Genomic DNA, 237,150 nt, shown 5'->3' with positions numbered 1-237,150 from the left:
GAAAATGTTTATGGCTCATTACCTGAATCTGTTAAGTTGTTATATATATATATATATATATATATATATACACACACACACACATATACATATATATACATTCACATGTTATATATTATATTGTCTAAATATTAATATATATTTAAACAGAAAATTACTTGAATACTCTTAAAATTATTTTTTTTGTGTGTGTGGTGCAATCTTGTTTTTTGTTTAAATATTTTGTCCCTCATGACTCTGTATCAAGATCTTATATATATATATATATATATATATATTATATTTACCCCCATTGATAAAACACAGGCCATCCTGTCAGTCTTGCCTTTTTTGACGAAATCATTTGATGAACTACTAAAAAAAAAAAAAAAAAAAAAAGCAACTAGAAGTGCCTTATTCTCACAAATATTTCATGCTGTGTTGGCTGTTGAAAATTTTAAATTATTATCATTATTTTATGGAAAATAAGGTCAAATGTAGAAATAGCCTAACCCTATAATAAAACGTCTTTATGTTCACAAGTCAAAATGTATGATATTCATAAATTATATTATATAAAAATATATTTGTTACCTTGAATACATCGTTATTTTTCGTTGACCCTTACACGTATAAAACATTTCCAATACACCTGTATGATGATACATAATATCTGACATTTTGTTTTGATAGAAAAAATTTAAGTGGCCCTTATTGTTCAGTCTTTGATCTTGCGGGGTAAATTCCGGAAATCATTATTCATTGCACTATTACCTCTCGATGGGGGTAGACAATTATCATTAAATGAAAGAGAAAGAGGTCTAATTAACTCGAAAAACACTTGTTGCTGACGTTCACGGGGGAGATGACGCTGAATCTCAAGTTCTCTGCAGCTCGTAGGACGCGGATGTGATGTCATCACGGACAGTGGCTATGGCGGTCTCCATAACGACGCCTCGTGCTGCAGTGACGCCAGCCCCGCTCGTGGTGAGGGGGCGTGACTCAGCCAATGCCCGGGCCCCCCCGCACCATTCCCCTCCTTCCCCCGACCGTGTGGGCGGCCCCGTGCGGCAGCAGCGAGCGAAACACGACACCCAAGAGAGAAAGAGAGAGAGAGAGATGGGGGGGAGGAGACAGCGAGTAGTTTCAGACTAGGGAGAGTGGAGGAAGGAAAAAAAAAGTCGGTGTGAAAGAGAGAATGGGAAACTGACTGATATACTGCGAATGGCGAGCCTCGGGAGAGCAGATGACAAACTAACACAAGGATAAAATGTTGCGAAAATCATCAACTGGGCACAAGAGCGCGCATATGTAACAGAGAGACGCTGAGTGCTGCTTTTCTGCCGTGTTGGGATTGTATCGATCGCTCCCGGGACAGACGGGAAAGCGCTGTTTCGGAACTCCGCTGCACCCCGTCCCGTCGCGCCAGTGGAAGTAGTACTGAGCCGCTTTCCAAACTCAGCGCTGTCGGTCGGGGGCTTTGGAGGAATCGTGTGAGGAGGCCAGACGGAGTAGAGCGGGAGCAACAAGAGTGCTGAACATTGGACAAAAGTTTGGCCTTTTGGAGCGGGAGAGGCCGAGTCTCGCCACTGCTGAACTGACAACTTCACCCAGCTTGCTGTGTGTTAGGGGCAGATAACTTTCACCATGAAAACCCCGGGGGACTCGGGTAAGTTACCCAGGCATTCATTATCAAGTGCTGCCACAACTTCTGTGACTTGTGAGTTTGTTGAACCAAAAGTAAGGATTTTACAATACTTCAGTCAGATCTGCTTTATACATCATTCAGTGTCAAAACTGACTTTATTGACAACCGACTTTTACTTTTAGAAAAGTTGACAGTGTTTTCCAGGGCTTATTACTCTGACATACCAACTGATTCACTGCTCTGATATGTTTTGTTTGGTTTCTATTTTTACATTATCAGGTTCATCTCGTGAACTTGAATGGCAGTTTTCACTAATAAATAATGCGGTTAATTGTTCACTCATTTAAATGACCTCAAGTGTCGCAGTATAATCTACTCTAGTCAAGTAGTCCAGCTCAGTGTTACTTCTAATGTTAACAGGTTTGCGCTTTTACTTTTAAATAGTTACTTGCATTCAAAGCGCTTCTTTACAGTTTCTTCCAGTCCTGTCAGCGCAAATCGCTCTAAACCTGTTGAATTGCTGCTACTTTGTAACTTTGTCGTTAGTGGAAATATGTCGAAATCGATGTTGTGAATCTCCAGCAAAATGTTAGTTTTTTCCCCCCTAAAACGCTCATTGCACTGCGCGTGCCAGCTGTGTGCAGCTCAAGCGCGAGCTTTGAACCAGTAGCACATTCAAAATGGAAGCTCCGCTTTCTCACCACCAGGGTATTTAATAAACGTTTTCATTACTTTTTTTTATAACTAGACCACTTTACAGTCGGTCCAGCTTCTAGGCATTTTTTATACAGGCATTTAAGCTTGTAAAGTGCAGTGGAGCCTAATAATACAGAGCTGCGCACTAATTTCCCTTTAGGTGTTGGATCGCCTACTTTTATGATGAACGCTTTCCAGTAGTTTGAATTCACTTTAATCACTGTTAGCATACTTGCCGCGAGTATTCATTTTGTAACATGTATCCACTTGTCCAGTAGCTATGCACTTGTGAAGTTATTACTGTCCCGCCAACTACAGGAAGTTTCAGTAGCCGTGTTCAGGAGGCCTATTGTGGCATGCATGTTCGGGAATCCATGTTGAGGCTCTCTCGTTCTCTCTCTCTCTCTCAATCACAATCAATTCTCTCACATCACGATTTTCTCAGCGGCCGTACCCCGCCACCCACGTTGCTCTAAGTTTAACGGACTTTTAACTATTACATTGCATCAACACTCGAGCGCGCGACGTCAAAACAAAAGTGTGTGCGCGTGATGCGTTGTAGTTTTGTCTCGCGCTGTAGACTGGGCTTTATGAAGTTCGTCGTGCTCTGCGTGAAGTCTGAGAATGTCATGGTCACTTTCACTTTTACAAACTCAGTCCTCCCCTCCCTTATAAGTTAAGCTTGTTGTTTTCTCCCTTAAATTTTTTTGTATTATGCAGTGTTTTAAATAGCAAATACCTTTGTGTATAATCTTTTCATTTAGAGAATGACGGTGATATCATGGCAAAATACAAATGATTATATCTGAAATCCCTCTAGTTTAGAGCCAAACTTGAATTTACTTGCATTTTAAGTTTGTGAGTTTAAAAGCCAGGGTTAGCTAAAGCAATTTCTTTTATAATATTAATACTTTAATAATACTTTTTATTCCTAAGACTGCTCTACTGTATGTGCATTGAAACTCCCTATAGTGCTAGCCTTTGCCTGGCATGTACTTAAATAGCCTGCAAATAGTGCTGATTAGCCCAGAATGTGTCCCACAAGCCTGCAAGGATCATTCCTGTAAATTAATTTCAAGTAAATTTTTTTGGGAATGGCCTGAAAGAAACACATTACCTCATAATTTCATTATTTACGCTCTAATAGCAATGTCAACAGTTTTGAAAACCATGTTTCACTTTCAGCTGTGATTTGTTTAGACAACATCATCCAAACTTATCCTTATTTGGAGTGCATTTTTGACTAAGCAAGGTGTGTAAAATAAAAATTTGATGAAGCTTAATGGTGACCTCTTGACCTGCTCTAAAATCATGTCACACACATCTTAAATCCACAGACAATGCAGATTTGTATGTTGACTTTATGAAGCTGAACGTCAGGAATGAGATGCAGAGACGGGATCAGTGTTGTCAGGTGGCAATAACTACTACAAGTACCTTGTGGTTTTATCAGGCTACGGCTGTGCAGGCCACATTCTGACCTCGATAGTTACGAGGTGAGCTCAGCTGCTGAGTATGCAAGAGAGCGAACGAGCAAGTGAGTGAGACGAAGAAGATACAGTACTGAGTATAGGATGTGGTTTCCAAGTGCTTCATTCTCTATCAGATTTTAGTATCTCTTCAGTCTGTGTTCTTACCTGCAAACACCCACAGCGGTATAAATTCGTAGCGCATTTCGGTGAGAGAGCATTTTCTCTGAAAGCCGTGGTTTGTTATGAGAACAGGAGGTGATAGCAGCGTCAGTATGGTGTGCATCCTGATAAAAGTCATGTGTGTATCTGTCAGTCCTTAACATTGACACTATCAACGGCATCAAATAGCTCTCGCCACATGAATCACATTAGATAAGAGACACCTCTCTTATCAGTTCCTCACTCTCTGACTGCCACTTTGCATGAATTCACAGAATGATGCGCACCTCTTCAGGCTTTCTTCTTTTCCAGGTGGTGTGTGTTTGCACAAACAGGCAGTAGCTGACCCTGGCTGATTTCATTTCCTCTGTAACATCTGAAAGTGTCTGTGGTTCAACTATGGTCTACCCATCAGGCCTCATTGTGTATTTAGTACGGCATTATCATGAATGGCTAACCCTGTAATGTAAGTCTCATGAGATGGTCGCTAGTGAAGAGTCGGCGGTTAATGGTGCGTTCAAGTCATGTCGGAAAGATCGTATTTACGAGCTGAACGCACAAGAACGCCACCACAATGTTGTAAATACGAGCGGGGAGCTCAGGATTTTCTTTAAGCCCCGATCTGAACGAGTTGGGGCGTGTCCGTGAGAAACCCAATACTTACAGGTATTTAGCAGTGACATTGTCAGGCTTTTCTATTTACAACAAAGTAAGCTAATTCACAGCAATAGCATCATAATATAACAATATAATATGTAATGATAAAGTTTACAGTGGCTTCATAAATTAAACAAAAACAACATACAACCAATGCACATTCTTTGCTCTACATTTTCTAGAAGTGTTGTTATTTTGTGTAATTAATTTAGAGAAGGCACACCGCCATGATACTCCGACGAAAGTGACTTGAACCCACCTACCGTCGTAAACACGACTTCCCACCTCGTAAATATGAACTTCCCAGGAGGACTTGAACACGCCATAAGATTTCAGCTTTAATTTGTAATATTGGCTTGTTATTTCCCATAGAGATAAGTGCTACCCATCAGTGTCAGAAATATATATAAAATATTTAGTTTATTACCTTTGAGGTCATATACTCTGTGGCTTCCTTGTCAAAAAGCCTACTTTTAAGTTTACTTTAATTAAAATAAATTCTCAGTCTGAATAATGACATAAGCTGTTAACCATTAAAATAAATTAACATCAACTCATATAATATGTGATAATATAACCAGTGCTAGAATAACATATAAGAACTATATCAACCTTGCAGATTGTCTGCCCAATTGCTAGTGTGATATTGATATTTTATGCAACAGTTCAGTGAACCAGAAGTTAAGAAATTTTTATTATTTTTTGTCTAACACCATGTCTACACCAGATGTGACTTTTTTCGCTAAAAGCTGTCTACACTGAAGGTGACAGGCAAAGCACCTGGACTACGTCACAAATATAGGGGAATCTGTTGTGTCACGCCGCACCGCACCAGTGCAGACAATATCACTGATTATAATGGGTTCTATTGTCTTTGACGAGTTGCGTTGCGTCGCATTGTGCTGCTTGCGTCCGGTGTAACAGTAGTGGTGTTTTGTTTTTGTTTGAATCACTGTTTTAAACTAATTAGTTGAGTGAATCATTCAATGATTCATTTAAAGTCCCTTGTTTTGATTCTGAGTGAATCAGTGTTGTTGAATTAATTGGTTGAGTGAATGATTCAATGTTTATATTGAACTGGCTCAGTTTTCAGTTAGGGCTGCAACAATAAATTGATGCTTCTCAATTCATGGATCAATTCTGAGACTTTCCGAATGCATTGCGATTCTGAGCTCAGTATTTAAAAGCAGATGGTGCTCTAGACTACTTTTTAACCGCATGTTCAGATGCTCATGAAGAAGAGCGCTCATCTGTTTGGCTGAGTACTTGCACCTCAGAATGCTTTTATGACGCAAGATTAATGTAAACAGCCCACTGCAAACACCCTTGTAATTCGCTTCACTCTTTTCAAACTGTGCGATGCATTCGGAATATCTCAGAATCAATCCAGAATCATTTCTCGCTCTGCGATGCATCGATTTGATTTTTCCAGCCCTAACTTCAGTGTGTTTTGCTTTGTTTTATTTAACATGTTTTTGTGAGTTTGCCATTGTCATGCTCACTGTTAGCCGGTTTCCATGTAGTTGTAATAGATTGTTAATTTGGAATAATTAGCAGCCTTTTATCGCATGTTCACATTGTCACACAGGAGACCATGTGCTCTATTTTAGTCAGTGTTATGCAGCCGCCTCAGTTGTTCAGGTCTCTCTGGAACCAGTTCAACATCAGCAGGCACCTCTCTGTGTTTACATGCTTATGTATCCTGTTCGGCAGCATGCGCGTGTGTTTGTTCGAGACCGTCAGCAAGCGAGCATGTTTTGTATTTTCCGCGCTGCCTGGTTTCCCATCAGGCCCATCAAACGGTTGCTCCGCCGTGCTATTTCTCTGAACACAAATGGAACGCCTGTAAATGTCACACACATTGACAGGATTTTTCATTGACATTGATGTGTGAGACTGTATTAAACACTGCTGCGATACAGTACGTCCTTTTTTTTCTTACACTGCTCGCCTTGAGAGTACTTGTACCTTGATTTGGGAGCACTGGGAATAAATGTTTCACTAGAAGTGTACGGATGGTGAATTTCTAGGGATGAATGAGGTCCTCAGGGGTTGAATAGTATTTTGTTTGTTTTTGCCCCTGGAGAACAATAATGGTGTGTCCACCAACAGGGGAGCACAGTAGTTTATGTGTGTTTGCCATGTCAGTGGGTTACGGGGGCAGCGCAGAATACGAGCGAGAGCGTCCATGTGTTGGAGTCATTTATGGACTGACAGCAGCACAGAGGCCCCTGTGTATGACCGGGGGGAGGGGGGAACATGTGTGTGTGTGTGTATGACCCTGACCTCATGACCTTCCATAGCTGCACCCCTAACCCTGCATTCCAGAACACGCCCCTGCCTCCGTTGGTCACATGCCACGGAGCCAATGGCATGAGGGCCTGATGCCATCTCTTCAACCACATATGCGACTCTAGAATAGCGTATGAACCACGTCAGCCTGGTTTCATTTCCTTATCTAATTTCCTAAATTCTTCTGTGTAATTCCCCATTTCTTCAAATCAGAAGTACTACAGATTTACAATATTTGATTAAGGTTCCGGTTCTCTCTAGTTAGTAAGGTCAAATGTCACTGCTCTCACTTTCCTTCCCTTCTGTTCTGTTCTTCCTCTTTGAGCATCAGGAGAATGTCAGTCATTCAAAGCAAATGTGAGTTTTGTGCGTTCTCTCTTCATACCCAGTTTTCTAGAAACAAGATCAAGTTGATGATTGAAGTGTTGTGCAGAAAGAATAGTTTAACCGATGCTCTATTATGTGGTTGGATATTTGCATGTCTTTCACAATGGCATACCTCACATTTCCGAAGAGCCTTCAGTAGGATGTTCATTAACATGACAAACCACTGAAGATGAACTTAGAGGCCTGTATGAAAGCGTGTGAATTTGTCGTGGTGCTAATTTTTGGTTTTATTCCCATTCATGCACAAAGCAATTGATCATATTTCTACTTAAATTTTGATTATTTTCTCTAGACATATAGCAAGCTTATTCAACCAAGCTTATGCAAGCTTATTCAAACATGACAGCGATGAATCACCCACAGTAAAACTGAATATGAGTAAAATACACATAATATTATAGTATTATTTCACATACTTTAAATAAATGTGTATTGTCTTTTTATGTACCTTACCTTTATTTTATTTTTTTCATGGTTTTAGTCTGGACTCCTAAACAGTTATGATGGCTGATCATACTGTATATTCTGTAAACAAATTTGAGGTATTTTTTTCTCTTAAGACAAACATATACTTGTTTCTAACATTTTTTGTAATAAAATAAAGCCTTTGACTAGGTATACATTTTGTTTGCGTTTATTTTTTTAACACCTTCCTCATCTCCATTAACATTTTATTTGTAGCAAACCATACTTAAAGAAATAGTTTTTGACTGATGGTGGCAATGTCCATCTAATCTCATAAACATGTTTACTTTTTTTTTATTTATTTTTTTATATCACAACATTGATTTTGCATTATATCAGTGGTGAGGATTTTGAATTATTGTTAATTGTTTATGCCATTCTGGATATCTAAGAATGGAGATATAGATAAATTTAGCAAAACTCTGATTCACTAACTTAAAACAGAGTAATTGCACTTGGTTTAGGGGCAGTTTACATGACACCGTTTTCAACTAAAAACAAAAAACTTTTTATGCGTTTTGGTCATTCGTTTATACGACAACGGCGTTTTGGTGGCCTAAAATGCAAACTTTTGATAACAGGTTTCAAATTGGAAGTTTTTGAAAACAATACAGTTATCACATCTGTAAACTGCTGAATTTGTGAGTGTGAAAACAGTGATGTCTTGCACATGCGTATTATGTGTTTAGTCTATCCACCTTATTTTTCAATGCAGAAATAAGGTGTTTTCTATGAATGTGTGAGACTTATTAGTCGCTTTAGAAAAATAACGAGAAGAATATCAAAGTGAAGAAAAACTAAAAATAAGGTGGATAGGCATGTGCGAGGCAAATGCTCTGTAAAGAATGTGTATATGCGCAGGTGCGTAGTCTTTCTTTAAAAAGTAACATCGCCAAATAATTGTCTGGCATGTGTAATACAGCGTTTTTAGCCGTTTTGCGTGGATCCGTGTCAACAGTAATAGTTTTGAAAACATTATCATCAACTTTGCCATTTTAGTAAATCGTTGTCGTGAAAACATACCCTTAGTTATCCTGTTACTTTACATATCTATATTCAATTTCTTAGTTGAACTACTCTGAAAAATCTTCTTTAACATCTAAACACTCACTATCAGTCCCTACTTTGACTGCATACCTCTGGGATCAACAGAAAAATAGTAGCTATAATAATAACTAGCCTGAGAGGTACAATTCATTCAAAAACGTGAAGGATAAAATCATTTTAATTCATTATTTTTTATTAAATTCTGTGTCTGTGAATGTTAATGTATTTTATGGAGATGCTAAAGGTTAAGTGACCTTTTCTGTTTATTTTAAACACCTTTTTCAGACCACTGTTTACACTTCATACTGCAGCTTTCCATTACGCTTTCAGAGAAAACCTCCATTAGCCTTTTATTAGACTTGCACGTAATTGCACTGTGCAAAGCGAGTTTGGACATCTGTTTTCACTCATTTAGGACGCTGCAGAAGAGACTCTTTCCTGTACACTACATATAGTGAGCAGCGTTTATTGATTTTAAATAATGGACAAAGTGTTGATATTGATGGACGTGCCATTGACAACCGATAATGGGGCAATCTTCTCATGGTTGAGCAAACACTCACTCTGTTAACGCTGACACGCATGCTCTCACATTGGTTTGTTTTGCAGAAAAAACGTGGACCTCCCACATTCCTGCTCAAAGCTTAAATCACTGCAGCCTGTGTGGCATTACTCATTCCAGGAAAAGCATTCTGCCAAACACACACTCATTTACTCAAGCACTAACTCTCACACATCGAATCACATTCTTGGAAAAGCTCAATTCTTAAGGCATTTCTGAACACGGGTGCTTTTGAAAACAGATAGCGTTCTACAGATAGGGTACACACACACACACACACACACACACACACACACACACACAAATGTTTAACTTTTAGGTCATGTCAGTCTTTTAACATGATTTCTCTTTCTCAGTAAGATTAAAGCTTCAACTATGTTTGTGGACTATTGCTTCTCTCTGTCACGTTGTACTTAGTTGTATTCCCAAGACTTTTTGTGCCGCTCATTAGCGCTAAGCTGCTGTTGGATTGTGTATTTTGGGTCCAGACTGTCATCAGGAGCTTCTGTGCTTGAACCTGATGAAATTCAGCCTGCTGTGGAAGAATGTTGCTCTCTCTGTGTGTGTGTGTGTGTGTGTGTGTGTGTGTGTGTGTGTTTGGAGAGAGAAATGTAATACAGGTAGTTTACAGAGGCTGCATTGTCATGAGCATGACTCAGTGTAACACCTGCATTGTGCGTGTGTTTTTTTTTCTGAGTACTGCATCCAATGACGTTGAGACGTTAACTGATTTTAAGTGCTGATCATAAGCTCTTCAGATAAGATTAGGAGTGTTTTGCTCTATATATGTGAGACTGTTTCCTTTTCCTCTGTTCTCCACCTTTGACTCACTCACCCTGAATCCCTAGGGTGACTGTTTAAACATGTTGGACTTTTTTGTGTTGCAATGCTACAAGGTGTGAGTAGGTCAGGTTTTTCCTACATTGTGCGGCTAAGATGCACTTTTTAGGGATAGTGAAATCTGAAATTTTGTTAATGAAAATGTAAAAATAGGTTTATAGGTTTAAAAAAAATCAAATAAAAGAATTTAAAGAAAAAGGTATTTTTTATATAATATGCTTTTTAATATATTGAGTTATGTGTGTGTGTGTGTGTGTATATATGTATATATGTATATATGTATATATGTATATATGTATATATGTATATATATATATATATATATATATATATATATATATATATATATATATATATATATATATATATATATATATAAAATGTATGTATGTATATGTATATGTTTGTGTGTATATATGTATACACAGTCAAACCAAAAATTGTTCAGACATTTTTTAAAATTTTGATAAAACTTTGACACTATAGTTAATTTATGTAAGTGAGGATAGCAAAATAAAGTAAATTATTTTATTATTATGTAAATTATTACATATTACACCAAAAAATTCTTCATACAATGGACTACCAGTAAAATTAATAAAAATTTTGAACCAAAAATTATTCAGACACTTTGACCTGACCATGTTTTGCTGAAGTGTTATCTGACATAAATAATGATTTTTTTTTTCTGACACAGTTTAACTCTGAGATCTTGTCATATTTTATTACCATTTTTTTAAACTGTATTAATGTATGAAATGTTCAAGGTGTCTGAATAAATTGTCTTCACTGTGTGTGTAAGTATGTGTGTATAATAATAAAATATCTTCAACTTTATTTAAAAAAAAAAAAAAAAAATATATATATATATATATATATATATATATATATATATATATATATATATATTTTTTTTTTTTTTTTTTTCTATTGTTTTAATTGATATTAAATGTTTCAATAGTAATTTTTTAATGTTTTTAATATTATAAATAAAAACTATAACAATACATATTAACTCGTAATGAAAACAATGAATTGATGTCAATAGAAAGTCTTGATAGTGATAGAAAATGTAAGAAAAAAGTAAAAATATTTATAAAGTAAGCTACATAATGTTCTTATTTTTACATTTTAGAAATGCAGAAAGTTTCCTTTTAGCAATAGCATTAGGGCTGGTTTTTAGTGATTAGCTTAATATAAAAACAATAGATGTCTGTGTTATGTCCTCTATTAGCTAGTTAGGTAAAAATAACCGTGTATGAGTTTGTGATAATGCTATTCAAATTCAAATCATAATGAAAGTCAGTGCGCACACACTTTTATTCATTATATACACACACTAAACCTGTGTGTGAGAGTGTGTGTTTGTGTGGTCAACTGCCGGGAATTCAAATGCTGTCTGGCGCCACTTTAACACCCCACCCCACCCCCTCTCCTCCGTACCCCGTTCCCTTTCCTTCTCTTCTGAGGAATGCAAGATCATGTTCGCTCTCTCTCTCTCTCTCTCTGTCCCTCTCTTCATTTGTTTAAACCTGTTCAAGAGCTTACTGGAGTTTGTTTTGAACTTTGAACCAGTTTGTCACCGGCATTTACGGCACTCACTTTCTAATTCATCAGTTAGGGTGTGTATGTGTTTAGTCAAGGGATGGTCTGTGTGTGTGTAATGTATTGGATATGATTAGGCGAGTGTGTGCATGTGCACCTGTGCACTAAGCACTGTTAATCATATGAATGCCTGGATGGAAGACAGGTTGAAAAGGTTTTCAGAGCTGCGAGGAGAGGATGTCCTACCCTCACGTGCCGCCCGCTTGTTGTGTAGTGTTTGAGTAGTGATATTCTGTTACACATTCATGGAAGGCTGACTGCATTTCAACCCAACACGCCTTCTGTATGACTATATTAAATGACATAACTGTGCAGATACAAGTTGCCATTTGGTCTGAATGTGAATGGTTCAGTGGGTTTTTTTTAAATGTTTTTAAGCTGAAGGGTGTGATTTTATGCATCACTACACCAAATAGTGAATAGCAAAAACATTTTTTTTTTTTAATATTTAGTTATAGATAATATCATTAGCTCAGTATTAAACAATCCGTGTCAACATTTAGCTATACTTTGGGTTTGAAATTGTTGAAAAAGTTATCATTTGTTTTGAATCTGAAACATTCCAAAAGGTTCAGTGTTTTTTTTTTTTAAGCTGAAGTGTGTAATTTGTGCTACACCAATCAGAATATCAAAAATAATACAATTAATATTTAATTTTTATAAAAAATATATTTAAGTATAGAAAATATTATCAATTCAGTTTAAAACAACAGATGTCAACATTTAAATATAATTTAGGGACAAAATTACTGAAAAAGTACAAGTTGTCATTGATTTTATTGCACATTTTTTTTCAGTATGTAATTTATGCATCACTAGACAAAACAGAATAGCAAAAACACTTTTATTAATATTTAATGTTCTTTTTTTATTAAAAAATGTAGACAGAAAATATAAGAGATACACAGGTCGACTCGCCATAAATTGGGTTTTTTGTTTTATTATGGACGATCTGTATTCCGGAAACTGCATTACAATTGTTTCCCGAAATATCATTTGTGTGGAAACATTACAAAGTCTGTAAACAGGACGGGACATCCTGAAGACAGATGCAAAGAGTAGAACAGAGATGCGCCAGCAGAAAAAATATTTTAGTTCACTGTTCACGATGCCCGAAATATTGGAAGAAAAATATAAATATTGAATTGGATTAGGGGTTTATATGAATGTATGTCTAAAAGGAAGTGACAGTTTTCAGAAAGTTTCAATGGCATTATCTTTTTCCTCTTGCCTCTTTTATAATGCCTGTTTATAAGCACAGGGCTGATTTGTGTACATCGGTAACCGAGGAAATGCTAAATTGCTGCTGTTCCATAAGCACCACCTACTGTCGGAGAGTGAATTTGCGTTTTCATTCAGTCTGTCTGCTGTTTTCGTTTTGTGCAGGTTTGTCATATGTAGAATATTAATTTCACAAATCTGAAGTCAGACCATTTTTGCTTTAAATTTTGAAATTACACAATCTTATTTAAAGAACTGCTCATGCTACATGTTTGTATTATCTTTGTTTGTATCATTATTAAATTCAGTGTTTTCCTCTAATTTCACCCAAAAATTTATTTATTTTTTTTTATTATGTCATTTATTACTCACCGTTATGTCGCTCCACACTCCGGAACACAAATTATTATTAAATTTGTGCACCAAAAAACATGCCAAATATCAAACTGCCAAAGTTACACCTTACACCAGAAATTTCGAAACACTTATGACATAACAAAGCGTCGTTTACTGAAATCTTGGCTTTTTGGCAATATGATACTCCAAACCACTGATTTGAAACAAAAGATTTGTTAAGCTTTGAAGCTTAAATTTTTTTTTTTCCAAAAAATGAAAAAAAAAAAAAAAAAAAAAACTGAATCAGCAATGAAAAAACATGATCAATGCATCACTAGAAAATATCATTAACTGTAAATATTGTGAACTCATAAAACTATGGATGCCAAGAGAAAGTCCTTAAAACAAATGGATGCGTGTATGTGTCCACTTTTAATTTAGCCGTTCTTTACATCCATCCCTTTTTTTGTGTTATTTGTGTGCCTCTACACCAAATGAAATGGAGAGTATAATGACTCTTCCCAAACCGTTTTCTCAAACATTCCTTCATCTATCTGGTCTCAAACACAGATAATCCCGCTCCCAGGTTCACGCTATTGCTTGAGTCATTGTTGTTGCGTTGAGCTGGACCGAATGCTCAAACTAAGAGGAAATCAGGGAAATATTTCGAGTATTTTAACATTGAAAAAATGACACTCTTCAGGTTTAAAGTGCCGTTTGACATTCATTCCACACCTCTGACACTTCCACAGTCAGAAGAGATGATATTGGTGCTTGACTTGTACTCTGTATGTGTATGTGTGTGTGTTCAGATGAGTTTTGTGTTTCATAGTGAGCTATGAAAGAATAGTGTGTGTGTTTTGGTGCGACTGAAAACCTTTTAAACCATCGATTACACCTCCATCCCTCCACTCCTCTTACACACACACACATAACCTCTCTGTCACTAATCCATGCTGGAATACCCCAGTGGCATCTCATCTTCCATCACTCTCTCTTTCTCTGTCTTTTCCCTCCATCCCTCTCCTGTTTTTAGGCCGGGTGTCGGTTGCACATGCATGTAAGTATTTGAGTGACTTTTCGAGCCCGGTGGACTTTGTGCTGTGTCATCATCTCCAACTAAAGGCTGTAGCGTTCAGAAAACATAAATTCCCACATCTCTGTTTCCGCGCCGGATGACACGGCCTCTCTGCGTAATGCAAGAAAACAAACCATTCAAGCTCTTAACGCCCTTCTGCTCTCTCTTTCAATGTATATACATGGACGCGTAATGTCTTGTGTTGTTGAATAATGCATATCCGACTGGTCTGAGAGCTGCTGTATTTAGTCGACTCTTGGCATCAAATGTTAATGGCATGTTTGCCCATCACACATGCGTGTCTTTGCTGGAAAGAAGTCAGGCGTCCATTAGCTCTATTATTAGTCTGTTCATTCATTGTTATATTCTTTCAGTTTCTTTCTGTGGCCAGTGTTTCAAAACATCACACGTCCTTTTTTGCACTTTCAAATGCTTATTTCTGTGGCTTTGGGTGATATTCTGGGCTGTAGATGACATCAGCTTTAAGCTTCTTGTGTGTGTTTGTGATCTCTGGCCAAAGTGCTTGCCTCATAATTGTTTTAACTGTACCATATTTAGCCTCAGACATGGTTTGGCTGATTATGCAATGCTCACACACACACATGTGGGCCAGGTTTTAAGGGACATGCTCGATTATTCCCTATCTAAAGCAGTGTAAGGCAGTGCAGGGCAGCTCAGGGCTTGCCTGCATAACAGTGTGTGTTTGTTGTTTTAGGGGATTAGGGTTTATAACGGATCGGGGCAGAGACCGTGAGGCCCTCGGCACAGCAGCCACAGCGCGGCTTTTAGCTTTAGCTTTCAGTCTGTCACAGGAACGGCTGTCTTGCCTCACGCTGTTTTAGCACTTTGCAGCTGAAAGGTAGTGGCATGAAGCAAGTGTTTTGTATCTTTTCTGTTATGCTTCTTCTGCTCAAATTTAATAAGCAGAGACAGTTGTTCTGGTTCAACGTAGCCATAAGAGGTGGAACTGTTTGTGAAAAGACACATCTTAAGATGTAGATAATTATTTTTTTAAAAGCCCTTATATAATGAGTTTTTTATTTTATAAATATCTTTACATTTTTGGGGGGTTGCACCACATGATGTTACGCTCTGAACCAATTTCAACTTGTCATAAAAAAAATTATATGATATTTTAATACTTGTTGACCTTGACATGTTGACACAGTCATGGACAAAAAAATTTAATATATTATCAACATTTCACCAAAATTGCTTTACCGCTAATACTGAAAGATTATGCCAAACTATTAACTTTATTTGTGTTTTAGGATAAATTAATAGATAGATTTAATAGAAACTTAATAGTGTATCTATTTATGATACACTACCAAAAGTTTGGGGACAGTAAGTTATTTTTTAAAGGTTTTATTTTATTTTTATTTTTTTTTTTAAAGAAATTAATTTTATTCACCAAGGGTGCATTAAATTGATGAAAAGATTTTACATTGTTATGAAAGATTTCTATTTTAAATAAATGCTGTTCTTTTGAACTTTCTGTTAATCAAAGAATCCTGAAAAAAATTCAGTTTCCATAAACGTATTAAGCAGCACAGCTGTTTTTAACATTTATAAAAAAGAATTAATTAATAAAAAAAATGTTTCTTGAGCAAATCAGAGTGATTTCTGAAGGTCTTATCATAGGAATTAATTACATTTTAAAATATATGAAAATAGAGTTATTTTAATTATTTTTTAATTCACAATATGTAGACCAAATAAATGTAGTGAGCATAACAAACGTCTTTCAAAAACATTTAAAAAATCTTACAGACTCCAAACAGTAGTGTATAAACAAGGTCCACAATATATTACAACAAATACTGTAGGTGTAAGTTATGATGTTTACTTTATTCTTATCTATATATAAGAATAAACATTACAGTTAATTTACACAATATGTACAGTGATCACAAAAAGTACCTATTGCACATGTATTAAATGAAACCTAAACATTCGTGATTTAGCATTGTAGAAAATAGACACATCACCTGTAAATGTACAACATGTCTCTACCTTTGGCATTTAAGATAAGACCTGATAAAGTACTTTATTGATCACTTGTGGGAAATTGTGAAAGAAGGAAACCTCCCCACTTGGGGAATTGAATCTATGTACTAAACTAATGAGGAAGATCTGAAAATTTTATTCTATGATTATTTCACAGACAACATAAAAACCAACTCGACTAAACAGCCATTTTGTGCTAATGTGTGGTGAGAGTTATTAGGTTTACCCTGGCCTGCTGCTCAGAGACTGTATGTTATTTCTGTGTTATCTCAGGGGCTCAGTTTGCAGCCTTGTGTTTGTGTTGCTGTGTGTGTGTAACAATTCATAAAGTGATTGTAAAGTCCTCTGTAGCACTTCGTTGAAGATGTCTGTGATCTTTCAAGCATCTGTATGTTTGTAGTTTTGGAGTGTGCGCGCGCGCGCGCGCGCGCGTGTGTGTGTGTGTGTGTGTGTGTGTGTGTGTGTGTGTGGATGACTCAGCAAGGTGTGTGTTCTGAGAAATGTGCACTTCCATTGTCTCTGCCACTGGTACTGTAACTCAATGCCAGCTGCCTCAGTGTGTGTGTGTGTGTGTGTGTGTGTGTGTGTGTGTGTGTGTGTGTGTGTGTGTGAAGCTGCATGGATAAAGCACTGTTAGGATAGATGTGTTTTGGATGGGATTCCCCTGGGTGGGGTACTGTCCTACTATTTTCCATCCCATACTGTGTGTGTGTTAATGACTGCAAAGTGTGTGTAGATGTTTCAATACTTAAACACTCATTGTGTAATATGTATATTGTTTATTCACTCATGTATATGGTTTAGTGACAATAAAGTGATTTGATTGGACAATTTAGCTTCTTATCTTTGCCCAGTGGGCAGTTTGTGTGTGTATACTCGTTTCCCCATTACATAATACTGTACGCCAGTCCAGCAATAACTGAGTTAGAAATCCTATTTCTCTCTCTCTCTCCAGTGCTAACCTGGTCAGTAGGTTAGCAATGTGACTTAGTTTATTTGATAATGATGACACCCAAATGTATGTAAACTTTGTTTACTTAGTTGTATTCGGCCAAAGTTGCTATAAAGTACTCCCGTTTTTGTGACCTAATCTTTGACCTCACCATTGTAAAAACTGATACTCTACAGGCAGAATGGTAGCGTTAAAATTCACGTTGCAGTTGATTTGCTTTAAAAACACACACTGTTTGGTTAAGGGTCATTGAATTTGTCAAAAGTGAGTGTTACGTGTGTTTCAAGTGGAATCATGTTTAAAGAGGCTGATGCTGTTATTAAAAGAGTGAGTCCTTATGATGATGATGATGATTATGACGATGATGATGGTTGTTTTGATCATCTACTACATCCCAGTAGCTGATGCTTGTTGCTGTGGTGAGACACAGTGTGTGTTTGAGAAGAGTGAGTGAGCGTGGTTACATCATCAGTGTCTTGCATAATGTAGCAGCCTTTACTTGCTCTAGCTGAGGAGGGTAATCTGTCCCTGGAGGCAGAGAGACAGAGACCGAGTGAGAGACAGGGGGACAGAGAGAGAGAGAGAGAGACAAACCAGAGGAGAGATGGAGGACCAGGACAGAGAAAGAAATTCTTTATTGCTATCTTTTATTTTGTTTTGTATTATTATTGCTTGTACTTTATTATAATTTTATGTATTTATTTATTTTATAATATTACAATGATGATTATTTTGTCACTGCTTTTGTTGTGTAAATTAATGCTTTGCGATATCACCAGCAAAGTACTTTGATATTAAAGGATTAGTTCACTTTCAAATGAAAATTACCCCAAGATTTACCCACCCTCAAGCCATCCTATATGTATATAACTTTCTATTTTATGATGAACACAACCGGAGTTATATTAATAAATATCCTGATGCATCCAAGCTTTATATTGGCAGTGAACGGGAAACGACAAGTATGAAGCTGAAGAAAGTGCTTCCATCCATCATGAATGTGTACTCCACATGGCTCCGGGGGGTTAATAAAGGCCTTCTGAAGCAAAGCCATGCATTTGTGTAAGAAAAATATCCATATTTAACAAGCTATAAAGTAAAATATCTAGCTTCCGCCAGACCGGCTTTGTAAATTGAATATGGAAGGCGTATGATGTAGCGTAAGCATTTTGAACTGCGAGAGTTTTACACTTTCTTTGTAAGTTGAATATGGAAGGCGGTCTTGTGGAAGCTAGATATTTTACTTCATAACTTGTTAAATATGGATATTTTTCTTAGGGTGCGTTCACACTTGTAGTTCGGTTCATTTGGTTCATTTGGTCTGGACCAAAGAAGAAAAAAAAAACATTTAGTCCTGGTCTGGTTAGCGTTCACATTGGCAATTTTATCACCGAACCAAAGGATACCAAACCTTAAGGCATAGGGATACATTCACAACGTGATTGGTCGGATTTAATGACGTATTGCCTATTTTGAGACGGAACATCCCAAACCATGCTGTGTGTTGAGGTAAATGCGCTCGTTGTGTGTGTGTGTAGCCTGCATGTGATGGTTTTTTGGCCAACTGGGAACTTGTGAAGAGCTTAAAATGAGTAAAGTAGTCAAAACAGCGGCGAGAATCCATCCGTCACACACACAAACTGCTGCGTGGAGACACGCGTCTGATGCCTGTCATGAGCAAACTCGCGACTATGACAAGAAAAACCGACATTCGTGAGGAATCTGTCCTTTTTAGGGTCTCGTCTTCCCGTTTTTGGTTTGTTTACATGTCTTTGGTCCATGTTGCGTTCATATATCATTCGAACCGCACCAGAGTACGTTTGGAAGTGGACTGAGACTCATCTTTTCAGCGGTCTCGGTCCGCTTGTTTGGTGCGCACCAGGGTTCGGATGGCAGTGTTCACATATGTTCATATCGCACCAGGGTTCGTTTTTATTGAACCAAACATGAAACGTGTGAACGCACCCTTACACAAACGCATCGCTTCACTTGGAGTACATTTTGGATGCACTTTCTTGTGCTTCATACTTGTTGTTTCCTGTTCACTGCCATTATAAAGCTTGGATGCATCTGGATATAACTCTGATTGTGTTCATCAGAAAGAATAAAGTCATATACACCTAGAATGGCTTGAGGGTTTGTAAACCTTGGGGTCAATTTCATTTTAAAGTGAACTAATCCTTTAAGATACAGTGAAACTGGGACGGAGGAAGAGAGATATGGGACAGAGAGAGACAAATAGTTGATAGAGAGAGTGACACAGAGGTAGATGATTGGAGATAGAGAGACGGGGGTAGAGAGACAGATAGTGATCGAGAGCAAAAGACAAACAACAGGATGAGAGGAAGATGGATGGCTGTGGTGAGATCTGGACCCAAAACACTCAGCCCTGATAATACAATCATTCCAGCAATTAATGAGATCTCTCCCTGCTGTGTGCATGTGTGTGTGTGTTTCTCCATCCATGGGCATTACAGATCCACACACACACACTCAGCAGAAGATAAACACTGAATATCTAGACACACCGAACTAATACAGTGTGATCAGACACACAGACACACATACATGGCGGTGGCTGTAATCCAGGTCTCCTGTGGTGTGAGTGAGGTGAGTGTTATGTAATGACGAGCAGCAGGACTTTAATCAGCTTGAGCAGATCCATTTAAGCATCTCTCAGATACGGAGCACAGCCATCCTGCTGCTCACCATCACACCACCATCACATAGAAACACGTCTGTCTGTGTGTATGCGTGTATGAAGGTGACAGGCGGTATCTCTGCATGTCTCCCAGCCGTGTGCATGTTTACCATTGGACACACACACACACACACACACATGCACGCTGTGTCCTGTCCTCTGTCCCCTCGCTCCCACAAACACACACACACACACTCACAGGGTCCAAAATGAACGCTTGGAAGTGCCAAATGCAAGTAAAATTTGGCTTGGGTAAGTAAATAAAGTTACTTGCCAGTTAAATTGAACTAAAAAAATATGTGATTTATGTTCAGTTGTAAGAATTACAATCTGACCCACACTCAGATGTAAGTCATGCGAATGAAAGACTATGTGTCCACTATTTCAAATGTCACAGCTCATGTCACTAAGCAGAGATGCTTAATTTATTTACTTATTATCATCTAATTATATATATATATATATATATATATATATATATGTTAAATGGCTAGTAAATTTTATTAGTTCACCCACTACTGACAGAGGCAACAAAGCCATTTTGGACCCTGAGCGCACACATACACACACTTCCATACCTCTTTTAGAAGTTTCTCACCAACTCCAAGTGTTACAACTGTGTAACTTGGATAGAAGCACTCATATCCCTGTCTCTCTCGCTCGCTCAGATTGTTCGCAGATGTGTGACGGGCGTTTTTCCCCCTACTATCTAAAATTAGAGAGGTAGAAGAATAGCAGGAAGAGAGGGAGAGCAGGACTGATGGAGGTGAAGGAAGGAGGGGTGAGGAATGGGGTGATGGAGATAAAGAAGAGGGAGTATTTTTGGCCGGTTACACGTCACACAGACGCAAGTCAGACTGCCGTACACAAACAAAGATGAGGAAGGTGATAAAAGCGCTGTGCTCTGATGGGCGGGGGGCATCGTTTGTGTGTACACTCGTACAGAGGTGTTGACGATGTCAGTTAACCATTTCAGTGACCACTTTAACAAGACACAATGTTTGTTTATTAAAAAGTGTGATTTGAATGCCTAAATATCTTTTTAGGGCCACTGTATGAACACCATATCATACTCTAGTCTACTACATGTATATTTTATTGGAGTTGTGATTGTGAACACTTTTTATTTAATCACATTCAAGTCAGACAGAATTGAACACATCTTTCTATTAAGCTGTCCTCACAGCTTGCACGAAGAAAAACAAACATACAGTGTGACCAGTATAGCTAAATTCACAACAAATGACTCTTATGAGCCTGTAATTTTAGTCAGTCTTTCACAATGACTCCCAAACTCATCTGTTATTGGTTTGAGTCAGACTGACGAATCTTTCACTGAATGAACTCACTGAATCGTTTAAGAGGTTACTGAATCAACATCTGACTCAGTTACTTATCTTTGCTTGCTGTGATGTCTGTTTTGCTGCATTCACACGGGGCGTTGGCGTTAACGCTTCTCATTTACTTTGAATGGGTGACGTCATGCGTTGCCGAACTGAATTGTGGGTTCCGCCGCGTTCACTCACATTGCTCGTGGCAGAAGTTGAAGATTTCTCGACTTTTGCAAGCATCAGCCAATCAGATCGCCTTATGCAAATACCCTAAAGCAGTCGCTAGCCAATTGCGTTCATGCAACACTGGAAAGTAATGTGATTGGCTGTTGAACTATGACAATTGCGTCAGCTCAAGCTTCAGACACACCCTCCGTCAAGCGTAAATGAAGCAAGTTTTATGTCTCTAAAGTTCACTAAACTTTTTTGTAATGAATATTTAATTAAAAACATTAAACTTGGCATGAAATGAAAATGGAGTATCTCAGGGATGACGTGTTTTTGTAGGCCAACCCGGAAGTTAGCGGCGCACGGGTTCCCTCGATCGAAAGCCTATGCATTTTTTCCCATAGACTTTTGGAAAATTGCAGAAAATAAGCTCTGTGTTTAACAAAGGGTTATGACACTTACACGTTTGGTCTATCAAGTTAATCTTTACAAGTTAACACCACATTTATACATTTTGAAGCCTAAATAAAGTCGTCAGATATAAAAAGCTAACAGTAGGCTATAAACGGACTACAGCACACCATGGTCGTGGATCAACATCACCACCACCAAGCTTCCTCAAACTTTATTTAAAAACAACTTTATTTAAAAAAAATGCTCACTTATTATGATCTGCGCTGTGTATGAATACTTATCCACTTTTTCATGAGAAATGCTGTCCAAATGTCCCGTTTTTAATGATGATGTCTAAAGTCCCCGCCAAAGGAAGTAGTCCCTTTTAGCAACTTGTTAGCAACCGCCATTTTTAAGACACAATAAAGGTTTAAAAAATCACAAGTGGGTTATAACTGGTGTGTTTTATGTCATAGATCAAAACGTGAAAGTATATAGAGGCTTTGTTAACCACAGACCTTATTTCAGGCGATTTAGCAAAAACCCATTGACTTCAGGGTGATTGAACCGGAAGTCCTAAAATACGAACTCGCTTCCGGATTTTGCCTACAAAAACACGTCATCCCTGAGGTACTCTATTCACCCTATCTATTATCTATCTATATTATCTATTTCTCTTATGGTGAATTATTCATCCATGCATGTTTATTTTTTTAACCTAATATTTATTAATTAAACTATCAATTTGATGAATTGACAAACTTTTCTCTGGTGGCGGATACCGGACTTCTATAATCTTTTAGCACACTTAAAGGGTTAGTTCACCCAAAAATGAAAATTATCCTATGGTTTACTCACCCTCAAGCCGTCCTAGGTGTATATGACTATCTTCTTTCAGATGAACACAATCAGAGATACATTTAAAAATATCCTGGCTCTCCAAAGATTTATAATGGTAGTGAATGGGGGGCGTGTTTTGAAGCCTAAAATAAATGCATTCATCCATCAAAAAAAAAAAAAAATCCATACAGCTCCAGGGAGATAGTAAAGGCCCTCTGAAATGAAGCGATGGATTTTTGTAAAAAAAAAAAATATCCATATTTAAAACTTTATAATGTATGTATGGATGCATTTATTTTTGGATTCAAAACAAGCCCCCCATTCACTACCATTATAAATCTTTGGAGAGCCAGGATATTTTTGAATATATCTCAGATTGTGCTCGATAGTCATATACACCTAGGACGGCTTGAGGGTGAGTCAGTTTTCATTTTTGGGTGAACTATCCCTTTAAACCCAACTTAACTGCAAGCTCCCTACATTTTTTTGATAATCCCTTTCACTCAGATGTCACAATATGGAAGAAAATATCTGTTGCTACTTCTGTTACATTTCTACTTGAATATCAAAACATTAGAATGTTTTATATTTCATCATAATGTTTTCCCTCAGTTCCACTTGCCAAGCACAGTGATTTTGTAATTAATATGTGATAAAAGTCTGTTAGAGAGAAAGAGGTTTTATTGTTATTGACGGATTTTATTATCTCTTCTTTATGTATTGGATTTATATTTATTTCCTCTCCTTCCTCCACACAGTTAAAGAGGAAGTTTGTGGTAGGACCGCACCGTTTAGATCAGGTGTGCTTATGAAGGATGTGTGTGTGTGAATCAGGTTTGCTCTGTCAGTATTGTAATCCAGTTAGGAATGCATAAGAGTGTGTTCATCTGGTTAAATTTAGGAGAGCGGTGTTTCCCTTTACCCCACCTGCTACATTTGAACAAGAACTTTGACTTTATAAGTCAAAACTAAACAAGACTAGAGAGTTTTGTGCATTTCTGCTCACAAATATATTGAATCATGTCCAACTTATGAGAACATTTGTTGTGGTCTTCACTCACAGATCGACCAAATCCAATTTTTTTTATGTTTAGGTTTAGAAGTTGAGTAAATATCAGTGTCTTAGTGTGAAAAACATTGCGGCTAAGAGTTTTCACTACTATAGTGTAGCGTGTGTGTGTAGACTCTGAGAAGTCTGCTTACTTCCCAGCAAGCTAGAAGTGCGGGAGTGCACGAGAAAACTAACAAATACCTGTTGCTGGCTCTATCTCCGTTTCTTTCATCTCTGCTCCTGGGCCTCTCTTACTTCTCTCATTCTCCTTTCTGGCTCCTACCTTTTCTATTTGAGACTCACGCTCCGGTGAAAGGATTAATTGTCGTTTATGTTTTATTTCTTGTTCTCTTCATTTCTAGGGGTTTATTTTTAGGCCTGAAGTGTCTGGTTGCTAGGAGACGGTGTCCAAGAGAGAGAGGGAGGGAGAGGATGGAGAAAGCAAGGGAATGGAGGAGAGAGATTGTTTGCGTTGTGAAGGCTGAATTACAAACACGCTCACGCACTGAGTCAGCGCTGACGCACGCTCGCACACACACCGACACACACTGTGCCTGTTGCTTGTTTTTCTTTATTATCTTTATCACTCCATGCTGCGAAATGTTTGTGTGTCAGTTGGCGTGACTTTCGCTGAAAGTTTGCGACTCTCATCAGATCTGATTTAAAGGAGAGGAAAGTGACAAATGTTTTAGTACAGATGCTTTGAGTCAAAATCTGTCACGCACACGCGTGCACGCACATATACAGGAAGCAGAGATGTTGTTGTGGTGCAGAACAGTTGCTAACTTCCTGTACCGCAATGGTGACACATTCCAGGAAACACCCAGTCACACGTACATGTACGCACACATACACATGTACACAAACACACTTTACTGTAACTCTCTATTGCGTTTAACCCTACTACTCCTGCAGTACAGGCGTTCAGCCACAGCGCTGAAATACATAGGGGTGATATAACCTGTCAATGACACACCAGATGATTGCGTCACTGGCTGATATTTCTTACCTTCGACGTGATTGCAGTGTTTGACACAATCGGGGTAAATCAGAAGTGATCTTGTGAAAAGGGGTTCCCCAGGGGCGGGTAATAGGTCCTCTAAAAATCTTACACAAACATTCACACACTCTGAGCAGTAATGTGTTAAGGTGGGAGGGCTGAACTTTCATTTTCTCACCTACATGTCGGAACATTAACACTAACTGGGGAGAGGCTGTGTATGTGTGTGACTATATTTGCGAGGGTCAAATGTTGTCCTCGCAAATGTATTAAAAACATGCCGAGAACTGACTTGTGAGGATATTTTAAGTGGTCCTCACTATTTGAAAGATTCACAAATCATGTTTAGAGCTTTACATCTAATAATGTCAATTTGTCAATTTGGTTTGTGTGAGAGTTAAAGGGATAATTCACCCAAAAATACAAGTTTGGAATGATTTGAGGGTGAGCAAATAATGACAGAGTTCTCATTAATTCATTTTATTAACTTTATTCATTAAATAATTAATTTTCACCCCTAAATCCAAACTATCTTAGCATGAAAACTATTAAGTCTACAAGGGGTCTTCTCTAATATAGCTTCAAAAGTGTGAGCGAGTGAAAAAAAGAGTGGAAATAGCATGTAAGTGTTTGACTGCAGGAGTGTGAGAAGTTTGAGATGGTAATTTAAATGAGAGAGAGAGTGATAGGGGACGAGTGGCTCTTATCTAGGGATTGAGTGAATAAGTGATGTTCACAGAGAGAGATTGAGAGGAGAAATAGAACGGTAATGATCGGAGGATAAGAAGACTCTGAGCTCTGGGATGCGGGACGCTCCACCTCTCGTCTATGTATCAATATTTTGCACATTCTCAACACTCACAACATGTAAAGTGTGTGTGCGCGTGTGTGAATAAAGACAAAAAGGAGTTCTGTCATCATTTACTCACCTTCATATCTTTCCAAACCTGTATGACTTTATTTCTTCCATGGAGAAAAGTGAAATTTTGAAGAATATTTAAGTGTGTGCCAGGTTCAGTTATGAAAACAAGTGACATGTCAAACCTTGTGTGAAACTGGAAATGTGCATACACAATTTAGGTTTCAGCACTACGGCAGAGTGAAAGATTTTCAGTGAATAATGATTTACAGTTTGTGAATGGTTGCATCACTTGGCTGATATCTCTTATCTTCTGCATCTTTGACAGTTTCAAAAAGGGGTATAGGGCCAAACACTGACTCTGCTGAAATCTTACACAAACTCTAAATCCGCGAGAGATGCTCAGTTGAGACATTTATGTTTTTTTTTTGGCCATTTTCTGTTGAGCTTGGCAGTGAAACATATCCTTTTAGACTGTATTACATTTACCCCTGTGAGAAACCGTTTTTACTCTGTTGATAGTTTTGAAAAGGTTTTTAATCAAGTGAGCCCAAGCATGGTTTTAAGATTTTTAGAGGAAATAAATTTGAAATATCTTTTTTAGTCTTCTTTTGATTTAATTATACTTTATTCTCGCCATGAATATAGCCTTTGAAGCTGGTATGGCGTTAAGAAAGAAAGAAAGAAAGAAAGAAAGAAAGAAAGAAAGAAAGAAAGAAAGAAAGAAAGAAAGAAAGAAAGAAAGAAAGAAAGAAAGAAAGAAAGAAAGAAAGAAAGAAAGAGAAAGAAAGAAAGAAAGAAAGAAAGAGAGAAAGAAAGAAAGAGCTTGGCAGTGCCCAATCACAGTATTTTTCAGTGTATGGAAAAGAGTGGCTTGGAGATTCTTCCACACGTCTTCTTTTTTGTTATATGTAAGAAAGTAAGTTGTCCAGGTTTGGAATGAGGCACGGCTGTAACCACCATAGACACTGAGAGGGACGATAATTTGAAATGGCCAAATTGAGCCCAAATTTTTGACATTATTGATGCTCCATTAAACACCGCTATGTTTGTTATTAAGATGACAAAAAGTTTTAAAGGTTATATTTTAAACTGGTCTGCCTCAGTGGTCTAACAGCACTCGTCAATGTCAAAATAACTGAGATGGCCAATTAAATCAATGAATGCGGGCCTTACTGTTCACAGAAGTGTGAATTTCAGTGCAACACTTTAGTTTTAACAATGAAAGTCTGTGTGGTAAGATGTAAGTAGCTAAACAATATTTGACAGCTGTTTTACAATAGAAAAGGTTCTATGACTGACAGAGGGCTAATATCCAGTGATGCAAATTACTCAACTTTATGAAATTTAGCTGATTTGAATTGAAAATATGCTATCATTTACATTCATAACTGAATGTGATGAGACAAGAACAGTAAAACTACTTGCAAAAATGCTAAACCTTTCTTATTTATTTTTCCCTTTCATTTTTTTTCCTATTCATTTTTTAATTACTTTAAATTGCCATCGCAAAAAATAAAAAAATAAAAAATAAAATCAACAACAACTTTGGTCCACCCCCCCAATGTTCAAGACATGGTTACGGCCTTGAAGTGATGATAAGTTAATTATGACAGAATTTTTTTTTGTGGCGGGCTAATTGTTTTTTCACACACACTGAGTCCAGGTGTTTTTTTGTGTCAGGAATTTAGAGAGAAATTATGCAAACATTTGCTATTTTAATTGCATACTTCTCCACCCTTTTTCTCTCTCTCTCTCTTTGATTCTTTGAAAGAGCTGTAATGTGGTTGGAGAAGTACTGGAGTGTGAAGAAAGAAATTTACAGTGAGAAAGTTAAAGTGTGAAACCCCTTAACGTCACATTTCATCCTTTCATTTGCTATCTCTTTCTGTCCTCACCTCTCCATCTCTTTCTCTCTCTCTCTCTCTCTCTCTTTCTCTCTCTCTCTCTCTAAAACAATAACCTCAGTGTTTGTGTCTATTTTTGGAGCTTCAAGGCCACCACTAACCCCCTGATCTTATTTCTAAGTTCCTCAAGGCACATAATGAAACAGCTCTTATGTCTGTGTGAGTGTTTACAGTGGAGAGTTATATTCTACCCTCTTCACACTCATTCATTGGTTGTAATACATGCTCTTGATTTCTCTAATAAATCTAATGTAGCACTACTTTCACTTTGTTCACTTTTTTTCTTGCATATATGACGTTTTGTAGCCACAAAAACCTGATTTTGTCACACTGCAAAGTTTATTTTCAACAAGATCCGTGATCATTTCAGTCTAAACGTAACAGTTATTTTCAGGGATGTTTTGTGGTCCAGTCACAATGTAATGCAGGCTTTGCGAAAAGCATGTGGAAGTTAGAAACTGTATTTACAGCAAACTCACAAGCCGTTGCTTGAGAACTGGAGCACGGCTCATTTCACATGCGAAGGGAGCATTTCAGATGCAGAAGCAAAACGGGTTATGAGGCTGAGAGAGAAGCTAAAAAAATGAAATATTTCTCTTTGTGGCACAAAAAACATTAGTAACTTTATAAGCGGACCTTATTAATATTATCCCTTTAAATAATTGTTACATCAGCTTGGAGTGGCATAAAGAGACTAAACTAAATCACATGAAGTTTGAAAACAAAAGTAGTGGTATGAATTATAAACAAGCACTGATGTTTGTGAGCAGGTTATGTCGATTAAAAAAAAAAAAGAATTCAGTAGGGAATAAGAAACTCAGTTAGTGTGTGTGTGTTTGAAGAGATTGGTCTCAACATGCTCATTCACACTCACAGATTTAGTTTGCGGCCTTAAAACATGCACTTCGAATGCTGACTTTGAGCTAAATCCAGCCCTAACACTCACCTGTTAGTGTTAAACCACTGATGTTCTCTTTCTTTTCTCTTCACACTCAGTTATTTTCTGTCAGTTTACATACACACACACTTGCTCACAGTCTCAGCAGACGTGTGAAAATGACCAGGGAACAGTCACAGTTCCAGTGTACATTACATGAAGATCTACTGCCACTGAAATCACAGAGAATTAACTTCTTTTTTTTTTTTTTTTTTTTTTTTTTTTGTCCTGCTCATCCTGTTAAGTCCTGTTGGAAACAGAATAAAAGGCTTCAGGAGTTTTGGAGAGCGGCATAGAATGATATCCTTCGAAAATGTAATGAATTTGATTTATCTATCAATCCTTTTTCCAAACTCGATTTTTTTTGGCAGCTCCCATCTGAGAAGAGAGGAGACAGAGGAAGAGCTGTCTTTGTTGTGCTTTTTTTTCCAGCCAACAGCTGAATCCCTCCTCTGTGCTGCCTGACAGAAACTCCTTCAGAACTTTTTGATAAGTTATTTTCAGTCTCTCTCCCTCTCTCTGTCTCTCTCATCCCCTCACTCTCTCAATTTCAATTTCAAAGTGCTTTATTGGCATGGAGTTTTGCTTAAGCATCAATACACGCACATGATTATGAAAAAATACAAGGATATAATGTTAATAAAATAAAAAGAATGTACACTAATGTTCAAAAGTTTGGGGCGAGAAAGTTTTTTTTTTAATGATTTTGAAAGAAATCTCTCACCGAGGTTGTATTTATTAGATAAAAAATACAGTAAAAACAGAAATATTGTAAAAAAAACAAACAAACAAACTATAATTTGAAATAACTTATTTTAATATAAATAGAAAAAACGATGATTCATGATTCTTCAGAAATCTTGCTAATTTACTCAAACATTTTTTATTATCAATGTTGAAAACAGTTGTGCTGCTTAATATTTTTTGTTGAAAGTTCAAAAGAAATGCATTTATTTGAAATCTTTTGTGACATATATCTGTTAAACTTAAAGGGTTAGTTCACCCAAAAATTAAGATTCTGTCATTAATTACTCACCCTCATGTCGTTCCACACCCGTAAGACCTTTTGTTCATCTTTGGAACACAAAATAAGATATTTTTGATGAAATCTGATGGCGTATTTAAAACAGTTCATGTGAGTGCGAGGTCTTGAAATGCATTACAAAGTGTGAAAGTGTGTCAATCTCTCTTTCTGTCTGCCTCTTTCTGTGTGAACACGCCACTGTGCAGAGCAGGACGGTAGTTTCCTCGGATGCTCTGAATTCTTCACATACTTCCTATGTAAAGACTAAAGTGCAGGAGTGCCGGCGAAATTTACATTCTTGAGTGCAATCGATGCCTCAGAGAGAGAGAGAGAGAGAGAGAGAATTTTGAATTTTAACCAAACATTTATTTCACAATTTTTAACACATTCAAAACAATTCTAACACAATAATGACTCAATCTATTTGACAATGGGATCAATCATTGTAACAAACAAGAAAAATATAAAAGTTCATCAACCACAGAGCAAATAGCATCATTGTAACACCACTGACCCAAAAAGAACATCAAGTCTTTCATCATCTTGTAAAACTTAAAATCAACCCACACTCTTGCTTTTATCCTATTTTTACAAATAGATAAAACTTCCCATCCTTCCATCCCTTCAATTTTATTTTTCCGGCTTATATAAATCGCCATTTTTGCTTCTCCCACAATAAAATTTAACAATTGACATTTCATCTTATGTTTTGCTGAATATCTAAATCCAAGAATAAAACTCTGAACAGTAAAAACTTCATCTAACTTATCAAACAACAATGTAAGAAAATCAAATAAACAGCATAATCTTGTACATTCCATAAAACAATGAAAAATTGTCTCTTTTTCCCCACAGAAAGGACATTGATTACAAACAATAGGGTTTATAACATGCACAAAGGAATTAACAGCAACTGCGCCGTGTAAAATTCTCCATTGGAGATCCCCCACCCTTTTTTTCCAAAGGAGGTTTATAAAACACTCTCCAAACAGGTTTTATATTCTGATTTAAATCTAATTTATCTCTCCAAACAGTGTCTACTCTTCCATTTAAAACTTTCGAATATAAAATTTTAACACAGCTTCTGTACATTTTTTTCCCATTAGCCTCATTAATAGTTAAATCCTCTAAATTCTTCAACAATTCCCCATCTGCACCTTTAAAATCAGGAATAATATAAACTTCTGGAAAGGGATCCTTTCCATTTGGAACCACTTTTCCTTCACCAAAACTTTTAAGGAGAGATTTTTCCTCTGCCGTAAACCTCTGTTTTAAAAGATCCAGTAATTTCCCTGCTAATCTTATTGATCTAACTCCAATGCAATCAGCAACCTCCTGTGAGTTATTTAACTCAGGACCCCCAGCAGCTATTATATGACACAATTTAACTTTTTTCGCTCTACACATTGCAATTTCAAAACCACATGCAGCTTCACTTGAAACATCAAATCTAGCTCCAAAAACAGTGGGTTCTTCTAATAACCAAAATAAAGACAATCCAAAAGCCCCCCTTCTTTTCTTAAATAAACTCCATATTCTAAAGACACCTTTATAGAACGGAGTCAGTCCATTCAGATGAATTTTCCTGGAGTCCATTAAAAACAAAGCAGAGTCCAGTCCCAGACCTCCAGCTTGACTCAAAACAAATTTAGCAACACTCCTCCAAACAAGATCCTCAGGCCCAGTTAAAAATCTTTGAATAAATTGTAAGCGAAAAGTTGCTCCTCTGCTGGCTAGATGTACTAGTCCTTGTCCCCCTTCCTCCTTGGGGAGATATAGTACACTCTGCGGTACCCAGTGAAACTTAGTCCAGAAGAAATCCACAATGAGAGCTTGTAGTTTTGGCAAGAAGTCCACTTGGAGGCTCAGTACATGCCAAGCGATGCCATAATGTTGAAGCCACCAAATTATTGATGACTATTACACGACCTCTAAAATGACATTTTGGGCCACAACCACTTCCACTTTTCAAGCCGTCCTTTTGTTTTTTCTAAAACACCCTCCCAATTTTTTTGTAATACTGAGTCATCTCCAAGGTATACACCCAAATATTTTAAGCCATTTTTCTTCCATTCAAGTCCAGCAGGTAAATTAGGAAGACATTTTCCTTCCCACTTCCCACATACAATAGCTTCACTCTTTGTCCAGTTTACCTTAGCTGAGGACAGTTTCCCAAAGTCATCAATTAATACTCTTAGATTATCTACCTCTTCTTGATTATTCACAATAACAATGACATCGTCTGCATAAGCAGACAACTTAATTTTAAGATCACATTGTGGTATACTCCAACCATCAATCTTTGTTCTTATTTTCACTAACAGTGGTTCAATTGCTAAAGCATACAACATGCCTGACAAAGCACATCCTTGCCTTATGCCCCTTGTGATCTTAAAAGGAGCACTCAGGCCACCATTGATTTTAAGTACACTCTCAATGTTTCTATACAACACCCCGATCATTGTAATAAAACTCGGATTGAAACCAAACTCTCTTAATGTCTGCCAGAGGTAGTTATGTTCAACCCGGTCAAAAGCCTTTTCTTGGTCCAAGGAAATGAGACCAACATTTAAACCCAATGATCTAGAAATATCTATTATGTCTCTAATTAAGTAAATATTATCGAAAATAGATCTATTAGGTACACAGTATGTCTGGTCCACATGGATGACCCAGCCAATTGCCTCTTTTAATCTAATTGCCAAGGCTTTGGATAAAATCTTAAAATCAGAGCATAGGAGTGACACAGGTCGCCAGTTCTTTATGTTTTTCAGGTCACCTTTCTTCGGTAAAAGGGTAATCACTGCTCTTCTACAACTCATAGGCAGCAACCCTTCGGTCAGGCTGTCATTGAGCATCTCCAGCAGATCATCCCCTAAAACAGCCCAAAAAGATTTATAAAACTCGACAGGGATTCCATCGATCCCTGGAGCCTTCCCACACTCCATACTCTTTAGGGCATCATATAGTTCACCTTTCGTAAAAGGTTTCTCCAGTTCAGCATTTGCTTCTTCTGGAACTTTAGGTAGACCCTCATAAAAGCAACTGGCTATCTCTTCCACCTCTTTGTATTCACTCCTATACAGCTCTGAATAAAAAGATACCGCTCTTTTCCTAATTTCCTAGGCTCTGTAATTTCTATGCCAGAGTCCAAAAACAAGGAATGCATGATTCTATTTAGGCCGTTCTTTTTTTCAAGTCCAAAGAAAACTTGGTTGGGCCATCCATTTGTGCTGCACTTTGAAACCTTGACCTTACCAGAGCACCCTGTGCCCTGATACCCAGCAAATCATCTAGAACTTTATTTTTATTTTTAAGAACTTTAATACGTTCTTGATCTCCCACAGATGCCAAAGAATTTTGTAAATCTAAAATTTCTCTCTCTAGATCTTCCAACGATTGGGAAATGTTTCTAGAATCATTGAGTGTATACAAACGGCACAGTTGCTGTATCTTTATTTTTCCATTATCCCACCATTGCTGCAGAGAATCAAAAGATGACTTCTTATTCTTAAACTTTTGCCAAAAAAATTAAAAACATCACAAAAAGAATTATCTTGTAAAAGACCAGTATTAAAATGCCAATAAGCACTTCTTGGTTTAACATTATTAATGAAAATATTGCAACTGACCAAACAATGATCTGAAAAGCCTACAGGTGAAATCACACAACACTTAATTGTATTAAAATGATGTTTAAAACAATACCACCTGTCTAGTCTAGCCATTGTTACATGATATTCTCTCACTTGTGTCCATGTATACTGCCTCTGTGTTCCATTCAACACTCTCCAAATATCGTACAGATCATGTTCTTTTGTAATTTGTCTCAAAACACGTTGTGATTCCATATGAGGTTCTTTATGGTTTCTATCAAGGCTATCATTTTCTGTACAGTTAAAATCACCCCAATAAATAAATACTCTTCAGGTTTGCACTTTTCTATTACATCTTTAGCTTTGTTTAAAAACAAAACCCTTTCACCTCCCAGAACCGGTGCATAAATATTTATAAATACAAATATAAAGTTTTCAAACTCAACCTGTAATTTCAACAGCTGTCCCTCAACTACATTTTCCACTTCAAAAGAAACTGGAATTATATTTTTCCTTAGTAAAATGGCTACTCCTCCACTGATATTAGTCTTATGACTCATAAACACCTCCCCTTCCCATTCTACTTTCCATTCATTTTCATTCTGCACATCAGTATGAGTCTCCTGAACAAACATGACATCAATATTTTTTTGCTTAATTAGCTCAAATAGCATTGCTCTCTTCCTATGATCCCTTGCACCATTTATATTCAAACTGCCCAGCCTTAAATTACTCATGTTTAAATGAATAAAAAAAGAAACTGAACATAAAAAAAACAAAAAATTAACAAAGAAAAAAGAAAGATTATGGCATTGCTTTTTCATCATTTAACATAGTTGATCTCAACTTCTGAACAATTTTCTTCAGCCTGTATATTTCTTGTTCAGTGAGACCCCCCAAGCTTTTCTCTTTCATTGACACTCTTGCTGCCTCTATAAACAATTCTCGATCGGGAAAAAATCTTCTACTTGAACTCCCTTCATTCCTTTTGTACTTTGCAAAAAAGTTTTGATCTTTTCAACAGTGTATGCCTTCCTTTCAGATCTCCTAAGAGAAGCTGAGTCAACTGAGCTCACCGATTCACACTCACTCTCTGTTACCGATTCATCAGATTTACTATGATCAGATTCAACTCCACAATCCATCTTCTCTTTCAACTGTATTTCCTGAACCTGTTCTTTCCTTGCTTTTTTCCTCTTCTTCCCTGTAGTTTTCCTTTTTAGTGTGGGTGTTTTAAAAAGACTGTCATCATCCGTCATTTCAATGTCTCTAGATGTTTCCACTTCTACAAGACTACCAACAACATCATTTTCTATTTCAATTGTGTCCTGTACAAGTTTTTCCTCATTATCCTTATTCACACTTTCTTCCTGACTAGTTCCTTGTTCACTTTTTTCACCATCCTCACGTTTTTCCCCTTCCTCATTTCTGTCCCTATTCTCCTCTTGTTGTTTTTCTCTCACAACATTTTCTACTTGTCCCTCTCCATCATTATTCTGAAATTTTTCATTCTCTTCATTTTCTGGACAAGCACGAGCAAGATGTCCATCCTGATGACACTTGAAACACTTCATTGTTTCTGATGTTACATAAATCACGTAGTCAAAGTCATCAATCTTAAACTTCAGCGCAAGATTCAACTCCTGTCCGTTATTTAAAATCATGTACACTTGTCTACGAAAAGTAACAACGTGCTTAAGTTGAGCAGATTTACAATTTAAAGTAATCTTTCTAAACTGCGATACAACTTTACCATACCTTGCCAGTTCTCTTTCAATCACTTCATCTTTGATAAACGGTGGCACATTTGACAACAGAATCTTTTTGCAGGTTGCATTAAAGGCATTACCGCTGTATAAGCCTCATTAATGACGATTCCACTCACAACGATCTCATTAACTTTATTTACATCATCTAAGAATAAAACAATTGCACTGTTCATTCTTGATGCTGACAGAATGCTTTTGTGGCCAACAACCTGTGCAACCGCTAAAATACACTCCTCCACAGAACAGCGTTCCGCGGGAATAACTTTAATTCCATGCCGCCGCGTTAGCTGATCAAGCGTCACACTTCCAGGCGCTGCCATCTCAATCAGCACACGCTGATCGACAGCGCCTTACTTTCTTTAAGTGTACCCAAACTCTGAAACAATTCCACCAACACAACCCAACTATAATGCAAGAATCAGAAAGAATGGAAAAAACTCACTCAACTCACAGGTAACCGCTCTCACTCCACACACATCCAGCTCCGCCCACTCACTCCCAGCATGCACTCAGAGAGAGAGAGAGAGAGAGAGAGAGGCAATTTGACCTGAGTGACAACAGACTACTAGAAGAGCTATGATCTCATCCCTCTCTCTTTCTCTCACACCATCCCCCTTTCCCTCTCTCTATTGTTTCCCTCTCTCCCACTCCCTCCTCAGGCCCCCTCTTTTCTTTTCCTTCTTGTCATCTCCTCTCTTTCTCTTCTGTTTCTTGTCTTGTCTCTCTTCTCTTTGTCATCTCGCTCTGTTCACGTTCTTCTTTCGAAGTTTTCTTCTCTCTTTTTAACTTTTAACACTCGGGCATCCCAGGACAGAGAGAATATCTCCCAACAAAACACACTAAGGCAGTCAGGTTGTTGCATTATTGATGCGGTGTGTGTGTGTTTGTGGGTCTGTCTTCTCTCTTCTGTAATGGGGATCTAGTGTCTCCCCTTTGGGGGTGGGGGGGTGGGGGGGATGTTAAAGAGAGGGAGAGAAGAGGGCATATGGGGGGGTGAAGGTCACAAAGGTTAAGTAGGGTGGGGGGGATGAGGTCATACACTCTCACACAACACAGCATGTTATTAAGACACTCGCACAACTCCTCACGACACACAACTCATTACACACATGGATTTCACATTGATTCGCATTCAAAAACTCACATTCAAGAAATTGTTGTTTATGTGCAGCTTCCAAAGCAATACAAATGACATAGCTTTTTTTTTATTTATTTTTTTTCTAGATTTTGGGATGATTTTTAGATTAATTGGGCCCTGTGAAAGAAAGGATTATTGTGTTAATGGCTAAATTGAATTTTAGTAATAAAAAAAGCATGTGTATTTAATTGAAATCATTATACAGTGTAACATCATTTTTTAATTAAGTTTTTAGGGCCCCAATGAAATCCATATGAAATATTTTACATTTTTCTGGATTTATGATTTATTACAAATTTATATGAAATGCTGAAATGCTTGTGAAGTTCATATGTTTATGTCCTCATTGAGACACTGAAAACTGTGAAAACAGAGTGTCAGATGTGCTCAAGTATGAATAGTAATAACCTAGTATAAGAGGCTTTTGTTCTGGGAAAATGAAAACGACCTTAAACTTTGTTGTTGTCAATCAGTGCGAGACTTATTTTCTGTGGATGTGCACAATGAAGAAATATGTGAAGATTTTGTTCCCTTTAAATCTGGAGTTTTTGACACTAACTTCGTTGGTCTCTTTCAATAAGACGTTATTGTAAAATAAAACTTATTCAGCCTTTTCGTCCTTGGCTGTTACACTTACGTGGAGGTCCCTGCGTAAGCTTGTTTGCACTGTGTAAACGTACCTTTTTGTGGTAAACTGTAGATGCGTCATCTGTGCCATATTTCCAGGCCACACAGTACTTAAAGCTGTTATCCAAAATATTAATAACAGTTTAATATCTGACACACACACATATACATATACATACATATATATGTATATGTATATATATGTATATGTATATGTATATATATGTATATGTGTATGTATATGTATGTGTATGTATATATATGTATGTATGTATGTATATATATGTATGTATGTATATAGCATTAAATACTTAAAAAATATAAAAATCTTACTGACTGCACACTTGAATTGTTATGTACTGTGTGTGTTTGTATGTGTAGGTATAGGAGATATGATGTGGGTGTGAAACATGGGCCATTATAGAGCACTGATGCTGGAACCTCGTGTAATTGTCTGTAACATGATTAATAACACACACACACAGAGTGCCTGAAGACGTTTCATCCTAAAACATGAGCTCACTGTCGTTAGCGTTTTTCTGCATATGTAACTGCCGCTCACCCCGAGACACACACACAGATCAGTCGACTCGCAGATTCATTCAGATCACATATGAATCAGTTGAGTTGAATTATATGAGTGATTTTATGTGTAGATCTGAATGTGAATCAACATTGATGTTTGTATGCGTGTTGAGAGAGAGAGCAGTAACTGTATCTGTTCCTGCTGGTGAGTGAGTGTGTGACTCATGGTGTCTCCTCTTCATTGTTCATCAGGGAGTTTGACAGGCATATTGAATTTAGCTCAAACTTCTTAGTAAGGATCCTTTTCATGTGTGTGCATGTGTGTGTGAGTGTGTGTGAGAGAGTGAGAGAGAGAGAGAGAATGTGAGCTGTGAAACCAGATCCCTGTCTGCAGTTCCTGAAGTCAGACTTTGCTCTAGTGCATGGTACATTTGACCTCTTAAAGGAGCAATCAGATGTACCCTCTAGGAGTGTGTGTGTGTGTGTGTGTGATGTTTTGAGAGCCAGTAGAGGTTATAGGATGTCCTGTGTTCAACAAATGTATTTCTGTTCTGAAGGTAAAAAGATAAAAATCAGTCCAGGTGTAAAAACACATTTATTTCTCAACTGGATTTCACTGGATTCCTGTCTTGTAGAAAGAAAAGAAAAAAAATCTGGTTGTTGGCAGGTAGAAACAGGAAAAACCATCACTTGAGTGTTTAATTTAGATCTGTTGAGTCACCAAGAGGAAATGATTTGTCCGTTTCTACGAATCAGTAAATTGTCGGAAGTTGTTGAGTAAAGTGCTTTGGATCATTTTTAATAAATACAAACTGATTTTAGATTTAACAGTTTCTATAGTCTAATCTAAACCGTTACAGTCCAAACAGTAGAACACAGCACTAGAAATACCAAGATTGTGGGTTTGATTCTCAGGGACAGCATGAAAATGCTGTGTATTAAATATTATTCAAATCGCTTTGGATGAAAAATTATCCTAAATATCTTAAATGCTAAACTCAATGTTGGCCCCTTAGAGATAATTCAGTTTTAATGATGTGCAAAGCACAATGCAAAACTGCCTGTGTGTGTGTGAGACAATTTTGCTACATCTGACAGAAACAAGGATAGTAATACCAGTAATTTTTTACCTTGTTGGAACTTTTTTTTCTTTTTGGTCCACATGAGGAAAAGTGCTTATAAATCATATTAAATTAAGCTAAAAATGCAGAGTGTTTTCTGTGCTGGAATAGAAAATACAGTTTGTACAGTATAAAAACCATAATGTCTATGGAAAGTCCCGATAAAACATGGAAACGTGTGTGTGTGTGTGTGTGTGCGCATGCGTAAGTGAAGGGCTTATGTGTGTGAAACTGAGTGTAGAGTAAAGAGGATCAGCTGTGGAGGAACCACTGTGAGCCGTTACCCTATCTGACCTTTACCAGCCTCAACTTAAACCGACCCTGCCTGACCACACTTCACCCGTCCTCACCCTCAGTGACTAGACGCCCTACATCCTTTCTGCAGCCCTTTCAAATCATTTCTTTTTTCTAAAAAATGCAAAGAGCTTTCACACATCAGATTGTGTGTTAGATAGAGAGTGAGGTTGCTAGTGACTCTAAAATTTACCTCAAAGTGATTGATGATAAGAGTCGTGATGACATGGAGCTTTTGGCAGATTTACATTTATGCATTTAGCCGACGTTTTTTGAAGCGACTTATATTGCATTCAAAATATACATTTTTTTCAGTTAATTAATTCCTTGGGAATCAAATGCATTTTTTTTGTAATTAAAAACAAAATGACTGGTATTTTGAATATAAACTGTATTACTGGCTTGTTAAAAATAAAATAAATAAACTAGGTTCAATCTAGACTTTTACATGCCAAATTAAAATCATACATTTAATATTTTAACGTTAAGTAGAACTAATATCAGCTTCCAATATTGATAAATGGTCATTTCCAGTAACCTCAAAAAAAAAAAAAAATTGAAAATAAAATGTAGAATTAATGATTACATTTATAAGGTGTATATATATATATATATATATATATATATATATATATATATATATATATATATATATATATATATATATATATATATATATATATATATCAGTGGATGTTTAATTGTGCATGCTAATTTCCCCAGTTTTTACATTTAGATTATCTTTGTCATCATCTACATTCACTTAATGTTTCTTCAAAAAACAAAACAAACAAAAAATAAATTGTAATCTTTAGCAAATCTCAAAATACCTATTTTTCATACAGAACATACAGATGCTGTGATACTTAAAATCACAGTTGATTTTGATTTTTTGTGTTTTATTTTTAATTAATTTAGACATAAATATTATATAAAATTTCAAAATCAGCCATTTATTGGTATTGGCCAGATGTTTAATACCATTTTTGTTTATTTTTGGGGATTTTTGCCTTCATTTTATGGGAAAATAGAGTGCAAACAGAAGTGAGCAGGGAATACGATATGGATATGACCCAGGTCGGACTTTGATATGGTGGTATGCATGCTATGTAGTGCACAATATAGTGGACATGAAGAGGATGAAGAGGATGATAAAGCACTGATAGGGGTGATCACTGGCCTTATTAGTCAATGTAATAATATTACTCAACTTTGCATGTGAACATTTTAGCTAGAGTCTGATATCTCTCTTCACTCTGCAGGGTTTGCGTTCCCAGACTGGGCCTATAAGCCTGAGTCCAGTCCTGGCTCCAGACAGATCCAGCTGTGGCACTTTATCCTAGAGCTGCTGAGGAAGGAAGAGTATCATGATGTGATTGCCTGGCAGGGGGACTACGGGGAGTTTGTGATCAAAGACCCTGATGAGGTGGCCAGGCTGTGGGGCGCCCGCAAGTGCAAACCTCAGATGAACTACGACAAACTCAGCAGAGCTCTCAGGTAAGACTCTGTCCGTTGTGTTTGTCTTTGCCTTTAAGTAGGTAATTTAATTTGGAACAATTTACAGTACACTTATTTCAGGAACAATCCCCCTTGAGCAGCTTGGGGTTAAGTGACTTGTGTACAAGGTTTGAACCTATGATTTTTCGGTTACCAGGCCAGACCTATCGGTACCAAAGCGAGCCAGTTAAAGGCTCTTTTAACCAACCACCATTTTGAGCGTTACAATATCCCTTTGTTATTTTACAAGTTGCCTTTCTTTTCCTCGGTATACTATCTCTGGACCAACCAGAATAGGCTAATCATTACAAAACATGGTCCAGCTTTAAACACGTCCAACTTTTTAACCATTTACTATTTAAATAGTGGAATCCTGGATAGTTTTAGTTTGACCAATAAAGACTGAGGCCTATTTCTGCTCAGTCTAAATGTAGAGGAACAGAAGCGGTTAAATCATCCAACTCTTGTGTTGCGTTATGGGATTGACCCTGTCACTGGAGAGTTATAACTGCATAGAGTCTGATCTCTTAGTAATCCCAGTCCATTTACCTGTGCAGGAGCCGATCTCATTAGAGGACAGACAGGCGAATATATTCTGAGCAGCCGACGGTTTTAGCCTTCATTCCATTTTCTGACCTGATCTGCATTTGCTCATTTGTGCCTTTATTTTCGTCTCTGACTCACCTGCTTTAGCAGATCAGCACTGATCCTCAAAGTGGATGGAGAGTGATCCACTTTCTGCCTTTATTTTGAAGCTTTCTCAGGGCATACCTCATATGTTAGCGGAGTTACGGCACACCAGGGTTCTGCGCTGGACGTATCAATCATACACTATTGATTACCATCAGTTCATGTTCCAGACCACTACAGTGGATGTGCTATTTGTTAAAGGGATTGTAGTTCTGTCATCATTTATTCACCTTCATGCTGTTCTCTATGCATTTCTTTCTCCTTTGGAACACAAAATAAGATATTTTAAAGGTCCAAAAAACACAGAACTATATTGACTTTCATCGTATGGGCAAAAAAACAGAGAACTTGTAGTGTACCTCATATCTTAAAACAATTTTTTTTTAGAAAATATGAATGAAATAAAAGGCCACTTCAGTGTACTTAAAAAGAAGTTGTGTTTCTTATCACACTTACATCGAGTCTTAACCAGACGCGATGCGATAAGATTCCAGTGACGAGCAATTCGACTGTCCAGACTAGACGCGATGCGAAAATGAGAAGCAATAAAATCAATCAAAAACCACAGCCGATCAGAAGAGAGTGTGGGTGGGCCCTCTTGCCAAGAGCACAGTGAACATAATGAAATGGGCAAGTACTTAGTAAAATTCATAAATATTACACAATTTAAACATTATTTAAATTACATATGGAGTGACTGAACCAATCTTTGTCATAGAATACAGTTGTTTGTTCGCACACAGTTTGAACGTTCTTTTGCATATTTATTTATTTTCAAGATCTGAGGTGAATTAGCCAGTGTTGTTTTCATTACAGGTAAAAAGCTGCTTTTAACATTAAATAAAGCACATAAACAGTACCTGATATTATCATTTTGTGTTGCTGTTCCAGCCGCGACGTTGCGGAGAAATAGAAACCGTTTCTAAAATAAAATTTTATTAACATGGAAAAGATACCTTTTATCGCATGTCGCTGCGTCACGTCACGCCTAGTTAAGACACGGTGTTGAAAAGATAGTTCACCCAAAAATGATAATTCTGTCAACATTTAATCACCCTCAAGTTATTCCAAACCTGTATGATTTTTTTTCTTCTGCTGAACACATAAGAAGATATTTTGAAGAATATGGGTAACCAAACAGTTGATGGGGCCCCATTGACTTCCATAGTTATGGAAAAAAAAAAATACTACGTCAAATCTTAGTTTACCATAAATGCTTGTCAATATATTTGACGATACACTTTAACCATATTTCAAAAGCCCTGTTTACACCTGTTATTAAGATGTGCTTTGGTCAATTGAATCACAAGTGGATGACGTTAAATACAGGTGTACGTGGTCTAAGACATTTTAAGCTGGTCCACTAATGACCACTTCCAGAGGTAGTCGAAAACACATTCGACCGGATTGCTTTCATAGTGTAAACGGTCATGTGGTCGAATGTGTTCGAACAGTCACAAAAGTGATTTTATGTGTAGTCACAAAATACTCTCCTCCTACTGACCTAATGCGTAAACATTATGGGAAGCGCGCTAGCCAGACGGGATTTAAACATTGTTTAGCTTGAAGACAAAAATGTACTAAGCACAATGTTCTCTCACCATTCCTAATTTTTAACATGCAATCACAGCATTGGCCGTGGTCTTCGAAAAATTACATAAACTAAACAAAATGATTTTGATTTTAAGAATCCTTAACATACATTGTGGCTGCTTAAATAATTACATTTGAATGTGTTGACTATGTTGTTTGACACACAGTTGACTAAAGGAATGATGAAATCAGGTAACTGCACAGAGACATGCAAAAATGATTTTGCATGGTGCAGTTCCCAATCTTGTGGGCCGGTTCTCTGAGCGTGAGATTGTTAATGATGCAGTAGACTACCATGACCTGGTGTACTTTACTGATTTATTGTTAATTGCCATATGCTACAATATTTTTTCAATGTGATGCATTTGTCAAGTGTTTATTAGTATCATTGAGTAGGCCTTCATGAGTATTACTAAACACAGAAGTAAAGCCAGACTATGCGGGAATAGTGTGTAATAGTATGGGATTGGATTTAAGGAATCCGATCAATTAATCCAGGGCAGTTTGGAGACAGTTGGATCTTTCGTTAGAAAACGAGATTTTGCATGATTGCAAACATTGACAAGATCCCATGTTAACAGTGTACTGAGGGATTAACGCTTGTGGGTGGGTGTGTATCTGTATGTGTTGCTGTGTTATTTTTCCATCAGTTAACCAGAAGACATAAACACTGTCTTAAAAGCTCTACCACTTATGTTGGATAATCCAAGTTATACTCTACTTCTCTATCTTCTCTATTTTTAGCCAGATTTTGAGCTTTAATGTATTCTTTTACAAAATAGAAAGTATGAGAGTGACGTGTAAACAGTTTACAGGCAGACAGCTGTGTGTGATGTCACCCTTCCTCTTCACTCTGTTATTACAAATGTGAATGTGTGCCCTGTTCGTACAAATGCGTATTTTGTGTTTGAAAGAAAGTATAACTATGAAGCCAAGCTACTTGCTGCTATAAGTTTAAGTGATTTCTCATACACGCACTCACACAGATGAGGGTGCCAGATTGTTGTGATTCCAAATTCTAATTTAAGCATAACTACAACTATTTACCTTCAGTTAGGAAGAGTTCGTTTTTTTGTTTTGTTGTAGAGTCGAAGCTCTCAAAAACAGAAGCTGATGCCCCTTCATTCTGTGCAAGACGCTCATCTAGAGAGGATCTGTAATCCCTAGGATTGGAATTTATTTTTTAGTAGTGTCACATAAAAATGCTTTTCATATAATCATTAAATATGGAGGAATGTGATCATAAGTGCTAAATCCTGGAAGCATCTTGGAAGCACTGGTTCCCAGCATTTCTGCAGGCCTCTTTCTAAAGCATGGCCTTCATTGTCAAGTATTAAATGGGCATCAGAAAAGTGACTCTATGTAAACTTCTCACAACTTGAGATCAGGGTTATTGTTCTTTTGTGGGTTTTCTTACATTTCTTCCCAATTCCTTCCACATTAGATTGCTTTAGTTTAACTTGTTTTATTGCCAGTACAAGTCACTTATTAAATTCTTGTTAAGCAAAGTCCCTTTCAAGGAAAGTCTGTTCACTCGGCGACCATATTTGCAATGCCTCTTAGCAGCTAGTTCGGGCATCCAAAATTAGCTGCCCGGAGGGCTAGGGTGGACCATCATTTGCTGTCAGATGGAGACCTTGTCCTTTGATTAGGGGTACATGTATTTGTCCCGAATGTCACGATATGGACAACATGGTTAGGTGCATACAGTCAGATGACGAATACAGTCGTTATCCAGTACCACACTCCAATCCAGAAGGGGGCGCGCGCAGTAATGCAATGCTGTTTGCTAACCTTTACAACAGGAAAAAGCACAGAAGAAGAACAGACTATCTATGCATAGATATGTTTGCGTGTGATCACTCAGCCCATTGTTTCAACTGTGAAAAGACATCAATGAAACAGCTTGAGAATAATATCTCACCTAGCATTACATTTACCTCAGGCAAGTCATTTAGTGTCCACACCATGTTAGCTCACTAGAGAAATTATCTCTAGAGGGGAGCATTTTAATAAATATATGCACTATATTAGCTTATGTATTCATTATATTTACTTTACCTGTTAATAATGTCTTAGTAAATATCTGTTTAAATAAATTTCTCATGAAAATAATTTATGACAGTTACTGTGTAAATGACCATTTGAAAAATGAATTGAAGTAGAAAAATAATTTTATAATTAGATTTAGAAGTTACTGAACCGTTATGTTTATGTACCGTTACACCCCTACCTTTGATCATTCTCAGCATGAGTTCCTCTCTGTGTTCTGGGCAGGAGATATTTGCATTGCCCTCGTCAGAAGGTCAAGTAGCCGCACAAAACTTCTCATTTGAGTCCTCTGTTCTCTCTCCTCTCTCTGTGGACCTTAGTCAGAGTAAACAGCACATTACTATGATACGCTTACAGTGGAAGTCTACAGGGCAAGGCATTAAAAGCAGAAATGTGTAGGCTGTATTTTTGTTAAAGTGCTCACATTAATTCTTTAGTACAAATGTGTTTTTTGAGCTATAAAGTTACCAAAATTTTCTCCCACTTATCATCAGAAAGTTACAGGGTTTACATAACTGAAGAAATATTGACTGTAACTTTGTACAGACAGTGTGATTTTTAAGTCTTGTGACTTGTCTTGTGAAACAGTGTGTATTGTATTGTTTATCCCAATGCAAGACTCAAGAGACTTCCATTGTAAGAGTATTATTGTAAACACATTTGTTTTTATAGTAATATTTTACAATTCATTAACAGTATAGTTAAAGTCACAAAATATCTTTTCTTCTGTATTGTGATGTAGAACGAGGACAAGGTTATATCCATTGGTTGTTGATTGGATTTTGAAATGTGGGCATTGCACTGAAAAATAAAAGCGAGTTTGCAGTTTATTGCGGAGGACGGGGTTTAAGTGGACTAAATGATTGGAGAAGTCCAGCATGCATCATCAAAGAGAAGTCTGGCATTTCACCGGAAGATTAAGTTATGACATTTTAATTACGCATTACCAGATCAAGAAAAATGTTTAAAAATGCAACACATACATGGATGAATCTTTCACAATAAGATCTTACATGCCTTTACAAGGGTAAATTTTCATTTCATGCCAACTTTAATGCATTAGGTAATGTCATTAACTACCAATAACAAATGCTGTAAAAATATTGTTCAATGTTAATGTTAATTTCTATATATGCTAATACATTTTTAACATTTCAAGCTGTATAAATTAGCAGCTAATGCATTAACTGATATTAACAAATTTAACCTTAATGTGTTTCTGTTTTTTTAACCTGTGAAGTTAAACAAGTCATAATTATTTACTGTTAATACATCTTCAACTACTTTAAACATTCCTGTAAGACAGTATAGTCTTGTTCCTCTCTTCTTTTTCCCTCTGTCTTATTTCCTCTCCTCCATTCTTTTTTTCTCTTACGATGTCAATGACTCACTGCCATTCCTCCACATCCACACCGCCTCCCTACCCCACAATCCCACACTCTACTCCTCCATCTGATTCATACCTTCAATTTGACACTTTTCAACTCACAACAGGGCTTTCACATTCAACTCTGCACATTTGTGATGTCCCTTTATTCCAGAACAAATGATCCTTTTCAGACATTTCTTGGCCACTCTATGGCATGTATAAAAGTCTGGGCTAATGCTCTAATCCTGACTGGAATTTGACTTGATGTTGAGGGAGTTAGGGGTGTTGTTTTAATTATGTTCTCCTGCAGACAGCCCGCTGGGACTCGACTCATCACCTTCCTGCCACACGCGTGTGGAAATTCTGCAAAACTGGAATTCTATTGTCCCACTGTTGATGTTCCACTAAACGTCAGGACATTTCCTTTCTGGCTCTGGGCACAATGGACGCCCAACTACTCATTCCCTTAGATTTTATCCCAGTTTTGTCAAAATTGTCCCAACTACAGAACTCACCAGAGCCTTTTTATTTAAAGTCCCCCTGTGGTGAAAATCAAGTTTTTAATGTTGTTTATATGTCTATGTGGTGTTTTTAATATGCTTAAAGACAAACCATGTGCAAATTCATAAGTCAATGCCATCGATGAGTATTTTCTCTTTAAAACTGCAGTAAACCAAAGACAGTCTCAAACCCATGGTTTGAAATTGCTGGCGTTTCTGATGTCACAAGCTACCTTGTAACCAATCACGCCAATGTGCCGGCGGGCTTTAGCATATTATTAACTGACCACGCAAGGGAGTCTGAAAAGGTTATCCTGGTATATTTTTCTGTTGATATGAAAAATCGGGTAGATTTAGCAATATGGCCGGTGTATGATGAACTATATGCCTTTCTCCACTGACGTTAAAGTGTTCAAAACATTTCTAAGCATACTGATTGTTAGAAGGCAGCTGTCTTGACTTGTTAATGTGAACATGGTTTGTGCTACTTTAGCAACACATTATTAGCTGTTTGATAATGTAGTCAAGCAAAACTATCATATTAATTACTGTTATGTGTCCGACGTTGTAAAAAGCGATACCATTGTGCAGCGTTTACCTCAGTAAGTCGACCTAGTGGATCTTGTCTGAGCTCGGTCGAGTGAGTGGAGGCGGGGCTAATTATCATATTCATAGATCCGTATTAAATGAGGCAAGGGTGTAGAGTTACATTCAAGCTATTTTAAGGCATTAAGATTTTTTTTTCACAGGAAAAAAACTTTTAAATATGTAATTTTGAGTTGAGTTTTAAGTGATAAAATTATTGACTACAGGAGGACTTTAAACTCAGTGGCTCCATGCTGAGAATTTTTACTTTACAAAGCCAACTGAGTGCAATTTTAGTCATGTGATCCATTTTAATGCAGTCTGCCATCATTACCTACCTTCATTTCATTCATTCCAAAACTCTCTTTTTTTTTTCTTGAGAGCTCAAAAGAAGTTATTTTAAAGAAAGTTTTAACTGTTTTTAGCATATAATGAAAGTCAGTGGGGTCCAAAAGAATATTAATTCCCCTTTTTTTTTCTTCCCTCAAACTTTTCTAAACCTTTTTCCTTTCATTGCTAACAGGAAGTCAGAGTGATTTGACAAAGTCTGGGTGTCTCTGTCATATTAAACACGTCTGTGATGTTATTTTGATGTCGGACGCTCTCAATGCAGTCATCAGCATTAGAACCGATGTGATGTTGATTGAAGTGGCCGGCCATGATTTCTTCTTCACTCTTTGGAGATTTGATTAAGATTGACTGTGTGTGTAAGTGTGTGTGTACTTGTGGAAAGAGTGGGTCAGAGGCCTTGTCCTACAACAGCTCTCTTTGTTTGGAGGAGGATGACGACATGCGCGTGTGTGTGTGCGTGTGTATTTGAGGGCAGTTTTGGGTCTTATTGTCAGAGACAGAATGAGCTCTTTATTAGCTCAGTGGGTGGAGATACACACATACACACGCTAGTGTAACAGTGACACGCGCTAACACACGCAGCATACAAAACATGATGTTTATCTCTGGCTTCTCAATAGAGCTTATGGATGGAGTGGATCTCACTGTCCGTTTACCATCCGCCCTAGAGCCACACAGGCCCGTTCGTACCCCACCCCACCCCGTCTCTTCACTTTTTTTTCCCCCACTGTCTTCTCTTGCCTCACACACACATTTACTATCCAAATGAGGACTTCTATTCTTTATATAAAGCTCATTTTAAGAACCGTAAACTAGCTCAAACCCTACTTTTAATAGGAAACTCTAACTCTAGAGTTTAAATTGACTATTTCTTTTATGAATTGTTTTCCAAATGTGGATGTACCCAACAGTGTTGGGGGTAATGCATTACGAGTAACGTGAGTTATGTAATCAGATTACTTTTTTCAAGTAATTAGTAAAGGAAGGCATTACTTTTAGATTTACAACCAAATATCTGACTTACTTTTTCACAAAAGTAACACAAGTTACTTTGTTTTCCCATTCAGAGACAACTCTCCTGTCCCCATGTTGAGAGAAATGGGGGTTAAGGTTACACCTCCTTAAGCCTTAGGCTTATTCATTTCACTTTTGGTGTGAACAGGTCTTTACATTTGCCAAAAATATAACTTTTATTTATTTGTTTGTTTGTTTTGTTAAAAAATCAAACAAGCAAGCCCAGCCCAGGTGAGAAAAATGAAGGCAAAAGTAATGCAATGCATTACTTTGCATAAAAAGTAACTAAGTAAAGCAATTAGTTACTTTTTCAGGGAGTAACGTAATATTGCACTTTTAAAAACAACTTTCCCCAATAACTGGTGCCCAAATGTCCCAATAGTGAGGTTTTGTCATATTTACTACTTTCTGGTGACAAATTTGCCCCCAAAGTATAGCTAATACATAAACCTGTATATGTGTGAGGGCCTCCCATTGACTTTTGTGATTATGTTTTCAGGATATTTTTCTAGGGCTATTTTCAGATTTTTGAGGATTTTTTATTTTTTTTTTTAATTTGTGAAGATGACAACTTATATATCAACTATATATGTGTTTGTAAGGTTGTTTTCAGACATTTGTGTCAGTATATTTTTAGAAGGTTGTGAAAATGTTTAAGACATTTTTGTAGATATTTTTTAACATTTATGAGGTTGTTTTCAGACATTTTTGAGTATATATTTTTAAAATTTGTAAGGATACTTTCAGAAATATGCAAGGAAAGTTTGAAGATTTTCCCCCTACATTTGGTCCTCACAAATATAGCGCAACAAGTACGCACACGACAGGAAAAACAGCACAATGTACTTCATCAGCATCTGACTGATAATCCTCTTCCCCCCTCTCTCTTTTCTTCTTTTCGTCTCTGTTATAAATCAGGTTGTTCAGGCCCTGATTTGCGAATTCCAGGAATCAGTGTAGTGTTTGTTCAGCTCCTGTATTCCCGTCAGTCACAGAATATTGACTCTGAGAGCTTTTAATAATCTGCGGTTTAATCCAAGTCCTAACCCAGTAAAATCTGATTGTTTCCCAGAAATCTGCTCGACTGTACCACCTAAAGTCATTTACTCACCGGAATATATGTATCTGCCAGCATCTATTAAAATTTGGTCATTTTATGTCCTATCCTTTGAAAATCGGTCAGCTCTCACTGTTTCTGTTAGACCAGCCACCAGCATGTGGGTTCACAGGTGTGTAAGTGTGTGACAGAAGGAGGGTCGTTGCCACTAGTTGCAGATGCTCAAAGAATCCTTTCTTCTGCTTTTGAAGTCAGTTCAAATGCTCTTTAAAGTGTGTTTGAGAGAGTGGGTACACATATAGTCATGCGTAGGGTGGGTGGCACGTCTTTCACACATACTATAAATTTGTAAATTGTTGAAATATGTTCACGAGAAAACAATATTTTAGTTGTTATAATATAATTTTTTACATTTAATTCAATGTTACTTGCCACTTCTTTGTAATTGTTTCTGACATTTACTAGCAATTTCAGTGCATTGTTCTGTCATAGAGTATGACTTAAAGGTGTCATCGAATGGAAAATTGAATTTATCTTGGCATAATTGAATAACAAGAGTTCAGTACATGGGAATGACATACAGTGAGTCTCAAACATCATTGTTTCCTCCTTCTTATGTAAATCTCATTTGTTTAAAAGACCTCCGAAGAACAGGCAAATCTCAACATAACACCGACTGTTATGTAACAGTCGGGATCATTAATATGTTCGCCCCCAGTATTTGCATATGCCAGCCCATGTTCAAGGCATTAGACAAGGCAGCCAGTATTAACATCTGGATCTCTGCACAGCTGAATCATCAGACTAGGTAAGCAAGGACAATAGCGAAAAATGGCAGATGGAGCGATAATAACTGCTCGAGATTTAAAGGGGCCGCTCTCTTAATCGGTGCATATTTAATGATGCTTCAAAATAGCCAGTTAAAAAATTAATTAAAAAAAAATCTATGGGGTATTTTAAGCTGAAACTTCACAGACACATTCAGGGGACACCTTAGACTTATATTACATCTTAAAAACTGGTTCTAGGGCACCTTTAAGATATACATATATTCTTTTGTAAAGAAGTCACATTATGCAGTTTTGCTTATCTTGTTTTACTTGAAAACAAGACCAATATTTAAGAAACCTTTTGGGAATTTTTTTTTTTTTTACTCACAGGACAATATATAAATATATATATATATATATATATATATATATATATATATATATATATATATATATATATATATATATATATATATATATATATATATATATATAATATATATAATATAAATATAATATATATAATATAAATATAATATATATAATATAAATATAATATATATAATATAAATATAATATATATATATAATATATAATATATATATATAATATACTTTTTTTTTTTTTTTTTTAATTATAAAGTTTTAAACATACCAAACATGTGGTGTAAACATCAAGTAAAAAGTAATAACATAATTTACACTTTGAATAAAGATCTGTGTACACATCAAAATCATTTTTTTTTAAGTTTAATTTTGTTTTCACAAACAAAATTATTTTTTTATTATTATTCATAAATATTATTTTACATTTGACATTTGACATATTTGACATTTTACAACCTAATCTAACCTTTCCTTGTCAGAGTCAGAGACTTACTGACTTATTGACCCTGGATGGTAGTTTAGTGGACAAAACTTTTCAAATATTAATATTTTAACAGCATCAGTGGTTATTTTTTTCTAATAGGAATAAATGATTATTCCAAGCTAAATAAGTTCACTATCACTGGTCTGCAGCCAAAATGCTTCTGAAATAAATGTAGTCTAACTTTACTAATTCTGGCTTACTGATAACAAAAAGGATGCTTAACATGGTTGATTGGCTCTAGTTTTCAAGATATGCTATTGGGTCAGTACAACTTGACTTGGGATGGGTGTAAGATAAGTGTGTAATAAAGGGAAGGGATCTCAATTTAAAACAGAAATAACTACAATACATCTTTGACTGGATCTATGAATAAATCTATGACTGGTTTTGGGCAGTTCTTGCTTTTTAGGCAAAACAATGAGTGATGCAATCAGGCATAATGAAACGTACATCACTCTGCTGAACAAATTGCCCTATATCAGCTCTAGAAATCATAATGCAGGGGTGCAAAACTCAATTCCTGGAGGGCCACAGCCCTGCAGAGTTCAGTTCAAACCATGCTCTACACATACCTGTAGTTTTTAAATAAGCTTGAAAGACTTGATGAGCTGGATGAAGTGTGTTTAATGAGGCCTTTTTTCTTCATTATGATTTTCAATTGCATTCTAATGCATTTTTGAAAAAAAAAAAAAAAAAATCTGGGGAATAACCTAATGTCATGTCTTCATGATCACATCGAGGAAAGTGAAAACTATGACAATTCAAGAAAAACCCCAGCTGTCACATACTACACTGACTGGTTTTCACCACAGAAAGCACAATGCACTGCAGTTTAACCTGTGCATAGGAAACCAGTCCCACACTATATAGAAAGCACATCCAATGATGACATTATGGGACTGTGTGACTTTTTCTAAGAACCATTCATCTCTGACGGCCACAGAAATAAGAGGTACTTTGCCTGGCCTGTTGATTGGAACGTCACAGTTCAGGATGTCATCATTAGAGCATTGCTTCATCTCACCTCTGCGTTTTCATCTGTCACCCATCATATAAGCTCAGGTTACCACCTCCAGCCAAACAGTGCAGAAGTAAGTGGATTGTGTGAGCTGGATGTCTATCCATGCAAACACTGCTGCTGCTGGTGTATTTGGTAGACATTCTAATCCACAGCTGTCTCAAATATATTTATATCTCACTGTGTGGCTCAGAGTGTTACAGTGGGTCACATGATCGCTGATCACCTGCTTGCATCTCTGTCTTTGTTAATAGTTATATTTAAGGTGCGATCAGCATATGCTGCGGTGCCCGTTGTCACACGCTTTTCATGTCTGGTGGTTGACGGCACATACTTAGTAAAAAAGAATTCTGCTTGTCTGAACGTGAGGGGGGGGAAAGAATTCATATAATTTTGACCACAAATTACACACGCTAACATCTTCATCTGACCACAAGACTGTATCTGTCTGTCTCAGTTTAATCTCTACAGACAAGACTGTCTGAATTCACACACACACACACACGCACACTCAGGGTGAGTAAATATATCCTCTATGCATTTAAAAAGCTCAGTGTCAGCATCTTCCCTGAAACATGTCATTCACAGAGAATTGTGGCTCGAAGGTTATTAAGTGCAAGATGAATCGTTGTCACAGGGATTTACACACACAACAGACACACACACACTTGTACAGGTCTGTAAGAAAAATGCAGTGTTATTGGAGTTACATAAATAGATGGAGGGTTGTGAGGAATAGAGAGATGTTATGTAAAGAGCTGGGGAAGGACAAAGGTTAATATATAGATAGGAAGGGAGAGAGAATGGGATTATATAAGGGGATTAAGAAAGGAGAATTTATCAGTGGGTTATAGTATTATATAAACTGCCACTAGTGACCAGAGACGTCCTGGCAATACCTCCCATCACACAAATGTACATAAAAAATACACAAACAATATATACAAACACATATTTAAATTTTTTCTCCCTTTCTGCCTCTTTCTCATATATCGGCATTGAACTGATTAATTAGAAACAAACTGTACTGGTGAAAATGCTGTATGTATAATATGTATGTATATATATATATATATGTGTGTGTGTATATAGTTCACATGATCAGTTTCACACATTTACTTGATTAGTGAACAACGAATAGATCAGAATCTGGAATATTTTTATTGATTTTTACATCACAATGTTTCTTTGTTTTAAAATGTAGAATAATCTAATGCTTTGTTTATTTCCAGGCTTAAATTTGATTTCTGTGTGGGCTGATGTGGATTGCTTGTCTTTGTGCAGGTATTATTACAACAAGAGAATTCTACATAAAACTAAAGGAAAACGCTTCACCTACAAGTTTAATTTCAACAAGCTGGTCCTGGTCAACTACCCTTTCATTGACATGGGGTCTGGAGGTACAAAACGATCACATACACATTACATATATTTATTTACACAATTAAATACAAAACACAGCTAAGACCTCCTTCCTGTTGTTTGTCTCTCCATAGGAGCGGCTGTTCCTCAGAGTGCTCCACCAGTTCCTACAGGTCCCCATTTCCGTTTCCCTCCATCCACTCCGTCAGACATGCAGGTGTCCGAGGTGCTGCGTTCCCCCAGCAGCGAGGAGCTGCGCAGTCCTGGGATGTTCAGCGGCCGCCGCATCGCCCGTGGGTCTGTCTCCGACTGCAGCGATGGAACTTCCGTCAACTCTGAGATTGAAGATGGGAACGGAGGTACGTCAGAAGAGAGAGTGACGGAAAGAGTGGGCGAGAGAGGAGGAGGAGGCGGTGGTTTTCGAGGTGCCGTTCACCCTCGTCTCTCTCACGAAGCTATGTTCAGGATGTACAGTGGACCAGGCGGTCACAGAGGTCATCGAGTGTCAGAGGTCGGACACAGGGTTCATCCTGAGCCTCTCTCACCATTCACCGTTTCGCCTCTGCCTGGTCCAGGAGGGCCAGGCCTGTTGGCGCCACCTCTCTCACCAGCGCTCTCCATGACCCCAGGCTCTCACCTGGCCTACACTCCCTCCCCTACCCTGTCGCCCATGCCTGGCTCCATCTTCAACTTTAACCCAGAGGACATGCAGCGATACCTGCAGGCTCACACCCAGAGCGTCTACAATTACCACCTGAGCCCTCGTGCCTTCTTTCATTACCCAAACATAATCGTTCCTCAGCCTCAGCGCCCTGAGAAAGGAATGCCCGGACCCCAGGCCTGTGACCGCGGACCTGCCGAGAGGCCTTCGGTGCTCAACAGCCATCACTCCAGCCTCCCTCCGCCTCACGCCCACCCTATTCACCACCATCTGGGGGAGGAGCAGCACCATTCTCCCTTCAAGTTCAAGCTCCAGCCTCCCCCACTGGGCCGAAAACAGCGCGACAGTCAGGGTCGACAGGGCTCGCTTTCCTCCACATCTACATCCGGTCTGGGCTCCTCATTGTCGTTTGGCAGTGACCTCAGTTCAGCCAGTGGATCAGGGCTGGTGTCCAACTCCTCCTCAACTGGCTCGCTAAACAGCGCTGGCTTGCCCAAGATTAAGGTAATCAAGAATTATGTTCTGTACGATTACATGCGCAGTTGTAATTGAGCTGCTACTAGTTTTTTGGTGGAAAAAAAGTTGCCATTCCTTGTTTTTTGTTAGTCAAACTTTGCAAAAATCGGACTGGCATGATTTTACTCAGACTCAACCATTTATATTATGTTTTAAAAAGACAAATTAAGGCCTGTTCAGACCAAGGATGATAACTTCAACTATATATTTTTAATAATCATTCTAATTCTATGAGAATAGCGGTCTCTATAGAGGTTTTCTAGCCACTAGGATAGTTCCCAGAGAACTAATTTATCCCCGGGTCATGTTACTGGTTGCATTCGCACCAGGAATAGGAACTCTGAAGCGGCATCTTTAAGCGCGGCATTTACAAACGCTAAAAAACGTTGGATGGAGGATGCTGTGATCTGAGCCGTGTTTGTTGTGTGTCGTGGGTTTCGTGATAATAACGGTGGAATGTAAACGCTTAATTTACGTGACTGAAAGAGCAAAAAATGGGGCTAAGAGATTAAATCTCCTATGACAACTTTCAGTATTACATATCGAGGCGGAGAAAAGAACACAAACCTGCAGACAACGGGTAAATGCCGTTATTTTTGTTTTCTGTGTTCGTGAAGTAAATAAGTTTATACGGCTTTTTAAAAATGCCGGGTGCCGGTGTTTGACATGCGTTTGACCAATCAACGTACACTTACGTCACTGATAGTTCCTATAGTGCTGGTTTAGACCCTAATCTGAAGTAGGAGCCAATTTAGTTCCCCCAATAATTCCTAGTTCCTGCAGGTGCGAACACGGCAAAATCCGGGTACTTCAGCCAATAGTTCTAGAAACTATGAAAAGGTTCCTTCGGTGCAAAAGCCCCTTATACCACAGCTGTCATGATAACGACAACGGAGGAACAATATCGTTAAAATCACTTTCCAAACACGTTTTTTCCAGCTGTTAAATGATGAAAATTTACTAAACAGATTATAATAAACAAAACTTTATTGTCCTTTGGTGTGAACGCTAATATAGTTTTTGTTATAGCTAAATTTCTCTTTCTTGGTGAGAATGGCCTTGACTGTTTTAGTCCAACTGAAATGTAACTTTTAAATTACATGTAAACGTACTGATGGTTGTCCACACTGTGTAATAAGTTCTAATAATGAATAAATGCATCTCTAATAAATCCTTGACAAGTCTATATATATTGAACAAATTGAATATTTCGAGTGTTAGGTTTAACAAGGCCAAACAATCCATTTAGCTACTCAAACTTTTTAAGGAATAAAAAAAAAATCAGCATCACACTAAAACTGTGGCTACAAATACTGTGAATATTTAACTTTTTTGTTTCATAGTCATATCAGTTCCCACAGTTCTAGAAAACCTGAAAATATCAGGTAATTTCAAAAGTTTCATTTGCAAGCCTGGACAACTATAGAAATTAATAATGTAAGGTGTAGTTATTCTCTGTTATATGAGTATTTCTTCTCCTGGAAATTACACTAGTGCGAAAACATTATTTTTTAAATCCTTATCCAGTCATCACAAATGTCTGGGAAAGTCATGGAACGTCATGGAAACTCATCTTTCAGTAACACCCAACTCTGTTTTAACACTAAATCCACTCTGTCTCTCTCTACAGGTTGAGCCCATATCTGACATTGAATCAGAAGAGGAAGTGGAAGTGACTGACATCAGCGATGAAGAAGCTGATGAAAGAGACGAAGAGTTTGGCGTTTTCCCTTCTCACTACCATAAACATCATCATCACCATCACCATCAGCATTATCCTCACAGCCAAAAGCACCAACAGCCCAATGGTACCAATGCCGGTCTCCACCCAGATGAGGACTTGGAGGAAGAGGTATTCAAAGCTCCCGCCCCTCCACCCTTCTTCGTCCCTCCCACCTCCTCCTCAGGTGATGTTCGCCGCGGTATCCCCGTTGTGAAGAGCGAACCCGTTGAGCCTGCAGACATGCAGCTGGCATCCGGCGGACTGCCACAAATGCACTCCCAGTGTATCCCACTGAAGCTCCGGTTCAAACGGCGCTGGGACCAGGACCAGCACATGGAAGAGGCGGAAGACAAGAAAGTGAGAGGAGAAGAGAGGGGGAGAGAGAGGAACGGGACTGTGGAGGAGAGTGGGAGTGGAAGTGGGAGCGGAGAAGGAGAAAGCCCACCTCCTCTCGCTCATCACAGAGTTAGCGCCGAGCTCCACCGAGCCACGGCACAGCTGTCACTGGAGAACAAGGACTGCTGATACGCATCGACACACGTAGACGACTGCTGATACACAACTCTACAACTGCTGATGGACCCACACTCAAAACGTGACTCTTTTTAGATCAATGACTGCTGATACTGACAACAGTAATACTGACACATACACTGCACACTTAGACTAACTGACCCTTGCTTAATCGAATCCCGCTCCCCGGGCTACCCTCGTTCCCCCGCCGCCCTCAACTTCAGCCGAGGGGCTCGCGTTCCAGTACATCTCAGTGTGACCGTGATGATGAATGAGTTCACCCACGTGCCCCAGCGACCCTCAGGAGTGATGAACTTTGACCTTTGGCACTAGAGAATATTTTATATTTTTAGAAGAGAATTTTATTTTGCAAAGTGCCTGTGAGCTATCCCTCAAAACCCCACAAAGAGATGGGCATCAGAAGGACTGGACTGGTTTGAGGGACTTGATCTTCATCTCCAGCAGCCCAGCATTATTTTCCTCAGTGACGGACTGTGATCAGTCTCAATGTGATGTGTGGTGGGATACAAATGCACAGAAAGTCACAAATAGACACTGTTCAAAAACCAGCCTGGTCAGAAGTCCGAACCCTCAGGGACAAAACCCCTCAACACGCACACATACACTCAGACATGATCCCTTTCTCGTTCCCTGTATGAAGCGTGTGTCCGATTCGAGTGCGAATGTGTGTGTGTTTTTGAAATCTAGCTGTGTGTAAGTTCTCAGGATATCTCCCTCCTGTCCTTTTCTATCTAAACCAGCTCACCTTAAAACTTTTGCGCTCTCTTCCATTCTTTTTTTTTTCCCCCTCTGGGACCATACCTGAATCACTTTCATTCCACTGGGACGAAATGACTCGGGCGTAACATGCGGTTCAGAGACCATACTCTTAAATCTCTTAAATGGCTACTTTCTTAGTGTTTGAAATGACAGTCTGGAGGAGATACACATTTAGAGAGTTTATAACAAGCTTCCCTTGTATAGTCAGTCCTTTAGTGTGAATTAAACCAGCATATCACACACACACACACACACACACACACACACACACACACAAGCTTGTACAGTGATTCACTAGAACTCAACTATTTTGGCACTTGATGTACCCATTAAAACCAAGTGCCAATTCTGTCCTGATTTACTGTCCACAGTCCTTTAGCCACATTACAACAGCCACAAACCCTTATGAGATCTTTCTGTGGACTGGGGGAGGTGAAAAAGCAGTTTCAATCTATAATCCCAAACATTTAAATACTAACATAAGTATAGAAAATAAGTAGAAGGCATATGGCCAGCACACACACACACACACACAAACACTGCCTCTTATGCCTTGTTTTAATAGCATGTCTGAAAAGGAAAAACAAAAATCTTAAAAAAGAACATATACACTCAATATACCTTAATATATTATGTGTTAAACATACTATAAACAGAAAGCATAGCATTAACTGATGTATCAATTTCAGGGGGTTTTGTAACAGATTTCGTTTCGAGGGGAAAGTTGACTCTTCTCCTCAGGGATAATGTTGCCGTTCGGGTAAGGGAGGAAAATGTTGCTTTTCTTATCACATTAATAAAAGGTAGGGTAGAGGGAGCGGAAGACTAAATTGTACACAAGACTCTAACAAAGCACGAGAGCTTTGCACCACAGATGATGTGGCACATTCGGTTCTTTAACCAGCATGCACCTCCTCGACATCCTGTTCTTACTGCCACAACTGATGTGTGTGTGTGTGTGTGTGTGTGCGTGTTTGACAGAGGCTGTAGGTCTCTGTGCATGTATGTTGAACCACACCCAAGGCTGAAATTGTTTTGAAATCTTGCATCATGAACCTCATAAACCTGTGTGCACTAAAGCCATGTGGAAGTTGAGCACATGACGTGAGACGTTAACGGGGTGGCCAGTCGGACACTAGCCATGATATAATGGTTTTCCAGTGACACGGAAGTATTTGTATCATGTGTGAAGTGTCTCTGATACCTAAAATGATACGTTAGACAAATGGGACTGGCAAAGGTGTCACCTCCTCAAAGTTTTGAACTCTTTCTAGCTGCCTTACTCCCCCTTCAGCCAGTTTTGATTATGTTTAAGATCTCCTCCTGCTTTCTTATTCGATGAGTCAAGTCTTTAAGTAGGGTGCACTTATTTTTACGCCCGGCATACCTCATAATGTGAGAGGTGGAGCTCATTTGAGATGGGGTGAGCAGTATTGACCAGTGCAGTCTGTAAACTTTTTTGTTTGGGCACAAAGTGAGTGCATTGTTTTTTGTTTTTTTTTTAGGAGGGAAGATATTTGTTTTCTCTTAGGCTGCTGTCATTGGTTATCCCAAGATGTCACTTTCTTTTTCTTTTTTTTTTTTTTTTTGTAAGTCAAATGATTTGTTTTTCACCCAAACAGCTCCTGTTCATTTGCTCTCTGACGTCAATGTTGCTGTTTATCCTAATTATTATTATTATTATTATTATTAGTTATTATTTTGTTGACATTTTTTCCTCATGTTTTAGTCATGATAACATTGTATACAATACTGTAAGAGATCCTTTTAAGAATGTTTCCCAACCCCTGCCTTCCCACGAGCAACCCAACAGTGTGTTTAGTGTAACTTTTAAAATTTTGTAAATTAACGTAAAACTGTAACTTTAATATGGGTGGTTATTGTGGAGAGAAATAGGATGGAGGAAGGGCATTCGGGAGGATCGGGCTTATGAATTGTACTCAAGTCATGTCATGTAATTGTTATTTTGTAGTGTTACTGATTTCTTGCTCTTGTAAATTTTTTTCATCGGGGGATTGTATGATTTTAAAAGATATATTGTGTATTGTTTTATTGTGTAAAAGTCTCTATCTCTCTCACTTTCTTTCTCGAAATTAATTTCTGTGGTTCCATAATTCATAATAACAGGTTTTAATGCCATAATGTAACATTTTAATTCCTCCTTTATTCATTTTTGTGTTCTTTTTTCAGAATTGTAATTAAAATGTAATCAGGGTCAATTAAACTGGTTAAAAGCCATCTGGTTTCTGCAACTTTTATTTTACAACACAGATTAATCCATTTTAGTCGTACAAGTAAAATTTCCATTCCAGAGTTTTGTAGAGTGTCTTTCTTGTCTTTAGTGTGTGTTTCTGTACCTTCACACATCTGTGAAGATAGGCTACATAAACTTAGATGCTTGCAATACTAATAATTTCAAATAAATTGATAATTTTTAAATTTTAAATAATTCCATTTAAAGCAATATGCTTTAGTTTACACTCATAAGCATTTGAGCGCTCTTTAAAATCATGTTGTGTATTCAGCCTGTTGAAATGATAGATAACATAGACTCTTTAAGACTGACCTCTGCTGTCTGAAGAGCAGAAGTACAAGCCTTATCCACCATGTAAAATCATCACCATTGATTTTTGGAGACATCCCTCAATTCATTTTGCTCACATTAATTATATCTAAACATTAAAGTCCATGTAAACAATACTGCTAATTGAAACTATTATTATTATTAATTCTAGGGGTATAAGAAGATGATCATACATGATACTTTGTAGTCCATCTGTTGACAAATGCAAGAGAAACATTTTGTCCTATTGTGAATGCATTACAAAGGGCCGCTGCACATATGTGTCGCTTCTTATCTACTAAATAGCTCTCAGTTCTCTTGTTATTCTTTTTTATTATTGTAAGTGTCTGTGAAACGGCTTCAAATTTACCATTTTAAGTGAATTTTTAACTTCATAAACTATTAGTAACTTTTTGTATCCACTACTGGTTTAACATGCAGTCTATCAGTCATATCAATAGACCCATTGTGCGATTCAAATGAAAGTGTAATCATTTCTGCCTCTGGTTCATCTCATCATCCCTGTCATGTTTTGTTTTGTCACATTCTCTGTCTGTCTTCTCCCTCTTACTTCTTTTATCACCTCCGTTTCGGGAGCTAAAAAAGGGAATGCGGTTCCCCGTGGCACAGTGGGAGTGTGGGGAAGAGGGATAGATGTATGACAGCTGATTGACAGCATTGCAGAGCGAAAATAAAGGGGTCATCATCATGGTGGGGATCAGGTCAAAGGGCAGTGCTCTGGGGAGAAGAAGTGCTAATAAGGGTGTATGGCACTTTAAGAAATTTGAGTAAACAAAAAGTGCTTTTATTTTGAATTATCTATTTTCTTTTTTATTTATCAGTGAAAATGTGTCGTAAACAACTTTACCTTAGTTATTTCAATCCCTCTACCACACCGTGGCGCGTGCACGTACGTTGATAGTTTTATGCATTTCAACATAAAACCGACAGAGGTCGCTGTACATTGCTTTAACATTTAAGGATGGCGCTTGAGAGTACTTGATTCTGTCTACAACAGAGATTATGTAACGACTTCTTTGCTTCTCGAAGGAGAATCACAACGAACATTCATTCTGTGAATGTAGATGTAGATGTTTGTCAATATGACGCTCTATGCTAACGTTCTTTAACTAAACCGAACCAACGTATGGAAAAAAAGATTAAAAACTGTACTTGTATTTCAACGAAATTAATAATAAAAGACGGTACTAATTTTCCTACGTGTTTTAAAACACTCAAGTCACTTTCATCAGTCACTAGTATGTTGTCCTACTACGCATCAAGCGTGGGGTTAGGTGAGTACGTCAGGCCACGCCCCTACCGTCCAGCTGGTGGCAACATGCTTGATGACTTCATCGCTGAGTTTGTTCATTGGCTCGTCGACGCGGCCCTTCCGGCCAATCGCACAGCAGCACGATGACGTCACCCCCAGAATCCTGCAAGGGTTGTATGGACGGGGCGGGGCTCCGCGGCACATACGTTAGAGACAGCGGAATACGGCGCGAGGATTGGCTCTCGCGCACGAGGTGAGGGGCTGTTGCTGAGAGAAAAGAGAGGCAGAGTAGAAAAAAAAGCGTCAACAGTGTCCATCACAATCATAGTAGTGTGAAAGTGAAACGGCTAGTCAGAGACCCGCGCAAGCGGAACGTTATTGTGATTAACCGAATCAGTTTAGTGGTTTTCCCTTTCTGTGTCATCCTCAGAACTTGGTAGACGACTCGATGTGTTTAGTTTAGCTTTTAAACAGTATTAAAATACGAGTTTAATAACTCTTAGTGATTTTAGGGTGATGTGTTGCGCTGTCGTTTGTGGTAAACACGGACCTTTATTTTAGGGAGCGAAGACTCGTATCGCGTTATTGGCCAGCGCTTCTCGAGCACCTCCCTTGTGCCCGCCCACACCCTGTTCCTATGGTTCCCAGCGCTCTCATTGGATACTGTAACTTTTGGAGCGAGCGCCGGCTCGCTATCTAGCCTCATTTCGATTGGCTCACAGCTCCTGTCAATCAAACGGAACAAGCCAGCGAGAAACGCCTCAGAGTTTGTGCTGTCACATCCATAGGTTACTGTATCTGTCAGTGCGCTCTGATTGGCCAGGCGGGCCAGCTGTTAGTGGTTCATTCACCATTTTGTGACTGTAGTGGAAAAGGGATTCATATAGTTTTTAATCCCTGTCTGAGTTGCTGTTGGGAGGGGGGCAAAGATGTTTTACGGAGGACCGATATAAAGTAAAATTCCCGACAGACACAAGACATGGATGGACGTTGCACGCCACTTCAGACGAAAGGACAGAGCCAATCTGCTGTAAATTCATCGGTTACCTCTTAAGTATTTCTGCAGTTTTGGTAAGTAGTTATTACTCAAAGCAACCTACCGCTAAAATTAGTGGCAACCCCTATTTTACGCATGACTGCTGTGTGCAAAAGACAAATGGAGAACAAACCAGCTCACTAAAATATAAAGGAAGGACTAGAGCAAGAAGACGGGAGGGGGTGGGGATGCAGAGTTAAACTTCGTCAAATGTTTTAAAGACAGCGTTCAAACCAAGCTTTTGACTGATTTACTGAGTTATTCCTATCCGAATTGTTTTGACTAAATGACATATGAGTTTGAGCAACTTGCCCAGAGCTCTCGTGCACTGCGTTACGCACTGGCAGGATTACGCTCGAGGAAGGACTGCACTACCTACAGTACTAGCGAGTAATAACGTCACGGCGCCGATGTAAAAACAAACAAATTAACAGTTCACTCCGTCACCGACACTGTTACTCGGACTTACTACGCGCTGTCATCGCCTCACTACCAGGACTGCTCGTAAAGGTGGATAATTTGCAACTTTTGCTGCATGTACGTCCTTATATTGACATGAACAACCTTTGCGTGGTGTGAATGTAAGTACGAGTGTGTTTGGAGACATTTTAAATCTTTCTTTTACTCTCTTACAAGGCCCTGTTTGTCTAATTTAGCTGTTGCGGAGTCCTTGGCATAGTACTACTCCCGTGCCGTGACATTGCGAAGCGCTGCGAGTACTAGTACTACCACCGGCGGCTTTCGTGCGCACTCTGACGGTACGCTTTTTTTTATTGTTGTGCAATATTTCAGAGGCTTGCCTCACAGTCTGTACATTTCGGAATACATCCTTTGAGAATTATAAAACAGCCTTTAATCCGAACAACAGTTTTTTAATCAATTAGTATTGTATTAAATATTTTAAAAGTGCCATTCAGCCCTCACGGGCCTCCTTGAATAGAGTCGTGTTGACTCAGTGGGTTCATGTTACACTGCTACTCTGAGATTTTGTCATCTTAAGGGATGCACGCAAATATAATGCACTCTGCTGTTAAAGAGTGTGTCCATAATGATGGCTGCATTAACACCATCCGTCAATTCATTTTTCATCAGGTCATGTGTGCCACTTTGTACGCTTCTAGTAATAGTAGGTGTGTGCCACTGAGACATTCCCCACTTTGGGTCATGGTGGATAAATGAGTGATATGCCTCCATGTCTGACTGATGGTGGTGGAGTGTTTATGGGATGTTGTTTTGGGCAGCCTTGCTTCTACGTCACTCACTACATGTACTGCTTCAGCATCCACACAGTACGCACTTGGTACATGTTTAATGGCAGTGTTGAGCTACTGATTTGAAAGTGTTTGAACTCTTTTGCAGGGTATTTTTTGTAATGCTCGACTGCTGATTTTTTAAAAAGAGCGTGGCGTGTGTCCCTGAAGCCCCCGTGTGTGTCGTCTCTTGAGTTTCTCCATGTTTTTACTGTTTCATGTGTGTGACTGTAACACCCCCTTGGTGACCCACTTTAAAGTCCAAATAAAGCAGGTAATACAGTTGCAAATGGTCATGTTTTTTGGGAGGAAGGAAGTCATAGCACCCATGCATGCCCCTGAGCTGCACGGCACTGCACTGCTGCAGCCCTGCATCCTCCTGAATGCCCCAGAATGCACATTTGCAGAACAATCTGTGAATGAGCACAAAATGAGTGTTGATACGCAATGTGTTTTGTGGAGTGGGCAGATCGTCGACTTGAAAATTGCACATGTTGTGGTGTATGGCACTGTCGTGGGTGGTTTTAGTTGTTTTTATTTGCTAATCCGCATTTTTTATGTTTATTTTGCTTCGTAACACTGCGGTGGAGCGATGCACTGTAAGACTTATTCTTCAATTAAATCCGAGTAGTGTGACAGGCTGGCATACGGGCATCACCACTGCGTGCGAGTCTGTGTCCCCCTTTTCTGTTTCCCTGTCGCACATCAGTTCGAATATATAGATAGGTGCTTTATTGACCCCTGAGGGCAAACGGTGTATAGATGATGCACGGTTGTATTTGAAGTCTTTTTGACACAAACAGTTGCTCTATTGACGACTGGTGCACCGTGAGGAGTGTGTATGTGTTATCTTGCGTGTTTGTGCTTGGCATTAGTGTGTGACGCACAGTATATTTAAGCTTAGATTTAAAAAAAATAGAATAATTGTGCAAAATCGTTATTAATCATGGCGTCTTAGAGCTCAATGTTACATTTTTAATATCATGTTTTTATCTGGGTGGACTTAAATATGTTCTGGCTCTTTTGATTCACCTTAATAAATGTATGGCCTCTGTGAATAATGACTATAATTGAGAAGAAAAAACAAATGGCTTCGTAGAGCCTTATAAAGGAGAAATATACATTGTTAATTCTGAAATAAATCATTTGACCTTTTAGGATCAAGGTAGTAGTTCTGTCTCAGCTGAAAGTATCTTGTCCATTTATCAATTTAAGTCAAGTGTGTATGCGTTTCTGTTGTTTTGAAGTGGATTATGATGGTAACGATAAATACATTTGTTGTTGGCGTGAGGATGAAGATGCCAGGTTTTACAACAATGTTCACATAGACCCGTATAACTCAGCAACGTTTCAGCTGAAAACACTCCGCTCAAAGCGTGTGCTTGGATTGGACTTTTGTCATATGGCTGACGTCAGAATTTTTCTTGCTTTAGTTAGACCTTTAATGCAGGTATCATGCTAATATTCAAAATGCTGAGACTTCGTTTGACCAGCTGTACTAGTCACATACATAAGAGTCAGAGCTGTCAGTCACAGGAAGTGGACCTAGGATTAGCCTCGTGTGCGTGCGTGTCGTTTTGCATGACTATTGTTGCACATATTAAATATCTGAATATTTTTATCTATATATCTCATTTGTAATATAGCCTAATTCTTTTCAAAATATATGTTAACCTGTCTACTTGTAATTAAACATACAGATGGATATCACAGATTGCAGTGGTCTCATGTTAGAGTTTTTTTGTTTATGACTCCTGTATTATTTAGAGTAGGTCCTATATATAATTTAAATCCTTTTTGGATACTTAATAATTACTACTTCATAAGTCTGTATTTCTCCCCATTTACCTAGAAATGAGTAGATCTGAATATAATAATTTTTTATCTATAAGTTTTGGCATGTCTATATTTTTTGAAAGGAACTTTTATTATTGCTCCAGTTTTTTGACAGTTGAATGATTTTAAAGCAATTAATACACAACTACATTTCACTATTGGAGAAGTGCTGCAGCCGTGGTACTGTAGTTCTAGTTTCACTCTCAACTTGGCAAGTTGTCCAGCATGTACATTTTATCTAGTTAATACATATTTGAAAAGCAGCAGATTTTAAAAAGCAGATTTCTTCTATGTGAAATGCCAACAAAGGAAAATATTGGCCTGAGATGACAGTGATTAAATTATCAAAAGTAATTTCCTGCTAATTATCAGTGGTTCAAATTCAAAAGATGTAAATCTTTGGCTAAATAGTGATTTTGTGGATTGCTCAAGGCTGCATGTTTCCAAGATTGTGGGTTGTGCAGTTTGACATCATCCATGGGGTTTTCAGTTTCCTGAGCAGGAATTTCTAGAAGCTGCAGGGATCTCTGAATTTATGCAATCATAGCAACGCTCTTTAACAACACGCTTAAGCTTCACGGCTGAGAAGAATATATATGATCATGATATATTTCAGTTTGCTGTGATAAATTTCTGATCATGTGCTTGGTGTAATTTGCAGAATTCTGTCAGCCATAAACAAGTTGAAAAATTGTTTGCAATACTAAATTATATGTAAAACCTAAGGGGTCACGTTGGCTCTACATCAGTTGGACAACAACTTCTCTTATATATTAATAGACCAAGGTCAAGTGAGACACAGCATGTTCAGAGTTTATTGTGTTAAAGATTATCATATACTTACACTATTCAATAGCTTTATTGCTTAGGATATTCCAGTTATGCTTTCACTTTTTCACTCAACAATATTAACATGAATGTTGTGCATCTACTCAGTTGTTTCAATGTTTGTTTTAATATATCTTTTAATTAAAATGATATGCATAGTTGGGAGATGTAATTTTGTGGTACACAAGGAACTGTTTCACAGATTTACACCATGACTTTGATATTATATCATTTTTTTTTAAATGTGTAATAAAGCAGTCTTCTTAGGTAAAATTGGGATGTTGCCAGTAAGTACAGCAAACATTTGTGGTAACTTCCTTTTTGAAGATTGATCATGTAGTATACGAGTTATTACCACATAAGCTTAATTACTTTATTTTAAATTGACCGTTTCTTACAGTGTTTCATTTGAGCTGTCTTAGTTTGTGGATCAGGTCCAGCTCCTAGGTATTTTTGCCATTATTTGCTTACCATTATTTCTTTTTGACTTCCCTGTCAAAAAATATACTGATTACTCATGGACACTCACACATTTCTTATTGTTTTAACATTGCCAAGACTTTCTGACTCCTCATCAGTGGGAATACAAGGGGAAACCATGATATAAAATTACACTGCGGAGAGGGAAAAAAGCTGATAATAGTGGAATTTACTCTGAATTTTGGCTTAATTGTTTGACAGTTGATACCATGCTGACTCATACATTGTGTTCTGATATGTGCATTCAAGTAATTAAAAAATATTAAAGATTTTTTTTATAAAAAAAATGAAAAAACATTATCCCAAAATAATATGCTGTCTGAACTATAACCATTTCAACTTTCTCACAATTTCACCATCTGAATTTTCAAAGATATGTTGCTTATAATCAGTGTGAGCCTGAATTTTGAGTTTAGCCTAATAACATTGTTTTCTGTATAATATTACATGTAGTGATGAGGAAGGAAATCTCTCTCCATTGCAAATAAACAGTTTAAGGTCACTAGGAACAGTGGGTGGGGTGTCTCTTGGAATGACTCAAAGAATTCCCCAATTTTCCTTTTAAAGCCATCTCTCACAGGAAAATCCTGTGTGTGTTTTGTTTGTGTGGGAGTGCCTCTTTGCACATTTTTTGTGAGTGGGTGGGAGTGTGGAATAGTAGAGAGAGTGAGAAACTGAGTGGAGTGTGATTTCACACACGTGTTTGTGTGTACGAATGCATAAGGACAGGTTGGTAAAGGAAGACCATAAAATGCATTTTATGTGTAGAGGAGCGAAGGCTTGTGTTTTTTTCTTGCTAAATTCTGAGCCTGATTTTCCCCAGGTTTGTGTATTGCAGCGTGACAGCAGATGCTAAATATGTCTGTTTTGTGTGTGTAGTATGTCATGTGGGTATGGGAGAAGAGGCACACGCACACACACTGGGACGCCCACAGTCTGTAGTTTGCAGAAGGGTGCTATGGGTCCCCCTCACAGCATGTGCACATTGATTGTTGATTTTGGCATATCTTCACATTATTGGACAAACTACAATATTCACATCCCATATGAAACACTCTTGACAAATTATTTATAATTATCATTGTTTAGACTGTGAAAGCATACAGGTCTGCTGATACTGTCATATTGATCATTTTTTAATTTGAAGACACTCAAAATCAGACATTTATGCGGAATTTGTTTTTGCCAGCCAACATGAATAAGAGTAACCTCTGTCCCAATGCAGCAAAATCCAGGGCTTAAACTGCCATCATATGCCATCAAATCTGGTTATCTTGATTTTGGAAGTTGGGATAATATTCAGATATTTTAATGGTGGATTTATTTTCAAGTTTTTTGAGAGGGTCACATGTTATTTTAAATGTTTTTAATGCTACTATATTTAATAAATGGGCGTGACAAATATGGACACATAATTTAATTATTTTTTCATATTCTGTAGAATGTTTTGTATGAAACTTTTATTTTCAAATGAAATTTTTTTTACTTTATTTATTGACTGTTTATTTAAAAAGTCACTCAGAAAATCCACAGTGTACCAAAATTAAAAACAGATATTTGTCCCTGACAGTGGCGGCAGTGGATGAATATTCTTTAAATGTCCAAATTATACATTTGTTATTATGTAATATGCATTTGATAAAATTCTTTATATAAAAAACTGAAACATATTTTGTCTTCAATGGAAAGCTTTAACCTTGAATTTAAAAAAAAAAGAAAAGCTATAACACTGACCATCATCTAAAAATTTAGCATAAAATAAAACAACATTATAAATACTTTTTAAGTATGACATGGAAATTTACAGCACTGTTTCAGAATAGAAAAGTAAAATAAGCAAGATATCTAGAAAGACTTAATATCTTTTTTGCACACTATAGATGTCACGTGTCTATCACAATGCATACACAAGTCTAAAATTGCCATAAAATGTTTGTTATTCACAGTGGCACTAATTGAAATGTGACTTTCACCCAGTGTGACTTTCTGTGTGTCCTTCAATCATTATGTTTAAATTGATTAAAAAAAATCAAAATCAAAGTACATGAATACACTTTGATCATCCAGCCTCATTTTTTAGAAAAGTTCTTAGTGTACTGGAGAGAGTGCATTGTGCATATTCTTTTTAAAATTCCTTGTTGCATGTGAAGCTTGCTTGTGTTATTATTTAGCACACCCACAATCTGCTGTTTTGCTGCAGCTTTGTATGCTGTATTCTATTTAAATAATTCTAATCTTATCTAAAAAATCTGCCTAAATGTAGACATTAGATGACTTGATGTCTTTTACCTTTTTGTGTAAATAGCACTACTTTTACTTATTTGGTCACATTTATACACTTGAAGCAGTGTCTTCCCAATCACTCTGAACTGACAAAAAATAAATGTTTCTTTATCTCTCTCTCCCTGACTCTTTTCCTTCTTGTTACAGGTTGTTGTGAGAAGAAACCTCAAAAGAGCCAATTAAACGGGAGAAAATAAATAAGACCAAAGGGGGGAAAAGAAATAGTTGCCAAACTAAAAAAGATGAGGCCACCAAAGAAACAGAGAGGACGCTCTCCTTTATCGACAAGAGCAAAAGGAGCAAGAAAACGTGGGGGCAAGCCTGAAGGACATTCACAAACAACACCGCCTGCACCTTCACATCAGAAATACACTCCATCCAAAGAAGACAGCTCTCAGGACAAGCATATCAACAGTAGCAACATATCAAACAGTGAGGGGTTAAATAAGCAAATAAGAGAAAGGACAATGGAAACATCCAAATCTGAAGAAAATGCAGTAATTCTGAATAAAGCAAAAAGCCCCAGGAACATTAACGCTAACAATTTAACAGATAATACAGACTCAATCAAGATAGCCAGCAACGCACATGAAAATGTACACAGTAATAGCACAGACATCTCTAATACAAACACACAAGACTTTACTAGCACAAACAGTAAAGGTAGCAACCAACAAGCAAACAGCGCTCCTAGCAATACACAAAACACAAATAATACAGCCAACAGTTTAAATAAAAGCAACTCTTTCAGTGCCAACCACACTTCCACCACACCCTCCAGTCGAAAAACAGCCACTTTCAAAGCCAGGGTGCCCAAGAAGAAATACATGTATGAACATCAAGCTTCCAGTACATCTCCTATCAGTTCGATCCCTGTAGCCCAACTCGCTCTTCATAGCAATCACAGCAATCATATATGTTCTCCACACAACTCAATTTCTCAGAGCACTACTCCCGTGGTCAGAGATGATTTGGTTAAAGCAGATTCTGATCTGGACAATAGTGAGAATAGTAGGAAAGAAATGGGTAAAATAGCAAGCACAGAAGCTCCAAAAGGAGATAGAACTAAGGGTGATATGTTGAAAAGTGAGATGCCTTCTGAAAGAGAAAAGGTGATCCAAGCAGTGGAAATAGATGGATATGGGGAGCAAGCCCCAAATTCTGTGCGCTCATCATCCACAGACACAGCCAGTGAACATTCAGTGGATCTGGAAGTACCTGAGTCCTCTTGTGTGCAGCTAAATGCAGGTAACCACGTAAGAAGATTCAACCTGTCCAACAATTCAACCCTGTCTGTCCTCCTGTCCCCCAATCACACACAAACTGAGCAGAGAGGGTCTGCAACAATAGCAGAAGCACTAGCTAAAGGACTGAAAAACCAAAGGGTGCTAGCACGTAGACGACCAAGAAGAACTTTAAAGGAAGACAAGAAGCTGATCAAGGAATGTGTATTTATTTGTGGTGTGGTGCGTGGGTCCAGTAGAGAGCAGCTGAATGTAGAGTTGCAGATTAATGGGGAGGGGACACTGCTCTCATATCCATTTCATACTTTAGTAAGTCGCCCACACCAACCCATTGACCTCATTTTAGACGCCCCACCCCCAGGAAATGAACTTGTGGAGGTTGGGACGCGTGTTTGTGTGCCTTATGGAGGAGATAATGATAGGGAGTGCTACAGAGAAGGTGTGGTTGCTCAGGTAGACTCTCATTCAGCTTGCCCCTACATGGTGCTTTTGCAGGAGGAGTTGGACCAGAAGAAGGAGAGGTGTAGCAATGAGGAGACGCAACAGACATCAAGTACACAGACTGTATGCGTTGCCCGCCAGAACTTGCGTCTCCTTGTTCCGCCATGGGATGGGGTTATGAGAGAGAAAGAACGAGAGGAGAGAGAGCACAGAGAGGAGATAGAAGTGGAGAGGGAACTATGTCAGTTAAGTGAGGGAATGGATTTGGTAACTGCAAGTACTCCCAGGGACAACTGCAGATTTCCATCTCCACACACAGGGGTTCATCACTATGGAAGCACACATCTTTCATCTTCCACTTCACCAGCAGTTGTGATGGTAGCAAACAATATGTTTACTTTAGCAGCTAGGACGGAGGATGAGGGAACTGGGAATAGGGCAAGAGTTAGAGAAAGAGAACATGAGCGAAAGCAATTGCAGACTCCAGAGGTGGACATGGAGGTTTTGCGGCTTAACATGGCACCACTCAGAGATGGTGGAGGACACTTAGTCTCAGGGGGACCAAAAGCATGTGCACCTAATCAGCACAGACAAATTTTCTCCAAACCTCCTGGGTATCCAAGTCCCATTACAGTAGTGCGAGGCATCTCTGGGACATCTTTAGGAAGTCCACAGCCAACCCCTTCACCTGCAATTTTAGGGTCTGATGGAGGGATCTCTCACCCTATGCCACCCTCTGTGCCTCCTTCCCCCAGCTCTAGGGGTTCTCTGACACCTCTAGAAAAGACTCCTACACCTTCACAGACCTCCACCCCAATACCAGGGAGTTCTGCCTCTTCTTCTGCTTCTTCCTCAAGATCAAGGACACCTTTGTCAGCTGCCCAACAGAAATACAAGAAAGGCGATGTTGTTTGTACACCTAATGGAATCCGTAAGAAGTTCAATGGAAAGCAGTGGCGGCGTCTGTGCTCACGAGAAGGCTGCATGAAAGAGTCCCAACGTCGTGGCTACTGTTCTCGTCACCTCTCCATGCGTACCAAAGAAATGGAGGGAGCAGTGGGAGAGAGAGGGAGTGGAGGAGGTGGAGAGAGTAGCTCAGGGACCGTGACCCCTTCAGATCTGCGGGGTCGTGCTAGCAGTGAATTTGATTGGGATGAGACTTCTCGTGACAGTAGTGAGACAAGCAGCCGAGGTACTGACTCTCGCCCACGTCTTGGCTTACCATCACTGATTTCTCAAGATTACTCTCGTTTTGACTTTGATGAATGTGAGGCTGCAACTATGCTGGTATCTCTGGGCTCAAGGTCTGTAACACCCTCATACTCACCAATTTCAAATCAGTCCCCATTCTCACCTACACCTTCCCCATCAGCATCACCACTTTTTGGCTTTCACCCTGCAAATTTCAGTCCTATTACTGCCTCTCCAGTCTTGCCTCCTCGCCGCCACAAACACCCAAGTGGTACCAACAGTGGTGTCCCAAAACATGGAACAGGAGGCACAGAGAGGGAGAAAGACAGACACTTGTCTGGTATTGTGCCATCCTTCCACACCAGTCTAACCTTCACTGTACCTATGAGCCCAGGCAAACGCAGGACGGATGCCCCACCTCCCCCAACTCCATTGTCGCAGGAATATGCCAAACCTGATCAGGAACAAAGCTGTCGTGACTCTTCCCTTGTAACAAATCTCTGCATTATCTCTCCTCAGACTACTACTGTCACACACCCCCAAAGACTGCCTTCAACCACTGCCTCTTCCCCACCAGCTTCTCCCCTAAGCTTAGAATCAGGTTCACAATGTACAATGTCCCAGCAGCCTTTGAGAGACTCTCCAGTAATAGTGAGAAATCCTGAGGTTCCTTTAATAAAGTTTACAGAACTCCCACTGGCTAGAATTGCAGCGGTGGACAGGACCAATTCCACAGAAAACAGCCAAACTGGTGTACATCCAGAGACAGGACTACAGGTTCCTGTTCCAATTAACGCTGCTTCCACTAATGGATCTGTCTTACTGCAGAATCCCACCTCAACTCTTGTTCTAGTGTCTACTACCTCTTCCATTCCAAACCCAACCCCTGCAGGTCTACCTACGCAATCCAGCGCCACTTTAGCCTGCATATCAGTGCCTAGCCCTGTCCCAGGGCCTGGTCTCATTAGTGCGGGTGATGGAGGGGGACAAGATAAGAGTGCCCCAGTGACGCTGCAGCAGCCTGTCCCTTGTCATCCTGCTCCTACTGCCCTGCTGCCACTCATACTTCCCACAGAGACCTTGCATCCTGTGCCATGCAAAGACATCATAATGGGCCGACCTGGAACTGGTAAGAGAATTCTATATTTATGTTTAATGGTAACACCAAAGTTTAAGTTGTTATTCCCTGGGCAGATGTTGTTTTGCTTCAATTACATAATAACACATGCGAAAATGCCATGTCAAACTGATTCAATGAAAATTTAAAATAGAAACTATTTAAAGAATAAAGATACACCATTATTTAACAATTTTTGTCTATCCACACAAAACAGATTGAATGTCATTTTTAAAATGTTTTTTAAAGACTGTACCACAAATATCAGATTTAGATCATTAAATTAATGTATTTGCAAAGATTTAACATTGCTCTTCTTGAAGTTATGTAATTTTTCAATAGCAAAACTATTTTGCTTATTGTTTTTTATTGAAGTAAAATAGTAAAAATAGTATTTTTTTTTGTCACACAGTATTACATTGATCTTATAAAACGGTTAGTTCCTGTCCTTGATTCTGATTGGTCAGTAGCTGTGTTTTATTCACAATAAAACACGGCTATGACCGCTTCACCTAACAGTTCTTTGTATCACTACACAACACCCTTAGCAACCACTCTAATCAACGTAAACTGTATGTTCTCAATTGATACTGTTCATTGAATCTTACTGTTTTATGTAGAAAAGCATTGTGAGAAAGAGATCGAGTAAGTGAGTTTATTACCTGCATTCAGATTTAGCATTTTTCTTCAGGTCAGTCCTATGGTTATAATAAAAAATCTGTTTAAATGTCCAATGTATTATCTTGTCCTTTTAACAGTTAAGGGGTTTTCCCATGACTGACAGCACTAGTCAAAGCATTTGTCAGTTGCGTCTTGTTCTGTGTTCACAACAATTCAGTCTTTTCAATGAAAAAGTCTTCACTACTGACTGACACACTCTTAAAGACAGTCTTTGCAGTCATCTAATGGCGTAATAATGTAACTTCTGTTGCTGTTCACAGTCACTGACTATTTTTTCTGGCGGAAAGAAGGCTTTTATTGAAAGTTTACTTCATGAAAGTTGCATTAATACATATTTTTGGCTTTAATATTTGTATTGTGTGGTAACCGTTTTATAAAAGCAATAAGGTACTCAAAGCTAGTGCTGTATCGTGAAAAAGTCATGGCTGAACAGGTTGCAGGCACTCCGCTTCGCGTCATGTCTAACAACGCCTTTCAGCCTTGACTTATTCACGATACAGCACAGCCTCTCGTACCTTATTGCTTACTTATACCACAGCGATGGTGAATGCTTGGTTCTGATTGGTTAAATGGTCTGATTGGTTTGGATTTTGAGTTGTTGATTAATCTTCAATAACTGCAGTTTTTTTTTCAATAACTTACAGAGAGTTCACTCAAAAATGTAAATTCTGTCATTATTTGCTAACCCTGATGTTGTTCCAAACTGTATTACTTTCCTTCTTCTGTAGAACATAAAAAAAAATTGTCCATAAAATGGAGGTCAGTGATAACCAAAATTGTTTGGTTACCAGCATTCTTCAAAATATCTTGTGTTCTGCAGAAGAAAGGAAGTCATACAGATTTAGAATGATAAAAGGGTGAGTAAAAGATGACAGAATTTTTGGGTGAACTCTCATAAGTTATTGAAAATACTGCAGTTATTGAAGATTAATCAACATCTCAAAATCAAAACCAATCAGACCTTATAAACAATCAGCATTCAACAAGCATTCACCAATGCTGTGGGATAAGATCAATATAATACTGTGTGTGACAAAAAATATTATTATATTGTAAACATTCATTCTTATCCAGCTCAGTATAAAACATGGCTCTCTCTATACTTCTGGATTCTGAGTAGTTACTCATCACATTCTGCAAAATGTATGATGACTATTACATTTTATAACTCTATAATCTTTTTTTACTCCTCAAACTATTGCTTTTATATAAAAAATTATTTCAGCGCTTTTTTTTTTGTCCCGAAAATGACTGGCTATACTAACGGTAAATTATTCCTTACATAATATATTTCTAAATTTAATTTGTGTTGTAATATTGATGTTTCTTTAGCTCCTGGTTAAAGCTTTTCAGATTTTGTTAGCAGAGATGGATTGGAAATTAGTTGAGAGAGCCCTGTAATGACAAAACATTTTTGAATAATAAGGATATTTATAAAAAGAGGATATTAGTGCTTATTGGCATTAACTGGTTTTCTCATTTTACTGATTAAAAATGTAATATAACAAATATTTTTCTTTTTGATATTTTTATTTGAAAGCACTGAAAATTACAATTACATTTAAAATGTATTTTGTTTATTAACATTTTTATTTAAAAGAAATATGCTTCAAATATGTTCACATAAAGAGCATCCTGCTTCAGTTTTTAAAAAATGTTCACATTACTTTGTAGTTTTTTCATTTCCTTGTATTGTCCACCAACCACATTTTAACATGAGGCTTAATTTCTGCTGATGAAAAGCAGTTAATCTGCAATCACTATTCCTCACATGGTATCTTTTTAATTGTTCAATTTTTGCACCACATATATTGCTTTGAAATCTGGCTGAAAGACTCTATCTTGGTCTCATTTTACCATGAAATCTTTTCACACATAGCTGCTGGTCTAGGTATTTTATTTCTTTTTTTTCTTTTTCTTTCTTTCTTTTTTTTTTTTTTTAACAAACGTTTACATTCAGGCGTATGCTATGCTGAAATCCTGATATGGTTGACTCATTCTCTAATACAGGATTAGTGTAACTAGTTCAAAAGTAATTTAATGCAACTTTAATGTAATTTTCTGAAATTTTAACCTACAGTCTCCATTTGTAAATTCAGACACATACTCTTTCCTTAAATTATGCATTTGTTTTATTTAGCACCTTTGAAATGCTCTTTAGGCTTTATTTTCACAACTGTATTTCAGATTCTCAAATTGCATAATGATCTGTTTTTTCTACATAGAAAAAAATACAGATGTTATTTCAATGGAACACAAGGACAAAACACTTATTCAAACATTCTTTTTTTTCATTTTTAATTAATATATTCTAAAATTAATGACACATCAAAAGTGATTTCTCAATTACTCAGTTTCAGTGCTTTTAAATAGAAAAAAATATCACAGAGAACTATATTTCTTCATATTTCAGTGAATTTAAATAAATACTCGTTTTGGTTTGAAAATATTTCAGGATTCTGTATATCTAGATTAATTATATTGTCTCTTCAAATTGAGCTCAGAACTACGGTGTCTGTTTCTTTCAGGAATGAATGCTTAGGCATGAAAAGCAGGTAATTGTATTCTGGGTCTTGGATTTTGCAGTGTGGTTATAATCATCAGCTGCTGTAATAGTGTTGTTCGATTAGATGTTGCACTGGTTGTTGCTCTTGCAGTGCTGTTTTTAGCACAGTATTCAAAAATGGTCATTACATGTTACATGGAAAAAAGATAAAGTGAAGTAAAATGACAGAAAACTGAATTAAAACAGACAAAGGCTGAACTGAAGTGTTTATGAATTAGTTACACGCGTTCAGTTGTGTATGTGCCATGTATGTGTGTGCTAAAGAATGACAGAATGACAGTTACAGACATAACAGTGTGTGTTAATTAGGTGAAAGTTGTTTTATGTGGCTTGTATGCTAGTGTGCTAAAAAATGATGTGTGGTGTTTAAGCTGTGATCAAGAGTGTGTATGGTGTGATAGAAGGAAAGGGAGTGTGTGTTGTGAAATGACAAGAGGGCCTTTGTAAAGATTTAGGCCTGATCTTGTAGGCCTGCCTTGACACGCAGGCTCATGAGAAGGACTTTAACACAGAGAGACAACACACGCAGTCTGTATAACAAAATTGCAGACTGGCTGAAAAGAAAAATAATCCCTAAATTCATAGAATCTGCCCAAAAGTTTATTTGCCTTTATTTTTTTAAATGGATTTTTGTATTGCTGTATTAATGGTAGCTAACCCCTGAGGTTAACAAAGGATTATAAGCCTTAAATTATAAATATTAATAATTACAATTTTCAGAACAATATCTTATGCAAAATTAAAGGTTTTTTTCTTCAGCTGATAAGTATATAAATTACATTTTGCATAATGTTTATTATATTTGGCAAACTTTCTAATTCATACATTTAAAAAATATATCATTGTTATTATTTAAAGTATGTTTGACTGAGGAGTCAGTAGTTATTTCTTTTCTTGAAGAGGAATTTTTAGCTTGTTTTGTTTTTTCATTATAGATCATTTTTACTTTTGTTATCTGCTGTGTGTGTGGTCCTGGTAAACCCTATGTTATGGGGACAAAATGGCCCCACAAAGATAGTAATATCAGAAATGTTTGATCTAGTGGGGATATTTTTTGGTACCCATGAGGAAAATTGCTCATAAATCATACTAATTTTTTTTTTTTTTAATATAAAAATGCAAAAAGTTTTCTGTGAGGGTTATCCTTAAGGGTTGGAATGTACAGTTTGTACAGTATAAAAATCATTATGTCTATGGAAAGTCTCCATAAAACATGGAAACCTGTGTGTGTGTGTGTGTGTGTGTGTGTGTGTGTGTGTGTGTGTGTGTGTGTGTGTGCGCGCATGTTTTTTTTTTTTTTTTACATATCAGGACACAAATTTGTATAATGACAAGGGTATGACATAGGTATGACAATGAGAGGATGAATTATGAGGACATTACCCCATGTCCCCATTTTTCAGAAGGCTTATAAATCATACAGAATGAGATTTTTTGAGAAAGTAAAAATGTGCAGTTTTCTGTGATGAGTAGGTTTATGTGAAGGGTTGGTATAGGGCTCTATATGTGTGTGTGTGTGTGTGTGTGTGTGTGTGCGCGTTTGTATGTATTTAACCATATTTTGGGGACAACACAGATGTGAGCTAAATCTGACAAAACCTCCCAAACCTCTTTTTAGTACATTATCATTTGTAAAAGTCTGTAAAAAATAAAGTGAAAAATAATTGTAAAAATGCAGAAAGTTTTCTGTTAAGATTAGGTTTAGGTTATAGTATTTATAATCGTATTTATAACTAGCTGTATATAAAAACAATATAAGTCTAGTTTCATATTTAGCTAAGTAAAATCTGTGTGTGTGTGTGTGTGTGTGTGTGTGTGTGTGTGTGTGTGTGTTCGTAGCGAGTTAATGTGGATGTTTAGGATGTGAATGTTTGCGTTGTCCTAATCAGTTATATACAATTACTGTTATTTTCCCCAAAAGTGCAAAGCTGTTTTGCTGTTTTTAGATGATTTATTTCACAACTGAAAAATTTGTTTTAGAAAAAATACTCTTATACAATTTACCAACCCATCACTGCATCATGAGTGAACAGATCATATTTTTGAGTTATTGTTGATATTGTACATTAGCTTAAAGGTTAAAAGTTAAACGTTTGAATATAATAAAAATATCTTTATATCAATGTATTTGATTCACTGAACACAAGAATTGCAAGTTTGTTCTCAACTGTCATTTACCATGACAAAGACCCCAAACATTAACATTGTCATTTAATCCACAATCTCTGCAAACACAGATGCCGTCACAAACAATAACAATATACGTGCCTTTTTCCATCCCTATTTTTTCCCCTAAAAACTGTAAAACTGTACTATAACACTGAGAGCAGTTACTGTAAACATCAGATTTATGCTGCGAATTTTAAACTGATAAAGAGACAGCATAAATATATACAGCAAAACTTCAACTCATCACTTTAATTACATGTATTGTAGACTGTGTTTTTATTCTGGGCTATAGTATAATTTTGTCCGTATTTAATACAGCATTTCCGAGAGGTACCGTGTAGAACAGGATCTCTTCCATTTATGTGCAGAGTTTTGAGTCGCCATCTGTCGTATAGTCTAACTCTGCAATGTTTATCACTAATATGGTAGAACAGTGTCTCCCTTTTTAACATTGCTGTACTCACAATGTCAATTTAATTCTCTTTATTTTTTCCTTTTCACCCACTTATTTATGTCGGCCTTTTCTATTCTGTTTCCTCACCTATTTCTCGCTCTCTATCTTTCTCTCTCTCTCTGGTGCAGTGCAGAAGTCTCGCTGTTTTTTCTCTGATCATAGAGTTTTCCCGGGAATGCCAGCCATTCCCTTTTTGTAGGTTTCTCCTTGACAACACAAACATGTATGCATTTATATAAATTATAGCATATATAGTCAGCAAGTTATACAGTATTTTTCATTACAATATTTTGTGCCATTTTTTCCTCATATTCTAGATTTTAAGGTGCATGTTAGTATTCACTGAATGTTTGATTTCTATGTTATATCTCAAGGGAGATCATAGGATCTAAAAATGTATTCTCGTAAGACTCTTGCACATACATTCACATAAAAGCCCCCGTCTCTGGCTGTAATCTTTCCTTCACTCAGTTCTGTGTCTGCCAAAGCTGTGATCCCCTTCGCCTTTTTCCATAGAACAGTGCTGCCCCCATGTGAGAAGAGTGTGCCATTACAAGCAGTCAAGAAACGTACCTGCATACAGTTTCATAGCTACCTTTTTAAATCTGTGGTGCATTTCATGGAACTGCACCAGATTCTATCAGACGCTCCTAGCTGTGTTAAAAATGTTATGAGTATGTAAGTGAATCAACAGATACAAATACAGTAATCCAACATGATGGATTTTTGGTTAGCCACCGTTTTCATTTCTTTCCCCCTCCATATGTCTTTTGGAAAAATAGCTGGAATGCTGGTACTGGCAGATGGCAGCAGTGATATAAATATCTTACAAAAGGGCAGTGTATGTGTGTGTGTGTGTGTGTGGAGATGCCATGGTCAGTGGTCACCAAAGTGGCATGAGTAACAGTACCCATAAAGCTGTTGCCATGGAAACAGGGAGTGGGCTTTTTGAGATTGTTTTTTAATCACATAAAAACACTGATTGGATAGGAGGAAAAGAAAGGTTTTGTAGCACTGGGTTTACACTATTAACCCCCAATCAGCTTCACCCATCTCTGTTTGTGATAACGGTCACTCACAGCAGAATAACTGCTTTTTTTTTTTATATTTTACTGGCATTTTCATGTATTTAGATATGTCCATATTATTAAATTAAGAAGTAGCGAGTGATGTTATTTTTGTTGCGAGTCATTCTCGCTGGAATTGGCAAGGAAAGAGTTAACAACTTGTTTACTATAATCATAGTCTGAGCTGGAAGGTCTCGGCCTCACATTATTGGCTGTTGCCAGGAGCTCAGCGCAAGCTCAGTGGCTGAGAATGAGTAGCCCCTCCCACTGCTCTGACATTGTTATATAGAGGAGACATGTCTCTTGATAACCCATTCTTACTTCAGTTTGATGTGCATGGGTGTCAGTACATCAGTTCAGACTGTAAATATGTGTGCCCACATAATCACATTTTCCATCATCAGTCCTTATTTCGTAGTCAATTTGCAGATTTTTTGTCTCTCCTTTTCTGTCATTCCATTACCATCTTCCCACATACAGCGAGCGAGGCCCTGTTTTCTCAACTTTCACAACTCCCTCCTCCCCTCCTCTCCATAGAATGACTCTTGTTCTATTTTTACTCGCCTGACTTGAACAGTTTCCCCTTCCCACCCATTTTCCCTCTCTTTTCTCAAACATTCCATGACCACTGATTTTTTCATCCACTCTCTAGTGTCTTTCTGTTTCATGCTGGTGTATGTAATGTGTAGGATAATCTTCAGGCATACGTATAGAGTGGAATGTATTACTCAGATAATAGTATGTGATAATATTATTTGGCCACTGTGTTTGTGTGGAATATGTTACTACGCCTATGTCTACTATGTCTTCGTATTTTCTCTTTCTCACACACAAATCTTCCCCATTGTAGCGTGACTGTTTGTGAGAGGACTGGCTGACACTGGGCACAAGGCCAGTACCCCTCTGCCCCATACAAACAAACCAGTCACTGAACTCCGCACACACACATAAACCTACACACAGGCCCGCTGACACTCATAGGCGCTGTGAGCATGCCTCTGTCATGCTGCTTGAGAGTTGTATGCATTGATAATAGTGTTTTGGACAGTCACCTTTGTCTGTGATGTAATCACTATCAGCCGATTCACTGGTCAATGTCCTGATGGCAGTAACCGTGGTTTATTCTCTGACCTATATTACTGCACTCTACCAAAACAAAGTTTGCTGTGCTTTAGTAAGTTATTAACGTTAAATATATAGTAAAAGATAGGGGAAAAAACACAACTGTATGTGAAGAATACTTCTCTCTTTCTTAATTTGGCTTTGTTTATTGCTGGTTTGCTTAAAGGGTTAGTTCACCCAAAAATGAAAATTCTGTCATTAATTACAAAACCTGTAAGACCTTTGTTCATCTTTGGAACTCAAATTAAGATATTTTTGATGAAATCCAAGAGCTCTCTGTCTCCTTCATAGACAGCAATTTAATTACCAATTTCAAGGCACAGAAAGGTAGTAAAGACATTGTAAAAATAGTCCATGAGACTACAGTGGTTCAACCTTAATGTTATGAAGTGACAAGAATATGATCGCAAAAACAAAACGTGCCACATGAGTCCTGAAAAGTGAAGCCAAAGCATCTCGATCGCCCCCAGGTGGCTGGAAGCAGTATAGGTCATAAACCTAACCCTCTCCAAGAAATGTAATGGGACATGAGAAAAATTAAACAATCAAATCACACATCAAATATTTTTTTCCAAAGACAATTTCTGTCATTTTAGGCTGTTTTAATCACGCTGGTGTTAGTTCAAGTGCTCGTTTTTTAAAACAGTTTGGTTTTAGTTAGTTATTTGATGGTATAAAATGGGGGTGTGACGTCATGATTGAAAGCTGAGATTGACAGTTTCTCTGAGTGAAGTCTCACTGAGGCACCAACAGACTTTTTCAGGATCTCTGCAAGGTGATTGGAGCTTTAACTTTAATTGCTACATTTCTATAACTGTTTATTTCACACCGACATAATGATTTGTTCTGAGTGTGGCTGAGTATCACGGCTCCACTTCATGCGCAGACTCGAGACTCAAGATGTCAGCGCCATATTGGCACACTGGCGGCTTCAGTTACTACAATGGAAGAGAGTGAAGGTGCATCATCCATCCATTTTTACAACCTATGGCAAAAACAAAACAAAAAAATGACTTTATTCAACATTTTCTTCTTTTTCCTGTCAATCTCCTACACTGTTCATGCAGTAAGCACAGTGCAGTGCTTCCATGTTCTACGTCCGAACGCCGACTCATTATTGGCCGGCTCCTGCGTCAGCATCACATGCACACGTTGTGCTGCTCACATGTACAGTGACAGCCAATACCGAGTCGCCGTTCGGACATATGAACATGGAAGCGCTGCACTGTGCTTACTACGTGAACAGTGTAGGAGATTGACAGGAAAAAGAAGAAAATGTTGAATAAAGTCATTGTTTTTGTTTTTGCGCACAAAAAATGTATTCTCGTCGCTTCATAAAATTAAGGTTGAACCACTGTAGTCACTTGGACTATTTTAACAAGTGGTAATTAAACTGCTGTCTTTGGAGGGGTCAGAGAGCTCTCGGATTTCATCAAATATCTTAATTTGTGTTCCGAAGTTAAACGAACGTATTACGGGTTTGGAACGACATGAGGGTGAGTACTTAATGACAGACATTTTTGGGTGAACTAACCCTTTACATTTGTGATTTATGTACAGCTGTATGGTCTCCAAGAAAACCTCTACACAATGACCTAGCTTATTTGTGTCCTGTTTTCTTTGAACCCCACACACTAGGCAATAGAGACCAAAACCATACTCTTGCCCTGACTTTTCACTACTGAGAGAAGTGAAAGCAGACAGGTGTTCAATTCATATAAGCAAGAGTGATGTTGTACTGAATATAAGCACGGCTGTGAATCATCCGCAAGTAATTACAGCTGTCATGAGTGTGATGTTGCTATTATACAACAGTTCTATATGCAGTAAATATCAACACCATGAACACAAACCAGCAGAGCGATACAAACTATGTTACATCTCAGTGCTGGTACACTAAATATCACTCTTGGGAAGCAGCTCAGCCAATCAGATTCGAGGACCGCAGCGAACTGTTGTATATTGTGAACTAAAGTTATGAAAATTGTGAAGTGTAGAAAATGTGCAAATTGTATTGCTATAGTTGAGTAATGATTGTTGTTTTGCATTTGTTGGTAATGCTCGTGCCTTATTTTGACAGATTCATATTGACTGCAGATGATGTGGCTTTTGTGTGAAAGGAAGTGGACGTTACATTTCCTCAAGTTATTTTTGCACTACTTAAACTACTTACACGTTAGTGTATGAATTTTTTTGTAAAGATTATGTCAGGACCAAAATTTAAGTTAAATGCATTTTAATTAATTAAGGTTTCATTTGTTTTATTCACTTTAATGTAAATAAATAAAACATAAATGTTTCTGTTTTAAAAGTACTAATATTTACGTGTTTATGGCGCCCTCTTCTTTAATACGACCACAAAAATAGTATTACATTATAACTACTGTTATGAAGGGAGTCCAGGTTATGTGAGGATTTGTAGTCACATGCCTTTGAGTCTTATTAATCTGTCCTAAAATAATGCATTCGTTGTAACCCATAATAAACTCAAATCCCAGAATATGTATAGTACCTGTTATGACACGCTGAGCTTCTTTGCCTGCTTCAGCGTCACAGTGGGACCAAATATCACGAGATCGTACCCACGTAAAGTCATGCCCCAGATTCTTGTTTCGTGTTAAATATTAATTAGCTCCTTGTTCAGCCGCGGCCAGTGAGACGCCGAAAGGCAGAGCTGGATTTGCATATGACTGACATTCCAACGCACGCTCCCACCAATCAGCGTGTCGGATTGTCTTACGATAGGTTGCGTCGTAGACCAATCTAAGAAAGCACTCGGAGAGTAAAAGGCGGGTCACGGGCTGGGCGAGGTTGACACGCTGAGAGAACGAAAGAGGGCAGCCTACTATACAACAGGAGGAAGAGGGAGGGAAAGAGAAAGAAAGAACGGGTTTGCGAAATGAGAGAGGAGAGCGAAATCGAGGGAAGAGTCGTGGCCAACTGAATGATGTTATGAGACAACGACTTCTTTACTACGAACACCTTCGGAGCGAGCCGAGGGGAGCGCGTAAGCCGCCGCGGATCGGAGAGTGACCCTGCTGCAGGAGAACCGCACTGGACTTTAGGGGCTGTTACTACAATTAAGACCCGTCATTTCATCACAACAGCACTGCGCCGGATCATCTCTGACCAGCTTTTCTTCTCTGTATTGTATTTCCCCGCCGTTGTCCGTAGCGGGTTAGGGTACGGCGGAGTTTCGCGCAGTCATCTGGTAGTGGATCTCTTACTAGTTTCACGAGCGTGTCAGAGCCGAAGGCGAAGAGTTTACTGCACGATTAGCCTTTTGGATGAGACTTATTGGGGCCGGGGTGTGTGCGAGGGAGGGGGTGTCGGAGCAGGCATTTAAAAAGAGAAGTCGCTGCAACTAGAATTCAGTTTTAAGGGAATCGTTTTTAAGCCTGAACTAGATCAAAATAAACCCTCCGAAGGAAAGTGGTAAAGGAGAGCAGGACAAAACGATGCTTTCTGCGTTAAGGAGTAGAGGATCATCGTGCGGTTGTACAATCTACAGGGGTTTCATTTTCTTTGGCAATATGTGATGCTGCTATTATTCTGGATGTAGTCAAAAGTGGATTTGTTTGGCAAACTAGTGTTGATATCAAAGTGTAGACCATTTCATTGACACGAATAGTAGATTTTCTGCGTATATCACGAACAGTAAGGCTACAGTGTTACTACAGTGTAACTAATGATTGTTGGTCTGGCACACTGCACAGGTGTTGTTTGCCTGTTTCTCTGCCTTTTACCCGAGACCGCTGGCTTTGGTAGTTTCTCACTGCCGGACATCGTTTCTTCCCTTTTTTAAATCTGGGTGTTTTCGTGTCGCGCTACAGTTTTACGCCGTGACATGAGGACAGGTTCTGTGGTAGCGCCCGGCGGTGCGGATGCGAGACCAGGGGCGTTCCCGAGGGGACGGACTCATCTGGAACTGTGCTGCTGAAACCAGGTCCGGATCTCCCAAATGCAGCCCCTAAACCAAAGTGGCAGAACAAAATGAGTCCGGTTACTTGTATGCTATGCAGGATGTAATTATGCGTTTATCAATCAGATATTGGTCGGGAAACCAGGCTTTGTACGTCAAACTGATGAATTTGGATCAGATGTGAAACAGGATGTGGATCTGATAAAGTGCACTGACAGCCAGGGAGAATAATAGTGACCACGTGAAAAAGATAGATGTGTGTTACATATGGCCTTTTATTACTAAGCATTTGATACGTATCATTTCCCTGCCTGATGGATATTATCTTTCGTTAATATTTTTTTTAAAGAGAAAATCGCTTCCGTTGTGTGTCGCAACCCAAAGAATAAATTACACTCGTGCTGCGGGTGTAAGTAGCACCATGACCATGCTAACCTGCTAAATTGGCAGATTTGGGCTTCCCATTTTCGCGACGATTTTCGGAGATAACCGTGTTCACGTTTTTAGGCATTGCTTATTTAATGCCGGTATTGCTCTTTTGTTTTTATAAATGTAATTCATATTTTTCGGTTGCCAAATTCGTGATCTTGTACATGTAAATCCCCCTTGGCTGAGCTGAGCTCAGGTCGCGGACTGTTGCACTACTCGAGCCCGAGGATGACCGTGAGGCCTACTTAACCCCTTCATCCCCGCAGCTATCCGTCAATGTAAACAAGCTCGGGCGAGGAGGGGGCAAACAGGACCAAAAATAAACTACATCATCCAAATAAAACCAAACCTGTTTCCGCATTTCGAACCTCAGCAGTCTATATAATAGTAACTGTGTACACGAAAGTGTTTTAACGCCAAGATCGACATTTGTTATAATCTGCGCGTTCCTGGAGGTGGAAGTGCGCTTTACTCTATTCTGCGCGGTACCTGATATCACGCTGTCATCATTTTTACTCGAATATGATCTGATATCTGAGCCAATAAATCTGAGAATACAGAAGGACGCGTTTATGAACTAAAGATTAGTGTGACTACACGACGACATGTCAAAACAAGAACATTTGGTACCAACATGAAACTCCAGTAGACGGATGCTGGCAGCATCGATTATGGCCGCTTATTTTCATCGCTGGACTCAACATCACCTGTCTGGGAAAAGCATCATGTGGATACTTCATTTTTAAACGCAAGGACTTGTTTTTACCTTATATCAGATGAACGTTTGAAACATTACTTCTATTTAATATTACATGTTTGTGAAGTTTTTCCTGTTTAAAAAAAAGCATTTCAAGCCTATTACTGAACCATGTTTTCATCGGAAAGCCCGCAGTATCTTCGCCAAGGACTCAGCATGTTTGGTCAGTCATTATTACTCAACGTGTCTGAATTTGTTTTCCCTTATAGAAGGAAAAATGAACTGTTTTGCAGTCGAAATAAAGTATTCGTATGTCATGGCTATGTAGTTGTAACGGCGTCACAACATAACTGCATGAACATTTTGTTCTTGAATCATATTATTTTGAAGTGATTGTTTGGCGCCAAATACTGCTTGATTAATATCAGTCTGGAACAATATATGTTAATGCACTTACTGTATTCATGACACCCAGACTTTTTTTGTAATGTATGGCACTCGTAAAGCTATTTTTTTTTTTTAACTCTAATAACATTTAAATATTTATGATAGCTTGGTTTAACAACATGATAGCTTCCATAAATAATATTACTTGTTAGCCTGCAGCTTAAATCATGTGAGATGTTTTGGTCTGTTTGTCCTTGCTCTTCCTCCTTCATTTTAATGACTTTTGTAAAATTACTAATGGGTTTGATATTATGGAGAGTGCCACTTAAATGTTTACATATCATCAACATCATAAACAAATATTGAGACATCTATTTATTCCAAGCAGCTAATGGTAAAATATTTATTATATGCATACATATCTAGTCATTTATGTGGTTTTGATTTGGCTGTTGATATGGTTTATTACTTGGTGTTAATACAGGCTTGAATGAATTCTCTGTTATTTTCTCCTGTAGTGTGGACTAATGTTGAGCCCAGATCGGTTCCAGTGTTTCCTTGGCATTCATTGGTCCCTTTCCTGGCACCCACCCAATCAGATCCATCGGCTCAACCTGGTGAGGGCCAACAAACTGTCAGTCATCCCCAGACGGCTTCTCTGAAGAAAGGTAATTTACTTTGTACAGCCATTGTCTGATTCCAAAAATAGCTAAAATGTGTTTGTTAACCTTTTGAGATTATACAAAACTATTTGTGGTCGATAATAAAAACATTTGGAAGCATATTTCCTGGGATAGTCTGGATTCTGTTATGTATTTGGCCTCACCTGTCACATTTGTAGTGACTCGCTGTAACTCTAGCCTCTGTAATTTAGCCATTACCCAGTGCAACGATTGACCCCCGAGGTTGCCAGATTGGAGGGATTCATTAAAGATGCTGTAATGAATAACTCGGCTTTCACTTTCAGAGTCTCAGAGCGGGTCAGTGCTGAAGGAGATTATAGAGGGAGCACATAACCCTTCCTCACGCCCCACTCCCTCCGCTGATGAACTGCCCCCGGAGAGAGAGAAGGATGCTGAGCGAGAGAGACCTGACAGTGAAACAGAAAGTGACGTGGATGATCCGTGAGTTGTCTAGTGTGTGTTGTGTGTGAGATGCGTCATTCTGTTTGAATGTGTTTTGTTGCTGGTATTCCTGTGTGTGGAAAGAGCTGCATAATGGCACCACAAAGAAAGGGAGAACAAAAGCATTCCACTTTCTCCTGTGTCTCTGTATGAATGACAGCAGCAAACCAGAGGCAGTTTACATTAATGAACTGTCATCTGAATACACTTCTCCCACTTGTTTTCCCCTCTCCTTTATAATTCACATATAAAATTCAGCTCCATTTATAATCATCAACTCATCTGGTACAGTTCCTGCTAAATGCGTTTTACCCCATTAAGCTTCTTGTATTATCTTTGCATTAAGGTGTTATTGACATTTGTGAAGCATCCATCTCTTTAATATTGTACACTGGATATTACAGACGTGCTCCGTACAGCTCTGTGCTTTCTGTTTTGGTGGTGGGCTGCAAAGCAGTAGCTCACTGACACTGTGCATTGCAGTTTTCAGTAATTGGCTCAGTGCTTTCTGCTGTATTGTTTTACGGCACAGTGAAGGGCCCTGAGGGTTGCAAGAGTGAAATTGGAGGATCTTTTGAGCTTGTTTTGGGCCACAGTAGCTATACGGTTGTGACAGTGTAATAATTATCAGTTAACTAATAAATGCTTGTATAATAAAAAAAAAACATCTTAAAAGTCTTGTGAATTCAAGTAGAAATACATCATCCTGATATCTCTGCAATTAATGAAATAACTCCGGATGATGGTGTGTTGTTCTCACACTTGTTAAAAATAGGCAGCTGGGATCAAATGCTTCCTTTGTAGTCATGCTTGTAGTGTGAGGAATAATAATCCTTGTTGTAAGCAAGAAAGAGAGATTGTTTCAGAGTGAGCTGTTGTGCATGTTTAGTAAAGCTAGATGGGGATAATCAGTATAGCATTATACTGGGATAATAAACGCATACTGCTGGATCTCCACTAATTCTTCTCCTCAGTTAACATTTAATATGTTCAACTGGCATTTTTGTGTCCAGGTTTTTCCCCGGGGTTCTTCCTGATCCGCCAATTTCTGCGTCTCCTGGAAAGCGTAGATCTCAGTCCCTCAGTGCACTGCCCAAAGATGACAAATCCAGTCCTGGCAAGGTACACGTTAACACATGTACACTATCATTCAAAAGTTTGGGGTCTGAAATCAAATACTTCCCTACTGTGTAGTATGTGAAAAACAGTACGCCAAAAGAGTAGTATGTCTGAATACATAGTATTCGAAAAACAGTAGGAGAAAAGTCCCCGGATGACCTACTACTTCCGCAGAGATACTAAAGCACACATTCGATGGACACTTTACTATCCCGTGAGGCCACGGGAGGGGGTTTATCAATGGATGTGAAGCGACGCAACTGACACTGCTAGGTCACACATGGCAATAACATGGCGAATGTAGTATGTTTGAATTTTATTCATACTACCCATATTCATGCTATATAGAGTACTTTTTTTAATGACCGCAAAGTAAATTCAAATTCAAATGTAGTACCTACTCACACAGGACTTCGGACACAACGTAAGACTTTTTAATGTGGTTGAAATAAGTCTATTATGCTAACCAAGGCTACATTTATTTGATCAACAATACAAAAAATACTCTTTTCTATTTGAATATATTGTAAAATGTAATTTATTCCTGTGATGCAAAGCTGAATTTTCAGCATCATTACCCTAGTCTTCAGTGTTACATGATCCTTCAGAAATCATGAATATATGCTGATTTGGTGCTCAATAAACAATTCTTATCATCAATGTTGAAAACACTTAGTATTTTTGTGAAATCCATACATTTTTTTTTCAGGAATCTTTGATAAATAGGAAGTTCAAAACAACAGGATTTATATGAAATAAAAATGTTTTGTAACAATGTAAAAAGTCTTTACTGTCATCAGTTTAATGCGTCCTTGCTGAGTACAATTATTAATTTCTTTAAACAAAAACAAGAAAAAAACAAACTTTTGAACAATAGCGTATGCTTGCACACTCTCACTCTCTCACACAGACACATTCACTCATTCCTTCTTACCCTTTCACTTTACAGAGGGAGAAAGACCACATCCGGAGACCCATGAACGCATTTATGATCTTCAGCAAGCGGCACCGTGCACTGGTTCACCAGAGACACCCAAACCAGGACAACCGCACCGTCAGTAAAATACTTGGAGAGTGGTGGTATGCCTTGGGGCCCAAAGAAAAACAAAAATACCACGACCTCGCATTTCAGGTTACTCAAACTCTCTTACACTTGCAGATATGCATGTTTAGACACCTAAATAACCGCCATTAAGTCATTCCAGCCCTCTAAATGTTTCTGCCACTCATTCACAGGTGAAGGAGGCACACTTTAAGGCACATCCTGACTGGAAATGGTGTAATAAGGACAGAAAGAAATCCAGCAGCGAGGGACGTGGTGTTCCGGGGGGCAAAGACATCCGCGAGAGAAGCATGTCAGAAACCACAGGTGTGGAACAGGACAAGCAGTGCAGCTGTCACTGTGCACTGTGTTAATGTGAATTATAGTTGAACATCTTTTTAATATCTTAAAGGATTTTGAATATTAATTATATATCACTTCAGGGCTCAACAATAAGGATTTTCACCTTCTTCTTGCTAAGGACTTCATTTGGACAACTTTAAAGGCGATCTTACTGGTGCTACCAAATCATTCTTGCAAGCTAGATAATTGACCTTTTTTTAAAATGTTGACAAATTTGCAAATTTTTTAGGAATAAAATGCATATACATGATCAAGAAATGTAAGATATAGACTGACCGATTAGGGCAAGTTTGGTCTCACACTGGCCCAACCCAGCCTCAAGTCAATTTTCCTTCTGGAACAGAAGTAAAAATCCCATTTTGAGGTTGTTAATCAATGATAAATGCTTTTGTTGAACCCATGAGCCATACAGATTATCATATTTAGCAGCACAATTCCTGATGAAAAACTACATTAGCCATGATTGTGCAAATAAAAATCTCACACCAATAAGAGAACTGTGTAGAGCAAATGCACCAAAAGAGCTCTCAGTGAACGCCCACTCCCATATAGCACTGCGAATGATGTAACAGAGTCAGTCTCCCTAGGTTCTCAAACTAATTCAATATTTGTGTAAATATGCATATTTTGCCATAAACTTGAAATGCTGTTTTATATATTTATATTTATGATCAACAATTTTAAATGGATGGTTTTATATTTCTCCATAGTTTTAATTTGATTGTCATTGACATTTGCAATGCTTCATGGGATTTTAGATCTGTCCCTCATTAAAGCTGTTAAAGTATTAGTTCAATTCAGAATTAAAATTTCCTGATAATTTACTCACCCCCATGTCATCGAAGATGTTTATGTCTTTCTTTCTTCAGTCGAAAAGAAATTAAGGTTTTTGAGGAAAACATTCCAGGATTTTTCTCCATATAGTGGATTTCAACAGCTAAGAATGGTTTGAAGGTTCACATTGCCATTTCAATGCAGCTTCAAAGGGCTCTACATGATCACAGCCAAAGAATAAGAGTCTTATCAAGTGAAACGATGTCATTTTCTTAAAAAAACAAAACAAAAAAAAACTGTTTAACCACAATTGCTCATCTTGCACTGCTCTGCGATGTGCCGTGCATTACGTAATCACATTGGAAAGGTCACGTGTGACGTAGGTGGAAGTACCATGGTAGAGCGAAAAACTCCATCTTCAAAGTCATCCGACATCGTTGTTTTACCTTTTTTTTGTAAAGGCCGTTTGACTTAGTAAATACTTGTAAATGCTTGCTTGGTACTTCTGCTTACGTCACGCGTGACCTTTTCAACGTGATGACAGCTAGTGCAAGATGAGCATTTGTGGTTTAAAAAGTATGTACATTTTTATTTATATTTTAGAAAATGACCGATCGTTTCACTCGATGACTCGATACGACCCTTATTCCTCGGCTGTGATTGTGTAGAGCCCTTTGAAGCTGCATTTAAACTGCAATTTGGACCTTCAACCCTTTGTTAGCTGTTGATGTAAACTATAGAGTAAAATCCTGAAATGTTTTCATCAAAAATCTTAATTTCTTTTCGACTGAAGAAAGAAAGACATAAACATCTTGGATGACATGGGGGTTGAATAAATTATCAGGAAATTTTAATTCTGAAGTGAACTAATCCTTTAAGCATGTCAAAGTTTGTAATGTTGTAGTTCACCTCATAGCTATTTGGTTTGGTTGATGAGTTACAAGGCTTTAACAAAGAAACTTTTTAAAAAACACGAATAGGAAAAAAAACACTTCTAGATCCAAGGCCGCTGAAATAGTGGACAGGCACTGTTAAACTCTGTTGTTGTGGCCTGTTGTTTAGTTATTACATTGTGAATGCACAAAATACATATCAAATTCTTCTATTTCAGAACCTCCGTCTGTGTCAATGGGGATGGAGCTCAAAGGTGTGGGGCCCGGCATGGTGAGTGTGTCAGAGCGAGGCGGAGGTGAGGGACATGGTCAATTGCCCCGTCCTCGTGCCTTCTCTCAGAGCGCCATGCATAATCTGGAGAGGAGCGAGAGAGGCAATCCACAGGCACTCGCTGAGCTGGCACAGGTATTAGATACACACTTGTGCAAGTGACACATTTTCAAAGATCTATGCTCAACTAACTCTTCCTGTATTTTTAGATGTGTGGGGATGGTGGTCAGGTTGCAGGGCGGAGTGCTCTCTCTCAGACGCAGAGGGGGGTAAGTGAGGACATGACAAGCGACGATGAGCGTATGGTCATCTGTGAAGAAGAGGGGGATGATGATGTCATTGGTGAGTCAGACTTGATTTTCTGAGATGCTTTCTCAGGTCCTTGAGTCCATAAGGGTTTTAAAAATATGTTTGTAATTATTTATTAGCAATTGTGTCATTCTGTTGTAACTTTATTGTTTGTTATTGTGTGTCGTGTCTTATTCAGAGGACTCATATCCGGGTAGCTCCATTGACCTGAAGTGTAAGGAGAGGGTGACAGACAGTGACAGTGAAAATGGATCTGGAGATGAAGGAGAACGCAAGGTATCATCTCACATATTTTATATCTGTCTGTGTTAATTTGTACAAAAATGTGCTCCTTAAAGGGATAGTTCACTCAAAAATGTACATTTTGTCATCTCTTACTTACCCTCATGTTGCTCTGGAAAACAATTTAGGGAAAAACTGCTTTTCCATACAATGAAATTGGAGGATATATATAATATATATATATATATATATATATTTTTTTTTTTTTTTTTTTTTTGACTAACAAAAAAGTATTATAGTCTGCATAATTTTTGTGCTACATTTAAGCCAGTGGTTCTCTAATTTTTTGGGTCATGCCTCCTTTAAACCTTTAAAAAAAATCTGGTGCCTCTGACTACCAAATAATTTCACTAAAATTATAAAAAAAGAAATATTTATTTCATTGAAAATGTTCTATAAAAACACTGGCAATAGTTTCTCTTTTTAATGTTGAATTATTGAAAAATATAACCGTAAGAGAGAATTTAAATTTAAATAAATGTAAATATTTCAGTGATGCTTTATATGGACAATATATAATTGGTGGCTGCAGTGAGCTCTTTTGTCAATGCCTCATGAGCTCAGCTTCTTGTACGTCTTCTCGCCGGAACAAGGTAGCTGAGCGGCGAGTTCACAATAGCAGCTTGTGAGATACCATCCTCTGCAGAGGTGCTTTTTATGGTGAGAAACTTCTATGTCGGGCTTGTTTAGACAGCGACAAGTCAACAGTCTGAAGAAGAATGATTCAGTGCAACCCTCACCTTGGCAATAGAATTGACATTGGCTAGTACATTTTTTTGTTTACTCGTCAGACTTATGTGTACGAATGAAAATGTATCATTGCATATTTGTCATTTTGACAGAACTTAGGGCTGGTGGTGCTTGAGATGTTGGTCGTTCAGTGTTTCTGTAAAAAAAAAAACTATCAAGAATACTGATAAGATTATAATACTACTACTAATTCTACTACTTGTAACTACGTGTATAAAACATGCCAAGGTCCGATGAGCTGCAGGGTTAATGAATATTAATCACGCTATCTGCATTCGCTCGAACTGACTTGCTGAAATCAAAACGGGGACGGTAATAGGTGAGCGCTTGCTCATTAGTTCCACCCACTACAAAAGAAACCGGCAGTGGCTTCTGTTTGTTCTTAAAGGCTGAATAAATCCAAATGAACTCTGCTTTGACAGGAAAATACAACAAAGAATATAATTTGCATGTAGCGCATCAGTTCTACACGGTATGTAAGACTCTCTCACTCTCTCTTTGCATGTGAGAGAAACACAAAGCGCTCTCAGCTATGTAACGGCGAGTCGGGTGCCTTCACACTAAAGTTTACTGTGCATCAAATATGCTGCCATTGAGAAAAATTGCAATAGTGCACTTTCAAGATGGAGAGTGTTCAAGGCGAGTGAAAATATATCTGTGCTAAACTTATTCTTAGCCTCTAACTCTGGCGAGTGAAATCTAACAGTTTATTAGCCAATGGCTAATGATAGACATTATTTAGTCGGCTAGCATGAAAATGTAGTCGCATATTTGAGTGACATTGTAGAAGGTTGCAGAAGAATTCCACCCACGTGGAAATGACATTTAGGAGCTACTGCTCTCAGAGTTCAATGTCCGTGAGCAACCACTGAAATAAAGGTATTTTTTTACACTAATCTATCGTGTAGCTAACTGAAGACTTGGAACATAGAGCACAAGTCATATGGACTGTGTTTGGCAATATACATCACTATCCACTTGTGAGTGTGTATGGAAAGAGAAGCAGATGCAAAATCATTCTCTGACAGTAGGTGATGCTTATAAATGCAGTTCTGCTCATAAGTTTGCATACACCAGAATATGCATTTAAAGTCGGTGGGTGTTAACTTTTTGAATTGGATGATTGGGGTAAATTTTACTTTTGTTATCGGGGAAACATAAATATCTCATGTAGCTTCTAAAGGGCAGTGCTAAATAAAATAAAGATCTTTAAACAAAATGCATCGTGTTGCCATCTTGAGCATCAGTGAATGTTTTCACCTTCATCTAATAATTGTCCATGGGTCCCTCAGTTGTCCACAGTGTGAGATGATGGATCTCAAAATCATACTGTTGAAAGGTTGGTTAAATATGCAGAAGATGTTAGAAAACCAAAGAATATAAGGAACCTGGAGAATTTTTCTGAAGAACAGTACAGTTTAACTGCTCGGGACAAACAAGGAACTCATGAAAAACTATCACAAAACGTAAAAACAGTTGTTGATCATCCAGGTAACAACGTACAATATTAAGATTCAAGGGTATGTAAAATTTGGAACTGGTTCATTTATGTAAATTCAGTCAATGTTTGTCTTGTGGATTGTATATTATGTGAAACAGCTTATTCAGGACAGAACAAAAAAAATAATGCCATTTTTATGATCCCTTTTATTTTGCTAACATTATTAACATCTTGCAAATTATTGCAACATCATTTTGTTTCTGACATGAGGTCAAACTGTATTTTTTTGTTTTAAACAAGATTAGAACACCTCTCTGTAAAAAAAATGCAGCTGTGTTGACTATGCAAATGTTGGTGTTGGTCTGAACAGACACATTAACAGCCGTTTATTCAAAATAAAATGTTTATCATGCTGAATTGTTGCACCAAACATTTGTCTTTGTTGTGAACAGGCTTTAAATAAGTAAATAATTACAGTGAATAAATAATGACAGAATTTTGGTGAACTGTCCCTTTAAGATGAATACAGTCCCACTAAATAATGTGAAATGTAGAACACTTTGCTCTCTGTAGAACTAGAAAATTGCTTGTAGTCCTTAAGCTTTTTCCAAAGTTAATTATTAATGAAGTTTACAGAAGGCCATTACACAGTATTTTTATTAACTGGTAAAGGATCTGTGTCATTGCATTTGCCTGCTGCCTTTGGCAAATTTATGTTCTTCTTTTTGCATGTTATTCTTTTTCATCAGAGAGTTTTTGCTCCAGTGATTTGCTCCTCGTCTTACGGCCCTGGTCACGGTCGGAGCGTGTCTCTCTCCTCCTACCCCACTTCTAGACGCTTTAGTGACACTTCCTCAAAAAGAAAACGAACAATGGAGGGAGGTGATGGAGAGCGAAGGGAAGGTGAAGGAGGTGTGTCCCAGTCTTCTGGAGGTCAGTCCATCCTGGTCAGTTCTGGCGGGGGAGTGTCGTCAGTTCTAGGAGCTGTGAGAGTGGCGTCCACTGTCGTCACTAATGTGGTGCGTCCTGTGGTCAGCACACCAGTGCCGATCGCCAGCAAGTCCCCACATGACAGGAAACCTGCTCTGCCCCAGACACAGCTTCTCATCGGCCCTGGTGCCACAGGAAACACAGCAACAGCTTCAGCTGGAGGGGGTGGGTACTATTCCTCATCATCGCCCAATCCTGTTAGTGCATCAGCAGGTCAAGGGGGGCTGGTGACCAATCTAGTTTTGGGAGGCACATTCCAGGCTCCACCCACTGTACAGCTTGTCACACCTCCTCCTCCACAAAACCCAGCCTCCCCAGCATCTGCCCCACTTACTCATAGTAACGGTCCGCTGCCTCTGCCCATGCTGCAGTCGCACATTCTCCCCTCCGGCTCTTTAGCGCCCTCATCAGGCCAAAAACCGATAACACAGGTCCAGTACATTCTCCCTACCCTTTCTGCCAACAATCCCAAGAGCCCCTCTCCTCAGCAGGCCAGTCAGCCAACCAGTATCTTCACCCTACCCACAGCTCTGCCCACTCACGCCTCACTGGCCAACGGGAAGCAGTCGGGGTACGTCTCCAGTCCTGCTGTGGGAGTGGTTAGCCCAGGAGCCAGAGGTGAGGATACACACCTTTATTTCAATTGTGAGAGCTCAAATAAGTGTTAAATGCGTTACCATATTAATAGAGGGCTGCAGGGATGACATCAAAACTTGGAAGACTAATTCGCCAGTGGTTCCTTTTTCCCATTGGTTTTTATAATGGGTTTTTCAATTTATGAGTAAAATGGTAAACATAACTTAATGATACTTTTTGTTCTACAATAGACACTTTTGCTACAATTCTACAATGGACATTTTGTAAACTGCACACACTCACATCCCTAAAGTTCTTATCTAGTTACTTACTTTAAAAAAAAAAACATACTTTTTTTTTTTTAAATAAACATTATAGCTTCTAAATTTACATTTTTGATATAGGTGTGTGTAATTTACGTTGTAGAGCAAAACTTCTATGTATCATTAAGTTATGTTTACCACAGACCTTATTGTACTCAAATGTAAAAATCCATAGGAAAATCTCATGGGAACCACTGGCGAATTATTCTTCTGGGTTTTGATGTCATCCCTGCAGCACTCTATACATTTCCATTTGAAAACAATAGCCACTTTCACACGTGAAACCTGTTAAATTGCAGTAAAATTCCCGAATTAGCTTTTTTTTATCATCTGAAACGTGCTGCGACTTAAATTCCGAAACAGCTTATATAATGCTATTAACGTCAAGCACTCAAAATCAGTCACTTTTCCACCTTCGGGCCAAACATTTGTAAGAATGGTTATGGTTATATTTCAACTTGAGCTTGTTTCAGCACAGCACGATTACAAACCGTTCTTGGCCCGGAACTACACTGGTAGATATGTGTAGTGAGTTAATAATAAAGTTAAAACAAATATCTGATCATCCTCCATAACGCTGTCGCTGTTTACATCTCATACAGTCTGTAAACTCTTGTTACCAAGGCAACGACTGATGCATTTGTATTACATTCCAAAGAGCGGCTGTTATCAGCCCCACAGTGGAAAACGAAACTGAACCCGTAAAGGCTGGGCCAGATTGGCATGGAATGGAATGGTTAAGCAGTGAGAATTCTTTGGCCCAATGGTGAAAAAGTGGCTATAGACACGTAAACGGACACAAATACATGCGAAAAACAAATCAGTTCAGGCATAGGTGCCACTAATGAATGAAAAATATCTAGGCACATATACAAGCTGAGTGAGAGGAGTATGTGTGGTTAGAAAAATCTATCTGTGTGTGTATCATACTGATGATTACTTTTATTCAGTCACGCACTGAATGCATACCCTAACGTAGTCTTGCGTAGCCAGACCTTCAGACTGACGGCACAAGGTCTGGACTCTATCACAGCTTTCATTGGCCAAAGACCGCCCAAGAGGACGTTTGACTGACATGTAATGCAACCAGTCACAGTTTTGTTCTGCATCATTTTTAGGTGCATGAAAATGTAAAGTCGATGTCCCTACAATAACAGACCGGCGTGCATCTAATAAATTACTCATTCAAGAATGTTATGCAAGTTTACTGCAACAATGGAGCCACAAACTTTACATACTTTTGAAAATCCACCATTTAGTTGATCCTGATAAGCGCTTATTGTCACAACTGTAAACACAAGAGCATTCTTCTTCCACAAGGGAGTTTGGCGTCACGGCATTTGTTTCCAGGGGGACCGTTAAAAAACGGATATCCTGTATAATTCAACCAACCTAATGACGACTTAGAAAATCCTGAATTGTTTCCAATTAAGCGTGCCATATGTATCAGGCATTCAGTCAACGGTACATAGGCATGACGTCTGAGGCTGAGACTAACCCTAACATACATGTAAAAACTGAAGTATACTCTGGGCTTAATTTGGCAATTACAAAATAATAATAAAATATTGTTTTTGAGACAGACGAGGAGTTTAAAGTGGCTGAAGTAACTCCGCAGCATGTCAGAAACGGAAACATGTCAACTGAATGCATATCGCAACTACTACGGACACACATTTTACACTTGCAGTGTAGACAGCTTTATGAATTATAATCTGAAGGATTTAATTCCAATGCACCACTTGTGTCTAGTGTAGACGGGGTATTTGAGAGAAGACGACTTCAAAATGGAGCTTGACCAGTAATGCCACAATTTCTTATTCCAGGAAATTGCTTCACACATGATTTCTAAACAGAAAAATGCTGTTTATTTTCAGCAAAGGCTGTATGTGTGAGAATGCCTATTGTCTTTTTCATTGTATTACATTGTAGCATAATGTTGGCTTTGGCTTTTAGATACTGTTCTCCATAGTTTTCTGCTATGTCAGATAAGACAGTCTGTGCAAGACCCAATTATTTTAAACACTCTGTTCTTTCTTTTTTTCCCCTCCTGCAGTGCAAACACAGTCACCAGTCTTGCAGGGCAAGATGCTGGTTCCCATGGCAACAGTGAGGGCTGCTCCTGCCCCCTCTCAGCAGTTTCCCTTAGTAGCCCCTCCTCTTCCTGTTCAGAATGGAGCACAGGCAGGAAGCAAGGTGAGATCCCAAATGAGGAATTCTTAAATTACAAATTGACACTGAATAGCCAGTAGAACCATTCATTAAAAGTGATGCTTATAATTTGTGAGTGTTACCTGTTTTAATCAACATGTTGTCCTGTTTTCTTTCCGTCTAGATTATTCAGATTGCTCCGATGCCTGTCGTCCAGTCGCAACTCCCCTCTACGGGACCAGTGCAACCTGGGAGCCCTTTTTCTGTTACTATGGGAACAGCTACAGTGGTCGCCCCAGGCTCTACCCCGTCTCAAACTGTGCTGCTACCGCCCCCACCAACAAGGTATATTGCACACTCTCACAGGCATACTTATACTCACCTAGCTGCATAAGCACAAACATCTCCCCCACTCTTATTTTAACAACTCCTACACTCCTGAAGTGCTGCAGCACTAGAGAATAACCCTGCCTTGCTGCTCTCATTATAAAAGCTGTCTAATCCGGTTTCTGTGAATATCACCTTTTCTCCCACAGAATCACTTATGTACAGTCCACTCCTGGGGTTCCTTCTCCTTTGCCATTAGTTTCCACCACAACAGGCTCCTCTTCTCAGACGGCTTCAGCAGCACCTGGATCTGCTTATGTGCAATCACCCTTGGCGACCTTTGCAGCGATCGCTCATCCAGGACAAACTTTGGTGCAGCCATTGATTGCAGGTCAGTTGACTCATAATTAGTATAATTTAATACATTTATTTCTTGTGAATTTTAGGGAAGTGTCATATGATCCTTCAGAAATCCTTCTAAAATGACTTTTAACGCATTATTATTATTATCAATGTTGAAAACAGTTGCTCTGCTTAAAGGATTAGTCCACTTTTAAATACACTTTTCCTGATAAATTTACTCACCCCCATGTCATCCAAGATGTTCATGTCTTTCTTTCGTCAGTCGAAAAGAAATGAAGGTTTTTAAGGAAAACATTCCAGGATTTTTCTCCATATAGTGGATTTCAATGCCTTGCCTTCCCTATTCTACTAACGGAACGAACGCGGCGCCAGTTTTGTTTTTTAAGTTGAATAGGGAAGGCGTAGAACATTCAGCGTAAGCGGTTTGAAGAATGCGGAAACGGAAAGTACGTTTAAGGCAATATTTTATTTATAAAGCATAAATGGTTGTATTTTTTTTATAAAATGACCAATCGTTTCACTAGATAAGACCCTTATTCCTCGTCTGGTATCGTTTAAAGCCCTTTGAAGTTGCACTGAAACTGCAATTTGGACCTTCAACCTGTTGGTAGCCATTGAAATCCACTATATGAAGAAAAATCCTGGAATGCTTTCCTCAAAAACCTTAATTTCTTTTCGACTGACGAAAGAAAGACATGAACATCTTGGATGACATTGGGGTAAGTAAATTTATCGGGAAAAGTGTATTTAAAAGTGGACTAATCCTTTAATGTTTTTGTGGAAACCGTAATACACCTTTTCAGGATTATATGCTGAATAGAAAGTTCAAAAGAACAGCATTTATTTAAAATATTTTGTAACAATGTACTCTTTACTGTCACTTATGATTTATTGCATTCTTGCTGAAGCAAGCTTTTTAAATGTAGTGCAAATAATAAAACAACTTTCCCCACACTTTATGTACTTAATTTCAATATTTTACTTTTTCAAACAAATCATCATTCGAATGATTGCAAAAATACATCCGAAGGGCCTGATCAGTGCTATAATAATTCAAATTTGCATAATGAACATTTGTAAGGTGTATTGCCTTCTGTTTCCTCAGGTCAGCCATCGCTGCTGGCCCCAGCACAGTCTCCCAGCAACCCTCACGCTCCTGCCATCACTGCCATCTACACCCCTACAAATGTGACCTTGGCAACTGGTGTGGTGTCTATGGCGACAGTGTCACCAAGTGTGGTGTACACAGTGTCCAGTTCCTCTGGCCTATCTTCACACATCCTTCCTAAACACGCCACAACAAACTCCATGACCTCTGTAACCTCGGATAGGCAGGGGAACGTATCTGCACATTCTGAGAGACAGTTGCACCAGGAGAGAACACTGGACCGGCAACACACGGACAGTCCGGGCTACACGCAGTCCTCTGAGAGACAGACCGAGAAAGTCTCTCTCTTACAGCCAGACAAACAGTTCCAGGTCCCAAGTAAGGGCGGTAGCAGCTCAGTTGCGCCTCCACAGGGCACCGCAGTGCCACTGCAGCCTGGAAGCCCTGCTCAACCCTCACATTCTGGTATGATATTATGCCCTTTTACAAAGTCTTGCTTTTGTTTTTTGGGTCTACTAGAATAGGTTTTCATGCTTGAATGTTCAAAAAGCACATTATTTTTCACATATTTTACATTGTTGCAGCACCTGTACCAGTCTGTAAGTAACAAATTGTATAGTTCCAGTCTCTATAAAGCCCCTCCTCCCGAAAAGCGCACTGAATGCTGATTGGTCGGCTGGACCACTGTGTTGGTTAAATGTCACACCCCTTACCATAACCACATGTTTCAGTACACTACCAAAGCAAATCAACCAGGCCCTCGCCCTTCTTTGCGTATGCCTTGGGCGGGAATTATTTTAATGAGGAATATTGTGTACGTTCTCAGAAGAAATCTTAAGACTACGATCAAGTTCAGAAACAGTGCTCACTGATATAGAGAATAACTCTTGTGCTTTGTAACTTTGCAGACCTTTTTCATACTCCAACAGCAACATTACACAATAAAGAGAGTTAAAAATGTAAAAAGCATTATAGGTCTTATGTTTTCATGATGGGGTTGCAGCCCAGTGGTGATTACTTTAAGACTACACACAGTCCCTCTTTTCTCTTTCAACAGGCAGTGCTCCGGGGACACCCAAACTGATCACAGCAAGGCCTCCTCAGAAAGTGAAAGCCACAGTGGCCAACATCCCTGTGGGCAGTTATGATGGAGGAGGGAGAGGCAAAGAACGAGACAAGGAGAGGGACAGGGAGAAAGAGAGAGAGCGAGAGAAGGACAAAGAGAGTGGTAGTCGGTTCTCATTTGAGATGGACAAGGCAGCTGAGACGAGTTCCCCAGCAACGCTTCCACCAGAGGAGGGGTCCACTGAAGCCCCCACTCACTCTGTAGCGGAAAGTGGTACCCATAGTGGACGTGGCAAAGAAGCAAATGCTAAGGAGGTTAGGATCATTAACTTGACTGTCAACTACATGAAAAACAGAATGATTAATAGTAGTTAGTTATATATTATTTATTATACCAAAACATTCCCCTGGTTTCACAGACAAGGCTTAAGCTAGTCCTAGACTAAAATGCATGTTTGAGCTGTTTTAATCAAAAGTAACTTGTTTTGTCTCAAGATGCGCACCAGTAATGTTTTTTTTCTAGGGTATGTTTATAAAAGCTACTTAAATACCCTAATTGAACTAATGCCTAATCCTGGCTTAGGCTAAGCCCTGTTTGTGAAACTGGGGCATTAGGTTTTAAATATCACTCAGATATCACTGTGTGCAGTAGGCAAAATAAATAAGTGTAAGTGTTTTTTAATAGTAATTGCTTTTGTAATAATGCTCTGTTATTCTTTTTTTTTTTTTTTGCTATACTCAGGCTGAATGGAAGGACTCCCACCCTTCTTCTCCATTACCTCCCCCCTCTGGATCAGATCCTGCCCCAACTCAGTCTCATGGTGATAAAGATGCACCACCTAAAAAAGTCAAGGCCCGCCCCCCACCACTCAAACGACCATTTGATTCTGTTGACAAGTATGTTTTTCTGAAATATGACATCATTGGTCCTGATATGATTTATTTCAAGCTTAATGTATCTATAGTCATCAAAAGTCTTAAGGTGCAGTCTAATTTAAACAATTTCTCAGACAAAAAGTCAAATTAATTCATTTTTAAAACAAGCAGCTTTCTGTTGGTCAGTGTGGTAAATTTGTGTGACCAACTTGTACCCGAGTTGAAACCTGCATGTGGAAATCTTTCACCCTCTCGAGAAAATCCTAATCATGTGGATTTCTATTGAAATGATTGGATTTTATGAAAATTTGCTGAACAACACAGCGTTTCCCACAGTATTTTTTAAGACTGTGGTGGGTGGACATCAGTCCCTCTAAGTCCCCCTCAGTCCCCCTTTTGCGATTTGGTAAGGACACAAAGCCATATCGCACTTTTGATTATTAGTTAATTTAACAGATACTTTGCCAAAGCAATGGTGCAAAACAACTTGAACTAGAAACCTAGAAACCTAGAAACAACTAGAAACCTTTTATGTTATTATGAGAAATTTATAAAATTTTGGTTCAGTATGAAACTGTGATTAGATTATGGCGCCACGGTCTAAGTAAATAATGGGAAACACTGTCTGCAACAACTGTAAATGTGACTGCGCCTGAAGACCACAAGAGAAAATCCTAATTAGAAAATTTTTTGCATTGCTTATTGCTTGCTGTCATTATAAAAGTTTTAGTAGAAAAAATTGTATTCAGAAATGAAATTTTAGAATTTCAGGATTTCTTAGTGATTCTTAATACTTTTTGTACAAAGGAGTTCACATGATAAGTGTCATAAATTTGTTTATTTGATTAGTGACAATATTGCAGAATCATAAATATTATATATAAAAATGTATTAATTGCTTTCCTATTTATATCCAGGTTTACATGAAAGAAATGACAGTTTTTCATGCATTCTCAGACTTCTGGATCCCACTGCATGTTCAGATTGGTCAGAATCTTGTGATTGGTCATGTGTGCAGGGTCCTGTCAGAGGTGTACTTTGAGGAGCGCTTTGCAGAGCTGCCAGAGTTCCGTCCAGAGGAGGTGCTGCCCTCTCCAACCCTGCAGAGTCTGGCCACCTCCCCACGAGCCATACTGGGCAGCTACCGCAGGAAGAGGAAAAACTCCACCGGTGAGAGTAAGATTCAGACCTCTCCACAGACATGAATTATTACTCAGTGTACATAGGTGCTGGGTCAGTTAATTTGTCCCTGCATATCAAATAAAAAATCATCTAGCCCTCAATCCCACTTCTGTATGCAGACCTGGACTCGTCCACAGAAGATCCCATCTCTCCAAAAAGGAAAAGCCGCCGCAGATCTAGCTGCAGTTCAGAGCCCAACACACCTAAAAGCGCTGCAAAGTGTGAGGGGGACATTTTCACCTTTGATAGGCCAGGTAATACTCCACTACCCACAAAACCTTCATAATTCTGCAGCCCATATTGCACGGACTCATAACTACATCATGATCATCCTTCTCCCTCTCTCTGGTAAAGATGGAGAGGATATACTGGGGGAGCTGGAGTTTGATAAGGTGCCCTACTCCTCTCTCAGGCGAACTCTTGATCAGAGGAGAGCTCTTGTCATGCAGCTATTCCAGGAACATGGCTTCTTCCCTTCAGGTAATGCACACACTTGTTCAGAGTACTGTACCACCCACACAGTTCACAGACAGCACACATACAGCTCATAAGTGAAATGAAATACAAATCATTCACAACACTAATCTGATAGCTACCTGCTTAGTTCATCTTACACTTCATTACGTTGATTGGTGATGATTGATTTGGCATTGATGGCATGATTTTAAACAACAGTTCAATAAATAAGAAGTTAATATTGTGTTATTATTTTAGACACAATATTGTCTGTTTTCTAAATTTTCATGAAAATATTACCTATTACCTACAGTATACTATTACCTAATGAGTGAGACTAAATGATCTCACCAGTGCTAATGCCACTCTTTCTCCTATTGCAGTCTTTGATCTTGACATTAGCTGGTGATAAATAAAATGCAGCATATATCCATTTCTTTCATTGACATGAACTCTGTTAATTTTGCGTATAGTGCAGGAATTGAAGATCGTATTTATATCCGTTTTGCTGATTCACATTAATGTGGCCAAGTGTAAATGGGACCATTTTAAAATAAATCAGATCGCTATCCGATTAGTAAAAAACTATGAAGTGAACAGTTGAAAAGAAGCACAATGATTCAATGGCACATTCATAAAGAGAGCCATCTACTTAATTCCTAAATGAATCAGCTGTTTGAATAAATCAAATGAATGAACGACTCAATGACATACTCATTTAGACATTTACCGCCACCTACTGGCAGTTTTAGTTTCTTATTTAGAGTATCATTTCATTAAAAAATTATTTCACATTTCCATATTAATAAAAAAAACATTAAAGGGTTAGTTCAGAACACAAATTAAGATATTTTTGATGAAATCTGATGGCTCTGTAAGGCCTCTATGGCCAGCAATGTCACAGAATCTCTCAAGATCCATAAAGGTACTAAATATAAAGTGACAAGAATACTTTTTGTGCACCAAAAAAAAACAAAATAATGACTTTTCAACAATATCTAGTGATGAGTGATTTCAAAACACTGCTTCGAAGCTTTACAAATCTTTTGTTCGAATCAGTGGTTCGGATCGCGTAAACAAAGCTTTGTTTACTGAAATCATGTGACTTTGGTGCTCCGAACCACTGATTCCAAACAAAAGTTTCTCATTTAACACAATAATGACTTTAAATGATCTTTTGGGGGGAATTTTTCAGCCAGATTTGATGTGTGATTAATTTGCGATTGATTAATTAATCGCCACATTGTGTAATATCAATTGCATATATATATATATATATATATATATATATATATATATATATATAATCATTATGCTTGTGCTATATGTGACGTTATACTTGCTTCCAATACATACTTGCTCTCCATAGAGAGACTAGATATGGTAAAATACTACATGCAGTAATTTTTTTATGAAATGTAAAAAGAAACTTATGATATGACAACTATCATGATTAATAATTGTAATTTATAATTTTTTACATAATAATTGATTACTTTGTTTAATCATGATCATGCAGCCCTATCTTCAGTTGCCCCTGTCATGTCATTTTTCTTGCCATCAAGTGGTTGAAATCAACAAGTATGATTTTTTTTTTTTCACAAAATGTACTGAAAAAATACTATGCTGATCACTCATTTCCATGCAATTAACAAAAAAAAAATAAGAATGAATCATCAAGCATCAAAAAGGATGCAAAATCAACATAAAATTGGTTCATGTGATGATATTATAAATCTTCTTAAGCATTATGATGGCTTTGTGTGAGAGACAGAACAAAACCTTTAGCTCTTCTTCATGTTGGCTGAGAGTTTGAAAATCTCTGCGTTAGTCTAGTTTCTGTCTCCGTCTAATGCTGTCTTTCTCTCCCCCTTTTGCCCCTCTCTGTGTTGATCAATAGCTCAATCTACTGCTGCGTTCCAGGCACGATACGCTGATATCTTCCCCACTAAAGTGTGCTTACAGCTCAAAATCCGTGAGGTCCGGCAAAAGATCATGCAAACGGCAGCTCCATCGGAATCGGCCGGCATTTCAGATCTTTCCTCGTTACCGGGACCTTCTGGGGCGGCAGCCAGTGACATAGCTGTAGGCGCGGACCCTCAGGAAAAAGAGGCCGAGCGAGAGGGTGAGCAGAACAGCCCAGAGGATCCCAGAAACGCTGGCGATTCACAGGACTCCACCAGATGAGGTTGACGGGCAGACGGATGGCTTGAAGACCAGATGTCTCCCCTCAACGTCTGCATGATCTACATTTGTTGTCTTGTCTCTGCTATGACCACCTCCGAAGGTCATAGGAAGAAAAAGCAAGAGCAGAATTTTCATGTGTATGGAGAAGATGAGGGGAGACGCCTCAAAACACTTTGGGGTTTTGAAACTTTACAGTATTTTACGTGACAAAATTATGAAAACTTTACATTTGACACACAAAGACACTTGCCTACATAAACACAGACACTCTTGAATTTACAGCATTATCCTAGTCATTAGGCTTCCTTTGGACTTTGAAACTAGAGGACTGTGGGCCTGTCCTGTACACCAGTGAAGTCACAGTGCTGCTGATGTCTCTAGAAAGGCAGGATGTATGAGGGCACCCAATCCATTTTCAGACCGAGTTGTGTTCATATGGCCTGATTGGCAGTAGCTTGGCCACAGGTGTTTTTTTTTATTGGTTAGTGGGTTACTGCCGGTCATTGTGAGGCGGGCCTCCATTGGCTGAGTTTAAGTGATAATGAAGACTTATTGGACTTTTATTTTTGATATTTTGTGTTTTTTTTTTGTTTCTTTTGTTGTTGTTTTTTCTTCTGTGGTGTTTTAATTTTTGAAGACTTTTCACGGAGAGCTTTGTTAAGGCACTGAAAACCTTCGGTGAGGGACTCTGAACTGCGCGCTGCCATTCAGAAACCTTTTGTCCTATGATTGGCTTTAGTGGTTGTCAGTCAAACTGGAGTCATTCCAAAGCCTCCGATTGGCTAGCCATGAAGGAAAAGGTCATGGAAGGGAAGTCAACAGGCACATTATTGCCATTGATTTATGTTTTTCCATATATTAAGAGATTCCACATATTTAAACATTTCTTTCCCTGCCTTTTTTATTCAACTTTTCATGAGCTGGTGAAGCACAGAGCAATGAGAATGTTGGGAATATATTCTTAAGAATTTACCATAAGAATTTTATTAACTTTTTAGAGAAGAAACTTGATTTTTCAACACGTAATGCTACAGGTCATTATGTTATAAAATCTCTCATTATTACTGTTCTTATTAATGCTTTGTTGTTCTTGTGGATCTGATCCTTATAACCTATATATACTGTATTCCTATTAATATACTCTTTCTTTAGCAGAAACAGAGGGATGGTTTCACCCTCTTTCCTCGCTCCTAGAGGCACTTCCACTACCTTTTTTTTAAAAACATTTTTCTCTTATGCTCTTTATCTTGGTATTCACAATATGTTTTATTTCTTACCAGGAAGTAATTACATAGGCCTTTGTTGTAAGACACTCCAAACATCTTTCTGATAGTTGTACACTTTTATTATTATTATTATTATTGTTATTATTAATTTGATTTGCCACTTACATTCCTACCCTTCATTCCTTCTGTCACTTTATCGTTCGTTCCTCGATCACTTTAAGGCTGTAAGGTGGGACTGGGAGGACATCAACGGTGACCTGCTCCTGCACGCTGGTCTTTGTTGTACATAAATACTGTAAGACTCTACCATCTGAATAAAGAGCAAAAGCATCATTGGAAGAAACAAAGCCAGTAACAGGAAAGGAAATTGTAAAACAAAAGGATAAATAAAGAAATATGGTTATAAACTGTCCTTATGGCGTTACCTTGTTTTGCTGATTTACATATAAGAGAAAGACTTTATACTGATACGTTCTAAATTTTAACTGTATCTCTCAGTATACAAATAAATAGATGTTCAAAAATACAGCCTCTTCTCTATTATAAGTAAATGAAAGAGTAACTCTTCACCGAACAATGATTGGGTGATGTCATAAATGTGCATTTTGGTATTTATTTAATTTCAGAAAGCAACAATGTGAGTAAAACATTGATGTGTTTTTGTCTGGTTCTGGGATGATATCCATGTAAATGCTTTTTTGGATTGGGGAAGAATTTTTGAATTCTGAAGGCTTTCATAGTTTAAGCTATTAGATGCTTTATGTGATTTTTAAGAATAAAGGGATGATAGGGTGTTTCCATATGCAAGTATTGGTTACATTGTGGGTATTTGGTGATTTGCTGCTGTACAGGAAATCAACCTACAAAGACAATTACAGTATGGTGAGACTTAGATTCCATGTAACATCAAAACAGATTTAAAGAGATTTATTAAAGTTCATTTAAAAAAAGTTAATTTACTCCCCCTCACAAAAAGTCAAGTGTGTTCCAATGTTGTTTTGGCCACCTTTGACTTTCATTGTATGAACCGAAACTGTTTAAACTTTCTTTAAAATAGCATATATCTGTTCCACAGAATAAAGTCATACAGATTTGAATCTCTTTAAGGTGATATCATCATTTCTGGCTAGTTCTGTTATAACTACACGTCCTCAAAGCAATTACAATGGAGACAGAGACAAACTGTTTAAGTTTATTTGCAAGACTTCTCCAAATCAGCTTCATAACATTAAAAAAGCTACAAACATTCAGTGTACAGACCGAGAAATGTGATGTATGTAACACATGGGGATCCCTTGATGCATAATGTTTGTTCATGATGAGCACTAACATGTTTTGATTTCCCTCTTTGCTGTTTTGTTCTTCAGCTCAATGCCCTTAAATGACCTCCTTGCAAGAACTGCAGGTTAGAATGTACACCAGGAATCATTTTAAGCCGTCCCAGAGGACGGTATCAACTTGCTCCACTGTCCGTGGGTGTATTTCTTTCTAAATCTGTGCCATCATGCCTTCCATCTGGCTCTGTCAGAACAAGAGTGTCATGCAGTGTGTCGTCAGCAACCAAAACTGTCCATTCCTACTCCTAAAACAGGAGCAGTCTTATCACAGACTTTAGTTGCATCCTCTAAAATCAGCCCTACTTTAAAAAAAAAAAAAAGTCAAAATAAGGCTGAAAAATATTTGAATGGATCTATAGTGGCTATTTGAGGTTATTCACACATTCAAGAACTTTAATGGGAATTAATACAATGTCTTAAATTTGCGACCCTGTCTTAGACGGCTTAATTCAACCTCTGATTTTCCTTCTTTTGTCTCTGTGCTTGATCTGACATTGCTTATGCTCATATTTTAATTGTAATATTCAAATCTTCAAGATGATGGCCACTGGAATGCTGCACTTCTCTCACAATAACTGCAGGTTGTCCACAGTGATTGCCTCCATGTTGATGCCACCCTCCAGTGCAGTGTGGTACAGCTCGATGGCCTCTGCCAGGTCTCCGCTTGTCTCAATGATGGCTATAGTCTCCCCAAACTCATTACACATGATAGTGGGAGTGCCCTGAGTCTGAAACGGTGAGAAAATATTAACCGTTACTTGGTGCACGAAAACTGTAACAAAACACAGCAAAACTAGCATACAAACCTGTGTCAGGTTAGAAGTCTGTATCTGAATGACTTGTGGCTGTCCAAGCTGCATCCCCTGCTGGCAGAAAGATGGTATTGCTGTTGCCATGTCCATCTCTGAAGCCTCCACAACAGTAACAGTTGCTGTGTTGGATTCTGCGGGCACCGCTTCTCCGCTGTGCTCCGGATCTTGTTGCTTTTGGGAGCGGGCGTGGGTCTTGCGATGGTTTCTAAGGTTCGAAACTGTCTTGAATGTCTTTCCACATTCACCGCAAGCATGCGGCCGCTCGCCTGTGTGTGTACGCCGGTGTTCTGCCAGATGCATGCTCTGCACAAAGCCCTTATCGCAGAACTCGCATCGGAAGGGACGCTCACCCGAATGTGTACGAAGGTGCTCCCGCAGGTGCGTGTTCTGGCGAAACCGTTTTCCGCAGATCGCACAAGGATACGGACGCTCGCCGGTGTGAACTCTCTGGTGTAGCGTAACGCTCGAGGCTGAAACAAACAGCTTTCCACATACTGGGCAAGGATGAGACTTCCCAAGGGCGGAGTTGGAGCCTCGTGGCCGGCCGGGCCCGAGTCCGTGACTTAACTGGTGCAGGCGAAGATTTGCAGAGGAGTTTAAGCGTTTGCCGCAAATAGTGCAATCCAGATTGGGTTTTGTGATTGAAGGAGCGCTTTGTTGCTCGGTGTCATCTGTCGAACCCTGCTGACCTCTAACCTGGGAGTCCTGGGGGATGAAATGCGTCAGGTCGGGATGCTCCTCCAGGCAATGAATGTCTCGCTGCCGTTTGCGCAAGAACCCCTCGGAACAGTGCGGGCAGGGGTAAGGTGCCGGTGACCCTGGGTGGTGAAGAAAACGATGAGCTACGAGTTTAGCAGGACGGATAAAAGTGGCAGAGCAGTCTGGACAGGGTGAGGGTGTTGCATTGCTGTGAAGATGCTGACGGTGTTGACGTAGATTCGACGACTGACTGAAGGCTTTGTGGCAAATGTCACACCGGTATGGACGGACTCCCGTGTGTGTGAGTCCATGGCGGGAAAGATTCGCAAGAGAGGAAAAGGTCTTTCCACATACGCTGCACTGGAACGGCCGCTCGCCCGTATGTGTGCGCAGGTGGTTTCGCAGATGGATTTGCTTTTTGAACGGTTTCCCGCAGATGTTGCATTTAAAACGCCTTTCGGTCATATGAGTCGTTCGGCGATGCCGCAACAGACGGACCTGTGAGGAGAATCTTTTTTTACATATGGAGCATGGAATTTTTGGCTCTTCCTCAGCAGCAGGAGTCCTGTGTTTACCTTCCTCTTCTCCTCCTCCTTCTTCCACATTGGCAGTAGCTGAATGGTTTGGGTCATCTGTCAGCATTTTCCCTCCATTTTGGTTTTGTTCTGTGTTTGAGTGTTCAGCATAAAGCCCATTCTCTGTCAGCTCTGAAGACTGGGAGACCACAGCAATACCTTCAATGAGCACAGGGCCTGTGTCACTTGACTCATTTCCATCATCTTTCACAGGAGGAATCATCACCGTCTGTCTTTCTTTCCTCCAAGCAGCCTCTCGTTCTCTTGCTCTTTGGATGATAGAGAGAGGTGACTGCTGCCCCAGTACAAACTGCAAAAGGGAGAGTTGAATTAATCTCACTATTTTTTTTTTTTTTTTGGTGTTAACAGGTTTACATTCAGTTCCATTTTAAGAAAAAAAATATCAATCTAATCTAACAGTGATATAATAGGCCATTTGTGGTTCTGCAGTTTATGTGGATAAAACAAATAACAGTGCAAACAGTGTAAATCATACAAAAAAATAATGATTCTAATTACAAATGGAAAACAAGGCAATGAGATTAACTTTGTTTGTCATCCAACAATAAGTCAATGTTGTTATTTAATAAAGGCCAGTTTACACCAAGAACGATAACTATAAAGATAACGATAAAGTTTTAAAAATCACTCAAAATATAAAAGAATAGCACTGTCCACACCACAGCTTTAACAATAACGATATCGTGAACATCGTTGACATCGCTTTCAGAACGATTTTTTTCCACTTTCAGAACACTGACAGCCAATGAGAACCCACTTTAATTTAAGGGCTCGCGCATTTAAAATGTCAGAGGTCCAGAAAAAGCTACCACTCTTTGACAAGTCTAACTCCCCCTTTTCAAGGATACTTTAAAGTGAATGGATAAATGGAAAACAATTGGTCATACCTTTGGAATAAATGGTGAGAAGTATTAATGATATATGCCAGGCCATCAAACAGTGTAAAATAAAATGTACTCAGGCATCCAGCACTAGTTTCGACAACATTGTCTTGCTTCCTTCGAAGTTGAAGTAAAAAAGACTAGGCGTTGTTTTTATTCCACGATATTGACTTCATCAGCTAAATTCACTGTTAGATTAGATCGATTACACTAGCTCTTCACTTGAAACATTGCATGCGGAGTAGGGGTGGGAATCGCAGGGTACCTCACGATACGATCACGGTACATGGCTCACGGTAATGATAATATCATGATATGGCGATTCTGTGATAATCGATATATTGCTAGACAATCTTCTAATGATACATGACGATATCTGTCTAACTATGAAAACAAAATGCCAGTGAAAAGGTTCTCTCTCTTTATTAAAGTCCTGTTACAAAATTTTTTTTCAGTCTGTTAATTAAATGTAATATTTTAAGTAAATTAAACATTTTATGCTTATACTTTTTAAAAGCTTAAACTTTTCTTTGCATGTAAACTGACACATTTAGCTTTACTGGTACATTTAAAAAATATATTATGGATCTGCTGATAGACGCCTGCTTTCAAATGCTCCCATGTGTATCTGTGCAAGCGCTTGGTGAGGATTGCAAAGATGTCTACGTTTGTCACATCAATGGTGTAAAAGCCTATGTGCGTCCAGACTTTGAACCTAAACGTGGCTGGGGCATCTATTATTTTACTCACACTGCTGTCCGCCATCCCATTAAAAACCTCTTTTTCTTAGGCTAGTTAACTTATGTTCAAGTTTCCCTCATTCATGTGTTGAGCGCCGCCTTGAAGTAGCGATAATGGGAGCAGAAAAATCTATTTATTATTCATTAAAACATCAATATTTGGTGCCAGCGTATCAAGTCCCGCATCACACAGAGATGGACGACGATATATTGCCATATCGATATTTTGTCCCACCCCTAATGCTGAGGACATCTGCTGGTTAAAGCCATGTAAATGCAAGAAGAACAGCAAAAACATGTTGTACACACTTTGAAACCTCAGTGCATTAGCTTAGAATAAACAGACGGTTATTATTTGTTGGTGTGGACGCAAATATAGTTATCGTTATAGTTAGCTTTACAGTTATCTTTCTTTGTGTGAACAATCCTTTTAATAATGTTAAATGTAATCTTTATTAATCTAATTTTCATCCTGTACAATATAATGTGATGATTAAATTCCTTTGTAGCATTTAAACTATTGATTTTAGTTTTTAGTATTTTATTTTTCATTTAGACAAAACAGTATAGAATTTTAATGAGGCATTTATGAGTTATCAGCCCAAAAATGAAAATAATTATCAGAATATCAGTATTGGACAGACTTATAATATCAGTGCATTTTAAAGATCAAGTTCAAAGACCAAAGACAATCTAAAGGAAAAAAATAGGGGAAATATTGCTGGGTATACAGTATATCCAATATTGACCAATACGGATAAATTTAAAAAAAATGAAATCTCTAATATCAATTGATAAACAACATGCTACCGATCTTGTGCATCGCTAATTTCCTAAAACCAACTATTACCTGAGAGACCGGTGTGGTCGGCTCACGTACTCTGTGAGTGCGGCGATGGTACAAGAACTTGGTCATGTTGGTGAAGGTTTTGGCACAAAATGGGCATTTGTGCAGTGGTTCAGATGTGTGAGATTTCCTTAAGTGGGGAAGGCGAAACAAAAAAAGTTATGTTTGATTAGAGATTATGCAAATCACAAGCAAGTTATGATGTTTGACTAAAGAGTTGTGTGTTATATGTGTTAGTACCTGTGTATCATAAGAGTCATCTCTGTGGTAAAACCATGTCCACAGTCGACACACAGAAAACGCGCCTCACCAGAGTGTGTGCGCATGTGTGTCTGAAGGGACACCAGTTTCTTAAACACTTTATCACACTCTGGGCACTCATGTGTTCCTTGTTCATGCACACGAAGGTGTGCCACAAGCCGATTGGCAGAGGTGAACGTTCTTTTGCACTCCTCACATTGAAGATTGCTGGATGAGATAGACGACGTCAGACCCAAAGTAGCTGAGCGAGCGGTGAACGTACGTCTCCCACCACTAACTTTTCCAACTTTGCTGCATTCTTCTGATCCGTCGTTTCTTCCTTCATCTTCCTTAGCCCCAGAACTGTCTTCATACCCCACCATCACCCCAGTGTCCCCAGTCTCTTTGTCCTGGCCTAAGAAGTGCTCCCCCTGGTGTTGAAGGAAATCCTCTGGTGTGCTAAACAGCAGATTACACTCAGAACACTCATAAGGATGGATAATTAAAATTTCTTCATTTTGCTTCTTTAGTGTGTTCACCTGACCAGAGGAAGGGAGAAGGTTCAAAGTGGTCACATTGTCCAGCCGGATAGGATCGGCAGGTAAGAGAGGGGCGAGGAGTTTAGCTTTTCGAAGAGTAGCTGAGGCAGATCCATCAGCGATCGCTTGGGCGGAGCAGAACTGAAGGCGAAGCATCGCAGAGGTGGAGCCGGGCAGGGAAGCGTTTGCTGGCACTAGCATAGTTCTGGGAGAGGCTGCAGTTTTAGATGGGTTTTCTTGCTCTCGAAGGGCCTGAAAAATAAAGGCTTCAAAGGTAAGCTAGGAAATAGGGACCTACAACATCCTAAAACAACGTGGCAATAGGCCCAGACATTATCACACTGAACCTTCAGAATGAATAAGATAGAAACAACCTGGGGCTGGATTCAAGAAATTTCTAAAGAGAATTTCCAGGAAATTCGTAAGAAGTGTAAAAAATTATTAAAGGTGCAGTAAGTGATTTCTGAGAATCATTTTTGAACACTGTTAATATTTGAAATCAACCAAAACACACACACCCCTCCCTTCATTGCTCTGCCTCCAAAATACACAAACACGCAATGCAAGAGTGGAGGATGTCTCTTTATCATAGCAGAAGCAAAGCAAAATAAAGCGAAGATGACGAACAAATGACAAGAAAGAACTGAATATGAACATACAGTACACGAGTATGTACAAGCAAGAGTTGGTTGTTAGTAACCAGCAGCACACCAGCTCCAGACATGACACTCAAAACCAATGATAGTCAAGTAAGGAGCAGAGACAACGCAACCTCGGGGCCCGTTTTCAGGCCTTCCCGCTTAGGTCTCTCCTGCACTAGAAAGCTTTTCTAATACTAAAGCTCTTGTCCTAAAGCTTGTCTGATCATAACCCTTCTTTTTCCAGTCATTTTACTCAGACCATTTCTCTTTTGTAATGTCATCTCTTTCTTCAAATCTTCCTCTTGCTCACTCTCTCTCCTCTCCCATCATGAGTGGACACGCCCCCTACTGCTGATTGGCTACAAGTTTGTTGTGGTGCTCGGTCTGATCCACTTTCAACAGCGTTTTTCCAAAATGGCTTACTGCGCCTTTAAGAAATTCCCAAATACTGTCTTAAGAACATCTTTTTTTCTTAAAAGGAAATGACAAGCTATTATCTGATCTGTTTATCTGATTGTATGGCAGTTGTTGCCAAAGATTTGTTGATCAGTTTAATGAAAACCACCCCAAAGACCGTTATAAACATAATAGGCATGCAAAATATTTTTTCACAAATGGCTTGAAGGAAGTTCATCACTCGACGTCACGTTTTTTAAAAGTGTTGTACATTTTAAGTAGTTATTTACTTTTTATCTTAAGTAGCAAAATAAGAAAAAAGCAGTTAAGAAGAATTTTATCCTTTATTTTTTATACCCTTGAACTTTTGTGAATCCAGCCCCTAATCCTAAAACCACGTTTTAACTAGGCAAGATGCAATGTATTTCAGTTTTTAGCAGGATTTTGGGCTAATGAATGGGCAGGACTACCCAGCACGAGAGAAATAAACACACCTCAGTAAGATCAGTGTAAAACAACCCCCCTTATGTATTTGTATTTGTTGTGTGTGTATAAATGTATGTAGTATGCAACAGACCTGGGCTAGGGTCAGGATCTGGCCTGCCCTCTGTTCATCCAGAACTAGATTTTGCACATTGAGCAATTGAACTGGAGTGACTGAACCATCTGCCTGAAGAACATATTCCTGAAACAGAACATAAAATGAAATTAGACTGTTTAAATACTGATTAATTGTAATCTTCATTTGAATGAAGTTCCATTCATTGATGATGGTTCTTCAAATAACAAGACAAATCTTTTATTCTCTGAGTATGTAGGCACACAAGTTGTTTGTTGAGCACTTCAAGAGCCTGACAGTGGCACTATCAGTGTAGACAGCTTCAACTGTATTAATTGTTTTCTCTATTAGACAGTGATGTTGTATTACTGACAATACAAGAGTTATTAGCTGATATTACAGATTTGTTTTGTTTATTTATGTCAATTTTATGCATGTCAGTCTCATATGCAGTTCATGTAAAGCAAAGTGCAGTGCCTGCGTCAGCACCACACGCATGCATCGTGGAGCTCACATGAACAGTGTCGGCCAATACTGAGCCGGCATTTGGATGTAAACAGGAAAGCACTGCACTTGCGCTTACTACATCACCTGCATAGGAGACTGACAGGGAAGAGAAGAGATTGTTGAGTAAAGTTGTTATTTTTGTTTTGGCGCACAAAAAGTATTCTCATCGCTTCATAAAATTAAGGTTGAACCATTGTAGTCACGTGGACTATTTTAACAATGTCTACCTTTCTGGGCCTTGATAGTGGTAATTAAATTTCTGTCTATGGAGGAGTCAGAGAGCTCTCGGATTTCATCAAAAATATCTTTATTTGTGTTCCAAAGATAAATGAAGGTCTTACGGGTGTGGAACGACATGAAGGTGAGTAATAAATGACAGAATTTTCATTTTTGGGTGAACTAACACTTTAAGTAATGTTTTATTTTGCTGGTCTCCACAGAACTGCATAATTTGTTCATTTAACAAAATCACATTTTTATAATATACCGAGTCAAAAGGTTCATTAGCTAAAGGAGAGAATGAATATTATAGCTGGAACATTCCCAAGTGAATGGGAATCTAATCAAATCAAAACCTGAGCAAATCAAATCTGCAAGGATACCCAGCTCTGTTTATCAGTGTGTGTGTGTGTGTGTGTACTCACTGTGTCAGTGTTTAGGCTGCTGTGGGTGCTGCTTCTGCTGTGTGTCTGTCTGTGTGCCAACCACAGTTCAGGTGTGTCAAAGAGAGCCAGACATTCCAGACACTGGTACTGGATTGGCACTTCTGCATCCACAGAATCCACCTCTGTGACCTCACATAGCTCTGAAAATAAAGCACTAGGATGCTGATTACATGCACTTCCAAACACCATCTCCAAACAAAACAATCTGACATGTACAGCACACATGTTAAGCACTGCACTCACCCTGGCCTGCCTCACTCATGTGCAGCTCTTGATGCAGCAGCAGTTCGTCTGGGTTCCTGAGGATGGCTCCACACTCCAGGCACTGATACTGGCTCTCCCCAGTGTCACAGTCCTCAAGGCTTGGCAGGATCTCAGCCTCATCCCCCTCAGCCCCGGTGTGGATCTGTTGGTGCACCAGCACCTCCTCCAGCGTATTAAAGAGCTGCTGACACTCACTGCACATGTACTGATGCTCCACATACTCCTGATCACCCATGGTAACTGCAGAACAGTTCTAAACCAGACTTTTGGTGTGCTGAAAAGCAGATACAGTGCTGGGGTTATGATGAGTCACAGTCACTGGGTTCAGTATATATTCTCATGCCAGATATCAATCCTAAAAAAATCCAACTTCTACAGCTATGTCAGAAGACAGACTCCCTTGCACTTTCATTTTAGATTCCATAACCTATCGTTCAGAACCAGATTCCCAAAGGCCACTAATTATATAGATATGATGGACATAATTTACATAGTAATTGAGACATGGGACAAAACATGTCACACCACTTGACATGTTTATGTTTTTAAAATCGCAACATTTCCACTTTGAGATGGTCGCTATAATGTTCTTAACTAGGGGTGTAACAATATATCATGATTTGTATCACAATATATCGCAATACAAAAACGCCACAATATGTATCGTGGATAGTGACAATATGTATTGCATATGCGGTTGTTAAGTCTGACATCACACGGCAGCGCTTCCGGGTCCTAACGCTCTATCTCACACCACAAGAAAAAAAAACAAATGCTGCTAATATACATACATGATGTGGTGTAATACTACAAAAAAATTATAATCATAACCTTTATCTCCATACCAAAATTCCAGATGGCCAGACAATGATTCATCTTTTATAAATCGTTAAAATATTAATGTCTGTGACGCTGTGAGCACAGAGACTGTTGTGTATACTGTAAGTATTTAAAATGTTTAACTTTTTTAAATGATTGATGTTTAACATGAATAAATAGCGCTCATAATGGCAATCTCAAGTGAAATGAGTTGAAGCTTGGACCCAGAAATGGCGTTCCTTACGTCATGACTTAACAAGCGGATAGTTCACCCAAAATTAAAATTACTGTGTGAGAAAAAATTCAAGTTTACAGAGTTTTAGTGTCAATACATTAAAGGTGCTCTAAGCGATCCTGGGTGGAGTAACTTCCTGTTGACATTCGAAATGTTGTCAAACAAAACAGAGGCTAGCTAGTTTTTTTTACAGTGTGTTCAGGGGACAGGCAGCTAGCGGATAGTGAGGAGATGTTTGCTGTATGTGACAAAAAATATTTTGGCCTAAAAACGCGTGACATCGCTTAGAGCACCTTTAACCCCCGGTTTCACAAACAATGCTTAAGCTAGTCCTAGACTAAAATGCATGTTTGAACCGTTTCAACTGAAAGAAACTTTCTCTGAGATATCTCAAAATATGTCAGTGCAATTGTTTTGTCTCAAGATGCAAATCAGTAATATTTTTTTTCAAAGACACATTTATAAAAGCTACTTAAATGTCCTAATTGAACTAAGGCCTAATCCTGGTTTAGGCTAAGCCCTGACTGTGAAACCGGGCCTAAACTACTTTATATAATGTTGAATTTAATGTATTATAATGCAATGGGTGAATATTTGTGGCTCCTGATAATGCCAAATGTCTTGTTACCAGTAAAAATTGGCTTACGTTATTTTAAATATATCTAGTCAGTAAATATATCTGTGTTTTTAGTCAAGAATCATGAATATTTTTATTCTGGTGTCACCATTGTCCCATGAATTGGGTTACCAGTCCAAGCCTGTTCACTTCCACCCCCAATGTAATACAAAATTTTGCATTTTAATCAACAGTTCATTTTTGTTAACCATTTATCATGTCTTGGAGTATCGCAATAATATCGTATCGTGATATGAGGGTATCGTTACACCCTATTCTGTACAATTTCAGTAGACTGTTTTCTTTATTATATCATTCAATTCCCCTAAACCCAACTCAGACCATTACTCAGTACTCCATTTATATCAGTGTTTCTCAATATCAGACTTCGAATATTAAACTTAATATTTCTACTAGGTCCTGAAAAAAGGAGGTTAATCCCTACTTTTTGTAAACACTGTCAGATATTTCTGAAACCATTTGTTCAATATTTAACTGCATTTAATATTATAATGCGCATCATGTGGATTTCTCATACTTTAACTCCTCATATTTTACCTAATCCGTGCATGACATATGGCATTTTTGTAATATTAAAGAGTCCGCAGTCCACAATTTTCGTCCCATCAATATACGAAAAGAATATTACGGGCATTACAACTGCGGCACTGCTGCAGATGATGAAATCCAACTCACTGACAATACGCCTGATAATTCAAACTTCTAGGCAGTGATAGCAATAGTGCACACAGACAACAGCATTTAGCTGGATTCACACGAGTTGTTTACCTTGTGGCGAGCAGTTGGTGGCGCTCTTCAGATTTTGCCAGAGCTTATGCAGCGCACCGCTGTCTCCTGAGCGAGCCACCCCGCTGTACGGCGGTCGTCAGGCGGCGCTCTTCACTTTTCCCCGCAGGTCTAAGAATGCTGAGGGGAGGCCTTCTTTCCCCAACCGTTTCCGAGCCTCGCCTCGCGCGCTGCAGATGGGCAATCCCTCGTGCAGCGCTCGTCGGCCCCGCGCAGGCTTCAAGGTGTTCACAACGCGTTTCTCACCGCAACGAACCAGTATTATTCAGCGCGACGCACTGCTCGTTTGTATATTGACGTAAACACGGTCGTGGATATGGAAATGTACCGTTTGTCTGGCCTCTGTTCCTTGCTCTGTGCACGCTGCCCCGCCCCATGGGGGTTCGCGTGTTGCTTGAGCAAGGCGGTGATTGGATGGAAAGACTGTCTGTCAAACTCTAGCTGTTGTGATGGACAGTCTAATGATTGAAGCATTTTTTGATGCAAGAGTATGTGAGGCTGTATCTGCTGATGTAAAGGCCCTTAAACCACCAATGAATTCGCAAATAATGAAACATCTCAAAACACACCATGTTCTGCTATGAGAAAACTCAGATAAACAGGCCATTTACAGAAAGTAATGTGAAAATCATAAGGCCATTTTTGTGTTCTTGAAATGTATAAGCCTCACATATAAAGATTATGATTAGTCCTGCAAATAATATATATTAACATCAAAACATTTCCATTCTCATCCCCCAAATTATTAGGGGAAAATCACTATTTGACTTTAAAGCAAATGGATAATTTCGACTGTACTGTATTATTGTCATACGCAGTGCAGAGCTTTCATTCTGCTTTCTAAATAATGGTTGTTTTTATAATGCAGCCATTTTTTTAAAGTAAAAAAAAAGAACATTTTATCTGTAGGATAGTATATTGAGTGGAAACATTACGAAGTATATCTTGCAGATAGTATTTTAAATTATTTCTTTATATTTTACTGCAATGATAATATTGCATATAACTGTATTATTATATTTGGGGGTCCTTGTCATGAAATATGAATGAAAAGCTGGTCATTCTTGTGCTGCAGGATCTATGCACGTGAGAGCATTGTTGAACTTCATTACCCAGAAGACAATGCGCAGCGAGCGTCACTGTGCGTCAGCTCCAGTTGCCCAGCCACACAGAGAAAGAGGAGGCGCACAACCTTACCGATAGAATAGTTCAGGGATCTTTATTTTTTAACGATTATTGTTGTTTAAATTGACATATCCACTACGCGCCTGGGCCAGTCTACCGGCACTCTTTACCCCCGCTCTGGCACACACGAAACCCGATATGAGCGGCAGCGGGCGGCCCAGGACTAGCTCGTTTGCTGAGCCTCCGGGGGTCCCGGGAGCCGCTGCAGCCGCCGCCGGATCAGCCGTCGCCGGTGGAAGCACTTCAGGAAAGACGGGGGGCGCGCAGGCCTCAGCCGGGAGTTCGTCTGGTTTCGGAAACCTAAAGCTGGGCAGTGAGTATCTTTCATTGACATCACACGACAATCACATTAAATGTGATGATAGTAAACGAATAAAAGCCGAAGTGCTAGTCCGTGTAGCATGATGTCCATTAATTTGTTTGATTATTTTGTAATGATCGCGTTAACCTACTTTAGGCGGCTAACTGGCTAAGCTAACGTGAGCTTGTTTTTGTAGACGGATCAAGGGCTTTGATTGCGCTAACTACATTAGCTCGACAATCCTTCATCAGAACAAGAGCTAAACACATCTCTTATGATCGATACAAGTTCATCATATTTTTGGCTCATTTGAGCCCTGTTTAATATATGATTCGTGGTCTGTTGGATGTTTAGACGTCGTTGTGTTCTTCAAGATACGCTCGCTTGGTAACAAAGCTCAGTTAGCACAACATCTAAAAAATTGTATCTTATTTTCTGCATTTAATTAACATATTTTCATTCGGTGCTACGCTGTATGAATTTAATAGCATCATAAATATCCTTAACATTAATATGACCGAGAAATTAAACATAGAGAGGACCAAAGTGGTGTTTGCTTGGTCATATAATTAAAGTCAGAATCAATATTCATAACATATTATTAATGTAATATTTACCGACTCCCCTAATCGCAATCTAATAGATCATCACAAAGCTTTGAATTTAAACGCACTGCGTCCTAGAAAGGAAAATTTACCATTTGTACATTTGTGGTTGGGCTACTGTAAAAACTAGTGGTTTCCCTAGAGGCATAAACGTCTTCATTTGGTGCTCTATAAATGATTCCCAGTGACTGCAGTGCTGGCAGCAGCGTTCATCTGCACTGGTGCTGACTGCTGGATTTCCATGGGAAGTGGTGATGGGTGTTATTACTAGGAAGAGTTCTAGGAAGAGTACTAGGGGAGTTTAGTGTGTGGATGGATGTACGACTGTAACCCATGGCCCTCTGAGAAACCTTGGACCAGTACAACAGCCATTGCTGTTTTTGTCTACCTTTTTTCAGCCTAGTAACCATTATTTTATTGGCTTGCTGACATTTGCACTCACAAAAACCTGATAAATTTTAGCCACACATTTTTATCAGGAAAAAAGCAGTCAAGTTACTTTTACATACATATTCCTTTACATATGTGTAGGGGTTTAACAGTACACAAACATGACAGTTCGGTAAGTATCTCGGTTTTGAAGTCACGGTTCGGTACGGTTTCGATAGAGCAGGGGGAGAAAGCTTGACATGAAATTGCTTTTTTATTAAGCATTTTTATATATATATATATATATATATATATATATATATATATATATATATATATATATATATAATTTCAATTATAATTAATTTTCTTAAGGATATTAAAAAAATCTATCGTAGCTAATGCTGTATACTATATAGGGAGCCCTTACTTACACATTACTATAATATTAAAGGTTACAATTAACAACAGAGCCCAAATTATTAAATTCAGTTGCTATTTATTTTTAGATATAATAATCAGATTCAGCACTCAAAAAAACTTAAAAAAAAAAAAAAAAAACGTAAATTGCACAAGTGCAAGTTTTGCATTAACTTTTAAATCTGATTATAAAGTTAAATTTCTACTCCAATTCATTTTTGAAATATAATCATTTACACAGGGGCTATCATAACTTGTTTTCATGACAAATTTATTTAAACATACATTAAATAATTAAGACATTACTAATAGGTTAAGTAAATATAATGAATATATAAGCTAATATAGTGCATTTACAAAATGCTTTTCTCTAGAGAACTAACATGCTGTCGACACTAAATTCCTGAGGTAAATGTAATGCTACGTGAGATATTAAGCTGTTTTATTAATATCTTTCTGCAGTTGTAACACTGAGAGATTACGTATAAGCATATAGATCGATTGATCATCTCTTCTTCAGCACATTTTACTGGTAGCAAACAGTGTTGCATTACCGCACGCACCCCCTTCTGGATTGGAGTGTGAATCGCTTGCGGCCGACTGTATTCGTCGTGTGACTGCATGCACTGTACCGTGACAGTTCGGAACAATTACGTGTACCGTTACACCCCTACATATGTGTAATATATTTTATCATATTTTTATTTGCAAATACATGAGGTTAAGATACACAGTGCAAGACAAACAAGCAATGGTAAAAATCATCATTCAGTGTGTCACTGAAGGCCACTAAGTGGCATAAACATGATCACTGAACACAAGGCTGTTTCATTAAATGACCTGAAACACTCTCTCTCATTATATAAGGTAATTCTAGCCAGTATTTTAATGACAAGCTTTGGTTCTGGCATTTCAGAATCACAACAGTTTAGGTTCTCTGTGATTTTTTTTTTTTTAATTAATTTTTTTTTTTACCCTGAGTGAATTATTCAGTCAATTTATTCTGTGAATGTTTCTTTCATAGTTAATGAGTTTGTCTACCTAAATAAAAATGTATCCACCTTAAATGTAAAAGTTTTTGCACATTTTGGAAATTTTATTTGCATTTTGGTGTTTCCTTTTTTTATGCAACATCCAAAAATTGGCATTAAAACTTGACATTTTATGTGATGTCCATATTAACTGGCCACTAACCTACAGTATCCTGTATCCCACTTGAAGCAGTGATTCTGATGAAAAAAAAAAAAAAAAAATCTCAATAGCAGCGGCCCCTCTCTGTCATGCATGACAACAGCTGTCTGCTCTGCTTTGATCTAGCAAATAATAATTTTGTCTTGTAATGAAACAAAGCATCTGTTATGGTGAATCTGTCATTCCTTCTCTAATTCTAAACTGACAGATGGATTGATGGACAAAACATCACCCTAGGGCTTTGTTTGTCTTCAGGCATCCCCATTATCAGGTCTGCTCTTGCCCACAGGTGGAAATGTGGTCAGATTTTAGCTTTCTCATCCTCCACCCTTGTTCAAACAGTCTTAAGGGTGTTTCTGCTATTTCTAGTGATAAGCTCTGCTCGTTGTTCTGTTGTGTTTGGACACGCATCTAAACATGGTGTTGGATTACTATTAACACCTGTCAGATAGAGTGGCAAATAGGCATAGCATGCTGGATAAGAGGGCACAGATGAGTTTAAAAAGATATAACTGCTGTAGATCTAACACTGGTTAGCTGTTTGTTTGACACAGCCTCAATATTTTCATGTCTTAAATGGCCTCTCAGGCATGGCTGAGTAGTTTCAAGGAATACTTCACCATTTACTCACCCTCATGTCTATCCAAACTTGACTTTCTTACATGGAATATGAGAAATTTTGAAGAATGTGTTGATCACCATTTCCTACAATTATAATCGGTGATTTCAGGTGATTTTACTGGTGATTTTAGGCTTCAAAAAACATTTCCAAAAAAAGAGCAATAACTGAATCATAAATGTTACATGTGACTTGTCTTTTCAAATCACCTACTGATTAGAAGTATTACTCATGTTTTTCTAAGCTAAAATTAAGTGGCTTCAAATTAGCTTCATAATTAGTACTGTCAGAGCCACAAATGACATTTTACACTCACGTTAATTGTGGCAAGTAAAAATTTCCATAGTCTGGTAGTCTTAGCCAAAATGCTGCGTTTTCATACAGATATTATTTTCCAAGCGGAGTAATGATTAATGCAAAATAAATACATGTAACATTTTTGTTCATATAGTGTTCAGAGTTTTTGAACACAAGTGGATGGGCAAATTATTTGCATCTACCTGAGTATCTCTAATTTCTGAATTGCTAAGTTTGTTGCTATCTCTAATAATGCCTATAGGCAACAAAGGTTTAAAGAAACCTTTTAGTGGCATTATACAATGGTCCAGTTCTCTTGACAGAAGCTAGAACAGAAGTAAAAATACTACTGAGAACAAGAAAATAATGGAATTTATTTAGTAAAGATTATTTTTTAAAGGGATAGTTCACCCAAAAATGAGAACTTGATGTTTATCTGCTTACCTCCAGGGCATCCAAGATGTAGGTGACTTTGTTTCTTCAGTAGAACACAAATGATGATTTTTAACTCCAACCGCTGTGGTCTGCCAGTCATATAATGCGTGTTAATGGGAACTCCATCTATGAGTAAAAAAAAAAACATGCACGCACAAATCCAAATTAAACCCTGCGGCTCGTGACAACACATTGATGTCCTAAGACACGAAACGATAATTTTGTGTGAGAAACCAAACAGTATTTATATCATTTTTTTACCTCTAATACACCATTATGTCCAACTGCCTTGAGCGTCTGGTGTGTGAGGTCTGAATGCACTCAGATGCAGGAAGTGATCGCTCTCACTCAATGAAATATACACGCGAGCGATCACTTCTGGCATCAGAGCGTGTTTTCAGACCTCACCAACCGGATTAAACATCAAATTTTCATTTTTGGGTGAACTATCCCTTTAAGTGTTACTTCACCTGTTGTGCACACAATGGTTTAATGCAGTTTTTGTTTTAGAAGCTATTATGTGGTAGAAAAGAGGTAATATTAGTAAAAACCTATTTGTCAATTTCATATAAGCATGGATTAAACCATGACAATTAACATAAATGCCACTGTTATTGAGGATTTTTTTTATTTATTTTTTTTTTTTATTTTTTTTGAGAATTGAGGATTTTTTTGAGAATTTGTAATTTCTTTGAGTACAACATTGGTGTTTAAAGGACAGCATTCATATAGAGCAGGTTTCAGCAACCTATGGCACACATGCCAACATTGGCATGTGGAGGGATAATCACTGACATGTGACAATAGCTTAAGAGGCGTATGTAGTTAATTTAAATAAAGTCCCTTGAAATTGCATACGGACATATATTTGGAGTTAATCATTCCTCATAGACACACAGCCTGTTTTAAATTAGGAGCTATAAATACTATTAAACACAACATTCTGTTGACTGGAGTTGCACACTTTTGTGATTTATCCCTCTGCGTGCCATAGGTTGCAGACCCCTGATAAAACATTTGATTCAGGTTGTACGTGCTAACACAAGCTTGTGTGGATTCTTCGTTGTGATTCTATTTATCTGACTGTCTCAGTTTCAGTCAGTGACCATTTGTTAAAAAAAATAATAATAATAATAATAATTTTGTTGTGTCTTTAGGGGATAGTGGGAAAGTGACAACGGTAGTAGCCACACCAGGGCAGGGTCCCGACCGTCCTCAGGAGGTTTCATACACAGACATCAAGGTGATCGGGAATGGCTCGTTTGGAGTGGTGTACCAGGCTCGACTCATCGACAGCCAGGAGATGGTGGCCATAAAGAAGGTGCTTCAGGATAAGAGGTTTAAGGCAAGTATGTTAGGGATGATAAGATTCACAGATTCACATCGGCATAAAAGTTAACGATGCATTGTTTTAAAAAAGTGTGCATCAGATACAAGTTAGCATTTGTATCGCAATGCGATTTGCATCTGTAAAAACCGATAGCAGATGCACTATACTTTTGTTATTTAGAAAGTGACCAATAATTTGTGACCAGTATTTTATATATAGATTGATTTCTCCTCTAAACTGTTTCTCAAGTGTGTTCTCTCATCACACTGCTGCTACGTGAATATGACATATCACAACGGAGACCAAGGCGTATCCTGAGAGTCACATAGATTAACATGGCACTACAACATTTGTGAAAGGGCCATGCATTAGAAGTCAGAAGGCACTTAAGTTAATTTATGATTTGCAGTCTGTCTGAACCAAAGAAATTAACTGCAACTATGATTTCTGCGATGCAGAAAACAGACAGAATTGTGGAATCCATTCATAAAAGCAGAATTTACTGTAACACGGAATTTGTCAAAATTTGGATGAATAAATCAAAAGTAGGTGGGTACACTTAAATCAAATCACGATATGGACTAGTGTCTGTGAATATTAAACCACAAAAAGACTATTTAAATATGATTCCTACATGTATTGCATGAATGGCGCAGATGCGTGAATACGTTTACTAAACAAACTTAAGCACGCGTGATGCTCGTGGTGTTTTATCCAGCATCTGCCATCTGACTATATGACGACATCGACATAAACACATAAACTTAATCTCCAAAGCTGTTCTGAGAGCCACTTCATGAGCAGTTAGGGCTGGGCGATATATCGCATGCGATTGTCACGCGCATTTCGTCAGTAAAGCCGGTTCCCTGATTGCCGCTAAATCGCCATCACCTGCTTTTAAATGGAGCGGCATTTAATAGACAGAGCCGTAGATCATTGATAAGCTACGCAATATTGCGTTCATTATCACAGATGAATCGCCTTCGATAATGAACGCGATATTGCGTAGCTTATAAGTGAACTACGGCTCTGTTTATTAAATGCCGCTCCATTTGAAAGCAGGTGATGGCGATTTAGCGGCAATCAGGGAACCGGCTTTACTGACGAAATGCGCGTGACAATCGCATGCGATATATCGCCCAGCCCTATGAGCAGTTTGCAGTTTAATTTGAGAAAAACTGTTGTAATATCATATAGCTACACACAGAAACCTCAAGATCTTAACGGCAACCCGTCAAAATAAAAGTTGTTAAACTACTATTGTATGGTATAATGTATGTCTTAATTTAATACTACTACTACTACTACTACTACTACTACTACTACTACTACTACTACTAATAATAATAATAATAATAATAATAATAATAATAATAATACAATAATTATTAAGACTTTATTTTTGTAGGAATAATCACAATTTCACCATTGCATCACATTGTGTTGAATCGAATCGAAATCGGATCACACTGCATTGTAATAGGGCTGAATTGCATCGCATCGCATCGTAGCTGCTTCATATGTATCTTTAATGTAGCGCTGGCTATGCATCAAGATGCATATCGCATCGACCTCAGTTATGGAGATGCACATCCCTAAAGTATGTGCTAACTAATGTCAGTATCATAATAAAACACCCTGAAACACCCCATCTGCATGCACAAACAATGCTGCTTTCCAAGTCCAGAATGAAAGGTTTTTACTTGTAATGCTACAGGCCTTTTTAAATCAGGCTGCTACAATCACGTTGTAATTATTTTGACATATTGCGATTTCAACTGTGATATAATAAACGTTTAATATCTCATGTTGCTTTTGCTTAGATTTCAAAGCTAATAGAACAAAAAGGCTTTAGATCACATCGAAACACCCCCTTTCATGTTCAACAGCTTGTTCATAAAATACAAAGTAGCAAGCAATGCCTTATGACTCCAAAGTAAGTTGTTTTGTCCAGGCTCTGCTGCCTTGAGGAAGTGTTGCCTTTTCACATTTTCAGACCTGAACCTCTTTCAAATAGCTCCCAAAGTGAACCAAATTAAAAATATTTTCTCGCCACTCTGTCTGCGCAACTTGATTTTCTGCATCTTTTACGTTTGTATAGTGATCTGTACGTTATTCAAATGTGAGCCACAGTAATTGCTGTTCACAACTCTTGTAAAGCCTTAAATAGCAATCGTTCATCTCAGACCTGAGACGCATGTTAATATCAAATGTAAATGAAAACACTCTTGAGTGTGAAAACACTGAATCATGTGTATGTGTAGTATCTTGCAGACTGCATAGAGCACAGCCTTCCACTTAACAGTGTGTTTTAATTTGATTGTGCAGCACTAGATTTAAATGGGCTGCATATTCAGAGCAACACATTTCCACAGATGAATGCACTAAATAAGATAGATGTTTGATTTATATTGCATGCTTTTACTGTCCTTCACACATAATTTCTTGCTCTACAGAACCGTGAGCTACAGATAATGAGGAAGTTGGACCACTGTAATATTGTCAGGCTACGCTATTTCTTCTACTCCAGTGGAGAAAAGGTTGGTTTTTCTGTCCAACCATTTAGTTAAGTATTTATATCCCAGTGATATTACTTTGTCATATTGAATATGTTTGAAGAATGTTATTGCTCTTGACCAATCTAATTTGCCTTCTCTTCTCTCTCTTTCTCCTCAGAAAGATGAAGTGTATCTAAATCTGGTGCTTGATTTTGTACCAGAAACCGTGTACAGGGTGGCACGCCACTTCAACAAGTCCAAGACCACCATCCCCATTATCTATGTCAAAGTAAGTCTCTGTGTTATCATGACTACTGCTACTGTGCCCATTCATATGTACATGGACAGTAAACAATAACTTCTCTTTCACTTTTTCTGTCATTCCTCCCCCACAATTATTCTGTTTTTCTCTTTCTATCTCAGGTGTATATGTATCAGTTATTTCGCAGTCTGGCGTATATTCATTCCCAAGGCGTATGCCATAGAGACATCAAGCCACAGAATCTCCTGGTGGACCCAGACACAGCTGTACTCAAACTGTGTGACTTTGGCAGGTGTGTGTCCTGACATGTATTTGCAACACACTCATGTGTAAGATATATACTGATCTTTAGACCCCAATATACTTCAGGAAAAGTTTGTTTTTTGCTCTTTGCTTAGGGGCAAAAATGTTCAAAATACCTGAGCAGGGGTAGCCTATAATGTTAGCGAACATCCCCATGCTGCTGGGAACCGCATTTGGCGCTCCAGTCAAACATGTCATATTTATTTATACAGCACTTTATACAATAAATTGCTTTAAAGGTGCAATGTGTAAAATTTGAGAGGATCTTTTGACAGAAATGGAATATATTATACATACCTATGTTTTCAGTGGTGTATAAAGACCTTACATAATGAATCATTATGATTTTATTACTTTAGAATGAGCCATTTATATCTACATACACCGTGTGTCCCCCCTCCATCAAGTCGTCATTTTGTGCTGGCATGTTTCTACAGCAGCCCTAAAAATGGACAAACACTACGGAGCGAATTTCATCACTATGTTGTTCTTCTAAATCGTTTGTGTTTTTAGAGGCAGCTTGCGTCGTCACTACGTTGAATACACACGTAGTAGTAGTAGTAGTAAGTAGTAGTAGTAAGTAGTAGTAGTAAGTAGTAGTAGTAAGTAGTAGTAGTAAGTAGTAGTAGTAAGTAGTAGTAGTAGTCGTCGTAGTAGTAGTCGTCGTAGTAGTAGTCGTCGTAGTAGTAGTCGTCGTAGTAGTAGTCGTCGTAGTAGTAGTCGTCGTAATAGTAGTAGTCGTAGTAGTCGTAGTCGTCTTCTGGTTTATTAGAAGCAGTGACCGCTCTTTGTTAGAAGTAAAAAGAAATCTCATTGCTTGACTGGCTAACGTACTCTGCTGTCTCAAACGACGACATCTTTGACTTGTGTTGGTCAGACAGCCACCGTAGCTTCTTGATTTTGCTTCGAAAGGAAGGGGTAGCTGCCGTTGGTTGCAGTTCACAATCTCACTGCTAGATGCTGCTAAAATTTACACACTGCACCTTTAATGCAAGCAGTTTTACTGCATTAAAGGGTTTGTTAACAAAAAATGAAAATTCTGTCAGTAATTACTCACCCTCATGTCGTTCCACAGCTGTAAGACCTTCATTCATCTTCGGGACACAAATTAAGATATTTTTCATAAAATCCGATGGCTCAGTGAGGCCTCCATTGCCAGCAAGACAATTAACACTTTCAGTGCCCAGAAAGCTCATAAAGACATATTTAAAACAGCTCATGTGACTACAGTGGTTCAACCTTAATGTTATGAAGCGATGAGAATACTTTATGTGTGCCAAAAAAAAAACAAAATAAGGACTTTATTCAACAATATCTAGTGATGGGCGATTTCAAAACACTGCTTCATGAAGCTTTACGATTTTTTTTTTCTTTCCAATTCAGTGGTTCGAAGCGTGTATATAACTGCCAAAGTCACACCCCCCAGTGGTGAACCATTGAAATTTTTTAAACACTTATCACATAACGAAGCTTCGTTTACTGAAATCATGTGACTTTGGTGCTCCTAATCCCTGATTTGAAACATAAGGTTCGAAAAGCTTCATGAAGCAGTGTTTTGAAATCGCCCATCACTAGATATTGTTGAATAAAGTCCTTATTTTTGGGTTTGTTTTGGCGCACAAAAGGTATTCTCGTCGCTTCATAATATTAAGCGTGTGAAATGACATGAGGATGAGTAATTAATGACAGAATTTTCATTTTTAGGTGAACTAACCCCTTAAACATAAAAGTGTTAGTGTCACTTTCAATTAGACTTACAACTTTGAGTTCTTCTATAAAGCAGCTCTTCAGTGTGTTTGTTTTTACTCACATGACCTCAACGGACTGAACAGAAGAAATTAACACCAGAGCACACCTAATTATGTAATCGCCATATGCTGCTGATAGTTCAGTGGTGTTTACCAGCCAGTAAACCAAAGCCAGTTTCGAACTCCTGAAACATAGTCTAGATGAACTTTGTTTTGGCCTGATTTTGTTCAAAATGAAGTCACACCAGTTCGTTGTTTGATTATGCTTTAAATATATTTACAGATAGGTTTGGCATGTGTGCCAAACTTGTGTGCATTTGTGTCCTGGATTGAGGATTTCACAATTTAAATTCAAATTTTGGGTGCTTTCATACTGAGTTTGGTTGCACTGAAACTGGCGTGATTCACATGAATGCGAAAGCAACTTGCTCAGTGCAAACTCGTTCAGGAAGTAAAGTACCCTGCACGTGCATTTTAGCCAGTGATGACTTCATTAGTTCAAAGGATGACAGTGATGATGATTTACCTTGGATAAGAGTGAGAGTGAGCATACAGTGTAATCGTGCATAGTAAGTGCTATCAGAGCAGGAATGGCTTGCAATCTGCTGTCTCTTTAAAAGAGTTTGTTAGCAATTAGTATAAAGTCACCTTCATGTGAAGCACATACAGTAAACCCAAGTGTTGTTCACTCTGCTTTCGCATAATCACACTAAATTAAAAAGTAGTGCTGTGAATTGATTAAAAAAATGTAGAAACATCATTTAAGACATTTTTTTTTTAGATAATTTTGTGTTTTTGTTCATTCAAGCACAAAAGAGAACTCAATACTGTACTGGCACTCTGTCTGAAGGGGCTTTCTATGCACTTTCTATGGTGTGTGTCAGAGAGAGCCGCTTTACAGACAGTGCGCCAGTACCAAATTGAGTTCTCTTTTGCATTTTATCGCCCTTGAATGGTTTAAAAGCACTTGAATGAATGATGGCATTAAATAACAAAATTTAATTTTAATTTTGACAGCCCTATAATATATTGACCTGCTTCCTGTTTTCTGTTATCCACCATGCATGTTTGTGATGATGTAACATGAACACAAATGCACCAGGGTTCGATAGAATTTTGTTCGATGGAAAGTTGAGTGTGCAATCAGACCAACTCTGTGCAGGACACCAGGAACAGTCTGACTCAAACCGCAGCAAACGTGCCCAGTGTGAAAGTCCCCTTAGATTCAGAGATCCTTGATCTGATTCCAAAATGATTCTCATTGCAGCTCTTCTTTTTTAAGCAGTGATGTAGGGGTGCCAATTTTTGTACGCCTTCATATTCTGCCCACTACATCAGTTTTACACATGTCTCTTTGATAACATGTTTATAATCCCCCATCATGTTGTCTCCATAGTGCAAAGCAGTTAGTTCGTGGGGAGCCCAATGTGTCATACATCTGTTCGCGGTATTACCGCGCTCCTGAGCTAATATTCGGAGCCACGGATTACACATCCAACATTGATATCTGGTCAGCCGGCTGTGTATTAGCAGAACTGCTTTTGGGACAGCCCATATTCCCCGGTGACAGTGGAGTGGACCAGCTAGTGGAGATCATCAAGGTGAGTGGAAAATCTGCATTGCTTTATTTTCAAGAGTAAGCATATTAGACAGGCATCATAATTCTCTCTCTGTCAACCTTCTGCAGGTTTTGGGGACCCCCACAAGAGAACAGATCCGAGAGATGAACCCCAACTACACAGAGTTTAAATTCCCACAGATTAAAGCACACCCTTGGACAAAGGTAAAGCACCTGTTGCTACACTTGTAGCCATATTGGTTCTCAACTAGCTTACAGAAAGAAACATTTTAGGTCTTTACAGAAGGTAAACTAGTAATGCACCTTAATTTTTTTACTGAACCAATGGACGAAAACTGAAACCACAAGTAGCTTATTTAATAACGAATTAATGAATCAAATGTAATAATAAATACTCAAATAAAATCAGACTTCTATATAAATTGCACATAAAAAGTTATCACTTTCTTAATGATGTATAATTTTCTACTTCGATTCATTGTTGAAATCTGGCTAATTTCCCATAGACTGGAGTGAGACCATTGACGTCTCTCGAGCTGTCACAATCTTTTTTGGCACTCTTTACATGTGGCGCTGCAGCACCTCAGTTTAAGCTTAGCAAACACAAACAGATCATCTCTTCCTCTTTAGTTATAGCATGAAATAAACCTGAATGAACATCAGAAGGTATGTTGAAAGATACAGTACATCTTACCGAAGTCCATATCATGTCACATGTAATCGCTCACTCATTGTTTCAACCTGGAAAGACAGCTTGTAAACAATGTCATATTATAACGTCACATTTACCTAAAAAAAAAAATGGCTGTTGCAAATTTTAAGCTACGTTATAAAGCGTCAACTGCATTGTTTGAATTTCATTTTAAAATGTATAGAATTTCAAAGCTCAGACTTTCAAAGGTAACAAAGCTTATAGCGATTGTTGGATGGCAGGTGTGCTACAAATAATGTTTATTCAAGTTTTGTTCACGCCTCTACTGAAAACGGCATTGAATAAAAGATCTTAGTTCATCAAAATGAAGATCATCAAAATTGAGAAATTGATATTGTCAACCTAGCCCTTGGCATCCACACAGCTGACATCTTTACCTGTTGTAGCTTATGTGCACGAAATAGACACTGGCTAATTTATCGTCACTGTTTTGGCCAATAATTTTGGCCCTCCAAAGCTGTTTGGAAAAGATATTTTTGGTTGCCAAAATTTTGGCGCATCACTAGGTTAATTGATACCCAATGCTATAGATGAAAGTCTTTAATTTTTAAACTGATTAAATGTGACGTTTCCCTGTAAATCTGTGTGTTTGTGTTAGGTGTTTAAGCCGAGGACCCCTCCTGAAGCCATCTCATTGTGTTCTCGTCTGTTGGAATACACGCCGGTGACACGGCTCTCGCCGCTGGAGGCCTGTGCGCACGCTTTCTTCGATGAGCTGCGCCAGCCGAATGCACGTCTGCCTAATGGCCGAGAACTTCCCCAACTCTTCAACTTCAGCCCTGTGGGTGAGTTGAACTGAGAGAACTGCCACTTCTGTTCAGATTCAGTCTCATTGGATTAATCGGATCCTTTTTTTTTATATCTCTATCTCTAACTCTGGCTCTATCTCACACATATTATTAAAAACTTGTGGTTTAGAACATAAAGTCATTGCTTATATCTGGTTAGCTGATTTTGTTAAATGCCTTTTGTGTTGTCACTTGTCTACAATAGTATTTATATATGCTAAAATGTTTGTTACTTTTTTTTTTTTACATTAGAATACCATTTATTACTGTAAAGCTTTGTTGTTTAGTTGTGAACGTGTCTTAACTACATGTTGTCAAATGAATAACCAGGCACCAATTAGACTGATTTAAGTCTAATGAAGCTAAAAGTAAACACAGCAAAGCAGTGGTTCTCTGTTCATCAAAAATAACTGTAAGTGTGCTAGACTGAAACTTGAACAAACCAGTTCATAAGTCATTCATTTTGCGATTTGGGCATCACAGCTTTCTTTGTTCATTATTGCACAGCAACAGAAATATCCTTAATTCCACTTCTTATTACTGCATATAGACTCAAATAAAGCTTTCTTAATCAGTATTAAGCAGCACAACTGTTGATAATCAACATTGACAATTAGAAATGTTTCTTGAGCACCAAATCATGTTAGAATGGTTTCTGTAGGATCAAAAAAATTCTTTCACTTAAGGTTAGTGTTGTCACGGTACCAAAAGTCCAGTAGTCGGTACCATAGACTGTAAAAAAAGATGGACGCCGCGACGCCGCTTCCTTCCATTGTAATGAACTGAAGGTAAAACGGACGATGATGGGCGTTGACATGTTGGAACCTGGGCATGCGCAGAAAGCGCAGTGAAACCAGGAGGCGGCGGCGGAGTCGCGGTATCAAACTTCCGCCCAGACGTCAGCGTCACCAAGATCAGATCACCTATTTGTTTTATTATCTATTGTTTATTATATTTTTCTTTTCCTCCTCCCTTTTTCATTTGGCTTAAACGATGCTAATTACATCTGGCAATAAGGAATTTACATTTATTTGATTGTTTATTAACGCACATTGTTCAGTTTTAAACTAAATTACTCATAACTAGGTCAAAACAACATATCGTAATTGATGTATTTTAAATAAATAAATTATACACAAATTAAAATTATACTTGTAAAAAAATATTCTGTTTCTAGAGCAATAATATTTTTGAAACCTCGGTAAAGTTGAACTAACTCTACAGCAGATCGATTGCTGTAACGTTAGACAGTGCTCTTTAATTAACTAGAGTAGTATTAGTTTTGTCCTGATAATTATTATTTTATACCCATAAAGATAATTAGTAACTGCCAGATTATGATCACCTGCTTTTTCCGTCATGGCTAACATTAGCCGTGTTATCTTGGCTAATAATATTTAGCTTATAAAGCCCACATTTAACGTGACCCAAAAAAACTCAGTGATCCGTCAGATCTGTAGGTCGGTTAGGACAGTTTACTGCTGAACAACAACTTTTGTCAGTGAGAAATAACAAATCCAAAATAATAATCCAAAAATAATAGTTATTTATTCATCTTCAATCTCCCCTCAAAGCTCCGACAGTCCTCAGAGAAGCTGTCAATCAACTGTAAATCGTGACGACACGCCCCGTTTCTATAGCACCAAATTGCTTACAAAAATCACACTGATCACAAAAATGAACTATTGAATATATATCAGCATGATAACAACTACCTTAAATGACCAAAACCATCTTTCGGAAAATGTTATTGTATGTGTAATTAATTTTTTGTTATTTTGACAAGTGCCATTCGTTTGCATTGAGAGGGCGGGTTTATGACTTGTACTGCATCCAGCCACCAGGGGGCGATCAAAGAGCCAGCGGCTTCACTTTTCAGGACGTATGAGACACACCCGGTCGGTACCAATATCAGGAAAATTTTACGGTTAAAACGTAAAATTACGTGCAAGCAAAACGGTTTCTTTCCTACAGTGTTTTTTCTACTTTACCACAGTAAAGAATGCAAATATAATGCCTAATTAAAAGCTAACCAAAGTAAGAAACATTTATAATCCCCTGCATGAGTGAAGATTTGGGAAAAGAAACGGCGATTCCATGTACAGTGGAATAACTAATGGAAAATTGTTAAATTCTCTGCTAATCGGATGACCAGATTGCGATTTGCAAAACAGAATACAAAGCCGACAAGCTTAAATGTATGGACTCATGTACCTCTCTCATTCGGCATGAACCAAAATGTTTCCATGGCTGCGATGTCACATTTAATTGCTAACCTATTAGCCTATTTCTTCTGTAAACAAAGCTTTATGCTTCACTCCTGTCATATTCACATAAAATACTGGTACCGAATGTACTTTATAATTTCAGTACTGAAGTACTGGTACTTTTGACAGCATTGCATCAGGTATAATTCACTACAATAATGGTTTTTGAGATCACCCTTTATCACAGCTCATAGTAGTGTCTGTTTGTTAAAAGGCAGCAGACTATAAACTGGCCACTCACTGAGCTGAAGCGTGCACTCAGTGTATTTATAGAACGAGTGCCTATAGAAACAATGTACTGCACACTCTTACACCAAAAGAAAGCTTGATGCATCGCTATAAACCTTCCCCTACTGCAATCGATCCTCAAATGAATCCACTAAATTGAACTTAAGCTAAAACGACATCCTCCTCTATATTGAGACTTTGCCAGCTAAAAAAAAAAGGTGTAATTTTAGGAGCCAGTGGTTCTCTAGTACATTTTCTGGTCTGGAGCATTGCAAATACTGGTTAAAAATGGTACATATTGTAATTTAAACATTTTTCATTGAACTTGTCACAACACATACCTCAAATTTTGGCATTTAGGAATCTTAGAAGATAACACAATTTTGCTATCTGCAATTTGAGTTGGCTTTGACATCCTGTGACGCAAGTACAAAGCTATCTTTGTTTGACACCTACAGATATTGATGGTTAACCTCTTTGTCTTTCTCTCCCTGCAGAGCTGTCTATCCAACCACAGTTGAACTCCATTCTCATTCCTCCCCATGCTCGCTCGCAGACGACACCTGCCTCGCACGGTACCGATCGCACATACGCTTCCCATGCCTTTGATTTACCCTTGCTGTCAGTCTGTATGGATTTGTGAACGCACATGTCCTGAAGTATTTTAACTCTTGTGTGTCTTTCTGCAGAGGGCGGTTCAGACGGTCCAGCCCAGTCTAGCTCAGCACCGGGACCCCTGAGCAACAACACCTAATTGTTCCCTCAGCATTACTTAGACATCATCACCCCTCTCTCCTCATCCCTTCTTTCTCATTCCTCTCTTTCCCAGCAGCAGCTCCAAACAGTCTCTCTTGCACGCTCTCACAAATACACTTACACTCACACTCGTCACCTCGTGTTATGTGTAATCATGTTCTCTCATGATGGTAGAAGTGTGTGTGTGATGCCCGGATTAATGACGTCGATCATCACAGGAGGTCGATTTAAATTCAGTATGATTATCAACCCATGATTGAGTTGATTGTCATCTTTAGGTTTGAACACTGGGAAGGGCCGGTTAGGGCACGTTTGCCCCCTAGTGGCAGGAAGAGCACCGCACAGTTACTGCTCTCTGCCTGAGATACCATCCATTTGAAAGGATTTTAAAGAATGATACGTGATATCGAGCTCATTTAAATTTGTTTTTGCTCTTAAAATGATACATTTTAGCTTTCTTTAGGAGTTCTTGGTCAAAATCAAGGACCGTGATGTGTTTTATAAAGCAGCGAGCGTGAGATGTCAGTGATGTGTGTGTCCAGATGTGTGATGTTTCTCTTCGCAGAGACAAAAATGAACAAAGAGTGTCTTAATATGTGCGTATGTCAATTTTAGTAATCATTGCACACTCTTTTGTGTTTTAATTTCTTTTAAGGAGAATATTTAGGTATTTGGATAAGCTGAGACAGGGTTATCTGGGTTTTTTTTTTTTTTTTTGTCAGTTTCAGTATAAAAATGTGCTCATTTTGTTAGTTTTTTGTGCATGTGCATGCACACACACGTATAACGCATAGGTCAATCCCATCAATAGTTGTGTTAGACGTTCTGTTTGAATACAGAATTTGCATTATGGAGTCTACACCTGTGTGTGAATGTTTCTATACATTGGCGTGCCCATTTAAATGTGGATTTAGTGGATATTCATCCAAATTACACATTGATACATGAGCCCACATGCACACCATGGACACTTAGCAAATGAGACTTTGAAACAGAGCTGTTTGTCTTTCCCTTCTTCCTTCCATCCTCTCTCCTCCTCTCTCTCATTGCTAATATGTAAATGCCATGTACCTTTTATTTTGTTATTTTTGTTATTGTTATTCTTATTCTATTGTCCTTGTAATTAGATTTTTCTCCTAGTGGAACAGTGCTGGTATGAGCAGAAACCAGCCTTTCTCGGTCTCTATCTCTTTCTCTCTCTCTCTCTCGCCCACCCTCCTTCCTTCTATCCCTTCATCATGCAACTGTATATAACATTTCATCCAGCCTCTCCCTGAGTCAAGGGAGGCAGACAAAACTGAACAAAATTTTGTTTTTACCTGATCTCAGTCTCTTTCTCTTACTCTCTCTCTCCTTTCCCGCCCACCCGCCTGCCTGCCCTTCCCCCTCCTCATCAGTGTTAATTCTGATCCTTTTATTTATTGTATTGCTGTCCGATTATGTTTTTAACAATCTGATGGGGGAGGGGTTTTGTGTGTGATGTCAATTGGTGTAACGTTCATATCTCAAACTCTGGAATATTGTCTGATGGAATGTTCTGGAAAGGGCAGGTACACACTACCACCACACACAGGCTGCTCGGCCCATCAGTGAAAAAATGAACGGTTAAAGGGAGAGAGAGGGAGAGATAAACAATGTTTTTGTTTGTTGGTATAAATAATAAACTCATTAATAAAGTTATAAAATGTCTCTGTGGGTTCAATTGTTTATTTATGCGTGGATCATCCAATTGCTTTGATACGTTTTTGAAAATAAAAGGCCAAAAAGTCTTGAATATTTTTAATGGCATAGGAAAAAAAAAATGAAAAGGATTTTTGTTGTTTATTAATCTGTGAACACCATACTCACCAAATGTATGCTACTGTTTAAAAGTGAAAGTATGAAAGAAAAAAAAAAAATTCAGCAAGGATACATTAAAAATATTATACATTACATTAAAAAACCCAAAGTGACTTTTATATTACAAAATATTTCTATTTCAAATAAATGCTATTTATTTTAACTCTAATCATCAAAGAAAATATGGTTTACATAAAAATATTAAGCAGCAACTGTTTTCAACATTGATAATAACAGAAAATGTTACATTAGCATGATATTAGAATGATTTCCGAAGGATCATGTGACTCTGAAGACTGCTCTTTGCCATTAAGGAATAAATTACATCATGTTATGTCATTTAGAGAACAAATACTTTTATAATATTTCACAATATAACTATTTTATTAAACCATTAAATATATTTTTTTGTTACAAAATTAATCTTGAAATGTTTGTAATTTGCATTAAAACTTATTGTTTTTAATTTCGTTAAACATGCTACCCTGCATTTGTTAAAGCAGAGGTGTAGGCTTATATAGTGGGTACGGAAAGTATTCAGACCCCCTTAAATTTTTCACTCTTTGTTATATTGCAGCCATTTGCTAAAATCATTTAAGTTCATTTTTTTCCTCATTAATGTACACACAGCACCCCATATTGACAGAAAAACACAGAATTGTTGAAATTTTTGCAGATTTATTATAAAAGAAAAACTGAAATATCACATGGTCCTAAGTATTCAGACCCTTTGCTGTGACACTCATATATTTAACTCAGGTGCTCTCCATTTCTTCTGATCATCCTTGAGATGGTTCTACACCTTCATTTGAGTCCAGCTGTGTTTGATTATACTGATTGGACTTGATTAGGAAAGCCACACACCTGTCTATATAAGACCTTACAGCTCACAGTGCATGTCGGAGCACATGAGAATCATGAGGTCAAAGGAACTGCCTGAAGAGCTCAGAGACAGAATTGTGGCAAGGCACAGATCTGGCCAAGGTTACAAAAAAAAAAACAAAAAAACAGCTGCACTTAAGGTTCCTAAGAGCACAGTGGCCTCCATAATCCTTAAATGGAAGATGTTTGGGAAAACCAGAACCCTTCCTAGAGCTGGCCGTCCGGCCAAACTGAGCTATCGGGGGAGAAGAGCCTTGGTGAGAGAGGTAAAGAAGAACCCAAAGATCACTGTGGCTGAGCTCCAGAGATGCAGTTGGGAGATGGGAGAAAGTTGTAAAAAGTCAACCATCACTGCAGCCCTCCACCAGTCAGGGCTTTATGGCAGAGTGGCCCGACGGAAGCCAGTTTTTCAGCTGCAGGGACAGGACGACTGGTTGCAATCGAGGGAAAGATGAATGCGGCCAAGAAGAGGGATATCCTGGACAAAAACCTTCTCCAGAGTGCTCAGGACCTTAGACTGGGCTGAAGGTTTACCTTCCAACAAGATAATAACCCTAAGTACACAGCTAAAATAACAAAGGAGTGGCTTCACAACAACTGTGTGACTGTTTTTGAATGGCCCAGTCAGAGCCCTGATTTAAACCCAATTGAGCATCTCTGGAGAGACCTAAAAATGGCTGTCCACCAACGTTTACCATCCAACCTGACAGAACTGGAGAGGATCTGCAAGGAGGAATGGCAGAGGATCCTGTGGTAGATTTTCCCCTACGCACCTGACTTAGTTAAACCTGGGTGACCCTGACACCATAAACAAATAAACCTGGGTGTCCCTGACACCATCAACCAATAACCTGGGTGTCCCTGACACCATAAAACCAATAAATTTATACTCTACTGAGCATACTTCAGTACCTGTTCGAGTCGGCCGACATCCCGGCCTGTTTTGGGGGCCTATCACCTGATACTAAGCTCTTTAGTGCTCTTCACCACTAAACACTATGACTATAGTATGGAAAGAGTTCTCTAGTGCTTAGTTGTTTGCTGCAGCCTAAAAACCAGACTCCAGTCTATGCCTCAGAATATGCTTTAATCACGGCCGGGAGAGTTCTCATCATTCCAGAGAATCTCTCTCCGAACAAAGGAATACAGCAGGTTTTATAGGATTTCAGGTACACTTCATAGTCAGCATGGCATGATCTATTACTCATTATCATCAGTCTCAATATGATTGGTTTAGATTTAAGAAAAACATCTCAGTTCCTCTGTCCCGCTTACTGCCGGAGTAAATTTAGATTAGAACAACTGAATCACAAGATCATCAAAAAATGTCTCAGGATTAATAGTTCAGATTACTCAATAGTTTAAAACAACCTCTCAAAGACTATTTTTTTTTTTTATCCCCAGAAGGATGCTGTCTAGCCAGCACAGCAGAATGTTTCTTAATCAGAACACTCAGTCCTAGTGACTCTCTATTTCTAAGTTAGATTATTATTATTAGGCCTGTAGAAGAAAAGAAATGTTAGTTCATTATTAATTAGTTCAAAAATACAAAAAGTTAGAAATTTTAGGAGGTCTGAAAACTTTCCGTACCCACTGTAAATGTTAGGTACAAAATACTGCCATCATAACATTGTGAATAAAAATAACCTTGTTTAGGTGTGTGTTTAATGGATAGAATAATTAAACTGCTGTCTAGAGCTCAGTAGGGCTGAAGACGCCCGATGTTTTTGCTGCCCCAATGATCACCAGTGTGGGTCCTCATGAACATTCTTCAAAATTCAGTTGCTTTGTTTTCCTATTAGCTCATAGCTTCAGCTGAGGGTCATGATTTTGAAATGCCTTATTGCATTTGTATGATTGGACATTTGCATTGCTTGGCATTCAAAGAATAATGGCACCAGATGTTCACTTCTGAGTAGATTTTCAGTTAATCACAACTATGTGTTTAGACAGATGACTGTGCACTGAAAACAAAAGCCAATCAGCAGGTCTTGGAAGTCTTGGATGTCCTCTATTCGCACACTGATTAAGTATTAAGGATTGGAAATTACTAAAGATTAGAGGGTAGAGATATGAGATTAAATCATCAAACAATCAAAGGTTAATGTTGTTTGTGTTGATATGACCTTATAATCTTCATCATTTTTCACTGTTATGTTACTCACTGCGTTCATTTTACAAGGCCATAAATGAATATGTTCTCTTTTCTTTTCAGCAAGGTGAAACTTGTTATTAATTCCCCATTTGTTGTTTTTTTCTTTTTCTTTTTTTTTTTTTAGCAGTATGCTGTGCAACAGTCAACAGACAAATAAGAGGCCTACCATTTGTAGCTTCATTTCCTTTATGACCTTACTCTTTTCATTGGAGGAGACAGAGACCTCAGCTCAAGTCCTTTGGCATAAGTTTGACTACTCTATAAGCCACAGAGTTGTCATACACTGAATACTAATGGAGTGTTTGTTTCACCAGACAGACAGACAGGCAGATATGTGGTCACCTCTCCGACTTGTGCTTCAAGTAACCTCCTGTCCCTTCTCTGTAGTCTTATCACTCATTTCCTCAAAATCCTTTTATGTCTAAACAAAGAATTGCAAAAGCACATTAACTTTTGGTTTTATGGCCACTGAAAAAGTCTTTTTACTCCAAGCAATAAACAACCTGTGAAATATAAGCTTTAAATTATGTTAGAACCCCCAAAACCTCTTTATTTGGCTATAAGTCTTTAAAAGGCTTAATATTATATACGTGTATTCATTTTGTATATGTTTTAATAAAAGTTGTTAAAAAATTAGTAATGACGGCTACTAAGTAAGAAAATAGTTCAAATTTCAATTTACATTAAAAATGTTGATGAAATCTAAATGTTTTGTTTTTTCTAATGTCATTAAAATCAGACACATATTGTTTATTTGTGTTTATGAACAAAAACGGATTAGCATATGTTTTTATTACACTTACACTACAATACATTTGCTATTTACAGTTTTATGATTTGTGGATTTTATGGCTGATTTTCGGCAAATGGCAAGTACTGTACAAAATATAAAGAAATATTCAATGTACTTAAATACATTGTAAAATGTGGTTTAGTTAAGGCTGAGATAGGTACTATACTAAAACCTATTCAGGCCCAGTGCAGGGCCAGTTATAGGTTATTAATTGGCCGAGACTCGGGCCAGTTATGGCCCTTGCCTTTAATCCAGATCTGGGCCACTCCAGGGCCATCATTTTTTGCTGTATGTGAGCCACTGATAAAGGGGTTATGTGGACTTCCAAAAAAAAAAAAAAAAATGCTATGTGGGAACTAGAATCTTGAATGGGACACCTTCTAATATGAACATTAAACATTATTTAATTACAAAATTATTACATAGAATTTTGGAATCTGCCCCAACAATTGAGTTATAATGGAAATGAAGGTGTAGCAATTTAAATGAAATGCTTTTTACAACCAAATGGTAATCTCTATATGAAGTATGAACCTCATCATTAGCATATTGAGCAAATCTGAAAAATGGGTATATGAATATGTATATGAATAGGGTATATATATATATATATTTATTAAGGGTACTGAAATCAAGAGCATTACATCCACTCATTTTTCTTTTTACATTCTCAGTCCTGTTTTTCCAACTTAAATAAGGCTCTCTCAATAACTAAGCACATTTTTGGGATTAACATACAAAAAAAGCCTCGAAATTCCTTCGGCCTGGGAAAGTAAACCACATCTATAGATAGTCATGTTCCTCTGAGACCAGCCATTAAAAACAGTTTTTTTGGTTTGTGTAAACACTAGTTTCAACACTTTCAGATGGACATTTGCTAAATACAATACAGTGTTTCATCTTAATACCACATGTATCTGAAATGTCAGAATAATGAATTGTCAAAATCTCAAAATTACTCGTTCTGAGAAAGAAAAAATTATTACTGATGTTGAGTGTTGAACCCGCAGGGCCCAAGATGACGCATTTTTGCAAGTACGCTGTACTTTAGAAGAATTCTATTGGTGGAGTTGAAAAATACTGTGGACCAATGACGTCGCGTTTTGTTGAGACGTTCAAAATAACATTTCTGACAGATACGAAAGGAGTGGGCCATAATCGGTGAGTTGTTTATTTTATCACACGGGAGCAATGTTTTTTTTAGCGACTAATCCAAGATTACCTACAGTTTTTGTAAACTAATAGTACCTGACGTCTCGGAGACTCGACTGGGGGAGACATTCGCCCTTTGCTAACGGACGGATTCCGCCAAACTACCACCGAAGAAGCGCGTGCCCTTCTTCGGCGCTTCTCGCTCGCTCGCGCTATGTGTTCAATGTTTGAGCGCGACCGAGCACCCACAGTGGCTGCACTTTGAACACATAACGGTCAATAAACCAATGACTGTAGTTCTGTAAATATATGTATACATTTATACATATATTAAACATATTAGCTGTTGTTCAGTGAAAGCTAGTAGGCTAAAAGCTAGCAGGCCAGCAGAGCCCGCTGGTTGAGGCTGTTGGCTAACCGGTGTTAGCTTGTTAGCTTCTTGGTTGCTGTGTTCGAGCTGCTGTGCTGCACATCCATATCCTCCAAGCGTAACACAAGTTTGGTGGAAGAGAGAAGCCATGTAGTCAATTAACCGATTTAGGTGTTTGCTATAGACATGGTTAATAGTGTATGATCATTATTACTTAAGTTCAAGTGATTTATTAATATCGGTTGTTTTACGACAATAACGATCATTTATATAGTGTCCAATGACTGATATGTGAATCCTTTATAATTTAATATCTGCTTTTTGACAGCACGGTCTAGAAGGCAATAATGACTTGTTTATAGTTTTGTCTAAAATTCAAGTAAAATCATAATGTGTATTATAAAAAATAACTAATAGTTTTAGTAATGTAAAATGTATATAAATAATAATAATTACAGCACAATATTAAATAATTTAAATATTATAAAATTAATCTTTTATTTTGTTTAAAATTAACTTAATGAATACTATTGTTTCCTGTTGAACACATAATAATGTTTTGCTATTGTTGGGTGATAATCTGTTAAGAGACCTACCTGATGGTATTTTTAATATTGTTGACCCCATATTGAAGAACCAATAGCTACTTATGTAGAAAAGTGTGAATATTTTGACAAATATTGGTCAAACTGAAAATCATTATTACTGAATAAAGTTGCCAGGTGAATCTTACTGACATAAACTATACAGGCTATTGCCTTATAGTAAAAGGAAGGATGGATAATTTCATATTCAGATTTTGTTGTGTTTGCATGCATTTACATGCAGCTTTGTTTCCGTTTAATATTCAAATGGTATGTTTATGATTGTCAGGATGAACTTGACAGGCTCATTTAAGCTTGCTCTGTGACATTTCCGCTGTAATTATTTAGTCTTTTGTGCTGTCTTGATAAATTATGCTTAGTGAAACTAATGAGTGTGGCTTTGTTTTTACCACAGTTTGCACGTCATGTAGCGCTCAGCCCCCTCATGTTAACACTGATAACTTGTTGTAAGGACATTTCACTTGCCATCTGCCATGGAATGTCTGTTATTTCACACTCATCCTCCTCTCTTCCTTAAAACATCCCAGTCCATTCTCTTCCTGTCACCTCATGCAGCCTGAATCTCCTCTCAAGCCAAAACCTCCTCTCATCAAAGTGTCAGTTTCATTTTTTTTTTTTACACAGCATTGCTGTTTTTTTGTTGTTGTTTTTTTTACCTACACTACTGAAGGTTTGGAGTCAGTACATTTTTTTAAATGTTTTTTTTAAAAGACGTCTCTTACACTCACCAATACTGCAATTATTTGATCACAAATACAGCAAAAAGTAATGTCGTGAAATATTATTACAGTTTAAAATAAAGGTTTTCTATTTTAATATATTTTAAAGTGTAATTTATTCCTGTGATGGCAAAGCTGAATTTTACGGAAGAGGATTAGGGCCAAGCAATAATAAAAAAATTAAACCATCTCGAGATTAAACTCGTTAAATTACGAGAAAAAGGTCGAGATAAAATGTTGAGAATAAAGTCATTAAATTATGAGGAAAAACTAGTTACATTTCGAGAAAAAAATCAAGATAAAATGTTGAGAATAAAGTAATTAAATTACAAGACCAAATTTGTTAAATTAAGAGAAAAACGTCATTAAATTTCGAGAAAAAATTCGAGATAAAATGTTGAGAATAAAGTAATTAAATTACAAGAATAAACTCATTAATTTACGAGAAAAAAGTCATTAAATTATGAGAAAAACTTCGTAAAATTCCGAGAATAAATTAGTTAATTTAATGACTTTATTCTCAACATTTTATCTCGACTTTTTTCTCGAAATGTAACAACATTTTTCTCATAATTTAACAAATTTGTTCTCGTAATTTAATTACTTTTTTCTCGTAATTTAACCAGTTTATTCTCAACATTTTATCTCGACTTTTTTCTTGAAATTTAACAGGTTTTTTCTCGTAATTTAATGACTTTATTCTCAACATTTTATCTCGACTTTTTTCTTGAAATTTAACAGGTTTTTTCTCGTAATTTAATGACTTTATTCTCCACATTTTATTTCGACTTTTTTCTCAAAATTTTAACAACTTTAATCTTGAGATGGTTTTATTTTTTTATTATTGCTTGGCCCTAATCCTATTCCGTAGAATTTTCAGCATCATTATGTCTGTCTTCTGTTCAGTATCACATGATCCTTCAGAAATCATTCTAATATGCTGATTTGGTACTCAAGAAACATTTATTATTATTATTTTTAATAATGTTGAAACTCTTGTGCTGCTTAAAATTTTTGTGGAAACTGAAACTTTTGAAGATTCTTTGCTGAATAGAAAGTCCAAAAGAACAGCATTTATTTAAAATAGTAACCTTGTAAATTTCTTTGATCAATGTAGTGCAGTGCTGAATTAAATAATTAATTACTAAAAAAAACCCCTACCTTACCGACAACAACCTTTTGAACATTACTATTGTTGGTAAAAAAAAAAAAAAAAAAAACTTTAATCCTTATAAGTAAATGAATGAAGATTGTCAAAATCAGCAAAATCAGTCTTTAAATAATCACAATTAATTAATATAATAATGTTGAATACAATACTGGTGTTTAAAAAGTATGCATCAAACAGTCACCTTTCTCTTTTATTGTTAAATTGAATTTAAAGGGATATTTCACCACAAAATGAAAATTCAATGTCTTTCTTCTGAACACAAAATAAGATAGAATGTCCGTAACCAAACCATTTCTTGTGTCCATTGACTTCCACAGTATGGGGGAAAAATGCTGTGGAAGTCAATGGACACAAGAAACTGTTTGGTTACAGACATTCTTAAAACTATCTTATTTTGTGTTCAGCAGAAGACAGTAATTCATACAGGTTTGGAACAACTTAAGGGTGAGTAAATAATGACAGAATTTTCATTTTTGGCTGAACTAACCCTTTAAGTCCTAAATCTTTATTTGAAAGATTTAGTAGGACTACAGCAGTTTATTTTTAATTGTATGTTTTCTGTTGCATCAAAAGAGGGCGCTTGTATCGGAAACAGACCTTTAACATTTATCCTTTCATCAAATGGTTTCATTTCTTGGCTGGCTTTATATAAACATGTATTATTGTTTTATCTAAAGATATTCTTGTTTCTTTTGAGCAGCCATGGAGTCATCTTCAGTGTACATGTGCTTTCCCTGTTATCGGGAGTTTCCCACACTAGAGGAAGTGCTTGCACATCAGATGACCTGCACTGCGGAGAATCCGCAACTCCTGCCCAATGAGACGCCAATCGAGGCTGCAGCCGCCGCTGCTGGTCTGCCACAGGTATAGACACACATCCACCATCACAGACACTTCACCCCTAAACTAATTCAAAACTTCATCTTATGATAAAACTTGTTGACTCACACAGGAAGTTATCTCTTTCCTAAGAGTCACATGAGATGTATTTGTCAAATTCCTTTTCATTAAAAAATAATTTTTCTTTGTGGTGTTACTCAGCGTTATCTCTAAATGGGGTGCATTAACATGCAGTTCCTGAAAGCCTGTGAAAAATGTAATCTATTTTATTCCCTTAAAACCCCTTGAACTCGTAACTATAATTATCCAAAATAGACTAGAGAATGTGAAGAGCAGCTTCCCATAATCCTGAATGGTGAACTGAAATGTAAAAGGATAATTTTGTAAGCGGATGGGTTTTTTTGCGCAGCTCCTAATTTGCCTCTTCACTACAGGGGGGAAATTAGGCACTTGAGATTCGGTCTTTTACGCTCTGATGTGGATGCACTTTTACTCTAGTTGTTATAAAAACAGTCGAGTTTGAGTTAATGCTTGACGGTTTTTATAATGATTGGAGTAGCTCTCCTCAAGCTAGCTATTAGTCACAGTTGAAAAATAAATTTTCTTGCTTTTTAAACAAGTAGCAAATCCCCACTCAGAAAAAGGTGAATAAAATGAGAAAATGTGCCTTTTCATTTTTGCATTGTTATAGATGAGGCCTCCCACATAACTATAACTATTTCTCTATATCAAGGTTTTTTTAGATTTTATTTTTAATACATATTTGAAATTTACTTTTTTTGTGTGTGTGTTTCTGTATATATATATATATATATATATATATATATATATATATATATATATATACACATACACATACACATACACACACACACACACACACACACACACACAACCACATATAAAAAATAAATTACATTTATTCCATTTTTTTATTAAAAGTTTTTACACAGACGTGTAATTGTATTAAGTGTAAGTGTGGAATACTATAAATACTTTAATTCAAACAGAGAGAGCTGATAGATTATTGATAGAGACACATTACCAAACACATTATAAAAGTGACATTTATTATAATTGGTTTAAATATTGTTTTAAGTTAGCTTAAGTTAAAGTTGTAGTTATATTTTTAATGTTTTCTAATTGTTAATAAATGTTAAATATACCACAAAAAAAAAAAAAAAAAAACAATGCAAGAGATGTGCTGCACGGGGTGCAAATTTAGTCTTGGTGCTCTTTGGATATGAGGGAAAACATTTTTTACTTGTAGTCATAGGAAATCCAAGTCACTAGAATCAAGCGAAAAGTAATGTTAAAAAGCCTTTATTTCATCTTGGCTGTTACTTAAAAACAGGTGATACACACACACAAGCTGCACACCTACGCGTTGTGGCTGTTGCCTTCGTCAGGGTGTGAGACCTGGTCTTGCACCCTGACAAAGGCAACAGCAGCAACGCGTAGGTGTGCAAAATGTTAAATATAATTTGCTGTTTAGGCCTGCTATTTTTTTTTAAATTATACCCTAATCCTGAAGGCTATAATTATTCATTTTATCCCCAGAAATCGATAAAAAAAAGTCTGTTTTATAGATGCAAATAGAAGTAAAAAGATGCCATTTAACAAATAATTAAAATATCAAATATTTAAAATACAGTCTTTGTGTTGTTTATACATCAGTTTTAAGATTCAATGTGAAAATATATTTTTGATAACAAATCTTAACATTGCAATTAATTTTTTAAATAAAGAAACCTGTGCAATTATTATTTTTTAATCAACTGACAACCCAAGTATTAAAATATATGTACTTTTGATTTATAACCCAAAAAAAATTGTATATCCAAAAACAAGACGCACATTAATAACCCAAAAAAGGGCATAAGTTGACATAATTTTTTTTTACTTTTTAAAAATGTTTTGTTTTTGTTTATTTAGCATTAGTAATTTTAATACACGATTTTCACCTTACTTTTAGTATTAGATTATAATGCTGCTCAATATCAGCTGGTGGATGAGATGAGGCTGCAGACTGTTCTGTCCGTTCGCAGTGTCATCGTCTCTTTGACTTTGTTTTTAGATCTCCATCTGCTCTTATCTCATTTGAAACATCCACGCTGAAAATAGATACAACATAAGTGCATCTGTCCATCCGGTTTATGGATGTCCTCAGCCAAACCTCCCTGTCTCTCTGAGTCATCCTCTCTACTCTTAATACCCTCTCATCAAGATGGCTTAAATGGGTGCTTAAACTATTTAAAAAAAAGATTGCATGGCAAACACAAACAGTTTTGTGTCATGTCAGTTCAATAGGATGTCGCAGCCGGTTGCATCAGATGATGGTAGCACGGACCCCCACGCCGTGCCCTTGGTAACAGTGAATGTTTGCTTGAATTAAGTGTGACATGAGCTAACTCCTTGAGTGGGTTTTTACACTCGGCATCTGGGTGTTTCCTTTTGGTGACTGTGTTTAGGGAGAAGTTGAAACCTGTTTGTTCTTTTTAGTGTATATAAAATATTAAAGGAGTTGTACAATGTGCTGGTACAAGAACAAATAATGTCCACACTGAAAAGCTGAGAATTAAAAAAAAAAGACTCTCTGGAGAAGAATGTACAATAAGTCAATGACAAATTGTCTAATATCAATGATAAAGAGAAAGAAAATTTAAAATGTAATTACTATCTATCTATCTATAGTAGTCAACATTTTAAGTGGATCAAAACCTTTCATCAAAGTTGTCCTAAAACCTTCCTTTTTTCATCCACTTCTAATGTTGACTACTATATATATATATACATTGATATATATATATATTCTTTACACATTGAATGCATGTCAGCGTGTACATCTTAATCATTACTTCTTCTTTTTTTAATCATCAAATATCCTTAATTTTAATTCATCGATATCATGAAGTTTGGGGGAGTTGCACCACATGACATTACAATCTGAACTAAATGTGCCTTGTTGCAAAAAAAAGTCAAATTATCTGATATTTTAAGATATGTATTGACCTTGCAGTTATGTAAGACTGCTTCACAAGGTTTTCAAAAAATGTTTACTTTATTCTTTTAATGAGCCTTTTTTTTTTTTTTTCTAATTTAGGATATCAAGACAGTTGTATAACCCTGACATTTTTTACTTAATGCTCTCCAAATATGTCAAAATAAATTATAATTCAGAAATCAAAACCTAGAAAGGGTTTATTCAATTAAATGCATGAGTAGCATTTTAATGTATTTTGAAAAAAGAAAAAGAAAAACAACAACAAATAGATTCAAACAACAACAAAAAAAGCATTAGATCTTTAACCCAAATTGCATTTACAAACTTAGATGTGTATTTACAAACTTGATGTGTATGTTTTCTGTCTTCTCACTAGGTGGCGATGCAGGCTATGTCGGTTCCCCAAATCCAGACTCAGACAGCTGTTGACTTGTCTTCTCTGCTAGAACAGAAGAAAACTTTCCAGTCGGATGCTCCGCGTGTTCTGTATCAGTGCGCTGACTGTGAGGTTCTCTTTGATGCTCTGTCACTGTGGCAACAGCACCGCAAGATGGGCTGTTGCCTTGAGACGGGACCTGGGCCTGGAGAAGAACAGAGTGGAGAAAGTTTTGAAACAGAAGCCCAACCGCTGCCTAGCCAGCCAGAATATCAGGATGTTGAGCAGGTACAAGAACAGACGGAGGTGATGGAAGAGGGAGGACAGGCTGAAATGAAGATGGACAGCACTTGTCAAGAATTTGTGGAGGTTTCTGGAAGAGTTGCGGCACCTGGGACCTCTCAGCAGGACGTACTGAGAAAAAGTGTCCCCAAGGAACCACCAGAGGTCTCGGTCACCAAAAAAGCTGTGCCCGTGGAGACCTCGGCTGAAGAGAACAGCCCTGCCACAAGGCGCAGGGGACAGAAGAAGGCTAAACCCCCCTCCAGCCTGCTCTGCGTGGAGTGTGGACAAAGCTTCAGCCTGGTTCCTGAGCTTGTGACTCACCGCAAGACTCAGCATGGCTTAAAAGACGCCATACACCGCTGCACGGTGTGCGGAGAGGGCTTCCTCAACACCACTCTTTTCCTCTATCACCGCAAGCAGCACCGCTCAGAGGTGCAGGAAGAACCCAAGCAGACACCACCTACCGTTCCACAGCTTTCCACAGCTATGCTGGAAGCCTCAGGAGAAGGACTCTTGCTTTTAGCCACAGCGGGAGAAGGCCAGAGCCTAATGGAGGTGACCACTCTGGAACAGACCATAACCGAGACCCCTGTAGCACATGTGGAGGTTGAGCTGAACAATGATGGGACAAGAGGAACTGAGACTCTCCAGACTGAGCAGGAACCTTCAGTGGAAGGCACAGAGATTGTGGTGGAGAAGATGGAGGAGGAGAGGGATGGAGCAAAGCAAGACGAAGGAATGGAGGTGGTCATTGATAAGATACAAGGAGACATGGAGATGGAAATGAGCGCTGTGGTTGAGGAGACCCAAGGAGAGGTGGAAAGTAACTCTGCAGAAGGATCGGTGACCGCACCCCCCTCTGCTTTCCTCTGCCATCAGTGCGGATATGTTTTTACTAATGATAAAGAGTTGGCCACACACCGCAGAACCAAGCACGGCCTGGAGGCGGCGTTGCACACTTGCACGGAGTGTGGGGCTGAGTTCATGAGCACCACGCAGTTCCTGTACCATCGCCGGGAGCATAAAAACACAGCTGCGGGACATCCACCCGTTGCTGAAGTGAAAAGCAGACTCTACCCTACTGCAGCTCCAGCTATTGTTGTGAAACCTAGAGACAACGTGAACCTCAGACAACCAGGTCAGACTGAGTGCACACAACACAATTCCAAAGAGACCTAACTAAGTAGGATCTCCTTACGTGCTCTGTTGTTTGGGTGTTTTACTAACTGATAATGTAACTCCATGTTTATGTCTGAAAATAGTCAGACCTGAGTCTGACAAAAGTTCTCAGAAGATAACTTTTGTACAATTTAGGGCTGTCAAACGATTAATCGCATACAAAATTAAAGTCTGAGTTTGCTTAATATACGTGAGTGTACTGTGTGTAATTATTATGTATATATAAATACAAACACATTCATGTATATATTTGAGAAATATTTACAAGTATATGCATTTATTTATATTTTTATATAATTTATATTATATATAAATAAAAATATTTAGTACATAACATATTTCTCTCAAATATAAACATTAATTTGTGTGTATGTATATATATACATAATAATTACACACATTACACCCACATAAATTATGCAAACTCAAACTTTTATTTTGTATACGATTAATCACGATTAATCGTTTGACAGCCCTAGTACAATTGAGAAATTGTAGTGAACAATACTTAAAGGGCTAGTTACCCAAAAATAAAAATTCTATCCCTCATGTTGTTCCAAACCTGGATATGTATCTTCTGTGGAACATAAAAAAAGATATTTTGAAAAACTTTGATAACCAATTCATTTTAGTTACTACAAAAACACTGAGACATTTCTCAATTTCATAATTTATTGTATGTATTATTTTGTGTTCCACTGAAGAATAAAAGTTATGCAGGTTTAGAACAACTATCCCTTTAAGTAAAAGTTTTGAAGTTACTAATCATTATATTTTGAAAGTACCAAATTAATTACTTAAATCAGAGGTTTTCAGTTTGGGATCTGGAAGCTGTGTAGTGTATATATATATTTTTTTCTTCGTAAGTCTTACAGAATTAAAATTCGTATTCTGCTTTATAGTGACTGATCAGAAACCATGATAATAATTATAACTATTGTATTCTATTGTACAGACTCCATTTTAATAGTAGAAAATAAGAAATAAAATAGTTGCTTGAAACAGAAAAGGAAATAATAGACTAACAGAAATCATATATGCAAGGGTAAATAAAGAACTGGTTGTTTCAATAAGTACTGTACAGTGTTTCCTTTACTCTTTACTTTAAAAACGATGTCTATAAAGGGTAATATTTTATGTATTTATGTGGGAACGGTGAAGAGAGAGAGGGCAAACAGTTTGCAGTTTAGCACAGTATTGCCGTCTAATCAGCCAATACTGTCTTAAATAGCGTTCATAACACTTATTAAATTTAAAAAAAAAACTTAAATTACAGTTTAGGACATATAAGGTAATAAAAAATAGATTAAAAAAAAAACCCTTACAGTAACTACAAATGAGCATGTAAAGCAAATATCTTAAAAAAAAAAATTCAGTGTGGAGCATGCCTCTGCCCCACCCAATGTTATTATCCTTTTCCCCCTTACCTGTTTACATCCCTGAGAAAAAGAATGTAGTCTGATTTTTTGCAGTGTAGCCAACTTTATGCATCTGGACATTTTTGATTCACAGCTTGCAAGAACGTTAAAGGGGTGGTTCATTGCGATTTCACTTTTTTAAACTTTAGTTAGTTTGTAATATTGCTGTTAGAGCACACAAAATCTGCAAAGTTAGGATGCTCAAAGTTCAAAGCAAAGGGAGATATTTTCTAGAGGTCAACCGATATGGGTTTTTCTCTGGCCGATATTTAGAAATCAGGGCAGCTGATGGCCAATATATTATGCCGATTTTTTTTTTGGCCAACTTTCTTTCCATCCCCTTCATCTCATAAAATCTATTAGTTAAGTAATAAGAAGTGATACAGAAAATTGCTGAAATTAAACATTTATTGAACAACACAAGCCTCCCTAATCAGTGCACTAAAAATAATGTATACATTAAATATTATATACACAAAACAGGTCATCAAAAATCTAGACTGTAAAATAAACTTAGTAGTAGCCTAATTCATAGTAATAATATATGGATCAACTTTTTAAGCACCTTCTCAAAACTATTCTGAAGCATTTTGGTTTATGTTTGACAGACATTTCTATACTGTAAGTAAAATGGCCATAATCTTAGTGATAACAAAAAGAAAAGAGTTCACCCATATTACTAAGTCTGCTGCTTATAACTGGACTTGCCCAATAAGGCTATGTCGGACCCACAGACATTTAATTAGGAAAGTTAACGATCCACGTTTTAGCCAAAAGTTTCGTCTGAATTGCACGTGTTTCTAATTTCACATGCAAATGACTTGTTTCTCTTTTAATAAGCATGGCCGGCATCAATTCTAGTAGGCTACAATTATGCTTTCAAAACGATCTGTTCCCCCTGCCATCGTTACTTGAAGCTGTGTGAACGCAGCGCGGCTGCAGTGTGTGAGTTGCTTCATCTCACACGCAGCCTCAGAGGGAGAGAAATTCTCCAGTAACGTACAGAAACAGAATTGATAACGTCAGAGCTTATCTATACAATGCAGGCTAGTATAATAATTTAGCCGATGGGCTCGTTACCAGGTTTTGGTACCCGTGCCTACCTGTAGCCTAAACTACAGCTGGTTGAAGGCTCGCACACCCTGTCTGCGTGTACAACGGTGCGTGTGTGAGCAAGTACAGGTCTCTGCAGGACATTAATGATTGATGGGCGAGGTCATAAACAGAGGGGCTTTTTTGAGAGCGTTACCTGATTTGCTCACTTCAGAGTGAGGGTAGGGTTTAGGGGTGGGGTTGGGTGAAGGGGATCATTTTCACTGCATGATAAATAAACACCCAAAAACACCCACAAATACAGAAACGCCCACTTTTGTTCTGCAGAGACCTCATACTCTGTGTGAGTGACTTGAGCACTTGAAAACAGCAGTCCACTAGATAGTGCGCACGAGCCAAACATGTTTTTCCATGCTCACGGCAAAATACTTTGAAAGGCTTGCGCACTCAACTCTGCATGAGATGCAGCGAAAGCACCGGGCCTTTATGCTGGAGGAATGGCAATCGCGCCTGCCTATTAATCGACCGAATTTGCAGCACAATCGGCCGATGCCATTTAATTATAAAATACCAAAAATCAGCCAATATATCGGCCGGCCAATCAATTGGTCGACCTCTAATATTTTCTTTTAAAGAATTCTCTGTTTAAGGACTACAACAAACAGCTGGTAGGGACTACAACGAGCCTCTTCCTGGCTTGGTGACATCACTAACCCTAATATTTACATAAACCCTGTCCCCGAGAGCATGCAACAAAGGGGTGAGGTCATGTTATTGCAATACAGTATGTAACACAAATGCAATAGCATGTCATAAAAGCAAGATGACAACATGACAAATTAAAACTGTAATTAAACTGAACTATACCTGTTCAATCTTAATGCAGCATATATTCTCTGGCTCTGTAAACATCTTACAACAGTTCCCACACAAGCAATTTATAGATTATCATGACAGAATATGCAATCAATAACTTTAAGATAGTTAACTCCACATCAGCTACATAAATTCATCAAGTGAGTCTGCGTGAAGTAATCCGCCCTGCTAACACAAGCTCCTGAAACTCCGCCCTCTTCGTAGGAGCAGCAGCTCATTTGCATTTAAAGGGACACGCCCAAAAATTGAGCGTTTTTGCTTACCTTCAAAAAGGGACAAATTTAACATGCTATAAAAAATGATCTGTGGGGTATTTTGAGCTAAAACTTCACATACACACTCTGGGGACACCAGAGATTATTTTACATCATGTAAAAGTGGCATTAAATGACCCCTTTAAATTTATGATGTTCCACTATCTTTCAAAAGATTGGGGTCTGTTAAATTTTTTAATGTTATTGAAAGAAGTCTCCTGCTCACAAAGGCTACATTTATTTGATTAAAATGCAGTAAAAACAGTAATGTTCTGAAATATTATCATAATTTAAATTGACTGTTTTCTATTTTAATATATTTGAAAATGTAATTTATTCCTGTGATGGCAAAGCTGAATTTTCAGCATCATTACGTCTTTAGTGTCCTTCAGAAATCATTCTGATAATCTTGGTGCTTAAGAAACATATTCAGGATACTTTGATGAATAGAAAGTTCCAAAGAAGAGCATTTATTTGGAATAGAAATCTTCTGTAATATTATAAATGTCTCTACTGTCACTTCCTTGCTGAATAAAAGTGTTCCCAAACTGGGGGTACGCGAACAAAATGAGTAGTTCATCTAATTCTACCTTAAAATAATATTGAAATCGAGCATGTATTTCTAACTGCCAAAATGTCTTAAATCTAGTACATTTAATCAGATTACATCATCATTTGCAGTCAAAAATGACTATTCACACCAGCAGCATGGCATGCATATGATAGACTGCACGCTGCCTTAAATCGCGCTAAATTACTGTCGTTCTCGACAATGCACCTTTGTAAAAGCGGGGAATTTAGCACTTACTCGCATGAAGAACAAATACAGACACGGATAATGGATTAATTTCGACTCAAACTTTCTCCGATACAAAAACATACCTTGTGTGAGTTCTTGTATTTAATGATGATAACGAGCAAGAATGCAATTGTTCCATAATATCCACATGACTGCAAACGTGACATTTTACAACAGGTCAAAAATAAAACGTACATTTTAAACACAGTACGTCATATTTACTCTATTTTGCAATGAAATAATAGTTCTAACGAAACCACAGCAGAACTACAACACGCGTCTGTGTTTCGCGAACAATTCTGCGGCTTTGAACGAATCGTGAGAGTCGATTCAATGATTCATTCACAGCTACTTGCTTTGTTACTGAATGAATGACTCACTCATAAAAACAGTGACTTGGTGCCACCTACTGGCGGTTTTAGTTTAATATTTCAAAGTTTTACGTAATTTTACCAACATTGCATATTTCTCTATTGAACATTTTTATTTAAAACATATTCATAAAACACAATTCATAAAGGTAAAAATATGCACTGGAAAATCAATTTAGAGGGCAAATATTGTCCCTTAATGGTGTGACTGCAATCAAAGTGGAAGAGAGGGGTACGCAGAAGGATGGTAATCCCTTCAGGGGGTACTCCAAGCTAAAAAGTTTGGGATCCACTGCTTTAATATATATATTTAATATATACACTGCCCTCAAAAAGTTTGGAAACGCCCTAGAAAAGTGGGGTTTTGGGCAGTATTGGCATGAATCCTTTTTAATTTGTGATAATTTTGCACTGATAAGGGACAACACAAACTATGAAAACATATTTTATTACATAAACAGTTATACATAGAAACAAAATTAAATTTTCGATTCATCAAAATATCCACCATTAGCAGCTATCTGACCTAAACTGGGTTCTAACTGGTTCATTGTATTCTAAATTTAACTGGCAATCAATTGTTGAAGATATTAAGGTGTACTGACCCAAAAATCTTTTACAAACCTGGGCCAAGTTTAAACCAGTAACCAGGCATCACAGCTGGCAAAGGGGCATGTCTGACTTTGACATGTATATATTGCCATTATTATGTAATCAAAATGAAAATTATTATTGCTGGTCTTCAATGATAATGTCAAGTTACTTTCATGTATTTGGACCCAAAAATTATAATGATTTATGCAGATATCATCCAAAACCACACTTTGCTAGGGGTGTTTCCAAAATTTTGGAGGGCAGTGTATATGTACACATTACTGACCTCAAATTTTTGAGTGGTAGTGTACATGAAAATGGGAGACGCATTTTATTAGTTTGTGAAACAGATGCCTGCTAAATACTACAAATTTCTGGTATCTGATAGTGGTAGGTTGTGATATGGTACATTACTTAATCAGTATTTCACAATGTTCATAATGTTTAAGCCTGAAATGTTTCAAATTAATATGAAATTACATGGATAGTCTCTTCTGTTTAGATTCCCCATTAACAGAGTGTTTCTGTCAACAGCAACAGCATCAGCAGCTGCAGACGGTGGCATTGAGGCTCCCGCCAAGCTGAGCCGCGAATGGTCACGCACCGCCCTGCCCCACGAGTGCCCACACTGTGGGCAGGGCTTTACACGCCGCAGCCGCCTGCGTGAGCACGTGTTCCAGCACACAGGTGAGAAACTCTTCAACTGCAAAATTTGCAAAAAGAGCTTCCCATCTCCGGCCAACCTACTGCGTCACAACCTGACCCACGGAGGATCCCGCATATTCAACTGCCCCCTCTGTGAGAAGCGCTTCTTCCAGCCGACGTCACTCAAACGCCACATGCTGATTCATCAGGGTGGACCCCAGGAACGCAGGGTCAGAGGCAAAGGGAAAGGCAGGGGACAATCAAGTGATGGGCGTCTACACATCTGCCCAGAGTGCCCTGCCAGCTTCAAGTTTGAGTCCCAGCTGAGGAGTCACAGGTCTGTGCGTGTTTTACCCAAAAATCTAAATTCATTATTTGCTCACCTTCATGCATTTCTTCTTCAAAACAAAATAATACATTTTAAGAATTAACTGTTTTTGTCTGTGCAATGAAAGTGAATGGGGTTCAAAACACTTTTCTTTTATGGATGGGAAAAACAACTTTCAAAAATTCTTTTGTGTTCCACAAAAGAAAGAAAGTCGCACAGGTTTGGAATGACACGACAGTTTCTTTTAAATATATTCATCCTCCTCCATTGCTTGTTCCCAGAGATGATTGATATTAAATCTGACTGTAAATAGAGATGGAAAGGTATAAGTAGACAGCAAGAACTTAAATTGTCTGGCGCTGCTTACAAATCCGATTTGGTTTTCAAATCCGATCTTTAGGAGTGACTGTCCGCACTGTCATTTAGCAAGTGATGAAATCTGATCCATTTGTTCAGACGGTGTAGTCAGTAACTGGTGCATCAACATGGCTTGCTGTAGTAATGATGCAAGCATCAGCATGATGCCAGACTTTCTCACACAACAACTCAAAGTAGCTGTCAGTGTGGGAAGAGAGGACGGAAAACTGCCTCTTCTCCTGTCTGTCATGACATCTCGCTGCGGTGCTGAACTACTAGGTGCGTGAACAGATGCATTTTGTGCATATACCGAAAGAGTGAGTGAAAATGATGTATACAGTTGTAAACATGGAAAGGATTATGTGTGTTTTGTGCAACAGATAGGCCAAAAAATTCGATTTTTGCTGCCAGATTTATTTGAGAAGGAACTAAAGATGACACCGGACTAATCGCAGGATGTTTCTGTTGGTTCTGTTGTTATGGTCTTTGACCCTACAGGTTTTTCTGTACTGGAAACACTTGCCCTGTCAAAACGTACATCGTCAGGAAGAGGTCTGATTAGTCTCTAAGAGAAGTTTATCAATTAAACAAGTGCCTCTGACATTTCTCACTGATTCCCATGTGATGTTATTTAGCGATGCCTTAATTTGACAGCCAGTCAGTGTGAATCTTGCAGAAATCAGAACAGGAGCACTAAACAGTCACTATGGACATTCAGCATCTTGCTGTTGTGTTTGTGGTATGTGGCTTTGCTTTTGCTGCTGGAAAAAAGTAAAAGAAAACTAGAGAAAAGGGTGGCAGATGACTCGGCCAGTAGTTTTTTTTTTTTTTTTAACACTTTTTTTTTTTTTTTTTTTTAGCAAGAATGCCTTTAAACTGATCAAATCTGACATTAAATGCATTTATGCTTCAATAGATTTCTATTTAAAATAATTGCTGTTCTTTTAAACTTTCAAAGAATCTTGAAAAAACATGGTTTTCACAAAATTATTAAGCAGCACAACTGTTTTTAACATTGATTAAAAAATAAGAATTGTTTCTTGAACACTAAATCAGCATATTAAACCAAACCTGACCTTTGTACAAAAATGGCTTAATCAATAAAAAAAAATGTGTAACACTTTACAATAAGGTTCATTAGTTAACATGAACTAATAATGAACAGCACATATACAGCATTTATTAAGCTTTGTTAATGTTAATTTCATCATTTACTAATACATTATTAAAATCTTATTAAAGGGTTAGTTCACACAAAACTGAAAATAATGTCATTTATTACTCACCCTCATGTCATTCTACACCCATAAGACCTTCGTTCATCTTCAGAACACAAATTAAGATATTTTTGATGAAATCCGATGGCTCAGTAAGGCCTGCTTTGCCAGCAATGTCACCGAACTTCTCAAGATCCAGAAAGGTACTAAAAACATATTTAAAACAGTTCACGTGAGTACAGTGGTTCTATCTTAATATTATAAAGCGACGAGAATACTTTTTTGTGTGCCAAAAAAACAAAATAACAGCTTTTCAATAATATCTAGTGATGGATGATTTCAAAACACTGCTTCAGAGCTTTTCAAATCTTTTGTTTCGGATCGCGTATCAAACGGCTAAACTGCTGAAATCACGTGACTTTGGTGCTCCGAACAACTGATTCGACAACTGTTTTAAATATATTTTTAGTACCTTTCTGGATCTTGAGAAGTTCGGTGACATTGCTGGCAATAGTGGCCTCACTGAGCCATCGGATTTCATCAAAAAGATCTTAATTTGTGTTCTGAAGATGAACGAAGGTCTCAGGGGTGTAAAACGACATAAGGGTGAGTAATAAATTACATATATTTTTGGGTGAACTAACCCTTTAACATTAGTTAATGCACTGTGAACTAACATGAACAAACAATGAACAACTGTATTTTCATTAACGTTAATGAAGATTAGTAAATACAGTAACAAATGTATTGCTCATGGTTAGTTCATGTTAGTTACTACATTAACTAATGTTTAACTAATGAACCTTATTGTAAAGTGTTACCGAAAAATGTATTATTATACATAAATTTTTCCTGAGAAATGGGTTGAAATTGATGAGGAGTGAATGAGTGTTCCCAGTACAGAAAACACAAACAAAATGTTGCTAAACATCATGCTAAGTTATATTTCAAAATAGCTCATCTACGAAAGCCTTTGATGTTTTGACACAAATAATAGTTTTTCATATGGGTTTTTGTTATGGTTGTGTATTTAGTTTTTCTGCTGTTTAGCCATAAATTAATATATAATTTGAAATAAAATTTACATAGCTGTACACTTAGGGAGCTGCAGATGAAAAAAATCAGCAGGGTGAATGTCTTTCTACTGAGTACTTCAATGATTGCCTAGTGTGAGATATGAGTCCTTCCCTTACGCGATTGCAGTTATTTCTTCTGTGTTTGGTGTCATCAGCATTTTGAATGCGCCGTTATTTACCCTGGTATAAGTTGAATTCTAAACGAGTTCAATAACCAGAATCGGTCTTTGTCAGACACGTGATTTTGTTGTGTGTGACGTCACCGCGGCGCCATATTTGTGGTATCCCTGCTGACTGTGAGAATGAAAGAGATTACACGAGTTGAGATAACAAGCAAATAACTCGCAAATATGAAGAAGCACAAGAACTAAGTTAAAATTTCATATCGCGATAAACTCACCAAAGATGCCAGGGACCGTTATTTGGAGAAATTTTCATCCATTGATAACATAGATCAGTACGAACTGACTGCAGTAAGTTGGAGTGCTACTGACCCCGCATTGCTACCTAAATCATCATACTTAAATATTGTTAACTGTCTTGTTTATGGCATAAACGCATAGTGAACAATTTAAAAACTATAAATCCCTCGAAGCCCACAGATATTTCACTAATGGGTGCAGGATTTATTTATGTTCTGAAGGAAGGACTGCAATAACACAGTATAGTAACGATAATGATGATGATGTCGTGTTAACTATATAACAAGTGCATGATTAAGGATGGTTTAGTGTTATCAGGAAGAATTTTGAACTAATACTACCCTTTTTTTCATGCATTTTTTTTCTTTATTGCATTAAGTACATAAACCAATGTATACCACAATAAACATTGTTCCAATAAACAAGGCATCATCAGAGATGTATGTAGAATTTAATAGTGTATTTTATTATAGTACATTCTGATATAGTATACCTTTTAGAGCCAAAATAATTTGTAAATTATTGTCCTCCATCTACCTCTGTGTTGTCTGGGTCAATGACATTATGAGTCTTTTTTTTTTTTTTTCTTTTTTTTTTTTGTCCAAAGGCCTTAATAATAATAAAAACAAAGGTATGTCATGCAAGTTAAATATCTGATTTACAGATTGTGTAATACTGTTAATACTATAAGTGCATATAACCTAAATCTACAAATCACCCTGAAAAATTTAATTATACATGCTTTATTGTTCATGCAAGACTGGATAAAGCATCAGCACATTTTTACACTACAATTCTACAAAAGATTCAAACATGCGCTGATTGGATGGTTTCTCTGTGAAAATCTAAAAACAGTCAATAATCTCTGCTACTCTGTATTTAAACACAGGAGACATATTTCTGTGCAAATCATCTCTGTCTGCCCATACAGCTGAAAGCTTCAGGTTTGCATAGATATGACAGTTTCATTGAATGTTCTGTATACTGTTCTGTATACCGTCTCAGGGGAAACATTAGAAGTTTTGTGCAGGCAGATCAAATCTGAGGTATATTAAGGTTCACAGAAGCATTTGAAATTTGTATTTGTTGCGTCTGGAATCAGAGGCACAAAAAAAAAAAAAAAATTGGAATAACGCCATAAAGGTTCCCAGGTTTGGCAGACCTGTATAGTACATTAACATCATCATCTCCAAAACAAACATCAGACATCCTGTACATATCAAGTCGGTTTACTTCTGCACATGCAGATCACCATCTCCTCCAGCCTCCTGCATCTTCTCAGTGTGAAGATGATCACTCTCTCCAGCCTGATGGACCATAGTGTTAGCTGACTGACTTGTGTAAAGTTGGTTTTATATTCGCACATCCGTATTCAATAGCCTTGTTAATCACACTACACTGGACATTCAGTGGACATTCACAAGTAAATATGCCATTAAACAATACTTGCCTATTTTGATCGACTGTGAAAAATGTTATAAGTTGACAATCGTTGGTTGTCAATATCATGTCGCTGCTTAAAATTCGCAAACATTAATTTATTGCATATTTATTGGAAAGTCTGAATTTATCAGAAGTCTGAATGTGCAAATATAAAACCAACTTTACCCAAGTAGCTGACTGGATTGTTTTTCCTTACTTAGTGTCTGTGTGTGCATCTCAATCAGCTCTGAGCTCTTGAATCAGTATATTGTGTATACAAATTTTGTGACTGAGACAGTCCTGATCAGTGCCCTAACTAATGAACTAGGGAGCTGATTGAGACACAGCCTGTGTTTAATGCTGATGTGGCCTTAATGTAGGGAGGGAAGGTGTCCAGTTGGGGTCAGTCTCCATAATCTTTAAGCAGGCTGATCTGCAATGAAATGAAAAGGTCCACAGACCACAGCTGTAAAAAGTAGTCAGAAAATTAGAATCAGTATATGGATACAGAGCAAAAATGTCGTACCTTAAGTATAAAAATGCTGTAGCAAAATTAAGAAAAAAAATGTAGACATATTCAAGTAAAGGGATTCAGTTTAAATTGACTTGTTTCATAGCACATACAATCCAAAAAAATGCGTTGCTATAACGTTTTCTGCTTTAGAAAACAGAAACCTCTAACTTACCTTTGTGAAATGTAGAAAGCAAACATACATGAATGGAGATATCTTGACGAAAGTGATGTTTTGCGTCTCACCGCGGCAACCCGTGCGATCCAGCGCCTCTGTTATTGCCTCTAAATACTCTCCGTACAGCCTTTTTTCAAGTAGGAAACCGACTAAATCTAATCTCGTAGTAAAGTTTTTGACATTTTCTATCGTGGGACATTTTATTGCAGCTTTTCACACAACAAAAGTGTGCCATTTTTACAATGAAAAGTAGCCAAAGAAGAAACAACTCTGCACTGATACAGAGATTGTTTGGATACCTCAGAAATGGCGGCGACACCCATAATGCACTTCGGTTTTCACGAGTGTGACGTCACCTGACAAAGACCGATTGCAGAATGCCTTTTTATTAGGGGTGTGACGAGATCGCGCGAGACTAAACTGTGACGAGATTTCTTGTTGAGGCGAAAAGTAGTCTTGTGATGTTGCCATGACAGAGTGTTAAGATGATTAGGAAAGAATATGCCACCGCTACGTTTACATTACGCCTCCACTGTCGTTTTGCTTTGTATTTAAATAAAAAACATTTAATTCAGTTGCATAACGGTCGCCACCGTTCCATATTTACAGACGCGCGATCGCGAAAGTGAAAGTAAACGCGAGCGCGCATTCAAACGCGATTTCAATACCCTGCATTTTGAAAGCGGCTCCCTGATGAATACCGATATCTCTCAATATGAAAGCTATCTTAGGCTGGGCTGTGTAGTTGTAACCATCTCTTAGCTCTGTATCAAAGAAAAATTTGGTCTTATTTGCACTTTGAATATTGAGAGAGTGCGATTATGGTTGCACTTATTGTAAAGTGTTACCATAAAAATGAATAAGAGTTTTCTCTTAATCTTATTAAGGACAAACAATAAGATTTCATTTGTTAACATTAGTAAATGCACTGTGAACTATCATGCACTAACAATGAATGACTATTTTTATTAACTAACATAAACAAAGATGAATAAATACCGTAGCACATATATTGCTCATTGTTAGTTGATGTTGGTTAATGTTCAAAAATGAGACCTTATTGTAAAGTGTTACAATTTTTATTTATACTGTTTTTATTTCTATGATCAGTTTGTGGAAAGGAGTTCAGTTAGGAGGTCAAAAGTTGTAGAAGCTCATAAATCATGTACAGTAAGGTCTGAAAAGACTGAAATCATACAGAAGAGAAGTTCAGTCAGTTGAGTTAGTGGCTTTTTACAGTGCTTGAGTACTGTCTTTTACTGCATATGATAATTCGTACTCAGAAAGTAGAACTGAAATGACATTCATTAGTTAAAACATTTCAAATAGTATGCAGAATATTTTTTTCTAGTCATTTATTTCGCCATTGAGGATTTCTTAAAAATAGTGTTTAAAATTTTTTGTCTCGTCTCATCTCGTGAACTCAATCTCAAATCTCGTCTAGTCTCGTGAGATACCCGTCTCGTCACACCCCTACTTTTTATACTACATTATGTAAGATTATAATGCTTATCTAATTATTTTAAACTCTATTCACAGGGGCCTTCATTACTGAATTTCTCACAATGCTCTGTGGCACAGGAGTAAAACACATTAATGCTGCATTAGTACAGGGCTATTATCTCTGTAACATCAAAGTTTCTTGATTTTCCAGAACACTGATACAGCTAATAAGAGCAGAATGCAGATAAACTGTTCAGTTGTTTACAACTAATAAGCATATGTCAGTAATTTACCGAAATTGCATTCTTAATTGAAATGTTAATAATTAAAAAAAAAGATTAGATGGTCTTTCCCCCCCAGTCATTTTACTGAGGGCACTGGTTAAAAATGACATTGCCATGGGACTGAGAAGTAAATATGAGCAGTAATTATTGATGTCAATAGTAATTACTAAGGACCCTGGTGATTTGAATCCCATGCGAGTGGGCTTTAAGACATTATGGAGGCTGCCACTCTCCCGCACGCCTCAGTTTAATGACGTTTCTTCAGCTCAAAGCTAAAGCTGCATTATTTTTCTGTGATGTTAATTATACCTTTATGCAAGTGCATGACTGTATGCCTTATGAAATGTGGGTGAATTCAAACGTGGCTTTTCTCACATAGCTATTGTTTCTGGATTGGCTCCAGGGATTGCATGATGTAGCCTTTCTTATTCACTCTCTCTCTCTCTCTCTCTCTCTGTTTTTCCCTTTTCTAGACTCCTACACACCAGCCATCCTTTCCCTTGCAATGTGTGCGGAGAGGCATTTATACGACGCAAAGAGCTGGACCTCCACTCTCTCATCCACCAAGGTCAGCCTACAGGAAACAATTACACATTCAGCCTTTTGTCCTTACGAGCTCTCATTCACACACTATTTCTTATGTTTATGTGTTAGGATTAGGGCTGTCATTTGATTAAAAATGTAATCAAATTAATTAAACAATATACCGATTAATTAAATTAAGCGCATATCAATATTTGCTGAAGAAAGGCTCCAAATGAAGATATTTCAAAGGCATAATATCATTGTGGAAAGCAAAAGCATTTAATAGACATCACAAAAAGCTTTAGAAGCTTTTGTATTGTCTGTCTATAAAATTATTAATTGTATTAACATTTTATATATATATATATATATATATATATATATATATATATATATATATATATATATATATATATATATATATATATATTCTAAATCTAATATATATAATAAAATGTCATTTATTTGGTTATATCTCTCATTCTCTCTCTCTCTTTCTCTAAATATATATATTACATTTTAGTGTGTTTTATGTATTCACTCTCTCTGTGTTTGTAAAATGTAATTAAGCTCATTGTTTTAAATTGTTTCATTTTCAATTAAAGCATTAGATTGATTAAAACAGTAAAGTAATTAATAATTTTATATACAGACAATATATAGGCTTCTAAAGCTACTTTTTTAATGGCTATTCAATATGTATTATATATTAATTGCAGTAAATGAACACGGGCATCCCTAATGCACTCACAAACTCATTTTATTAAGTAGTCCAATCAGTTTTCTCCATTCTCCACAGCTCTGTCTGGGTTAATGTTTGTGTATCTGACCACACACACACAACTCTATGACAGACCTGTCAAACGAATGAGCTTTCATCGATTCCTTCCCAGTAAATAGATGGGGTCAGAGGTCACATTGATCAGGATGGGTTGTGTGTGTATTGATAAGATCAGCTGCTGATCACTATCACCTCTGATCAGAGCCTCTTACACGTATCAGTCCGCTGCCGCAGATGTTCTTCTCTTTTGCTGAGCAAAGGGAGAGAAAGAAGCAGGACAGATTTTTATATAGGTGTAAACAAGGGAGTGCAGGGTTGCTTAGTAGAAGCTTTTAAAAGCCTGTAAAGGTCAGTGAAGCTGAGTCACATCCTGACAGTTTGAATGCTCTGCATCTAAACATCACATCACCCGTGACCCCCATAAAGTGCTGTTATTTCTGCGTATGCGCTGTGCATTCTGTGTAATGTCAGAAGCCCTCCCTCTGATTGGTACTGTGTAAAATAGAGGGATCTTTTTTTGTGCTTATATTTGTTGCACTCTTCGTCTCCGGCCCTCTTTTCAGATAAGGAAGAAACGATACGTGTTTGTTTTTCCTCATTTGATAAGAAGCCACAGATGTGTTTTTGCTTGAGTGTGTGTAAGGGAACGTATGCATAAACATAAGTATCTCTCATGTCCGATACATCTGAAGCCAAGGACCAGAGGGTCTGTGTACCTCTCCATTTCTCTTATTGTAGATAAGCACTTTATGATGCATTAAATGTGAGTGGGGTAAGTTGGCCACTTTTAACTTAAGTTGTCCTTCAGTCAAGGAGGAATGAGAGAGAAGTAAAACAAACACAGAAATGGACTAGGCCTATAACCTATGACCATAGAAAATTGAATTCTTAGGGGAAAAAAAGGTCCATTGGCACAACTTTTTGACATTAGTGGGTAAAATCATGTGTTATGTAAAGGGGTAAGTTGAATTGTTAGATAATGTCAATGATTAAAATTTCATTAGTGTTTGTTTGATGAGCCACTGGCGCAGCTTACCCTGAAGCATCTTTTCCACACTGCTACCATTTTGGATAAAATAGTTCACTTAATATTCCTAACTTTTTTAATGACTTAATGCATTGGCATTTCATCAAGTTGTATATGTCGAATTCCTTGATGTGCAAAACCAGATCATATGATTGGTCCACTGGTTAGTCCAGTCATCCAATCTCATCGCACAGCATTTCAAATGTTGTTTTAGTTATTTTGAAATGCCAGAGCCAAAGTCTGTCATCAAAATAATTTGGTGTAATTACCTCCCAGAATGTCTCACATGATTGTGTTCCCACACATCAGGCATCCGCTTCCGAAAGAAAGATAACATGACAGTGTTTGTTTCATCTGTGCACTCTGAGGTGAAAATAGTTTATTTATGTTAGAAAAAGCGCTACAGTGACTTCCGCAATTGCAGCAACTTTAATTTTTATTATTGAGAATTAATAATTAATAATTATTAAGAATCAGGTAACGATTATTTTGTTTTCTTGAACACATGATATGGAAATGGTGCTTCATTTGAAAATGTTTTATGAGATATTCAAGTTAAATTCACAACTTTGGGAGGAAACAAAGCTCGTGACACATCTTGCCCAACTCTCAAACCCCTGTGATCTCTCTGTCTTTGTTTGTAGATAAAGAACCAAAGACGTGTCCTAACTGCGGCTCTCAGTTCCTGAATCAGACAGTGCTTGACACACACCTGCAGCGCTGCACAGGGGAGGAGACAGGCCGCCGCAGATATAAAGGTCAGGGAAGAGGCAAGGTGGGAGGTCAACTGGAGTGCGATATGTGTGGACATCGCTGTGTGACTCAGGATGGTCTCGACCTGCATCGCCTCTCCCACACGGGTCAAACACCCCTGCGGTGCCCGCTCACCCCCTGCAGACGACGCTTCGCCTCCAGTGCTGCTTTAGGGGAGCACCTCGTGGCCCACTGCTGTGGAGCATTAGGCAAAAGAAATGCACCACGACGCTTCACCTGTGAGTTCTGCGGGAAGGAGTTTGCCTATGCGTCCACCTTCACTGTTCACATGAGAACGCACACCAACGAAAGACCCTTTGAGGTACGTTTCTTTCAGGAAAAAAAGTATTTTCATTTAAACATTTTGTCAGGTCATTCATTGGTTTTAGTCCATTTTAATGTTATTCACATACAGTAAAACCAAAATTTATTCAGACATCTTGAAAATGTGAAAATAAACAACATAAAATATGAAAACCTAAGCTACTAAAATAGTATATAAAATGTATTGTATACTTATTTATTTGCTTTTATACTTATTTGTTTTACTGATTTGCCTTGACATTTCCATGTTGCAAACTTAGTTCTATTATGACAACTATCGGAAGATTGTTAGTATGGTAATGGATATGACAATGTTAATGTATTTGGTCTTGGCAGAATAGATCTGCTGCTGCAGAGCAAGTACAGGAACTACTGCCAATACATATGCCGATATGCTGCTGCGAGTAAGACGGTGCTGCTGCACAAATAGCATATATCAATAACCAGGGTTGGGAGGGTTACTTGAAAAATATACTTCATAAAAAAGTATTCAGTATTAAAAGTATTAATGTAATCCAAGTACCACAATACGAAAGTAATGTAATCTGATTACTTTTGGATTACTTCGAGGTCACATATATAAAGAAAGAAAGAGAAAAATCAACTTTACTGTAAATAAATTGCATTTCTAAATGTAATTTTAATTATTTATTTTCAATTTCTGCAAGTTTTTAAATGTTACATGTTCCATACTTTTGAATGGGCCTCAACAATAAAAATATTTTAAAAATCTGATAAATTATCTATTGCACTATTATTATCATTTTTATTGTTTGAGCTTAAAAATATAAAAGTGACATCATAACTGAACAAGGATCAAACATTTCTGTTCATGTTTTGTTCTGCTTTAATTTTAATGTTTAGCATTTTGGTTACTTTTAAAACCTATTACAACTAAGCAATCTTGTCTCATTTCCACATCTTTGGAATAAACAGCCCTATATATATATATATATATATATATATATATATATATGTATAATGGAAAGGGCTAAACAGACATCTAGTGGCTACAGTATGGTATTACAGATTATTTTTTTAATCATTTGATAAAGAAAGTGTGGACGGCAAAGTTTGCACTGTACAACCATTTAGTTTGCATTTTCTTTGAAAAAAATAAAAATAAATAAATAATAGCAGCGAAATTTCCATGAATTGAAAGTGTTTTTCCCCTCGGGCAGCATCGTTTCAACTAGCAACAGTGATTCAATCTGCGTCTGAGGAGATTGTAGACGGGTGGCTCGCGTGAGTCATCACTGGCAACAGAACCAGGAACTACTGTATAATCAAGCAGCACTTAATATAGTGTTATTATGGCAAAATAAAGATTTATTTAGTTTTAAATGAAACCATTGTAATCTTGATAGTATTCCCCCTTTTTTCAAAATGTAACTGTAATCGAATTACTACATGTTTTAACGTAACTGTAATGAATTACAGTTACTGTTTTTTGTATCCTGATTACGTAATACCGCTACATGTATTCCGTTACTCCCCAACCCTCTCAATAACCCATAGTAGATCTATACAGGTGGAGCTGGGGAAGTTGTAGGGTTTTAGAGGACCTCTGAAGCACGCTGCAAACTGCTATAGTGAATGTAACCAGACATTTAAATGTGTGAGCAACAATCTCATTAGCTGTAGATGTGACATGGACCAATCAGCTTGTGCCAGTAGTTACCGCTGTAATTATCACCAGCTTGCGTTAAGACCCATCAGCCTGTGCCATCTAGAGTTTTATGACAGAACTATGTATTTGTAGTTATCACGTAATGTTGTTACGGCATACATTATTACACGTCCTAATTTTGTGAATAATAATTTTGTCAGATCTTTGTAATAAAAATCACATATTTGTATATTTTTCGTGTTGTCTACATCATCATTGCCGTAATCAGAAAATCTTTCATTAACATTTTCACATTTTTTCACATCTGTTTCAGTGCACTCATTGTGGGAAGCGTTTCCGACAGCTTCCGCACCTGCAGGATCACGAGCGCATTCATAGCGGCGAGCGGCCGTTCACTTGTTGGGTGTGCGGTAAAAGCTTCAGTGTAGCAGCGAGGCTAACGGAGCACGCCCGTGTGCACAGCGGCGAACGGCCGTACGTCTGCCCTCGGTGTCCCACCGCCTTCCGCTCACGACCCAACCTCGACAAACACATGCGTCTGCACGCTAATGACCCTGTGGATCCTTCTGCACAGCTGGATGATGATGCAGCAGTACAGACCATCCTCTTAGTACAGGAGTCTGCCTCATCTTCACCATCCTCCTCCTCGTCCGCCATGCCTGTGATCCAGGAGGGCATGTTGGTGGCAGAGGAAGGCAGCTCCTCTGTGGTCTTCCTGCACCCCAACCTTAGCATGCCCACCATCACTGTGCCCTCTATAAATGTTCCCAATATCTCTGTAGTGGCAGGTCAGGATGTGCCTCACACTATTGAGGTTATTTTAGAGGAGACTGTGTAAAGATGATGAGGGGGGGAACATGATTTTGTTTTTTGGAAAGGCAGATTCAGCAATAGATAAACAATAGGTCAGGACTTAACAAAAGTCTGTTTGTATGTATGGATTTGTGAAAGATGCCTCCTTAAACTGGATATATTTTGCTTTTGTGATATAGATATACAGCGATTCAGCATCTTTACCCTGGAGAAAACAAAATCACAAAGGCCTTTGTAATTAAATTTGCCACTGTAATTACACTTTGATTTTATCTTTTCATTTGAGTATTTTATTTGCCTTTAATACAAAAAATGGACCATAATTTGTGGTGTTAAATTTTAATAAAAAGCTTGAGCTTCTTGGGGTCTGTTAATGTTTCATTTAAAGAGATTTTTACTTGTGCAAACTGGAATACAGTTGCTGAGAAAGTAGTGTTCTTGTCAGCTCACTGATGACTGCGCATGAAGCTTTGGCCAGTCAGGGGAAAATAATTTTTGCTGATCATTTTAAATGAATTGAAGGTGCCATGTCAGAATTTTTAATCATTTAGTTATATTCTACACCAAGATTGTTATTGATTCTTGCGACACAAACATTCCTAATTCAGAATTAAAGAAGCCATTACCTTGTTAAAAAGTGCTTATTTTGATGTGTTGAGTGAAGTATTTCATCATTTTAACTGCAGCGTTCTATGATTTAATTTTAAAGTTAATATATTTTAAATGTACTAAATAGCATCATTACATAGAGTATTTAAGTATATTTTAGTTTACCAAAAATGATTGTAGCAGCACACTTTAACCACATTTCAAAAACAATAGAAGTAGTTATGAAATCACAAATTAGTCCTACTTAAGATGGATCATGTAATATAAATTTAAACTATAATACATTTTCATTTAATTGTAAATAACATGGAATTAAATTCATGAAAACACTACATTTTGTTCACTCTTTTTTCACAAGGGTTTTAAGGTGATATATAAGCGATTGAGCATGCCAAAAAATATACTGCTTGAGGAGATTTAAAATATCAGAATCCTACCATCACTGAACTAACTGTCTTGAAATATCGCACTCATTGCTTTAACGTGATTGATTGGCTAATCAGAAAGCTCTTGAGGCACTTTCCTTCTTTCAATCATTTAGCGTGTTCACGGCTGGCAGTCCATATAGGGGAAGCCGGAAGCTGAGCGCGTGATTAATGAACTTGAAGCGGTTTTCCTGAATTACAAGTATGAGGAATGTTATCGACGGCGTCCTACACATCTAAACGTCTTAAATGTAATAGTTAAAGAGACCAAAAAAAAAAAAAAAAAAAAGACTAGTGCGAGTTTCGCTAAAGCTTTTCATCGTTAAAGGGAGCTGAGCAATTTAAAACTCCTGAAAACGGATGGCGTTTAGTGTTTTGCTTCTGCTTGTCAGGTAAAGATGCCATGGATGGCGAAAGTTCTAGAAAGGCTTGTTTCACCTTTAAACATTTACCATTGTGCATTTCTACTTAAATACAAACGCCTTTATAATATGTAGTAATAATAATAATAGTGGTAAAAGCAACCCTTCAGTTAAGTAATGTAGTTCATTATCCTAACTGTAGGCTATTTACGGTTGCTAAGCAACATAGAGATATGGCGCACTGAAATAATGTGCGGTCCCAGGTGTGGGACTCCTCGGAAAAATGTCCAGATACCTGCATGATTTGTCCAACCTATTTGCCTCAGAATATTGTGCTGAGAATTAGGCCTCTTTTCATTCAGGCACAAATGAAATGACATGAAAAAAAAAGTGTTTTAAATATCTATTTTTCTTCTGACATTCACTAAATCAACTCCTCTGAGTACAAACATAATAAATGTTCCTGCAGTTTTAGATTTAAGTGATGACTGCAGTGAAACCAGCTCTTTGGGCTCTTTAACTGCAAATCTGGTCATGAATTTTCACTAGTTGAATGAGGTTTGAGTTGAGCTCCATTACCTCAGCTCATTGAGAGATTGAGGCTAAGTAGAGCCATTACTGGGGCTCCTAGCGTTCGCCTGCACTCGGTTCTTTGCTCCCTCAATTTACTCTGGGCCCGTTGAACTCCTCCCCCATACAGCTGCTGCATCATTATGATTAGTCCCATAAATGATAGACAGTGATATCAAAACAGCATTCCCTTTCCCTGCACTGAATTCCCAAATAACTATTTGATAGATATCTTCCCCAGCTCATTAATTTACAGACTTTGTCTAGCAATTACTGCGTGACCTTCATGTAAATGGGCAATTTGGCAATTTAAAATGCACCAGCAGTATTTTGTCATTGAACTGCTTTGGGGGACAAATAAATAAGATAATCGATTTATACAAAATGCTTTTGATTGAATCTACCTTCTGTTAGCAACATACTTGATAACACAGTTGTTTTTGAACCATGCTGATTGGACTATAATGGATGTTATCGAACCAATAGGAATATTTTTAGGATCAGTGCAAGTTAAGCTCAATCAGAATTTGTGGCATGATGTTGATTACCACAAAAAAATGAGTAGCCAGTTTGGCAGGTTATGATTCATAAACTGACAATAAAATGTCCTTCAATTAGGAGCCTCCAATATTAGAAAAAAGAAGAGTAAAGAGGATTGAGGGTGCACACTGAACAAGAAGCACCACATCGTTCAAATCAAATACATTTTTTTTTTATTTGAAAAAAAAAAAAGCAAATAAATGCTGTTTATAAGAGTCATTTAAAATGTTATTTATTTTATTTTATGATACTCATAATCAGATTTAATGATAATTATTAAAACTGCAGTCCGTAACTTTTTTTGGTTAAAAATGATCCAAAATCACTTTTTGGACAATAACCAGCCAGTGTTCAAAACTATCTCCTTACCTTAGCCCGATTCACAATGGTAAGCTTGTAATAATGTTTTAAAATAAAATTGGTACTGGTGGGTTTCCGTGAGAAATTCAAGCATGCAGCCATTCGTCTTTGCGTCATTAAGTCATGCCGGTTTACGTAAAAGAGGAGCCCCAGCTATATGGCATGTGAAGGATGCTACAGGCATCTGTTCATTTATAGCCTTTTCTCACAGCAGCTGCAGTAATTAAACTTATTATTTTGATGGTGGATTGTAATCCAGAAAGGTTCAAATGACAATCATCAGTGACAACTGGAGTTTCACCTGTAGTCAAAAGCAAAGACTTTGGACTGCGGAGTTGCTACAGAAATTGAAATCTATAGGTAACGCTAATACACACTAAATACGCAAGTCACGCAATGCTGATGTTGTTAACAATAACAATTTGAGAACAAAGTATAACAATAATAATAATTTTCACATTGTGACGTGATCCAAGCTAAGCGATTGTTAGATTTAACCACCATTGGAAGCACAATTTATGACTTTTTTTCTTAGTTGGTCAGAACAAAAGTGGCAGAAATGTTACTTACTTGTTCAGATGACATTTTCCGGTAAAAATTCTTATTTTGGTCATACTTCCAAGATGTAGAATCTGTGATTCCGAAGTACAGTATCCACACCGATGTGGTGACTGACAGCAATCTAGATTCATCCACGCTGAGGAGCCATGCTGATGCACAACCCACGTATAGATGATAATTGCAATTGTAGGTTTCAAACAGAGATGGCGACAAAGAGGCAAAACTTACGGACTGCAGCTTTAATATTTAAATGTGCCGAAGAACATGTTTCAAAAGATGTAATATAAGTCTTAAGTGTCCCCTGAATGTGTCTGTGAAGTTTCAGCTCAAAATACCCCATAGTTTTTTAATTTTTTAAAATTTTTTAACTGCCTATCATTATAAATGTGCCGATTCAGGGTATGCGGCCCCTTTAAATCTCGTGCTCCACGCCCCAAGAGCTCGCGCTTGCCTTAAACACCATAAACAAAGTTCACACAGCTAATATAACCCTCAAAATGGATCTTTACAAAATGTTTGTCATGCAACATGTCTAATCGCGTGTTTATTTGTATGTTTACATTTGATTCTGAATGAGTTTGATAGTGCTCCGTGGCTACAGCTAACATAACACACTGTTGGAGAGATTTATAAAGAATGAAGTTGTGTTTATGCATTATACAGACTGCAAGTGTTTTAAAAATGAAAATAACGACAGTCTTGTCTCCATGAATACAGTAAGAAATGATGGTAACTTTAACCACATTTAACAGTACATTAGCAACATGCTAACGAAACATTTAGAAAGACAATTTACAAATATCACTAAAAATATCATGTTATCATGAATCATGTCAGTTATTATTGCTCCATCTGCCATTTTCACTATTGTCCTTGCTTGCTTACCTAGTCTGTTGATTCAGCACAGATCCAGACATTAATACTGGCTGCCCTTGTGTAATGCCTTGACCATGGGCTGGCATATGCAAATATTGGGGTCATACATATTAATGATCCCGACTGTTACGTAACAGTCAGTGTTACGTTGAGATTCACCTGTTCTTCGGAGGTCTTTTAAACAAATGAGATTTACATGAGGAGAAAAAAATGGAGTTTGAGACTCACTGTATGTCATTTCCATGTACTGAACTCTTGTTATTCAACTATGCCGAGGTATATTCAATTTTTTAATCTAGGGCACCTTTAAATCTAAGTGATTTTCTGGATTACAGTCTGGGGTATTCCTGATGATTTTGTTTTGGCTAAGTTCTGAATTTGCCAGAAAATAAAACATTTTGTAGCCAAATTGCCTAGTGAGTGAAAACATACATTTCAAACCCTGCTTAAGACTTGATATATGATCATATTAACATGATATAGTATGAAAAAAAAACTTTTTTTGTGTAAAGTTATGTAAAGTCCAATTTTACAACTTTTGTTGCCAAGACGATGCCTAACTCTAAAACGACCATAAAAATGACAAGAACAACTTTATAGCTGAAACTATGCACAAGTTAGAATCAGTGTAAGTGTTTATTAAAATTATAAGCTTTATAATTCTGCAGTTTAAATCCTTCAAAAAATGGCTATGTACTTCCTTTGTAAGTGCCTCACCGTAACCTTGAGTTTTGCTTTTTCTTTTAAAGAAAAGGAGTGAACAGTTGTAATTATTTTTTGTGGTAATCAACATTATGGCACAAATGCTGTTGATTGAGGTTAACCTACTTAACGTAGAATATTCAGCCTAAATCAGATTTCTGAGAAAATCTAAGATATTTTATACAAAAAAATTTTAAGAATCATGCCGTGATGATGAAGTGATATTTATTATCAACAAAAAAAACTAGAGAGAAACAAGCTGTGTAATTTGCTTCGTCAAAATCAAGCCTTCAAGAACAAAACTGTTTTGGTCGCCCTTATCCTTGTTTTTTTAATCTTGTAAATTCTATAAATATCTCCCTACGAGTACAAGTCGTGAGGCTGCATATTCAGTGTTGAGCTGAAACCTGCTGACCTTACAATACACCAGTGAGTAAAGACTACGAGTGTCTGGTATAGATGGGCCGCAAACGCCTGACCCTGATTCCACTACAGCAGTTTTACTCATTCAGTGAGCGACTTCAGTGCACTGAGGTTTGTTTTGTGTTTAAATGATAAAGATATTTGGAAGATGATGCATATTTTTTGTGGTGTGTGTATATAAGTCCTCTCTCTCTCTGCGTCTGTCTCTTTGCTGAGGTAGCTGTACCTACTGTGACTTTGACAGAGTGTTCCCCCTTGTGTGTTGCCCCTCTGTGGATGTGTGTGTGCTATATCCGTACTGCAGCGTATATATGTGTGATGCTGGCCGAGCTGCAGTGTATGTTTTATATATTTTTATTTATATATATATATATATATTATATATATATATATATATATATATATATATATATATATATATATATATATATATATATATATATAAAATTAATATATTCATTAACAAAAGAGACACATGAGCTTGTTTGTATGTGGAAATGATGCTTTGGCCCTAATGGATTATTCTAACCCTTTGTCTTTGTGTGTTTCAGAGAGAGAGGGGCTAAACGTGATATAATATGCCGGCCCCGGCATTGCTGGGAAATGCCATATAATGCTCATGTATGTCTTTGAAATGGCTACATGTGTGCACAGCCTCCTGTTGAAAGGTTTGTCATGCTTATCTGGTCTAGTCGGGTCTATTTCTCTCTCTCCCTCTCTCTCTCTCTCACACACGCTCTCTGTCTGTCTGCCAGTCTTTCCCGTTACAACGCTATACCATCTCTCTCTCTCTCTCTCTCTCTCTCTCTCTCTCTCACTCCCCCTCTTTCCCCCCATTTATTGTAGAGGCTGTGTGACTGGAATACTGAGTAGCTAATCATTATTCCACCAGTAAGGCACAGTGCACAGGCTGAATGTCAATTCTCTCTCTCTCTTTCCTTTTCCCATTCCTTCCTTCTCCCTATCCTTCCTCCATTCCCTCACCCCTCTTCCAATTCACTCCATCATTCCTCTTCCTTTTCCCTTTCCATCTCTGTCTCTCCTTCCCCTCCCATTCAGTCCCTCCTCTCTCTCTCTCTCTCTCTCTCTCTCTCAGCCTTGTACCCTTGGGTTTCTGCTTGTCTCTGTAAGAATAACAAGGAAATCTTATGGAAATGAGGGCTGTATTCAAGGATTTACCACCGGTTACAGGTATAGAACACGAGGCTTTGAAACGCCGTCATCCCTGCGCAGACTTGCGTCTCGTGTCTTATTGGAGAGTCTGTGTTCGGATGCATCAAAAGGGGATTCTGCACTGATGAGGCTGCGGAGCAGAGCAGAGGTGGAGAGACAGCTGTTGAATGCATATTTAGCCGTTTCAGGGAAAAAGAGAGAGAGGGAATGGGCGGGATGAATCTCCAGTGTGTAGACAAACAGGGCTGCAGTGAGGGGGACTCCTGCTTAACAACAGGTGCACATGACAACCCTTAAAGAGACACACCAGGCAAAAGATGGTTAGCAGATAATTAGAAGTGAATAGTTTGGGGTCAGTATTGTCAGTTATGTGCTTGTGGAATCAGAATGTAAACCAATTAGATTAATACATTAGTTTTTCCATTTGTGTCAAATGAAATGAAACTTTTTTTTGTTTGTAAAATAAAATTAGAATGACAATACATGATATAGGTTATTATAAAAAATATTAAATATAATATTAAAAATATTATATATATTTTTAAATATAAAATAAATAAAATAATAAATTAATACATTATTGTTGTTAATATAATTAATAGAAATAATAGATAAAATAATATACAAATGTTTCTGTATAAATGTGATTATATGTGTGTATATACATATGTATTGAATGAAATAAGAAATCAGTAATTGAAAACATCTAAAATTATGATAAAAAAGAAATATTTTAATTAATTAATTATAATAATAATTATTCTATTAAGCTTTATGAGAGAAATCAATAGTTTTCAATGAATAGTAGAAACTGTATAACCTGTTGGGTGTCTCATAGTTAGTCAGCCTGTTCTGTGTGTTCAAGTGCTATCAGTATATGTCTGAGTTGGCATTGTGATGTCTACTACCTGTGCTGCGTCAAGGCACGTCAAGTGTTTTACGTTTGTGACGGTTTTCTTCACTTCTTTACTTGTCTGAGAAGATAGTGATCTCACTGATGCTGGCTGATATTTGTCTTTGAAAAAAGATGAGGAGGAGAGAAAAATGTAGAAAAGGGCTGTAGGAAGGAGTAAGAGCTGATTGGATTGGAGGGAGAGCAGAGGAGGTATAGGGATACAATGAGCTGAGAGAGAGAGAGAGAGAGAGAGAGCGAGAGAGGGAGCGCATATGAGGAAGGGAGGGGAGTCGGAGTGAATGCAGCTTGCACTGCTGTGCTTTGGAATTACAGCTATGAACATTGTCAGGGACTTGAAAAAGAAAGGAAAGCAAAGGAGAAAAGGACAGAGGGGGAAGAGAAACATTGCAGAGCCTCTTGATGCTCGACGCTGAAGAGAGTGTGTGAGAAGACAGAAGGAAAAGAGGAGGCGCACCGAAGGAGCTTCACACGATCCTCTCATCTTCAGTTCCTGAGCAGATCGGCCTGTTGTCCCCCCATCACTGGGGTCGTCATTGGAACTGTGTCTCACCGTGGGTATCTGTGTGTGTGTTTGTGTCAGATCACAGCTTATTCCATTATGACTGTATTATTCACAGCTCATAAAGCTCAACTACGGTGTTGTGGTGCCTTGCTTTTGAAACACTGAGTGAAAGAGTATGTCATGCCGCTGACTGACTGTGTGTGTGTGTGTGTGTGTGTGTGTGTGTGTGTGTTGCCGGTGTGTGATTGGTATTCTGTAGACAGTGTGCAGTCCTCCAAACAGGCTCTGCTCAGAATGGCTCCACAGAGCAGGGATTGTGTTAACCTGAGGAGGACCACTCTCACACAGGGGTGAGTTTTCAACAGCCTCTCACGCTCTCTCTAGCCCTCTGGTTTTTCTCTAGATCTATCTGAAGTCCTCTCTTTTTGCTTCATCTCCCTGTCATAGATGTCCTCTGGCATCACTCTTGATAAATTTCTAATTTGCTGTTTCGTTAAATCTCAGTGCACCATTCAGATTTTCTCCCCTCTTCCCCTGTTTCCTGATCTCCCTGTTTTTTATTCTTCTTCCATCCTCTAGTCTGAGTCAGAGAGAGCTGGCTGTCTTCTTCTGTTGGCACATTCTGAGAAAATTTGGTAGTATTGGTTGCCCCTCTTCTCTTCCCTATCCTGATTCTTTCCTCATTCGTACACTGGAAATAATCATTTTCTTATTCAGTATTTTGCCTGGGTTTCCAGGAAAGCTGTTTAAACAACCTTAAAACAGGATGTGTTTCATTTAAGATCATTTAAAATATTTTTTAGGTGTTTCATTAGATAATACAGTCTGTTTTCAGAGAATATATCTTGAAGTAGGTTTCTTTACCCCGTTGACATTTAGTTTTTCTTGTTTTAAGCATAAACTTCAATTTATTTTGTAGATTTATGCTTAAAGTACCAACAAATAAATGCCAAAAAGAAAACTATTTTAAACATAAATCATAAAAGTAATATTTTTAATTAATATTGTTGTTTTGTATTTAAGTAAATATCTAAACATACTTAAAACAAGATCAATTTTATTTTTTATTTTTTTTAGATAACAGGCTTATTATTTTCAGAGAATGTGTTTTGAATTAAGTGCATATTTAAAAAAAGTTTTAATCATAAACATCATTAAAATTTTTACATTTATTCTTCAAATAAAAAAAGTATTTTTGTTTTTGGATTTTTTTGTAGTTTTACTTACAACATGGGACCGATGAGGCAAAAAATATAAATTAATTTTTGTTTTTCTCAAGTCAGCTGATCTTGTTAAGGACGTTCAGATCCTTAAAACAAGACAAAAAAACTGATTAAGAAGAAACTGTTTTTTGTGCAGTCATTTCCATACTTAGTTTATATTCAGGGTGAAGGCAGAAATCTTTCCTGTTGCACACATTGGCACTGCTGCTGTTTGTGTGTGTGTGTTTGTGTGTCTCTCTGTTATATCTGTGTGGTGGACACTGTTGCTCACTGTTAACAGCCAGATCCAGCTCACTCACATGTAGCTCTTTTTCACATTTTCTGCACTTCTGTGTGTGTGTGTGAAAGAACATGGCAGCTCTTGTCTGATGCCTCAGATGTGGATTTCTCACACTACATCGATCCAGATTTCTACCGTTTTGTCTCTGTGTCTTCCCACCTGATACACACACACACCAGATCTCACCTTCTCACTCTCACACAAGTGACAGTGTGCTAACATACTAAATGCTCCCATGGGATTATGTGTACGTGGATGCTTGTGTATTGATCAGTAGCATTTTAGAGAGCTTAAAAAGGTCACAGTTCAGACCTGGTCATATTTTAGTGTCCATCTTCCCCTGCGTCTCACCCCCTTCTAGCCTTATTAACCGTTTTACAGGGTGTGTGAGTCAGCGGACCTTCAGCCTTTTGCTTATAGGTGTGTGAGTATGAAAAATGACTTGTCTGTGTTGGTAGAAGGAGTGAGAGAGCAGGGGACTAAGGGGATGGATGGTCCAAGCAATAGGAGGAAGGGATGGAAATGGAGAAGAAAAGAGACGGATTTGAGTAAGTCGCTCCTGAGAGTGACATGTGTGATAAGCAGGAGTGACACCAATGTCAGGACTGTAACCCTTCACAGTGATCCCCTCTCACTTCCCTTCACTCTTTCTGCCTCTTCACTTAATTTAACTAAGGCCTACTCTTGGCTTCATTTAAGCCTTGTCTGTGAAACCAGGCCATAGAGTCTTAAGGTGTGGAAATTTTGTGGGCAAAAAGGACCATTGTCTATTGTTAAAGGATTAATTCACTTTTATATAAACTTTTGCTGATAATTTACTCACCCCTATGTCATCCAAGATGTCCATGTCTTTCTTTCTTCAGTCGAAAAGAAATTAAGGTTTTTGATGAAAACATTCCAGGATTTTTTTCCATATAATGGACTTCAGTGGGCACCAAACAGTTCAAGGTCCAAATGACAGTTTCAGTGCAGCTTCAAAGGGATTTAAACGATACCAAACGATGAATAAGGGTCTTATCTAGCGAAACGATTGGTCATTTAAAAAAAAATAAAAAAGTTTAAGTTTAATAAGCAAAACTGCTCGCCTTGCTCTGTTCTTCGATGCACGTTCGTGACATCACGTAATACGCAATTACGTTGAAAAGGTCACGCTTGATGTAGGCGGAAGTACCGAGTGTTTACAAGTCAAATGCCATTTACAAAAAAAGGTAAAACAACTAATGGTTCTTCCATCCTGTGTTGTCAGTGCCATCAGACTGTCATACCCTTCAAAATCACAAAATCACCTCTAAAGGGGGTCACACACCGGACGCGAAGCTCGGCGCCACGCAGCGTCGCATCTCTGACAACTCACAGGTATCGCACACCGGCCGCGCACATTATATACGTGCGAGCTCAATTTTGACTCGACTCCTGATAGAAGAGCTGCACAATGGGAGTGTTTTACGTCAACAGGGAAACGTTACATATGCCTATGCTTTAATATTTTGCACTGAGGTTAGTGTACATGGAAAAATTGCACAACAAAGCAAAAGGAAAGAAAAGGCTATGTTTATTATACATTTTTAGACTTTATTCAAGCAGTTAAACTAAAAGTGTAAAACTAATGTATCTTGCAGCACAGGGTGAAGTCAGTATGTACATTAAGGACGATTTGAGAGAAATATAATATAAATTTAATGTACATGGAGCTCTGTGGCGCTGCAGGATTTTGAGTCGTAGCTAGGCGCCGCGGACAGGCGCCGAATGTCGCCGCCGGTGTGTGTACACTCATAGAAAACAATGCGTTCGAATTTTAAAGACGTGGCGCGGCGCTGAGCTTCGCGTCCGGTGTGCGACCCCCTTAAAACGCTGTTGCTCAGTAACGGTGGAAATTTATGGAGTCAAATTAATGCCTTAAAGTTTTGCACAAAAATAAAGTTTTGCAAAACACAAAAAAGAATTGAGCTATAAAAAATTTTTTTGCAAACAAAAATAAAGAATTGCAAAGGAAAATAAAATATTGAGCGGAAAAAAAATAAGTTTTGCAAACAAAAATAATAAATTGCAAAATAAAATAAAGTAGTGCAAAAATAAAAATATAATCAATTACAAAAATCAATGACAGCTGTAATCCTATTTTATCTTTGCCACATATTTTTCATGCTCAAACCTACAAAATCATTTGTAACGCTCATTTTATTCTGCGTTTCAGTCAAGCGTGCGCTCACGATGCCGGTTTTCTTTTGCGCTGCACTGTTCTGCGCGGATCTCTTTATGGCACTGGTTTGACGTGGGGGTGGAGTCAAGAAACAGGGGCACGCCCCCGCGAAATACATTGGAAGGGAACGTAATCGGCGACAGGTGAAATAATTCTTTGACATGGTGAAAAATAATGAATGGTTTGTTTTTGTTGGTTTGTTTAGCATATGTTGTCACCGATTACGACCCCCTCCAATGCATTTCTTATAGTAATATGACCCGTTGCGCTCTGTCTCACTGCCTGTATCCACTTTTGTGTCCTTAAACATTCGTTTTTTGGGGTCGACTGCTTATAAAAACGTATTTCTGGTTTTTTTTAGCTTGTTAGCTGTACACCTTGTCACACAGCAGCTTTTAGGCATTGTTCTGTTTATTGTAATGAGTCAGAAAAGACAAGAAGGCAGTCTCACGCAATACAAAGTCAATGGAGACGGTTGGATTGTTGGTCCCCCGGTGGGCGTGGTTTTCAGATTATAATAAATGCGCTCTGTCTCTATGCTTGATCTGATCTGGGTAGCGTTTCCCAAAAGCATCGTAAGCCTAAGTTGATCGTAGCTCCATTGGTTTCCCTACAAAAGCTTATGATGCTTTTGGGAAACGCTGCCCTGTTCTGTTGCGATCTGCGTCTCCTGCCGATGACGTGTTTCGCGGGGGCGTGCCCCGTTTCTTGACTCCACCCCCACGTCAAACCAGTGCCATAAAGAGATCCGCGCAGAACAGTGCAGCGCAAAAGAAAACCGGTATCGTGAGCGCACGCTTGACTGAAACGCAGAATAAAATGAGCGTTGCAAATGATTTAGTAGGTTTGAGCATGAAAAATATGTGGCAAAGATAAAATAGGATTACAGCTGTCATTGATTTTTGTAATTGATTATATTTTTATTTTTGCACTACTTTATTTTATTTTGCAATTTATTATTTTTGTTTGCAAAACTTATTTTTTTTCCGCTCAATATTTTATTTTCCTTTGCAATTCTTTATTTTTGTTCGCAAAACATTTTTTTATAGCGCAATTCTTTTTTGTGTTTTACAAAACTTTATTTTTGTGCAAAACTTTAAGGCATTAATTTGACTCCATAGAAATTCATTTTGTCCGGTAATGCAGCGAGATGGAAACAGGGACTCACCGACTGATTCTAATGGCAGGATTGAAATGGTCCAGTCGTGGCAGCATTGAGATTCTTCCTCTGTCAGCAATGGTTGGCATTTGCCACATGTGCACCACCACGTCTCATTAGATTTCGTCTGCCCGATGCTTGAGTAGTGTGTGTTGCCGCAGCAGTCTCTTCCTCTGTGTATTCCGGTTCAAAAAGATAGGGCAGGGCGAAAAACTCATCTTCTCCTCGAAGTTCAAAATTGTCTGACATTGTTGTTTTGCCTTTTTTTTGTAAACGGCATTTGACTTGTAAACACTGAGTCGGTACTTCCGCCTACGTCAAGCGTGACCTTTTCAACGTAATTGCGTATTACTTGACATCACGAATGCGCATTGGAGAAAAGAGCAAGGCGAGCATTTGTGCTTATAAAACTTAAACTTTTTTTTATTTTTATTTTTTTAAATGACCGATCGTTTCACTAGATAAGACCCTTATTCATTGTCTGGTATCGTTTAAAGCCCTTTGAAGCTGGAATGTTTTTATCAAAAACCTTAATTTCTTTTCGACTGAAGAAAGAAAGACATGGACATCTTGGATGACATGGGGGTGAGTAAATTATCAGCAAAAGTTTATTTAAAAGTGAACTAATCCTTTAAGAGTGTTGTGATGTAGTATTAAGCACATTTCACACAGAAGTAAACTACACACCAAGCAGATTTCTGTTATTCATTAATTTCATTTCAGCTCTTTTATTTCATTTCATTTTTTTGTTTCAATTGTCAGTTTAAAGGTAATTATGTAATTTAAGCTAAATGATGGTGATCAAATTAACCATTAACAATAATAAAATTAATTGTGATTAAAAGCTAGCTTTAAAAATAATAATGTGAAAATGTCCCATGTCAAAATTACCTCCACAGTCTTAGGTGGTTGGCAGGGTATTGCTTTGTTGCTAAGATGTTTTAAGTAGGTGTTGGCATATTGCTCTGGGTTTGCCAGGGAGCTCTGAGTGGTTGCTAGGTGGCTGCTTCCTAGTCAAAATCAAAATAACCCAACAATAATTTTGTGGTCACATTTACTGTTGTACGTTGAGTTTTTAAGAGCAAAATCCAGTTATTTCAATAGGAATCGACAAGAATGGGAATTTCATGTAAGGTTTCCCCATACAGATTTTTTTTACAGCTTCCTCTTGAAGTTGGTCACATGGATTCGCCGCATTGACCAACAGAAATCTGCTTGGTTTGTAGTTGACTTCTGTGTGACGTGCTTCATACTACAACACTACACTCTTTTGACAATAGACAATGGACCTTTTTGCCCACAAAATTTTGCTAAAGTGACCGCACCTTAAAGGATAAGTTCATTTCTGAATGAGAATTTCCAGATAAATTACCCACCCCATTTCATCCAAGCTGTTCATGTCTTTCTTTCTTCAGTCAAAACGAAATTAAGGTTTTTGAGGAAAACATTCCAGAATTCTTCTCAATATAGTGGAGTTCAGTGGGGTTCACTGGGTGGAAGGTCCAAATTGCAGTTTCAATGCAGCTTCAAAGCGCTCTACGCAGTCCCAGATGAGGAATAAGGGTCTTATTTAGCTAAATTATTGATAATTTTCTAAAAAAAATAAAAATGTATATACTTTTTAACCACAAATGATAGTCTTGCATTGCTCTGCACTCATGACGTAATCACATTGTCTCCAGTGTCTACAAAGCGAATATTCAAAGATTAAGCCAAACAGCCTATACAAAAAAAAGGTAAAACAACGATATCGGATGATTTTAAAGTTGAAGGAGAAAATTTGATGAAGTTTTTCACCCTACCACGGTACTTCCACCTACATCACGTGTGACCTTTCAGCGTAGTGTGTGGCGCATCGCAGAACAGTGCAAGACAAGCATTTGTGGTTAAAAAGTATATACATTTTTATTTTATTTTTTAAAAAAATGACCGAACATTTCGTTAGACAAGGACCTTCCACCCAGTGAACCCCACTGAACTACATTATATGGAGAAAAATACCAGAATGTTTTCCTTAAAAACCTTAATTTCTTTTCGACTGAAGAAAGAAAGACATGGACATCTTGGATGACACGGTGGTGAGCAAATTATCAGCAAATTTTCATTCAGAAGTTAACTAATCCTTTAAGACTCAGACAAGACTTAGATTAAGCCAGGCGTAGGCCTTAGTTAAATTAGGACATTTAAGTAGCTTTTATAAATGTGCCTTAGAAAAAAAAACATTACTTGTCTGCATCCTGAGACAAAACAATGGCACCGATATATTTTAAGATATGTCAGTGCAAGTTGCTTTCAGTTAAAACACCTCAAACATGCAATTTACTAAACAGGGTAAATTAGTGTGAGAGCGCCATTCCAAAAAAGCACCAATGGGAGTGGAAAGTTCTGCATGTGATCTACTGATGACGCGCAACTTAAAGAATACAGACGCAGCCGGATCATTTCCATAATGACCAACGCGATCTACAAAACTCCTACAAATGTATATGGAATAAGGTCAGCCACAAAAATAACTCTAATCTTTCACTGTGTGCCTTCAGTAAATCCTGACACTAGTTTTTTAACGGCAAAAGATGGTTTGTGCTGATGCATGCTGTCAGTAAATCTGGCCCATAAACTGTTAAATAAAAAAAATAAAAAATGTTAATTTAAAAAATGTTAATTGTGAAGAATCTCATTATTTAACTTCTAATGTTTAGGAAAATATCAGTTTTTCTTTTTTTTATGTTCCTGTCCTTCAATGGTTAAAGCTGTAATTGGTTTCTGAGGGTGTGCTGCTCAAATATGAATTTTGCTGCAAGAGCTGCAGAACTGACCTCCCCATTAGATATTCTCTTATTCTGTCTCTACACTTCTCTCAGTGTCCCTCTGTCTCTGTCTATCTCTTCCCCTTTGTCTCTACAAGTCTCTGTGACCTCTCCTGTCCTTTTTTTCTCTAACTGAGCACATCTTTTTAATGCAGTCCTTTTTTAATGTCTCATTCTCACTCTGCCACCGTCCATGTCGCTTCCTCTCCCATCTCTCATCACTCTTTTGTCCCTTTCCCTTCACCCCTTTCCTCTCCCCCTCCTCCCCTTCATATCAGTCCAGCTGATGAGAGAGGCACCCTCATAATCAAAGCATGACATGGAGAATTGTATGGAAATAAGAATCTGGATAGAGCAGCTCCACGCCTGGAATCCACCTTTAATTACCTGCTCCTTTCATATTTATAGAACAGCCCATCTCACAAGAGAGTTTGGCATTCTGAAGAGGCTGTTATGTGACATGACCACTTGCAATTAGTCAGGGAACACATGAACAGGTCCGCTCAAATCTGCTACAAATCCTGAGTCTGTTGCATGTTTGTTTATTATTAACACATTTTATTATTAGTCTAAGTGAAAGCCCACTCTCAACCCATTTTTAGTTTCTAATATTGATTTTCGAGTGAAAAATTATACAAAAAATGATTTTGGAATTCCTTTTATCTAACAGCAAATGATTGCATCAGGAAGAGTGAGTTAAATGCTAGAAGGAAGCCATACTTGAATTTAGTTTGTTCAAACATTGCCAAAGTAGTTATTTGGCTATTAATTAACATATCTGGTAGCCTGTGTCGCAAACAGCAGAGGAAAGATGTTTCTTTTTAATTAAAGATTTACAAGTTATTACTTATTAAAGACTATTTCTTTGATTTGGAATAAAGTGCACCAATGAATCCTTCACAATAAGAGCAGGAACATGCATTAAGGAAGTAAATATGGCTATGACTATCTATCTTTGACATTAGTTAGACTTTATTAGTAGTAGCTAATGTCAGTTCAGTCATGATACAGTAATTCACTGGTTTTATTGTGTGATAATGAGTCTGTGTTTTGATTGGATATTGATTGCAATGTAATTGTCTTGTCACGTATGAGCACATCCATTCAATAAAATTACATGAATTATATTGACACTGGTATATACTGTAATATAAATGAGTGGTGTAACTGAATTACTATTGTGACTAATGTAAGCTGGTAAGTACTATAATGAAATTGAGATTTCAATTCATAAAAATCTGCATGGTGTTTCAAAACTCCCTCGTAGTAGTCATATCAGTATTGAAGGTTGCCGTCTGTACTACAGCATAATGAATAATTGATCGTGAATATTTCTCGCTGTTTTTCCTCAGGTCTTAAGCAACGCAAGGCCACAAGACTCTGATGAGCTGATGAGGAAATTCTCATCGTGGCGACAGATGTGACGCCCCTCCTCTCCCTGGCATCAGCCTCAGCTCTGTTTGCTTCCACGGACCTCGGAGCAGCCATAACTCGACCCACCTCTGTCCTAGAGGTGCCATTCAGAGGAGAGAGGGAGTGTCTCGTGTGCCAAAGCTCATTCCTGAACTCCTGAAGGGAGGAGCCGTGGGAATTGGAGGGATAGCTGGATTGATGAGGCTGCGGGAGAACAGAGCGTGAGCCGCTCTCCAAATCTCCACCCGAGTGCTGGGCTCCTTAATCATCTCATCCTCTCAGACACTTGAGCTCAACTTATTCTGGAGGATTTTTGCTCTCAGACTTCATATCTTTCACTGTATATTTTTAATCTATTCTAGTTTCGTTGCTCAAGTCAATGCTCCCTTCATCAAATGTGGCAGGTGGGCCCGAAGAACGATTCGCTGCGAAACTAAAAGCAATAACATGTAAGGTAGAGTGAGGCGGCACAGCAAAGCAGGGTGAAAGTGCTGACTGGTCTAGGAGCATTTGAGTTAAAGTGTTTATGTGCATGTATGTGAGACTCAGACGGCCTGTGCAGCAATGGATGAGGGTTTGTGCAGAGAGCTGACAGGAGGAGGCAGCTAGACGTCGGAGGAGAACTGAAGCCGCTATGTGTGCGCATGAGAGTGCGTTTGTGTGCGAATATGCGTGCGAGAGCATGTGATTGTCTCTTGGAGTGTAGAATTCTCAGAATTGGCCATTATTGTTGCTCCCTCCTATTTTTGTGTTGGAGCTGGCAGGGTCAGCATTAACAGCGTGTGAGAGAGAGAGACGGATATAGCAAAAAATAAATAAATAAGTTACACTGACACTTCAGTTTTTTGTCACCATATTTTTGATGCCCATTGGGGCATGGTCCTTTTCCTCTGAGTGCTGAAAAAAAAAGAAAACCTACTTTTGTCCCATCGAAATGGATTATTATAAGAATCACAGCCTGTGAAGGGCTCTCAGATGGATCATTTCTAGCTGGAATACCTTCTCCTTTGAGACTCTCCACACCACTCCATTTCTTTGACTTTCAACCTGTCATCCTAGAAGACGTGTTGCAATTCCACAGAGGACTGCGTTCACTTGTTACCACGGCAATCCATGGCACCCTGTTCCTGACAAGGTCTGCTTCATTCTGTGAGTATTTTTATTCTTGCTGTGTGAGTGTGTGCATGAGTGAGCATTTGGAAAGAATCTGTAACAGTTGTTTAGGCTTAAAAGGCTTTAAGCTTGTTTGTTTTGCCAGTCATGTAACATGGTACGCTTGAAGTGATCGTACATGTGTTTTTCGCTTTGCAGACAATATGAGCCTTTTATTGCTGTGACGCCCACCTTACTCTGTCACTGCCCATTAGATAAAGTTCCACTCATTTGTTTTGTTTCCTATTGTGTAACCTTTATTGTGTGAGGACTGGGACGATATAACTCCCTCCATCACCTGAAACCGAATAGGGATGTGCCCTTAAACAGCCCAGTGAACTATGAATAACATCAACACACACTCCCACCATATACACTTCCTACAGTGCTCTGCGGGCCTGAATATCCTCTCCTGAATAAATGGAGTGCATTTATGGGTTTTTGTAGGCAGGCATGTAATAGGCCTATTTGAGCTTCTTGTTCACATTTGGGATCCAGATTGGAATGTGAGAAAATTGAGTCTGAATTAATAGAACAGTTCCCACCAAAACTAAACGGTATCTCATTTACTCACCCTCATGTTGTTCCGAACTCCTTTGTTGCTAGTAGAAAATCTAAAAGAAGTGTTATTAATTGATGAAGTTTAATGTTTAATGTGTCATTACTGAATATAATGCACCATTTTGAGAATGTGTAATTTGTGACATTTCAGGTTTACACTACTGTTAAAAAGTTTGGGGTCAGTAAAGCCTGGAACACACCAAGCCGACGGTCGGCCGTTCGGCAGTTTTTGTTCATCGTCCGACTAAGTTTTCTCAGTGTGTTCCACACCGTCGGTTGAAGTTGTTGACATGTTGAATCTGCGTCGGAGCTCATCGGTCAGTCGGGCCACCTGATCATTCTGATTGGCTGTTCAGCTACTGCCACCTGCTGGTACAGAAAATCATTTCTTCTTAGGCAGGCGCTACTATGTGCTACTATGCTGTCGAGTGTCAGTTTGGTGTGTCAGGGCAACTTTGGACCAAGACGCTGCTGATGTGAGCCAATTCTGCTTTTGTCGCCACTAGTTCGTCGGCGTCGGCTTGGTGTGCTCCGGGCTTTAGATATTCTAAGCTGACCAAGGGTGCATTTATTTGATCAAAAATACAGTAATGTTGTGAAATATTACAATTTAAAATAATGTTTTCTATTTTAATATATTTTGAAATGAGTGTGAGAAAGGATCTTGAGGCTGAACTCGTCCAAAGTTCTACTGCACAATGCGATATGGCAGAGCGTTGCTCGCACGTCTATGGCTCTCTTTTGTGATGCTTTTATTGTACTTACGCATTATTATTTTTGATGCCTTCAACTTCAGTCCCCATTTACTGTAATTGTGTAGAAAATAGTGACCAGTACATTATTCAAAATATCTTGAGAGGTGTGAACAGGATATTCTTCTTACAAAAAAATAACATCATAAATGTTTGTAGGTGAGTAAATAACGACAGAAATTTTGTTTTTGGATGAACTATCCCTTCAACATTATTCAACATTATAACCCCAAAAATGAAAATACTGTCATTAATTACTCACCCTCATGTCATTCCAAACCCATAAGGCTTTCGTTCATCTTCGGAACAAAAAATATAGATCTTTTTACAGTTCCTCCATTGACTGCCTTTGCAACCACCACATTGACGCTTCAAAATGTTCATAAAGAGATCGGAATACTAATCCATATGAATCAAGCAGTTCAGTACAAATTTTCTGAAGAGACTCGATTGCTTTTTAAGGATGAACAGATTTAATTTAGGCCTTTACTCACATGTAAACAATTGATCAGCGAACATAAGCAGAAGCTCAACCTAACCTAAATGACGCACAAGAACAAACCTCTTTCGGAAGCTCAAACGTGCTGCGTACCCAATGAGGTTTATTCTCGTGTGTTACGCAGCACATTTGAGCTTCCAGAAAAGGTTTTTTCTTGTGCGTAATTCAGTTTATTCATTTAGAAAGAAAGTCTTACGGGTTTGGAATGACGTGAGGGTGAGTAATTAATGACATTATTTTCATTTTGGGGTGAACTAACCCTTTAATTGACATTTCTGTCACCTATCCAGAATCTGAATGCACAAGGCAGCTGCTGCTTTGACATCAACCTGTACTGTCGCCACATCAGTGGACTATTGTTACGTCTGTCTGGGCTACATGTATTGGGAGAGGCTGTGGTGTCCGAAAGCATTATGAGAGTTTACGCTGCGCTAAAATGGAACGTTCAGCAATAAACCTCCAGCAGATTTGTTAACAGTAGGAAACAGCTCTGTAATATCCTCTTTCATCTCCAGTAATAATCTGCCAATTGTTATTAGTTAGGTCACATTACTTCACACATTCACACCATTATAAGATACTACAGGAAGATCATGCTGGTCTTATCAGCTTCTGTGCAGATTGGAAAGATTAATGGAAATGATATTGTAGCCTACTTGGAATAAACAACAAAGTGGGATTTCACAAATATGAGGCCCTGTTTGGACTGATACACGTCTAAGTAATTGTGCCAAAAAGAAAGTATCAGATTCAGTGAGAAAATCCCTTTATATAAGCCAGATTTATTTCTACTTGTTTGGAGAACCACCTGGAAAGTAATATTCAGTGAAACTGGAAAGGCCAAGTTAGGAAATAAAACTGTGATTGTCGCACAGGAGCACACGAGGAGGGTTCGACAGCGAGGATGAAAAAGCGGCTTTATTGTAATGTCAGAGATTTCTAGCAGAGCTGTATTTGGCAGCAGTGAAGAGAGGATCACTGCATCTTGACTGAATAGAGTTTAGTGTAGTTTTTGAAGTTATGTATTGTTCAGAATCGCAAGTTGCTCAATGCAATATTGTGCAGCAAATGGCAAGAATGAAATGACCTCACCTAAAAGTCGACATCACAAATATGACATCAGTTCCAGTTCAGTGGTCCACTGGCAGCAGGATCGATTGTATTGATCTGAAATAAGAGCTTGTCAGGTGTATTTGTGCGCGTGTGTTTGGGTCCATGTGTGAAAGAGATTAAAAAAAAATCCTGGCTCAGTGATTTTTAAGGACACTGGGGAATGCATTTTAATGTCCTTCTGTGTTCCTGAGTTGATAATCTGCCGTGCTGCACGTGAGTATGCAAAATGTGATAAATGGTGTGGCTTACAAATGGCATATTTACTAGTTCCTGGTGCATTGTTGTGCTGTACTGAGGCACAATGTGCTGAGTAAAGCATAAAACACATTCCTGGTTTGATTGATGAGAATACCAAGAATAACACTCGAAATATATAAAGGGAGAAATGCAGACGGATGATGCACAAAATAAAAATAGTTTATAAATGACATGGTTTCAAACCAACAATGCTTCTATTATATTCCAGAATGTCCGGAAATGACATTTTCGATTGTCTCAGAAAATAATAGATCTCTGATTCATAAGTGAAATGTCCAAAAATCTCTATGTGTGTTTATGTGATTAGCTACCGGCACTCACTGTATTTTTCACAGCTCTTGCTTTGTTCAAGCATTGGTAGACATTTGAGTTCCAACAAGTGATCAGTTTCTGAGAGCAGTTTGATCTGATTCAGAAAGCACAATAAAAGCTCTGTTGAGCCATGTGCACGAAAGCTTTCATTACAACCCATTTCCTCCAACACTCGGGATCATTTAGCTTTTAATATTTAAGTCTGAGTGTGCCTCAGTCAGAAGTCAAGGGTACACTTTAAATAAAAGAAAAATAAACATGCTTGGTTCCATGTGCTGTCTTGGAGAGATTTAAAAAAAATTGCTGATTTGTGAGCAAAAATTTCACTGCAACCTTTTCTGAAATATATTTTTGGATGGGAATAAAGAAAATGACTACAGATGTTATTTCAGACCTTTTTGAAGCTTTCTTCGTGACAGTAATGATATCCTTTTACCCCCTCAAGAAAAACATAATGTTAAAGTGAAGAAAAAAAAGAGTTATTGTAATGCTTTTGAAGTGCTTTTGCTTCAGAGAAAATACATTGGTCATCCTCTGCTTTTCATTTCCATCTCTTTTTTTTTTTTCATTCGTTTAGAACTGGGCCAATCAGGTGGTGTCACAATTAAAATCAATCTTCCATTAAGGACAAGTGGCTGTGCCTGTCTGCAGCTCTTACCTGTAGGCCCTCATTTCAGCCCTACTCTGAAAAAGATCCATCTTTATTAGTCCTTCACATTGCAAAATCAATGGCATTGCTCTTTCATAAGAGAACAGAGTGCGGATGAGCGTGGGTTCTCACATCTCTGCAGTTTTAGGCCTCACCCAATCTCACCCTAAAGACAAGCCACTCATAGAGCCATAGAAGGTGCTGGAAATGGCTTGAAAAGCAAATGAAATGTAGGGTAGTAGTGGAACATAGTACAAAGCTATTTTTTCAAACCTTTCAGACATCACAGTTGCTGTTTGCAAAGACTGTTTCAAGAAATGTAATTATGCTGCCTTCTATTTGTTCAAAGGATCAATGACAATGATTTTGTTGTCTGGATCATTTTTTTTTTTTTCCTTTTCAAAAATGCATTAAAAATGCAATTTATATACAATAATTTGGTAACAACACATACATTTCTAAATGTTGATATATGTTTTATTGTGGTGAATATTTAGGGAACCCGTGCTATTATAATAATAAAAAATAGTCTCATCAAAAGAATGAAATTCTTGAAAAGAAAACCCTATTAAGTAGTTTGGTAGTAAGTAGTACTAAGTTGTAATCTTTTATTTCTTTTTAAAAATATTTAATACAACTTCTTAATATAAATGTGTGTCAAGGTCAATAAGAAATATATCTGATCATCTGATCCTTTTTAACAAAAAGGCAAGGTTGTAAAATGTAATGTGGTGTGGACAAAAAGTGTAATGACGTTAATGTGACCCTGGACCACAAAAGCAGTTATAAGTCACACAGGTATATTTGTAGCAATAGCCAACAATACATTGTATGGGTCAAAATTATTGATTTTTCTTTTATGCCAAAATCATTTGTCATTTGGACAACTTTAAAGGTGATTTTCTCAATATTTTGATTTTTTTTTTTTTTTTTCACCCTCAGATTCCCACTGGAAAGCTTATTTATTACAGCTTTCAGATGATATATAAATCTCAATTTAAAAATTAAAATTGACCCTCATGACTTTTGTGTTCCAGGGTCACATTTAACATAACGCAACATTTATAGAGTTGGCTGAAGTTGGTCCTCATCGGCTTTTTTCGGCCGGCTTTTTTGGGTGTTGAGCACCTTTTGTTGCCACTTGTTACTCAAATGTCCGGGCTTAAGTCTGCATCGCATGTATCTTTAGTGGAGAAGGCAATCACATTTAAAGGTGCCCTAGAATTGAAAATTGAATTTACCTTGGCATAGTTGAATAACAAGAGTTCAGTACATGGAAATGACATACAGTGAGTCTCAAACTCCATTGTTTTCTCCTCCTTATGTAAATTTCATTTGTTTAAAAGATTTGTTTAAACAGGCGAATCTCAACATAACACCGATTGTAACGTAACAGTCGGGATCATTAATATGTACGCCCAATATTTGCGTATGCCAGCTCATGTTCAAGGCATTAGACAAGCCAGTATTAATGTCTGGATCTGTGCACAGCTGAATCATCAGACTAGGTAAGCAAGCAATAACAACTGTGAAAAATGGCAGATGGAGCAATAATAACTGACATGATCATTGATATCATGATATTTTTAGTGATATTTGTAAATTGTCATTCTAAATGTTTCGTTAGCATTTTGCTAACGTACTGTTAAATGTGGTTAAAGTTACTATCATTTATTACTATATTCACGGAGCCATCGCTATTTTCATTTTTAAACACTTGCAATCTGTATAATGCATAAACACATCTTCATTCTTTATAAATCTCTCCAACAGTGTGTAATGTTAGCTTTAGCCACACAGCCTCAAAATCATTCAGAATCAAATGTAAACATCCAAATAAATACTATACACGCATGATCCGACGCATGCATGCAGTATGCATGATGAACATTTTGTAAAGATCCATTTGAGGGTTATATTAGCTGTGTGAACTTTGTTTATGCACTGTTTAATAGTCACGAGCTCGGGGGCGGGGAGCTCGAGGATTTAAAGGGGCCACAGCCTGAATCGGGGCATAGTTAATGATAGCCCAAAAAAAGTTAAAAAAATGTATTTAAAAAAATCTATGTGGTATTTTGAGCTGAAACTTCACAGACACATTCAGTGGACACCTTATACTTATATTACATCTTGTGAAAAAACATTCTAGGGCACTTTTAAGATTAAGATGCTAACATAGAAAGGAGCTGCCTATGTGGGGAAACACTCTAGGTTTTGGAACCGAGATTATAACTTCAACTGTGGAATCTAATGGCTAAATTACAAGTTGGACAGAGAGTCCAATGGTTGCTCACCTAGCTTCCATTTTTGACCCAAAGCAATCTGTCTCATTGATTAACCATCAAGAGAAAAACCTAAGACTTCACAGATGGAACAAACTCAACTTCCCAGCACAGCCTCCACTGTACTTTTTCTCTCTGGAAATTGGATACTTTCACAATTTTGGGTGTCAGACTGAGGGAGCCTATTATTTTACCCTTCCACTTGAGTTGTAGCTAATCTTGATATGGCCTGTGCATGTGATGGTTTTCACCATGGCACTTGTTTTAAGGCTCTAGGGTAAACAAGGAAAACCTAATGTAACTGTCTTGGCAGGTGGTTTTGAGCCTGGCAGGGGCAGGAGTAATTTACAGGTTCTGTGAACATAGTCTCAGGGAGCTTCTGACTGGACAGTCCTTTGAAGTGCTTTGCATTGGTGTCTAATAAATAAACATGAGCTGTGTTTGCTTTCAAGTAAAGCAGCAGGAGAAATGGGCACATGGCTAAGCTGTGCTTAGATGTGTTTGCTGCTGTCCCTGTGTTTTCTGGAATATATCATGCCTACAGGTCAGTTTGCCTCCATTATAAGAGTAGTTCACCTCAAAATGAAAAATCATTTAAGTCATTCTAAACCCTTATGACATTCTCATGAGAGAATAGTAATGGATGATTCATGAATAAATCATTCTTTAGAGTCAGATCTTTTGAATGAATCATTTGATTCTGTTCAGAAGAACGGGTTGAATGATTTGTTTACATCTGGATCTTAAGTTGACTCCACCCAGAAATTAAAATTCGGTAACACTTTATTTTACAGACTGTTATTGTTACATGTAGTTACTATAGTAATAACTATAAATTATACATAATTACAAGTAACCCCAAATCAAACCCTAATCCAGTGGTTCTCAAACTTTTTTAGAGGTAAAAACCTCTCTTCCACACCTTTTTCATTAAATGACAATAGTTGCCCGCTTAAATTGAATTTCCAGTGTATTTTATTTTTGTACCTTTATAAATGCCTTTTTAAAATAATGTTTTAAATAATATAAAAAAAAAGGTTCAATAGAGAAGTACAATGATGGTAAAAATGAAGTAATACTTTTCAATATTAAACTAAAACCACCAGTAGGTGGCGGTGAGTCACTATCTTAGTGAGTGAGTCATTCATTCATTCATTCATTCAGTAATTAAGCAAGTCTCTGCATTTATGAATAGGTATTTAAATAATTTACTCTTACAATTCCTTCAAAGCCACAGATTCATTCAAAAAACTCTGCTGCGTGTTGCAGTTCCTCTGTGGCTTTCGTTGGAACTATTATTTTGTGCAAAATTGAGCAAACATCACCTTTTTTGTTGAACTGTTATATAAAATCAGTCACATTTGCAATCGTGTTGATATTTGGGGGAAAAATATATCATTAAATAACATTAAAAACAAGAACTCAAGAACAAGAACAAAAAAAACAAGAGAGTTTGAGTCTTAAATCGATCTCTGTGCAGTCAGATTTGGCCGCAAAAGATTGGATGTCATGTATTTATGACATTTTGCCTGTTCAAAATACGTGCTCAGTTTTAATGTTATTTTAAGGTGGGGTAGAATTAAATGAATGGATTAAATGAATGAAAACTCAGCATTTTGTTTGCGTACCCCCTCCTGTCACCTCGCGTTCCCTCAGGGGTATGCATACTCCAGTTTGAGAACCACTGCCCTAATCCTAACCATCTATTAAGCACATGTAGTTACTTAATATTACTCAGTACTTAAATGTATAATATCAGTGTAACAAAGACACCTTAAAATAAAGTGTAACTGGAAATTCTCTAATCATTTACTCACCCTCACAGATGTATGTGACTTTCTGTATTCAGTTGATTAGAAAAGAAGGTTTGGAGAAAAATAATCCATCTCTGTGAGTCCATATAATGTTAGTGTTTGGGACCCCCAAAGTTGACGCTTCAAAAACCATACTAAGTGAACATGATGGGAATCAATATGATCCCAGTTGATGAATCTGTGTCTTCTAAAGCGTAACGATAGCTGGATGTAAGAAAGATTTATAACCGTTTTAACAGATTTATAAATATTATGAGCTTTATAACAGTAAACCATCGCATTTGGCCAGCATATGTGGGTTTGTAGTGTGACATTGGTTGTGAATTGATGGTTTATGGTAAAAAAAAAGTTTAAAATATTTTTTCAGTCCCACTTTATATTAAGTGGCCTTAACTACTATGTACTTACATCAAAAAATACAATGTATTTATTGGGTTCATATTGAATTGCAAAACACATTTGCAGCTATTGAGCTAGGGTACAGGTAAGGTTAGGGGAAGCTTTGGTGGTATGGGTAGGTTTAAAGGTAGGGGTAAGGGTTAAGGGATGGTTCAACAGTGTAATTATAAATGTAATTACAGAAATTAATTACAGATGTAATTACATGCAGGTATTTTTAAAATATAAGTACAATGTAAAAACATGTATGTACACAGTAAGTGCATTGTATCAAATGATTAATTTAAATGTAAGTACATAGTAGTTAAGGCCACTTAATATAAAGTGGGATTTTTTTCTTATACATATCGTTTTATATATCATTTTGATTATATCTTGATTTTATATATATATATATATATATATATAATAGTTTTTGTATTAGTATTTTTCTTTTCTTATCCCTTTAATGATCTGGTGCCAGAGGTTAAAAGATTAGTCCACTTTCTAATAAAATTTTCCTGATAATTTACTCACCCCCATGTCATCCAAGATGTCAGTCGAAAAGAAATTAAGATTTTTGATGAAAACATTCCAGGATTATTCTCCTTATAGTGGATTTCAATGGCCTCCGAACAGTTGAAGGTCAAAATTAGTTTCAGTGTAGCTTCAAAGGGCTTTAAACGATACCAGACGAGGAATAAGGGTCTTATCTAGTGAAACGATTGGTCATTTCCTACAAAAATACAAAAAATACAACTGTATATGCTTTATAAACACAAATGATCTTCTGCTTTCCGTATTCTTCAAAAAGCTTATGCTGTATGTCCTACACCTTCCGTACTCTACTTACGGAAAAAAACTGAATTGGAGGCGCGTTCGTTCTGTAAGTTGAATAGGGAAGGTGTAGGACATACTGCGTAAGCTTTTTGAAGAATACGGAAAGCGGAAGCATGTATAAGGCAATTTTTTGTATTTTTGTAGAAAATGACTGATCGTTTCGCTAGATAAGACCCTTATTCCTCGTCTGGTATTATTTAAAGCCTTTTTAATCTGCACCGAAACTGTAATTTTGACCTTCAACCGTCTGGAGGCCATTGAAGTCCACTATAAGGAGAATAATCCTGGAATGTTTTCATCAAAAGCCTTAATTTCTTTTCGACTGAAGAAAGAAAGATATGGACATCTTGGATGACATGGGGGTGAGTAAATTATCAGGAAAAGTGTATTTGAAAGTGGACTAATCCTTTAATATAACTAAAATCTATTTACACAACTTTTATGATGGTGTTTTTAAAGTATGTTCTCTTTTATTTATAATTCTTTTTTGATTTGCATGGAAAAGAGCAATCAGCACATTATTCAGATTTTATCATATAGTAACTATTGAATAGTGACCAGGATATTCATCAAATTCACCTTTTTTCTTCCAATAAAGAAAATCATAAGGGTTTTTTTGACATGAGGGTGCGTAAATGATGACAGAATGATAATTTTGCGTGAACTATCCTGTTAATGTCATTCTTCCCCAGAGTGCGAGAAATGATCTTCACACGTGGCACAGTTTTTCTCAAGTAAATGTCACTGTATTCTAACAGCTTTTATAGAGCCTACGGCCTCATTGCAAGGTCAGTGTATGCAGTCTTCTGATGAAGTCTCCTTGAAACGATATGAGCTCATGTGTTGTTCCTTCCGGTGTCTGACCGCAGTGTTTTTAACAGTGATGTTAATCCATTTCACACTGCTGTTTCATCTTCTTTGTCTCACTTTAAAGCACAGTCAACGCTCCACTGACAATCCTTTAACAATACCGTGATCTTGCAGCACTGTTTATAAGCTTTCAAAAAATAAAAAAAAATAATAATGTGCATGTATCTAGCTGTCAATCAAATTACTCAAGCAGTTAAACGGTCTGGGCGTCTGTCACAAACACTTGAGTCGACTCATCCTGAACACCATGTTCTGATGGTTTTCCCCTCAGGTTAATGAGCAGGTTGTGGTTTTCACGGTATGCTGTTGTTTGATTGCAAACAGCTGGGCACGTCGTGATCGCACAGGGACCTCAGTCATCGATTGACATTTGCCAAACCGTGATGCCCAGACAGCCGACACACTGAAATACGGACACGACCGCAGGGTTCGACAGTCCGAGTTAAGTGGTGCAAATGTGTGAGGTGACGACGTCTCACCGCCGGTCTGCTCTTTAATTAGCCTGCCCCATCAGCATGTGCCCGTGCTGAATTATTTATCCTTGTGAGGCATTAGCACGCAAGGTGGATTCATTTTAATGACACAGAGAGGCCTGCGACTACATCCGGAAGCATAGCACGGCTATCCTCCTCTTAGCTTTCCTCGTTCCTATAATTTTCCGTCTCTTATTCTTCCGCTTTACACACATCAAAGTTCTATTTCAGATGTGTAAGTTGAATCCATGTGAGGCTGGATGTATCCATGGTGAATACTACAAAGAGAATGTGGCGTTTTGACAGATTTAGCTGTAGTAGGGCTCGTTTTGATGGGTTAACGTTCAAGACTCTATAAAGCTGGTGTAGATGGTAAAGACTTAACACAGACATCTTAATTTTAGATCTGGCGTTGGAGAAGATACTTTGAAACTGTAGCTTGCCAGGCTACTCATATTTTAAAGTAGTGAAACTACAGTCATGCTACTATTTTGACAGTTACAGTAGCTATACTATAAGCTACGAAATAATCCAAGCATTAATGGATATTTGCAGCAGCTTGTATTTTTGTCCTATTTCTGCAGTGTTAAAAAAAGAAAAAAAAAAGTTAACCTGCTGGGGGAAATGCAGTATTAGCTAACAAATTGCAAACAAATTGATCAATGCGTGTTCAACTGTCCTGCCATTTTATTATAGGGAATTTCATCATGAAATGAGCAGGGATGGAGCAGCTGTACAGAATATATTAACACCCATCAGATTATATAAGGAAAGGTGTTTTAAAAAAGTTCAGATTGAGGCAGGCAAAATGTAATATCCATTGATCTCTCCACATCATTAATTGGCAGTCTATTGTCCTCCCAACCTGTTCTGCGTGAGTGATATGTTTTTGTGTTAAGAGCGTGAGACAATATGAAACAACCACAATTGATTTCAGTAATTAAACAAAATGGCAGGTAACTACTCTTAATGTCATTAATGCAACTTTTATAAATTGATGTATATTTCCTTCAAATCAACACAAAAAGTCACAAATATCACAGATTTTTTTTTTTTTTAGAAAAATTTTAAAAGCTAATTTTGTGCTTAAAAAGAAAGTCCAGCGAAAACACAGTGAGACTAAATGAAAGTAACTAATGGCATTGATGCTATTAAAGGGATAGTTCACCCAAAAATGAAAATGATCCCATGATTTACTCACCTTTCAAGCCATCCTAGGTGTATATATCATATATCATCTTTTTTCAGATGAATACAATCATAGATATATTAAAAAAATATCCTTAGTCCTTAATCCTTAATATCCATAAAAAAATGCATTCATCCATAAAAAAATTGATCCATATGACTCCAGGGGGTTAATAAAGAATTCAGAATGTGGGCCCCCATTCACAACCATTATAAACAAGCGGCAACCTCCCCCAGTTTCTCGTGAAGCCAATACGGAAGTAACTTAAACTGCGATTCATCGACTGGCCGCTAGGGACAGGCTGCAAAAGGGAGCAGAATCTCATTGACCATCATGTTAAAACAGACAAGTTTACAGCAGAAAAAAACATGTTTACACTCTGGTTCAAATTGAGTTTTGGTCTATACTGCTAATTTTGCCCTTCATGAAAACTCTGAGGGGGGTGAATTTTTTTATAACTCATCCGTTTAAATTATATTAAGCCTTAAAGTTCTGCATAATTAAGGGCGTGGTCACTTGAGTGACAGGTGGATTGGCGCTGCAGTCTGAGCCGTCATGTTACCTCAGCAGCTCATTTCAGCCACTGAATTTGGCATCTCAGCCGTATTTGTGCCTTTTTTTCTGGATTATTTTATACAATATATGGCTTGCTGCATACTTGAGACAGATGTGCGTCTGTGTACATGTGCTCGCATGCAGAAGATAAGAACACACGATGTTGGATCGTCGTGGCATTGGCTAAAAGTTTTGTTCCTGAGATTTATTAAAATGACAATACCAGGAGGATATACAACTCCGACAGCACTGCTTGGATATAACTAAAACTGCTGCACTATTTTGAAAAATTATACTTTGGACACGTGCTCATTAGTTTGAGAGAACATTTGAGAGTTATACAAGTGCAACGGATTGGATTCATCTCGCGATCTCTATTTCATTAAAGGTATAAAGTCCCAGTTGATTTTTTTGTGTTATTTGCACACCCCACACAAATTAATTAGCCTACTGGTGTTATAACGTTATCTTAAAAAACACCGTAGATTGACAGTAAACCTTTAGTACTTTCTAATGATATTGTTATCTTTATTAATATTTTAGATAGTAAGCTATCTAAGATAGATATGCTAGGCGGGCGTGGTTTCAGCAAAAAGTCGCATGGGCTCCAACTACGTCCCGCCTCTTTGGCCATTTTCAGTTATCCGGGAGTGACGTGCGGTGATGCGAAGCTAAGATGGCCGCGGCCTCATTTGCGCGTCAGAACTGATGTTCAGAACTCTATGGGTGACGTCACGGACACTACGTCCATATTTTTTTACAGTCTATGATTATAAACCTTGGAGGACTAAGGATATTTTTGAATATATCTCCGATTGTGTTCGTCTGAAAGAAGATAGACATGTACACTTAGGATGGCTTGCGGGTGAGTAAATCATGGGATTATTTTCATTTTTGGGTGAACTATCCCTTTAAAACTGTAAAAAAATAAATAAATAAATAAATAAAAAAACTATCACATGATATAATTGAATAAGTCTTATTTGGTACAATTATGGTTTATTCTGCTCAATATTTTCTTATAAAAACAAAATGCTGTGCAGGGATTCAAACCTGTGATCGTTTTTTTTTTATCCATTTACAAGAACTGTATCAGTTTGACTTATATTAATAAAAAGCTGTGTATGTTATACATTTTATGCTCGATCACTAATTATTGATATCTTTGCACTGAAAAAGTTACAGTGTTTTAACTACTCTCACACTACTAAAAATTGTAGTTACTACTGCATCTATCAGGGTCTTTTTATGAAGATGCAGTTCTTCAGTAATACTGCACATCTATCTGTAATATAAGCACTGATTACAAACTCTTCCCCGACTACCTCTTCATTCTCTAATTTAAATCTTCAGCTCTACTGTTTCTTCCCCTCCAGCACTTTCTCTCTTCTCTCACTCATTTCCCCTCATCACATACCTCAGCTACCATTGTTATCTTTATCTGTCTTCCTTTCCTTCCCCTTCCAAACATCCCTCCACACACTCACACTTTATATGTGTTTTATTCTGCTGAGAATCAGATTTTGTCTTTCAGTAAATTCAGCAGGGAAAACTTAGTGCTTTCTAAACTAAACAAGCATGAAGCATGCAAGCATGAACTTGAATATTTGAAGGGAAATCTAAATGTTTTCTTTTGTATTGTCTGACTGTCATGTCATTTTGTGATCTCTGGAGTTTATTCATGTGGATTTCATCCCAAAATAATTGTCACCGCTGACATGTGGCAAATGTTTAGTTCTGTATGTGTGTGGCAGATCTAAAAAAAAAAATATTGAACAGCTTGCATTTAAAAATATGGCTTGTCTACCATTGAAAGTGACATATTTAGGATTTTAATTTTTAAAATAAAGTGTATAAATCTCACACATATCTCACACATATTATTCTAAAAATATTAATTTATTATTAGTAATAATTATATACAAACCCGATTTCAAAAAAGTTGGGATAGTGTACAAATTGTGAATAAAAAAGGAATGCAATAATTTACAAATCTCATAAACTTATATTTTATTCACAATAGAATATAGATAACATATCAAATGTTGAAAGTGAGACATTTTGAAATGTCATGCCAAATATTGGCTCATTTTGGATTTCATGAGAGCTACACATTCCAAAAAAGTTGGGACAGGTAGCAATAAGAGGCCGGAAAAGTTAAATGTATAAGGAACAGCTGGAGGACCAATTTGCAACTTATTAGGTCAATTGGCAACATGATTGGGTATAAAAAGAGACTCTCAGAGTGGCAGTGTCTCTCAGAAGTCAAGATAGGCAGAGGATCAATTCCCCCAATGCTGCGGTGAAAAATAGTGGAGCAATATCAGAAAGGAGTTTCTCAGAGAAAAATTGCAAAGAGTTTGAAGTTATCATCATCTACAGTATATAATATCATCCAAAGATTCAGAGAATCTGGAACAATCTCTGTGCGTAAGGGTCAAGGCCGGAAAACCATACTGGATGCCCATGATCTTCAGGCCCTTAGACGGCACTGCATCACATACAGGAATGCTACTGTAATGGAAATCACAACATGGGCTCAGGAATACTTCCAGAAACCATTGTCGGTGAACACAATCCATCGTGCCAAATGCCGTTGCCGGCTAAAACTCTATAGGTCAAAAAAGAAGCCATATCTAAACATGATCCAGAAGCGCAGGTGTTTTCTCTGGGCCAAGGCTCATTTAAAATGGACTGTGGCAAAGTGGAAAACTGTTCTGTGGTCAGACGAATCAAAATTTGAAGTTCTTTTTGGAAAACTGGGACACCATGTCAACAGGACTAAAGAGGACAAGGACAACCCAAGTTGTTATGAGCGCTCAGTTCAGAAGCCTGCATCTCTGATGGTATGGGGTTGCATGAGCAGATTACACATCTGGAAAGGCACCATCAATGCTGAAAGGTATATCCAAGTTCTAGAACAACATATGCTCCCATCCAGACATCGTCTCTTTCAGGGAAGACCTTGCATTTTCCAACATGACAATGCCAGACCACATACTGCATCAATTACAACATCATGGCTGCGTAGAAGGATCCGGGTACTGAAATGGCCAGCCTGCAGTCCAGATCTTTCACCCATAGAAAACATTTGGTGCATCATAAAGAGGAAGATGTGACAAAGAAGACCTGAGACAGTTGAGCAACTAGAAGCCTGTATTAGACAAGAATGGGACAACATTCCTATTCCTAAACTTGAGCAACTTGTCTCCTCAGTCCCTAGACGTTTGCAGACTGTTATAAAAAGAAGAGGGGATGCCACACATGGTAAACATGGCCTTGTCACAACTTTTTTGAGATGTGTTGATGCCATGAAATTTAAAATCAACTTATTTTTCCCTTAAAATGATACATTTTCTCAGTTTAAACATTTGATATGTCATCTATGTTGTATTCTGAATAAAATATTGAAATTTGAAACTTCCACATCATTGAATTCTGTTTTTATTCACAATTTGTACAGTGTCCCAACTTTTTTGAAATCGGGTTTGTTGTATCTTCAGTATATAGTTAAAATTATTATTTTTTCTATCAGTATGTTAACAGGTATATGTTATGTCTTTTAACACACCTCAGCCTATCAGAATTTACAGTTAAACCTTTATGTACTCTTCACATTACATTACATCTACCCATTTGCTTTCATCTTCTTAAAGTTTAGTGAATGTTTTTTTTTTTTTTAGTATACAGCATAATTTGTTTGCTCAGCTTAACTGTAACTGGCCATAAAGAATCTCACACACATTAATTACTCTTTGAGTTTTTTGTACAATAAAACCAGTTTTTTCATAGTCGTTCTTTTTTATTCTGTTCCCCACCTGCCGTTTTCCTCCTTTGGCTCTTTTCAGCATCCCATTTGCATGTTTGGTGAGAGGGTTTATTGAAGTGTAACCCCGTAAATTACCTCATCACGCCTCACCAGCACATATGTAACAGGCAGCCATGGGGCGACACTGTACCTCGCTGTCTGTTTTTACTCTTCCTTTACTCATCAAGACTTCATTCTCAGCTCCACTCTTCCTTTCTGTTTATATCATGCTGTTTTGTCCCCTGATGTTCTCAGGGTTAATAAATTATTTTTTTTTTGCTGCACAACACTTCTCACAAATTTTTGTTTCTCTCTCACTGGGCCCATCTTTCTCTCTTTCCTGACCCTATTTATTGAGATTGAGGAGGCTGTTGCTGCCCCATGGCTCCAAACTGTGGTGTAACAGAGGGAGAAGCAGTAAATCAAGATGAAGGGAAAACAGGACCCCTTTATTCAGTGTGCCCTCCACTCCTGATTTGTCTGCCCTTCACCTCTGTCCACCAAAGGACGGCAAGAGATGATGGGGGTGAAAGAGTGTTGAGCTGTTGGGGTAAAATATTGAACAAAAGGAATTGAAGGAAATGTGATAAAAAGAGACTGTAGAGAGCACTGTTAGAACAGCATGATGAAACCTTGGTTTGAATGAGCCATTTAAAGGGACACAAAGATAGGTGGATGGAATAATGTTTTTGAGTGTGTGTGTGGTTCAGGTCCCTACAAAAACCTTGTCCTTGTGGGGACATTTTTTGGTCCCCTTGAGGAAACGGCTTATAAATCACACTAAGTGATGTTTTTTGAAAATGTAACATTGCAGCAAGTTTTCTGTGATGGGTAGGTTTGGGTTTAGGGGAAGGAATATACAGTTTGTACAGTATAAAAATCATTATGTCTACGGAATGTCCTCATAAATCGTGAAAACCCAATGCGCGTGTGTGTGCGTGTGTGTGTTGGTGTGTGAGACTAAAGTTCGCCATAAGGATTGTAAAACCTAAAATCATCTGCATTGTGGGAAGCAGCCAACAGTGTCTAGGAGGAAAACGGCTATATAAATAATGTTTTAATGAAAACATAAAAATATTGTATGAGAGTTTAGTATATTGTTAGAAGGACAGAAATATCATTAGCTCAGTACAGAAACAGTAAAAGTCACTAGAAAGTCCATCAGAAGCGCAGATGTTTGATAGAGAAGTGGATTTGAATGCTGTGTTATATAGGTAAAATAATAATGAAAAAGAATTAAAAAAGGACTTTTTAAAAAATGTTTCTCTAAAACACTTTGGCAGAAATAAATTCACATTTGGTCCATTCAATCGATTATTGCACATTCCACAAATAATTTGTATATTATATTATATTATATTATATTATATTATATTATATTATATTATATTATATTATATTATATTATATTATATTATATTATATTATATTATTATAAAACTTTTTGGTAACACTTTACAATAAGGTTCATTAGTTAACATTAGCTAACTAGACTAGTTAACATGAACTAATAATGAACTGCACTTATACAGGATTTATTAATCTTTTTTAATGTCAATTTCAACATTTACTAATACATTATTAAAATCTTGTTAACATTAGTTATTGCACTGTGAACCAACATGAACAAACAATGAACAACTGTATTTTCATTAACTAACGTTAACGTTAGTTAATGAATTAGTAAATACAGTAACAAATGTATTGTTCATGGTTAGTTCATGTTAGTTAATACTAATGTTTAACTAATGAATCTTATTCTAAGTGTTACCAACTTTTTTTGTAAAAGAATTTTAAAATTTTGGGATCAGTAAGATTTTTTAAAATGTTTGTCTTATGCTCAACAAGGCTGCATTTATTTGTTATAATATACAGTAAAAACATTTAAGTTTTATTTTTTAATATATAATATAATAAATGTAATTTATTCCTTTGGCAAAGCTGAATTTTCAGAATTATTACTCCAGTCTTCAGTGTCACATGATCCTTGAGAAATCATTCTAATATGCTGATTTGCTGCTCAAGAAACATTTATTATTATTATCAATGTTGAAACAGCTGTTTTGCTTGATATTTCTGTGAAAACCATGATACTTTTTTCAGGATTTTTTATGAATTAAATTTTATGGTATTTTTATGTTTTTTTTTTGTTTGTTTTTTTGGTGATGTTTTATCTCAACTAGGACACTAAGTAAGCCAGGACCCCATCAAAAAAAACAAAAAACAAACAAAAGTAGTACATGAGCAGCATGAAACCCCTGCCCACCATGACAGGAAAATAAATGTGTGTGTGTGTTTTTAAAACTATGTTAGTGTGTTGCAGCAGCCTTGTTCCTTGTGTCCTTCTCTGACTCTGCCATTATGTTTGTGCGTGTGTGTATGTGTGTGTGTGTGAGAGAGAGAGAGAGAGAGAGAGAGGTGAGTCTGTGGGGAGAATCTCTCTCTCTCTCTGTGTGTGTGTGTGAGTGAGGCTTGTTCTCTTGTCCTGTAACGGTGAGCAGAACTAAAGGCCCGCAGCAGCAGCAGCAGCAGTGACACAGGAATTTACATGTTAACAATGAGGAAAAAATGATTCAATTCACAACGGCTAACAAAAAGAGCAACCTTACATATCCTATAAAGACAATCACTTTCTCTGTCAGGCCCTCTGTCTCTCTCCTGCTAAACTGTGACTGATCTCTTCTTTTTAATGAGCCTCTACTACCCCCTAACATGAACAAATCTCTTTCTCATTCTCTATCTCTGTCTCTTTGTGTGTTGTGGTTTCTCAGTATTCAGTACTTTATTGGCATGACAAATATTTGTGCATTCTCGTTGCCAAAGTGTTTACAGCCAAGCTGCATACAGATAAAACAGTGCACAGCAGTAACAATGTACATGTATCTCATGTATCAGTACAATAAACAATGTATCTGTCTACATTGTAATCGAGGGCCTGTCTCTCTGTCTTTGCACTATGGTCGGGGGTCTGTCTCTCATTGCTTTGTCTCTCTCTCTGTACTGTGTTTGATGGGCTCTCTGGGTGGCACGTTGCATGGCAGGTGCCAGCCTGAATCTCAGTCATCACTGTTATTTTGCGCTGATTGCACGTGTTATTGTAGCTAATTAAAGACTGATGGGCATTAAATATTTAGGTTGCTGTATAATTAGCTCACTGAAGACAGCCAAACCAAAGGCTATGCCCACTCACATTCACTTATACATACGCACTCGCTCATATTTTCTTCTTTACACTAACAATATTTTAAAACACTTTCCCTGTTAGATAAAATTACTGATAGATTTACCAGATCCCAGCGACACTTACATTTCCGTCCCCCCAGAAAAGACCTGGGGCCGTATTCACAAAACATTTTATCTTACCACTAAGAGTTATCCTAAATAGCAGTAAAAGTTCTTAGCTAAGAGTTTCAAAAAGCTGCTGAGACCAACTTTTACTAAGGAATAGACGGAAGTCTTAAGCTAAGAGTAAGGCTGGGGTTGACCTCGTTGCTATGGAGTAAACACACAGTGATTGGCTGATGGGGGAGGAGTCAGCGATTTAATCATAGAAACATTGTAGAATGAGGTGTCATGTTTCCGTATTAAAATAAAGGTTTTAAAATACATATGTTGCATTATTCAAATAAATATTTTTAAAATAAAAATGTTGCCATAGTCAAAATAAAATGTTGCCATATTGTTGCCATAAAGGTTTTAAAATACGCTAAGTGTCACTAATTAAACTAGTATATAGTTAATTGTGGACCGCCTCTTGGATGTCTTCATCTCAAGAGAATGCAGAATTCAAGCAACAAATTATGTTTTATAAACAAAGTTTGGGAGAAACACATTCAAACAGTCTTTCTAATCAGTTCAAGAGAATGAATATATGCACAGATGAGAGCCGACTCGCCTGTAGCCTATAGTTACTTTGACAGTTTTCTGCATCCCTCCGCCAACCCGCTCCTCACTCTCGGCTGGGGATATGGGGAGAACTTGGGCTTTGGGCTAAAAAGCTCAGAGGAGCCCTCGATCCCCTCAGACAGTACACCAAATATGCTTATTTTATATATATATCTCATCTTTTGGAGATGTCTCATCATAAATTCAAATCTATAAATCTATTGCATTTATGAAGAAAGGCTCTATCGCTATTCCCTCAATGGTGTACAGTGTGTTTGGGTGGATTAGGACTGGATTAGGAATTAGGAATTAAGATACTAAGATACTAAGTTTGTCTGCCAGGTCTTTAAAGGGTTAGTTCACTCAAAAATGAAAATTATGTCATTAATGACTCACCCTCATGTTGTTAAAATCCCGTAAGACCTCATCTTCATATTTTAGATTTAGAGCTTTCTGTGCCTCCATTGAAAATGTATGTACGGTAGACTGTCCATGTCCAGAAAGGTAATAAAAAGATCATCAAAGTAGTCCATGTGAAATCAGAGGGTTAGTTAGAAGTTTTTGAAGCATCGAAAATACATTTTGGTCCAAAACTAACAAAAACGACGACTTTATTCAGCATCGTCTTCTCTTCCGGGTCTGTTGTCAATCCAGGTTCACAACTCCGCAGTGACGCTGCTGATGTGTTATCCAGTGCGCCCGAGCTTCGTTTACAGTCTGAGGGAGACGCACGCTGTATACAACCTATTCTACATTGTTTGTATTTTGGTATTTATATTTTTTTAAATGGTGCGTAAGTGTGCATGTCGCGGATGTCCTAATTGCCAAAAACAACGACGTAAAAGTGCATTACCAACGCCGACAGATGAAAGGATTCAATGGAATCAATTCAGTGGAATCAATTCAATGTAAAGGATTCCGGAAGAGAATAAAATGCTGAATAAAGTCGTAGTTTTTGTTATTTTTGGACCAAAATGTATTTGCTTCAAAAACTTCAAACTAACCCACTGATGTCACATGGTCTACTTTGATGATGTTTTTATTACCTTTCTGGACAGTATACCGTACATACATTTTCAATGGAGGGACAGAAAGCTCTCGGACTAAATCTAAAATATCTTAAACTGTGTTCCGAAGATGAACGGAGGTCTTACGGGTTTGGAACGGCATGAGGGTGAGTCATTAATGACATAATTTTCATTTTTGGGTCAACTAACCCTTTAAATGCCAATTTTTTCTTACTTAGAACTGTTGCTGTGTGTACTGTACAAAAGTTTGTGGTCAATAGGATTTTTTAAAAATAAATTAATACTTTTATTCAACAAAGATGCATGAAATTGATCAAAATTGAGAGTAAAGACTTTTGCTGTTCTTTTGAAAATCCTATTCATCCCATTCATTTCACAATATTGCTGGTTTTACTGTAATTTTGATTAAAAATACAGCCTTTCAATAGCATTTAAAAACCGCATATAGAAGGCTAGTATACATGAGAATGTGTATCAAACAACCTGTTACACATTTGACCAGTACTGTATTGGATTTTGGCCATTTTGCTGGACAAAAATCTCCATATTTTTCTTCATCATCTCCATTACCAATAGGATTCAAAACATTAGCATTCATTGGATGGACAGAAAAATGGCATAACATGGAAACATTAAAGCTAATAGTTAATGTTAACTGATAGTTTCATCTATAGACTCTACACTCAAATGTTCTTTTTCTCTCAATCGTTCTTACACACATACTCACACAGTCCCTAATGTCTCTCGCCCACCCAAACAACTCTCAGATGGTTCATTTAATCATGTATTTAAAAACATGACCCTGATTCCTGTATTTCACAAAGCATCTGTACTCTCCGCTGATCTCACAGCCCATTTCAAAGTGAAGTATTAGATACATTAAACCCTCGTGTTCATATCGAAGCAGCTGCAGTGAGATGTTTCTGTAGGAGTAACTGTTGTGTGATTACATCTTTCACAGCTCGAGAACACGCTAACCTCCAACTCACACAATGTTAACTTAAATCCTTCCCGGGCTATTTTTCACACTTCTTCTGCTTGCTTCAGCCAAAGTAGAGGACTGCAGTGTAAATATTTGAGCAGTTTATGAATGAGCGTTTTAAAAATCATAGACAACTCAAAGCTATCTCTGAGGGCTCGCAGATTATACATATTCAAAAACCTACACTGGAACATTTAGTTACACAGTACTTAAGCAAATCCTCTGGCGCGCGCACACACACACACACACACACACATATACACATGGTGTACAAGTGTTAAATTGGTAGCTGCCAGATACCTGTGTGGTTTTTCATTTCGGTTTCCATCATCTGAACCGTAACCTCGGATACTGTTGAAGAATTATTATTCTCATTAAGAAAATGGGAAATGCTGCATAATCACTTCAGGGTGCGAAAAATAGCTGCGAAAAGTCAGGTTGGTAGTCAGATGGAATGCAACTTTGTCGTAACTTCATAAAAAACACATGTGCATGAAGCCACTTCCATACATGCTGTTCTTTGTTCTGTTTCTCTGCAATCCACTGTCACTTCTGTCTGAGGGTTTGATGGAGTGTCAGCGTACCTTATTCAAACAGAGAGGTGACTCCAGCCTTTCATGTGGCTCTCTCGCACTCTCTTCTTCTGTCAGCATGCATTTCTCAGACAGAGAAGTGTGCCTATACTTTCATGTGCTTCTCTCCACCTCTCTCGCTCTCTTGTTCCCCCACCTCAGGCTGAATCGCACCCACTGGAGTTTTATTTCTGCTCTTGTGGTTTTGACCCCCTCAACTCTGATATCTCTCGCTATTTCTGTGTTCGTTGCTCTCCATCCCTTTCTTTCTTTCCACATGAGGAAGCTGAAGTGTACCTTGTTGCACATAATTACTTCTAGGGCCGTTGGAAATCCATTCTCCTTTCCCTATATAATTTTTTTCTTTCTTTGTCATATTTTCACCTTGTTTTTGTCGGAAATTACATAGAATTTCATAGCAAGTGATAAAAAAGGATCGCAGATTCTTGCTTTAGACAACTACTGAGGGCATCATAATACAGATTTTTTATTTCATTTCTTATGATTAATGAAGCATTCTGGAAACAAACGAAACTCACGCTGGGAGGTGGTAATGTTGTTGTGTCAGGGATGCGCCAATGAATCATTAAGACCTGCCAGGATATATACAGTTGCAGGAAAAATTACCCATTGGATTTACTTGGATTTCTGCATATATTAGACATGTTCTGATCTATAGGTAAGAAAAAATGCTCCAACAAAAAAGAAGCAATTTGGGCATCACTGGATTTTCTCCATCATCAAATCTTTCCAACTTTTGTATACTGAACTGATGTTTACACTCATTTTTTTGTCTTCTGTCTCCTGCCTTCAGCCCTATTCTGCTTCTTCGACTGTACAAGTAATGATTTTCCCATTTACTCTGCTGGTAAAGCATGATAATAAGTGAAGTTATTAAATGTAATTTCGGGAGGAGTATGGCCATCTAATCTTCTACAAGTGTATTTTATACCAGGGTATAAAAACAGCTTCTTTCCACTTCCTGTTGTCAGTTCTTTTGGCATGCCCAAAACGTCACACTGCCTCCTCTGGCTTGTCTACATCCCATAGTGAATCCTAGAGTCCAGTTCTGATGCTCACGTGCCCACTCTTGGCACTTTTGGCGGTGCACCCTGACTGGTCTGCGGCTATACATACGCAACAAACTGTGATGCACTGTGTATTCTGACACCTTTCTATCAGAACCAGTATTAACTTCTTGAGCAATTTGAGCTACAGTAGCTCATTTGTTGGATCAGCATTAATGAACCTTGGCCACCTGTGACCTTGTTTGTTGTCGGTTCACCACTGTTCCTTCCTTGGACAACTTTTGATAGATACTGACCACTGCAGACCGGGAACACCCCACAAGAGCTGCAGTTTTGGAGATGCTCTGACCCAATCGTCTAGCCATCACAATTTGGCCCTTGTCAAACTCGCTTAAATTCTTACACTTGCTCATTTTTCCTGCTTCTAACACATCAACTTTGAGGACAAAATGTTAACTTGCTGCCTAATATACCCCACCCACTAACAGCTGCTGTGATTAAAGAGATAATCAGTGTTATGCTGGCAGGTTTTTGAGCCCATAAGTCATGACTTCAAATCACGACTCACGACTCCAGGAAAGTCACGCCAAACTGCGTAAAAGTGTAAACAAACCAACATGGTGGACCGTACGGGGCTTATGCTCATTAACAATTATTTCTATCACCAAAGGTGCTTACTCCTTGCTTATTTGAGGGAAACAGAGGAGGAAAATGGTGCATAAGGCAAGAGAAGCTGTAATACCTTTTATTTTACCATGCATAAACACCGCATCCGCAGGGGCTGCCATTGTGGTTTCGTGGGCTATGTAACGTCAGAACCCGTAACTGGGAGTACATCGATCTAGTACGAGTTCACAGGTGGGAAGTCACGGCTTTGACTGCTGTTCCAGTGCACTTTCACGGGTAGTATGGAAAATCACAGGTTACGGGTTGCCTGTAACGCGGTATTATTCACTTCAGCTGTCAGTAGTCATAATGTTATGCCTGATTGATTGGTGTATATAATCCATTGTATAATTTCTGCTCTTCACATCACCAAATAATACTACACTATTAGTGTATCTACCAGTCAGCTTGAGGATTGTGTCTGACATTTAGTTACAAAGCTGGTCAGGCAATTTAAACATTGCAAAATATATCAATGAGTTGAATATTCCTCTCATGTGAGTATACACCATCCAGATGACTCTTCACATAAACACAATTTATTTCTTAGTGTGCAAAACTTTTTAAATTAGCACCAAACTACTGAATACACCTTTAAATAAATGACACCCAAATAGTAATACTTTTTTATTGAACTCTTTATAAACATGAAAGTTACAAAAGTTTGTGAATCCATAACAGGAGTGAGGAGTCATCGAACCCGGAGTCCAATCAATGGGACGAGATTGATCGGAACTGCCCTGTCCTGTACAAACACACACATTTTTGCCACTCCACAGAAAGACGAGTTGTCTATAAATAGAGAGTAGTTCAGCACAGTTGCTACTCTCTCTAGGAGTGGGTGTCCTGTGAAGATTACTGCAAGAGTACAGTGCAGGATGCTTGACGATGATAAGAAGGATCCTGGACTGTAGACGTGTCTACAGTGCGTACAGCACTAAAAAGATGTTTGGTGTTTTTTGGAAGACTTCACAGAGGAAGTCACTTCTTCCAAAAAGAAAACTTGTCTGATATATACAAAGCCTTACTGATGCTTCTATGGACAGATAAAACCAAATTTGCTTCGAGAAAACATAAATGCTATATAGAGCAACACACAAATCAGAACCTCTCAATTGCAATATTTAGAATTCTCAAATTGGAGTTTTGGAAGCTATTCAGAAGGTCATAGCTTCATAGCTAATCAACACCAGCATGGCTTTAACAGAAGAAAATAGGTCTTCAGGAGCTGCCCAGTCAAAGTCCTGACCTCATCTTGATCGAGATCCATTGGCATGACCTCAACGGAGCGATTCAGACTAGATATGACAAGAATATTACCGAACAGAAACAGTTTTATAAAAAAGGAAAGGTTTAGAATATTTTGTGATGGTTGGTCTGACCTGTTTGGTGGAGGTTACTTCCAAAGAATGATCAACTAGTTACTACATCAAAGGGTTCACATATTTGTTCCACTCTGTGCTGTGAATGTGTTCAGCGAAGACATGAAAACATTGGTTGTGTATTATTTATTTAAGCAGACTGTGTTGTGGCTTTCAGTTTAAAATTTTATGTCCAATTTATGCAGATAAAACAAGGTAAATCCAACAAGTTCACATACGTTTTTTGGCAACTGTGAATATATACATACTTAAACAAACACACTCCGGTAAGTAGGATTGATTTGGAGAGCTTTTAGCAGTGTCGTGTTGAGAGAGGCTTTATTGTAAGAGAAATGTTCTACTGGATATCAGTACAGCGAGTCCTTTACCATATATGGCATGAGTCAGGGCATCTCCCGCTTTCTTTCTCTTTCATCCATTAGCGAAAAATAGGACAGTACTTTTTATCTGCCATATTTGGATTTGATCAACCATTAGTATCCCTGCAGCCGTTTGCCTAAAAGACAAAAGGAAGGCCTTCACTCTAGACGTCTCTTTGGCTCTCATTATCTCAATTTACTCATTGCTGCCTCCATCCATCCCTATTATGATTAAGTGTACTCTGGGTCCATGTCAAATTGAAATGACTCTAATAGGATGGATTTCTAACTTGGTCCACATGGCAAGAAAACATTCTTGTTGACAGCAGATCTGAGAGAAAAACAACCCATCCGTATCCAGTCTAGTCACTGGATATTTATGGCCACTGAATAGCAACCAGCTCTGAAATAGTTCAGTAAGCTCATGAACAATAGCATGGATGTGAAAGCACGCAGTGAATTAATCATGGTTAGCAGACGTTTGTTTAACATTGTCTTGTCGACCTGAATATACAATTCCTTTTTCTTTTTTTTGAGTGCATGTCCAGATCTGCCAGCAAATAGTTACATCATTGATTACATCCCTTTTATCTATTCATTTTTTATGAATAGTGCTTTTGAAAAATGTATTGTTCTTTTCAAAAGTAAATGCAAATGCAGTTCACACAGGACATAAAACTTGAAAATAATGATTAAGATGTGTATGCTCTCAAAGCATAAAGAAAACATGTTGTTGCTATTATTATTTTTATTGGTTACACCACATGAGTCAATAAATTGAAACATTTTTTGATTTGTTTTCCAAAACCATACAAAACAAACAGGAATACCACAAAAAATACATTTCTAAGAGCTTGGCACATTGTGTAGAATGAATAGACTGAATGCATTTGTCAAAGTCATACATAAATGTAAGTCTCTAAACACCTTGGTCAGTTTAAATCTCTCTTCTTTTTCTGTGGCTCTTGCTTCACTATCCCTTCATCCTCCATTTTTGTGGCCCATCAACACATCTCCCCTTTGATAATGAGTCTAATCTGGCACATCATTGCTTCCCCTCTCTCTCTTTCCCACAGATTAAAATGGCCGCTTCACCTGCAGGCTTCATTACTCTTGTGACGTTGTAACATCATGAGTGAACTCATTTGGTCAGAGATAAATGGCGTAATTTAGAAGTGTGTTTTTCTTTAAATGAAAGTGATATAGATCAAGAACAGGAAGCCATTGAGCTTGTGGTGAGAGTTTTGCAGTTAATCATTACCTGTTAGAGACTTGTTAAGTACTCTGTTACCAATGTATGATGGCATTACTATATCTTGGTTCATTGAAAGAATGGCATAACCTGATTTTGCTGAGTTCAACATGTTCCTGGGTCAACATTTTTGTTGATCCTGGAACAACATTTAAATCAACCAATCAGATTTGAGGGACAAGTTTACAGATTATGTCAAGTTTAGGCTTAAAATCATGAATTGGTGCTTCTACATCAGTGTTATTCATCTATCATTTCCCTCTGATTTTTGGGATAACTTATGGGTAGGGTTAGGTTTAGGGGTAGGAATCAGGTTAAGACTAAATTTTCAGACTGGAATGTTGTTCCAGGATCAACAAAATATGTTGACCCAGGAACGCATCTAACTCAGCAAAATCAGGACGTGCGGAAGAATGTGCCTCTACTTACATTTTTGCAAAACTCCAAAAGCATACCTATAGATACAGATAAAATGACCACTAGTGACAATCAAACACCAACAACTTTTACTCTTGTTCGCACAAATTGATTACAGGGGCAGATTATCGGTTAATAAAGACCAATTTCCGCACAGTTCAATGCACAATATTATGTTATGACCTCAAAACACTTTTGCCATAGTGCATAATTTGTAAAATAATAAATTTTGACTTTTGCATCTCATAACCAGCACCATTTTTATGTCTTTTCTTACATAGTGAACATGCAGCTCACCTGGTAGCACTGGACTTGCAATGTAGAGCACTTGGGTATGAATGAAACACAAGGCAAGGAGCTCAAATACTTGTAGAAGCAATCTAAAATGGTTGCTTCAGCAAATGTGTTTTTATCTCACATTTGAGTTTTTAAGGGTAATATTTAGGTTTAGTAGGTTTTAATGGTACATTATTTTCAAATGTGAAATAGCTTTTAGAGCCATGCACTCACCAGACATTTCATTTTACGAACTGTTGATACATTCAACAACCAGTGTATTAAAACATTGCCAGATTCATGTTAATCTGTTTTGCATAAAACTGAATGCTCCTGAACATAAAAATCCAATGTAATATAATTTTGCAGAAATGTCACCATTTTCCCAATGACCCTGGGTTGGAATTGCTGCTGTTTGATGTAACAGCTAAAGCTTTAATGTCAAACTGCCCACCACAACAGAGCAGCTACATACTGTAGCTTTGATGACATCTGCTGATTGCTGTCATCCATGTGAATGGCCTCTGAATGCAGAGTTCAGCAGTAAGTGATGGTGGTGAGGTATATAAGAATAGTCGAATGGTCCTTGATAGGTATGTTTGCTGCCTTCAAAATATTCATTGGTACGGTATACAAAGCACACTCTTCTTTAATGTTTTTGAAGTTCACTTCAGATTCTGCAAAGAACCTTCTTATTAAGGACCGTTTTCGCTGTAGGGTCTTGGGTGGACTGTATGGCTCTTTTGAGATTAAAAAGGTTTTTCGTGTTATACATGAGGTACTTCAGATCAGCCTATGAGTTTCTGCATTAGTATATCAGTAAATATACCAGCTTTTCTAAAATCTACAGAACAAAAAGTTAAATGTGAAACTCAACAATGACCTTAATTATGATGATGTCCTTAAAGGCTGCTGTTTATTTTCATGCATAAAATGCCATTTATATTGTGTGAGAAAAATATTTATCATTATTTTATGAAGACATCATACTGCTTGCTAAATTAAATAATTGTTTTTATATTGTCATTAAAGCAATTTATTAAATTATAATATACAAAATATTTACTTTGTATTTAGTTGCCAGCTTGTCTTGTTTTCTATCCATTCATAATGTTATATATATAAACCTGCAAAAAACATTTTCAAATCAAGTCAAATGGATCAGTGTTGCACTTTTTACAAGAAGTATTATTCTGAAGCATTTTTACAGAACCTCCAATGAGCAGCTAAATGTGACAGTGATGAGGAGAAGCTCTGCAGAAAGATACACAAGTCTCTCAGCACCCCCTGTATTGTTTATTTTTAAGAATGTACTTTTTATTGTCACGTTTAGGTTGAAACAAGATGAAATAACATACAGTTTTCTTTATTAAACAACCAAACTTATCCAAAGAATGATCATCTTATCATAAGATGAGATTGGACAACGAACTGAACAATACACAGTGCTTAAATAACACTTATTAATGTGGTTCAGATAACATAATATTTTGAGTTTCTGTTGATTAAGTCAATCGCCTTCATTGTATTAACTAATTTTTTTTATTTTAATGAACTCAAAATTTGAAGGCAACCAGGTAACGTACTAAATGTTACTATGATGTTACCATGCTGTTTTTAATTAATACAACAATTATTTTTTGCCCTTGCAACAAAAAAACAGTGTCTCCTTATCATAGCGAAATTACATACCCAACTGTTCTTTGAGGGAGGGCCATTATGCAAATGTGTAACATGATGATGTAGCCTTCACATGCTATCGGAAATTTCCTACTCCCCACATTTGAAGTTGTGATTACGAGTGCTTTTTTATCGAAAGAATGGGAATCATGGAGGACACCTGGTTTATTCTTGCCTATTTCTTGGGGACCTCTTATTAAAGCCAAAATGTATTTCAGAGATTCCTAATAATAAATACGACTTTAGAGGGTGCTCGGGTCCAATTTCCGACTAGGAAACTCGTATTTACGACAATTCTGATGACATGTGAACTTGGCAGCATTAGTCAGGGAAATAATGGCATGACTACAAACATTTAGTACAAGTTCAGTAATAGGGAAAACAATTTTTGGGTATGAAATTCTTCAACAGGTTTGAAAACTAAAGGGATAGTTCACCCAAAAATGAAAATTCTGTCATCATTTATTCACCTGTATGACTTTATAAAAAAAATAAAAATGAATAAATAGACATTTCTCGAAATATCTTCTATGTTCCGCAAAACAAAGAAAGTCATCCGTTTTGGAACAAGATCAGAGCTAGTAAATTATGACAGAATTTTCAGTTTTGTACAGCGCTGCCGTATACACACTATTTCTATTTGGTTTAATGTTGTATTGGCATTCTTGAGTCTGTGGGCTTGAGTTCCCATAGGATTGATAACACTGAAACAGAGCCAACTCAATGTTCAGATTTCATTGCTGCATTCAGTCTTACAATGTTTCCTGGAAGCATTCACTGCCTGCATTTGGATGTGTTTTATTCTGAGCTTTTTTCCAAGTATCGGCTACCTGGGTCTGCAGACGGCTCAGGATAGCGGTCCTCAGCTGGGGCCTGAAGCGTGGAGTTCGTTCAGACACTGCTTGTTTATTGTTTATCGTCTCTCACCAGAGACTAACAAGCAAAGAAGCATCAGATCCTTTCCGTGACCCTTCCCTGCTGTTCCCACAGAGCATCACTACCCTGCTTTTATTCGCTTCCAGCTGATTTACACAGGATGAGTAAACACACAACCACACACCGTAACACATCTCAAGTGTACTACACACATGCACACGCTTCCTGTAAGTTGAATCAGCTGCATATACTTGTATAAATATTCTCCGGTGAGGGAGAGCGAGAGTTGAATCGGTCTGCTGGGGAAAGAAGGTTCGTTCTAGGCTTTTTGTGATGGGTAAAGGCTGATAGATTTTTCTGCACTATGAGGTCTGTGTTATTTTTGTTGCCGGATTGGACGCGTGGCAAACAAAGAGATGTTTGCACGATGCTGCTCTTACTCCTTTTATAGAGTTATGTTGGCAAAGGCTTCGGAAGAGCCCTCTCGTGTGTTGGTTAGCACGTCGGTGAACGTTGCACGTATGTTTGCGCGTGCATTTAAAGTGCTTTTCATGTGCTGTTTAGCTGGTTACCATGGTTAAGTAGTCAAATACAACGGTATGATCTCTTACTTTTATTCCATAACCTTACGGTTATATATAGACTCCTCCATCTCCACCCACTCTTCCACCCTCCTGCTCTCTCTATCTCTCCACACTAACTCCCTCTTCACTCTTTCTCTCACCCGTTCATCTCTATCCGCTTTCATTCGCATTCTCCCTCTTGGATGTGATTTACGCTCTTATTCCCGCCTGTCACTTAATTACTTGGTTAACCAGTGGCACAGCACCCATTTTGTCCTCCTGCTACTTTTTTCTGTCTCTTCTGAAGCTTTGCGAGCTCTCATTTTCCACTCGCCGTTCGTAATCCTCTGCATTGTGTGTGTATGCGCTGTCAGGTGATGAGTATTGATTGTATACTTGGCTGTAAGGCTGTGTGATTAAACGCAATGAATGGGTGGAGAGGGCCGCACGATAAATCACCTGTATGCCACCATGTGTGTTTGATTAAAAGGGTCTGGAATCTGGCCCTGTCTACAGAGCTTTGTATCCAGGGGTCTTTTAAAAGGGTCATCAGATATTGAGATAAAAGAGCTGGATGTGCTATGAAACAAACTGTAAATTTAGGAACTCAAAACTTCCTCCCCAGTACATAAAGAGTATTTTATTTAGTCATTTATTGAAACGAAAAAGAAACTTGGTCTGCTTACTGAATTAAGAGTGCTAAAAAATAAAGTAAGGAATAAATGATCAGTTCAGTAATTGGACAGTCCTTCTTTAAATGGCACATGTTTGAGTTGAAAGTGTTCCCATGTTTACTCCCATGAGTAAACTGTCCAATAGCATTTGGCAAATGCTTATTTTTAAAAATGGCATTTAAAAATGACTCAATCTATATTAATTTATTATTTTTTTTGTTTAACTACGTTTTTACATTTGGGTCACTGACAAGGTTTTTAAAAGTGTAAAAAAAACATAATGGAAATAATATAATTAATTTTGAAGTTTTATTAACAATGAGATTATGTGGTTTTATAATCAATTAACACTACTTTTGTCATTTTTTACAAGATGGACACAATTTGTCACCAAAAAAAGTCATTTGTTTTAACCAAAATTTCGGTTTTACCAAATGACATGTTTGGTTATACCGAATGACGATATTTTCAAACAATGCTAACAGACTGATATCTACAGTATCTAGCTAGCAAAAAGACAATCAAACATTTTATATTTATTACAAGTTTTTAAAATATTACAACAATTTTTATGTTTTATAGCGGTTGTACCAAATGACCTGATATTTCAGGACATGCGTATGAGCAAGTGAAAACATGAATTTTTAGTTAAAAGAGAGTTAGTTACTTTGTTTCATGACCACATGGTCCTTTGCAGGTGTCTGAATGATGTCACATCCTGTCACATGATACTGACTGCATGACTTTGATCCAAAATGGTCCCTTTATATTGGTTACTCCGAATGACATCAATGAAATAAATTTTTCAGGACATTTTTTCTCATAACAAAGCAATGACTTCTACGCATAATTTTAATAAAATTTTGCTCTATGTTGATATATGATGTTATAAAATCATGCCATAATAAAAATATATATATACATTTATTACATTTTAACATGTTTTAATCACAAATGGCCTTTGGATGGTTAAACCAAATGTCCTCTTGACACTTCAAAATCTTTAAAATACCTTTATATGTAGGAAAATATGATTAAAACCTTTTGGATTCAATAAAAGAGATCTAGTTGTACTACCTTACATACTTTGGATGTCATATCTTTGTTTATTATTACTATTAAGGCCTTTGGAAAAAAAAAAAAAAAAAAAACCCGTCACGACATTGACTCATTTACATTTACATTTATTCATTTAGGAGTGATCTATTTATTTACTTTTTTATGTTTGAATGATTAAATTGATCATTTATTTCATCATTTTATTTTGCCACTCCTAGTCTTCCATATGCCCAGCCATGGTGATAACAAAGAGGAATAAAAACACTAACAATATAAGATTAAACCGAGAGTTTGCCAAAACGTGGCCTGTTCCTGGCTGTTAGCACCCACTGCTCTGTGGATTATTCTAAAGGAACCCAAGATTAAAAATGAGCAGCTTTGAGTTTATTTTTATCAAGACCGCTTATCATTTCAGTTTGACATTTTGAGCGGCACAGTTTTTTGATTGTGAAAGGTTCACTTAACAATGTAATACAGGCTTTACACAGAGGTTGTTATTGATGGATGGGGTGGTCAGAAACTGTATTTGACAACAGCAAACCTGCAAGCCAGTGTGTGAGGACTGGAGAACAGCAACACTCAGTGCAGTTGCTCATTTCTCAATTGAAGGGGGCGTTTCTATAAGGTCTTTCATTGTAAGCGCCAGAGAGAGGGTGGAAAATTTTCACAAAAAACCTAAAATATGACTGCTTTTGACACAAAGAAAGATTTTTCAGACCTCAAAGAAAAATAAATAATGAATGAAAAAAGCAATCAGGTTTTGGGAAAACTAAGAAAAAAATCCATGGATCGCTCCGTGTACTTGAACACTATAAAAGCTTAAATTGTGAAATTTGTATGTTAATAGTTTCTGCGATCATCCTCTGATCTGTTATGAATGGTGGAAAGTTTTTTTGGAAGGAAACACACACGCCCACACATACACACATGCATTATGCATGTGTTCAAACCCTTAGTCCCGACTCACTGAGCTATGAAACGAGGCCATGCTAATCTCGCATTAAATGTTTGTGCTTCCATAAATACCAAGTCTTTTCGCTTATTTGGTTTTTCCTCTTAGCATATGGCCCATTACCATAATGACACATCGCTGGTGGCCTGATAAACATTTTAGCTGCAAAAATCTTGAGAGCTAGATCTGCGGAACTTTACACAGGCTATAATAAGTCATCTCAAATTCTACCTGGGATTCTGCTGGTTTAGTTAAGCTTAATTAGACCTCAGTGAGCTCGATAACTGGATTTCAACAGGCTTTCGCTTATTTAATGAGATTCCGTTGTGCTTGCTAACAGGTGTCCCACGCGTTTGCCCCCTGAACCTCCAGGAATACTCAGTGTATACTTCGAAATTAGCAAGAACCCTGCAGGCCCGATCCCGCCTGAAACAGCTGTTTCAGCAGTGAAGTTGCTTTTCAAAGTGTGCGTGCACAAGGTGATGAGCTTGGTGTTGACTAATTCAGACGAGACCCCCGCGGGCTAACACATCTCTGTCTGTGAGCATATAGAGAGAGATGTTCTTAGAGGACAAAAGTTATTTAGAGGAATTAGTACATGCACTGTTGATACTCACATTGTTTACTTTATTCAATAAAGCTGAACTTATGAGGGTATAAATAATAAAAAGAGTATTTTATCAGTAATCATAATGTATATCTATGTTGTTTTATTTTCATATTAATATTCATTTTATTATTTGATTTTTAGAATTGGTCGTATCATTTAATAATTTATTCATTATTATATCCTTTATATAATTTAATAATCTTATAATTGTGTGATTTCAAGGGATGTTTGTCTTCATGAGTTAGAGACAATGTCTCCATTTCAAAGTCTGAGCATTAAAACATCCAGGGATATTTTTTCCTATTGAAAGAGTGATCTGACATAACAGCTCACTTTCAGCAGTTATTTTATCTATGGTTCCTAACATTTCTTACAGATTTCAGCTCTTTGTAAATCAGATAAAGATAAATTAGCACAGTACTTCCAGTATCTAATGAGAGCGATTGCGTGTGTGAATTAGTCATACCGTCTCTCTATTCATTTTGAAGCTGTGGGTTGTAAATAGTAACTTTAAAAGTAAAAAAAAAAATATGCTAAATAAGTTTTGAGTTTCTAAGCTACTTTAGTGACAAATCACAGGACAGCGCTGACATTCCTCTCTGTGCACGCGATCTTCACGTTTTGTATGAGTGTTCGTGCCACATTGCAGTTGCAAGAGCACGGTAGCTCAATATAATAATACACACCCGATCATCTAATCACTTTAATGTCCAAACTGGCAAACCGTAAAACACTTACACCTGACAAAGTTTAGTGAAGATGCAAGGCTCACCACTCGCGCGCTGTCTCTGTGTATTGACTCGGCGTTCACCTCCGTGTTGTTTTCATGCCACAGACTGGATGGGGCGGAGTCATGCGGCTACACACGCGGTAGTATGTTTTTAAGGGGGGGGGTATTAACAAGATTATAAAACTGAAATAAACGACATGGGAAAATTACGTCGGTTAGAGGTTCTGAATATCGCTTTCGATTACTTTTTCATTAGACTATAGATATAGAAGACGGTTCATTCCTATTAGTTATGAATGGGAGAAACTGCAACATGCAATATGGCAGAATACGTCCCGCCTTCTAAGTAGAAGAGCCAATCACTGATTGATAAAGTCAATGCGTCACTGTAGCTGCTGTTAGAGGCTCCGGTTCCCATAGAAACCTGAGACTCGCACTTAGGACTGCACGTGCGCATTGGCTCGTCTAGCCTGAAAAATAAGCTTTTTTTTAACACTATTTGCACATGAAAAACATAATTTATGGGACAATTAATGTTTGATTTTGTTGCTGATTTGAAATATATTATTTAATTGTGAGTTCGCCAAGCAGTTCTTGAGGTTTTAGGATTCCCCCATTCAAATAGATAGAACTTGTTCTTGGATGCCCAAAATAGCTGCCCGGAGGCATTGCAAATATGGCCACCGAATGAACAGACTTTCCTTGAAAGGTACTTTGCTTATATCTTCTAGCAGTGTTCGGCGGCCGGGGGTTGGATCTAATGTATCTGATATTTCTGATGTGGAGATCCATCCTATCTAACATTTTGCCATTGTCGACAGGATATCGGCACTTGCCTGGCAAGTCCAGAATGATATATCTTCTACAAGATATATCAGTCTGGGGTGAGTTTCCCGAAAGCATCGTTGGTGAACCATGGTCGTAAGTCCCATTGAACTCTATTGGAAACGACGGAACTTGCGACCATAGTTCGCTTTGGGAAATGCACCCCTGGTCAGTCCACCCTCCGTCGTGCCTCGAGTCAATTCCAAACCGTACCGTGCAAACATGTTCATTTATTTCAGTGACGCAAACAGCGTCACTCTAGTGCGGTGAAAGTCCCTTCAATATCAAATTCAAATTCTTACCGCAACAATGACTCAAGTCATTAACGCCGCTCTCTCGAGCGCTAGCCATGTTAAACAACTCTCCGTGCTTGCCTGGGGACGTTTATTTACTTTTCGCTGTTGACTCTCTTGCCGCTTTGCTAACGTCATATCCACCCTTCTCTGATTGGTTTACTCCGCTTCCTGTTTGCTCGGATTTGCTCCGCCCTAGAAATCGACTCAATGGCTACCAGACTCATCCGCTGGTACAGCGGTGAGGCTGGATTTTCCAGGCAATATCGGCACAATCTAACAACTAAAATAATTATACAAATCGGAGAACCACACAGACACTCCTACAAAAATGGTGCTGAACACAATTTGCAAGGTGCAAATCTGGAGGCTGTATTTGGATATCTGCCAGTTTATAATGTTCTTTTCCACCATTTGATCATCCTTTCATGAATAACTGCTGCTATGATCAATAGAAAATGTACACAAACATCACTCAGATGGTAATAGCGTGACGTTAATTGCAGCTGGCAATTTTGTGGGCGCAATCTATAATAAGGCTAATTTACACAGAAAGAAGCCGTGTTTGGATTGAAAAGAATGACTTAATTTAAATAGACAAGCCGCAGCGCTATTTCATCAAATTTTGTCTGGTTATCTGGATTACTGGTGATTAGTAAATAATAGTAAAATATATTAGTGATATACCATAAACAAAAGTGATGCAAATCTTTTTTTTTTTTTTTTACACTCAATGTAAATAGCATCAGCCTACTTTTATACTCGTAAGTTGTCGTTGCCTTAGTGAATTCGTTGTCTGTTAAGAGATCTTCAGAGTAATGTGGAATAAGATGTAGAATCGACCACAACAATATGAAACTATATCAATATGAGGCAGGAGCACAAACAATAATCTCAATGGTAAAAAAAGCCCTGTAATCATATTTGGTTTTATGCCAAGTGAAAAGATCAAAATTCATTTTGTTCCATTTCCATACTGATGAACTTCAAAGGTAAGAGACAAGATGAAAAACCGACATTAACTTCCTAAAATATCAGATGCATTCTCTCTCTCTTTCTTCCCATCTCACCCTGTTGCCACGGCAGCATAATCTGGCTATGATAGAAAGGGACGGATAGAGCAAATGTCATCTGACTCATTTAATGTTGGTGTCAATATGTGTGTGAGCTTGTGTGTGATTGAGAGAGCAAGAGAGACAGAATGAATGTCACAACGTATCATAGAAACCATCGGTTGAGCTGCGACTTAACTTCATATTCAACAAACAATAAGTGGCCTTTTCTGTAAAGCCTAAAGTCTAATAAAAAGTTAATAAAAATTAATATTACTGCTGTTTGTAAAGGTTGAACGTAATCCATTAAAACACATTGACAGTTACTGCTCTCTCACATACTGACAGGGACGACATGCACCTATTTTTGATATGTATTTCAGGTGGCACCAGTGGCAGTTCTGGCTCACTTGGTGCCCCAGGCAAGATAAGATATAACCAGTGAAAGTAGTCAAGTTAAAATCTCTGGTTAAAATCCATAAAATCCAGACCTAATATAGTGGGTGTTTTTTTTTTTCAACTGAACTTGACTCCCAGTAGTTCAATATTTATGAATTGGTCCACTTTCAATTAATGATTTAGGATTTAAATTGGCCACACCCCACAAGAAGTTAAATTGGAATTAAAAGAAGTGCAATTTTCTAAATTAAAATTCAAGCAAATTCAACAGGTAATGATATTCTGGGGAAAGAAGTGTCTGTAAATATGTCTGTAGGTGACATTTCAAACAGATCTGTCAGTTTTTTGTTTATCTGTTTGTAAGGCCTATAAAAAAATTCTGACTTTTTTAACTTCAATATTTTTAAACTTCTTTAAACTTTAACACAAAGCCATCATTCAAAGCTTGTCTTGAGTGCAAGGAAAAGTTACATTTTCAAAACTGTCCCATTTTACCAATGTTCAGCACGGAACACAACAAGCCGATGGTCGGCCGTTGGGCAGTTTTTGGTCGTCGGCCGACTAAGTTTTCTCAGTGTGTTCTGTGCCATTGGCTGAAGTCCTTGTAGGCTTTTTTTCAGCCGACTGAGAGAGAGAACTCTGATTGGCTGTTCAATATAGCAAACGAGTCAGTTTACGAGAATATAAGCAAAAGTTATGAAAGCAAGCATGTAATGACGGCACAGACAGAAGGTTGTTCTAATTTTACGTCTTCTTACCTGAGCACTCGAATGCACAAATATTTCATAATAACATGAGCGAAGCCTAATAAAGAATGTGATCAGCATGATTGATATTCAAAACGGTAAGCAAGCGCTGCTTTGTTTATAGTTTCGCTTTCCCTTTTTGAATGACGAATATAGCCAAATATATCTGCTTAAATAGACTGTTATTTCATTTATACGCAGGCGCAGAACGCACATGCTAGTTGACAGTTGGCTGAAGTTCTTTCGGTGTATTCAAGCACATATTTTTTGTCAGCTTTCGTTGCCGCTATTTCTTTGACATCGGGTTGGTGCGTCCCGACCTTTGACCATATTGCAATTAATGAATTCCTTTGATTTTCAATTCATTTTAATTATACTTCCTTAAATTTCAATTTGACTTATGCGTCTGTTTGGTATCTCAATTCAAATTCAGAAATTGAAATTTAAAAATCATTTTCAGTTTAATTCCGAAGAGTGCACAACCTTTAACATTATGTTGCATGAGAAAAAGTTATATAGTTAAAAGTTTACAGATGATGCACAGATGATGACCACAGCACTTTCAGTTTGAACCTAACTAAGTGTGACGGATTTGACCGACAAAAACATGTGAATGGATGATATATGCCACAGTAATTTAGACAAACATTTGTTTACCAACAATAATAATGCTTCATTTTTTAAATTCAAATACTTGTTTTTGGAAGTTGCATTTGGCGCAAATGTCCACTTGGTTTAAATGGATATGTGCTCTTTATATCCCACAGTATGTGTTTTTTGTAATGAAGTGTGCATATTCATCACCAGATTCGCTAACAGTGTTTTGCAATCTGCAAATCAGCAGACTCGGAGGTGCTTTTGCGTTTGTGTCCGTGTACTTTATCTTTACTCGTGTTTACAGCGGTCTGCACCTTGCTTGCCCATATAAACTCAGGAGTCTGAAAGTGCCGTGACTCCCGAGAGCATCTGCAGACGTCATGCATGAGGAATCATCATGTTTGTTTACTCTGCCAAAGGGAATGCTGAAAGAGCCAGACAGCTGAAATGCTCTCATTTAAATCTGTTGGCACAGCAGGGTTGGTTAAATCATTCATCTGACACAAAGAACAAGATTTCACATTGGTATAAGCCTTTCATCTTCATATCTTATCACGTATTTACAATGTACCAGCCCAAAAGTGTTAAAATGCCATCAAATATTCAGCAGCAACCAACCACACCTGCATCCAAAAGCTTATCTTTCAAATCCTGCCAAGACACTGGTCTGTTACTGGTGTGATCACGACTGTTGGATTCTTAATTGCATGGTGTTTATCTGTGAGTGGGCAGAGAGCAAATTGCTCTCTGCTGTGAGGTAAGTCAGCATCCTGTGAACAAAGTCCAAGGCCTGCGCCGATCACTCGTCCATCCGTGTGCTCGTGTGTGACGAATCTGGATTTGACACAGATTTTTGCGCTGTACCTCAGGGCAGGCCTTGTCAATGTCGTAGAGCAGATCTGTCAAAACATACATGGACTGGTGTTTGTGTGTTATGTGTGAACAGCATCAGTGACCCATGTTGTCAAAAAGGACAGCTAGTGGAAACAACCCCCCTTTTCAAAAAAGTGTGTGTGAAAGTGTGAGAGAGCTTGGTGGAAATGCAAAGAGACATGTAGGATCAGAAGGAGGCAAGAAAAAGGAAGGATCAACTGTCAAGCTGGTGGATTTTTCTCTTTGTAAAAGTGAGAGGGAGCATGTGTGTGTATGTTCTTGGGTGGGTTAAGGACAAAGTAAGAGGCTCAAAGCGCAGCACCACTGAAAGACTGTCGGAGGAGAGCGAAAGTACACTGAATCAACTGACAGAAGAAGAGATGGAAAGAATTAGGTAGAGACAAGCCGTTTCTGGCTGATTTACCCATTGTGAGAAGACTCAGTAAGTTACTCACTTTTGAAAGTGGATTTCAGCGCAAAAAAACAAAAACCATCCTAACCAAGTTCTAAATATGCTTAAATTGCACTGCACCATATTTACATTAAAGGTGTTTTGAAATGGATCTTAATGTCTTTTAAATATTTAAAGGGTTAGTTCACCCAAAAATTAAAATAATGTCATTAATTAACTCACTGTCATGTCGTTCCACACCCGTAAGACCTTCGTTCATCTTCAGAACACAAATTAAGATATTTTAGATTAAATCCGATGGCTCAGTGAGGCCTTCATTCACAGCAATGGTACTCCCTCTCTCGAGATCCATAAAGGTACTAAAAACATATTTAAAACAGTTCATGTGACTGCAGTGGTTCTACCTTAATATTATAAAGCGACGAGAATACTTTTTGTGTGCCAAAAAACATAATAATGACTTTTCATCAATAAAGTAATAGACTGATTTCAAAACACTGCTTCAGAGCTTTACAAATCGAATCAGTGATTCGGATCTCCTATCAAGCGGCTAAACTGCTGAAATCACGTGACTTTGGCGCTCCGAATCCCTGATTCGATTCGTAAAGCTCTGAAACAGTGTTTTAAAATCGGCTATATTGCGATATCACTATATTGTTGAAAAGTCGTTTTTTTTTTTTTTTTTATTCAAATACTTGGAAGAGCAAAAGTATTCTCGTCGCTTTATAATATTAAGGTAGAACCACTGAACTAACATGAACTGTTTTAAATATGTTTTTAGTACCTTAATGGATCTGAAGATAGGAAGTACCATTGCTGTGAATGCAGGCCTCACTGAGCCATCGGATTTAATCTAAAATATCTTAATTTGTGTTCCGAAGATGAATGAAGGCCTTATGGGTGTAGAACGACATGAGGGTGAGTAATTAATGGCATTATTTTAATTTTTGGGTGAACTAACCCTTTAATTACACATATAAGAGCAGGTCTGGGCAACTCTGGCCCTCAATCCACTTTCCTAAAGAGTTTAGGTCCAACCCTGATTAAACTCAACTGCCAGCATTCTAGTAATCCTGAAGACCTTGATTAGCTTGTTCAGGTGTGTTTGATTAGGATTAGTGCTAAACTCTGCTGGAAAGTGGATCTCAAGGGCCAGAGTTGCCCACCCCACAAGAGGTTACTTTGCAATAAAAACATATTGCAAGTTTTATACCTTAAAGCTATCTCCCCAGTTTATTTTTGATTTCCACCCTTCTGAAATGCCAGGATGTCATGAATGTCCTCTACCCATCTCTTAAAGGGGTAGTTCACCCAAAAATAAAAAATCTGTCATCATTTACTCAACCTTATGTCATTCCAAACTTATAAGACTAAGGCATGTTTAATGAAACCTGAGAGGTTTCTGTACCTTCATTTAAAATTCCAAGTAACTAAAACTTAGAAGATCCAAAAAGGTCATAAAGATCAAAAAGATAAAACTATCAGAAATGCATGGCTGAAGTTTATTTATTTATTTTTAAAAACACGCCTGAGATTTAACGAGAATATTTTCGTTTGTTCATCTCATTTCACAACGGATACTTTTCTTGATTATTCTCAACATGCTGCCAGTTTTTCTAAATATCAATTAATTATAGCAGTCTGACAAGTTATAATAATAGTTTTTGGAATGATACATGGATAATAGATTTTAGCAACTGTGAGGATTTATCATGCTGAAACAGACTGTTGCAAATTGAGGGTTTAGTTGGTTTATTTTCTACTGACTTGGGCTTAAATATATACGCCGCTATTACAGTACTGGTCGTCTCAAACATCAAAACATGTCACACATGCTGTGGAGGAGTCAATGGATACAGTGCAGCGAAGTTCCCAATTACAGCAATGGGTGTTTCTAAAGTTTCTTGAGTTTCTTGAGTCTCTAAAAGAGGTAATGCCCTATAAAACTCTGCTTTAGACAGAGAGTGAAAATGAAGATGGGGATCACGATATGAGGATTTTTACAAATTTTTAGAAAAACTTCATTATCTAACCTTTTGGAACATGATATAAAGATCTTAAAATGCATCTTCTGACCCCTGTAATTGTAACGACACACCAGCACTGAAGATGGAGAAGAACCCCATTTTTCTGTAGATTGAGAACAACTCAAGACATTGACAAATAATTATACATCATTGCACCATAGGTAGGGTAGTCAATTTCGGAGAGGCTAGCATAGCAAGCTAGCTTTGAAAGAATCTCCAAAAGCTAAAAACTAAATAATCAAACATGTCAAATATTTTTACATGTCAAATATTTTTTTCCAAAGATGGTTCTGTCATTTTAGGCAGCTTTTATCATGCTGATGTTCGATTGTTCATTCTTTATATGAGTTTGATTTTAGTTAGTTATTTGATGCTATAAAAATGCGGGTTTTGATGTTATGATTGACAGCAGAAATTGAAAGGAGATTGGAGCGTTAACTTTAATTTCTAAATTTTCAGAACAGTTTATTTCACACTGACATAATGTGTTGTTCTGCAGTATTAACCGAAAATTGCATTATTGTAATTGTAACCGAATTCTGCAGGAGTGTGGGCGGGACATTGATATTGCAGCTCCACTTCGCACTCACTACTGCGCAGACTCAGGCTTCAAGTTCACTATGTGCAGACTCGAGACTCAAGATGTCATGTTGGCACACTGGTGGCTTCAGTTACTAAAATAGAAGAGAGTGAAGGTGCATCGTCCAGCTTTTTTACAGTTTATGGTTGAAAATAATAGAATTTCCACATTTTTTTTTTTTTTTTTTTGCAAAAAGCTTTATTAAAGGGTTAGTTCACCCAAAAATGAAAATTCTATCATTTATTACTTACCCTCATGTCGTTTCACACCAATAAAACCTTCATTCATCTTCGGAACACAAATTAAGATATTTTAGTTCAAATCTGATGGCTCCGTGAGGCCTGCATAGGGAGCAATGGACATTTCCTCTCTCAAGATCCATAAAGGTACTAAAAACACATCTATATCAGTTCATGTGAGTACAGTTGTTCAATATTAATATTATAAACCGACGAGAATATTTTTGTTGTGGCAAAAAAACTAAATAACGACTTATTTAGTGATGGCCGATTTCAATACACTGCTTCATAAAGCATTGGAGCACAGATGAATGAGTGTGTCAAATCTGCTGTTGGGAGCGCCAAAGTCACGTGATTTCAGCCGTTGGCGAATCGTGATTCGACACACTGATTCATTTGTGCTCCGATGCTTTATGAAGCAGTGTTTTGAAATCTCTAAATAAGTTGTTATTTTTTATTTTTTTTTGGTGCTCCAAAAATATTCTCGTCACTTTATAATATTAATATTGAGCCACTGTACTCACATGAACTGATTTAAATATGTTTTAGTACCTTTATGGATCTTGAGAGAGGAAATGTCCATTGCTCCCTATGAAGGCCTCACGGAGCTATAGGATTTCAACTAAAATATCTTAATTTGTGTTCCGAAGATTAATGAAGGTCTTAAGGGTGTGGAACAGCATGAGGGTAAGTAATAAATGACAGAATTTTCATTTTTGGGTGAACTAACCCTTTAACATTACAAGTGAACCTCTAAGAACATATTAAAAATAAATCATGACCCCTTTAAAAATACATTTGATTAATGTATTTCAGTTTTGTTTCAAATGTTCTCAGTTATGTTAAACTCTGAAAAAATTGGCACAAACGCTGTCTCTGTGGCTGTACCTTTTCAAAAGTAGACCTCTGTACCTTATATACACCTAAAGGATGGATATAGTACTATAAAGGTACATATCCTAAAATGTTATAGTACCTAAATGGTACATATTTTGGTACCAACTCAGTGACAACTGTTTTGTAGTTTTTGTTTTTATTTCAGTTAACAAAAAAATAATAATTTTAGATTTTAACAACAGTGACACCGTGTTATGGTGGAGAGGAATGTTTTATAGTTCCAGTAAAGTGTGACAGATTGTAGTTGTTTGCTGCATCCTCAACCAAGCACTCAGAACCGACTCGCAAGAGGGCTGTTTGCGGCATTACCTGATTTGTATATTTACTTTAGTAAATGGGGCACTAAACAACTCAGCATGTTCAAATAAAAGACATTGTTATCGAGTGCAATTCATTCTTAGTGAATTGTCCCTCAACACGCCAGTGTGTTTGTGTTCACTGATGATTTAAGACCCTGATTAAGAGGGCTTTTGATGGTTTGATTTAGCTCTTGTTCTTTCGGCCCATGGAGTGCCAGGAGGGACACATTGCCTGTGTCTTTTCCTGCCTCCACTTTGGAATCTTTCCACAAGTGGAAAAGGCGAAGATAAGAAGGGAAAAGGCTTCCTCAATGCTTCCTCTTCGTCTCACAGAAGCCTGGTGACATCTTAATGTGTCTGTATCAACCGGTACTGGCAAATGCTTGCATCCAGCACTCTCATTTCACAATCCAAATCAATTAAGGAGAATGAATCACTGTGCTATTATTATAACTGTCAGATTCACTTCTTACTTACAAAGATGAAGAAGAAACAAATGAAGCGCCTGCTATCTACTCCTCCCTTTCCCCGAGGGCTCCCTCTTCAAGCATATTCTCTCTCGATGTCTCCTTTTTCTCTCTGTCTTTCATTCTCTTTTTTCTCTCTCTCGTTCTTTGTTCTGTTTTCTTTACCCTGCTTTTTATTTCAGTCCCCCTCTCTTTCTGGTCGCTCCCACCCTCTCCCCTAAATAATTTACATTTTACAGTTTACTTGCCGACTGCCAAGTTTCGTTTCATTCAGCCATGCACATATGCAAAACAGCGGGTGTGAACTTTAGATTTTTATTTTCGACATTGGTCATTAGTATTTGCCTGCAATAATTATAGTTCGACAGTAATGGGTTCCTCAGTTGTGTATACACACACACTGTTTCGTTTAATTTCCTCACTTTTTGTGCCCTGCTGACACATCCAAAGTGACTGAGAGAAAGAAAGAAAGAAAGAGGGGGAGGAGAGATGAACAAAGAAAGAGGGAGGAGAAGTACATCCATCATTTCTTCCCTGTGGTCAAATAAATCTTGTTAGGTCTGTAAAGGTCAGAGTTCACAGAGATTGCTTTGAGTTGTGTGTGTGTGTGTGTGTGGGAGAGAGAGAGTGTATGAATCAGATACATCAGGTGTGTGTATGTGTCTGTGATTTCCCTGTGCTGCTGTTAGGGGTGTACGTGACACGGTCATGACCTGCGTCAGCAAACTGTCATAAGATTCCCTTATTCATGATAATGCTTCACACACCACTCTTAATGCATTTAAATAATAATTGTATTCAGCAAGAATAGAATGCACATTAGGATTTCTATTTCTAATAATTGTTGTTCTTTTGAACTTTCTATTCAAGGTATCCTGAAAAAGAATAATTGTTTTCAACATTGATGATAATAAGAAATGTTTCTTGAGCACCAAATTAGCATATTAGAATGATTTGACACTGAAAACTGGAGTAATTATTGTTTTTACTGTATTTTTGATCAAATAAATGCAGCCATAGTGAGAATAAGAAAAAAAAAAAAAAATGCTGACCCAGTAGTGATGGTACAGGGCAGTCAGGGGTAAGTTGTCACAGGAGGTTTTGAGTTAAAAGTCCTAAATTGAAGAAATGCCTTTTTTTTTTCTTCCTAGCAGTAGTTTGCAGTGTTGGGGAAAATTACTTTTAAAAGTAATGCATTACAATATTGGGTTACTCCCTAAAAAAGTAACAGATTGCGTTAGTTGCCTTTTATGAAAAGTAATGTGTTACATTACTTTTGCGTTACTTTTTCTCACCTGGGCTGGTGTTGCTTATTTGTTTTTTAATAACAAGAAAAAAGTTCTATTTTTGGTGAATGTAAAGGCCCTTTCACACCAAAAATGCAATGAATAAGTCTCAGGCTAAAGGAAATGCATATTTATGCCTGTACAGTAGAGGGCGC

General features: G+C 37.7%; 5 protein-coding genes across 10 annotated transcripts; 4 read left to right on the top strand and 1 right to left on the bottom strand.

The window, feature by feature from the left end:
• Window positions 1-1,088: 1,088 nt before the first annotated feature.
• erfl3 (Ets2 repressor factor like 3) lies at window positions 1,089-59,863 on the top strand. Its single transcript, XM_067403924.1, has 5 exons — window positions 1,089-1,648; window positions 39,950-40,184; window positions 53,338-53,453; window positions 53,550-54,580; window positions 56,223-59,863. Exons 1-5 carry the CDS (start codon window positions 1,627-1,629, stop codon window positions 56,838-56,840), a joined length of 2,022 nt encoding a protein of 673 aa, XP_067260025.1. The 5' UTR covers window positions 1,089-1,626; the 3' UTR covers window positions 56,841-59,863.
• Window positions 59,864-61,661: 1,798 nt separating this feature from the next.
• cicb (capicua transcriptional repressor b) lies at window positions 61,662-108,919 on the top strand. 5 transcript variants are annotated; one of them, XM_067403886.1, is made up of 22 exons: window positions 61,741-62,515; window positions 63,117-63,238; window positions 69,305-73,162; window positions 87,163-87,312; window positions 87,612-87,768; window positions 88,782-88,890; window positions 89,837-90,019; window positions 90,124-90,256; window positions 92,178-92,365; window positions 92,440-92,572; window positions 92,718-92,815; window positions 95,762-96,620; window positions 98,958-99,097; window positions 99,237-99,397; window positions 99,589-99,770; window positions 100,848-101,315; window positions 101,908-102,230; window positions 102,658-102,812; window positions 103,810-103,967; window positions 104,093-104,227; window positions 104,328-104,453; window positions 106,330-108,919. In XM_067403886.1, exons 3-22 carry the CDS (start codon window positions 69,400-69,402, stop codon window positions 106,614-106,616), a joined length of 7,908 nt encoding a protein of 2,635 aa, XP_067259987.1. In that variant the 5' UTR covers window positions 61,741-62,515; window positions 63,117-63,238; window positions 69,305-69,399; the 3' UTR covers window positions 106,617-108,919. The 5 variants fall into 5 exon arrangements, with proteins under 5 accessions (XP_067259994.1, XP_067259987.1, XP_067260003.1 ...); XM_067403893.1 differs by lacking the exons at window positions 61,741-62,515; window positions 63,117-63,238 and adding an exon at window positions 61,662-61,697; XM_067403902.1 differs by lacking the exon at window positions 63,117-63,238 and having other exon boundaries at window positions 103,810-103,961.
• Window positions 108,920-109,052: 133 nt separating this feature from the next.
• Window positions 109,053-120,591, bottom strand: znf526 (zinc finger protein 526). 2 transcript variants are annotated; one of them, XM_067393394.1, is made up of 8 exons: window positions 120,025-120,591; window positions 117,545-117,839; window positions 117,281-117,441; window positions 116,148-116,255; window positions 113,995-114,785; window positions 113,758-113,884; window positions 109,986-111,575; window positions 109,053-109,907 (listed from the first exon to the last, which is right to left on the bottom strand). In XM_067393394.1, the coding sequence occupies exons 2-8, from the start codon at window positions 117,798-117,800 to the stop codon at window positions 109,746-109,748; spliced, it is 3,195 nt and encodes a 1,064-aa protein (XP_067249495.1). In that variant the 5' UTR covers window positions 117,801-117,839; window positions 120,025-120,591; the 3' UTR covers window positions 109,053-109,745. The 2 variants fall into 2 exon arrangements, with proteins under 2 accessions (XP_067249495.1, XP_067249496.1); XM_067393395.1 differs by lacking the exon at window positions 120,025-120,591 and adding an exon at window positions 119,794-119,839.
• Window positions 120,592-121,180: 589 nt separating this feature from the next.
• On the top strand, window positions 121,181-139,322 carry gsk3ab (glycogen synthase kinase 3 alpha b). Its single transcript, XM_067403869.1, has 10 exons — window positions 121,181-121,540; window positions 126,622-126,809; window positions 129,251-129,334; window positions 129,471-129,581; window positions 129,716-129,846; window positions 133,002-133,206; window positions 133,293-133,388; window positions 134,495-134,681; window positions 137,677-137,754; window positions 137,869-139,322. Exons 1-10 carry the CDS (start codon window positions 121,366-121,368, stop codon window positions 137,931-137,933), a joined length of 1,320 nt encoding a protein of 439 aa, XP_067259970.1. The 5' UTR covers window positions 121,181-121,365; the 3' UTR covers window positions 137,934-139,322.
• Window positions 139,323-144,693: 5,371 nt separating this feature from the next.
• Window positions 144,694-173,190, top strand: znf574 (zinc finger protein 574). Its single transcript, XM_067393393.1, has 7 exons — window positions 144,694-144,765; window positions 148,322-148,485; window positions 151,842-153,264; window positions 159,205-159,652; window positions 167,027-167,121; window positions 169,531-169,961; window positions 171,907-173,190. Exons 2-7 carry the CDS (start codon window positions 148,324-148,326, stop codon window positions 172,429-172,431), a joined length of 3,084 nt encoding a protein of 1,027 aa, XP_067249494.1. The 5' UTR covers window positions 144,694-144,765; window positions 148,322-148,323; the 3' UTR covers window positions 172,432-173,190.
• The last annotated feature ends 63,960 nt before the right edge of the window (window positions 173,191-237,150 follow it).

This window comes from Chanodichthys erythropterus, chromosome 2 (genome assembly GCF_024489055.1).
Source record: "Chanodichthys erythropterus isolate Z2021 chromosome 2, ASM2448905v1, whole genome shotgun sequence".
Lineage (NCBI taxonomy): Eukaryota > Metazoa > Chordata > Actinopteri > Cypriniformes > Xenocyprididae > Chanodichthys > Chanodichthys erythropterus.
Note: the sequence above shows the minus strand (reverse complement) of the source record. Positions and strands in the feature narration are given on the sequence as shown.

Coding starts and splice junctions, on each gene's coding strand:
- erfl3 (XM_067403924.1), top strand. CDS start 1,627: ATGAAAACCCCGGGGGACTCGG. Junction 53,454..53,549: donor CATTGACATGGGGTCTGGAG/GTACAAAACGAT, acceptor GTCTCTCCATAG/GAGCGGCTGTTCCTCAGAGT. Junction 54,581..56,222: donor CTGGCTTGCCCAAGATTAAG/GTAATCAAGAAT, acceptor CTCTCTCTACAG/GTTGAGCCCATATCTGACAT.
- cicb (XM_067403893.1), top strand. CDS start 69,400: ATGAGGCCACCAAAGAAACAGAGAGGACGCTCTCCTTTATCGACAAGA. Junction 73,163..87,162: donor AATGGGCCGACCTGGAACTG/GTAAGAGAATTC, acceptor TTTCTCCTGTAG/TGTGGACTAATGTTGAGCCC. Junction 92,573..92,717: donor GGGGGATGATGATGTCATTG/GTGAGTCAGACT, acceptor TGTCTTATTCAG/AGGACTCATATCCGGGTAGC.
- znf526 (XM_067393394.1), bottom strand. CDS start 117,800: ATGGGTGATCAGGAGTATGTGGAGCATCAGTACATGTGCAGTGAGTGT. Junction 113,885..113,994: donor ATGACTCTTATGATACACAG/GTACTAACACAT, acceptor TCCCCACTTAAG/GAAATCTCACACATCTGAAC. Junction 111,576..113,757: donor CGACCACACCGGTCTCTCAG/GTAATAGTTGGT, acceptor TCCCTTTTGCAG/TTTGTACTGGGGCAGCAGTC.
- gsk3ab (XM_067403869.1), top strand. CDS start 121,366: ATGAGCGGCAGCGGGCGGCCCAGGACTAGCTCGTTTGCTGAGCCTCCG. Junction 129,335..129,470: donor TCTACTCCAGTGGAGAAAAG/GTTGGTTTTTCT, acceptor CTTTCTCCTCAG/AAAGATGAAGTGTATCTAAA. Junction 129,847..133,001: donor AAACTGTGTGACTTTGGCAG/GTGTGTGTCCTG, acceptor TTGTCTCCATAG/TGCAAAGCAGTTAGTTCGTG.
- znf574 (XM_067393393.1), top strand. CDS start 148,324: ATGGAGTCATCTTCAGTGTACATGTGCTTTCCCTGTTATCGGGAGTTT. Junction 153,265..159,204: donor CGTGAACCTCAGACAACCAG/GTCAGACTGAGT, acceptor TTCTGTCAACAG/CAACAGCATCAGCAGCTGCA. Junction 167,122..169,530: donor CCACTCTCTCATCCACCAAG/GTCAGCCTACAG, acceptor CTTTGTTTGTAG/ATAAAGAACCAAAGACGTGT.